General features: G+C 37.0%; 2 protein-coding genes across 11 annotated transcripts; both read right to left on the minus strand.

The window, feature by feature from the left end:
* Positions 1-18,921: 18,921 nt before the first annotated feature.
* Positions 18,922-92,913, minus strand: pxdn (peroxidasin). 4 transcript variants are annotated; one of them, XM_066714639.1, is made up of 23 exons: positions 92,679-92,912; positions 65,949-66,020; positions 61,449-61,520; positions 56,378-56,449; positions 51,357-51,428; positions 48,629-48,700; positions 47,292-47,461; positions 45,311-45,428; positions 44,969-45,138; positions 44,385-44,657; positions 43,373-43,489; positions 42,681-42,839; positions 41,218-41,330; positions 40,163-40,319; positions 39,575-39,683; positions 35,313-35,470; positions 32,858-34,361; positions 31,676-31,810; positions 31,128-31,336; positions 25,442-25,553; positions 23,552-23,690; positions 22,191-22,304; positions 18,922-21,936 (listed from the first exon to the last, which is right to left on the minus strand). In XM_066714639.1, exons 1-23 carry the CDS (start codon positions 92,861-92,863, stop codon positions 21,811-21,813), a joined length of 4,428 nt encoding a protein of 1,475 aa, XP_066570736.1. In that variant the 5' UTR covers positions 92,864-92,912; the 3' UTR covers positions 18,922-21,810. The 4 variants fall into 4 exon arrangements, with proteins under 4 accessions (XP_066570736.1, XP_066570686.1, XP_066570815.1 ...); XM_066714589.1 differs by having other exon boundaries at positions 42,681-42,842; XM_066714718.1 differs by lacking the exon at positions 56,378-56,449 and having other exon boundaries at positions 42,681-42,842.
* A 4,509-nt stretch (positions 92,914-97,422) lies between these two features.
* On the minus strand, positions 97,423-236,083 carry LOC136759823 (myelin transcription factor 1-like protein). 7 transcript variants are annotated; one of them, XM_066715264.1, is made up of 23 exons: positions 235,930-236,083; positions 188,068-188,122; positions 187,816-187,849; positions 184,899-184,961; positions 159,584-160,011; positions 153,895-154,938; positions 139,019-139,153; positions 133,678-133,768; positions 130,940-131,047; positions 130,064-130,275; positions 128,954-129,204; positions 124,059-124,283; positions 121,384-121,505; positions 120,898-120,960; positions 120,342-120,410; positions 117,412-117,474; positions 116,267-116,350; positions 110,342-110,563; positions 109,500-109,591; positions 107,459-107,562; positions 104,650-104,697; positions 101,639-101,701; positions 97,423-99,974 (listed from the first exon to the last, which is right to left on the minus strand). In XM_066715264.1, the coding sequence occupies exons 1-23, from the start codon at positions 235,957-235,959 to the stop codon at positions 99,834-99,836; spliced, it is 3,747 nt and encodes a 1,248-aa protein (XP_066571361.1). In that variant the 5' UTR covers positions 235,960-236,083; the 3' UTR covers positions 97,423-99,833. The 7 variants fall into 7 exon arrangements, with proteins under 7 accessions (XP_066571361.1, XP_066571025.1, XP_066571518.1 ...); XM_066714928.1 differs by having other exon boundaries at positions 104,554-104,697; positions 235,930-236,078; XM_066715421.1 differs by having other exon boundaries at positions 104,554-104,697; positions 130,064-130,143; positions 235,930-236,077.
* Positions 236,084-238,173: the final 2,090 nt, after the last annotated feature.

Below are 238,173 nucleotides of genomic sequence, written 5' to 3' on the forward strand. Positions count from 1 at the left end.
ATATGAGGAAAATCCCATGTGTAACAACAAGCACACACTTTATTTTTACTATAGTCACCGTGGGGAAAAATAACTGAAGGACACATGCTATTTAATGTTATTCTGAAAGAGGTCTTCATTTAACCTAAATTCTGGTAGTTTATTGTTTTGGCTCCCCTCTGTCTATATAGGAATGTGAACCCAGTTAATGGGCCAAACTTCTCAGGAAATGAACATTGTTAAGATAGCCAGCGCTTCCTCTTTCATTATATTTTAACCTATCCAAAATCAACCAGAAATGCCCAGGAGACCGTTTTATGACCTTGGAAATGGCTTTCCAAAGAGTTCACCTTTTGCACAAAGATTAATTTCATCAAAGGTAAATAAACTGCATGACCAGAGTGAGATATGTTGTGTAAGCAAAGATGGAACATTTGTAGTGGTTCACTGCCTACAGCTGCATCCATCTGACCACATATTAAAACAATAATGAAATTCCAATTACATGTCAATGCAATTGGTAAGAGTATTCTGCTCATGTGTTGCATTGCTTTTGGGCTGCTGTTTTGATCCACTTACGTTCAAATGCAGCTTTATCAGTTATTTCTGCTGATTGGATATCTCTTTTTCTCATCTTTGAGTTTTGAGGAGGCCCTGGAGGCAATCTGATCACTACTGTCTGTCTCAGTAAATGGGAACAGGAAATTGTGGAGGAGGAGGGAAGAAAGAAAGCAGTGATGACTGTGACAACTTTTATTGTGAGATCAAACACATTCATGGAAAGGGTATAGCAAAGTTTGTTTTTGTTACTTATCAACTTAAAATAAACATAAAAATTTTTTACCCTCCTCTGACAAATGATGATCACCAAGTGTTTTGGTCTCATCACCGTAACACATACGCTGTTTATCAATGGAATGCCTATTAGTGCACAGGGGACTCTAAATTCACATCTGCAGCAATGGGACAGTTTGTGAATGCAGTTTGTGCCGTTAGTGTTCATTTGTCCAAATTAAAAAACAGACAGCTTCTAAACAAGCATTAGAAATCTTTACAGAAGGGTTTTACTGCGGGTAATGGCACAAAAAAAAAGCTAAACCAGTCACAGCCACTGCTATGTCTGCTCAATTTGCTGAGCAAAGGCACAGAAAAAAGAATTTGCGTGGACTTGTGGGATCTCTAGTTGTTAACCAATAGTTTAATTTGTTTTGCCTTTTTGTATTGTCAGTCATGTCTATCTTAGTGTGGTATGTGCATCTGTGGTTTTTTACATAGCTTGTACAGTTTGACGTCCCTGTGATCTCTGCTTGGGCTGACCTCTGTCTATCCATTGTGTTTAGCCTACTTCTCCTGCTAACTGTCTGTGCTTCCTTTGAGAGACATTGCACAGAGCAAAGCTTCTACCCCTTGAGACTCTGGCTTCCAGTGTGTGGCTGGGTTTATTCTTTAAGGAAAAAAAGAGCTGTGGTTCCCATGGAAAAAATATTTCCATAGGCTACAATACACCCAACAAAAAAATTAATAAAAAATGGATACACACCCTGCAAAGGAATAAGTATCAGGCAAAAGTGAAAAACCCTCAAAAATAAAAATGCATTTATTAGTCCATACTGAGCCCAAAAGTGTTGGTACTGCATTTGCCAGCAACAACTGTGATTAGATGGACACCCTATTTGAACCTTAAATACTCCTAAACAACCATTCAATTAATTATTATATAAGTGACAGATGAGTGTTAATGTCATACTCACTGTGGGATTACGAGAAAAGAAAAACATTAAACACATCTGGGATAGACAATAATCGAATTATATCCAATATATTCTTTACACTTATCTCTATGACAAATGGTGTATTAAATCACAAGCAGCAATCATTCACAATAAAACACCATAGTCCCATTTCACCATTAAGACACTATCCAAAATCGGGAGGTCGACTGACTGGCCAGCAGTCTAATAATAATTTAAAATGTAGTCACTTAAAACTGGAGACAAGGAGACAAGATCTCCATTCAGGAGAAAATCATGACCAAGTTTTATTACAAGAAATTTGAATTTGAGTAATGTATTCTTTTACAGCTACTGTTATTTAGGAAAGTGTTTCCAGCACAGAATTCAGAAGCAAAGAAGAACCACCCAATTCTATTAAACTGTCTGCAGGAAGAATTGTATGCTGGTTGTTGTCTGGTCATTTGAAATATATATAAACCTTCAGCACCTAATATAGCCCATCTTTGTGAATTGCATTACATTATAAACCAGTTAATATTCCACAATACATTGAGCTGTTCTGTTGTGCTTCATTGGTTTCAGTGTTTGTTGATTTTTAAGATGTGTTTTTATTTCTGATAATGTACAGGTGTTCGACATTGTGCAAAGTTCAGCATTTAGTATCGCACTGTGAGTGCTCTGTCTTTGCTTTTCTCCACTGGATGCTAATGAATTGCACACATAGTGGTTATTTCCTGTTTCATAAACCTGACCAGATGGAGAACTAGTTAGTGTTACTGGCAAAATATCATTCATTTTAAAGTGACAATGTCCATACTTTGGATTTGTAGAAAGCAATAAGGGCCAAGAATGTAATCCCACCACCCACAAGAAAAAGCTCAGGCCTGTGTTATTGTTTTACACTATTTAGGTCTATGTTGATTTATTATTGCTTGAGGAAAAGGCCTAAGTTTAAGATGGAAGGCTACTCTATTTTTCTTTACATTTCAATCTTATGAAGAAAAAAATAATACATCTTTCTTACATCATGTTCCCTTGGATACACCATCAGATTAGGCTGAAAATATGCTTTAGCCCTATTTCACAGTAAACATTGTTTTACATCAGAACAAAACAGTACCACATTTTTGTATCCAGGCCCAAAATAATGTGATGTAATGCTCAGTGATGTAATTTACTACTTAATATGGTTTCAAAGCAAATAATGAATGACAAACAACTCAGAATAAAAATTGAAAACAACTATTATCCTCTGCATCATCTATTCTTAGTCTTTAAAGTAATCTGATCTCACACAATCACAATTTTGGAATAACGATTAGACAGAAAATAGAGGAGCATCTTAATAAAAACCATATTCTTGGTGATAGTCAACATGGGTTTAGACAAGGCAGATCATGTCTTACTAATTTATTAGTGTTACAACCCCAAGCGGCTTGTTTAAGGGTACAAGGGGGACATAACATAAAACACACAAAGAGCAGTATCAACAAAATCGTTTATTTTCAAAGGGGAGAGGAGTATATACAACTATATACAATGTTGAGGTCAGACATGACAATGATAAGACAAAACAATACATACAGGGGAAAACTACTTGGGCAGTGTCGGCTAACACTACAACAAAATAAATCCTTATCTTCTAGTCTAGAAAGGGGATCCACTTACCTAACTTGTATTATTTGGCAGACCCTAAATAACTATACTAACTAAACTGACTAAACAGAGGGTAGACCACTGCCCCTACCTAAATACCTAGTGTGCTATACAAAGATATACCTAAGTGCATAAGTGTAAACCCATGGGTTTCTCACCTATTTAACTGTTTCCCCTGAACACAGTCACTATCTTTTGCACAATGTGACGAAACAAGAGAGAAGAACAGCAGGCAATCAATCGTGGAAATACAATAATAAAAAAGGTAGGATGTAACAACCAAACAAGGTATAGCAACACAAATCACATTGCTGTCTGTCAGCTGGGGAAATGCGGGAATGCCAGCTCATTTAAACGGGAGTTTAATTGAACAGGAACACGGAAACAGTGGAGTATGAATGACAGGGATGGGAACCATCATGATGACACCTGCGTACAAGAGGGATAGAGAGAACAAGAGAGCGCAGAACACAAACACAAGAACGAGTACACACACACATGTAAGGGCACGTAACAATTTGAGTTGCAGCTGTAGATCACGTGAAAGCATATGATATTATATGATATACTTAGATTTTCAAAAAGCTTTTGATAAGTTTCCACACCAAAGACTGATCCTCAGATTGGAAGCTGTAGGCATTCAGGGTAATGTAAGTCGATGGATCATGAACTGGTTGATGTATAGGAAACAGAGGGTGTCAATTAGAGGAGTTGCTTCTAACTGGAGTGAGGTTGTTAGTGGAGTTCCACAGGGATCAGTACTAGGGCCTTTGCTTTTTCTAATCCATATTAATGATCTGGACTCTGGGATAGTTAGCAAACTTGTCAAATTTGCCGATGATACTAAAATAGGTGGCTTAGCAGATACAATCTTGGCAGCACAGGCTATTCAAAGGGACTTAGATAGTATTCAGTTGTGGGCTGGCAGATGAAAGTCAATGTGGACAATTGCAAGGTATTACATGCAGGTAACAAAAATGTCCACTATAATTACACTATGGGAGGAATAGAACTAGATGAAGTAACACATGAGAAAGACTGAACTGAACTTTCACCGAGGTATTTCATTTTCATACCTGGAAGAGTTCCTGTTGCTCAAACCAGCTGCATACCACACCTCAAATAGCTTAAAGGAGTGGCACTGCTTCAAAAAATATATGTAATCCTGGAATCCTGGGGAAAAAATTGAATAAATGACTTCCTACAAGAACATTTTCCAACGTAGCTTCCTTTTTGGATTAAAAACTCTGAATTGTTCAAAGTTGTCCCATTCTCTTCTCTGGCTATCAAAATGCATGAGATAGGATCAGTAGAAAAGAGCAAGTCCGATCTGAGGTTTTTCCATGCCACACATCTTCAGCAGTCAGAGGTATTCTTTCAGTTTGTAACGTTTCAGTGTGTTCTCCAGCTGCACCCTTGACCTGCTAATCTTTATATCAAACCACACTTAGGATTGCATGACAGCGGCTGACATGAAACTCTTTGTCACATGAAGCGGTAACGATAAAGCCGCACAGGAGAAGTGTCTGTTTACAATCCCTACCAGGAGCTTCTTTGATCTTGGGAGTGTTTTGTTTTCTATCCAACTGCATGAAAGTTTCACGCTGCCTGTTCCTTGTCACCTCTTGGATGGAACACATTAATAAGTTAAGGTTTTAAAATGAAATGGGGAAAAAAAAGTTTTTCCTGGTATCTCATAAATGGAGATCAATGGAAAGGTACGGTCATTTTTTGTGCATCCATCTTATTACTGCACTTGGTTCTATGGATGTAATGAGCCGACTTAACATTCAAGGGATCACAGACAGTTTTCTGAAAGCTTTACAGATAACCCTCTGCAGAGTCTGTGATGGAGCTTTGTCACGCTCATCCCTGTACTGTTTATTTTATTCAAAGGAGGAATTTTCCTGCAGCGTCGGAAATCTGAAGGAACTATAAAACATAATAATGGTCACTAAACCGCTGGTTCAGGCATAAATAAATAAATAAATACAGATCTATACTGATACATCTAGGTTTTACTTTTCCTTTATGGTTACAATTACAGTAAACCACTTTTTCCTTGAGTTTAAGGATGTTACTCATTGCACCTGAAGTCAACTTACTGAAGTAAATATGCCAGTTAAGATAAATGCTGCTGTATTTAATACCTACATTATTCACTACATCAGGAATGTTATGCAAGTTTACCCAAGAGCAGCTTACAAGTAGATAAATAATTATTGATCCGAAGGAGGCCGTTATATTAGTGTGTTAGTATGTTAAAAGAAAGCCAGTGGAACAGATATTTATTGGATTCGAACATAGGAAGGTGAGGGGTCTTTCTAACCAAAACTAGGCAGAGAGTTCCAGAGCAAAGGTGCAATTCAACTGAGGGCCTGGACATGCATAAAAATATAAGAAAGTTTACAAACGAGAGGAGGCCATATCCAGTCTATTTTTGAATGTTCCCAGATTTTCAGCTTCAGCCACATTGCTGGGGAGTTTGTTCAGATTGTGACAACTCTCTGTGTGAAGAAGTGTCTCCTGTTTTCCATCTTGAATGCCTTGAAGCCCAATTTCCATTTGTGTCTCCAGGTGCGTGTGTCCCTGCTGATCTGGAAAAGCTCCTCTGGTTTGATGTGGTCGATGCCTTTCATGATTTTGAAGACAGAAGTCCCCACGTAGTCTCCTCTGTTCCAGGGTGAAAAGGTTCAGTTCCTCAGTCTCTCAGTAGGACATCCCCTTCAGACCTGGAATAAGTCTGGTTGCTCTCCTCTGAACTGCCTCTAGAGCAGCGATATCTTTCTTGAAGTGTGGAGCCCAGAACTGTCCACAGTATCCAGATGAGCTCTAACTAGTGCATTGTACAGTCTGAACATCACTGCCCTTGTTCTACACTAGATATGTTTGTGCTAACAGAGACTGTGTATGTATGATTTTGAAGATCTTGTGAGTGAATTCTGCAAAAGACAACCCAACTGTAAATAAATACATAAATACCCCCAACTACATCTTCTGCATGATTTTCACATGTGTAGCGTTAAGTGTGGGTGTATTTTGATAAGAGCATTCAGAACCTTAGCTGAAGCTCTGATCTAAAGAAGACCTCTCCCCCAAAGTTATCAGATTTCCTGAGCTCATCGTCCCATGAACTGTTCTATATCAAAGTGGCAGTCTTGGGAGGATGGCACTGAGAATGGGCCAAATGGCTTGGAATCCCTGCTGTGAAATGTCTGGGGAATAGGGTATGGCGGTCATAAAACCCTTCGAAGCAGGCGAGAGCCGAAATCCCGACACAGAGCTACGAACCCAGGCCAACCGGCACTTCCAAAAGATGGTATGGATTGACATCAGTCATACATCGAGCCTCCTCCAATAGGACACTGGGGGCTGAAACCGAAATCCAATCTCACAAACTCAAGAACCAATCGTCTATTGATCTAGCTAGCACACGACATCTCTTTTGTTCTCTCTCACCTGAACCAGAAACTCGCTGCCACAGCTCAACTTTTTGCTCTGTTGCCAGAACCAGAACCGGAAACCAACTAAGTCTTTGCCGGCAACAGAAGAGTTTAACTGGGAGAAGGAGATTGAGCCGTACGAAGAATTCTTTTAAAGGACTTTGTTAAGTAAAGTACTTTAGAAACTGCGCACATCGGCCTGTACCCATCTGATCCGTGGAGTTTTACAGCTGGACAAGTCGACTGTAATACAGAAGTGTTCAGTCATTTAAATAGCTATTGAGTCTTAAGAAACTTGACCCTTGGAAACGAACAGGGCCCTGCTTTCCTCAAAGACTTTGTCTTCAAGGTACTACGGTGGAAAACCCTGCTTAAAAAGAAGACATCCTGTGCACAGCCTTGGAGCCTTCAAACCCGTGGAAAATCTGTTTGGAAAAGACTCTACTTTCGCGAAACTTCCAGGAGCATCGACTGAAGTGGAAGTTATTGGACAAAGCCGAACCGGACTGCCTTTGTTCCACACCACACGGACCTCGTGCCGTGTGTTTTTATCTGATCTCGAAGGCAGAGAGGCCTCTCTCTCAGATAAGTTCAACAGTTTGGAGTTTATCATTCATGACATTTGAGAAATCAATTAGAAATGTTATTCTGTGAGTCATAAACTTTAGAATGTGTGAAATCATTTAGTATTTTCTTAAATATAAATGAGTGTTGCATTAAACTGTTTTGTTTGACAATTTTAGAAATAAAATCTGTCAACGCCGAGAAATATCTTCTCATTCCCGTTTAACTGTTTAGTCTGAAATTGACACATGCTAATAGACACTAGATTATAGGTGGCCCTGCCTATCCTTAATCATTGAACAGTAATCAATTAGGGAGAATTGTGGTAACAAGAAATTATATAATCTTTCTCGGCACCCAAACGTAAATGAGACTGATATATGTAACGAGAAGTTATTTGACTTAAATACTAACCTGCATTAGTTATTTAATGTCCAACTAACAATACTAATGAGAGACTCACCTTCGTCTTACTAACCGGTATTGTAGTCAATGTGTTTGTAATTTTGTGTAACGTTTTGTGTGTTATCATATGTGATTCCATGTTCTTTGATTTGGTCAGGGAAGTGATTTGTCTTTGATTTGTTGATTTTGAGTGCATTTTAATTAGTTTTTCCCTTGTTGTATAACTAGTGTGGTGCTACATTTTATCTTTGTTTTTAATAAATTTGAGAATTTATATCTCTGGAATTGGTGTCTGCGTCCAATTATTGCAGGAATTCTACAAGATTCTAGGATTCTTGGTGATACTTAAATTCACTTTTACTGAAATTTACAAGTGTACCTCACACTACACATGGGACAAAATTACAATTTGTTTGAAATGTTATTGTAATCCCTGTGTCACCTTACTGATTGTGTGGATACATGACTGGACACAGGATACATGTTTGAAAGGAGTGCGTTATGTGAGATTTGGAAAATGACTGGGCTACTAACTTCCTGTTTTGTCGCATTGAATATCATCATGTTTTCTGTTATTTCATATAATGCCATGAAATAATAATAAATATCCAAAGTAAGTATACTATTAATAAATGATAAATAAATACATTACCCATAAAATAACAGAACTGGAAGTGTCATTTACGACAAAGGCGAGTTTTAACACAATTGTTGTTATGTTTTTCTGCAGCAGCTGTTTCACAGTCCTATTTTAACTTGGGGAAGGGATGTTTCCCAGCTGAGGACCTTTCTCCATCTGATGTCAATGTTTTATTATGTCCATATGTGTCATGATCATGAAAAGACAGTTGCCTTGTTTGCCCACGTGTTCACAATACACTGAGCTTCAGATGACAGAGAAAGATAGCTGTGAACAGAAGCCAGATTTCCAATAAAAGGTTGATTCCAGTACAAATGTAAAGCAGAAGAGGCAAAAATAGGATTAGCACCTTCCTGAAATCTGACAAATGTAAATATACAACACAACAAGATGGCACTGAGAAAATAATTTGCTTGGATACATTTTTGCATGTGCTATTCTTGGTCCTGAAAAAGAAGTGTTGAATTTGTTCTCCTTATAATAAGGGCATGTTTCCCAAAATTGTGTGTGAGGAAAGAAAATTAAGTGTTTTTTTTAGTGTATGTATTCATGTGTATAGTGAGATTTATTTGCTCTTTATATGTGTATTGTGAGATTTATTTGCTCTTTATATGTGTATTGTGAGATTTATTTGTAGCTTAGAGTGAGACCCAGATTCCAATTCCAATTCTGGCTCAATATAAAAGAAATATACGACAATGCAATTGGAGAAAAAAAAACCTCAAACATCAATAACAGCAGCAATTAATTGTTGACATGCAACATGCCATATTCACATATAACCTACATACACCGATCAGCCATAACATTATGACCACTGACAGGTGAAGTGAATAACACTGATAATCTCGTTATCATGGCACCTGTCAGTGGGTGGGATATATTAGGCAGCAAGTGAACATGTTGTCCTCAAAGTTGATGTGTTAGAAGCAGGAAAAATGGGCAAGTGTAAGGATCTGAGCAACTTTGACAAGGGCCAGATTGTGATGGCTAGACGACTGGGTCAGAGCATCTCCAAAACTGCAGCTCTTGTGGGGTGTTCCCAGTCTGCAGTGGTCAGTACCTATCAAAAGTGGTCCAAGGAAGGAAAAGCGGTGAAGCGGCGACAGGGTCATGGGCGGCCAAGGCTCATTGATGCACGTGGGGAGCGAAGGCTGGCCCGTGTGGTCCGATCCAACAGACGAGCTACTGTAGCTCAAATTGCTGAAAAAGTTCATGCTGGTTCTGATAGAAAGGTGTCAGAACACACAGTGCATCGCAGTTTGTTGCGTATGGGGCTGCGTAGCCGCAGACCAGTCAGGGTGCCCATGCTGACCCCTGTCCACTGCCGAAAGCGCCTACAATGGGCACTTGAGCATCAGAACTGGACCACAGAGAAATGGAGGAAGGTGGCCTGGTCTGATGAATCACGAGTTCAAGGTGTTGACTTGGCCTCCAAATTCCCCAGATCTCAATCCAATTGAGCATCTGTGGGATGTGCTGGACAAACAAGTCCGATCCATGGAGGCCCCACCTCCCAACTTACAGGACTTAAAGGATCTGCTGCTGTTTTGGGACCTACACAATATTAGGCAGGTGGTCATAATGTTATGTCTGATCGGTGTATAGGCACATCAAAATATACACAATTCTTAAATATTTTCCCAATAAAGGATTTAAACTTTTACCATTTTTTATAACACTTCTTCCAAGCCAGAGAACCACAGAGTCATCGACCTGGGATCAATAATTGAAAATGGAGAATCGGATGTGCATTATCCCTACACATTTGTGTGGATTTCCTTTTAACTGCTTTGTGATATATGTCTGATAATTTGAGCTGATTGATTGATTTCTTTGAATTATTTTACTGACCTGGTTGACAGATTTTGTTATATTCTTCACTCAAAGGTTAACATAACACGATACTATGTTAAGTAAGAATAATCTAATGTTGTGTCTTGTAAGTTTTATTTTGTTTTCCAATGCTGCATTCCAACAGGACAACAAACAGAAAACATTTTTAAGAAAACTTAAAACAAGCTTGGAACTCACATGTGTTTATTAAAAACAGCTTTCTGATTACGCCAGTAGTTTTGGACTCCCTCTGGTATGACTGCAATTTGTTATTTTCCCAAGGAAAGAAAACAAAGTCCCATGGTGAGCCAAGCTGCTGCCAGTGACACCTGGAGAGGGTGGTGGGAATTGTCCGACCAGCAACATACCAAATAGATGATTTATAAGACCTGGCGGGAATCCCAAGCACATCTAATTTCAAGTAAAGTATGCATTTAACATTGAGCATACCTTGTACTAGGCCACACGGCACTGTTTATAGTTTGCACAGTGTTTACAACATTATATCAAACTCATACATTTATTTTTGGGGAATGCAATTGTATTGTTCTGCAGGACTTGCGATACGTACATGAATACATACATAAATTATATGAGTGTGTGTATGACTCCCCTTACCTTTCCTCCCAGCAGAGATTCCGGTTCATCTAAGAGGTATGGATTGAGGTCATGTACAGGAGTTCACCACATACACAGTGGCTATAGGATGTATTCACTTCCCTTGGACTTTTTTTCATTTTGTTGTGTTACAACCTTAATTTTGATGCATTTTAATGGGATTTGTTTCCCTTTAATTTAAATAACATACTCCAAATGTGGAATGTGGGAATACATAAAAAAGTGCAGAAGAAATACATTAAAAATAAAAACCTGAAAAGTCGTAATTTTATACATTTTTAACCCTTTTGTTATGACACTCCTAAATATGCTCAACCAAATGCCTTCAGATTTCACACAATGAGTTGAATGGAGTCCCTCTGTGTGCAATAAAAGGTTCTCATGATTTTAGAATACACCTGTCTCCATAAGGGCCCACAGTTGCGTAGTGCATTAAAAGCAAAGATACTCCAGGATAAAGCTATGGAAAGACACAGATATGGGGAGGGGAATACAAAGATTTCAAAGGCATTGAATAGCCCTTGGAGCACAGTCAAGTCGATCATTAAGAAGTGGAAGGTATATGACACCACCCAAAATCTGCTTAGAGCAAACTCTCCTCCCAAACTGAGCTGCCAGGTAAGAAGGGCATTGGTCAGAGAAGCTAATAGCAGCTCTGAAAGACCTACAGCATCCCATGGCTGCACTTTGGGTGCCCTGAAACAAACACATGAATGTGTAAATTGATAATGTTACTTAAAACAAGGAAGCATGCCAAGCCAGTAATGTTCTTCAAGCACAACAAATAAATGTAGACTTTGATATTTTTCATTTACAGTACTTTTGCACTATCTAGTAGTCGTTTTTCTATATTTCTCAGAAATGTACACAAGCACTACCAGATCTAATATGTTACAATGATCAGCTGCTCTGATACAACTGATAAGAACTTTTGACTAAAGTTCTGTGCCTGCAAAAATAATAATGAAAAAAAGTTACTTGCTTTTTTTCACCTACTCCCTGTTTAGAAAAACTAAAACAGGCTTTTAAGCTTAATTTTAAAGTGTTCCAGAAGGTACCAGAGGGAAAACCTAATTATATTGTATTGTAAAGGTATCTTGTGGTAATTAAACAAAAACATCAGTTTCGCCAAGATTTTAAGACCAGTTAACAAAAAAAGTTTATGGGCAACTTTAAAAACCTGCCCTGTCACAAAATATCCAGGGGATTAAGGGGTCACATGGTAACTTGACATTAGTGATCTTGTAAATACATTAAATATATCTGAGGTCCTTTGCTGATGTATTTTATTTTGCTTCCTGCCCTTACTTAAAAAAAGTATACTCCTACTATTAGGGATCAGTTTCTCATTATTTGTAATGGCAAGTATCTCTCAGGCAGGTTTGTTCATTAGAGTATCCAAAAGACATGGTGAAGCAATGTTTTGTCCATAGCCAAGAAGAAAAATAGCAGAAGGTAAACAGATATAAGCATGCACTGATCAGTAAACCCTAAAATAGAACATTCATGACATTCTGGAGAATTGAAGCCAGACATAAACTTGGAAAATTATGCAATCTGGCTCAAGCTTAAATGGTTTAGACTACAAGTAAAAAAAAAAAAAAAAAACACAAGAAACCAAACACAAAATGACAATCTGAGTATTTAAGTCTCACTCTCATCACAAAAATGTTAAACTGAAGACAAACAACGTGAGTGCTTTTGAGCCAGACTCTCACACACTAGGAGCTGGCTTTGTTTCTTTTTCCAGACTAGTCAACTCTGTCTGTGTGCAATAAATCTGATGTATAACCCTTGTATGATGTCATCTCCTGATGTCTGAAGTTTATTTTCCAACCTGAAAAAACATTCCAAATGACAACCATATATGGGGATTGCATTTACATTTAAATATTAAATGGATTTTAGACTGGGCAAAGGGCTTACTAGTATGAATACTTGGGGGATTTTTAGAAAACAACTAGGTGGGTTCAGACACATCCATGTAGTATAAATATTGGAATAGCAGTCATTTGCAAGGCTAATTCCAAGACCCTGAATTTCAAAGTTTTGCTCCTATGGCCTACATATATTTGCTTTTAAAGGTTAACTATTTCCAAACAGATGTAATAAAACATCTATGGAGTTGCATAAAAGGCATTGGCAAAACATTTTAGAAGACAAAAAGGGCTGTGTGCAAAATAAATGACTTACTCCTTGCTAAATGTTCCTTCAACATCTCAGAAAATATCATCACGGCATGCAGCTCGGTTCAAGCAAACCCAGATCAATTGCTGTGCTTCATGTTTTTTCATAGATCACATAATCTTTGACTGTATGTGTGTCCCGGTAAGTGTCAAGTCAGGATTTTCTTAGAATTCAGCCTTTTCTTGAAATTCTTGAAGGGATCCAATTCATAGAAAATAACTGAGGAATAAAAATGACATGGTTATCAAAAATATGCCACAATTTAAAGCACATTTCTGTGAAAACAAGTTGCTGGGAAGTAAATCATTTTCCCGAAGTTTTCCACAGTAAATGTGCACGTGTGGCATGTTTTAGATTTTTAATCCTCAGTTTTCCATGGTTTGTCCTCCTGTTTACTGTATCTCTCCATACATTACCATGGTTTTAATTAGCTTAGGATCACCTTTTCAGTAGTGAAGAAAATCCACCTTTCACCCACCTTACCTGTTCAAAGTAAAAACACTTTATTTTATCCCTGTAATTCATATTCATATGTGTAATAAATAGATTAAATAGAAGAGAGGTGTCTTTTGACATAAATTGCAATACTTTCAACTTGATTCAATCCATCCTAGAAACCCAGCCCAATTTGAGAGACATTTTCGATGCTATGAGATGCTATTAAAAGACTTGTAATGATCACATTATGATTGGGTTGTACTCTGCCTCTCCTTGACACAGCACAGGAATGCTCTTTTCTTTAAGAACACATTGATTTAAAGAGATCTTGCCATGGCAGTCCCACATATCACATTTGTGTAGGGGTATTGAAATCAATTGCCTTCACTCAGCATACTCTTACTTTTAATTCCCGCCAAAGGATATATTCTATTTAAGCAGTTATAATTAATGGAGTAAGGAAAGAAAGCTGGCACTTGCACAAGGCCTTCAATGGATCCATCTTTGTCTTTTTGGCTTTGTGTTGTACTTGCAAACAGAAACTTCAGAATTCAGCATAGGCAGATTGGAAATATGATTAACCCAGTCAACTTGCTTCCCATTATGCTGTGTAATATATCATTATTATTTTATTTCTTTGAAAAATCAGCTTTTACTGTGAAGGTAACTTTATATATACAGTGGCTCTCAAAAGTATTCACCCACCGCCCCTTGGACTTTCATTGTGTTACAACCTGAAATCAGAATGGCTTTATTCAGGAGTTTTTGCCACTGATCAACACAGAAAATGTCCATAATATCAAAGTGAAAAATATAATCTGCAAATTGTTCTAAATTAATTACTTTACAGAAAATTAGTGAATGCAAATATAATCACTCCCTTCAGTCATTATTTAGTAGAGACACCTTTTGCAGCAATTACAGCCACGAGTCTGTGTGGATAAGTTGCTACCAGCTTCACACATCTGGACACCACAATTTTTACCCATTCTTCTCTGCAAAATTGCTCAAGCTCCATCAAGTTGGATGGGGTGAACAGCAATTTTCAACTTTTTCCACATACTCTAAATTGGATTGAGGTCCAAGCTTTGACTTGGCCACTCCAGGACATTGACCAATGTGTAGTGTAGGTAATGTGTAAAGGCATTATACTTCTTGAAATTGTACTAGTATCTGCATCCTACTGTAAAGGCCTGGTTTCAGAGACTGGAATGCTTGTGTAAGATATGGAAGAAATTAAAGGCAATCCTGGAATCTGCTTTTACACATGCACAGAAATAGTTTAATGTTCTAGGTAGACTGTCTCGAATACTTTAAGACGCTTTGAATACCTGCTCAGATCATGTTAAGGCAAGTAACAGTCTGTATCTATGTATCTATGTTGCCATAAATATGGGCTTTCTTGACATCAGGCCAATCCTCCTGAAAATGACTAAAGGGTAGAAATGGATCTTAGACAGAGACAGAAAAAGGACCCAAATAAGCTGGCACAGAAATGGTGTTGTGGTACTGTAAACTAAACCATGTCCATGATTCATCTGGGCGTTCTCAAGCTGGAGGCTCTTGGATTCATAATCATTTTTAAGATAGATAGATATAGAGATTTAATTTAATTGATACCAGTAGACAATTTGGAAGAGAGAAGGAATATTCAATTTTATTAGTCATGGCCAGATTTATATATATATATATATATATGTATAGAGCTCTGGAAAAAATTAAGAGACCACTTAACATTAATATCTGAACTTGGAGTGGTCTCTTAATTTTTTCCAGTGCTGTATACACACACACAAACAAGTGTTAGTCCCCTGCTGCATGAAGGCCTTCCCCATTTATTCTGACCGAGGGCCGGATTAAATCAAAACTTTGACCCACCCGCTAATAGGAAACTACAATCCTGTACATCATAGCAGTTACATTTCTGATTAGAAGAAAGGGTCATCTTACTAAAAATGAAGCTGTAACTGAGTACAGTTCTGTAGTTTTCTATTAGCGGGTGGGTCAAAGTTTTGATTTAATCCGTCCCCTAGTGTATTTTTTCCGGTTACATGAGCAAAGTTTCTGATTTCATCTCTTTCTCACACACACTTCAGTAGGCAGACTCCCGCCTGCCCTGGGGAAAGTATAAGTGAGAGCAGTCTAAGGTATCCCTTTCCAAGGAGATTATTATGAAATCAAATACATACATCTAACCTAGTCTGTTGTGCAGTTGGATCTGTGTATATGGTTTAATAAGGTGTTGGGATGGATATGCTTACCCAGAGGAGTCAGTCAGGAAATGCCTTTGTGGGTAAGCCTTTGATCTGAACCATTGTCCTCTGTGCAACAGGATGGGGGGGACACCTTTGATTATATTTGTTTTGTCTGGGTATACATATATTTAAAACACATTAAAATAAGGATTGTTTCCTCTTATCTATGCACCATACTCCACACAGGGGGAACAAGTTTTTATTGTGCAATTTATATTACAAATACAAAACTGAAATATCATAATTAGATAAGTCTCCACACCCCTGAGTTTATACTTTGTAGAAGCAGCTATTGGGAACCCGCTGGTAGGCTGTTGGGATAGGTCTCTACCAACTTTGCACACCTACGTTTTCCAATATTTGACCATTCTTCTTTACAAAACTGTCCAAGCTCTGTCAAGGACCTTTGGGAGGGCTGATGGACAGTAATCTTAGTCATGCAACAGATTTTCGATTTAGGTTGGGCCACTCGAGGACATTTACCTTTTTATTCCTTAGCCACTCCAGTGTGGCTTTGGCTGTGTGCTTTGGGTCATTGTCATGTGGAAATGTTATCTTCCATCACAGTTTAATTTTCGTTGCAGAGAGCAGCAGGTTTTCCTCAAGGACATTTCTGTAATTTACTCCATTCTTTTTGTCTTCTGTACCAGTCTCTGATGATGAGAAACCGACCCATAACATGATCCTGCCACCACCATGACTCACAGCAGGGATGGTGTTCTTTGGATGATGTGCTGTGTTGGGGGCACAAAATATAACGCTTTTACATTTAGGCCAAACAGTATTTTATTTCCTTCAGACCACAAAACGTAAAAAGGTAATTAAAAATGATCATCTTTTAACAACACACAATAATGTAACATGCAAAATAAATAGAAAACGCTTATATGAGAAATGTAACATACTACTGATTTTTGTATATTATAAAAAAGTAATTCAGATTTATTATATACATATTTTTTAAAATAAAGGCTTTTAAGGTTTTGCCCATTTGTAACAGTAAACACATCTGCAACACTGTGGAATAATTATTTATCATGATGACTGTATTGTGTACAACAGTGGGGATTTCCTTATACAGCCAGCAAAAAAATAACAATGTCAACAGATGCTTCCTGCAGGTTGGACTCTTTGTGTATCTATTCCTAGGCTGGTTACAGAATGTTTAATTTATGTTAATGTTACTTTAAACCACTTAGAAAGATGTGGAGGAAAATTAACAAAGAAGAAAGCATACAGAGATTCTGTAGATTTTACGGCTTGGCTTCATATTGTAGCTGGAGTTTATAAAAACAGATCCCGCAGTTTAGTAAATAAAATGTTTCATGAATGTAAAATACACAACACATTTCAGCCTCTCAAAATATTATTTGAGGAATTAAATAAGTTCGACATGGAAAGATAACCTGGACACTATATATTGTAAATGCATTTTTAATATCTTAAAAAGACAGAGGTACCATATCAGAAAATATAAAATATGACTACATATCTGGGATAATGTGTGATGCACTGTGTGACCACCAGAGGGATGTTTGAATTATAAAAGACCTGAATGTTCAGATGCTGTACTGGATATAGCAGTTACAGAACATGCATGGATGAATAAATGTCTAACTACACAAACATATTTAGGCAAGTCAAACAATCGGGGGTGAGGGGGCACTTGCATTCCATGTAAAAAATAAAATACATTTCACTCACCAATGTAATGCATATGAACATTTCTGCTAAATGACTTTTCACTTGTTACAATACGAAGATCACCACGACCTGAGACAGAAAACCAAACCTGTAAATGAACTATTCATTTATATTGAAAAAAGAAAACTTAGCATCATAATTACATGATTGTTCTTCTGTATTATATCTCAATTTCCCAAATGTGTTTTAAGGTTAGTCTTAAAACTGTGTAATAGTGAAGGACTCCATGAAGCTCAGATGAAACATTTGCCCTGGGGTACATTAAGGGATTTTGAGACTTATTACCTGCAATGTATTAGGCAGTAATGATCACAACAATTGCGCAGTGTTGCATAGTGAGTTAAACACCAACATATGGTCATCCTGGATAAGAGAAAGAGAAGGAAACTAAGGACACTGACATGATATGAAAGTTCACATTCAACACACAGGCTAAATGACACAGGGTACAATTTTCACATGAAGTTAGTCAAAATTATTATAAAAGAGCTCCCCCACCTTACCAGTCTATTCATCAACATGAAATTAAACACTTCACCATAGCATGACTTTTTTAAAACAGAACAGCCAGGGGACTATACACCGCATAATGTTTACAGTGTGTCTAACTTTTTCTTAAAAAAAAAAAAAAAAACATTTAAAAGGTGTCAATCCAGATTAGCATTTAAAAAGAAAAATACTACGAATACCAGCATCTGATCAAAATCCAGAAAGCACATTATGTGGTGTAGCAGCCTGCAGCCAGTTTTTTTGTTAAGCATACTTTAACGTAATCTATAAAAGTCATCTTGTACTGCAGTTTCTTAAACATATGAATAAAGCACTTCCAAGAGCTTCCAAGAACACTTATTTTATATAGTACATTGTCCACTATAAGTGAAGTGCACATCCACTTAGACACACACAGATACAGCTGGACAAGCAATTGTGTACATCTTTATATCTATAAGCTATATAAATATGTCATCCTCATCAGACTATATTAATCCACTGCTGGATGAAATAATGCCAGTGTATTTCCACATTTTGATCTACAGCTTCTCTTTTCAATGTCACGCTTGCAAGGTTTATTATTTAATCTTTTCACCTTTCATGTGTATTTTGTCCAGGTCTCTTCTCATCTCTTGGGATCCATTCAATAGCTTCCTCTGTCCATCTTTGATCTGTTCTTCTTGCAGTGTGTCTGGCTCATTTGAACATTTTCACTCTTTTAATGATGTCAGATATTTGAGTTTGTTCTCACATTCCTTCAATCATTTTTCGCTTCTTTGCTTCTTTGGGTCGTCCGCACTTCCTGCTGGTCACTTCATTTTTGCATTAGTGACCAGGTTTCAGAGCCATAAGTGAGCACTGGTAGAATGCACTGATCAAATATTTGATCAATACACACACACAATTACTCAATTTCTGCATGTTGGAACTACATCCAAGAAACCCCACAAAAGAAAAGGAGCACAATAGGATAATTTAAAATGTGGCCTATTTAATTTGGTTGAGAGGCATACATTACAGTGCAAACAATTTTTTGGCAAATGTATGTTTTTTTACAATACAAACATCAAAAGATATTCTGTTAATTCATTGTTGTCATTTTAAAACAGTGTAGCTAAAGCAGTTTCAGTCTTGCAGAACAGTGCATTATCTTGGAAATGGCCACAAAACTGGTCTGGAGATGAGGGAGTGGGATAAGTAGGAGTGGATGAGAAAATGTCTTGCACTTCCTTCAAAGATGCATTTAATTGTAACCATGAGATTCAAATCAGACCAGCACTCAGTGTAAAAACATGTAACATGGAAAATAAAATAAACATGTTCTTCAGCTGCTGTACAGTCAGTGTGTGTGCTGTCATTTTCCATAATCGGGCATGCCAGACACAGAAATGCAGAAGAGATAAAAAAACAAAGAACTGAGTGTGGGTGAAACATGCATTTATTATTCTAGAATAGCCTTCAGGATGTTAGCTATGTGAAAGAGATTGTGGGTTTCTGTAGTGAAGGTCTCCCACAATGTCTGTGTATGTGTGTCCAACCAAGAGATCCAGCATTTGGTTCTATGTAACCACATGTAGCTTGCTTAATTTTGGCATGGATTTTTAAATGAAAATTTCACCATGGTCTTTAGATTTGACCTACTGATATACATTAAAGGCTTTTGTCTATGATTGCATTGTATTGCAAAAAAATGAAGCAAGCAAACTTTCAAAAGTATCTGAGCAGGGACACTTGGAAAGGGGGTGCCAAGGAAGAGGAGTTGTGAGGCCATAAACTGGAAGAAAGTTGACATTTGTTTTAAAATGCTAATTTTCTTACTATGCTTTCCTGTCAAGGAGGGTTATTTCAAACTGTTGCCTTAAAAGATGGCAATAAACTGTAAAATGATCAACATCTTTTCCAGCTCAGAATTACAGCAGATGGCTTCCATTAGTTGGCAATTAGGAGTCAGGAAGTGAAAGAATAAGGATCACGTTAAATAACATCACCACTTCTTAAATGTTACCACAAAACTCAGAGTGGCAGCCATAATGTCAATATGTTACCCTGAAATAAATATTAAACATTACGAAAATTGCTCTGAAAACCATGCAGTATGAATCAAGGAACGGCTGTGAAACAACGCAAAATTAAATACATCCACTTCCAGGCTCTTAAACAGATGTTTGGAAAAAGATCTACAGAAAAAGAAGAAATGGACAGACCTGAAAATGAGAGGTACTGTAATTTATTGCATATGACCTGCACGGTTGTTGTTAAAGACCATGGAGCTCAAAATAAAGTACTGTATGAAAAGTATTTAATGCACATGGCAGGCTTAAATAAAACTCTACTGACATTTACTTATTTATTAGCATTATTAGTAGCAGTAATCTTTTTACAATGCTTACAACTTAATGTCCCAGTTCTTGCTACGGTCTATAATTGATGAGTGTCTTGCTTTTCAAGAGTGTTGTACCATGCAGACAAGAATACTCCTCACAAGCTGCAGATTAATCGGGCCCTTATTAATCCAAAACCTGTACCCACCATCGGCAAATAATGCCTTGATGGCAGGTTTTCACTGCATAGAAGCCTATAGCCAAGCTATCATGTAATGTGTTGATTTTATAAGTTAAACCTATCTGGTGGTTTGAACCCAGTTACGGGAAATGTATTTGCATTGATCCATGTAGTCACTGGAAGCTGGTTATGGCACAGGATGAAGAAACTGAAGAGTTCAAAGCACCAAGCCTGTTCTGAGGTATGGCTGATGTCCTTCAGTGAAGGAAATATAGCCCATTACAGAGAGACTGTAATGCAGTCATGTTATTGGTGTAATAACAGCAAATACTGCTTTGGTAGGTCAGTAACAAACATTAAGGCAATGGAAAAAAATATATTTAAAAGCTATCCCCTACAGTGGTAAAGAATGGCATTTTCCTTTTTCTTAAACAGGAACAAAATATACCAAAAAAAAAAAAGAAATGCCTTCAACTCGCCAACATGGCAACTTGGCAGGAGAGCAGTCAGGCCACACATGAAAATGTTCCCAAATTGTGTCCATTTACATTACTAGAAAAAAATCAATCCAAGGTAAGAATTGGAAAAAAAAAAGAAAAAGGTTCAACACCAGATGTTAGTTAAGGAACAGTTGTCATTGGAACAAAAAAAAATACATCACGTAATCAGTAGACATATTCTGAATAAAAAAAGTATTAAAGTTTTCACATTATCTTCATATGTAACTAGGTAATACAAAGGGGAAAAATATATAAGCACCTTAAAAGGTTTAGTAAAAGCCAAAGTAACTCTAGTCATTTTATATGTAAAATGTCTCAAGAGTATTAAAAGAAAAGGTATCTCAAATGTGTTTTAAGATTAAAGGCACATAATGGATTTATATATGAAGCTTTGCATATCTTTAGAAACCCAATACTTTTAAGGTTGTACTTCGTAGCTACACTGATAATAAAGGAGAGGGGAGTAGCACCAATATTTGGCATCTCTAACCTGAGAAAGCTGTAAAACACAAAATGGCAGACAATAATCACCCTGTCATTTGAACTATCTGCTTCCCTTTCATACTTTTTGCAAACGTGAATCCCTACTTTTCTGACCAAGCACGTAAAGATCTTTTTATAAACGTAAGAGCATGTACATCAAACAACAATAAAGGGGTTTCCCACATGTTCTGGACCCAGTAGGCATTATAAATGCATCTGCCAGGAAGGAGATGGGTCATACCTGCACTTTTGTGATTGTGGAGTGTGAAAACAATGGGACATAAAATAATTAAAATTAAACAAAATGAGGCAATTGAACATTGATGGTTGGTGGCACAGCACAAGATCTGCTTTATGGAAATTCAGTATTGGGTTTTATACTGTCTTGTCATTGCTCACTGTTGGATTCAAGCAGACAGGACAGCATGCTCCTTTTAGCTTCACTGGCCTCTGACATTCTGTTGGAGGACAAGTCTCCACAAAACATGTGACCTGGGCATCCTGCAATGCAAACAGAACAACCAAAACATTAGCTTAGGCTAAACATTCACAGCTCTGCTAATGTTTAATACATTTAAGTAAGCTTAGCTCCCAATAAAGTCAGCAGTTAAATTACAAAAAGATGACAGCCAGTTACCACTTTCACCATCTTAGTTAATTGATCTATTCTGGTACAAGTGGAATATAACCAATTGGGAAGCATGCCTCAATATGCACGATTTGGCACAGTACAAAAGGCCCTTAACTGTACGTACTCTGCATTCACATGTGGTGCAAGAATCCTTTTTCCATTTTTCCATGCTGGACCGCTCTCTCCCTTTTTCGTCAGTGCAGTCAGTTTTACTCAGGCGAGTTTCAAGTTTTTTGATCTGGTGGAAGATCAAAGGCAAAGGCTGAAATCTGCTAACAAACTGCACCAAGAACCCTTCACTTTCACAGTCTAGGAAAACATCTCCATTCTTTTTTTTTTCCCCTCTCTCGACACCTTAAAAATGTAATATTCTACATACCAAAGCCAGAAATAAAGTCTGTAATCAATTGGACATTTAAAATCGAAAAAACAATTGCTACAATACAGGGATGTGAAACACGTATAATGCAAGGAACAGTCATCAATAATAATAATACAAAAAAATCTGTTAAACACTTACTCAGACATAACACCTACTAAATAAAAAGCAATAGGATCTCAATGACAGACATAAAGGACTAAGATTAACACCAGGCAACGAATCCTTCACATTTGATGGTAAAGGGATCTTGATGCATTTATTTTTATTAAATATCTCTAAATTGTTATAGAGCACACAAATGCTACAGAATCTTAAGATTAATAAGGAAACTGAGAAGTTAGAAAATATTTCTCAGGTGGAAAGGTTTACCAAATTTTATTCCATGTCTAAATACGGACAAAAGTAAAATCTTTGGAAGTTATTCTACAAATATAATGATACTGAAAATATTATAATACTGCCATCCTATGAATGCGGCAGCTAAACTTTGAACCTGAATGATTAACATTGATATATCTTGGGTCTTGTGGCAATGAAAATGCATTGCAGCCTTCCCCTCAAATACAAGTATGTTACACCCCATCAGTTCTAGGATGTGCTGTGTAAGGTCTGGCAACTGTGCTCAGCTCTTCAAGAATGTGGTTGATGTTTGTCACACGCTTTGTAAAAAAGCCCATTTATTTCATCCTACTTTCGGCTGTGCAGGTGTATGACAAGATGTACTAGCTCCCTGCTGAAGTGTTTCCAATTTTATGAAACATTGGCCAGACAACAGAGAGGAGGATGTTTGTGGTAAGATCAGTAAAACAAGCAAAATTAATCCCTGTGTTTGTTAATGCTGTCACACTAGCGGAAGAAAAATAAATGTTCATATACATATAAATTGGGGCTACAAGATTGAGGGCTGGAGAAAGGGGCTTCTTACTAGTTAGAGTGTTCGTACTTTTGGTTTTCTGCTCAAGGATTAGAGTAGATGATCATGTTGCCAGATGTATTATGAGTGAGAAGATGCAATGTTTTAGGTACTCTCTTAATCCTCTCAAAGATGACAACAGGAAAGTCAGCATGATGATGGAAATCTGCAACGGCTTTGGGCAACTTACCTGCTTTCGTAGACTAGTGATCGTCTTTTGCATATCTAAAACAAAATCCTGAAAGTCATTTATTGCAGGCATGGTGCTCTGCTGGATAGGCTTCATTTCAAGAGTGACATTGTTGTGCCTTAAATGGTCGTCCACAGGGCTGAAAATGTGAAACAAGAACTTGCTCAAAAAGATAGGCGAGACACCTTTATGCCTCTCAATGCAAGTTACAAACCTCCCTTAAATCACAATCAGGCCCAAAAATGAACATACCAACTTTTCAGTGATCCAATATCTAATGAATATAAGACGTCTGGGCTCTTGTGTATGTCTGTTTGAGGCTCTGATTGGTTTAGAATGCCTTAGCTGCCTTACAACTTCTATTCAGCGGTTTCTGTTTCTAATTATAATCCAATTAAAATGTACACTTAAAACACTTAAATACAATGCAATTTAAAAATGTAATTAACATATTTAAAAGTGATAATGCTTTACATCTGTACTTCAAACGGTTACAGTTTACAGGAAGGTCCATGTAAAATAAAGTAAAAGAAAGGTAGAACCATTTAAATGAATGATATATATTATTAGAATGAATAGCAGCCCTGCTTAAATTTTACTGATGTACACTCACCTAAAGGATTATTAGGAACACCATACTAATACTGTGTTTGACCCCCTTTAGCCTTCAGAACTGCCTTAATTCTACGTGGCATTGATTCAACAAGGTGCTGAAAGCATTCTTTAGAAATGTTGGCCCATATTGATAGGATAGCATCTTGCAGTTGATGGAGATTTGTGGGATGCACATCCAGGGCACGAAGCTCCCACTCCACCACATCCCAAAGATGCTCTATTGGGTTGAGATCTGGTGACTGTGGGGGCCAGTTTAGTACAGTGAACTCATTGTCATGTTCAAGAAACCAATTTGAAATGATTCGACCTTTGTGACATGGTGCATTATCCTGCTGGAAGTAGCCATCAGAGGATGGGTACATGGTGGTCATAAAGGGATGGACATGGTCAGAAACAAGGCTCAGGTAGGCCGTGGCATTTAAACGATGCCCAATTGGCACTAAGGGGCCTAAAGTGTGCCAAGAAAACATCCCCCACACCATCTTTTTCCTATTTGTAGTGGAGATGAATGGTACCCGGTGGGGTCTTCTGCTGTTGTAGCCCATCCGCCTCAAGGTTGTACGTGTTGTGGCTTCACAAATGCTTTGCTGCATACCTCGGTTGTAACGAGTGGTTATTTCAGTCAAAGTTGCTCTTCTATCAGCTTGAATCAGTCGGCCCATTCTCCTCTGACCTCTAGCATCAACAAGGCATTTTCGCCCACAGGACTGCCGCATACTGGATGTTTTTCCCTTTTCACACCATTCTTTGTAAACCCTAGAAATGGTTGTGCGTGAAAATCCCAGTAACTGAGCAGATTGTGAAATACTCAGACCGGCCCGTCTGGCACCAACAACCATGCCACGCTCAAAATTGCTTAAATCACCTTTATTTCCCATTCAGACATTCAGTTTGGAGTTCAGGAGATTGTCTTGACCAGGACCACACCCCTAAATGCATTGAAGCAACTGCCATGTGATTGGTTGGTTAGATAATTGCATTAATGAGAAATTGAACAGGTGTTCCTAATAATCCTTTAGGTGAGTGTATACCAGATATAATATGCAGATCTCAATAAAATAACCAGGAAAACTGAACACTGGTGTAACAAAGGACTGGTGTAAGTTCAAAATCACATCACTGATCTGTCTTTCTGTCTTGTCCTTAACAGAATGAGTAAGTTCAAGCAATGTCAAGTTTTTTCATAATATAATTGCAATTTATGTATTGGAAATTGCACTGTGTGAAAGGAATAAGATAGTTTACCAAAAAGACTCAAAATGGTAAATTGCACACCTCTTTTGCTTGCCACTTCGGGAAAGACTGTCCTCTCCATAGCTGAAGTCCACAGATCGTTTACCTCGGAAATGGAAAGAAAGGGCATTAAACTGCCCCTTGGTTCTGCAATCTGTGTGCAAAAACAAAACAAATATAACATAAAATGCTTTTAATCTAAGACATCTTCATTCTGCCTGATGTTAACCACCAGTCATGATCTTACAGTTTTTTAAATGCTGGTAAACCACTTTACCCTCAACAGTCTAAATTCAATATCCTACAAATAGCAAACTAATGTATTGAAAGCCTAAGCTGATGAATACAAGTACGTGTGGCAGGGATTCACTGACTGCTTTAAATCTGTAAGAGATGTCAGTTTAAAACGGGATGTTCTCATCAAGTAGTCTGTTCTGGCAACTTCTTGTACTGTTCTAATGCTTGGAACTGAAAATGTCAATTTTAAATGTATGTGTAGTCTGTACTGTTTTTAAGGGTTTGTTTGTTTAAATGTTTGCAGGTTTTCATTCAAACACTCATTCAGTTCACTGATGATGCTTCTTTCATGTTCACAATGTAAGAAACCAAAAACATCATGAATGGAAATATTGGTCCTAAAAAGGATTCCACTTAGAAAATAATAATAAACCATTTTTTGCACATGTTTAAGATAATGAAGAATGACAGTTCTCCATCATTTGCATGAGCCCAGCCCTATACAAGAGAACATTGAATGCAAAGGCATTTGACCCAATCTGTTTAGGTATGTGAATGAAGAACACAATCTAGGTTCTTTTGAATGTGACATGCTATTGATTCTGTGCTAAATTTTGGCAAATAGGATAAGAGGTGATTGAAATGATGTAATTAACTACAATCAGAACAACTGTAATCAAATGCCATGCTGATACCAAATTCAATGGACTCCTAGTATCACAGTTATAAGTAAATATAATAATCTACTGGAATGCATCTTGAAATGTATACTGATGCGATTCTACATAGCCCAAGAAGGGACAAGAGAGAAATCTTGTGGGAACCATTTAGTATATCTTCAGCATTCATGTGCATGCAGAACAACGAAAAAGATCTCTCATCATCCCGCAAGATAATTAAACCATGCACAGGAGATACTAAATTGTTGTCATCAGATATGTACTTTTTCTCTCATGTCCCTTCATGTTGAATAATACAAAAAAAAAAAAAAAAGAAACTAAGAAAAAACACAAATTATTGGTTGCACCAACTATTGTACAGTATATCTTTCTTCATGTCATAATAACTATATACTTCTCAGTACTCACTGCCAAAGAATTAGCAGGGTATTAGAATAGCATGCAGAAATATTTATGCCTATGGTCCACGGTCTCAAAGAGTTGTTGAAATCAAAGCATGTGGTTGGCAATTAACCACCTGCCCAGCTGCTCCCAAACAATGCTTTGCTAGAAACCTATAGTTTCCACTAACAGATTTCAGCAGATGACAAGATGATCCAACCCTATTATTAAATTAATACTGGAAGCCAAAGAGAAAGGGAAAAAACTGAAGTACTTGGGGCCCCACATTGAGAAAAACAACAAAGAAAATCTATATGATTTTTTACATATCCTGTCATTAGACATTAGCCACCAGAATTATATTATATATACACTCAAAGATTCAAAATACTATTGAATTGACAAGCTTTCCAAACATTATAATAATGGTCAGATTAACTAAATCAATCTGAGCTCCCTCTCCCCTATCCCTCAGTGATCAATTATGTAAGTGCGATTAGGTTTACAACTTTCAGTCCTTTCAGTCAACAAACAGGCAGAATGAACACTGAAGAACAAGGCATTTTGATTGATTCATATAGGCAAAATAATGAGCATAGATTTGTTTCAAAAAATGGGTGACATTATAAAAGAGCTGTTAACATCATTTGCATATAGCAACATACTTTGAGTAGCAAAATTAAGGCTGGAAACCCAACTGTGGCAGATATACAGGTGCAAAATTCTCACGTTATTGAGTCTATTGAGTCTTAATCCACCCCAAGAAGTTGCTTAAAAATGTAATTAGTGATTTAATGGAGTAAAACAGATGTTCAGGTTGTGAAGTTAAATTATTTGGTCCGAATAATTAGTAAAAAATCTAGACATTTTTACCAAGAACCCCTTAAGATGAATGTACTTTTCCGGTTTCAGGACAAAAAGGCAAAGCTTCCCTACAGCTAAAAAAATGCAATAACACTTGTCAAGGGAGTTACATTTACTAGAAGTTACAGAACATATTTAATGAATAGTGCACTGTATCCAACTTTGTTCTGTGCAAATTCAGACCTGTTTTCATAGCATATTTACAGTACAAAACAGAATTAAAGACACTGTTCTTTAGTTGCAGACTTAGATTTCTTTAAGTCAGCTTCATTTAACATTTTAATTCAGGGTCCTCTCTTTTAATTTAGCTATCACTTTTTGTGACCCAGAGAGAAGTTAGTGCTTGGAATTAGAAATGCCACCAAATGCATTACAATTAAAATACCTCATAATTGTAGTTTGACACAAAAGCCTTCCTTTTTCCTAATACAAACTTGCTATTAAATATTTTGAGTTTAACCTGTAACTGGCTGATGATATCTAGGTAATTGACTCCTAAACACTCTAATCCTTCAAAAATAGGATTACAAAATGGGGAGAAACATACATGATCAATATGGAAACATTTACAAAATTGAAATATTAATATCATCCAATACCAGACGATGGTGAAAACAAAATTGTAAGTCTTCCTTTTTGATAAATAGGGCTGCCAACTCTCAATGTTTTCTCTGCTTTCCATAAAGCTGTGATTAGTATAGTTATGTTAATTTATCATTGAAATCACAGAGCTTGAAAGACAAATCATACCTTTCTTACCACTTGCTTTCCAATAAGTACATTATTAACATTGAAAGCAACTGCTAATAAATGCATTCATTAATACATCTTGAGAAATGACCATGGATAAAAAAATGCTACTTACAGCTTTGAAAGCAGGTAAGGCCAGAAAAAATATATATATATATTTGAAGTAGTCAGCCTTATCAAAGAGGTTTTTGATTCCCTTACATAGCTCAAGTTATGCCTGCTTTTGTGGTGAAGTGTCACACATTACCTATGAACTCAAATGAACCACACCTTTGGAGCATGTCTTTTTTCTCATCTTTAGTAGAAGACATTCAGCACATAACTTGCCAATATCCACATTTCCTATGTAACAATATCGATACAGATTAAACCACTTTACATTGATAAGATAGACCACTCAAATGGTTGTCCACGAGTGTAGGTCAATACTCTTTCAGAATGGTACTGTATCAAGACTCCTTGCCTGAAAAGTCAAAGCTGGAAAAAGCCATGAAAGATTCTTTAATCCCTTCGCTGAACCCTGACTTGAACCCGACTAAATCCTGCAGATTTAAGTTTCTCCTCAATAGCTTTTCAACAGAAACAGAGTCTGTTTTATTCAGCCACTAAATGGATAATTGTCTGTAATCATCCAAGATCACAAAGAGCTCACATTTTTACCCCCAAATTCTATGGCAACAACTTCACTATATATGTCTCAGCTGGACAAAAATTAAACAAAAATAGATGAAAGGGTTCTTCTAATACCACAGTGTTCCAGTTCGTGTAAATCAGAAACTCCCTTTACAGTCTACATAAAAAAAAAATGCTACAGTTGAAGCATGGAAGGTAAATAAGAATTTCACAAAAGGCATTGGAAATACATTTCTGTATCAACACTGTTCCTACTGACATATGTGCATACACACACTATTTAAATATTTATATTTATTTATATGTATAAAATAATGTGTCAATGTCCAATGTAATACTCTGAAATCAGTAACCTAATCAAATTACTTTTAGATTACTTTTGGGATATTTTATAAAAAATGGGGGGGATGGGACAAAAATAAACAAACATAAGTTGAGTTCAATAACATTGGTTAAACTATGTGTACATGTTGTCTATGTTTAATGTACCATCATTTTTAATTTGGAAGAATTACTGTAGGAGGGTGGCGGGGGTGCCATAATAAAGTCTTGAATTAATCAGCTTATGGCTGCCACATAGTTTTTAGACATTAACTCTCCATCCCCAGGCATACAGAAAACACAGTTAACTGCTTCCATTCTCTAACAATGTATTTACTGCAGGTGAGTGTTTTATTGCATAATGTATCTATGTCCTTCTAAAACAAAGGTAGAAATAAAGTAAGCCTAAAGATAATTGTTTTCAGGGAAATCTTTGAACAAAATCTGAAATATAATCCAGCTGTAGGCTACATAAAACCCATTTCCTGCTAAATTCCTGCCCCCTGGCATATTCCTGCCACCCCACAATGAAGAATTAATGCACAAAATCCTGACTTAACAATAGCAGACTTATTCATTTGATTGGGAATTAACGTGTCACCATGCAACCAGTTTGGCACAAAAGGGAAAAATGGAAATAATTTTCCTGACACTTAAGTTCTGATTCAAATGCAAATGAATTATACTTATAATATTACAAATGCAATAAAAGCCTGGGCCTCTTTTGCTGCCATAAAGCTGATCCTTCTTCCTCCAAACCACTGTTTGATGATGATATCACCATAAGTATTTGAATTCCCTCCCCCTCCCTCACACATGGGTTTTTCAACTTGCTGTTGTTAAAATTATTTACTAAATGTTTAAGGATTCTTATTTTGTATTTGTTCTGTGACAGCAATATGCATCTGTAAAAAGGTGTATTTCCATGAAAGACATATTGCACTTCTTTAATTACACCCAAGGAAAATGTCCTGTCTTGACATGAAGCAAAGCATGTTTGTAGAAGTATGCATCACTTTTTATGGCAAGTCAAATTAAAATAATTTCAAGATACCTTGAAATGAATTCAAGATCTGTAAATACATTTTGGGTATCTTTAAATGTTTTCAAGATCTTCAAATGTACTTTGCAATTACCTGCAATTAATTTGAATATCTCTAATGCTAAAGTAACTTCCTGTATTTTGCCTGACATTATCACTGTTCATTTGGAAGGCAAGTCAGATTAACATATTAGAAATATATATATATATATATATATATATATATACACACACACACAAGAAATATCTTGAAATGATTTGCAGATATCTCAAAATGAATGGTAGATCTCATTTAACTATTTACAGATATCGCAAATACATTTAAAGAATTAATTTAAAGATCTCAAATTCATTTAAAAGTTATGTGACATTTAGAGATATTAAAATAAATTCCAGTCTATTTCTAAAATACATTAACTGAATAAGTAACAAGGAAAAGATGTCCACAAATCTACCGGAGGTTATTTTGAGATCTTGCAAAATGTATTTCAGATTTCTAAAAATAGACAGGAAGTTATTTTGAGATCTCAAAATATATTTCAGATATCTTGAAATTAATTTGAGATATCTGTAATTGCATTAAATGAGATCTCAATTTCAAAGATGAAATATCTGAAGATATCTGGAAAAGCTGATCAAGGTATCTCTATGTTACTTTGGCTTGCCATATGCTTTTAGTTTCCTACGCCATCATAATAACTAAAGTTGTTTGTTACGTTATTCTTTTATTTAAAAATGAACAATACAATAAATACATTTATTTATAAGTAAATAAAATAAATGTTCATGTAGATCAATGTCTTATTATTAATACACACACCTTCGCAGCAGTCTTGCCACATTCGTAGGTCCATTCTGGGGATGTCATCACAACTTGCATAACCGTGAGGGAACTGGGCCACAGTGAACACATCAGGCTGCACCCGTGTGATGTTGTCACTGTTGTCGCACAGCACTCTGGCGAGGGAGGTTTGCTTGATCTGTGTCAGCTGGCCTGGACTGAAGACACCTGGGTTTTCATACCAGAACCTGTTGCCTCACAGGAAAGAGGAGGGGAGATGGGGCATTGAAATCATTTAGGACAAACTGACAGTTATAGAAAGCAGACAAACAAGGTAGCTGCACACATGTTCAGATTTGCATTGGTTGCGAAGAAATATTGGAGGATATCTACAGGTTTATTTTAATTTTCTCAGTTAAAAAACAAATTGACAGTTATACGAGTTACAAATTTCAGTCAATTCTGTATTTGCATGGTACTAAAAAGTGTGGTATACAGTACTGACACCATTTATTTTAGAATTTAATTTTAATCTCCAGCCCGATCAGTACAATGAATGTCATAAAATCAGCAGCTAGAGAGCATACCTATCTCCATCTCTGAGGCGTTTAAACTGTGTTGCCAGCAAACACATCAATGTGGGTCCCAGTCTGCTTCCAGGGACCAGATCTTCAGCCATTAATGCTGGGAACAGGTCAATATTCAGTGGAGTGCCATACAACCTGGAAAGTGTTATCAGACAACCAGTTTACTACTCTATAATTCCTAAACAGACTAATTAAATCATACAGATACCCACTGTAGTTGTAGTCTGTTTTTCAAAGTACATATTCTATTCAGTAAATAAATTGTAATTTGAGGGTAATTTGTGCCAAAATAAATACATAAGCCTACATTAATAAATTAAAAAACAAAATAGATAAATATATATATTTCAATCTATTTCCTTTTTTATCCATTTATGCATATATTTCTATATTTCTTTCTTTTGTATTTTATTTATTTAAAATGTTTGGCACAAATTACCATCCATAACAAATACCCAGTCACTGACTTGAAAGACAAAATGTAAAACGAAACTAAAGTAAAAGATGTATATCAAATTTTTAGTTTAATAAAATAATATGTATAAACTGTTTTACGTTGTAAAATATAACGTGTCAATAATTGTGTACAACAAAACTTACAAAGAGTGACTACCCACAACAAATATTCACCTGGTGTATTGCACATTATGTTTACATGCTGGTTCATATGCAAGTTTTCCTCACGACATGCATTACTGGAATATTAGATAATGCAAACAGGTTTCCTTCACACTTACTGCGGAAAGTCTGAGCCTTCATTGAATAAATGGTCATATTCTGTACAGAATGAGCAAAGTCTGCTTGACGTGACCTCACCTCATGTAAACAAGCTGACAAAGTAACAAATTATTCGATAAAAAGGGTGAAATTAAAGTGTTGAAAAACTGAATACAACTGCCGTGTTTAACTGTAGGATTTAATAAAAGTCTGTTTTGGAATAGTAGGACATTAAGTCATATTAAGGACATATTCAATCTAAATCAAAAGAGAGTATGTGTGTAATTTGTAAGTGAATATGCAAATTGGCAATGAGTCTACAACAGCCAACACAACCATAAAACTATGTACATTAATTCAATTATTTTACACCTTCTATACGTTTCATATACAGTTTGGGGAAACTTGCTCTGGGATGTGGAAAGTGGTCAAAGAATCCAAACAGCCTTCACCAACACTGCATACCTCTGAAGTTTTTCCCTCACGTTCGGATCTTTGATCTCATTCTTCAGATCCTCAAAGGTATTTGCAGAGGAGAGGTTGCAGAAAACCCGGTAATCATTGTAGGGTGGGATGCCATGATCTCTTCCTCGTTGAATATTCATAGCAGCAAGATCCAGAGCCACGGTGTGGGCCATGGAGAAAAGTCTCTCAGTCAGCTCTGTATTGAGCAGCTGTGAAGGAACTCTCATCTTTCCAGCGACGGCAAAAAGCCCTCGCAAAAGGGGGTCGATTCCCCCTTCGTTAACAATCCTGAATGGAGAGAAGAAAGCTTTGTGAAGGGGGATGTGACCCTGAGGAATCGGTTGAAAGTCCTCATTGAGTCGATACAACACAGGGTTGATGAGCGTGTGGCCGAAACGGAAGGCGGCCGTGGCGAAGGCATTGAGGATTCCAGCATTGATGTTGGGGTCATAGCCTTTGTACTCTCCAACCATCTTCATTCCAACCTCTCCTAAGATCTTGGGCAACCAGTGACTGTAGGTGATGTGTTGCATCTGAGCTCCTATGATCTTGCGGGCTTCATGGTAGATGGTATCGCCATCCCAGTGTGGGTTGAGCCGCAGCAGCTCCGAGGCAATGCGATTGTGTTCTCTGAACCACACCGTGTGCATGGCAGTCAGGCCTAGCTGTTCATTGGCCCGGTGATCTCCAGCCAAAAAGCAGGGGATGGGGCTCTCATTCTCATCCCTCATGCACTCAGTGGGAGGACCAGTGGCAAAGGGTAGAAGAGGCTTGCCAGACCGTTGGACGATACCTTGGCGCAGTAGGCCTCTCTGGCTGGCCAGGTCCCTGATCTCCTCAGAGTCATGGTGCGAGCTTCCATAGATGTTGGAGGCATCAATGTAGGAGGTCAGCTGGTTGATCTGCTCCCGGGGGAAGACAGAATTCATGAGGAGGGAAGTCATGCCGCTGCCACACACTGGACTAGAGCGTACAAAAAACATACAGCGGGCACCATTCCTCAGAGTCCTGCGGTCATTAGGTGGAAATATGATGGGGAAACAGGGAGGGTCGTTGGTACAAACGGCACTACACAGCTGTCCATCAGAAAACCTGGACTGGCTCAGTGCTGCCACTGTAGAGTCAAGGTCGTGGTCCAAAAATTGTCCCCACTGCATGAGCATGTGTGTGTAGCGGTCGTCCGGGGTTATGGTTTCGGTCCCGATCATGGTGGTTGAGACCAAGCGGGGGAGGGGCAGGGAGAAGCTGTTGTGTTGCCTTTCAGTCGCCCCCCTGGGCAAATTGAAGCCGTTATCATAGACAGACTTCAGGAGGCGCTCGAAGGCTGTCAGGGAGGCACCCCACATGGGGTGCTGCAGGTTGTTGCAGGTGCCATCGTGACTGCGGTACTTATGGTGGTAACAGATGTCGGAGCAGTTGTTGAACCGCCTGTGAGCCGTGCAGCCAGACAGGTTGGCAATCATGTCCAGGAACCTTGGCGACACCAGATCATTGTAGCGAAAAGCTTCAAGACGGAAAATAAAAAGACAATTGTTTGAAACCTCATCGGGAGACGAGAAGTCAAGGAGTGCATGATATGTACCGATTCATCTACCAGCTTTTCTCACAGTGTACTTAATGAGAGTCAGGTATGCCATGCTTTTGCTTCTGTAAAACATTTGAAAAACTGGTTCCCTAAAATTGTAATACTAATTAAGTATTTACAGTTTTGCTTCTTATATTTTACCACAGTAGAAGAACTAAGGAAAGCAATCATGTCACTTTTAGGCAGCATCCATTTTAATAATCAACATTCAGTCCTACTGTGCTACGAAAGGCATTATAAGCTTACTGTTAGCAATCAGCTGACTGATTAAATACCCCAGTTATTCAGTGACTGCAAAAAGCCAAACATAATGATAGACGAAAATCCCAAGTAGGGCAAAGATAGTATAAACAGTTGACATTGTTTTGCTGACAGGCAGAAATCGCCTGTATTCTGTCACAGACCTGTGCAAACAATCACTTGCCTGTTGTCATAACCAGTGAAAACACTGGGCCTTCTCATCTGTAGAATTAAGCACCATGAAATCTTAAACTCTGATAGGAAATTATAACACATAAGACTCCTAAAACACATGTTTCACCAAAGAAAGTATTGCATTTCACATCTTTAAAATTAAGTTTCCCCACCCCACATTTAACCAATTGGTAATTTTCCATTCTTATGGGAGGGCATACAGAAGTCTGGCAGTATCAGCACTCCTTACTACAGTGTTTTTGCCAATGTTACTACTTACTAAGAAGTAACTGAATACCTTTTAACCAAATGATTCCTTTCCACTGAATCACTAATATAGAGGACTTAACCTTTGTAATTCAAATGTTTTGTGTAATGGGGATTTGTAGGTAGAAAACAATTAAACGTCACGGATTATATTGGTTTTCACTAAGCCCCATATCATTAGGTTCTCACCTGTTCCATTTGTGTCGACCATTAGCCCTTGGTTTACGTGCCGTTGAATGAGAAGCAATGTCTGTTCAAAGATCTCCCCTGCCCTGGCCTGCTCCACAGTGTATGGATCTCTCGGGTACCGGAACAAGGCCAAGAGGTCACTGGGAGTTCGGGGATTACTGAAGAGAAAAATAAAATTTAAACAAGGTTATGCTAATATCACACCTAGCTTACATTAAAAGTTTCAAATTTGGCAAGCGTCCAATTGATATGGAGCTATGGTGGGGAAGGCCAATTCTTAATCAAAACCTTTGACAATACAATTTTCTTGAAGGACCTTACAGAGTACATTCTGTAGGTGTACATCAGAGTGGTTTGTTCTACTTAAAGAAAATCTTCAGAACACCACAGCAGGCCAAAGACAGACACTGCCAGATTATAATCAACAAGTGTCTATGATACATCCTTCCTTAATGATAAAATAAGAGTCAAGAAACATGCATGTTTATTCCCTCAATGGTATCTTCCTCTAATTTAATCTTTTTAATTTCAACTTTTGGTTCCGTGCTACTTCTATTTACAAGCACACTTCAGCAACTTTAAATCACATTACTTTTCTACACTTTCCAAGCTATCCTGCCCCAAGTATAGTGGTGGGTTTTTCAAGAGCTATTATACAGATAGATATGTGTAAGTAAGAGGAGCCACTTTTAGACCAAACCATCCAATATACAAAAGGAAACTAATTATGTATAGGATTATTAATAATATATAACAATACATTTTTTGTTATTATTTACTTAATGCCATTTGTACACTAATTTTCATTAATTCATTTTAAGTATAATGTTTCAGTATAATGTATTATTTAAATTATCCTTTTCAGTTTCTTATACATCCAAAAGCAGTTTAATAATGGTATTTAATCAAGTTTGTATTAGCATTCAAAAGGGGTTATAAATATTTGTATTTTATTTATATGTAGTATAAATAGCTGTATTGGTGTATATTGCGTATACTACCGATTTATACTACAATAATATCTGAATGTTTCAAATGAAAGTAAAATTAGCTCTTTCAAATGTTAGTTACTGTAGCATGATAAACTGCATCATATCTAATTATTAATCTGTACCTGGTTAAAAATGGATCCCCACACTGCCTTATTAAAGTCTGCCTGGTGTGAAAAATTATCTCCCCGCTCTTCACATAATCACCGCCTTGTGTCACATAAAAGTTACATTCATTTTTATGTTTCTGTAATTACAGTAACTACTTTGTTATTCTACGAATTTGTGTCAGGAGTCAATTTAAACACAGTTATAGAACTTGAATTATTGAAAATTACCACTGATATTCATTAAAAAGAATGAAGGGCCAAGGGTAAAGTACAACAGAACAGCTGCACAGAACTGGTGCCACTCTTGAGGTCTTCTATTGAACTGATGTCCATTGCTGAGGTGGGACAGGTAACAGATCCAAAATATGTGTTCAAGTTTACAGAAGAGATCAAAATGTTAACTGCTTCTCAAACTGAATGATACCAGTTTATTTTCATGACCCATTGGCAGGTCCAGAAACAAGAATCAGGCCTGGGTGAGGACAATCAGAGAATGGATGATTGGAGGAGAAATGCGAGTCATTCACACACAACGAGCAGTTTTCTGTATTGGATTTATTACCCTTACTGTGTTAAATTAGGAATTTAGTGACCCGTGAGAATTGTTTTGGGGGAATGAAAGGGCAAACCTCCAAACCTGCTTCCAGACGGGAATTCTCAGACAATTTTATTAAAGATAAATCCAGTTTAATTGATCTTTAAGGATCTACTCAGCGAGAGAAATCCCATCATGAGACGCAGATGTAGGCAGCTTAGTGGTGTTGGGAGATTGCAGGATGGCCCTGAAGTCCATCTGGAAGTCCTAATGCCAAGACTATTGCCTTCCAAGGCAATCCAGCATCTCTGACAGTAGCTAGCTTTTTTAATTTTTTATGGAAGTCAGTCTGTCATATCAGTAGATGAACTGTAGTGGTTTGTGGTGATGACTGTTCCTGCTTTCTAGAGCCATAGTGGATATTCTGGATATTTATGTAAAACACCCATGACCTTTGCTGTTGATTTCCTTGCAGTTTCATAGTTGTAACATCATATACTCCCAGAAAAGATGAAAAGCAATTACTTCTAGATAATGCATTACATGTAATGTTTAACAAACATATGGGATAGATAAAACATGCACAGATTTATACATACATATGTGCCTGAGATTATATATATATATATTTTATATATAAATATATAAAACACACACACACACAGTATATATATAAATTATATATAATTATTTATATTAGTCTCAGTCACATCATGAATACCTAAAGAGATTACAAAGTTCAAAAACATAGCTGCAGCCTAGGGGTAACTGTGAGAAACCAATTAGGGGAAATCAACAGAAAATATCAAAGGGATACACAGCAGTAGTAATTATTCCAGCAAAAGCATAAAATGTAATAATCATGACAAAAATTAAATAAAACTCAAAGCCTCATTATTTCCACGGAAGATTGAACACAAATGTTTAGTTAAATACACCCAAGCATACAAAAACCAGGACACATGCTATGATTATGACACTGCTACTAGTCAATCTTAGGGACTTTCCAAAAATAATGACAATAATAATATTACTACTACTACATCTTAAATAAAATAATAAAAAAAACTGAAAAATCTAATAATTCATGCTTGTATAATACTACGATTATTCTAAACCCTATGGAAAACAAAATAGGCGAAGAAAAAAAATGCAAGCCAAAAACAAAGAAAATTATGCATTAGTGAGCTGAAGAATTAATTTCAGCTTCATACATTGTGACTGTACTATCATTTCTGCCAAATTGGCGATATCTAAAAACAGAATTTCAAAAGCAAATAAATATTTGAAAGAAGCTCAAGATATTTCTTAATACAAACCTTATTTTCAAAAGCAAAACATTTTAAATATACAGGACTCTACAGTGCGAGCGTAGTAAAACTTGCAAGTAAAACTAATATAGTATTTCACATTCGCAAAACTTGGGCGCACAGTGCGAATACAATTTTTGAACTCTAAGGAAATACTACATTGACATGATTATGATAACGATATTTTACACTAATCGTTATTACGGTAGCAAATGTGTAGTTCGGTTATGGATTGTCACAATTAACTGAGAAGTCAATGAAAACTACAAGTCCTGTGAATGACATTTATGACCCAGTGTTGCAGCGGTTCATTTGGCACGATATCCAATCACCTACTAGCTGGTGTTAGTGTGCCTCTTCATTAAAACACACTTACAGATACAACAGTACTCAGCGACAGCGGGGCTGCAACAACTTCGCGGTAACGTCGATTATTAAAATCTACTAAAATCTTAAAATGTAATGAATTGTCGATTAGCACATAACATAACGTGCAAAGCTGAACTCACAGAGCACTGAAGAGAGATGCACTGGAGCCGATGAAAAGGATGGAGACGAGACGCTCAGCTGGGGCAGGCCGCTGCCTCTGTATCCGAAAAGCTGTCCATCAAGGATATTGAATATTGGATCCGTTTAAATTGCACAAAGTACTCAGTCTGTCCCGTTACTTGAACTCATGTGCGTCTTGCAAGCTGCGCCGGTTTCTTTACCTCCTCAACTACATTATTATACATTTTATTTATAATGCGCTCTTATTATAACCCTGCGCTACACTCAAGCAACAGTCAAAACAGACAGTACACAGATGACAGACAACAAAATAAGCAAGAAAACAGGCAGCTATGTTAGCCAATAAAGGAGAGCAAGCAATAAAAAGTCTGAAAAGATTTTAAAACTTGTAACTAACCGAGATATTTTTATTTTCCAAAAAGTGATTAAGAAATTTCTTTAAAATGTGTAGGACGCTCCTCAGAGCCTCTGGAAGTGTGTTGCACAGCCGTGGCACATTATACTATATGATCAAACTAGTGCCATCATTTATGATTTATCTTTTTTTTGTTTTTTGTTTTTTTGTTTAGTGTGCCCCTAAATTGTGGACTGTGCCCCTACATTTTTCAATCTAGGGGCACAGTAAGCATAGAGCCCAGATATATCACTCCATTACAATTTAGCAGATGTTGACCAATAGGAAGAAAAAACTTACTTCCCTTAAATGAATTCAAATTAACAAGATGGATTTTTAAAGATAGATTTAAAGTGAGGAGGCTCTTATTGTAAATGGTTTGTCATTTAATAGCAGAAGGAATATGTATCCTACCTGTCGAAAAGATGTCTCCGAGTTGAGTCGATTGCACTGTCCACACTCTGTATGGCCTCCCTAATCGAGGTGGCGACAAAGGGGTCTCCATTTCTACTTATCTGAGGGACTTGTTAAAAACACAATATATTATGTTTGAAGAGTGCTTACAGATTGCTGGCATTTTCATAAAACAACTTTTTTTTTTTTTGGTAAAGCAACCTGGTAAAGCAATGCTGTTTAGGGATTTATTATTGCTTAAAATGATCATCCCAAAAAAGCCCACACTACTCCTTTAGCAAAGATTTTACTTTAATTTTCAAATAACTCTAGCAAATATGAATGAAAAAGAATGTACATTTCCTGTTGTTTGTTAGCAGTTTACAATTTAAGAATTCAGTGCGTTACATAGGCCTAGTGAGAGATTCTTGAGAGGAAGGACCGACGCAAGAAGGGAAAAGAACAACTTTTACAAAATGCAAGTATAACATTGCTTATTATCGAAAATGTATTGTTTTGTTAGAAGAAGAATGAAGTGTAGAAGCAGTATGAAAGATAGACCATTTAAATTACAGAAAGGTTTCTTTTAAGTCAATGGAGCAGGCTTACCCTGAACTGTCAGCACCATACTGGCTGAGGAGTATCCAATGGTATTCCTGGCAATACACTCATAGCGCCCCTCATCTGCTGGTCCCACATCCTGTATGCCTAGGAATCCTTCAGGACTGATGTGAAACTTCCCACTTTCTGTAATTTGAACACCATCCTGAGGGGATAAGCAAAACGACGGAACAACAGTTGTAAATGTTTTCGATCACTCAATGTTCATCTTGTTGATATTGTTTTTTCCTAAATTGAAAAATAACAACCTAATCCTTCCTTTGTCTCCTTCCACAAGACATTACAGGCATAAGCTGAATTCTGTGCATTTTTCCACATAAATGAACTTGTCTGGTATGTTCTGAAATGCTGTACTAGTATAGACCCCAGCTGGTATTTGCAGAGGTATCACTTGTCCTCATCCATGCAGAAATGTTGTCCATAACGGTTCATGAACGTTTAAAATCGGTCCCGAGGCATCAACTGCTGAAGTGGTTAAATTGCCAAATGTACCATGAGACAGTAACTGCCCTCATCTACTGAGGGTTTATCAACCACAGTCACTCTTGTCATCTGAAAAGACGACCCTGGTGCACTTTAGTGGTGAAACTGAATGGATTCCATTTTCATTCTTCACCTATTGTCACTTCTCACATACCAGGCTACTGTGATCTTATGGCCTGCTGCTTTTATGAACAAAGATGTGCAATAGACACAAAAAATGGCGGAAAACATCCCTCCCCTTTAGTATAGGTAGCTCGGAAAATCTAAATCTCCAGGCCAAGTTATTTTTTCCAGGCTTCTACACCCACCCACGAGTCAAGCGTCTTTCTTTAAGAGCAGTTCTGTCTCGGGACAACGCACACACCACTGCGATTCTGAATGCCCACAGCAATCAATATTTCAATAAAACAATAACAGTGTGAGTGTACCTTGTGAACAAATTAAATAGCCTGTATTTAAGATGTTGTGGATACATAGCAAAGTAAAGGTCTCAAAAGTGCTCTCTTATGAGGCACGTTCAGCCTCAGAGCTGAAACTCAGCTGTGTCACAGACTTCTAACCTTGTTCCATGTAATCACTGGCTCAGGCTCTCCCTGAGCACTGCATGGAATTTGCACATCGCTGCCAGACTCCACCGTCATGTCCCTCGGAGCATTTGCAAAAACAGGCGTTACTGATGATTTAAAAACATCTGTTAATAATTATATTAATGTTTTTGCAAATTCTTTTCAGATTTTAATTCCAATATCAAAACTGATTAAAACATATTTACATATCCCAGCTTCTTGCTAGAATGATATACCCATCATGCTTTATAAACCTCCCACTAATTAAAATAACAGGAAAAAAAAAAAAAAAAAAAACCTGTAAGGCTCACATTGTACTTTGAGACTATGCCAAAAAGGAAACCGGGGGATCTAGATTATATACAAACGCACTGGGGAAAAAGATATACTCGCTTTAAGGTCAGGCACTTTGTTACTCTGTGAATTCCTAGGACTTTTATTCCAAATTTTTCAACCTTATCTCCCGATAAACACAGAACTGGCCTGGTGTTTGATAAAATGTGTGTATATATTGCCGACATCTCTGCCAGGCTTACACTTTCTGTGTATTTTCGGTTTATCATTCAGATTAAAAACAAAAAGGCAGATTTTAACCGAGTTTATATTATTCACACCACCTTATTTTGCATTGAATGCCCTTAAGCTAAAAAGCAGCACAAATTACGCATTAAACCATACAATAAAATCCTAAAGGAATATAAGTTCTATTCTTTTCAATATACATTTCTTCCATGCAAAAGTACTCCTTGGTTTTGGAGGCAATTATTAAGTTATGTGATGCATTATGCTGATAATCCTTATTACATGCAACACATTGTAATTTCAGAATTACAGAATGTGATGGTTTTGCGGGGCTCTTCCACAAACCCAATACCCAGGCAGGCCTATAATTCAGTTGAAAGAACCAGATTTATCTGTCACTCGTGCTTTCTATAACCATTGTTGCTGTAATTGTAGGCCTTCTTTGTAAACTACTAATTTGCAATACACAGTAGGTTATGCCCCCCCCATCTCACAATCATTTTTCTCCTCCCTACCAAATCAATTAATACATAACATAAAAATATAAGGGTTAAAATGTTATAAAAATATTAAAAAAACTAAACAAAAAATACAAATAAATAAATACAAATACTGGAGCTTTATGATCCTTCAAATCAGTAAGCATTCCTACAGAATTGAGTCACTGAGCTTCCTAATCAGCAGAGTTTCGAACACTATCCATTTATGGGTACTCCCAATGACATTTCCAACACCTAATGAGTCTTCAAGCAAACTGGTGAGTTTTTGACTCTTAAAACAACCAAAAACAGTCAAATGTAATTATATTCTTTACCTCAAACTCAAATTTGAGATTAATAGAAAGAAGGTGGTATTCAGCATGCACACTATAACTTGGTCAAATTAGTGTTATGGTACCATTACAAAGAAATATAAAAGAACGGAATAAATACTACCTCTTTGTTGTATAGTTAGCTGCACGGCAGTTCTTACAGAACCCACTGGGCTGACAGCTTGACATTCATACTGCCCTTGGTCATGGGCGGCCACTCGGGCAATTCTCAGAGTTCCAGTGGAGAGGACCACGTGTCTTCTGTCCACGGGCAACGGGCTCCCTGCTACACATTTATTAATTAAAGACATTCATAATATCTCACCATTGTAATGTACCAAAGCATATGACAGTTTTGGCACAGCAAGCTGTACCTCAAGTAACACAAAAGAAACAAAAACAAAGAAAAGGCAACACCAGTGATTCACTGGGAAACTCAAGATGGATTAAATACATCTTTCAAATAAAAGAATTGGCAAAAGCAACCGGTGCCAAATGATTGATATATTTGCCCCAAGGTCACTATTTTCAGTGCATGCAGATTGAAAGTAATCTTCAAATGGAAACATCTGGAATATCTACAAAAATAAATACATAAATGAATGAATGTGCATTTCACAGGGCTCTAAACAACTACTTTTAATCTCCTAGCATTCTGGGGTTGTACATAGTAGTAAATAATACGATTGAAAGAGATGCAAGAGAAACAGATTTAAGCTTGAGGCCTTGCAAAGGAAAAAGCCTTTATTCTTTTTGTTTTTTTGAATGGCACCTGATGTATTGGATAGTAAATGGAGAAGTACAGGAACCTCTTACCTCCTCTTGTCCAGGCTATGACTGGCTGGGGATACCCTTGGGCCTCACATGTGAAGTCTACAGTGTGCCCCTCCAACACCAACTGGTCCTGGGGGGTGACGGTAAACTGAGGTATGGCTGAAAATGTGTCAAAACAAGGAGAACTAAAGTGCTATTACCTTACATTTTGTTCTATTGTAGGAACTGTTAAAATGTGTTTTATGGAGGGGGGGAAGCCTCTTGAATATATCAAACATTTTAATATGAAGCTAAAATATAATTTGTCTCAACATTGTTTTAAAGCCTTTTACAAATTATTACTAATTTAATGTAAAGGAAAATCACACTAGTTACAGCCAGGGTTGGCAACTGAAGGCACAAGGATGATTCTGCCCTGAACGTCCCCAGACAAATACACATGGTTTAAATTAGGTGGCATGTATGTTATGAAGACTGTACTGGGGGTTAATTTAAGATTACCTTACTACTTTTAGTATTTGTAATTTTTTTTTTTTTTTTTTTTTATAGTTTTAATGTTTTATGGACCAACAAAAGCTTGCAATGAAAAATGGTTGTGTTGAAACGGCATGTGTGAGCCGAGTTAAAAAAATAAATAAAAAATGCTCTGGTTTGTGAGAGTTACAACAGTACGACAGGATTCAAGGTTAAAAACTGAGATTGCAATGATGGTTGTGAAAGCAAGCTAAGAAGAAATAGCTCACCAGGGAATTACACACGCTTGCCTGAGGTTCATCAGGACAAAGTAACAATTTGAAAGAAATCCGCACCTAAAAGAAAACGATGTAGCCTAGTGGTTAAGAGCTGAGAAACAACCTTAGCTATAATAAGGCTAAAGACTACCTCTGCTCTTGCCTGAATCCAACCGAATAAATAAGAATCACCACTTTAGGTGGATTTTGTTTAAAGTAAATGGGAGTTAAATTTTGCATGGCTGCTCTAGTTTGTTCACCCTTTTTTAATTACACAACTCTTCAAAAGGAAACTCAAAACCAACGGACCTTCTCTCCTTTACCTTGTACTATGATATAAGCTGTGGCATGGATGGTGTCCACATTGTTGCTGGCAAAACAAGTGTACTGCCCCCCATCTGCCTGGTTGACGTTCTGTATGTAGAGGCCACCAGAAGAGGTGATGGTGAATCGCGAGTCAGTGGGCACGGGTGTCCTGTCCCCCTTGGTCCAGGTGACACGAGGGTGAGGCTGTCCTGTGGCGCTGCACTCCAGAGTAACACTCTCTCCCACCAGCACCTCTGTGTTCTGGGGTTGGATCACAAAACTGGGCCTTGCTATGTTTGGGTCACAGTTAGGGTTACAAATTATGGTTGGTGTTGACAGAGGGCTTATACATGTGAACCAACATTGGAAGCGAATGAGATATTGCAGTCTTCATACATTACTACTGAAAACTGCAGGCCATTATTGTAAAGCATTCCAAACCCCCCATTCCCCCCAAAAATAGCAACAATTGATTTTTTCACAACCTTATAACTCTTGACATGTCAATATATATACATATTTTGAAAAAACACAAAGCTCACATGAATAAGACATGCTACTATATGAATCTGGTATGTTAAGGACATTCAAATGAACTCACATGGTGCCCCAAAATACCGTAGAGTAACCTGTGGAGTTTTCACTTCCCCAGCCACATTTTTAGCCATGCACTGGTACACCCCTTGATCCGTCTCCCGTGTGTCCTGGATCATTAGAGTCCCATCTTCAAGTAAGTTCAAACGAGAATCATCTCTCATGTCCAATTCATTGCTTTGAGAAAACAAAAAGAACAAAGAGCAGACTTAATTTAGCCATGCTTTAAACAACCCAAGCATGGATTTAGGATTTCCATTTTCTAAAGAGCTTTTGTTTTTTTTTGCAGATACTTCCCAGATAACTACAACTACTAAATAATTATAATACAAAACAATTTAAGTCTTACTTATTCCTTAGCCAAATAATTTCTGGTTTAGGGTTGCCTTCTGCTCTGCAGGTGAAGTATACAGTGTTTCCGGAGGTAACGTCAACATCCTGAGGTTCTGAAGTGATTCTGGGGACCTCTGTGGAACAGAGTGAAAAAGCAGTTTAGCAGATTGCTGTGTTTCTTCTACACAGAATTACTCAAAAGCTGCTGGCATCCCTGAAAACACTCCATAGCAGCTTGGCCAACTGGAACAGACTCAACCCAAAAGCTGATACAACTGGCTTCAAGACAGCAAGTAATAATGTCTAAACTCCAAACCAAGCACACTGTGATCAGTGACACAAAATGCAGCCTCTGGTGTATAATTCGGTGTTCAAAAACAGTTCTTTAGGACAATGATCGCTGCTAGATATACAATTTAAATCTCTGTGTCCGTGGGGGGGGGGGGGGTCAGGCTTGCACAATTATTGCTGGATGAAAAAAGAAAAACAAAACACCTGGTTGCAATCTCTTTAATTTTATAATAAGGATTGGAGACTACTTTAAATAAGTATTACGTCAGGCATTTCTTAGCCTTTGTGAAAAGCAACAGGGAAATGTAATCTTTGTGGAACATTTAGCAAAGACATAAATGGTGTGCCACTAACACTTAGGGCTTCGTTTTTCAATGTTGGTAAATTATTTACTTCTGAGTGGTTGCAACCATTTTGTATGAGAAGATAAGCTGTAAGTGTGTTATAGTAACTAATAAATAATAAGTAATAAGTAACCAGTAAATAATTTTCCAACTCTGGCTCTTACTACATATTGTATATCATTACTAGTGTGGTACACAGTAATTTTTTTAAACTATTGTTGCCTACCTCCTCTATCCCTACAAGTGTGGTATGAATATTGAACATTTAAGTCTCATGGTGCAGAAAGCTTTCTGGATACTTTTTTTTTTTTTTTGGGGGGGGGGGGGGGGGGGGTTATATAATCCCCTTATTAGCCAAGCCTATCAAACCTTAACAAAAGAATCATATATGGGCTTTTGCTGTACACCAGGTTTGTGTTAAAAGTTGGTAATGGTAATAGAGTGCTACATTGTTCGTCAATGCTGCTCGACCACAGTCCTCATAAAAACATACCACATTGCACCACAAATCTTTCAGTTACCACATTCTATATTGTTTATGGAGTTATTTCCTTGTAGGACATGTTAAGGATATACAAACAAAAAGCAAAAGTAGAGTTGTAAGGCCCAAATCATGGATCAAATATTGTTGTGCTGGCAGGTGCAGAGAAATGCATATTATCTAAGCAATCAGATATCCAATAAAACTGTCCAATAAAACCAAGTTTAACAGGGATCTCTTTAGCAAACAAAGTGTATGTATTGTCTATGAGCTGTCCTTACATGGAGAAATAAACACAACATTAAAAAAAGCACATTTAATAGTTAGGATTTATGCAAATACTTGTTAAATAGTACAAAGATCATATAAAGCCATTTATTTTAAGTGAAAGCTTTTTTTTAATTAATATTGATACTTTAAAGACAAGATGCTTTTGAAAACATCAGGAGTGAATAGGTTAGGTTTCTTTCAACTACAATAAGTTAAAGCATAAAAAACAAGAACCCCAGGTTACGTTCTGTGGCCTATATTACTGTCAGTCATACTGGAGAACAACTCTGCTATATGAATTTGAAGGCATGTATATTATTTGAGATTCACATCCAAGACAGAACATGCTAAGGAAACCTTGCCAAACACACACCCCATCCCTCTCATTGGATGAGCATTAGATCCGTGGCAAACAAAATGGTACAATTACCAGAACCACGAAGGAAACATTTTTAAATGACAACATGATTCAAATTTTCCTGCCCACAAGGTAATCCATTAATCAAACCACTCTGTGTAAAGGTTACTGAAAAGAAAGGCTGACTAATCGTAGAGGAGAGCGGTGTTCTTCTGCGACTCTAAGGGAGTGAACTTCCAGGTGTTGGACTCACCGCAGTTGAGCTCCTCAGCCGTCAGGGTGGCGACAGACCGGCCTTGCAGCCTGCTGGGATACTCGCAGGTAGCAGCAGCTTGAGCATTCCCAGACTCTGCGTACTGCTTGAGTAGGTCAGCCAGCCACAGGAGCTCGCAGTCGCAGTTCAGCGTGTTGGAGTCTAAGCGGCTGATCAAAACAAAACAGAAGGAAGCGCACAGCATCCCCTGACACCCGAGAACTATTCTGTCACACACGAACACTGAGAGTACACTGAACATGCGCATTATATGCACTGAAGGTTCTTGGTCCAAATCTAAAGTGTCTGACATGTCTACTCTCTCTGGCTATACACTGAACCTGCTCCCTTTCTTATCAAATCTGTGGTGTGTTGTTCTAAAATAACAGCCATTTCTGCCGTGTATTCACTGACCTTATTTTCATTATTAATTTAATATTAACATGACTTCTGTTCTGCCTGATCATAAACTAATTCATTTTGATCTCAAAATCTATACATTTCCTCTTCCCTGTACTGAACCTCACGACAGCATGGCATGCCAAAAGATCAGCCAATATCAGAGTGATTAAAGCAAGCCGAGTAACCCAGGTTTCCATTGTACTTTGGAAATATTAGTTTAAAAATGATTTAACACACTTTCTAAGTGTTATTACTGGATAATTTTATGAAAATGGAGATATAGAATGAAATAATAAAGGGTCTGTTATGACACCAAACTACATTAAATTGTTATACTGCCAATATTAACATCAACTGAACAATTGACTAAAAGGATAAAACTCTTCCATGTCTGTGGACCTGTGGAGGGTAGAAGTTATGGGACCTGCTGTAACGGAATTACATATCGTTCTTTTGTCAAGTACTGTCAAAGTGCACACAAAGGTATATTAAAATATTTACATTTACTAACAATGAATGAAATGCGGCTTGGCTTTTCAGTAGAATTGCCTGCAGTGAAATTTGTAAAAAATGAACCCCAGAAAGAAAATGGAACTGTTCCCACTCTGTGAGGTAAAACAGAGGAAGTAGTTTTATTCCAAATTCAGCCAATTTTAGACATTAATTTGCCGTTCCCTTAAACAAAAGGAAAGTGGACTTAACTGAAGCCCTGACATAGATCTTTTTACACTGTGTCATCCAGTTCTACTTAGAGCTTAAAGTGACCGCTAATCCTTAAATCCTGCATTTTTCTTCTTTTCTCCTCTTTTTTTTCCATAGGGGCTTGGGGGTCTTTCAAGCCGAGTAGAATAATGTGATAGAAGAACTCAGTCCAGCTGCGATCAGTATACATCAATATACAAAAGAATATGCAAAAACAAAAATTCAATACTTACAGTCTTTTCATTGACTGCAAATGCGAGAATGTTCCCAGTACTAAATGTGTTATTCTGTTGTTGTGCAAAAATCTGTTACAAAAAGAAAGCATTCATTACCATCACATTGATCTTTTTAATGATTCAAATAAAACATAAATACATACATGTATTTTCAAATTAGGGCATTTGGGCAAAGGTCAGCTGGTAACTTTTTAAATAATCTTCCTGTAGTGGTTTTCAGTTTTTTCATTCTGGGACATGAAATTAGTCCATTCTCAGCCACAGAAATATGCATCACAGCTGCTTACTTGGCGTAGTTAAACTTGTGCAACGATGCAATTTGAAATTCCAGTTTATTAAAACACATTTTGTTTATGGCGCTGTGCACTGAACATATGTAGTACTTTCACCACTTGCTGAGGGGGGACATTGCCTTAGACATTAGTCTATTCCAATAATGTGCAGGTGGCAAGTGCTTTAGAAATTAGGATGCACCTGGCACACTTTCAGGCTTGGAAAATGATTACATCCACAGGAAACCAATTTCTTTCCAAAGCCTGACATCTGCTGCATTTAGGAATAGTGGTCTGTTGGGTGAATATGGGCTTATCCGAGTGTATTGTAACTAATGATAGAATGGGGCAGTTAGGGGCTATAAAAGCAGATAAATCAGCTCTAATATTGTAGGGGCAATATGAAATGATTGGAAAACACAAATGTATAAAAGCAATTCAGATAGGTAATATACACGTATCCCTCTGTATTCTGCCCTGAAAAACACCCTTACACCCTTTTTTCAAAATGCATGATAGCATTCATGCTGGATTTCAAAATAGTATTGAATAGCTTACTGAGAAGATAATTTACATAGTTAGAAAAGGGCAAAATGTATCTTTATCATTATGATTTATTTATTAGCAGATGCCCTTGGCAGATGTATCTTGCTAGAGAACATTCCTGCATTCATTTACTAGGCAACACTAATCACCAACTCTAAGATTTTCACAATCACTTTCCTTAGGGCCTAGTCCAGTGGTAGTAAATGGGTGGACCGCAGGCCAAATCCAGACCGCCGATGCTTTTGAAAAGGACCTCAAAAATTATTTTAATTAACATCAACATTAACAGCCCTGACCCGTCGAGGCATGGACTCCACTAGACCTCTGAAGGTGTGCTGTGGTATCTGGCACCAAGACGTTAGCAGCAAATCCTTTAAGTTCTGTAAGTTGCGAGGTGGGGCCTCCATGGATCGGACTTGTTTGTCCAGCACATCCCACAGATGCTCGATTGGATTGAGATCTGGGGAATTTGGAGGCCAAGTCAACACCTTGAACTCGTGATTCATCAGACCAGGCCACCTTCTTCCATTGCTCCGTGGTCCAGTTCTGATGCTCACGTGCACATTGTAGGCGCTTTCGGCAGTGGACAGGGGTCAGCATGGGCACCCTGACTGGTCTGTGTCTACGCAGCCCCATACGCAACAAACTGCGATGCACTGTGTGTTCTGACACCTTTCTATCAGAACCAGCATGAACTTTTTCAGCAATTTGAGCTGCAGTAGCTCATCTGTTGGATCGAACTACACGGGCCAGCCTTCGCTCCCCACGTGCACCAATGAGCCTTGGCCGCCCATGACCCTGTCGCCGGTTCACCGCTTTTCCTTCCTTGGACCACTTTTGATAGGTACTGACCACTGCAGACCGGGAACACCTCACAAGAGCTGCAGTTTTGGAGATGCTCTGACCGTTGTCTAGCCATCACAATTTGGCCCTTGTCAAAGTTGCTCAGATCCTTACGCTTGCCCATTTTTCCTGCTTCTAACACATCAACTTTGAGGACAAAATGTTCACTTGCTGCCTAATATATCCCACCCACTGACAGGTGCCATGATAACGAGATTATCAGTGTTATTCACTTCACCTGTCATTGGTCATAATGTTATGGCTGATCGGTATATATAAAAAGTTTTGTTACAGGGATTTGTTGCACTCCAATGGGATGTTACATATTTGCCATAATATGGGATGTCCTATAGAAAGCTTACTAGTGTTTCCATTAGTGGATTGCTAGCAGGTTCCAGGTTCGGACGTCACTATACATGTTCTGTACTGGGGCAAGAGCGTCACTTTGTACTTTGTAAAAACAGGTATTCAGTTAGTTTTCTGATTTCTATAAATAAACGGCTAATCTGTGGATCGTTTCTCGTGTGGACATAATTCAACATCGGCTCCAAAATAAAAAAAGTGCATACTAGACTTCACAAAATGCACTGTTCCAATGTAGGCTACATTTTTCAACAATTTATTTTGAACAGTGATCAAGGGAAATGGGAAATGGGAAAATGCTTGAAAGTTTCTGTTATGTTTATCTATATTAATACATGCCTACAATAATCTTTAACAAATTAAAACAATTAAAAGTGGTCTGAAATCGTTTTAATACTAATATTTACATTTAAAATTTTATTTTTGTACTTTGTCAAATTAATGTACTACATTTTAAGCAATGGGGTATATTAAGAATTCAGAGCATTGTGTGAGTGTTGGAAAGGGGCAGTTGGAGGTGTGATTCCACCCCTGAAGCCTGGACCTTGACTATACCTTGACCAAGAAATCAGAGAAAAAGTTATTGACTATCCCTGGCCTAGTCAATGACAAATACCAGCACACCAAATATTGTTTTAAAGCAATATGTGCATAAATAAACAGTAGATGCATTACATACGTGCATATTATGGGATACTCACAGTCGTTCAAGTTTTGGAAGATGAGTAAATGATTCTGGCTCTAACGTTTCTATCTGGTTGAAGTGCAAGTACCTGTTAAGAGAACAAAAAGTGTAAGGCTCCAGAATATCTAAAACGTATACCTGCCAGGGAATAGAATCTAGAATCTAACTTATAGAATTCTACTACTTTCACGTGGATCTACTGGGGAAAAACAAACTAAAACCAAATAAACACTTTTGTAGGACCAGTCTGATAATCTATTACTTTGGTGGTGTTGATGATAATGAAAATAGTGAAGCACCATATTTCAAAATAATTTGAAGTAAGGCCCTGCAAACAGGCAAAGTCACAGGACTAATTTGTATGTTAGGGTGCAGCCTCAAGATATCAAAATCAAGGAATTACAATGAAACCAAACAAAAGAATGATGAACCAAAAACACAACAGCTCCTGGATTATGATTAAATGGCCCTAATTATGAAAGACAATGAACATTCTAGTTCTGACATTTTTAAGACAAGGACATGCAAGACATGGCACAATTCAAATGTAAAACTATATCCTTCATCAAATTGTATGGGGAAAATACACTGGCACTAGCCTTGTATGTTACCCATGTCATCCAGTGAAACAGAATGCTTATTCCAATCCTCCTCTTGAAACATTGAAACATGTTTTTCTTATGTGATTTCTGATGGAATTATTCTGTATATTTTGCATTCTAAAGTAGGTATATCCACAGACAAAAGCTATTAAATGAACAAAAACAATTCAGCTTTCTTTTTCAGTTTCCCCTCTCATCTAAGAACCACCAGATGATTTTAAATATCAGTGAGGTAGATATTTTTTTTTATCTATAAACAGATCCACTGTATAATGTATTCCAATGTCATTCAAGAATTGGGGGTATTTTATAATGAGGTAGCAGATTGAGTGATGATTATTAACATGATGATTGGATTTGCTTGATAGGTAGCTAAAAGTTTCAGAATAAAAAACAGGCTCTTCACCCTGAATTTTACAAGGCCTTAATTATGGCACAAATTGTGCCATAATTTGTCCAAGAACACACTGATGTGATCTAGCATTTAGCATTCCTCGACTTCATTTCTTAATGTATTTAATTATAGCAGAAGAATGTATTGCAAATCTCAAATGGAATGTAGCTCTCATTTATGGCCTAAACTAAAAGTAAAAATAAGTGTACAGCTGCACTCATTTGTATTCTTGTCTATAACTGTTTTAGGAACTTGAAAACATGGTAATGAGAAAATGGATTACCTGTATGCTACCAAACAAAACTCTCTAGAAGATGCCAATGAAGTTGATTTCTCAGACAGCAAAGATGTATTACAATAAAAGCAACTGAAACATTTACCTATTGCAACAGTACTCACAATAAAAGCGTCTTCTACAGCTTTCCAGTCAATAACACCTGATTTACTGTATTACAAACAGATAATCAGCAGCAGACTTAGTTACTTTACAAGATTTTAAGATTTACACGGCTTTACTTCAGTCAAACATCTTTTGCAGTCCAGCACTTTTGTTTTATCCATTCAATGGTGCACTTCAGTACTTCATGTTTTAATTCTAGATACTAATATTAAGGGCAATTACAATTCATACAGAGTAGCACAACTAGTAAGAGTCTCTGCTTGGAGCACAGGCCGAGTCCTGTAGTTCAGACATTGCCAATTCAAATCTGGGATTAGTCATAGCTGACTGTGGCTGGGAATTCCCCAAAGCAGGGATGTCTAACCCTGGTCCCAGAGAGGGTTCTAAACCACAAAATGATCATTTTACCATAGCATAAACAGTGTGCTGTTCTAAAATATTCTAGCAAATTCTATAAATCCTTTGTGACAAAATTCTATTGGAAACCAATATCTTTACACTATCTAACACTCAAAATACTTGAATGCACTATGTAACTGCCATTATATTTCAATTCACACAGTGGATGGCTCTAATGAAATGTACTCAAACAAACCTAGAATCAGCAATGCCTTTACATTGTTTGCCATAGGACTAAGTTTAAAAGTTTTCAATGTTGGTTTGTGTCCCTTAACTCACTCTCTCTCCAGACATGCAAAAAGATATACTTATAGATTTAAGTTTTCACCAAAAAATGTCATTAATTAGAAAAAATTGAAAACCATATAGCTTCCATTACATAAAACAGGGGAACTGTAGAACTTAAAGAGGTTAGGCCTGCAATTACGAACATTCAACTGCAAATTGCTGTGGCATTTTTTATGTAGTGGCAACAACAGTTTCCTTACCAGATTTGAATTTGGAGAAGAAAAAAAAAAATATCAGCGGGCGGAAGACTGGCATGGAACTAAGAGATTTCTGCTGGTACTGTAAAATATTTGTGCTCCCTAATGCACAGTTCCCATGTTTATAGCTGAAACTAAACAAACTAGTGTTATGACATTAAAACAAACAAAGAATATTTTCAGAACAAGTCAGAACCTCCTACTAGAAGTCAAGAAAACCTCTCACGCTACACTTTATATTCAGTTAGGTCAGAGAAGCTGGTGCTTTTTTCTTTAGGAAATCATCAAGATGCAATACAATTAAACTACAGATTAATAAATGAATATGGGTAACACAAGTTTCCAAAACATAACCTTAGGGTAGATATTTCTTTGTATTCCATAATTTGCCATTATGACTGGCACAAAATTAAAGATTAAGCCATTCGGGCATTTTACTGCCTATAAAATAAATAAAAAATTATGTAACAAAATGGAAAGTAGGCTTAAGTTCTATGTACGAAACTAGAACTATGAAACTAGAGGCTACATAGTACTGGGAAGTTTTTTTTGTGCGTGTTCACTGTGATGTTTTTATTCATAGTATCATCTACTGAATCACAACCACAAATTCACATTACAGTGTGATACAATGCTCCCTGTTACGACTTCAGATCCCAATCCAGTATTTTTAAAATAAGCAATTTTATGGTTACATTTGATCATAATCCGTGTATACAAAGTTCACCAAACATGATCACAGCCTTTGCAACAAGGTAGTAACCATGGCAGCTTGCAACCCATGCACAGGCTATTGCTGTGACAGAATTACTGTGACAGTGGGGATTGCAGTGCTTTCCATTTATATTTCCACGTTTTGTTTGATTTAAAGCAAATTTTACATTTTATTCAAAAGCGTCGAGTCTGAAAAGTACCATTCAATTTCACACATTTCTAAGATGAAAGAAAAAAACACACTGAACTTTACAGCAGAAAATCCATATAGATTAAAAAAAAAAAAGTGTTTCTAATGTCTTTTGGCTCTATGCATTTTCCCCAATGTTTTATTCACCTAATGGAGATTTTGTTAATTAAATATATATTAACAAGAAATTACATCACACTCAGTCATCCGGACAGAAACTACCACCTCAGCATATAATTTATTATTATTATAAATCCAGCTTCAATGTCATAAGACATTACAAATAAGACATAACAAATAAATCTTTATACACAACAAGGAAATAAGTTTGTTGTGCCTAAACACCGATAAAAGAATTAGATAACAAATAGAGTAAATATGGCATTAGACCAAAACTATCCTAGTTATGAGAGACGTGCTACAAATCTAGGCCATTCCACAAAATAAAATAGACTACAGACCCTCTGTATTGCTCATCAAACCATATGAAAGTATCATAAACAACCTTGTTCACTAAGAACATTATACCGCATGAAATGTTTTTACATGCATTTCTTATTAATTAAATCATTCTATTGATGGATGTAATTTTTATAGATGTGTTCACATCTTGGTCTACTCGTTCAGGGACTAAAGCTCACCAAGAAATCTGACACTTTCTTTTGTGTTAAAGTTTAAATTTCAGGATTCCAAGAAAAATATTGACACAAAGCACCAAGTGGTTCTACTATCAATCGAGTGTCTTTTTCTGAGTTAAAAACTACAAACTTGTTAAGTCCAGTACATTAAGTTTCAATATGTCTCCTCACAAGGAGTTTGGTGAAGTTTTGGTGCAATACAGGCTTGTCCTCAAGGCTGCGGTCTATCTGATGTCACTCACCAGTGCTGGAAGAACAACCTTAGGTTTGTATGGCACTATGTAGGATCCTGGTAATTACAGGCACTCCCAACAATTTAGGAAAAAGGAGTTTCTATATCCGCTGCATTTGAAATCAGACAGCTGGATCAAGACACAGCCTTGCTTAAAATGCAAGCTGACATCAAGAAAGTGAGTGCACTCGAGTTCATAACATACTTGTCCACGTATGAACAATTCAATGAGAGGCATCTAACCCTAAACAGCTGTAGCAACATACGTAATGCTATACATTGTGGAATGCTGCATTTCTTAAATGAACTAAAAAGGGATGGCAGTTGCCTTGAATCCAAAGACTGCAGGGCAGTAGTAATGTATAGTTTTATGAGGAAAAAACTGTTGTCAAGGTTCTAGAACAGCACAGGCAACACTATATTCAGCCTAACCCCATGAATTAATTTAATCCAGAACACAAAATACAGGAATACACAAATCATTACTGTAGACAAACATCATTTTCTGCAAGGTTATGTCTAGGTTTTTGATACGAGACTGCCAAGTTACCGTTAACTGCCATTGAAAAGCATGCATTATGTTTTCCATTATCTCTGAAGTACTTAACAATTGGGGAAACAACAACAAAAAAAAAAAAAAAAAATATATGGTTAGCCACATTGCTTCAGTTTCTCTCAATTATTTACAGTTAGTTTTATATCAAATGTCAATCAGCAGTAAGGACAGACAGAAAGGGCAAGTGTCAGGTTAAGCATATATAGCAGCCTGAAAACTTCTGCCAGACATTGCAAAGTACTAGCAGTGTGCATCTCATGACATGTGAATCATGATCCAGTTTATGATATCTCCTTAAGCAAAACATGCAAGGACTTGGCTCTACATACAGGATGCCTACATGACATGCAGAATGTGAGACCAGGTGAACCATGCACCACCAGAGTGAAGAAAAGGTATTAGAACACGGAAGGGAAAAGTCACTTACAGTTGCTCTAGAGAGACAAGTCCCTTAAATGCTTGTCTGTCAATTGATTGGATTTCATTCTTGTACAAATAGCTGAAACAAGAAATAATCAGTAATATTAGTAAACACAGGAGGTCAAATGGGAGGGAAAATTGCATTACTTTTGGAACACAATGGTTATGAAAATTAAGGGGTTCACATTTTTTTTTTTATGTTCTTGAATTTAAAATAATGCAATTCAAACATTTAACATAATGTCACTGTTTTCTTGTATTTGTATTGCGATACCAATTTGCAGTCATTTAACATCAATTTATTAGTGCTTTAACTTAATTATATGGGAAGATTACAAAACTTTAAACCAAATGCCAGACAAACAGGGATTGAAATTCAAAATAAATGTATGCAAAGACCTAAATATTATTGCAATATCTCAGAACAAATCAGAGTATATCACAAAAAAGCCCATATTTAAAAGAGAATCAACTCACACCTCGTTCAAAAAATGTATGGTGCCTAAATGAGTATGGTACCTGCAAGTTTCTTGGTCAAATGTTTGTCTTCTTTAACCCATCAAATGGACAACATTTAAATTAGGTTTAGTTTATACTCAGTATCTATTTTCACTTGCTAAGATTAAGTCCTGTTATATGAAATGGTAGGTTAAAACTCCAGCAAATAAAAACACCCAATTTTAAATTGTATACATCTAAAGCACAAAAAGTAAATCAAAGCAGTTGAGTAGATATATTCTTTTTTAAATCTAAAAAGACCACTATTTGAAATGTACAGAGATGTATTATATCCCATGCTATAGTCACTGCATAGTAAAATATACTTCATACTGCAGAAAACTTGCACTCTCCCAGATCCTATTGTGGACATTTGCGATTAGAGTTTGCATCCAGTGTTCCCAGATCCAAAGCCATACAATTTAAGATGCATTAACATGAACTCCAAAGCAACAGACCACTCTCTATTTTCAGTATTTTCCATTATATATAAATATCTTTTAAAGAGGGAAAATTATAAAAAAACAATTAAAAAGCAAAATCAAGCATTTTAGCACAAACTCTATTAGGTGTATACTGTTTTTCACATGACTGCACCAATTTTACCATTATCACTGTCTTACAGAAGACTTCATTTGTGCACCAAAAGTAATACCAGTTTTCTAGTTAAGATTAATAACATATTTTGAGCTGTACATACATAAACATTCTCTTCTGTTTCTAAGTTGGTTGTCTAATTTTGTTTTCTTTACAAAACACCAGGCACTCAGGCATTAACGTTGGTTGCCAACTGTAGAGCAGCTTGGTGTATTACAATCCGTGGGAAATGAGGATCATGAGGTTGTAGGGATGTTTGCAGAGAAACTAATAACTCATTCAATTACCAACATCTCCCTTGTGACTCCATCTACATCCTGGATTGCAGGAAGTCCCTTTATTTACAGAATACAATATTGTGACCAAACATCATGGAAACAGCTTTCCTTGCAAGACGAGAGTCTAGTTCTACTTGGAAGAATATTCCTAAACCATTTCCTTTTCCAGCACTCTTTTAGGAAGTGCCAGAGGGAAGAAGAATGATTTTCACTGACGTTTTTAAAACTGTGCATCAACTGAGAAGCAGTTTAAGATATACATCACAGTCCCACAGCAAGTTTGACATTTCCCATACATGTCTGAAAGAGCTGCTGGTCAGGACCTTTGATCCTTTTGAGGGTTCTTTTTAAGATAAACCTCTGCCTTATAATTTAGCTATGTAAATCACTTTGAGAAGCCTCTACATTTTAATTACAGCAGTGAGAAGGGTATTACACATCTCTTTGCAAGCTAGCGTCCTTGCAGGCAGAACAACAGGATGTCTGGTTACCCTTATGACACAGAAACTGGAAAATGTTTGTCATAAAAAGATCTGTAGGAACTTTGTTTTTGTTTTCTATCCTCTCCGTGCGCCTGTTCAAAAACACAGCAATATCAAAATATGTATAATCTCACAGTCACATCAACTTATGTTGTTTCTTTAGAGGTTATTCAAATCAACAAGTTATCAAGTTAGGCATAAGTAAAGTACAGTAACCCTTTGACATCAGTGTCTGCATGATTATAATTGACTGGTGAATGTTGTGGATACATGCTTCAGAAGCATATGCAAAACTATTTTAAGTAAACATTTGTAATTACACAAAAACATTGTGTACTAAATGTATTACAATCTTTTTTGTTTGAGCTTACTAAACTTTTTTTTATTTATTTTTTATTAAATTATTTTTTAATTTTCAGCACAGTGCGTTTCTTGTTTGACACTGTTGAACTTCAGAGATATAGCCCAAATGCAATTCTGAAGTTACTGTTTGTCAGATCAAATAAAACAATGGGTGAATGATGTCAAATCTAAGGGATTAACCTCTAAGGGTTACATAAATACATACATACAAAAATGCATACTATTAATAGTAATCTATCTTAAATATCTGTTTATATAAAACATCTATACTAATGACAGAAAAGTATAAAAGAGTACAAAAACCAAAGTGAGAAATGCATGAAACAAGACATATCAGACATACTTAGATAAACACAGACAGAAATCACACACCACAACTGAGAGCACCGGGTTTATAATGGGTTCATGACTAACAAAGTAACTGCACAATGTCAGCCTGAAGCATTTTTTTTTCTTTTTTTACAATCGTATTTTTAACAAAAGCTAGTGTAAATTAAAAATAAAGGTTTGTTACTGACATTGCAGCAGAATTTTTATTATTTTTTTCTTAGGTAACTGAACTACTGGGATCACAATATCATAACTACGTACATTACCCAATGGTAAAGCATTTAATGCCACAAAAGCACACAATGATTATATAAGATCTAGTCTTAACACAAACCGTGGAGGAAAGTAGCTAATGTGAAAGGGGGTAGATGTATTGTAGTTATTCATAGGAAATATATAATACAAATTCTGGAAAAAAACAACTAATGAAGAGAGATACCCATAGAGGCTAAGGCAAGTATGACAGAAAATCACACATCTTTGGACAAAGAAAAAGTCTGAAACAACTGGAGAGAAACATTGATACATTTGTAAAACTAAACGTATGTTAGCAGAACAGAACATGTTAAAAATGCTTAAACAAAACAATGGAGGGTGAGATTGTACATATTTAAAACAAAAAACAAACATATTTCAAATACGTATTTTCGGGGAATCGTCAGTAGTTTTGATGCCAAAACCATGTATAATTGCCTGCATGATAGTCAAGACTTTTAAATTCAAACTTAAGGACCTACAATTACAATGGAATACACTAGTAAAGACCAAGATGTGTCACGTTCTCTCTTTCTATAAATAAACATCCATCCCAAAGTCCAGACATGTCAAATAATTGTATATGTTTAATCAATGATTACATGAGAAAATACATTCTAAATGTATACAAAGTTGGCATAATTAGATACTTAGACTACTAATCATTTATCCAATTCTGCTATACACAATATAATAATTCTGCCAAAACAGAATAAGACTCAAGTTTTATGCTTTCCAGTTATTTTAGCTGACTCTATGCAAAAAGCATCATGCTGCTTTCTAAGATCACACTACATCAGCCAATAAAACTCATTCAATTTTATAGGAACACTTTGATTTTACAAGATATGCATGTTTTCACTGGAACAGATCTAATGGATTACTATAATTTTTCAAGAGTTTAACCAAAATGACTTTTTCCCCCCCTGTTTTGTTTTTAAACACTGGACAACTACCCACTGTTTAAAAAATAATATTTAAAATAATAATAATAATAATAATAATAATAATAATAATAATAATAATAATAATAATAATAATAATAATAATTAACATCCAAAGGACCAGAGATGTTTTCTTTGGAGAACTGAAGCCTCTCCCAATTTCAAAACCCTCACCTTAATGTCAGCATGATTTAAATGTTACAGATCGGACTTGTACCCTTCAGACTTATAACCCAATCGTGTTTTGATTTTAAAGTAATAGAAAGTGGCTTCTGACAATAAATTAAACCATGGCAGGATACTGGTTTATACTTTACAATTTGTGGGTAGGTCAATGTTGTAATTAGGTCTAGCTTTTGGAGTGGTTAAAAAAAAAAACCCTGTAGTGAGCTAGATGTTTGTGTTGTACGGCCAGATAAAAAAAAAAAAAAGGGGGAGTGGGGTAAGAGATCTTAAGTTCCTAGCCTATGCTAGCTCAGGGCCCCTTCATTGTAAATCCACCCCCAAAATTATAAGGTTTGCTTATCTGATGCAAGTCAATGGAAGTACAAATGCAGTATAGGAGTGTTCTTCTACTAGGCTTAAGGAGTCTAAACTACAACCCTATAGCAACATTTACAAGTTACAGAGGCATAAGGTTATCTTAATTCTGTTAGCTGTATATATTACAATTACATACTACATGTGTCTGTAGCTGCAGACACCCAGACTCACTGCACTGTAAGCTCGCTATGACATCACTGATTGTCAGCTAGAGAGAACATGGTGTCCGCCTATATGTTCATAAATCATGGTTTTCCTAAATATACACACTCTAGACTATTTTTCAAATTGCCATATTAAAAACAATATATACAGCTAACATAATCAAGATTAAAAAAAAAATGGTGGTGCAATTCCCCTTTAAATTCAGTCTGATCTCATTTCACTTAATGGAACATTTGAAAAATAGGGCGTACTAGATTAGAAAACTAGTTGTAAATATACAGCACAACGGGAACATTGTATACAAGAGGATCTTGTATCCCTTGTAACAAAATCTGTAGCAAGACTATACAAATTAAAGCACTATGGTGATCACATTAGAAGCAAACCTAAAACATTTTGATCCATATACCTTTGTTTCAAAGATGTACAACTTTATAGTGCTTCTTCAAAAAAACAAAAAACAAAAAACACAGAAACATGACATTACTAATATATTCTTAGAACTGTCAAACAATTGTAATTACATATATTTTAAATTGATGAGGCAATATATACACATTGCAGTTTATTCAGTGTCTATATATTAAATAAAAATAAACAAAGTATACATTTCCCACACTCACAGATATTTAAGGTTTTCCAGGTCTTCAAATGCACCTCTTGGAATTCTTCTTATTTGATTATTGTTCAAGAGCCTATAAAACAAAGAATGCAATTACATTTCTTTAATAAAAAAAGTGAATCCAATATGAAAATACATAGCACCTTATATGGAGATCATAAACTAAGTTCCAGAGGAAGACAACCCCCAATCTAACACCCGACTTCCTGCCTCCCAAGCAAAAGTATGCAGAAACACACTTTCCCAGCATTCATTGCCTTGCACCCCTCCTCCTCTCCACACAGCGCCTATGCAGCAGCTCCTCGGCTCATGTGCATGTGTGAGAGAGTGTGTGTGTCTGTGTGAATTGCCTGATTCCTACGTTAAACTTGAATTTTGTCATACCGAAAAAGGATCACTTTCTGTTTTCCAACAATGTCACTCATTACCCGGAGTGACTTGTTTATAATTGTATTGTTTTAAGGAGTATTTTTAAGTGTATGGGCTATATATTTAAAATTTTATGATATCAAACCATTCAATATAATTTTTAATCTGTTGAAATGTAAATTTATTTAATTGAATTGACTATCTCTTAAATCAGTTACAACATATGGTTGTATCAAATAGCCTATGCCTTGAGTGGAATTGTATTACATCAAAGTGACTGCTCACTTCTGATTATTTACTGTTCAATACAAAAATTCATACATTTAGTGACACTCTCTCGGTTAAATACAAGTTTGCCGAGACTAACTTCAGAGATCATCCCATATGAAATCTCAAAGCATGTCATTCCGAGTAACGATATCAGTCAGGTAGGACAACACAGACTATTCCTGTAAAAATACAACAATAATCATATCAATTTACTAGAAAGCATTTTCAGACATTTCCCAGCATTTCTCAGTATTCAGCGTTATGTTTTGGATGACTAACTTGAAAGAAATGCACCGGTGTCAATAGAAAAGCCCACATTTGTGAAATGAATAGTGTTTTGTTTTATTCTCAGGGCTAAATATGTTTGTTGAGATCAAATGATGAATACTTATAACCCACTCTATGCAAATCTATCATTGTTATCTGGTATGACATTTTTGATACTAGAAATCATATGATTTATAATAAAAAAGAAAAAACGATTTTCAGAAATAAAATTTTGAAATGTATACACAATATTCTAATGATGGTAGAAAAAGCTTTCCTTTGTTGTTTAGACTTTTTACCATTTTAAAATCCTTATTCGTCACCGAGCCAAACACTAAAGACACCAGAACCTGGTAATGTTGACATTTGGGTTAACTATAATACCATTGGCATATGCGAGCCATGCCGGAACCAGGCTGGCGTGGCTCTGCACGTTACACACTGGCCATTTTGTCGAGCCAACCCAGAACCAGACCGTGAGTTTTTCGGCCCTGCTCGTAACCTAGTGCTGGCCCGGGACCGAGCTGTGCCCGGGGAGGAGTTCACATCTTCACGTAGCTTCAGCCTACTAGGTCTAAATACTTAAGACTACTACTGCTATTTATATACTGGTAAAAGAATCGTAGGACTGATCTACAAAACGAGTTTAGGCAAGTTAAGTTAGGTCTTTAACCTCCAACATACGATAACTTTTTTTCTTTTCTGTTCTCTCACCTCTCATGATGTATACATTTATTATTAGCTTAGGAAATGTACAGCCTCCCCCCCCGCCCCCGGTTATGTACTACCGAATAAATGTCGATAGTTGTAAATTGAGTTAGGCTACTCTCTCTCTTTCTCTCTGTGTCTCTCAGAGAAGCATGTCTCACCTCTTTTCATAGTTGGCGTCGTTGGTTAGTCAAGTTTTTAATGGTTTCGTCAAACACAATTATTATTATTATTATTATTATTATTATTAGTAAACTAATAATGCAGATCAGGGAAGATCAGAATATGTAATTGTACTGAAAATGTAATTGTCAAAAGAATATGCGTTACTATTGACAATGGGTTGGGACATGGACATATCTATATAGTATCCTTATTGTGAGATTTTGGTTTTAATGACATTAACCTGTATTTTATTTTACAACGTCAAAAGCGAGAGTCTAAAACAGTTAATGGATCGCATAACGCATCTTCATGTGTTTTGAACATAACCATTACTTGCAATTCTAATGTTACCAATAAAAGATGGAGACAAGTAACATTCACAATCTAATAATGACATGAAACTCTGCATATAATCTATGCTTATATGGTTCATTGTACCTACAAGATTATTATTGTCAATAAACAATTTGACTTAAGAAATCAATGTAAACTTCACATTAAGCCCAATATAGATAGTAAACCACATAAGCGTGTTGAACCTTCAGCGCAACACAAGCTTGGCTACACAATATACTTTAAAAATAAATCTTTCGTGTATCAGTCTTGATGGTGCCAGTCTTGTAATTTGTGAAATTTGGATATAATGGTTACATTTTATGTATAATAAGCCATGTTAAGCAATTTCAAATGGTTTAATACATTAAGCGTTCTGGACTCATTAAAAGCTAATATATATGTTCACAATGTTATATATTGATCAATATATTTATACATAATTATTTATAAATGGACTGTTTCAGTGCATGCTGGAATACACCACATTAACAGGGTTCAATGACTAAACGATACTATAGACTAACAAACAGAGATTAAATTAAGTCTTTCACATGTTGTTTTGGTCGCATTTGAGAATGTTTACATTTATGTCTTTGCAGCTTCAATATTACAGTTTGGTAGCCAGGCCAGGTGGTTTTCACTTCCATTTAGTAAAATCTAAAAGGCCAAAATTACGAGTACAACCACACTCTCAAGCATTCATTGTGGTCATCTGAAAAACTCGACTATCTTTCAACGTCAGGCACGCAACGCTCAACATCCACAGCCTCCGACGTCATTCACCAGGCTTGTGTGCCAGGCGAGCTAGGCATGGTTCTGGCATGGTTGGAATATGCCAGTGAAAAAGGGGTATAATAAAAAGACTCCCTTCAATTCAGAGTTTACATTATATATTATATTACATATTTTTCAGTATATATTATTAATTCAGTATCAGAGTTAGTATGAAGCTGCATAATAATCACAGGATCAAATCCAGTACACTGCTTTCACTTCCATGTAATTGACCAATTAAGCCAAATAATGCATACTTTATTTTAACAAATTAATTATTATTATTAAACAAATTAATTTGGTTAAATTACCAAGATTGCTCATTCCTCTGGTATTAAAAGTGATTTGTCCATCTTAAAGTCCCAGTTTTTCCTAAAAAAAAACAAATGAAAACAATTCCCCCAACTTTTGTATTAATTTAAATACATGGAATACCATAATTGTAGAACTTCATTATGTGTACAGATTAGTGATATGTTTCAGCATGATACAATTTAGTGTGAACAACATTGCCATATCATACATAAACCACAAACAAACTTACTGGTTGACAGGAGTGAGAAAATAAGCGAGAGGTTGGATTGGATTATAATTTTCAATACATTTACACAATTTCCCAAACAATACTTCCCTCAATTTTTTTTACAACAAAAATGAATGGTCAGTTTACAGGATTAATAAGTGTAGTGTGAGCATAGTCTATTGCTCTCGGCAGTATGCCTTTGGTTAGTGTTATTTAGCTATTTTCTATAGCAGGCAATAATGTAAACTAGGTAAAAACTGCAATAGCAACACGAGTCATTAAACTGAAAGACAGACAGTAAATTCAAGGGGGACTAAGGTGACTTATTAAAATGTACACAACACGAATTGCTCAGAATTCAACACTACAGTCTTAAATTTACTTGCCCAATTGTGTCCCTTTCTTTTTGGAGAAAACTTTGACTTCCATTTTTTACCAACCATTAGTTTAACATCATGTATTTGTCTTATTGTACAAATAACATGACCTTATGAATGTTAATTAAACCCAGAGAATGTACATCCACATGGAAAAGAACAATGTCTCAAATCAATGTTCAGCTCACATTATTAGTAATTATCTGCACTCTCATTGATCAATAAATTACCCATGCTTAGTGATATAAAAGTTCATACATTATTTTCCCAATAAATTCACTTGCATACTACACATCTTAATAATAAAAAAAAAAAAAACAGCTGTCAAGGAACACTGTCTGACTTAAGCAGTGCCCGATGCACCGTTAATTGTGCGTCATTTGGGAGGTGTGTTGTAGATACGACCCAAATACGCTGCCAAGGCTGTCTGGAGTGTTATGACTTTACTGCTGGGGATTGAACCCTTAAGCGTCTATCAGCAGGTCAGGTAAACATTCCATTCTGACCTTTATAGTCGTCTTACACGAGGAAACAATTCAAGTTGTTTCCACGTTTTCAAATGAGATTGACGTTTTTTTGTTTTTTTTTCCCCAGTCGTGAGTGCAAGTGAGATTTCCCACCACAAGCAGCATTCCCAAGATGTTCTCCCTCACACGTTTCGTTGCTTCACATGACAATCACCAGAAATGGAAAAAGTCCCTTTGATACTTACAGTGTGTTGAGGTTTTTAAGTCTTCGAAAAGAGCCAGGTTGTATGTCCTTGATTTTGTTGAATCTCAGGTCCCTGCAGAGTTTATAAAAAAAGAAAAAAAAGAACAGCTTTAATTAGAAGTGTGATCAACAATTTCATAATTGTATCAACAAGTGAACAACTGATTATAATCAATGCGTCATTAAACAACTGCAAAGATCAAACACGGTCATATATAGTAGATCACATTTGGTTCCAACCAAAACACTACCATAGAGACGTGTATTGCTTACATAACTAGCAAACACAAGGCCTCGGTTTCTCATAGTCCCATAAAACCCTCAGGGTCACAGGTGCAAGTCCTGTAATTACAGTTACAACCACAGACTGGTCTAACATATCATGTTTCAAAAGATTTGCTTTGAATTCCTATCCTAGATGGACTAAATCACTCTGAAAGAGTTCATTTTTAAGGCAGAGAGCCACAAAAAAATATCCTAATCCTTTATCTTTGATGAGTAAGTTGTCTCCTATATTAACCAAAGTCATTACGAATTATTCTAACATGTAACACCAATGCACTTGAATTTTTTTCGCATCCGAAGCATTTCAAATAAAAATATATATATTTTTTTTTTTTTGTGAACATAAAATAAGCCATTTAGTGTTAATTTTAACAATGTTTTATTTATAATAAGGGAAGTAGGGAAGGGTCTCTTATCTGTTCCACTGATGTATAGGCGGTTTGTTTGCCACTTGCCTTTAAAACACACGCCGCTGCAATGCACGCCTGAACTTGAGCTGCTCGAGCGTCCATACTGCCAGGATCAAATGCTACCGATGCATCTGAGCTAGATCTGTACCATCTCCCCGATTGGTACAAATGCTACCAGTGCATTTGATCCTGCTCAGAAATGGCAGTCTAAAGAATGTGCCTAATATTCCCCCCGTTTGTAAAATATCAATTCAATCAATTGGCCACTACATTTTATAGTAACTAGTACAGTCACAATACGATTTTAATTACCAGTATACAAAACCTTTAAATTTTTAGAAAGAGTCTTCCAAAAAATATTTAAGATTGACATTCAGGCTCCTTGACCCAATGAAAAATGCTTTCATTGATCCAAACAAACTTTCAAAAGAAAATACTATGATGCTTCTTGATAGATTCACATCTTTGCACATTTTGAACTTCTCAAAATACCCTACCCACAGACAAACACACTAGATTTTTTGATAGCTGGACAACACTACAAATGAAGAAAGACTTATTTGAAAAGTGCATCAGATTTCAAGTTTTCTTTTCTGGGTAATTACAGTTTTGTAAGTTGCCTACTCTGTAAAAATCCAGCATGTGAACCGATTTTTAATTTATTTAACAAAGTCTCACACAGTTATAAATCTCTGCATCATGAATATCCTTCTTAACAAAGAAATAGTGAGAAGGGCTTTTGGCTAGATCACATTTTATGCAATATTGGAGTTTTATTTAGCCTTCCAAACTTTGTAGGAAAATGGGAAAATCTGTAATCCAATGGTCAGTTTAAAATAGGGCTGCAACTATCGATTATCATGATAATCGGGGTCTTGGTGCCCACATGGCTTTGTATTCGAGTTCGCCAAACTCTGTAAATACAGGGCTGTGATGACCGAAAAAAAACTCACAGCAGGGGCTGTGCCCTGAGGAAGACAATAAATTCTACATTACATTAAACCACTTAAACTCCAGATGAAAATACAAAAACCCTTCCCAGGAACCACGTTTTGGAAATAATGATAATGATGTAATGCCTGAAATTGCTTTAAAATGTAAATATATGGTGAATGAAATACAAAATAAATTGCCAAATTGTTTTTCAATACCCCTTTATGCTCCTGTGTACTACATATCCATGTTCAGTAAAGAGATAAGTACATGGTTGTTTTTGAACAAACAAGACAATGCAAATGCATTTTTATATTATACTTTATAATAAATAAACTTTTGTAATAAAAACAATACACTAAAATGAAAAAAATAAAATAAACAATACACTGAAACACTAATAATACGCAATACACTGGAAATCCAAAGAAAATAATCAACAATACACTGGAACACCGTAATTATCAGTTAAATCTCAATCTCTATCAAACCCTATGCCATTGGCGGCTTGTTCTGTGCAATGTATTAAAATGTTCAATACAATAAGCTTGGAAGGATGGGCTAGAAATGTGCTACAGGGCTCTGCGCAACATTGTGATGGATCTGGTTGTTGCAAATGCCGCTTCATTGCCATGTATGCAGTACTTTTTTCTGAACGTATCTCACCACAGCACGATATAGCTCTTGCTAAAAACTAAATAAAGTACAACTAAACAAGTACAACTAATAATAAAACTATCAATAATAATATAAAACTGTATTTATATACTTGTAGAAGTTGCATGTATTGCCGCAATAGACAGAAGACACGCACAGGCACATGGAGGCTCTAAACAACCTGCGATTGGATAAAAACACAGCATGATCGCCATCCCGGCTTTCAGTTCACATTCTACAGGATCAGCACTGGCTTTGGGAATGACTTGGTACTGAGGGTTTTCATGTGACGTGCGTGCGTACATCATGGTATTGAAGTGGTTAAATGCTCAGTCCTGTTGTCCTCCATAGTGCCCGGAGTCGATGTTTCAAGTCTATATCCAAAATTCGATGTAGAATTTGACAAGCCTGAAACACGCACATAATTAGAGCTGCAACAAACGACTATTTTGATAAATCGATTAATCTGTCGATTACTACTTTGATGAATCGATTAATCTGATAAAAATAATTCCAGCATTAAATGCAAGTATTTTATTAAAGTTTTGAGTTTTTCTTCATCTTGCGTAATGCTCTGTTTAAAAGAAATTTAGATGGCAGTTATAAAACCAATAGAAAACATATGTGCACATAATAAAGGACTTGTATATCGTGTATATATTAACAGGTGTTTTTACAATTGATCTAAAAACACAAAGCTGTTTTACACTTCACTTTGAAAGGTGCTAAACTCTTTTGACAAACAATGAAAAATAAAGTAAACATTAAATTCAGTGTTTACAGGCTTTTCTACATCAAATAGCTTCCACGGCAGTCCAATACTGGACTGTGGAGGTAGATTTTTTTTTCCTGAAATGAGAGACGATACGAGTATGCATAGTAGCACAATATTTAAATTTACATGCACACTGGATGATGCATAAGATCACAACTTGCACAAGGTAGAGGGAAGGCTGAAGCGTGTAGAGAGGGAGGACGGACGCCCCGCCCCTACTCCGCTGTGATTGGACAGCTGGGTAAAAAGTGACAGTGACGAGCGCTGCGTTTTACCCAAAGTTGAACATTTTTCAACTCTCGGCGACCAGAAAAAAAACCGCCCAGCGCTCAGAGCTCAGTGTGAAAAAGACGCTCAGCGCCGTGTCCCGCTGCCGGCATTTTAAATACACGGCTCCCATTGCAAACAATTGAAAAAATACGCCGACCTCAGGAAAAAACGCTTTGGTGGACACACGGCCTTAAAGGGGAACTCCACCGAAAAGCCATATTTTCTCAGGTTATTCTATAAGTACAAACATACACTCACCTAAAGGATTATTAGGAACACCATACTGTGTTTGACCCCCTTTCGCCTTCAGAACTGCCTTAATTCTACGTGGCATTGATTCAACAAGGTGCTGAAAGCATTCTTTAGAAATGTTGACCCATATTGATAGGATAGCATCTTGCAGTTGATGGAGATTTGTGGGATGCACATCCAGGGCACGAAGCTCCCATTCCACCACATCCCAAAGATGCTCTATTGGGTTGAGATCTGGTGACTGTGGGGGCCAGTTTAGTACAGTGAACTCATTGTCATGTTCAAGAAACCAATTTAAAATGATTGGACCTTTGTGACATGGTGCATTATCCTGCTGGAAGTAGCCATCAGAGGATGGGTACATGGTGGTCATAAAGGGATGGACATGGTCAGAAACAAGGCTCAGGTAGGCCTTGGCATTTAAACGATGCCCAATTGGCACTAAGGGGCCTAAAGTGTGCCAAGAAAACATCCCCCACACCATTACACCACCACCACCAGCCTGCACAGTGGTAACAAGACATGATGGATCCATGTTCTCATTCTGTTTACGCCAAATTCTGACTCTACCATCTGAATGTCTCAACAGAAATCGAGACTCATCAGACCAGGCAACATTTTTCCAGTCTTCAACTGTCCAATTTTGGTGAGCTTGTGCAAATTGTAGCCTCTTTTTCCTATTTGTAGTGGAGATGAGTGGTACCCGGTGGGGTCTTCTGCTGTTGTAGCCCATCCGCCTCAAGGTTGTATGTGTTGTGGCTTCACAAATGCTTTGCTGCATACCTCAGTTGTAACGAGTGGTTATTTCAGTCAAAGTTGCTCTTCTATCAGCTTGAATCAGTCGGCCCATTCTCCTCTGACCTCTAGCATCAACAAGGCATTTTCGCCCACAGGACTGCCGCATACTGGATGTTTCTCCCTTTTCACACCATTCTTTGTAAACCCTAGAAATGGTTGTGCGTTAAATTCCCAGTAACTGAGCAGATTGTGAAATACTCAGACCGGCCCGTCTGGCACCAACAACCATGCCACGCTCAAAATTGCTTAAATCACCTTTCTTTCCCATTCGGACATTCAGTTTGGAGTTCAGGAGATTGTCTTGACCAGGACCACACCCCTAAATGCATTGAAGCAACTGCCATGTGATTGGTTGGTTAGATAATTGCATTAATGAGAAATTGAACAGGTGTTCCTAATAATCCTTTAGGTGAGTGTATTCTGTGCAGTGAGTTCATGTCCAGCTCATTCTATGTAGCAGAAATCAGAGATTGAGAAATATACCGTGACGTCACCGGGGTCCTAACTCTGGAGCTGCTTTCTTGAGAGTCAATGGGGGAAATCAGAAAAGCCACGAAAATCATTAAAAAATAACATTTTATGCACGTTCGATTGGACCCATCGTCCTATTTTTCCGAAAGAACCATCGGTTTGTAGTCATAAAAAGTGTATTTCACCACTCAGACTTGTCGCTATTATTGAACATGATTATTTTATTCCAGCACCGCAGTGCGGCTAGTGCGTTCTCCACAGAGCTGCACTGCGCTGGAGCCACACGGTGATGCTGGAATAAAATAATCCTGTTCAATAATAGCGACCTCAGGAAACCTCAGTCACATAGAGGGCATAACAGTCACATTAGAGCAAAGGTCCTGCAGGTTAAGGATGTGGAAAAATAATTACTTTTAATGACTTTTCATAATCTTAATTACTGACTTTTTAATGACCTGGATCAAAGTGTTCTAGGATTATAATAGTTACATCGACAAATTCCATACAAGCACAATCGGTGAAATTCTGCAGATCTGCGCGTCTGCGGAAATCTGCGCTACAAGAACGCGACCAATGTCTTCTTCACAGAGATGAAAACACTGTGTGTAATATGTGCACTGCCATTAAACAACCACACATCTACAGCTGGTGTGTTAACCCACCTAAAAGCCAAACACCCTTGTGTGAAACTAGTAATAAAAAAAAGGAAAGAGGAGCAACAAACACATTAATATTATTAAACTCCACACACAGCAGCTACTGCCGTTTATTATAACTTGAGCGCACAGTGCGTTTCTGAGCGCAGGGTGGTGTCTGTGTGTTGAGTGTGGAAAAGTAAATCGTTTAGTTAAGTAGATTGTATAAATTAGTTACATACATAGTCTAATACATTTTGTATTTCGCTGTTATGACCAGAAAACATTGCCACAAGGATGCTAATGTTAAGGCATGTTTCGGTGCAGTTCACATTGCTAAACTATTAGGCTATTGAATGAAAAATAATTTAAAACAAATTGAAGATCTTTAAGTGAAAACTTAAATGTATGACTTAGAACTAACACTGGAGATGCTATTTACGTTAATGTTAAGGAGTTACATTCTACATTGAAAATTATATTTTGTTTTACTGGAAATGCTTATATATATATATATATATATATATATATATATATATATATATATATATCAATATAAAAGGTTATTTATATTGTCATTTTAATTCAGTGTATGACACTAGAATTATATATCATTATATATATTGCGTTAACTAAATGTTGTGATTAGAATTTTGCACAGTTGTACTTTCAGTATTCATTTTGAATGCTTAAATATATATATTTTCATTTAAAAGAGTTTCATTAAATAAAAGGAAACAGCATTATTGCAGTCATGTTGTTGTGGGCTTTGTATTTTTTCCGTAAGGAAATAGAGCATTTGTTTCACATCATCCATACATATGGCATATTAACAGCTAAGTAGTAAACAAAAATATCGTATCGGTACCGGCAGATATTAAAGGTTGAGGTATCGGTATCGGATTGGAAAAGAAAAAGTGGTATCGAGCCATCCCTACTTGTGTGTAGCGCGCGGGTATAAGATTGTGTTATAAATAAAATGTATAACCCATCCATCCATTTTTGTAACCGCTTATCCATGTGGGTCGCGGGGGACGCCGGAGCCGATCCCGGCAAGCACATGGCGCAAGGCAGGAATACACCCAGGATGGGACACCAGTCCATAAAATATATAATATGAACATTAATAATAATGAGGTGAGGAGGTAAAGAAACATATGTAGCTTGTTTGACACATACCAGTTCAAGAAACGGAAAGGCTGTGTACTTAGTGTGGTTTTAACGGATCCAAAGTGTAATTATAATGCTGACCTCCCCATCTCGATCCCCTTGGAATCCACCACACTCTCTCCTTCTTCTTCCGCTAAAAATCTAGGAGTCACCCTCGATCCTTTGCTCTCCTACACCCAGCACATCACCACGCTGACGCGCACCTGTAGATTCTTCCTGAGCAACATACGCCGGATCCGTCCCTTCCTCACCGACTACTCGACTTAGCTGCTCGTCCAGGCCCTGGTCCTCTCCCGCCTGGACTACTGCAACTCCCTCCTGGCCGGCTTGCCTGCATATACTACCCGCCGCTCCAGCTCATCCAGAGCTCTGCGGCTCGTCTGGTGTCTCTCTCCCCGATTCGCACACGCTACTCCACTGCTCCGCTCCCTCCACTGGCTCCCGATACCGGCACGCATCCAGTTCAAGACACTGACCCTCACCTACCGCTGTCTCGACCACACTGCACCAAGCTACCTTCAGTCCCTCGTCTCTCCATACATCCCCTCCAGACCACTGCGCTCCTCCAGCGCCAGAAGACTAACTCTGCCTCCTCTCCACTCTCCTTCCTCCAGAGCCGCTCCTTCTCATCCCTGGACCCTAAATGGTGGGATGACCTGCCCACCGAAGTCAAAACAGCAGAGTCCTTGACCTCGTCCCGGCGCTACTCAAGACACATCTTTTCCGACAGTACTTGTAATATTAATCCTTTTATCCCCGCTAGATAGCACTTCAGTTTTATTATGCTTCTTACATTATTGATTGTTTTCCTCCTTGCTCCCTTTCCCGTTGCCCTTGTCTGTGACCCTACATCTTGACAGCACTTAGCTTTTACCGTCCAGGATGTAGGACCTCACTTACTGTACTTGCCTGTGTAAATTGTAAATTAGAAGTTGTAAAATGTATTATATTTTGTATTGCTATGTTTAATGTAAATTTAATTTGTAATGATTGATGCCTTTATTGAACTGTATTTTTGCACTTTGTTTTGCACTTATGTTGTAAGTCGCCCTGGATGAGGGCATCTGCCAAGAAATAAAAATAATATTATTATTATTTTTATTATTATTATTATTAACAAAGTGCCATGTCCTTGACGGACACCTTTCGGATGTCAGACTATAAATGCCGTGTCGGGTCCAGTGCCACTGCCTGTACCAGCTGAGCTCTTCCTCCCTGTCCTCATGGCTCCGTGCATTTCTCTTCAGTGCTCATGCGTCATTGTCGCTCTTCCGCACATTTGAGTTCAGCTCTGCTCACGTTGCAGCAGACTGTCTTCTGCGCAGTTCAGTGTAAAGTGCTCCCATACTTTAGAAGACTTTCACGGCTTTCCACGGGTGTAGCTGCAGCTGGTGCCGTCTTTATAGGTTTATTTTTTTTTTTGTAGCTGCGCCCTGGTAGACCCAACTAAATCGACAAAGAAATTCGTTGCCAACGATTTTTAATAATCGACGTAATCGATTTCATCGATTAGTTGTTGCAGCCCTACACATAATCCACGTGTCTTCATCGTGGCGCACGTATGCACGATAACCCACATGCCTACATCATAACTTAAAAATGATTTTGCACATAAACCTGAGTTTCCCAGCTTAAACCAGTTAATGTGTTCAATGCTGCGACTGTCGGTACAAGCATTGCCGAGAAAGCCATTTGATTTTAAATGGGAAATTCTGGTGTGCTTGTATTTAAATGTCACTTTTAAGTTATTCTTTACATTGCGTTGGAACATTGTGTCTACGTGCGCCAGGACTGAAGACAGGTGTAGGATTAGGTGCATGTTTAGGTATGTCAAATTTGGATATAGCCTTTTCCATAGATTAGCTTGAGAGAAAAGCACAGTAAATGCAACACTTTCGTAATTAACATAATTTTCATGATTAACAACACAGTTGGGCTATTACTAGCAACGTTACAAAAACTTACCATGCGTTTAGTTTCTCAAGCTCCAGCTCAAGCTTGTTGGACGTGCTCTTTTGGAAAGCTAATTCTGATTCACACAGTCCACAAAGCACCATACGGTTATCACTCTCTCTCTCTCAAAAATACTCCCCCAGTTTTGATGCTTTCGCCCGAGTTTTGTTTTGCATGATGGCTGGCTGCGACGTGCAGGTACAGACATTTTTCCAGTTAGGCGCACAGGTGGATGACAAACCAAGTGATGCATTACTGCCACCTACTGCTGTTTGAAATGAAAGCGTTGTTCTCACACAGAGCTAGGAACACATGGTGAGGATATTAGGCAAAAGGGCTCAGATCAAGGATATTAATAAGAACGGCTAAGATAGAGGCAACGTAGCTAAATGACTATTCGACGGCTGAAATAGTAGTCAACGTATTTTAATAGTCGAAGACGACGACTAATCCTTGCAGCCCTAGTGAGGAGAGATTGGAAATACTGTGCATGTGTTGGTCAATATTGGCAGATATTATATTCTTTATTTTAAATTATGGATGTAGAAAACCAGTGCTGCGAGAACAAAGCTGACCATTGTATCCCTCAAAAGAAAGACTGCAGAATCCTTAACAGTCAATACAGATGCTTTGTTGGTCAAGGTTTCTTAGGGATAATTAGAAAAGGCTGAACTATAGTTCAACTGGAACAATGCAAACAGGAACAAGTATTCTACTTATTTTATTATTTATTTCTTAGCAGTAGCAGTTGCTACTTATGTTTAAAATTCCTCTCTTTTGGGAAAAATGTCTGGCATGTGTAGTTGCAAAGATTCCCTCCCCCAACACAAAAACTGTACTAAATAAAATAAAGCCAGCCTGCAAAAAAAAAAAAAAAGATTTTGATCAGGTTACCAAGGGCGAGACTAAATCACAACTTTGACCTACCCTCAAATCAGTACAAACTTGTACCCCACTGCAGTTTAATATATTGACAGAAGCCACTTCCTTTTCTTTTGTTTTGGTGTAGGCCTCAGTGTGTTAACAAAAACCAGAGACACTATCAATTTTAATATTTTATTAAAGTAGTGGATAAGTGGGGAAAAAAATAAAAAATAAAAATCAGGTAAAACAACAAGTTTCAGTCATGGGGACTTGACAAGGACCATGTCGAAATTAGAACAGTATTATGGAAGTGGAAGTAATACCTCTACAAATTAACACAAAAAGTAACTATTAATTAGATGTTTGCATTAAAATCTTAAATCGTTTTGTGCAAGAAGCTAGTATTTAAAAACAAAACAAAAAATATATTTTCTCAGCGGTGTTGATAACAGAAGGAATGCAGGAGGGGTTACAATACAGTCTGGAAAGTATTAATTGCCACTATACCCATCAACATAAGCATTCCTCAAACAGAAGATAAAGACAGGTCCTGATGACTTCAATTTAATATTTTTAGGAACATGTAAAAAACAAAACCCACCAAACACTCATAACAGATCCTACAGTGCTTATTACGAATCCAGAACTGTGAGTCATACAACACACAAACCTTTAGCCTATATATATATTTTTAAGTTTGTTCTGTAACCAGGGTTATTAATCCATACCTGTGTCATGGTTTTTTGTTTTAATTCATTCCTCTGGTGTGAATCTTGGCATCCTGCGACAATCTTCCCAATCAGCAAAATGGAAATGTTAACAAGGTGTCTCGTCTGGAGACTATTACACCCTGCCCCTCACATGCTTGTGAACTAGTCTGCATGCACAGTTATGTAATCTGCATGTGCACAGTGTATTATATTCTGCCAGCATGCGTAAATGAGGGATTACGATATATACACAACTTTTACTGGATTTTCCGTTGGGAGTATTAGAAACAGTAAATCCAAAATGTTTAACCTCTATATCTACCATTGACAACACTTAAAATTCTACTTTTTGACTGGCGTGTAATTCAGGATAAAATGTATTGGGACAACCAAACAAATACCACCATGTGAAAACACTATTTTTTTGCAGCGAATATTCACTAAAATGTCAAACTTAAAAGCAAATATCAGAGAGCACCTGACACATGTGACTGCTAGAAGTGCTGAGACACAACTGACTCCACGCACTGTGGGTTTTCAGAGCTTTTCAAATTGCAGATAAGGGATTGTGGACCTGTGCATTGGAATTTCTCCTGAAGCTTTGTTTCAAATGTAGATAAAGTTGTGGTCTTCCTGGCCCATATAAAAGGATTCTGAGCAGGCCATTCAAATATTTCAACAGTATTATGTATGAATTATTATTGTTTATTTCTTGGCAGATGCCCTTATCCTGGGCAACTTACAGGTTACACAAGCATTGCACAACAATCACTGCATTACCTGACTATATGACATTATATCAGGGATGGGTAACTCGCGGCCCAGGGGCCGCATACGGCCCGCATCACGTCATAGCGGCCCGCGGAAATATTTCGGACAGCCTAATTGAGGTGGAGTTGTGCTTTACAATGACTTCTAAAAAAAGAAAAATTGATCACGAGAACAGTGTACTCCAGCCAAGATGGGAGACAGATTATCTTTTTACTGAATTCAATAGCAAACCAATGTGTTTAGTTTGCTTGGAGACAAATTCAGTCATGAAGGATTTCAACGTAAGTCGCCATTACAACACCACTCACAAAGAAAAATATGATAAATATACCGGAGCTGCTCGAGCCGCCATCATCACTGACTTGAAGGGCAAAATACAACGACGGCAATGTGTTTTTTTTTTTTTTTTTTTACCTGTTTTTAACTGTGCAAGTCCTCTCTAAAGGCATCCCTTGCTGTTTCGCTCGAGCTTGCTAAAGCTAAAAAGTCACTCTCAGAGGGTGAAATTGTAAAATAAATGCAATAGAGATGGTGAAAGCTTTTGGAAATGATAAAATGGCTAAGGACTTTGAATCAGTGTCTTTGTCCCGCTGAACGGTGACACGTAGAATTTGTGACATCAAAATCACGTTCAAGCAAAGGTAAAGCAAGCTATGAGTGACTGCAGGTACTTTTCCCTGGCGCTAGATGAGAGTACAGATGTGACGGATGTTAGCCAGCTTCTCATTTGTTGAAGTTGGTCTCTTTGCATGGCAACGGAAAGGGTGAGGACATTTTCAAAGATGTCCAAAGTGCTGTAAATGAGCATGAGGGCTTTGGTAAGCTAACGGCTGTTGTTACCGATGGTGCACCGTCAATGCAAGGAAGACGCACTGGATTCGCCTGGCTTCTCCAACAGAATGGTGTTGACTGCACGATTCTACACTACATCAGGTGCGTATTTTTAATCCTACCCGCAAACAAATTATTAGCGATACTGGGCTACTGTGGAAATTCAGTGTGAATGTACAGTAGCCTGCGATTAATCAGAGTCATTTTGTTTTCTTTACAGATTCAAATTCAGCCATGTCATGGATTTGGTGACAAAGGTTAACAATCTCATTCGAGGTGGAAACAATTCGCTTAATCATAGGAAGTTCACTGCCTTTTTGGAAGAGGTGAGCGCTGCTTATGGAGATTTACTGATGCATACTGAGATCAGATGGATGAGCCACAGGAAGTGTTTAGAGAGGTTCTTTGCACTTCGGAATTAAATCCCTTTGTTCCTGGAGGACAGCATCAGATGTGACACGAGTGCTTACTGCAGAAAACTTAGGGATACAGAATTTCTCTGTGACATGGCCTTGCTGACAGATATTACTTCGCATCTGAATCATCTGAATTTGCAGTTACAAGGACGAAATCAACCCGTGTCAGACCTCTATGCGCATGTGAACGGGTTCCAGCATAAACTTTCACTTTTCAAGAACGGCTTTTCATCTGATCACCCGAATTTGATGCACTTCCTCTGTGCAAAGATGTCCCTGTATGCGAGAAAATACTTCTCAAGTACAGAAGAGACATAGAAACGCTCGAGGAGCAATTCAATGACCACTTTCAAGATTTCAATGTAATGCAGCCACGTATAGCTCTATTCACGAACGCCCTTACCGCTGATGTCACTGAGCAGCCCCCACAGCTGCAGCTGTGTGAACTTCAGTCCGTCCCCATCTTTCAAGCAAAGTCCGGTGAGAAAGGAATCTGAGTCCCGTTTCCCACACCTCACGGATTTTGCGTTGTCGATGGCCAGCATGTTTGGTAGCACTTAAATCTATGAGAGCAACTTCTCAATGATGAAGCAAATCTAATCAAAGGAGAGGAACAGACTGACACATGAAACTGTTTCAGCTCATGCAAATTGGTTGTACAAATGTTGAGATTGACATTGAATCTATTGTGCACCAGCAGGAGAGGCCACAAGTTTCCCTCTGGCAGTAAGGAGGCAAATGCATTGGCCCTCACCACCACCAAAGTTGCCCATCCCTGCATTATACATTAGCTCTTCACTACAGAACTTCATCCACGCAGATATTTGTTTGCATGATAATGGCTGAAAAAACAGATCATGGATTTATTTATTTCCCCGACAAGTTTCTCATTTACGATTTGTTGTTAGGTCAAACTTTTTAATTTGGTCTAGCCCATATTGCCATTAAAAAGAAGAACAAAAAAATCAACATTGCACAAGCTGTTACAATCCATTACTGGTAGAGAGGCCCCCCTGCATGATTAATGTAGTTTGAAGAGCAATCTTTGTTTCATCAGACCTAGGGCTGGGCGTTATAACTTTAAAATAATATCTCTATATTTTTAGAAGTTTGGGCGATATACGATATATATCTCAATATTTCTTTTTTTTTTCCAATCAAATTTTTTCAAAATAAGACCAAAGACATTCAAACTACAAGTATTTTGTTAATCCTTCAATAAGCAAAACTAACATACTACATGCAGGCTGTCATGGTAAATATATGCAGAATGCAACACATTACAGGGCAAGTGTTGTGTGATTACTATTACATGTGTTATGTTGTTATATATATATATATATATATAAACACACACACACACACACGAAAAGTTTAAAAATAGCTGGCGTTACAATAGTTTTAATAAATCTTAAATGCGGGGTGGCTTATCCCAGGGATTTTATATAGAACAATTATCCATATTATATTAGTATGGTACAGCAGCTCCCGTCTAAAAACAGTCCATATTCACTGATGTCTCAAGTTATTTATTAGAGAAAAAGTTAACATCATAATGCTTACGCACACACACACACAGTATGACTTACCGTCACAACAATAACACAAGTAACAGTAATCACACAGCACATGCGCTGTAAAGGTACAGATTCAGGTAGATTTAGCACAGCCGGGTTTATAGTGGTGCTTTAACATCTGCTAGACAGAGACATTTCTCCTCTTCTGTCACGTTTCGATTCTACTTACAAGTACAGCACGTTGTTAATACAAAATAGTTAAAATAATAGTAATAGTAATAATAATAATAATAAAACTGTTGAACCACTTCACCATCTTAATAAAAAGAAAATGATACTTTCTGCATGTGTTTGCATTGCTTTCCAATTTATTAAAAAGCAAACAAACGTTATTAATATTTTTATACAAATCATATCAGCGGGGGTGGGAGTGCTTGCAGATCGAGTTTAGCCCGGTGACGACAGCGGGGCGGACCGTGTGCGCTTGTGCATTCAATCGTGAAAATCCCAGTAACTGAGCAGATTGTGAAATACTCAGACCAGCCCGTCTGGCACCAACAACCATGCCATGCTCAAAATTGCTTAAATCACCTTTCTTTCCCATTCAGACATTCAGTTTGGAGTTCAGGAGATTGTCTTGACCAGGACCACACCCCTAAATGCATTGAAGCAACTGCCATGTGATTGGTTGGTTAGATAATTGCATTAATGAGAAATTGAACAGGTGTTCCTAATAATCCTTTAGGTGAGTGTATATCGTCATATCGCACAGCCCTATTCAGACCAGAGAATTTTGTTTCTCATGGTCTGAGAGTCCTTCAGGTGCCTTTTGGCAAACTTCAGGCGGGCTGTCATGTGCCTTTTACTGAGGAGTGGCTTCCGTCTGGCCACTCTACCATACAGGCCTGATTGGTGGAGTGCTGCAGAGATGGTTGTTCTTCTGGAAGGTTCTCCTCTCTCCACAGAGACACGCTGGAGCTCTGTCAGAGTGACCATCGGGTTCTTGGTCATCTCCCTGACTAAGGCCCTTCTCCCTCAATCGCTCAGTTTGGCCAGGCGGCCAGCTCTAGAAAGAGTCCTGGTGTTCCAAACTTCCTCCATTTACAGATGGAGGCCACTGTGCTCATTGGGACCTTCAACGCTGCAGAAATTTTTCCGTAACCTTCCCCAGATCTGTGCCTCGATACAATCCTGTCTTGGAGGTCTACAGACAATTCCTTGGACTTCATGGCTTGGTTTGTGCTCTGACATGCACTGTTAACTGTGGGACCTTATATAGACAGGTGTGTGCCTTTCCAAATCATGTCCAATCAACTGAATTTACCACAGGTGGACTCCAGTCAAGAAACATCTCAAGGATGATCAGTGGAAACAGGATGCACCTGAGCTCAATTTTGAGTGTCATGGCAAAGGCTGTGAATACTTATGTACATGTGCTTTATTTGTTTTTTATTTTTAATAAATTTGCAAAGATTTCAAACAAACTTCTTTCACGTTGTCATTATGGGGTATTGTTTGTAGAATTTTGAGGAAAATAATGAATTTAATCCATTTTGGAATAAGGCTGTAACATAACAAAATGTGGAAAAAGTGAAGCGCTGTGAATACTTTCTGGATGCACTGTACCTTCATAAAATGTCCCAAGCTTTTAAATCACACTACTTTTACTTAAATTAAATAAATGAATACATTAATTGCAGCTCTTTGCGGACTGAAAAAGCACAGCTTCATGAACTCAGTAGAATAGTTTGGAACATTTTCTTGACCTATACAGCAGAAAAAGGAAGTCACGCTTGCTTTAGCAGAATTAATGCAGAAGCAATTATTTCTGGGTCACATGGTGTTCTTGATTATTATTTCCTTAAGAGAAGAATATGTGGTGTATTGTGAGTTGGATTACGATACAAACAAAACTCTTCTGGAATGTTGAACAATATTTATTTTCTTACCACAGTAAACCTGAAATACCAATTGACCACCAGTTTAAGGAATGCCAAACACATCTGCAGCACAACATGGTAGACAGGACTGAGAAGCAGTAAGGAATGAAAACAGTCAGGCAGATTTGTAACGCTTTCTGCCTTGTGAAGAATCTGCCAGGCTTGCCAAATCAAACGTCTTGGCTGGCATTTGTATAATCCACTCCAGGATATGTCTGAATTTCTCATCCCTGAGTCTAGCTAAGGGATGCCAAAAGAGGGTAAACTGTAATCATTTAAGTTTGCAAAATAAGTTTGCTTTACATTATGACATATGTTCTGTAATCAAAATGTAATTTAGGTGCCATTTTGTTCGTCGTACATTATTGTAGAATAACCTACATTTCACTATTTCATTGTGGAAAGTTCAAAGTAATCTCCAAAATAAACTTTTCAAGTAGAGTCCAAAGTATCAGAATTTGTCTATTGATTCCGTCTTAAGGGTCTCATAACCAACTGTAACTTCCTGAAATCTATCAAGCTCACACCAGTTTGCTTTTGTTGGAGACGGCAAAGTGTATCTACTGGAAACAGTTTACGAAAGAGCAGACTTAATAAACCCACTGACATGTCCACTATTATTATTGTATTATTAATACAAATAAAATCTTCCGGATAAACACTTTAACAAAGGCATCAGCCCATAACCTAGCATCATACTATATGAAACTAGAATGACCTTAAAGTAAACAAAATGATGCCTACACAAAATAGGCATTACCAGATCGTTAATGTAAAGTGTCAGATGTAGCATCTAACAAAGATCACAGTGCTCGTCTCAGTCAAATCGACATTATAAGCTAAGTCCCATAACCCTCACTGTACCTATGCTTTAAATGTACAATTTTCACTGGATTACTTGTAAAGTACACCGCACACAAGGGCAAAATGTAGCTGCTTTTATTTTATTGCTACATTCTAGGTCAGGGTTCATAAACGGGCCAGAGCATAATTTAAAGACGGTGTTTTCAGCGGTAAGAGCATGTGGGGGGTGGGGGTTGGTGCTGACACTGTTGTCTCCGGTAAGAGAGGGGGGTGCCGACGGTGTTTTCTACGGTAATAGCGGGGGTAATATATAGTTCTATGTGGGACAATTTGTCAGCGCAACTAACGGGGACTATTGTAATTACTGCAGTATAAAACACAATCTAATTGGAATCGCATTTTTGTTTTATTTTCTTCCTTGAATGATTAAGTAACTCATCAAAATTCCAGGGGAAGCTGAACCCCACTTGTTACTGTTTTTACTGCCTATGATGGCCACCATACTGCATCTCACTTGACCCCAGTCAGTATAGGTGAACTCACACAATGATAGGGATTAACACATTTATTACCAAGCCGAAAGGTAGGTTGCCAGTGTGAAAAAGCTTATAAAAGGGTGTAGGGTATATATATCTGACATACATGGAAAATAAAAATGATCTTGCTGCTCTTCCATCTGCATTTATAATCTCATAATCACAATAATCTCATGGCCCTAAGAATTTTATGGCGGCTCTTTGAGGACATGAAAAATACTAAAAAACCTAGCCCCTATGGTTATCTCGTGATCACGATATAACGGCGAGATAAATTACCTCCCTTTAACTTAAATTATTTTTTTATCACAAATGAGAGTAAAACGCTGGCACTGTAGAGCCCTGTAACGGGAGGTACTGGTTAAGAACACTGAAAGTCTTGTATTATGCTTCTGTTTTGGACCCAATGATCAAATCCAGACCAAGCACCTTAGTTTATTTTAAATGTTTTATATCTAATCATACACACACACACACCTTAATACAACAACAATTAGAGCTCAAATCATTCTTTCAGCTCCCACGTTTACTGCAACAGAAAAACATTTGCAGAGAACGGTAAGATTTTTGGCCATCATAAATGTTTTCTAGTTACAAGGAGGCAAGATCCAAGTGCTTTACAGACTGAGCATTGTACACCATTTTTGCTGGAAGAATGAGCAATAACTTTACTGCCAGAACAGACTAAACAGTCCCAAAACAGAAACCAGGAATATATGCATGATCATGTTTCACACTAGAGTGGGAAAAAAGGATACATTAATATCTACTTCCAAGAATACAAGCATCAGAAAAAGCATTGCAATATTCCACTTACAGCCTAGTTTGGATTTATATGGAAGTAATCTTAGGTGACAGGGACATTTTCTGTTTGAGAGGAGCTCAACAGGTTAATATCCATATTAAACACATGGGAGAAGTTACAATGTCCTTTTGTCAGGTCTGTCTGTAATTTTCTTTGAACAGTGCCATGCCAAAGTCAAATTTGAGGTGTTATTTTAAGTAGGGTACATTACGCGTTGATTTGGGGCTTTCTACGTAAACTATGATTATGTCCAGGCAATTATCAATTATCTTGGGATCCAAAAAGTGCACAAAAATAAGTTTAGTAAGTAAGCTACCCCTTGAAACACTTACTTTTAAACAAAAACCCAGTTACAGACAGATTAGCAAGCCATTATGTTTAAATGATTTTAGAAAATGAAATAATGTAATAATGTCAAATTTTAACTATTTGTAAAGCTTTGTGTATTATGTGACTTAAGAGTATTGGTTAAAGTATTGGTTGTATTTCAAGTCTGGATTGAGCAGTTCCCTTATTATATGGCATGCTGCCTTGAATACTATAAACTACTACTCATCTGGTATCCAGGCACCACCTTAGTTTGTTTCCAATCTCATAGTGCAGCACACATTTTTCTTATTGTGTTACCACTTCCTATGGAATTTTACGTGCCACTAATTTGACTAACAATTTTGGCTCACCTTTCCCCGTCCGACGCACTGCGCACTTCATGCTTCGCCATTTCACTCTCTGCACATTTGCCCTTTTTATGACACTCCCGATTTCCTTCTCAGGACTTCACAACTATTTCAGAATGCTCCCACTCTTGTTTTACAGCTTTCCGTGACCTCTGAGAGAAATGGGGTGAGCATCTGGCTGTTTTATGGTCCCAATAGACTTTCTTTGCAGAATCCAAATCAGTCCAATTGCTTCCAATCAGGACATATTAGCATTTTTCACCAGGTGAAAAAATTACATAATTGTAGCCAAAATTTATTCACACTGTACATATCAAATTATTTGGAAGCATTAATAAATATTTCTAAACTCAGTGGCCTAAAATAAAAAAAAAATCACAACATAAGAATCTTACTTTATTTATTTTTTAAATAAGGAAATATAAAATCATATTCCCCATTGTACTACAGCCTTTTAAAAGGAAAACATATGGGGGAGCTTTAGAGTCCCCTTTGCACGATGATTTTCTCATTCAAGTATTTTTCCTGTTTGTATAAGATGCCAATAAGTTAAAAAGTCACAGTGCAAAGCAAGAACATACTTACATCAAACTCTTCACCAAGCCACATATAACGAATCAAGGCTGGTTAATGTAATATAAAAAATCTGTTCAAGGACAGAGAAAAATAAATCCTCTTTTATAGACTTAAACAGGTCACAAAGGCAACAAAGGGGTCACTTTTGTCCATGGTAACCACAGTGGTCAACATACTAGCAAAAACAGCTTTAGGACACTTATTTAAATCCCAGCTAATCATATGTTAGATAGTAACAGAGAACACGGCAACATGAACATGATTCAAAAGCTAAATTACTAGACTGATTACAAACCAAAAAAAAAAAAAAACTTCTCATCTTGTTCTTAAAATTACTAGTATTAAAGTATTTTTCTGCAGTTTAATGTAAGTTTATGTATGTTGACAAAAACACGTATTGGTTTGCATGACTATTATTTATTTCTTAGCAGATGCCCTTGTCCAGGGCAACTATGATGCAGTGACCTGCCTGTTGCCAGCATACTGCCCAGCAATTTGGTTGTTGTGTGTGCAACACAAGGCAACCTGCTTTCACCTTCTTGCCGCCAATTAAAGTTGCCCCTGTATCCAAGCCTTATGAGCAGATCCCTGCAATTTGTCAAACTTGTTTTTGTTTTAAACTGGATTCAGCCCTCCAGCCCCAAGAGGCTACAATAGTTTCCAATTAAACCACCTACTGAGCAATCATTATTAATCCAAGTGCACTACTTTAATCAACTCAATTAGTCACTTAATTATTCCATAATACATTTTTATTACACTGTTAAATTTACAAAACTATGCACATTTGCACTTGTATGCCAAAGACACACAAGATTTCACATTTCTTATTACTTGTTTTAGTTGAACTGGAGTGGCTACAGAGACACCTATAGGATAGCAAATTAATTACAGTCTAAAAGAAGATCACGCAAAACACAGAGTTCTACTTACAACCCTTTCAGAAACCTGGTCAGGTTTGAATTTTGAATCTCTCTGGGGAATTTGGCTCATGCAGGCTTCACAAAAGCAAGTTGTTGTTTTAGTCAGCTCACTGCTGCCCTTTGGTTCACCAGCAACGATGAACACAGATGCTGCAACGTTTTTATACACCAATTCCTCCTTTCCAAACAAAGGCTACGGTATCCTAAATCAGATTTCCCAAGATGTTAGGATATCAAGATGTTAGGTTTGTCTGGAATCATCATTTTACAATAGGAGGAGGATAATCTGAAAAAGGGGCAGGCTCAAATTGATTTACCTTCCAAGAGGTCCAGAAGAAATCTACTTATGTATAATGTATAACTTATTTCATATTCCAGCATATACATCTGTAAACTTTTGTCTGGGTTCAGAATATCTGGACCTGAAAATGAAAATGAAAGCTACCCTCCAGTACACATCCCAGAATAACCTTTTATAGCCATGAATGATTAAAGGGTACACATACCAGTACCACCACTGACGATAAACAATGCCTTTTAAGTCCAATATGCAATAATACATTACATACAAAGAGTAGGCATGTATACATTAATTCTCAATATCATTAAAAAATGTATGACAGTTTAAAAAAAAAAAAAAAAAAAAAAAAAAAAAAAATCTGCAGTCACAGGAAGAGGCCAGGAGTATTCCTTTCAACAGCTATTTTTGCCTGAATCTCCCCGGGCAAATTAACAAAGCTTTAGGGATTTCGGACTTTGCATTCCACAATACCACAGAGAATGAAAGCCTCACAAAGCCTGACAGCAGCAAATTCCACACAATGGAGGTTCTTTTTCCATGTCCTAAAGACTCGCCTTTTGTTAGCACTAGCCACTTTAAACTGCAATTTCCAACAATGAAAAAAAAATCAGTAGCCCCAGGTCATAAAATTCACCTTGTCTGCCCGGTTCTTGCCCAAACAACCCCGGCCTTAAATCAATCTTATTATATACCAGCCTTCCGCCTTCATGGCAGTTCCTGGAGTCAAAGTGCAAGTGGTTAAAAGTGTGAGTCTGGAGTTACAGCTCAAATGAATCATCTGGTCATTCCACACTAGGTCAATGGACCACAATTGTCAATTAACCCCCCCGAACAGAAGTGATTGTACTGACAGTTAGGAGAAGCAATTGACGTCCTTCAATTCAAACACCAGAGAACAAAAAAATGATTCTGAAGATATGGGACTGCCTTTGATTAGAGTCAGTGAAATCATTGACCTTTAGAATTGGTATCACAGTAAGGATTTTACCCCCTTTTGTTTGCTTATTTATCAGCTTTACACTGGCTATGAACTTGGCTCCTCTATATTAAAGTACCTATTGCAGCCCAAGCTGAAGTAGCTAGAAAGTGGAGACTCCAGTAACAGCAGATAAACTCCTGGTAGCTTCCTTTTTAACAGATCATTTTAGAATAAGGTGAAACATTTATGCTTACTTTACATGGATAATAGAGATGACAAACAATTAGGGACAATGTGTTAACACTGCTGCTATATTATTTTTGTCATTACCAAAACATTGCCATGTGAACGTACGTCTTCAACAGGTCATAAACAAAGCACTTTCTTTAAGATTCACTCTGATTGTTTCACCTGAGGGGCACAGATCAGTGATCAAAATTAATGTAAAATCGAGTATTCTGTCGATTAATCGAGTTATTCGACACAAAAAAAAAGATTTGTTGCAATTAAGCATTTTAAAAAGGCAGTGTTTTTGCATTCTTCTTGTTTTTCAATATAAAGTGTCAGTGTGTTTTTATTTTATTGTATTTGTATTGCTTTTGCATTTCTTAACCATTAGCAAATTGGTTACACAACAAACCTATCAAAAAGCTTTTAAAACAAACTTTTTTTTTTTGTATTGGTTAAAAAAAATAATTATAACACATCTCTTAGGAGATAGGAAAAATGGCTGCGTGCTGAAAGTGCTCACTAAATGAAAGCGCTTTTAAGGGAGTCAAACGAGGGATGTTATGAACATCTTACTGCTTCCGAGACTGATAAAAGTTGAAATCAAGCAAATTTCTTAGTATTGTAAACTTTTAATTAGGCACATAATTCAGTATTGCAGACTGTTATCTCAGTGATTTGGAAGGGTTGGGGGGCAGACGTTTATCACAAGAATGTACATGCGAGGAGGTGAAGCACAGATTAAGACGTTTCTAGTTTATTTCAGCTGGTCAACCTAAATGTCAGAATCTCTTTTTCAACCAAACTGCAGGACTGACAGAAAAGAAAACCATTAAGATTAAGAAACACACAGATGTAGTACTAATAGTCCAAGATTTATTCAACACGGCACACCCGACTGATTTCTCGGCAAAGGAGAAAGAGCACATCTGCACCGAGTCGGACACACGCGTTTACAATCAATGCCAAGTAAGCAATGCACATTTATTATTATTATTGTTCTGATAAAATATTAGTGGTAGTAATAACAACAACAAGTACATTTGAAGATGCTTTCATATGTATTCAACACAGCCCGATTTAGTTTGTTTTGTTTGTTGTGTTGCGGGGCTTCTAGTCAGGTGTGCTCCTTGCAAAAGGTATGATCTCCCTTGAAACATAATTTGTAAACATCTGTGTGTTTTTGTATTTTAAAAAGAACATTCTGGAGATTCATATATAAGTACAAATAATTTGCTGAGCTATTTTGCTGAGATTTGTGCACTGTTGTCCTGATGTGTAGAGCAGTCACTGTGAGCTCAGTGCTCTGGGGGTGCTCAATAGGCCTACATTTTAACTGAGGATTTTTATGTATTTATTTTTTTAAATCGAAATACTCAATGAATCGTGACAGCCCTTACATTATACTTATTTACATTTAAAGAGATCTCCCTGGAAAACAAGGTGCTACAGGGCTGCAGTGGGCATGAAGCCAATCAAAGCATCACAAGTTTTCATGCATTACATTTAGAATGGGATTTACTATTTAACCTTTGTGAAACAGTTTCCATTAAAAATATTTAAAACATAATAATAAAGTGTGCCACTGCTTAAATGCTTTGACCAACCTTTGAAGGTTCAGAATGGTCTCCGAAGGCCTACCGAGAAAAAGCACCTTCGATCCCTCGGGACAGTCCTACTAAGTTTTGATGGACATTTCATATTGTACACACAGCACTGCACACAAATCTGCTGTTCTTACCCTGGGTGGAGGAACAAATGATGATTAAAACAGTCCCAAGCAAGGCAGTGTTGTCTAGACTCCTGGCCAGTTGTGTAGATCTTGAGCACAAAAGGAGGAAGCATAACAGTCTCAGATTTCCTCCTTATATAGTTTGTCACGTACTGAACCGGGATCTTTATCAAGCTCAAAAGCAAACCCATATAACGGTTCCCTTTGGTTAGCCAACAAATCCATCCACCTACATCTTCTCCTGTATTAAAAACATAACTAATTTTGCTTGGGGAAATGCATCACTGAAGTCTTGTGAAATGTAACATAAGAGAAGACTGACAGCAAACAGAAATTTCAGTAATTCTTGTACAATTGTATTTTTAACAACCAACTCGGATCAAGTAATAAGAAACTCTGTAACACACAAAACACACGTTTGTAATTTGGGTAGTAAGGAATCAGTGCAGCACCAGCAACTGACAAAGTAGCAGAAACAAAATAACAGAATGCATTCAATCACTTTTCCGGCAAACGGAAATCCCAAAGCTTAAACAGTAAAAAGAGCAGTTACAAAAGCAGAAAAATAATTTAGTATTATGCATAAAGCAGATACCTCGGAGAAAACAGCTGAAAACAAAATCAAAAGGAAAAAGGCTTCCATGTTACCCAATCCAAAAACTCCATCTCAACAGAGTTAATTACTTCTGGAAAGTATTAAGTTATCTATATTCCAGATGGGAAAAAGAAGAGGCACCAGCTAGGAAGATTTAGAGAGACTGCTTCACCCAGAACACTCTCCATGAGAACTTTCCATAATCACGGCTTTATTTCCCCGATTAAAAAGATGTAAACAATCATTTTCATGGGACTTGAAAAAAAGCAATCGTGTAGTTTAAGATACCAGCATCACATGAAAGAAAACATTTATTTACCTCATAATGGAGGGGATATCCCCTTCTGTAATTTGTATATTGCGTTTCATATACAAACCAACTCTGCATTTGTTTAATTTAATGTGCGTTTTGTTTGCTCTACCCTTTCTGCTTTTCCTAAACTATTTAGGAAAAAGACAAAAATGCCATGGCCCAAGTTAGACATTCAAGTTTGCTCTGGTGTTTGATGGTTCAAAACATAGGGGCATGATCAAAACAACCAAAATAACTATGTTCACCCATCCATCTCCTAGCACAGGTTTGAATGAGTTGGGTCCTCTGCTACAAAGCTTAGAAGTACAACGATAAGATACCATTACATTACAAAACAAAAATGGTGTCCTTTTACAACTGCAACTGATAAAACCCTTCTTTGTTCTTTAAATGTGATATCCAGTGCTTGTGTGCCAACGGGATTAAGGCAATCCCATCGTAGGTGCCCGGTTACAAACGCGCACATACAGTGTAACAAGGTGCGTGTTCAACAAGGACAGAGAATTCAACCCCCCCTCCCCATCATTTATTTTTACATTAGTGTTAAACTGGAAAATGTACCACTTTAGCAGACTGTATCTGGATTATACATATATTTATGTACCCGCGCGTGTTTGGCAGGCATGTAACTGCGCTTCAAATCAAGTTTAGGAAATGTACCAAGCAGGTCAGAACAGAAAATGCTCTGCAGTTCATGTCAAAATCAGGTTCAACACACACATGGTATGCACACCGTAAAAAACTATTTCACTACTATCAAAACAGCACAGGAATGGTAACCAGACAATTTTACGGCATTCTGTATATATTCACCACTGTGAAGGTTTTATCTAAAGAGTATACAAACAAGCATCTATACTATGTGACCCAAAGCAAAGTATGACTAAATTCCTCCTGAAGCTAGTGAACCCAACATCTGAAACGCACACGTGAGGTATGTAACTGCCAGGCACAGTTCCCTTCGAAACAAATACAGTCAAATCTCCACTGTGTTTAAAAGAAAGAGTACCCTGGTTCTCTAAAAGAGCACATTTGGTTCAACCCACTTAGAGACTGCTAACCTGTTGTTGTACCACCATATTCAGCTGCACTTCATTTCTGCGGTGAATGGAAGGAATGCCAAAACAATTCACACCAGAACAATTAAAAGGCAAAATGAATGACAGCAGGCACAACTCATGTTAGAACATGATTTGTTTTCCAGGGCAAGTCAACAGGTGGTCATTTTAAACCCTGCAAGCATGAAAGCTTAACGAAAGCACAGAAGTCTTTCTGTCCCCCCCCCCAAACAGTATTTATAATTTAGAAATTCTGATTGCGTCATAGACATTCAGCCTTATTACAGCATTGAAGTTTAAGAACTCTACCACAACTCATAACTTTTACATATTACTAAAGAGTTCAGTGTCTGTGGGGCCAAAGGGGTTCCCGGACTTAAAGTTCTGTTTTAAATAATGCTGCTTACGTACTTGCAGATGTTGGGAATCTATCAAATACTGTGCATACCAGTCCCCAACAGTGAGTTAGGTCTATATTTCTTCAAGCTACTTTAACAATTCGAACGTAATTCTTTCTTTGAACAGATGTCCTTAAATGTGAAGGGAACCCATCCCAGTCCTGGCCAGTTCACACAAACACACACTTGACTGTAGGCTAGCTCAAGAGTAAACCAACGCAATAAAAACAATGTGTGAATCTTGAAGGCCATTGAAAACTTTCCCTTAATTGAGTTCTAACCAAACATTTGTTAAAGGTAGCGCTGTAGGTGTTTTGGACAATATATTGAAAAAGTACAAACATTGAGCCCCTCCCATTATGAACAGTGATTTTTGTGTCTCCGACAATACACTTCAATACACTAACTGGCCACAACTCAACAATGGCCTTCTCAGTGTGGCCTGTGGATGATATTATGAGTGACCTCCTGAAGGATGGAGCTCTCCTCTTCTTTTAAATCAAAATGGACAGGCGTGTATATACACCCTGGGTTACAACAGTTCTACGCACAACCAACAGTGCCCCAATAAACACCCACACAAGTATTTCAAACAAGCCAGTGCACAGTTATTTCCTGACATGGGAATAAACACACAACACATGAGATCATGCATCTCATTCAAGTGGTATTCCTGGAACCAGCTACTCGCTTTAGCATCAAAATGGTACCTCAGCGCTGAAACACAATGCACTACACAGTACAGCTGCTGGCCATGGGTCAGAGATTGGGACACACACCTCAAACAGGGGGGCCAGTGCGAGTCAAAATGCAGAACTTCATTTCTTAGGCATTCATTAAACCTCACTCGGGATATTCAACATCTGTATAAGCGTCTCATATGACACACACACACACACACACACACACACACATATATATATATACAGATAATACAGTTTCAGCCTGGAACCGACACAATAAACCAGTTAGAAATGTATATAAACATATAAGAGATCATTAAAGTTACCGCAAAGACATAATGCGTTGAATGAGTGTAAACTGATACGTGGGGAAAGCACACACACGTCCGGATGGCGCAGAAGTGACACCGGTCTCTTTTGAAAGGTCCAGCCAACCCACACAGCATTGCAATTGCAATCGCCTCCCCCCCCCCCAAATAAAAAAACAAACAAACAAACAAAAAAACTTTCCCCTGCAGTACTTACAGGATGGTGGTCTGCGGAGACACGGCAGGTACAGTTTCCAGCATTAAATGCATGCATCTGACGGTGGTGCGGAAGCACAGGCAGCGGCTGGGACACGCCAGGACGGCCGGCGGCGCGGCGGCGCACAGGAGCACGGCCAGCGTCGGCAGGAGCGGGGAGAGGGCACTGCCTGTCCAGAGCGCCATTGTGAGCGACCACCGCCAGCAACTTCCTCGGCGACTGAGCCTCAGCCCTCCCTGCGCGGCTCTATCCGGCAGCCCCCCAGCGCCGAGCAGAGCCAATCACAGCGGCCGCTGCCCTATTGGTGAGAACAAGAATGCCCCCGTTTCAGCTGTTTTCTGCAACCCCCCCCCCCCCCCACCCACATTGTCGGCACGCCACTGTTACAGAGAACATCAAACCCCCCCCCATATCCATGTCGATCCCCCTGCATACCATGAAACCTGTACCTCCATGGCTTTTCATTTTCGGGGGGGGGGGGGGGTGCTGTTTGTACAGAAGGATGGCAAACTCAATACAAGAGGAAGGTGAAATCGACCAATCATTGTGGGGTGCACATCAAGCACAGTGAGCCCTAATACATGTATCTATCTATCTATCTATCTATCTATCTGTCTGTCTGTAATATAACTGAGTATGAATTGAATGAGAAGTGGTGTTAATCGTGCACAGATCTGTGTCTTTGTTTCTTGAAGGCCTAAACAACATACAACCTTGTGAGATTGAAAGGTAGAAATACACTTTACAGGGTCCCAAGGAGCAACAGGACAGCTAAGCAGATCCAGTTTCAAATCTGTGGAAGTCGGAGTCCATGCCAATACTCGCTTTTGAAACCTGGTGAGAAAAATGATATGAGAGTAAAACATCAGCAGCTCCTAGCCACAGATGCCATTACATGCAACATGATTTTCAAACATAGATAATATAGGCTCGATATTGCATCGCTACACAAAGATATGACACTTTACATTTCATGAATATACAGCAATTGTTGGAGGATATACAAAAATGAATTTGGTAAATGAACATGTGACAGCAGCAAGGGAGGTTGCTGCACAAGTGTATACTTTATATGAAAAGTGTGGATAGATATAGGAATGAACGTCTCATACAGTATGATAATCTGTGCTTGTTTGCTTATGTTTTTCTTGCATAGCAGCTAAACACAAAGTAAGTGGACGCATCGTGGGGAGCCTTCATCCAGCACTGGATTGATATGGGCTGATGGTGATATATCTATAAATATATGCATTATTAGTAGTAGTATATTATCACACAACTCTGTATGTGTCCAATTCACTTGGTTTTTAATATAAACAGTACAAATTATTAAAACACAGAAATACAGGGTTAATCTACTCTTTTAGTGTCTTTTGCTGCCCTCTGCTGGTCTTGTATTGAAGCTTTACTTGTGAGAAACCAATAAAGAAAAGTCTGATTTTGACATGTTTTTTCAATCATGTGCAAGGATGATTCAATTACGGAATTATAAGAAGCCTTCAGAGAGCCATGACCTGAGAATATTGACTATTATTCACTTCAGTCAGGTCAACACCATACTATGCGGTTGTTTTTATATTAGCATATACATGTTATAGCATATGTTTATATACAGTTAGGTCCATAAATATTTGGACAGTGACACAATTGTCATCATTTTGGCTTTGTGCACCACCACAATGGATTTGAAAGGAAACAATCAAGACGTGGTTTAATTGTAGACTTGATTTTCATCTTTAATTTGAGGGCAGTTACATCCAAACTGCGTGAACGGTGTAGGAATTACACCCATTTTTATATGTGGTCCCCCCTATTTTAGGGGGTTAAAAGTATTTGGACAAACTAACATAATCATGAATCAAATTGTAAGTTTCAATACTTGGTTGCAAATCCTTTGCAGTCAATAACTGCCTGAAGTCTGGAACCCATAGACATCACCAGATGCTGGGTTTCTTCCCTGGTGATGCTCTCCCAGGCCTGCACTGCAGCCGTCTTTAGTTCCTGCTTGTTCTTGGGGCATTTTGCCTTCAGTTTTGCCTTAGAAATCAAAACAAACCAATCAGAGAGATAGCAATTAGGTGTGGCCAAATCAACTATTTGGTACATTCTTAAAAAGACAGAACACACTGGTGAGCTCAGGAACACCAAAAGGCCCGGAAGACCACAGAAAACAGCTGTGGTGGATGACAGAAGAATTATTTCCCCGGTGAAGAAAAACCCCTTCACAACAGCTGGCCAGATCAAGAACACCCTCCAGGAGGTAGGCATATCTGTGTCAAAGTCAACAATCAAGAGAAGACTTCACCAGAGAAAATACAGAGGGTTTATCACAAGATGGAAACAGGAAACAGGAAGACCAGATCAGAGTTTGACAAAAAACATCTAAAGAACCATGTACAGTTCTGGAACAGCATCCTATGGACAGATGAGACAAAGATCAACTTGTACCAGAATGATGGGAAGAGAAGAGTATGGAGAAGGGAAGGAACTGCTCATGATCTGAAGCATACCACCTCATCTGTGAAGCATGTAATGACATGGGCATGTATGGCTGTCAAGGGAACTGGTTCCTTTGTATTTATTGATGATGTGACTGCTGACAGAAGCAGCAGGATGAATTATGAAGTGTTTAGGTCTATATGATCTGCTCAGAATCAGCCAAATGCTTCAAAACTCATTGGATGGTGCTTCACAGTGCAGATGGACAATGACCTGAAGCGTACTGGACCTGAATCCAATTGAGCAGCATTTCACTTGCTGAAGGCAAAACGCCCCAAGAACAAGCAGGAACTAAAGACAGCTGCAGTGCAGGCCTGGCAGAGCATCACCAGGGAAGAAACCCAGCATCTGGTGATGTCTATGGGTTCCAGACTTCAGGCAGTCATTGACTGCAAAGGATTTGCAACCACGTATTGAAACTCACAATTTAATTCATGACTATGTTAGTTTGTCCAAATACTTTTGAGCCTCTAAAATTGGGGGACCACATATAAAAATGGGTGTAATTCCTACACTGTTGACCCAATGTGGATGTAACTACCCTCAAATTAAAGATGAACGTCTACACTTAAGCACATCTTGATTGTTTCTTTTCAAATCCATTGTGGTGGTGTACAAAGCCAAAATGATGACAATTGTGTCATTGTCCAAATATTTATGAACCTAACTGTATATAAAAATATGCTATAACATGTATATGCTAATGTATATCATGTATATGTTCTTCACAGTACCTCAGTGGTGATCAGTGGTATAAAGGTGATGTTAATGACTATTGGAAGGTGCTGTGGAGAAAAACAGATGGTGGAGAATTATATGATTTTACTAAAATATGCATTATATAGTTAGAATTCTTGTCACTGCATGTGATGGCCTTGGATAAACTTGGTCTGCAAAAGGGAAGGGTATGGTATTTTCAACTCAGGTATGCCAGCAAGTCATTGCAAATAGATTCAAGTGTCTTGTAATTAGATTATCAAACTCATACCATTTATGAAGACAAATATATTAATATGCCACTCAATTGGTCTCTATGCCAGTATTTGATACATTTGCAGAACAATAAACAGCTGCAATTTGCCTTGGATAGTATACATAACCCAAAGATTCAACTACAGGTATCTTTGCAGGTGTTTTAGCTTGCATTCATACCACCCTTAAGTTCTATTAATATATTATAAATGCTACAGAACAAGTCTATTCATTATTTCATGAATAATACAGTGTTACTAAATTGTATAGGGCATGATATAAAGAGACAGTAAAGAAGCACATATTCATAAGCACGTATCCTTTTGGCAACCTGTCATATCATGTGTCCAGCACCAGTAAGCAATAACACGATTACTCCTCTGCTTTTTATGCAGAACACATAAAGTAATTGAAAGATTAATAATGTATTCTTGAAATCTTGTCGACAGGAAAAAACAATGCAAACGATATTATGATTTCAATTTTCAAACATCAGTTTAGCTAACACTGACAGAGGTTGTCCATGTTTTGTTAAATACAGACTCGTTGCAAGTCTGTAGGAGCGTGTCAGAGTATTGTGTTGCACTGTGTCATTTGTATAGAAACTACAGCAATAGGTAGCAGTCCCTACGTGTCACCTGTGTGATCCCAATTATATGTGATGGAGGGAGCGTACTTTTTCCCTTTCCTCAGGCCCCTCTCATCCTCTTCCTCACTGGTGCGGTCATATTAACCACTTACTGTATGTTTAGTGTGAAGAATTAAGATTAAAATGATAGACGGGTGGATATCTGAACTAAATTAATATTTTGAAACAGACACACACAACAGATTATACTGTATGTACAAAACAAACACAGTATTTGATGATAATAATAATAATAATAATAATAATAATAATAATAATACTAAACAAGTCATTCAGTCCTCTTTCTGAGCCTTTAATTGACAAAAATCATATCACTAAGCAATAGTGTATTCATATGAGTCAGATTACACACTGCAAGTTCTCATAACCAGGGACAATTAATAGGAATTATGATCATGATATTCTAGGCATTGCATCCCTCTTTCCCCACCAGTCACACCCTGGTATATTTTTCTGCTGCTTTGCAGAAAGAGCCTGGAATGCAAACTGCAGGGAAGCAATTGGCAAAAGTTCACTGCCGATAACTGCAGCTGATTCATGTATTGTTGTTTTCTTTCTGTGGTTTCTGTGGTGCACAAAAGAAGAGTTAAAGCACAAAATCAAGGAGCAACTGTGCTACGCAAGTGTGGCAACACAATTTTTCTTTATTCAGAGTAAGATGTGTCAACATCCAGCATGACAAAAATTGTACAAAGTTCACAATTTAAAAATGAATTATCACAGCAACTTGTGATTTCACACATTTATAGCAAAATTAAAATGTCAACAAATCCATGCCGTGTAGTACAAAAATAAATTAAACTTCAGTTCCACAGAGAGCACAATAGTTTATACAAAATCCTGTCTTAATAAATGATTACTTAAATTAACTTAGAAATGAATAAGTTAGAATAAATAAACTCTGATGAATTCACAATAATTCATATGAAAATTCAGCATTCTAATATGTGACACCTTTTTTTGTGTTCCCTATGTAAATAGTCACAGATATTTTTTTTTTTAATTTGATATTATGTACCAACAGTAGATGAGCAGCAGATTTGTGCTTAAAATCCCTTTCCATTGTACTGATAACAATAATTAATTCAAAAACTGATACTAGCTATTTACTCTACTGAAAGCGTTACTATATTGGCAAAAAGCTGCAGACACGATGCAGTGGAAAAAGGCATATGCAGTCATGTAGAATGGAGCCCTAAAAGAGGACGGAAAGTACAATATATGAGATAAGGTGAACAACAAGCACCTTGCGTTAGCTCTCAAAAAGGCAATTCTGAACATGGTAGCTACAACTAATAGCACAACAGAAAGTGGGGGCCATACAGACATGATACTGCAGTACCCCAGCGTAATTACAGAATTGTTTCCCAGCCACTGAGTCTGTCGGGAAAACTGGAGTTCATCTTTTCTTTTTCTTTTTTAATTCTTTTTTTTTCTTTTTGATGATTTTTTTTTTCTTTTTTATACAGTGATTAAATATAAAGTGCTGCTGGGATTTTCTTTTTTTTTTCATATAACATACCAAAATCAAATAACAGACCATTGTTTTTGTTATTATTATTATTTGTTTCCCTAAATCCCTGTAGTTTCCATCAGTGATATTGTTTAATTAGCTACAGTGGCTCCTAGCAATTATTTGTTCCAATTCTGTGTCACATGGCTTCTGACACCTGGAAATTGCACACCTCCGTATGTTAGGATATATCTATAGGACAAGTGCAAATAGTCTACTGGCACATTTGTGGGGACAATGACCCTGTAAGTCCCGCTCTGATAAACTATATATTTGTTTTCTTTACAAAACCCATTTCCTCATTTTAGGCTCTCAAGTACCACTTTAGTTTATGTAAAAACATCAAAACATGGAAACGAAGGTGTTCCTGTGCAAAATTGTACATAAATAAAGTAAACTCATATAGCATCTTTAATTTCTAAACTGAATGTCCATGTTTCATTTTTTTAAATGTTTTTTGTATTAAAAGATTTATATAAAAATTAATATTTTACATATAGTAAAAAGATTCATTTTTTCCCCGCTATGTTTATAAATAAGAAATTGCATATACCCAAACTGTTTATGTAGATTGCATCCCATACCTATCAAATATGTGATTAACTCCTCATCGTATATTGCTGAAACTTTATCTGACTCTAGCTACTAATGTTTTAACACTGAAAAAACTAATGCTGAAAGAGAGATGTTTCCTAGATTTTCTATTGCCATTGAACACCGCCTTCTGTCTGATTAGATGACAATGGGTATCTAACAACACAGAATGTTATTATTATTTTTTTATATCATAAAATAGTGCTTTCAAGATATTGGGAATTCCACCATCAGGTTTCCGTGTCATGATGTTTACAATAAAACTGTAACATTCATACATCTGCTCAGTTTCTTTTCATACTCATTTCAAACCTCATTTTAAATGCCCCCACCTACCACCACCAATCGTTTTCAACAAAAGACAAAGATTTTCAAGCATCGTTAAAAAATAAAGCAATTTACAACCAATTCTTGCTATTAAACAATCTGCACACAAAACATCTTTTAAAATTCCATAAAATCCTCCAATGAGGAAAAAAGATAATTAAAAAGTGGTTGCTCGTTGCATTTTTCTTTTTCTGATTTTTATTTTTTAAATGATTTTTTTTACTGTCCAGTTCAGCTCTTGAATCTAAAATGCTTCGTTAACTAAAGCATTAAAAAGAACTTATGTCCTATTTTGTTCAGCTTACTGTTCAGAAATATACACTCAAAAATGTGCATACATTAGCAGCTATAAACATTACATGGCATATCACACTATGTCAGCTCATATGAAAACGTACAAAATGTGAATGTTTTCAAAAACTATTCTGCCGATAACTATTTGTAAAGCAAGACAAAAGAAAAAAAAAATGAAGGTTTGTAAGCATAACACTTTTTTGTAACAGAAATAAATATATAACACTGTCTGATAAATTACAGCAGCAAAACACGAGGCATCCCTTTTGTTCTTTTCTGTTGAGCAAGTTTTCCATTCGCCAGGTGGCTACACTTGGATTCCTTGAACTGCTTGCTTTATATTTTCCAAGAGGGTCTTGTTCTCAGGACTCTGATATTGATCTTGATTTGTGTACATGTCTGTCAAAGTGGTCACGTAAGCATCAAAGTTTTGTTCATTTATCGGCTCCTGCGAAACATTTAAACAGTTCAATATTAGCAAATGTAAGTGTACAGACAGACTAAAAGTGAAACGTTGAAATTGTTACTATGATGTTACTTTGGAGAAGCTAACTGGTTCACAAATCTAAATACATGCTATATACACAACAGCTAACAGATATTATTAAATTGTTAGTCAGCTATAAACCAGGACTAAACTCTTCCTATCTTTTATCTAGGTAGTCAAAATATATTGTGAGGATCATTGTTATAAATAAAATATAATACTTATTTATATACCCTTCTTGTTATATACTGTAGGGGACTAGATTTCTTTATGAAGACTAAACAACACATTAAGAAGTCATGCAATGAAACTCACAGTATAAGGAGGGAATGGGAACATACTACAGTATAAATTAAACACAAACTAAGTCATGCTAATGATGCATTTGAAAAGGTACATTTTTTACAGGGCCTATTACTAGTTTTGGGATAGCCCATTATGCATTGAAGGTAGCTCTTTCCCAATGATCACATTTTACCAAATATGAAATGGCCCTTTCACTGCTGTAGAGCAGAAATCTATGTATTTCCCAGATTATTACTTTTTGTGTGTAAACTAAATATGTAATATGATGAAATATATATATACTTTAAGTATGCTACATGCAAGGTCTATATATGCTAGATACTTGTTTATTTCCTCATTATGTTTTTGTTAGTTGTCATAAAAGTGCTATCAGAAACTACAGGCTTTCCGTAGCTCTACCTTTCACCTAAATCTGAATGTAATCTAGAGTCAAATGTTTTAATGCAATAGCAATGTTTGTGACTAGGCTTGTACAGCTGACTACATGTGAGTCAACAGATTGTCCTAGCAAATGCACTGTCTTTTCAAAACAAGCTTTTTCCATTCAGACAGATGACAGTAATGCAGTTTAGCAAACATTCACTCAGGAAAAGTGGACATAATATCAGGCGAGGTGTGATGATTGGGAAAAAGAAACCTAAGAAAATGAATCTAAGAAAACCAAGGGATGCTCCTATTCTGTTTCTGTCCTATGGATACATCATTATCAACTATATGATGTTAACCATCAAACTAGAACAAAAATGATGGCAGACAAGCAGACTTACAATCGTAACAGTTCTGAGTACTGACTGATTAAGAGATAATGCCAGTTTCCTGTATTCATTGAAAGGAATACATACATTCCTTTGGTCATATGATTTTATTATACTACAGTACCTGCAGTGTTCCTATATTGAACCAAAGGGTTATATTTTCACTGACTAATTCTTTAACTCTTTTTTTAGAGCACCTTCTATGTATATTTAAGCTATATGAGAGTCCTTCTTTTTCAAAGTTTGTGGCACTGACTTCACTAATCATGACAAATAATATCTTTAGTGGCATGCCATCAAACTGATCAGAACAAGGTATCTTGATGGGCATTCCTTATACGACTTTATCTGTACTAATCAAGACTAACTAATTCAAAGGATCTGCATATGAGGGAACATTTATCGACAATCTAATATATATATATACAGTATGTATATATGCATACTGTAATATATATATATGTATATAAATATATAAAGTGTGCAAACAAAGAGAAGAAAGATTTAAAGGAAAAAATGAAAGTGTTAAAAAAAAGGATAATCAGACTATGAAAATTATCTTACTCTCTGATGCAACTGTAAACAGCTGTTATTTCTAATGGGAGCCTCTTTGTGTTGCGGCGGTTTCTATGGGGAAAGGTGTAAACAAAGTTCTATTAGCCTGCTGTACAAAAGGTGCGTAATTCACAGCTCGGGTGTATTTACAGACTTTTACCACTAGGGGACAGTGTTGTATGCAGAGTATCAATTTAACATTTAACAAAATCAAACAAACCAATAAATAAATATACAGAAACCAACAAATAAAGAAACATATAAAGAAGCAAATGAAGAAAACCCATCTCAGTGTTATTTTAATGGTCCTGTCATTAAATCCAGCTCACAACACAGTGTACATTATCTCACGGCCTCTGTAATGGCCTTGTTGTGGTGTATGTTCTGTCTGATCTTGACATTGTCTGTCTTTACATAATGTATAAACAATGCTGAGCACTCAGCAGTTCTAAGGTAATTAGTCCATTATTGCCCTAAAAACAAAAAAGCCTGGTGTATTGGTTCACTGGAATGTCAGTACGAATATGGTTTTAATTAAAAAAAAAAAAAAAAAAAAAGTATTGTTATTTTATTACTACTTCACATGGAAATCCACATAAGCTTACAGCAAAAAAAAGAAATTGAGAAATGGGACTTTGGAAGTGTTTTCAATTTGCGTTTAAGATTATTATGTGTCTTCTAAATCAAATATACATTTCTGAAGAGAAGAACTAAATGTATAGACAGTGCTCTGCCGAAACCCTCTGGACAACAAATGCTAGAGAAAGACAGGTGATGAGAACTGTGAGGCCTATCTTACCTCCTGCAGGCCTCTGAGCCGAAATATATATGTGTATGCATGTGTATACGTGTGTGTGTTTATGTTCCACTGATGAAGTCGTGGTTTTCAGACTACAAAATATATAACCGACTTGGAATTAATCTGCTATAATATATCAGGGCCCCCGCTGGTCTCTTTTTCCCCCCATGATAGCAGTATGGCTGGGTTTGGATATAGATATAGATACTGATATAGACTTGATAAACACTTTTGAGCTTTGAAGACATTTGAGTATTTTTAAACGAGAAAATATCTGAGTTATAAAATCAGGAACATTAGTGAATTAATTGGGCCTTCTACATAACATTTATTGTCCAGTAATTTCATGCAGGCAGTGTATACTTTGAATGAATTTGCATATGCAGTTTTGTAATTACACCTGTCGTGTGACTGTTTCCTTTCTTTTCTTTGTTTTTGTTTATTGAGGGATATAAGGACAAAATTAAAATGGATGCTCATGGAAAAAAGCTGTTTTTTTTTCATGCCTTTAAAATAGTTACATATAAACTCGCAATTACAAAACATAACATAACATTGCATGTGCTATGAAAATCCATGACGTTTCCTTATTATTTCCTTCTTTGAAGATAAGTATCAAATATCCTTGTACAGTAATAAAGGGATTCTGAATTAAATATATCACTTTTGAATGTTTCCACTTGATATATACAGCTATTTGACATGAGTAAACAGACGGCCAAACTGATTCTGTTTATCCTGAATATACATATCATTCATGGCAGAATTGGAGTGGAGTTAATACTTTGTGGTGCTGCCTTATGCAAAAACAGCTGCAGCACTTTAAGGTTTAGCAGGGGAGATCAGCTGTCCTTGTTGTCCGATTGTAGCCCATTAAAGGCCCACAATCTGTTAAATAGTCATATAAAGTGGGTTTAATGGGAAGCATTTGCAGGGATCAGTAAAGTATAACCCACACATTCTCAAAAACAGCTTCCTTACCAGTGATTGAACAGTCCATGACAGAACTGCCTCTCTTTTCCATCTTTGTATTGCTTGGACTTGATGGTCTTTTTATTTTGCACAGAGGGGCCGAGGTCTCTTGAAAAAGCCCGATTCAATGGGCACTGATTACAGCCCTTTTAATGAAAGAGGTGTCCCTGTCTGGATTGCCAGGCTTGACTACCACTGAGAATGTGTGGTTAATCCTCAACTGACTAAAAATCCCTCTTAACCCACTCCCTCGTATGAATTGCATCGCCAGAAGCGGTCTGTCATCTCACCTAGTGATTCTCCACCTGGGTCTTGGAGTACCCCATCTATCTTCAGTTTTTGGTTCCAGCTCAGCTCTCACATACTCAGATAAGTGCTCAATCTTGTCTGTCAGACCTCAGATGGAGCCGAAAATCAGAAGATGCGGGAGTACTCCAGGGCTGAGAAGCACTGATCTAGAAGATCACAGTTGCTCATCTCACACAATGCCCTCGACCTCGTAGGTATTCCCACCCTTCAACTTGGAACCATGCCATGAGTCGTTCAGTCGGATCATCATTGTTCACTAAACTACACAGATTCATCCATGATCTTTTTCAGCTGTTTTAACACTGATTCAGCCTAAAGAAAACTGTCAAGATTCCAGTCCCAAGGGAGTGCAGAGCCTTCAAAGATTGCACCACCGCTCTTAAAACTGGAATCTGTGCGGTCTTCTCGAAGCTGAATCGGTGTTTGGAAAAGATATAATAGATCAACAAGTTTAGATTAATGAGGAATATGTATGAATCATCAAATAACAGCTCAAATGGAAGGGTGTGAATACTTCATGCCATCGCTGTATGTCAGTGCATCCCTGCCTTGCACAATGAGAACTCCAGCACCACAAAGTATCACAAATGACTGTCCCTTTACTTTTGCCAAGTCTTTGTACTTATATATTTTAACATATTTCTTTACATCTCCCCTCAATGATTCAGTTCTGTAGTTTGGCAAGGTTTTTTTTCCTTTAAAAAGAAGATTCCTCCACTATACATGAATTAGTCTAGTTTAGCATGCAACAGTGCTGGGCCTATGCCGCATAGAATAAATAGCCATGTGGTATGTTTTGTTACGTTCCATAACTTGCCCAGTTTCCATTCTTTGTGGCCCTTACCATATGTGGGAGCTGGATATTAGCTAAACTGTTAATCAGTGACTGGCTCAGGTTGGCCAGCTCATGCAGGAGAGATTCATTTTGCTGTTCAATCACCTTGTTTTCTTCCTCTATTGACTTCAGATTAGTCTCCATTGTCGTAATCTAAAGGAGTGTAAACATAAGTATATTATCTCTTTCACCAGAATGTATTAAGACAGCACTGCATTTTGCACAGATTTGCAGCTGGCACGGTTTCTGTAATCAGTTCACACAGCAGGGGTAGCAGTTCATTTAAGCACAAGCATCACATCAGTTCACCTTTCTCAGGCAAATGCCAACAGGCTAGCTATAAAAACATTTCAGTTATGGCATCTAATACTGTCCCTGCTTAATAACATAATAACATAATAACATGTAATTATAAGGAGAAATTCTGTGCATGCCCATGATTATATGTGCTTATTTATATTTGTGTTACGTTTATTGTATATGAGGTGTCGTGAATGCCATGGACAAATGTTGAAATGGATATTTCTTCAAATGTTCTGACACAATAAAAATGGTTTTGGAACTTTTCAGCTGAATGTGAATATGCACCATGTTTAATGAATGGAAACTCTTCATACTAACAATTTAGGGATAGACAACTTTGAAATGTGAAAGCCACAGGTTTCTTATTTTGAACAATGTAACACACAAAATTATTTAAAGTCACAACCAAGAAAGGACGAGTCAGCATATACTATTGATAAGAAAAAATACAAAAGAGGACATTTTGCTCTAATTTAACTATAACCATTTCTCATCAGCATGTCTCCTTTGTTAGCAATCACATCTGCATATAATTTGAGCTGTAATCACACAACTTGGGTTGTATAGCTCTGTCTAATCATCTGGCCAGACATATTTATGCTGCTTGCAGTCTTCTTTAGCATGTTACTGTCAAGCCCTTAAATAATTAAAGTTTAGGTCAGGGAACTGCAGAGACCAGCACATTAAATCAATGTTAAAGGACAACTGAACAGTCATTATCGAGAACAGCAACAACAAATTACAGAATACAGATACTCTATCTCCTTACCAGTATTAAGATTATGTAAAGCTCGTAAATGTGTGGGCTTTTTACATTCTGGAGCTTGGCTGCGCTATGTCACATGTAGGGAGAGACTTTTTGACTGAAACTCCCCTCTCGCTTTCTCTATGCACATGTGTACGTGCAAGATATACTTCTAAAGCAAAAACAAAACCGATCCATTCTTTTTATTGCTAGTGCTGCTTCAGCAGAAGAGAGTCAATGGAGATTTATTTTTTTATTACTCATTAATAAACAAATAAATCAAACACAGCTCCACAATGTGATAAAGCCAACCACTGCTACACAATCGTGATACTAATAAGGAAATGAATACTAATAAGTGTTTTTGTTGACAATTAGGTTTTCAAGAAATACTGCTCCGTTCATCTTTATGCCTTCTGTTGCATTGTGTTTTGAGATGATTCACACATTTTCATATAAATCAATAGTTTATGCTGATTCTTCCCTCATGTGGATTTGTCTGTGCAATGCATACATCAGATTACCTGTATGTGAATAGGAAAATACACTATTTGTCCTCATAAAATGGCATTTTGTTTACTGGTAGCATTTGAATATAATCGTGCTTTCTTCTTTTCTTAATATGTTAATCAATATTTTCAATGCAACAACTGTACATGGCTCTAGCAATGTCCAAATAAATTAGCTTAAAACATTTTTTAAATTATTATTTTTAGAGAACCTTTCTCTATTTTGTTCTGGTCATAACTGATTTATTTGCACACACAATGTGGCTTTCCCATTTACATTTGCGTGGGTGGCTTTATTATTTTTTTTATTTGACCAAAACACACATTGTTATCTTTGTTACATTCCTGTCCTGCCTGGCCATCGTAAAAACAGTATTTGGAGAATGTGTGCATTTTTCTTATTTTTCTGTTTTCATCTCTCGCTGTGTTCTTTTTCTTTTCTTGCTGTAGCACGTTCTCTGCTTGTTATGCAGACTTTTCCAGAAGAGCCCCTTCAAACCAGCTTAGAAAGCTATTCCTATTTTAAACATCTTTGAGCTGCATGATGCTTGGAGGGCTTGTGTGTTCTAGTTTTACTGCGAGCATTTGCACGTTCTTTCTTTAGCTAGGCCCCAGGGGGATTCTGTATTATAATTAGGGCTGCCCCAGTTTATTGGACCACCTTCCTGAGGAGTGAAGGCTGCTGGGATATCTTATGTTTGAAATATTATCTACCTTGCAATCATTATCTTAGCCAACTGCAGCACTGCAAGTAATGTTTCTTTGTAGCTTCTGTTAAAGTTGGCATTTTTACATTAAAATCAAATTAGGCCATTACTTGCAGACATATTCCAGCAGACTTATTATAAAAAGCATCTTTTTAGATAGATACATCTATCTATATACAGAAATATGGCATAAGGAAAGACGTGCTCTCAGTTGCACAGCATATTTTACTCCACATATCACAATGGAAAAGGCAATCAGAATTGAAATACAAATCCACAGTGAACACTTCTTGTCAGGAGTTAGTGTCAAGAGTATGTAAATGTGACATTAAATGCACAAGCTACAGCCAGACAACAAAGGGTGCTTGTTTGAGTTCATGATATTGTAGAAATTCAAATGTTTTTAATTAAAAATGCTATAATACTGACTGTAAAATATAATAATAATAATAATAATAATAATAATAATAATAATAATAATAATAATAATAATAATAATAATAATAATTAAAATAACAATCATAGTAATTATAGTTGAGGGATATATTTGAATCTATCAGACAACAAAAGCATCTTCCCTTACTATAAATGCATTTTCTACCACAAAACATCATATAATTTAGCTTGATTTGTTATAAAAATAATCTTACCTGGGTTCTAAGTTTAATCATGTCTGCTTCCACTTGTGAATTTGACTCATTTAGATCTTTGATTTCTTCATCCAGCTGTTTAATTTCTTCATCATTTTCAATTCCTTAAAAAAAAAAAAAAATCCTGAGCTGAAAAACAGCTTGTTGAAAAACTAAAAACCAACTGGTGCTATACGACATTAACCAAAAAGAAGCTTAGAATGAGTGTCAATTTCAGATTTTTGAAAACATTTTTTGTTTATATTAATTTGTTTATATTAATATATATTTCTAATGTACATAATTTAAAACAAACAGTAGAATATATAACAATGTTTTTGTCTATGTGGGTTTGGTTTGGAAATAATTTTATATTATGCTAATTTCAGACTGCAACACATTTCATGTTGGAATATTTCAAACAATATTGTAATGAGTGACTATGCTGCATACATTTCTTGCAGTATTTTTCCTGATATTCATGTATTGCAGTTAGTGAGATACTATGGCACACTGACAAAGTATTAATTATTCAGTGTTAGCTATCTGCCATTAGGAAGAGTTTCACTGACGGCAATTCAGACCCACATACATGATTGCATGTCTAAATGTACATTTTCACAGTGCTGTCAAGCCTCTAATATACATCGTCTATATGCTACCCTACGGATTTGTAAGTGATGAATAGATCACAGTCACCAAAATCACCATGGAAACAGGAATACGGCTCAATTCAATTAAAAGTTAACTGCATAAAAATGGGGCAATTATAAGCTAAGGATAAACACATCTCAGACATATAGATTACAAATAGACTTCATTTTCAACCAGATTACACAGATTTACAGTGAAAAACCCATAGTGTCAAGAGAAAACTAGAGATTCCAGCTGCTACAGCTGAGACTGTTGGCTGAATCAACTTAATTCATGAACTGGTATAGTTTAATGAACAATGTTTACTATTAAACCTATTAAACTAAATCAGAGGTCCTCAATCCTGATCTCAGTTCATTGTAGTGTCTTCAGGTTTTCATTCCACCTGATCACATAACTACCTAATTCATTATTGTCTAAATAGAACAAATTTAATTACTAACCTAATTCTGTGCATGTCAGAGACTTAAAGCAGGCTCAAAACATGTTGGACTATGGTCCTCTGGGACTAGGATTGGGAACCCCTGAACAAAACAAATTAGTCTAATACCACTTGAGGCATGTAACTGTAAGTATTTCCTGTCAATAATATGGACTTGACCAGGTGTGACTTCATGCTCTTTAATTTCATTTTTCAACCATGGAATCATGTCCTATGTGTCTTCAAGCCAATATTAAATGATCAGCCCTGGCTTGTGATATACTGCTCTGGTTCACCCTCTGACAACATGATTTTGGTCTCAGTTTGAAGACCCAGGTGATAACTACATCATTTACAAGAAAACACAAGATGAATGTAACCAAATCACTTGTTATATTTTTCAAGGTGCAGAAAATTGACACATAATACATTTGATATAAACACTTGGAAAGGAGTTGATTATGTGACCCAGATGAGGAAATTTAGAATGATTTTGCAACTAATCACTTATTTTGTTCTATTTCACTATCATTCCCTCCACATGTTAACAGATAAAGCTAGACAGTCCTCTTTTAAGAGGTCCAAGACTCCAAGTCCGTAAGGTTTGCTTTTTGGTAAAGATGTGCTAATGCAAAATCAACTTGTTTCAATACATCTATCAAATGTATTGTACATATCTAAAACAATATATATAATATGACTGATATTAAACAAAAGTTTAATCAACCCCTCAGTGTCCATCTAAAGAACAATTCTGAAAGCATAGTTTTGCTGGAAGAAAAAAAAAAAAGTGGTAGCACTTCAGTTTCACGGAACAGGAAAAGCACTAATTATTATTCAGTGTTGCTGCTTTTAAGTCACTGATTGCCAAGCAATCATCACCTTTGTGCTTCTGTAGAACCCCCACAAGGCAGCTCATTGAATATGCAGAATATATAGTTTTCATTAAGATGTAACTGGTTTAACTAGAAGACCCAAAATGATTACCATTGCTCGCTCGTTGCTTTATTGTTAACATTTCCACTCCAGACAGCCTGGCTTTCTTCATCGCTGATGTAGCTCTGGGACATCCTGACAGACTGGTGCATAAAATAAATATAGAGACGATTCAGCACTGTTGAAGGGTTGTATACATGCACAGACACACGCACACATGCACGCCCACAAACACACATACAAACCCACACACACAAATGTACAAAGAAAAACATACACGCACTCAAACACGGGCACACACGCACAGGCACGCACTTATGCAAGAACACACATGCACACACACACATGCACATGCCCAGACAAATGTACAAACACACACATGCACGCAAAAACACATATGCACATTCAGACACAGACATGCAAGCTTATGTACACATGTGCACCCACATACATTTCTACAAAATGTTATAACATCCTGGGAGGGTTCTGGCCACTGCAAGATTCGAACCCCGGTCTCATGTGCCACAGTGCAGTGACCTTACCACATCACTAAAAGGCCCAGGCTCCTTAGCGAGGCTTCAAGATTGCTACTCTACCCCCCTCCTAGTAATTATAGCATGCCCTCGTGCTGCTCTTCCATCCCCTCGCCTCTTAGTGATGTGGTAAGGTCACTGCACTGTGGTGTGGGAGACTGAGGTTTGAATCTCACCATGGCCAAACCCCTCCCAGATGCTACAATGTGTTTAATATATAAATAGACCATTCGAATCTCCACACCTGATACATACGTGGCAGATGCCTACATTTGAGGTACACTGTATGAGGTTGATTGTAAAATATGTATAGTGTAGATACGAGATAAAGCTGTGATTGGCTATGAAGCTGAGACTCACCTTCGATGTGTTAAGAAGCTCCCACTGACATGTCCTGACCCATCACAGCCTGGTGTTGGGCAGGACATGCCGTCTGTCTTTCCTGACTTCCACGTGAACTGAGAACCATTCATATAGCCATCTTTTTGCCGCTTGGCAGCCAGAGGGCAGCCTGAAGCACTGCGATGAGATGCGTACTTGCCGGTTACATGGCCCTGCCCATCACACCCCGGAACTGGACACCTGTTGGGAATCCAGGAAAACAGCATAAGGGCTACTGAATTGCTTCTAATGCCCTTCTGTAGTAATGATTGCCTTAAAAAAAGTGTGTCCAGGAAAACAAGATAAGCCATAGAGGTCTCCTGCTTTGTAAAGACCTTGTAAATAGTATTTTCCCAACTTGGATTCATTTTATGAATACAAATGACCCAGATGTCATTAAAGCATTCTATTATCTTCAGCACTGGTGGAAGGCCATTGCATTTCATTGGAAAATCAGCAAATCCACGAAAACAGTGCATGGATTGGGTGTACCACTGCAAACATTTATATGTTGGGAAAGTATTTCTGGTTATTAACACAAAATTAGTTATAATGTCTACAAAATGACCATCTCTGTTTTTAAATTAACATGAATATCCTTTTGATTTTGTGAGGTTATAAACTGAAATCTCCAACATACAGCACAACAGTAGCAGGCCAAAAAACTAACAAACACAACAACAACAACAACAACAACAACAAAAACAGCCATGCTCCTTTATCAGGAAATGGAACATTTATATGGGTTCTCCTACATGGTGAAGAGATTCCTTTCCAAGTAATAACATCTGGTGTGTTTACATCGAGTCATTACAGAAGTAGCAGCCTTCTTTGCAAACTGCAAACTCACAGCACCAACTGCAGACCCAACAGCAGACCAAAGGCGTCAGCTTGTAGTACTCATGCTGCTCCTACTGATAACACCACAGGCTAACAGGTGCCTGGCAATGCCCAGGGCAAAACAGAGGAAATTAAGGCCTATTTCAAAACCCATTCAGCCCTGGTGGCACTTGGCCAACTGTAAACAACCCCTTGGGGGCTCCTAGCCAGGGATGCCTAATGACAGTCCAGATTAAAATCAGCCATTTTTTACTGCAGGGCCAAACCTGTGCTTATCAGTTTATACACTCTGGAGCTCCTCTTTAATTCTGTGTTCGATAACAAATTCTGAACCTTCATCAGATTCTGTGTACTATTAGAAATGTGCTTCTCACTGATTAAACATCAGTGTTGCACTTAATAGGGTGACCACTGGCTGAATTTAAAAACATATAGAATAATAATATCATAAAATACATATAGATATAATAGAAATGGGGCTTAGTGAAAAAATATTGTTACAAATTAGTGATAGGTTTAAAATAATACATTACAGCTCATTGTTACTTCTCATATTTACATACAAGAGAGAAGGCTTATTGTTCATCAGAAGATAAATATAACACATTAGCCTACAGATAATTACATTATATATTAGGGCTGCCTCGATTAATCGGTATATTAATCAACGAATGAATTGATCAACAATCAATATTTTCTCAGTTTAATCGAGGCGATATATATATATTATTTTTTTTCATTATAATGACTAGCGATTATATAGTTAACACTAGGGGCTAGATATTCGTAAAGTTTACGCACCATGCAGAAGGGTTTGCGCGGTGCAAATGACTCTCGTGCAAAAATGCACACTATTTCCCATATATAAATTCCCGTTTGCATGACACAATCCATTCTGCACTGTTCACCCTTTAATTGTATGCAAGGCGCAAAATGGGGGGAGTGGCTGAAATTATAAGTGATTTCCGGCTATATTTGTAGCTGTGCGCCACACAAAAAACAGGTTTGCAAAGCGCAAAATAACGCTTTGAAAAGCATGGCATTAACTCACAACACTATGGTGCCCAGCACTATCTCAGGGGACAGCTCCTGGACAGCGACATTCCACTGCACAGTCAACAATGGGGCTGTCTGTTTGTATTTGTGGTTGTATGTGTGCTGCACAAGAACAATTTCCTAACAGTCTTATTTTTTGACAGAATGGCAATACATACATACATACATACATAGGAAATGTAGTTAGTAGCATGCAGCGTGTCTGTGCACATTTGGGCAGTAATGCTGCACTGTTCACCCGGCAACAGCAACCCAGACAAACAGCAACCCCAGCCAAGATATGCTGGAGGGTGACCAGCCTCAGACACAATTCGCCCCTTCATACGTTCTCCACATGAGCTAATGTAACCATGAGTGCATTCACTTTTCATAGAGCCATAGAGCATACATTTATACATATATATATATATACAGTACTGTGGAAAAGTTTTAGGCGGGTGTGAAAGAAGTTAGAATGCTTCAAAAATAGACATGTTAATAGATTATATTTATCAATTAACTAAATGCAAAGTGAGTGAACAGAAGAAAAATCTACATCAAATCCATATTTGGTGTGACCACCCTTTGCCTTCAAAACAGCATCAATTCTTCTAGGTATATTTTCATACAGTTTTTGAAGGAACTCAGCAGGTAGGTTGGCCCAAACATCTTGGAGAACTAACCACAGTTCTTCTGTGGATTTAGGCAGCCTCAGTTGCTTCTCTCTATTCATGTAATCCCAGAGAGACTCGATGATGTTGAGATCAGTGCTCTGTGGGGGCCAAATCATCACTGCCAGGACTCATGTTCTTTTTTATGCTGAAGATAGTTCTTAATGACTGTCGCTGTATGTTTGGGGTCGTTGTCATACTGCAGAATAAATTTGGGGCCAATCAGATGCCTCCCTGATGGTATTGCATGATGGATAAGTATCTGCCTGTACTTCTCAGCATTGAGGAGACCATTAATTCTGACCAAATCCCCAACTCCATTTGCAGAAATGCAGCCCCAGACTTGCAAGGAACCTCCACCATGCTTCACTGTTGCCTGCAGACACTCATTCGTGTACCGCTCTCCAGCCCTTCGGCAAACAAACTGCCTTCTGCTACAGCCAGATATTTCACATTTTGACTCATCAGCCCAGAGCACCTGCTGCCATTTTTCTGCACCCCAGTTACTGTGTTTTCATGCATAGTTGAGTCGCTTGGCCTTGTTGCCACGACGTAGGTATGGCTTTTTGGCCGCAAGTCTTCCATGAAGGCCACTTCTGATCAGACTTCCCCAGACAGTAGATGGGTGTACCAGGGTCCCACTGTTTTCTGCTGATGGCACTGCTGGACATCTTCAAAATGTGAAGGGAAGTAAGCATGATGGCCGACCACTGCGTCTACGGTCCTCAACGTTGCCTGTTTCTTTGTGCTTCTTCAAAAGAGCTTGGACAGCACATCTGGAAACCCCTGTCTGCCTTGAAATGTCTGCCCAGGAGAGACCTTGCTTTTGCAGTATAACTACCTTGTGTGTTGTTGCTGTGCTCAGTCTTGCTGTATGACTTTTTACAGTAAACTGTCTTCAGCAACCTCACCTTGTTAGCTGAGTTTGGCTGTTCCTCACCCAGTTTTATTCCTCCTACACAGCTGTTTCTGTTTCAGTTAATGATTGTGTTTCAACCTACATATTGAATTGATGATCATTAGCACCTGTTTGGTATAATTGTTTAATCATACACCTGATTATATGCCTACAAAATCCCTGACTGTGTGCAAGTGTACCTAGAAGAACTGATGCTGTTTCGAAGGCAAAGGGTGGTCACACCAAATATTGATTTGATGTAGATTTTTCTTCTGTTCACTCACTTTGCCTTTAGTTAATTGATAAATATAATCTATTAACAAGTCTATTTTTGAAAGCATTCTTACTATACAGCATTTTTTCAAACCTGCCTAAAACTTTTGCACAGTACTGTATATATATATATATATATATATATATATATATATACGCACATACACACACACATTTGTTCTTATTTCTTCTTATTTCCTAATGTATATATTTATTTGTGACTAATTCCAGTACAGTAATGGAGTTATATACAACTAATCAAGACAGTTGGTTGTTCAAACAGGTTTCATGCTTTAATACTAATATCTGTTAGCACAGTGGTTAAGGAACAGTGCTGTGAGCCCGTCGTTGTGGGCTGTAATTTATTTGATGTATTTCTCTTATTTTTGAAATTATATATATATATATATATATATATATATATATATGTATGTATTTCCTGAAGTTAAATGAGAACGAATGGCGATTAAACAGCGATTAATAGGGCTTTTACACAGCTTCTCTTAATTAGAATTGCGTTTCAATAACACTGTTCAGGGAACGTTGACTCCTAGTAAATGTATGACAATGCAAGGAAAAGTAACTCACTGATATTCAGTTAGAGTGGATCATTAATCGAATTCAGCCAAACTAAATGTAAGAAATCAAAAACAATAACTTAATAACCATAATAATAATAATAATAATAATAATAATAATAATAATAATAATAATTGGACTGAAATTAATAACAACGCTTAAGTATAATAAATAAACAAACCATCCCCTTTGTGCACTGTAAGCACTATATTTTCAAAAAGATAAAAACAAGCTTACTTATGGAAATCAAAAAGGATATATAATAATTACAGGAACAGGACTCTGCAGATGGATAAGTTAAAACAGTATGCTGGACAGAGGCCACTGTCATGTTTTACGTTCAGTTATTTTCACACAAACAGTATATATATAATTTTAATGTATCCATCTGCAGAGTCCTGTTCCTTTAAAGCCGTGGCTTATTAACATATGGACTCAATAATTGGAAACATGAGATGCAAATGTATTCCGGGCTGACATTAAACATACACATAGCACAATCAAATTTGAATTGCGTGAAAGCCTTAATTAGACTGAATATACCAGTGTTTGTACGATATTTGTGCTGCGCATTCATCCAATAATTGCACAAAACTGTTCAAACAATGGGAATAACCGCACTGTGGAGTGGCGCAGGCGAGTTTGCAATGCGCAAATAGGTTTGCATGACACAGGAAAAAAAATCTAAATTCCAATGTCGTGCAAAGATTTGCGCCATGTTTGAATAGCTCTCCTTTTTTGGCCAAGTCACATATTTATTTCGTTCGGCACACATTTTGAGTGGAAATTGCACGACGTTTGAATATCGGGCCCTAGAAGAACCGACATATTGAACTACCAACAAGAGCCAAAACCGCTAATTTTATAGCTCTTTAAAAGCTGTGGTAATAATGAAAGGCAAATGATCAAATAAAACTAGCAGAAATTGAGTAGGGTATTTAAATGGAAATATGAACATAAAACATTAAAATGATTGATATTGATATAAATAACATCGAAGCATTTTTTTTTTCTTTTTTAAACGGTTACAATGCACAGGCAAAACAAATAAATGAAACAAGTGTTTATTTGCGGGGTAATCACTCTCAGTGTGCACTCAATCTGACTACAGTTGTAAGAAGACACTTGTAATGCTATACAATGTGTGTGTTTTTCAAGCACATGAAGGACTGTAGACAGGCGAAGTAGAGATTGCGACTTGAACTTGATTTGTGTTTATATTTAATAACGGGTCAAGAACGGCTATGCACAGTGCATTCAGGAACAGAGAGTAATTCAAATTAAATCAGTCAAACTGACCAGCTCAGCGCTATATTAAAGTAAAACAGGAGGGAAATACTGTAACTGTTTGGGAACATTGTGTTTGTCTGATCTGAGTCAAGAATTAAACTGATTTCAAAAAATATATAAAACAATTACTGTCCAACTACTAGTATTTCTGTTACTACAGTAATACAAACTTATTTATCGTAATAATAATAACACCATAATTAACAACGATAATACATTATTTCATGTGGAACAGCAGAACATTTAAAGGCAATCAATGAACGCCAACAAACATTTCTGAGAACAAAACTTAGTATATTCATGCGTGAAACCACATACCTAATGGGTTCCTGGTCCTCTTTGTCCTCTTTGCTATGTGCTATCTTTATACCACTCTTCTTTGCTCTGGGGCAACCTGATAGACTTAAGACGTGAACATAAAAAGACTCATTTAACTCATCACCAGTAATGCATGTGCATTGGCAACATTTCCATTTCCAGCAAGCTTTACACTGAAGACATCTGGTGCCCTTCTGACTTGTACAAAAACAATCCCAGTTTTAAAACCTCAGCAAAATACATGCATATGTGGTATATGCGTTTACACCTCGCTCAAGTTCAAGTTACCATCTCTGAGCATTGGAACCACACAGCCCGCTGATGTCGGGGGTTTGAAAACTAGTGATGTCACAGAAACAGGCTCATATACACAAAATCTTCTCTTTCATGAGCTTTGGCTAAACCCTAATAAGACTTTGATGGATGGAGTGTAATACTGTGTTTAGAATTGGCTTGAACTCGCTTCTCTGAGGAAACGGTGGTGTGGCCTTGTGGACGAGGCATCAGAACCAACCCACAGTGTGGCATAGCCGGCACATTTGCTGCCAAGGTGGTGTTTGGGGAAGATGGAGAGATGCGAAGTAACAAATGCTCCAATTAAATTCTTTAAACAACTAATGAGAAAGGTTAATTAATCTTACAATTAAGAAACACTGATACTTATTAAAATATTTTTAAATAATCAATCTTGTATTTATTCAAATATATCTATTTGGTTATGTCCAACTTTACAGTATGTTACAGTGTTCCGCAACTTTTTCTTCAAGATCCACAGCCAAGCAGATTTTATATATCACTACCTGCTTTGGACACAGGGAAGAGTTGATTTTACCCATTCAATTAAACGCTTAGGGGCTTAGGTAGAGTGACAAGTGCAATCACACTGCATCTCCCCACAAATGCGTCTGTCTAATTGAGGTTATATGTGAATATTAAATGTAACTACTATGTGGAGCAATTTTTATATTCTTTATAAACTAAAATACAATAATGAAATAAACAAATTACTAGTACATTAATGGACAACAAATTGTCTTTAAAAGGTAACCAGGTAATATATCAAATGACAACGTAGTTACATCATCATTAATTGAGGAAGATACATTCAAGTGGAACTTCCCAGAAAGACTCTGTATTTCATTTACCTTCTGTGTGAAGCATAATTTCCAGTGATGTGCCCTGAGCCGTCACAACCAGGAGTTGGGCACCTGGGATTGAAAGCGTGAGACATGATTTTATTAGTGTGCGGAGAGATATAAATGATGAACTGTTAAACTCAATAACAGCAGATCATATTACTGCAACGGCATCAGTCCCGTTTCTGTTACAGATCACTGAAGCTTAAGAAACCAATACCTATACATTTTGTGTGTGTTCTTCTGTTCCTAGGTATTGGAATAATTGTTTTAATTTTAGGTAACTCTTCTTGCCTTATTTTTACCTTATGTTTCATGGTTTCATTCAGGATGTGTAAAAATAATATACTGGTTCTGGTAAATAAATTCATAGATTTTTTTTGTTTTCAATATAATTTGATAAAATAACTTAAAAAAGATCCTCCATTCCTACCTTCTCCTGGAAACAAAAGCTCGGATATGTAGTTCAGGTTTGCAATATCATTGGATGAATTGACTCAATTGGAGAAACTGTTACTCATGTCTGGGACTTAAATTGAATAAATAACCACTTTAATTTAAGACATTTTAATTGCCTTACACCTTTCGCATTGATCAAGATGGTACTTGAATATAGAAACACCCCCTCCACGTTAGAATGAAATATAACAGTCCTAGAATTATCTTTTAGGTCCAGAATATGTCTTGCTCAAGTTTTACAAGAGTTTGCATTACAGACCTTAAGCGGGAGTGAAACTAGTGCACTGTTTCTGTTAAGCCTTATCTCATAACAGCTACATTATATACAATACATAACAAAGATAGTGCTGGAAATAAAAATAAAAATAATTAAATAAATATCTGATGCAACTCCTTTGGCAAGAATCGTAAACATAAACCCACAAGTCCGTGCATGACTTATGTAAACTGTCTACAATCTACCTGCTAAATACCCGACAGGATTACATTTATGTCAATGTCAACAATTAGAGAAGCATTGATATGACATTCTCACAAAACCATTTCTAACCGATGTACCAAACCTCCTGGAGTCATGGAGGTAATTTTTCAGCATATAGTATAATTGGCAGAGATCAGGGTCTCCTAAGCACTGAAATCACAACGCCTTTGTGGTCCTGTAGTGATAATGACAAGCCAGAGTCGAAGATGACAACAGCCCGTGTGCATTCAGACAGGGTTATCATATTGCTTTGACAGACCTGTATGTAAAAGATGTTGCTTCTGTCACCAAGGTGCTTTTATAAAAGGGACATGATTATGTGTATCTTATGAAAGTCGTAACTTAGCTAAATAAAACGTTTTTTTTTTCCATCTTTGGAAATAGACGCACTCAGGGAAATATGCGTTGCTCAGAGGAAATAGTCAGTAGAAACACTTTGCTGCTCTGCATTTGTGGATCTAAAAATATAATACTGGACTTTAGTAATATAGCCGGACTTTCACTTTGCTCCCCCATTGCTGCCATTTAATTTGTATTCCATATGAAAAATGGAATAGAAAAGTTTTTAGTTTTTTTTTTGTCAGGATTAAAACTATTGCATTTGAGAAATTGAACCAATTTTTATTTTCTTGTATTTACAAATAAAAAGGAATATTTTTAGAATATGAAGTCTATAATAATATGCCTATTACTGAATGAATTTGTTTAGGCAGTTATTCTGCCTAATTTGCTCTGTTCCTGAAAAACCTTGTTTTATAATGATAAAAAAGTATTATTATTATTCTTTCTTTCTTTCTTTCTTTCTTTCTTTCTTTCTTTCTTTCTTTCTTTCTTTCTTTCTTAGCAGACATCCTTATCCAGGGCAACTTACAAAATATAAGCACAATACAAAGTGCAAAAATAGTAGAGACAACCATGTCTAGAATCTATTAAAAGTTCTGTATTCACCATTCGACATTTTCTCCCTCCTATCTCTGCATTGCTACAAAATGGTTTGTAAATCATACATATATACTTTGACATAGGAAGAAACACAAACCCATTTTATATTAGTATGCATTATTTGTGCTAAGCTGTGAAACTTTTCAATCATGGACTACTACATCTAGAACGTTAAGTTTCGCAGTCTTTCTATATACATGCTTTCCTTGTTCTTTTTGATTTCAGAAAAAGTCAACAAGGAATATAAACATGAAGCAAAGGTATCAACAATTAAAACATTCTGTATTTAGGACCACAATCCGCAATTAACTAAAAACTGCTCACAAAGTGAATATCCTTACCTTTCACCCAACTGGAATGTCTGCAGTGCATGGTTATCTTTCAAGTCAATAATGCTACCCAAAGGGGGGGGGGCTTAGCCTGATATTAAGGAACATCAACATTGAGGTCCCTTGCTATTGGACTAAGTTCCTCTCTATTTGGGTATCATAATTTTTTTTCAGATAACCAGGGTTGCCAGGGTTTTAGTTTTCCTTCAAAGTGCTAATCTAAGCATTCAAACCCCAAACTTTCCTTGCAGAATGAAATATACAGATACCACCATTTAATGTGTCACCTAATTATTCCCCACCACAGGATCATTCAAATGAAAAAATATAAATGGGTTATACTGTACTTTTAAGAAGATGAAGAGACATATCCAGGGTTTAGAGAAAGAACGAAGGGAAGTTTAATGCACTTCAACATATGGTGCGTCATAGAGGGATTTAAAACAAATTATTTTCTTCATTGGAAGTCATGGCAGGGAACGTTTGTAAACAGAAAAGAGAGTTCACCTCAGCATCAAAAATCTCTTTCTACAACGAGGCATGGAAACAGAAACAGAACTAAAGTCCAACGGCCACTGCTGTACATTTGAAAAGAAATCAAGTGCGAGAGGAAAAGTCACTTTACGACTTGCTGCAAGGCACAGAGATGCCGACCAACCTCGACAAAAGTGCTCCATATTGTGTCATGCTACCAGAGGAAAACACAAACGACTTATTTTGTGCCTTACTTGAGTTCTTGAGAGTTGGTAGCCATCATGCTTCGAATACTTTTGTCAGCTAGAGGACAGCCAGACAGACTGGAAAATATACCAGGACATTCAAATTAGTTTAAGACTGCAGTGGCAACCAATGCAACAAGACAAAATACACAAAGAAAAGACTGTAAATGCCAAAAAGCCATGGTGCAAGTGCAGGATACAGGCCAATTAAAAAGAACAGTTAACCCTCTGAATAATTAAATTACAATCAATTCAAATAGGCACTTACATGTAAAAGTCCTCCAGATATGCAGTACTTTTTTCTTTCTCAAATATAATCAAAATGATGAAAATGACTCATACCGGGGCAAGTTATGGTTAAAATGGTTAATTTATGATTGGTGTAGTAAAAGATTCCTCGCTTGACAGAACTTGCACGTCTACTTTTACACGGCTTGTTTTGCATCTAGTACTCAAAGGGTTAACATTCAGCATAGTTATCACTATCGTTTGACAGCATTGTTGAGGTAAGCTGAAAACAATAAATTGATAAGACAGAATCCACCTTGAAAAAATGAAGTCACACCTTCTATGTGAGGCGTAATTACCAGTCACATGACCACTCCCATCACACCCTGGTGTTGGACATCTGTCACCAAAAAAAAAAAAGAAAAAAAGAAAAAAAAAAAAAAAAAAAACAGCCAAAAGATTAAGTATATTTAAAAACTTTGTTTTTTTTTCTCTATTTCATTGTTTCCAGTTTAGCTTCACTGTCTGCAAAGGGGCTTTTAAAACATCCTAAAGGAGAAGCTGCAACATGAATAGGATAATATGAGAATGATGTGTTTTTTGTTTTGTTTTAGTATAAAGCATCAAACAATAAGAATAAGCCAGTAAAAAAGCTAACAACTTCAGGTCAAATGAAAAGTTGCCAGAAAAAAATGTTGCATATGTAGCATGCTAGAAGTGCAGTAGTGTGAAGAGATTGCTTGTTCTTTTAAGCAAAACAACAGAGAAAGAGAAAGAGAGAAGAAAATAACAAACATGAACGGAACCACCCACAAATCCTTACGTTATCAGGTCCTTTTTGCTCTCCTTGCACTGGGGGTATTTTGGCTTCGGACTAGGAATTGTGACCTCTCCCGGATACTGTCGATCTTCTAAGATGTCTTGGAATGGATCTAGGTCTTCAGGCTACAGGCAGAGTCACAAATATTTGAATTAGCGCATAGTAGTGTGTTCATGTTTGCCCACGAAAGAGCAACTTTCTTCTACGTTTTACCCTCTAGAATGATCGATCTTTGGTGACACGAGAAACCAGTTGTAGCACCGATCCATTTCTGTAAAAACCCTTAAGGGGAACAAAAATGTGCAAAGTAAGCAGGGATAACCTTTCAAAAGACAGGGGCATTTATTAGACAGTACTTATAAACCCTTCAATTTCTGGTCCTACATAGCTTGTTTGGGTTTTAGGGAACTTTGGCCACTTTATGTTTTACTGCATTAATAGAATGGTAGGAAAATCAATCTCCTAATGTTAGCAAAACAGAAAAATGTAGATACTGAATCAACCTATATGTAATATTAAAATGAACATCCTAATACAACAATCATGATAGTTAAGGCTAAATAAATATGGACCTGATCCATGCAATCACAAGAAAATACCCACGAAAACATATTTCAGAGAAACAATTATTTTGCAGTAAGTATTTATATATGTATACATGTAGGTATGTATTTATATTTTCTTGATGAACAAATTATATTAAATTTCAGCATCATTGTTTCTCTTTTTAATTATAACAATAAAAACAGACAACTCCACTTTTATTGGTTCTTGATACGACTGATAATCTCCAGTTCAGATGTGAACTGTCTCCATTAAGCTAATACCTTTGAGCTTCCATTAATGAAAATCATATTATTATTCAGGGCTTTTCAACCTGAATTATCAGCACCAGTAACCATGCAAGTCTGTCTCCCCATTGCATTTGAAGGCTTTCAATTTAAACACAATAGGATGGTATACACACAATTTTCATGCAAATAGGCAGACCCTCGACTGGCTGTCAAACTGTGCATTTCAATAATGGCTTTTTAAAAGTTCTGTAGGGTTGCAAAATTAATCTGAATTTCACAGGGTAAGATACAGTGTTTTAAGATCAATAAAAGGGTTGAAACATTCAGCAGCTGCTAATATAAAATATAATTAGTAAATTATTACAAAATATTTTACTTTGAAAGATGGGTTTCCATTATAACTACTCTAGCAATATAATGCACATTTAGTAAATCTTTTTATTTCAATGTTTGTCATTATTTCTACTGTTGGCATCCTTTCTTGACTGCATTTCAAAACTAAACTAAATAATATATGGTTTAATTGTTTATAGCCTTCTTTCTGGGTAGACCCTAATCCAATATGGACTTGAATCCTCCATTTCAGGATAAAACCAACTAATGCATTGCTTTCTTTTCTTATTATTTTTTATTATATTTTTATACATTCCCATTTTGGTATATGTATAACTGAACTCTTCACATGTAATCTGTAAACCATGGGATGTACATGAGAAAATGTAGACTGGCTCAAAGTCCCCATTGAATCTGTTGTAACGTGAAATTTGTGCCAAGCTAATTTCACAAAATTCTTAATTGTTTCAAGGTTGGAATTCTATTTTCAAGAAACCTGATTTTATTGGTACCACTACCTCAATTTAAATTACATTTCCATATCTAACCTATCCTCAGATATTTCTAGAATCGCTTGTATCATACCAGAACTGTCATTTGCTTGGGTAAAACCTATTTTAGAGAATATATTAAAAGTGGTATCTTAGCGGGATGCCATGGAAAGGTTTTTGCAATAAATATCCACATGGTGGCAGTCAAGTAATATAAAACAAAAATCAACGCAGTCTGCTGGCTTTACAGTAGTTCTAAAACATGTAAATCCTTGTTTTATGTCATGTTTATGCATTGCCATATAAAAACAGGACAATACTTTTCAATTGTTTTATTTTTTCAAGGGCTACTGTAGTTTTAAACATGGCTAAGGCTGTATCTGATCGAATGTAATAAGTCCAGTGTGGATAAAACTGTAACAATATTGCCAAAACATCATACTAAAAGAATGAGAAAATGCAAGGGATCAGAATTCCCTACTACCTAGTTTCTACTGTACTTAATAAACACTGTGTGCATATTCAAGGAAGAAACAATGTCTTACATTTCCAATCAAAGGCCAACAAAGCTTTGGGACAATTACAAAATATCGCGTGATGGGAATCAAACCTGCCGCATATTAACATAAATGCATTTTTACTGTGCATGAAAGTACTTCAATGAAGCCTTTTATATCACGCTTTTCCAATTAATCTGAATTTCTTCCTCAGTACCCATTGACAACAATTTTGAACGAGGTGCTATAATGAGGAGGCAAAGAGTTAAAAAAAGAGATACAGATTAAACAGCCCTTATTAGAATATTAAAATGCACACGCTAATTAATTGGTGAGCGCGTTTCTGGAGCCTTTTGAAATGCACCACATTGATTTAGTGACCTCTGTCAGTTTGAAAACATTCTTCCCAATTGCTGTTTCGCCTCTGCCTAAAAGGATCCCTACTATGCCAGATCATAAAACAGCCAACGGAACAGGCTAGTGGCTTTGCTCTTTATTTTGTATTAGGCTTCCTTTTCACAATTTTAGCTGAAAGAAGCCGGTTTCAGTTTAATGTGGAGTACCTCTTTAGCATCATCCTCGTCAATCCTTTTTATTTTGGTGTAGTCGACCGGTAGATCCCAGCAGTCGGTCTCGTTCATTTGGTAGCACCTGCTGTTCATCAGGGCCTGCCGCTGCGGAGACATGGGCTCCAGAGGTGTCAGAATGGCACAGCTGCCATCACGTCCTCGCTGCTTGTTCATGCTCAGATCCAGCGTGCCATTCTCATCCACTTCAATATCAGGGTTCTGACAAAGAGAGAACAAACCGTATTATCTTTAAGTTCCCAGCTGTTCCACATCCTCTTAATGCACTGTGCTATACACCGACAGCCCTGGCAGCTTAACCCATTCCAAGCTCAGCTAGCAATCTGTGTGGGTTAAATTTGAACTGCAAAATTAAAAAAAATAAATGTAGAGGAAGAAGAAGAAGCAATTTATAGCCATAGGGCTGGGCTGAGAACGTCTAAAATAGTCATGGGACTACACTCTGACATGGAATACAAATCTGGGAGAGAATAACATAGGAAGCAGCTGCATTTCACTGCAGCTCCAGCTTCTGCATTAAGAAGAGCTTTTAGACTGCGAGGCCATATTACAAAAATTACACCACTGCAGCAAAGCTCTAGACGACCAGCAGGCTGTCCTTAAAAAGAGGTCATTCTCTCCTCGAGTGGCGCAGGGAGAGCAGGTAGAGCCGAGCAAGGAATAAGCATCGATCCTTCAGCATTAAAGGCTCCATTGTGCCCATTTTGAGATAACTGTTTCACTGTTTTTTTTGTTTTTTTTTCACATCTGCTTCAGGCTTTTGTGCTGCCAAAAATCAAAAGGCAGTCTGAGCTACATGTTTACAAGTTCTCAGGCAGACCGCTTTAGGAATTCAACACCCCTAATTTGGCGAGCAAAGAGAGAAACGGATTTGGAGCCCGCACTGAAATTTGGAATAGTTTAGTAGCACTTCTCTTTCAACTCAGCTGTCTAGGTCTCTCTTCTCTCTGGAGGGCTTCCTTCAAAGTAAGACGAGTCTGGTGATCTTGATTGGGATCTCTTCGAACAACAGCACGAATGGCAACACGCTCCAAAGCGGCCGGGGGCTCGAGTTGACAGCAGGAGGTGCGCAGAAGACTGGCCTCGCCTTACTGCAGTTGCACCTCGGCTATTTCAGCAAAGAATTGCAATAAAAGGGAAGGTGACATGATGCAACAAACTAACGAAGCACTCTCCCTTAATTTGCTGGCTAACGAATATATATCTGATACCTCTCTCTTAAGGTTCCCTCTCCTTTTCTCTCAATCACATTCCAGCAGAGAAGCATGCCGCTGCAGTTACTCCGCCAAAACAAATTAATCTAACAGGGCCTGAGGAGATGGACAGAGAAGCCCCTTCAGCCAAGGAAAGCCCTCTTAAATGTGATTGCATGTGACTATCCCCAGGGCACTTTTTTTTTTTTCTTTCATTACAGCTGAATAGATCCATATCTAGTTAACTGTGAAGTGGATTTGTGCATATCGCTGCAGAGGGCTACAGCTCTGAAAGTCACAGCTTAAAATGGCAACCCCACATTGAATTCCTGAGAAAATACGATACACTCACAGCCTGCGAACTGCTCAAATCCTGTACTGGTACCGACCTAGCAATTAATATCAAGCTCTGTTAATACAGCTATGCTTTAGACTTGGAACACCACCCATTAGTATCTTAGTCATTTATCTTAGTAGAGTCAGCTGCTGTGCCTTCATTTGTAATTTCCTTGTGGCTTTCCTAAGCTGCTTTTTTTATTTTGTCTTCAAGCCCAGGAACGGGGCTCCCTCAAAGATGGAAGTTAAGCTAAAACTATCTTGTCCAGTGACTGCCTCTGCACTTTCGACTTCCCTGAGCTGACACTGCTGCATTTGAAAGCTAATCGTGTGTGCAAGTTGTGATAGAATTTCCTGTAATACAGAATCCCAGCTACTCTGGAATTAGGCTGTGGGCCTCGTAGCAAATCTCAGCTGGACCTTGAAATGCACTCTGATACACATTACTTTCAGTCACTGGTCTTCAGAGGGATAGAGATTCAACTGGTCCCACAGGTGAAAGCCCATTCCAGTCAACTGATGCTAATGAGCCAATTAGTGATATACATGCAGAGCAGCTACCAGCAATGCAGTGCATAGACACTGGCTAATAAGACTGTTTCTGCATTAACAGCTGATTTTTTTTACAGTTCGGGATGGTGCAGTCTGTACTCTTAAGATCTGGTTAACTCTCAAGGGCTAATTACATAGAAACCTCTTTTTTATGCTTTTTCGACCCATGTGAAAAAGTTCAGGCTTATATCCCTGCCTTTACAGCACAGGCTTATTGAGCTCTAGCATCTCGGGTAAATGTGTTAATTGACATTAAAACAAGCTTCGTTTTACATCTTGGGAAAACCAACTGTATCAAAATAATCCAAATCAGCAGCATTACCAGCAAGCAGCTTTCAAGGCAGCATTTATTTTTTCCCTTTGTTTATAAGATGAGAAGGTTTTGTAAAGCCAAGCATATATATATATATATATATATATATATATATATATAATTTTTTTAAATGTGTAGGTGAAAACATCGACTGTGAAAGGAAGAAGCCCCCCCTGCCACTCCCAATAAAATGGTAAAGGGATTTGGATTTGTTTCATGTTAATGCTCTGGCCAATGACAGCAGTGCGCTTTCACTTTCTCATTGCACTTGACTGATTATTACTAATTTGTGGTTCAGAAGCAGGTTAAGAAATCTAACTCTGTTGCAACATGGGCCCATATGGTAAAACCCGTTTCTCATAAAAAAAACCTGCATTCACTCATATTTTGTATGGGTTCATAATGTCACTAGCACTACTTTTAAGAAGACAGAAGAGTCACATGTAAAGCGGGACACTTGGTAGACATCTTCAAAGCTGTCTCGATGAAGCCTGGTCTTAGTGCGAGTCGAGCTCTTCTGGTTCTCATGCCACCTAACCTTGGATTGACAGTTTGTTTTGCTTAACTAGAACAAGTTAACCGGTTTTCCCAGGTATCTGCTCAATGGCCGTGTGAAGTCATATATAACCTGCAGGATTTAGGATCTCGAGTGTATCAGGCCCTTATTCTAAACAAACTGGAGAATTTGTGCTTTTATAAATCATTTAGTATATATAGTGGCTATGTCAGGTGTACACTATCCATAAAATAGGTCCATGGTTTTATCTAAGCACTTTCCTTCATTAAGAAATTCAGTTTTTCACTAATAAATGTGTAATTAACATGGCAGGCATTGTTTTTGTCCCATATTGAAAATGAACAGAAGGGAATGTTTAGTAAAGTATTCTGCACCACTGAATTCACATACGCCAACAAGAAAACATATTTCATTTAGAAATATTCTTCCCCTCATACCAACACAGACATTTTCTCAGTAAAATAATTTAGCCCCATGACCCCCTTATTTTATTTGGATTGATTAATATCAAAATGGCTGAAAACAAACAAAACTGCTACTAAAATGTGAGCACACCGATACCCTAACTGGCTTTAATTTTATTAATCTTGTTTTAAATCGCAGTATGTAGGGGGAGGGAGAAAGTCTGATTCTTTCTGTTATCCTGAAGTAGCACACACGAATGCTCCCGAGAAGACAGTCTTCCTGTGCGGAAGGAAGATACATCATATTTAATTAGAAGAAAAATAAAAACACAGCAAGGGACTAGCAGAGCTCCTCAGCTCCACAGCTCCAGCTGATAGACAAGGGCACTGATGGCAGAGGAAATTCCCTTGCCCAGCCTGGGAATTAACAAGGGGACATTGAATGTATGCAGCCTTAACTGATGTGGTCCTGAAGAGGAAACATAAGTGTCATCCTTAATTACTTTAAAGGTCCCCAGTCTTGTAACAAAATCCAGTTTCTTTTCTTTAAATACCCTTTTAAAGGATCATTTTAGTCCAATGCTTTTCAACAGTGTTGCATACAACACCAAAAGGATAGGAAACGCACCTCTTGTAGGCACAGACGACAAAAAAAAAGGCGAATGCAAATTCAATTTCTGAGGCTTCTGCGTTCTTGATTATATGGCAGAGCTCCCTTCTCTGGAGAACAGTGACAGAATAATAACAGAAGTGCAAAGAGTCGGTAGGAAGAGGAGATTCCTTGCTTAAGGCAGCTCCTACTGTTTCATATACAGCATTATGCTTAGTGAAAGCAAAATTATCTTTCCCAGAACAATGCTGTCAACATCAATACAGTACGGCCATTTGTATGCTGTTTTACATTTACAGGATCAGCTCATTTTGACTGATAATACAGGGATAGGCTCCTTTATCTTTTATAAATGACATATTTGGCTCATTGCATGCTGCTGCGATTCCTTACTTCCTGCTGATATTCAGATCTGATTTGAAATAAAAAATATGTATATATTTATCATCTTAGCTTGATAGCTAAAATACAGTAATGGCAATCTTTTTGAACTGGATGCAAGTCTAGAACCCTGTCTGGCTTATCTATCATTATTACTCTCTCAACATCAGCAATGAAAAGAGCTCCTGTATCTGATTCCAGGAAAAATAAAATTTGAAAAAAGTTCTGCATTCAGGAAGCCATAAATAATATTTGGCTTAAATGTATCTTCCTCTATGGTTAATTGGAAAAAAACACTAACATGGTAAGTTAGGATGAAATCCAAAATCAAAGAAGAATACCATCACTGTTCACACATACACACGCACATGCACACGCACACGCAAACACACCCCTCCCAATCAGAATCAATCATCTGCCACTGTGGCCTAGGGGGTCCTTCCAGTGGATGTGGAGCAATCCATCATTAAAAAGAAACAAAACAACCCCAAAAATCTGGAGAGTAAAATGTGTGGCCCACATGCTGAGCGCGCAGGGAGGTAAGAGTGTGGAAGAGCGAGTTTACCCTGGAGCAGAGGTCCTGTGGCTTGGTGGAGAGGTTCTGCGGCATCTCGCGGCAGCGCGTGGAGAGGTTGAGGATGGCGGTGGCGGCCATGTGCGCGGCCTCCATGTCGTGGGTGTAGTCGAAGCTGCTCTTGCTGCACGTACTGCTGGCGCTGCTGCCTCCTCCACAGCTCATGCTGCTGCTGCTGCTGCTGGGAGCATAGCTGCTTGTTGTGCTGCTGGCTGAACTGGAGTTTTTACAGTACCGCTTGGCTGCAAGGATAGGCAAAACACACATACACACACACACACATACACAGGGCTGTCAACGGCTTGCTCGTCAGCCAAAACCACCCAAAGTACACACATGGAAACAGATAGATAGATAGATGGTTCCATTGTAGACGGGATTTAGAGAGCGATTTATTCATTTATACACAGACGCCCACGAGGCTCCACTAATTACCATGTGAACTGCTCCATCTTGAGCGCTCCTATATGCGATCTGTGTGAAGGTGAGCGAGGTGCTTCGTGACAACAGATGTCAACCACAAGCATGGCTTCGAAGCGGTAGGTTCTAGGTACGGTGAGTTTTCGATTCAAAGCCAAATGCTCTATCTACCCATGCGATTAGCAATGACTAAATTGGGTTGGATTTAAAAAAGTGGCAGAACGTATACCGTAATACTGTAATGCCTGCCTTTTGATGCGAAAATCTATCTACCTATCTGTCTGATGTCAAATACTGTACATTCAGTAAATATTGTTTTGCCAAAAAATAAGGTAAAATTCCCATTATTTAGATTATATAATCATCAGTTATTATGAGAACACTTTCACCATTAGCTACCTTAACAGAGTGTTTTTGTAGCTATTGTTTGTAATATAATCATATCATGGTGCTTTTGTATTTCCCTGTTTCTAAAAACACTGTAGTAACTATTGACTTCAGGCATTATGATGCCTTATTACTTTATCTTGAATTAAAAAAGGGTGGGAAATAAGGTGTCAACTAGTCACCTTTTCCCAAGTGTAGAGACAAATAAGTGATTCTTATGTGTAAAAAACATTGCAATCCTAGCAGGTAATCCATGTATAAAATATATAAATATATGAATATAGGGGTTCATACCATCGTATCCTTTGGGGGATCCATCCCTGCCTTGGACCTTGGGGGCGATGGCTCGTTTCCCATAGACGTGGTTGTCGTAACTGTTGTAATCAAAGGTAGTCTTGGAATATTTCTCTAGCTCCTTTGCCAGATTGGAGCGAGGTGTTGTTGTGGAGACATTATTTTTGTAACCATACTGTGGGATTTCCAGCTGTTTTACAAAGCACATAGGCCTGAAAAATAAACCATGGGAGTACACATTGTGTAGAACCATGAGCATTGTTCTAGTATTGTACGTTTCCAACTTGCAGACGCTTCACGTCTAGAAACTGTCCAGTGTTTTGGGGAGTTTTTGGCAAATATTCCCATTGGGGGAGCTGGACAAAGCTTTGGCATTCCAGCCTAGGTTATCCAATTCAAATATTTTGTAAGTATATGTGTCTAGTGTGGATAGTTTAATGTGTTTGAAACATATCATATAGATTCATGAAAGTTAGACAAGATGCAGTATGACATGACAACAATTTCTACAACAGACCAGTCTCTTCTCTACTTTTACTACTACTGCTGGTGGTAATAATAATATAATTACTATTATTACTACTACTACTACTACTACTACTACTACTACTACTACTACTACTAATAATAATAATAATAATAATAATAATAATAATAATAATCATCATTATCACAATAATCATAATAATTAAATAAAAAATGCTGGACAAACATAAATAAACATTAATTACACTTAGTGCAACATTAACATTATGGAACTTACTGCAAAAGATTAAATATAGCATGATACTGTTATTATTCTGATATAAATGCAAAAGGCATAGCTGACTTCTGTTCGGAAACAAGCAAATGCGCAAGGGATAGTTGATTCGATACCTTAAAACACGGTCTGAAGCCTGGTTAGATTTTGTTCCATCACAGGTTTGATGCTTTTCTTGAGCTTTAGCCAACTTCTCTGCAGCAGCAATGGGACACCCAGAGAGGCTGCAACACCATTAGCACAATTGAATTGCGTCGCCAAAGGAAGGACTACAGCACAGTGCTTACTCAATTACATTTTATAATACACCACACATTAAAGCTTCTAAAGGACTCTCATTCTCTCAGAATACAGTAACCCTTGTTTATATGGGTGTGTATACTGTGCTATACAGAGACAAGATATCAGTCCTACAAGCAGACAGGCATGAGCTTGAAGGACAAAAGCATATGATACATTGAATGCAATGAGGAAAAATCGAAGACGTTATCAACGTGAGTCTCTCAGTAGATAATTTATATCAAGATCTTGCATTGATCATAAATACATTTTTTCTTCTGTGTCTTTCTGTTATATAGATTCCTAATCTCATCTCTAAAAAAGAACCCATAACAAAACCAAACCAAACCAAAAACCCCACTGGCTTCAGTTGCTAATTACAATAAAAAGGCTTTTCAGATTTCAGCTTCTGGGCTTTGGAGAATTCTATCCAGTGAACACTGCGGTCCTTCAAAGAGGGAAAGTCTCCACAGCTCTAAGACAGAAAAGGACAGACTATCTGCCTATCCCCGCTGAGCTTATAAGCATCCCAGAATGCCTTCCTTTCATCTCCTATGGAATTGTGCAGGCTTTGTGTGGTGTTTTGTTAAAAAATAAAATGAAATTGATCTGTCCAGCCCTAACTTTTTCTCAAACTAGGCGCCGTCCAACAAACCTAGCGTGCATCTGTGACAGCTGACAGAAGGCATGTGTGACTCCTGAAGATGACTGTCAATTAGCTGGGTTTCCATGACAATAGCAGGAAGAGATACAAAGGTACACAGTTTTCCTCTTTTTACCTCAGTTTTCCCTTATTGCTTCCAACAACTGTAATTTCACTGCGCGTCCCAGAGGAGACGTTCTATATATCATCGCCTAAAGCAACTGCTGATGGAATGCGAGAGAGTAGGGGGTAAATGCAGACACCTAGTGCCAATCAGTAGCAGCCCTGTGATCTGCAGGGGGCACTTGAGACTTCCGAGGTCTGCTCCGCACGCTCATTCCAGCATTTCAGGGAAGTGTTAATGGCAAGTGATATGCCACATCCCCACAGCATCTGCTAAGTGTGACAAGTCTCCCTGAAACTTGTTACATCAGTGCACTTGGCTCACTCTTAAGTGCCAGGGCAGGTCTGCCAACACCTGAGCACTTGATGAGCATATAGAGGCTTTCACTGATTTTGTTTTTCACTGATTTCAATAAGTTCTGTTTATTAAATTGGGCCACAAAATTACCTACTTGCTTTGTGTTAATCATTTTCTTACTTGCGGGGTTGGGGGGTGGAATTAATTTGGAATTGCCACTTAGCTGATCATCTTGTCTCCCCCCTACTAACATGTGGACAAGATGTAGACAGGATACATACATTCTGCATTTTTGGGTCACATCTTTGCTGAGAGTCCAAAGAGAGACAGAGTGGTAACACTGTGGGTTTGCAGGCACCCTCCAAGTCACAGAGGTTGCTGCTGTGCGGCAAGCCAAAGAAATCCTTTACAGACTTGGAGTATAGCCAACTGTGGATCACTCAGCCAGTTCCAGGCCGCACCACTAGGAAACACCAACTTTTAATTGATTTTATGATAAAACACATTTCTAAAGACGAGAATTGGACTAAAGATCTAAGCTCAGTCCTGCAATCCTAACTTTCGATCTGAGATATTGACGTTAAGGCACTACATTTTCTTGTTAGTATTAAGATTTTGTAGCATTTGTTTGCTTCATCACTTTTTAAACACAAACATTGTGACGGTTCTCTAGAGCCACTAGATACTAGAACTCTGGGGCTTGTCTTGAGCAAAGTGAGTAGGTACCATAAATCAACGATATATAAGCACCCCTTATACATAACATTGATCGACTTTTTTACAAGGTTGGAAAATAATTTAATTGACTTCAATAACAAACAAAACAAAAACAATGCAGTCAACGTTATATGCTTCAGGACGATGTTAACAATGAGAAGACCACGTCAATATTTTCAGGTAGTGATAGCATTTGTTAAAGTGTTTAAACATAATTGGTTATGGTATCTACTGATGTCATATAAGAGAAACTCAGAAGCTAAATCCTAGACCCTAGAGCACTTACAATGTCCCTGTTTCAAATTATTTAAAAAATTAAAATATAAAATTCCAAAGCAAAAAAAGCAAACAAACAACAAAAATGCTAAAACATCTTAATCCTGACAAGAAAGTATAGTGGTTAGCCTTGACATCATAGCTTGGAAGTAGGGGCCAACAGGAGGCTTTTAACTCATGGGTATTAAAGTCATAAGTATTGGGACACTGAAGATCTCTGACAGTAAGTATTTTTTTGAAGTTTTGATTGTATATTTAGCCATTTCCTGTGCCATATAAGCAATTGCTTAGATTTAAGTGAAAAATATGGATCTCCTTTTGCTGAGGTATCATGTGTCTTGGAAAAACAACAGACAGAAACAATGACTCCCAGGTGAAAGTAAAAAAACATTAAGTTAAACACCAAAGTTATTATATGTTTCAAAATACTAACTTTCTTCATAGGAAGAAAAGGAAAACAAGATCAATGCTGTTCAATCTCAGGTTTTGAAATAATTGTGGCACCTGCAGACACTCACCTTCTGTGGGAGTTCCTGTTGCTATTAACATGACCGCGTCCCGTGCAGCCCGGTGTAGGACACTTAAGAACATTTTCATACATTGCAAGAACTTGACAGAGAAAGAGTGAAAGATAAAAAAAGGATAGAATAGGGGAGGTTAGGAGTCCCAGAACCAGTTAATTAGATTAGTTTACGAACAATTAGGCATTCTTTAGCATTGTACGAGCAGAACATATCATATAGAGGAGTTAGTATAGAGAAACTCATCAGCCCACAGCATGCAAAGCAGCCAGCTTAAGGGACATTAGTAGCTCACATCATTCAAGGCACGGGACTCAGTCACATGATTTCATAACCATCGTGTTGGCATTGCAGATGACGTAAGACCCAAAATGGAAAGATATGTCTGTAATGTATGTGCACAAGCAATGCCATACAATGTGACAGTGTGTAGAAACGGTGGGATATCCAAACTTCTTCCTTCACTATTACATACACACATCATAAGGTGACACACAGAGTGAGGGGGGGGTTGAAAATGGTCATCATTTTGTGTGTAACGGATCTAGGAAAATACAGTCAAGTTCAGCATTTTTAACAAAGGACCAAATGAACAGGATGAAACAGGATGAAGCTGCCCTTGTAAGTGGTTCTGCAAATAGAATATTTAATAAACTTTAATTTGGAACATGTAGATTCATGGTTTTGCATCTCTTATTGGGAACAATCAACAACAAAAATAAGGTGTCACAAGGTGGTTTGGTGCAGTGAAATGTGTTTCTTGGCAATGCAATCGTCATCCATTACCTTAAGCCCTGAGCAGTAATGGAGAACATGTGCATTGTAGCTTTTGCTTCATTAAATAACAGCGATGGGGAAGTCAACCCAAAATAACATCTTTACACGTGGAACAGCACTTGATCATTATCACCTTTATAGAATCTAACCCCCAGCCTCTGTGTTGCATTTCCCAATTAATTAAAACACAGCAGATTAATTGAAGAAGCCATACCACTTTAACAGGTATGCAATGCCCCACACAGCAAGGTGTCAATATTATGAGAGGCTCATACCTTGCGTGATACATTGTGATAAGTCAGTATGACCTGGACTAGACTGGTCCCACTCCTCAAAGTTCCAAAAACGTTTGTAATATATAAATACATTTCTTCTCAGCTTTTTAATTTCACAACAAACTGATAATGTACTAAAAAGTTAACTTGCTCCATTGGAATTTTTTTTATGATTTTCACTATTTTTCACAGATAGTTCACAGATATTTCTCAGAATTATTCACATTAAAATAATATAAACGTGCTTTAATTTAAACTGTAACTTACATAAGAAACTGTAAGAGCTATAAAGGCATTTCATTTTTACCATTATTTCTTGCTGCATGTTAAACACAAACAACATAAATTACATTGAAGGCTGTATTTACCTGTGTATGATACAGTTTCTTATATTATAATTTATTTACACTAATATTCAATGTCCCAGAACCAGTAATTTGAAATGCATGTCATTATTATTGCCTACTTCCCCACACATTCACATTTACATAAAATGCATTATTATATTTTTTGTTTATAATTAAATCCATTGTCAATCTCTTTTAAAGTATTTTCATTTTAAATGTTGTTTTCTCCTACAATTGATTTGTTCCTAAAAGAGAGGCCTACCATACTCCTCAGTATGAAACAATCCTCTGCAGAACAGGACTTTAATAAATGAATACCGTTCAGGTGAAATGTTTATGAAACCCTCACTCAGGTAGAAAGCATCTGTCAGTTTGTTTTTGTTTGGTTTCTTGAAAGCTGATGTAAATCTTTTAAAGAATTATCAACCGTCTGTCAAAACAATACGGTAACCTGGCTCATGGAATAAAGAAGTTTTTGTTTTTACAGAACCTGCAGACCTACTTCAAATTAAGTACCAGTGCAAAGCAAAACTTAATTAACATGTATTTGTGACAGCCATGTAATTACGCTTAATAAAACAAAGCAAGAAATGTGAATAAATAGAGTGTTTTCCACAATAAAGATAATATTAATGACATTCATTGCTAATAGGAAATACAAAACAGACTAACAAAAATGAATAAAAGAAAGATTAAACATAACAACTAATAGTACACAGTTAAAAAAATGAAGAACTGATTTTATTTTTGTTAACTTTTATTATCAATATGAAAGTTTTATATGGCAGTTCACCCACTTTCTTTTTCATTAATAGGGCAATTTGGTTAAGGATACATTCTCATACTGACACTTGACAAACGGAAATACTGAGACGGATTAAATAAAACTTTGACCCACTTGTAGAAAACTACAAACCTGTATTTTTGTTTTTTTTGTCAGGTTCCTCCTTCTTCTACTTATAAATATAAAGTTTGAATTTAATCCAGCACACTGTGTTTTTAAACTTTCACACACCAACACTAATTTGTGGAATACAACATACACGGATTATATAAATATATATATATATATATATGCACTCACCTAAAGGATTATTAGGAACACCATACTAATACTGTGTTTGACCCCCTTTCGCCTTCAGAACTGCCTTCATTCTACGTGGCATTGATTCAACAAGGTGCTGAAAGCATTCTTTAGAAATGTTGGCCCATATTGATAGGATAGCATCTTGCAGTTGATGGAGATTTGTGGGATGCACATCCAGGGCACGAAGCTCCCGTTCCACCACATCCCAAAGATGCTCTATTGGGTTGAGATCTGGTGACTGTGGGGGCTAGTTTAGTACAGTGAACTCATTGTCATGTTCAAGAAACCAATTTGAAATGATTCGACCTTTGTGACATGGTGTATTATCCTGCTGGAAGTAGCCATCAGAGGATGGGTACATGGTGGTCATAAAGGGATGGACATGGTCAGAAACAATGCTCAGGTAGGCCGTGGCATTTAAACGATGCCCAATTGGCACTAAGGGGCCTAAAGTGTGCCAAGAAAACATCCCCCACACCATTACACCACCACCACCACCAGCCTGCACAGTGGTAACAAGGCATGATGGATCCATGTTCTCATTCTGTTTACGCCAAATTCTGACTCTACCATCTGAATGTCTCAACAGAAATCGAGACTCATCAGACCAGGCAACATTTTTCCAGTCTTCAACTGTCCAATTTTGGTGAGCTTGTGCAAATTGTAGCCTCTTTTTCCTATTTGTAGTGGAGATGAGTGGTACCCGGTGGGGTCTTCTGCTGTTGTAGCCCATCCGCCTCAAGGTTGTACGTGTTGTGGCTTCACAAATGCTTTGCTGCATACCTCGGTTGTAACGAGTGGTTATTTCAGTCAAAGTTGCTCTTCTATCAGCTTGAATCAGTCGGCCCATTCTCCTCTGACCTCTAGCATCAACAAGGCATTTTCGCCCACAGGACTGCCGCATACTGGATGTTTTTCCCTTTTCACACCATTCTTTGTAAACCCTAGAAATGGTTGTGCGTGAAAATCCCAGTAACTGAGCAGATTGTGAAATACTCAGACCGGCCCGTCTGGCACCAACAACCATGCCACGCTCAAAATTGCTTAAATCACCTTTCTTTCCCATTCAGACATTCAGTTTGAAGTTCAGGAGATTGTCTTGACCAGGACCACACCCCTAAATGCATTGAAGCAACTGCCATGTGATTGGTTGGTTAGATAATTGCATTAATGAGAATTTGAACAGGTGTTCCTAATAATCCTTTAGGTGAGTGTATATACACATAATTAATCAAATGAAAACATTTGAAAACAAGGCTGAAATCATTTATATTGGAGTTTCCACTTGAATTCCTGAACTATAACTTTGGTTTTCGATAAGATCTTTATCCTGCTTATTGAAAAATATTGCATTTGTATATAAATATGACAGGGTTGCCTCCTAGTGACTAATGAAATCTTACATGGCGAAAACATTTGGTTTGGCAATACTATAGAGGATGCATTTGGGTGCAGGACCCTCTATTGATTTGTTTGGTGTATCTCTGGCCTTGTGGCCTCAAAGGATCCAAGGAGCATGCAATTTGTCATTAATCTTTGTAATGACATTGCTGAAAGTAAGCAGCACAGTAATTTGTTTCTTTGCAAGACATATCTGTCCAAACAAAATGTTAACATAAGTCAGAATATAAAGATGATTGTGGCTATAACAAACACTTCCAATTTCTGAAACAGCGCTCAGCCTCCCTTGTAAAAAAATATTGCTGAGATAATTAGATGGTTTCAAAAAATGTGAATTTGGTGAAAAAATGTTATCTGTGCAGATTTGCATGAGGAAATAAAGGAAGAAAAATAAAAACTAATGTGCGCTTTATATTTGTGGAATGCCACTCATGAAATCATTGGCTGTTCTTCACAATCCTTTCCCACAATTTGCACCAACAGGTTTGCACTGGGCAAAGAAAGATGTGATAAATAAAATTAGGGAATCAGATCAAAAGATAATCTCCATCTTTCAATGTACAGGCTTTTTTCTTTAAGAAGATGGTAGATACATTGCAATTTTGTCTAATTTTCAGGATGAAAATAGGGTACTGAAAACATGGTACAAGGTCATGTCATCCCTGATATTCAAATGCCTGAGACCACCATTGGCATGACATACAGTATGGGTCCTATTGAAAGCAAGGCCTACATCTAAATAGATCATAATATAAGCCATATGAAAGTTTATCTCTGTAAATCTAGTTTGACTGTTTTACTAAGTTATCCAACGCACTGTACATTAATTTTACCTCAGCTCGGTTTTTACTTTCTTTGTTGCTGAGATAGAAATAAGGCTGAATTGAATCATACATGTTCACATTCCACTAAAGGGAGAAAACCACTAGAAATGTGGATATATGTCTGCATCAGTTTGTATTTTTGTTGTTTAGTTATTTATTTAAAAATGCTTTATTTATAATTTAGGTGGCACCAAATGTTTTGTTTAAATATCATGAAAGCTTATTTTAACCACTCACATACATACAAAACATATTCAAAAATTGCAATGATTTTTTAATGTCTGAGTGAGTGCAAATTGGCACAAATGTAGAGTTTGAATGTCAACATGGAACAGGAGTATGAGCACAGAAAACTGCATGCATGAGCAACACACCCTGAAGTAGGCAAGCAGTGGTTAAACTAAAAGCTACAGACAAGTAAAGCAAGGTCAAGCTTTTGCATAGAAGGAAATTAATCAAATTTGTGCTTCAGAATTTTTTTTTGTTTTCAGAATAAGTGCAGGAGAAATGGAAACAAAAAAACGCAACATTCAGAAAGAAAAGCGGGAAAACAAAGTACATTATATTGAATTGATAAAATAAAAGTTTTGTCACCTAAATTGATAATTATATTTCCTTTCTGCTTACTTTCTGGCGGTACCCTGTCTTTGTGGGGACACCCTGATAAACTCCGATGGTGGGGGTACAGCCCTGTCACGTGACCCGTCCCGTCACACCCAGGCGTGGGACACTTGCTCTCTTTCTTTTCGGCCCTTGAAGAATCTGCAATTTAAAACAATGAAAAAACAAAACAAAAAACATATATCACAGGCATTATGATCCATAATCATCCTCCTCTTCTTGTAGTTAGGACCAAAGCATTGAACAACTTCTTATATATAAAACAAAGTTACCATTTAAACTAATTTATGCTGTAGTAAATGTAATATGAAATGAAAGCAGTGACATTAATACATTTTTAACTGAAATATAAAATGTGCCCTGAATATCAGAATATCACATCAAAATGGGACACAATCCTTGTCCATACAATGGTTGTTGTAAGAGTTACACTGATATACTGATTTCTAAACAGAGCACATTAGTTTATGTTCACTCTGAAAAAATATCAACAATTGTGAAAATGTACTGATCAAGCATAGTATAAGCTAAAAAAGTGTTTTTTTTTTATCAGATTTTGTTCTCCACTATTATAAGCAGATGCCTTGATCCATGTAAGCCTATAATGAGTGGGTGAAAAAATAAAACCCATCCATGATCAGTAAATCAATGTGAAGGAGTATATCATTTGGATTGTCAAGGTAACTTTCTCAATATCAGTGATTGGTACTAAACCTTTTGGTACTAAGGAAAAGGCAGGAAATGCCATTATGCAGTTAAAGAGTATTTATCATGTATCATCAAAACATGTGAAAGGCTCATCCAGAAAAGCTGAAGCCTGCCCCAATGGCCCTAATTTGGACACTAAATGTTCTGCAAAGCGTATGTGTATTTTCAGTCTACCAGTCTTTGTGTTTATTTGAACAGTTCAGGTCTAAAGGAATATTTAAATACACTTTTCTGAAGATCTCCTTCAGTAATATAAGGAAATGAGAAGCTATATTAAGATATTTACAGCAAACCATTGCATTGCGCTGGGAAGAAGAGAATTAAAATGATGTTTATTGAACATCCTTTCAGTATGATATCCTAAAGAAAAACCAAGGTCAGGTTTTTAGCATGCCCATCTGTTCTATCTATCCCTTTGTCATTGTTACTCTCACTCTGCAGCACTGCCTGGAAAAGAATTATTTGACACTAGTTCCCTGAATGTCTCTAATTGTTTGGTGGGGATCTCCGACAGCACAAACAGAAGATGTATGTTTATTTTGTTGAAAGAGTTAAATTTGAACTACGGAGAAATGCAATTTCATATTTCACTAAAAATGCACATGGCATAAGAGATAACACAGAATAACTGAAAAAGCTTATCAGCAGCATTCTTAATGTATTTGAGGGTGACTATCACTGCTATCTCTTCCACACTGATTTTTGCCCCAAGGACAAATTTCATGAGCATATTAGGAACCTAAACTCCAAATTCACTAAATTGAGTAAGAGCAATTCTTTGGGTTTTCACAACTATAGCATTCTCTGACCATTTTTTTTTACCAGGAGGTGAATATTTACATTTTGAGGTCAAGAAAACCATGGCTAACAATATATCTCCAATTATAATGTGCCAACCTCTGAGCCTGAAATCTAGTACCCTGCAAGATACAGAGGTGATGGTCTTAGCTTGGTTATTATCATATTTCATAGCAGCCCCCCTTATCCAGGGCAATTTAGAATTGTTATAATATATCACATTATTTTTTACATAAAATTACCCATTTACACAGCTGGGTTTTTAATGGAGCAATCTAGGTAAAGTACCTTGCTCAAGGGTACAACAGTAGTGTTCCCCACCTGGGATTGAACACACGACCTTCCACTCAGGAGCCCTGACCACTGCTCCACATTGCTGCCTTTAGTGCTTCCTACCTACTGCATATTGAATATTGTGTGTGTGTTAATATTAGCACTGGTTGCATTAATCTATACATTCTCTCTTCCATTTGAGGCCACTACTATGAGATGTGCACTAATACACTCTAGTGAACGTCTAGTGACTACTGATGTCAAGTCAGCAGCATACACTTACAAATAGTGTGATGTACTAAAGTACACACAAACACACACACACATTTCCCAGTGAAGTCTTCGGAGAAGAGAAAAAAAAGCAATCTGTGCTCAAGAATGGATCACACCATTCAAAGAATTGTGAGGTAGATGCAAATGACTTCCTTACAGTCCTGAGATTTATTTCATTAAATGGTGTTTAGCACAGTCTTATAAAATTACGGTGGCCCTGAAGTGCAAAATGCAACAAAAAAAAATCCACAACACAGCAAACACTTTTACACAATGGAAATGAGGTCAAGTGTGGCCTGTTGTGACATGCAAATGGCATTTGTCAGTGCCAATTATGCCAAAATGCAACACGCTGTAACACAGTGTACCTATATCTATATGACATAATTTGATGGGAATCTGTACATTTGCAACAACAACAACAAAAAAAGCAGCTTTTGAATTACAACATACTACATGACACTGCCAGTCCCAGGTAACTAAACTGACTGGTACTTGGCCTTGGTTTAAAGTGAATTTCAAAGAAACCTTCTGACAAAGTTGAACAATGGAGGCAAGTGCAAGTGTTTTTTATGTCCTGCTTGATACCACAGCAGGAATATCGGTGCACATGTTCGTTGTTATGTAAAAGTGAATAATTTACCCGGAACGAAAAAGACAAAACACCCAAATAAAACAAAGTCAATGTTTGTCATTCCATTCTAAAGCACCCCTGCAATCCAACATTTATTATTTTATTCAAAACTGAATGGAAATGTTGATCTCCTGGAAGTCATCATTTGCGTAAGATATATGCTGGTTAGACGTAGAACTTATTCAAATAAAGTAAAAACATACTAAAAAAATAATAATAATCTCAAAACATCAGGTTTTGTGACATACCGGTTTGTGACACACTTCACACATGGACTATACTTTGTGGAGCTGGAACACTATATGACTCTAAATGAGGAAAAGAGATCAAACACAGCTCTGTGAGTGAATGCATTAAAAACATGTCATTAAAGTGACCCCCTGAAGACATTATTTGACTTTGGGTACCGCTCCTACAGGCAAAATGGTGTAACTGACTAGTCTGAATGCATCTCTATTCTAATCCATATTGATTTGGCTGCAAATGAGACCACAAAAGTGACAGGAAGATCTTTTCCTCTTAACAAGAGAGACAATGAGAATCTCAGAGTGCTCAGCCCAACACATAAAAGCAACAGAGGCCCTCTAAAAGCAAATGACACAGAAAGATCACTAATTAAATTTTAAACGTTGTGTAACCCAGTACCTCGGTCATTTAGCTCTAAAGCAAAATAAACCCAGACAGAAAGAGGCAGACAGTCAAGTAAATAGACAGGATGAAAGTCAAACAAGCCACAAGGGGGGGAGTGCACAAACAAGAGGTGAAGATGACAACAGAGTTCATATTGAAAATGAAAAATAGAAGGCATATATATATATATATATATATATATATATATATATATATATATATATATATATATATATATATATGTACACACACACATACTATGGAAGCGTGTAGTGGACTTCATTAAATACATACATACATAAATAAATAAATAAATAAATAAATATTGACATGAATAAATACATGTTGAAATATATATGTATTTCATCATTTATTTATTTATTTATTTATTTATTTATTTATTTATGTATTTATTTATTTCCACATTTATTCATAAATGTCTCCCGTGGGATTTTAAGATCGTGGTCACATACAATTCGAGCACAGCACATAAAAGCATTGACCAATGGCATGTTTGAATCTGCTTCCCTGGGAGGTAATATATACACACACACTGTATATATATATATAGTGGCATGGTGTGTGGTGTGAGCCATGGATCGTGGCTTTGATTTGCTGTGGTACAGACATTTAAAAGGATTTAGCAGTCTCGTAGTCAGTGTCCGATCCAGGTTTATTTTCCAAGGGGGGTTGTATGTCTAAGGTAGGTTATGTGCCTTTGATCATTCAGTCTCCTTTTCTTTCCCTTCATTTACTATTCTTTATCACTGATCCGCCCTCCGTGCTTTCCCTACTAGTACTTTGCATGGAATTTCTGTTGAGGGGTGTTTTTATGTGCTTGCTTACTGCAGGACAGGTGTGTACAATTTCACTGACTTCACAGAGCTAATTTCATAGGCAGAATAAGGGTATTTATTTAGTCAAATAGAATTGAATGGGGAAAGGGATGTTCTTGTCTTGGACACATGGGTGGGACCAAGCTGGAGTACTTTTCTAGAAGCTATCTTAGATTTTGTAAACAAAAGAGAAACAGGCCCTGTTTTGTGATAATAAGGGATGGTATAGTGCATGCTGAATTTAGTGTATTGCTTTGAAATAAGGCAGATATACATATATATTTGCTGAAAGTGATTGTGGAAATCAATGAATTAAAGAGATTTATCTTCCAGATTTTTCCTCCAATCCTTCATTAATTTGAGGATTGTGCACCTGATTCTGCCAAGTTTAATGACCATTTTTGAGCAACAAACTCACAAATAAATCTCCTGTTTTGATAAACATGCACAAACAATGCCTCGGGGAAATGATGTGACTGTTTGGATTCTTGCTACAGTTCCAACTTTCTGTGTTTTTTTTGTTTTGTTTTTCTTTTCTGTACAGTAAGGGCCCTATAGAGTTTGTGCAAATATTAAATTACACAAAATAAAAAGAAATATAAAACAAAGTGAAACATGCAAAATGAAATGCAACATACAAAACTAAATAAAAATAATAGAAACCACTGGGCAATCATATATTACATGAATAATTACTATAGATATGCTCTGGGAAATGCGCCCTTTGTCTACAAACAAATCACCTGGGCCAGATGGTATATTTCCAACAGTACTTAAAGAAATTAGGTAAAATATTTTTAGGTCTCTAACTCAAGTGTTCCAAATGACACTTAGAATAGGGGATGTGCCAACTGTCTGGAAGACGGCAAATGTCATACCAATCCATAAGAAAGGGGACAAAACTGAGACAGGAAATTACAGACCAATTTTACACCTGTAAAATGTTGGAAAAAATTATTAGACAGAAAATAGAGGAGCATCTTAATGAAAAACATATTCTTGGAGATTGTCAACATGGATTTAGACGAGGCAGATCATATCTTACTAATTTATTGCAGTTTTTTGAACATGCAACTGCAGCTGTAGATCATGTATGATATGATATGATATACTTAGAATTTCAAACCGCTTTTGATAAGGTTCCACACCAAAGACTGATCCTCAAATTGGAAGCTGTAGGTATTCAGGGTAATGTAAGTAGATGGATCATGAACTGGTTGATGTATAGGAAACAGAGGGTCGATTAGAGGAGTTGCTTCTAACTGGAGTGAGGTTGTTAGTGGAGTTCCACAGGGATCAGTACTAGGGCCTTTGCTTTTTCTAATCTGTATTAATGATCTGGACTCTGGGATAGTTAGCAAACTTGCCAAATTTGCAGATGATACTAAAATAGATGGCGCAGCAGATACAGTCTCGGCAGCACAAGCTATACAATGGGGACTTAGATAATATTCAGTTGTGGGCCGACACCTAGCAGATGAAATTCAATGTGGACAAGTGCAAGGTATTATATGCAGATAATAAAAATGGCCACTATAATTACACTATGGGAGGAATAGAACTAGATGAAGTAACGCATGAGAAACATCTAGGAGTCTGCGTGGACTCCTCACTTTCTCCATCCAAACAATGTGGGGAAGCAATAAAAAAGACAAACAGGATGTTAGGGTATATTGTCAAAAGTGTAGAATTGAGAACAAGGGCAGTAATGTTCAGACTGTACAATGCACTAGTTAGAGCTCATCTGGATACTGTGTACAGTTCTGAGCTCCACACTTCAAGAAAGATATCGCTGCTCTAGAGGCAGTTCAGAGGAGAGCAACCAGACTTATTCCAGGTCTGAAGGGAATGTCCTACTGAGAGACTGAGGAACTGAACCTTTTCACCCTGGAACAGAGGAGACTACGTGGGGACTTGATTCAAGTCTTCACAATCATGAAGGGCATTGACCACATCAAACCAGAGGAGCTTTTCCAGATCAGCAGGGACACACGCACCGGGGACACAAATGGAAATTGGGCTTCAAGGCATTCAAAAAGGAAAACAGGAGACACTTCTTCACACAGAGAGGCGTCACAATCTGGATCAAACTCCCCAGCGATGTGGCTGAAGCTGAAAATTTGGGAACATTTAAAATCAGACTGGATAGGATCCTTGTATCACTTATTAATGGACATCAAACGAGCACAATGGGTCAAATGACCTCCTCTCGTTTGTAAACTTTCTTATGTTCTTATGTATGTCATTGGAGCTGGCAATTATCCTTCTTTGTAAATGTAAAGAAAAGCAAATTAATGATATCTATGAAAGTACCTAGTTGAGCAACAATGCTTAATCATGGTATATTTTGGATCCTTCAGGCCAATAGTTGCAAAATCAGCAAATGTCATAGTTTTTATCAGGTCTACGGGCACATTGACAAGCACACTGACGCAGTCACTGGTACACGCAAGAATCACCCAAACGACAGCTGACGAAACATTCCAACAAGCCAAAGAAGACAAGAGTGTGTGCAAGTACCAACATCTCTTTCGAGAAGTTTTGCCATTATTCATTTTGATACTACATGAATTGTTTAATTCTTCATTTGAATCATTACACTAAAATTATGTTACAATCAGAAGTAATATCGTTACTGCTTTTGCAGCACTTAAGACAATTAGATTTTCTAATCAGGGAACTTAATATACAAATACCTGGGAACTCTTCAAATTATACCCCAAGACTTAGTGAGATCAGGAACAGTTTATGCTCAGTGTTAAGTACCCGCACTTCTCCAACCCCCCTCCACACAACTGCAATCACACAACCGTTGTAGCTGCTTCCTCTCCCTTTTCCTGTTACGTTACTGTTATGTCCGCTAAGAAATGACTGTAATGATTTATACGTTCTATTTATTATACATCTGTTTCGGTTATTTCAGATAGTTTATACACTGATCAGCCATAACATTATGACCACTGACAGGTAAAGTGAATAACACTGATCATCTCGTTATCATGGCACCTGTCAGTGGGTGGGATATATTAAACAGCAAGTGAACACTTTGTCCTCAAAGTTGATGTGTTAGAAGCAGGAAAAACGGGCAAGCGTAAGGATCTGAGCGACTTTGACAAGGGCCAGATTGTGATGGCTAGACGACGATCAGAGCATCTCCAAAACTGCAGCTCTTGTGGGGTGTTCCCGGTCTGCAGTGGTCAGTACCTATCAAAAGTGGTCCAAGGAAGGAAAAGCGGTGAACCGGCGACAGGGTCATGGGCGGCCAAGGCTCATTGATAGACGTGGGGAGCGAAGGCTGGCCCGTGTGGTCCGATCCAACAGACGAGCTACTGTAGTTCAAATTGCTGAAAAAGTTCATGCTGGTTCTGATAGAAAGGTGTCAGAACACACAGTGCATCACAGTTTGTTGCGTATGGGGCTGCGTAGCCGCAGACCAGTCAGGGTGCCCATGCTGACCCCTGTCCACTGCCGAAAGCGCCTACAATGTGCACGTGAGCATCAGAACTGGACCACGGAGCAATGGAAGAAGGTGGCCTGGTCTGATGAATCACGAGTTCAAGGTGTTGGCCTGGCATCCAAATTCCCCAGATCTCAATCCAATTGAGCATCTGTGGGATGTGCTGGACAAACAAGTCCGATCCATGGAGTCCCCACCTCGCAATTTACAGGACTTAAAGGATCTGCTGCTAACGTCTTGGTGCCAGATACCACAGCACACCTTCAGAGGTCTAGTGGAGTCCATGCCCCGACAGGTCAGGGCTGTTTTGGCAGCAAAAGGGGGACGTACACAATATTAGGCAGGTGGTCATAATGTTATGGCTGATCGGTGTAAATGCATATAGATCGGTGTAGTGCATATAAATGCACTAGACTGAATTAGACTAACAGAAAGCAAGTCTTGAATGTTGATTAATGTAAAGTGTCATGAATCCCAGGTGACTTTTTTCAAAAGCAATATTCTTGCAGGGATTTTACCCCAGTTTTGTTTTTATTTCCAGTTGGACATTGTTCAAATTCTGAATATACAGAAATAGCTTTAAAGTTGAATGTTTAATTTTTTAAATAAATACTTAAACATTGAATTGGGCCTTATTCAAAATATTTTTCCATTAAATCCCTTAAGTTACAGGGGTAACTCATTGCTCATTGTTCTGCAGAGTCATCGCTAATGAATATAGGAAGTAATTTCTCGTCAACTGTCCTCACAGAGTCATCGTCAGCTTTTGACATCGGCGCTACAAAGTCTAAGTATCGGCCCAGGATAGTGGTCAGCAGATGTTATAAACTCATGTGATTACAGTATCAAAATAATAAAACAGAAACCGGAGCTGCCCCTCACTACTTCTCCATCTTTGAACTCCTCCTACTTTGTCTTTTCCATTCTTATTACTTTCCCCAACTACGGATACTGTGAAGGTACAAAATAAGTATTTTACACTTAATCTTAATATTGTAACTGTTGCTAGACTCAGGCGTATTCGAAAATGCATACTACCCATACTTCACGTAGTACATACCAACAATTTAGTAGAATGCAGTATGCATATTAGACGTAGTATATGAATTTGTAGTATGGTCTGTCACGTGAGGTCACATGACATATTTAGTACACTGAATCATTCATTTTCATACTACATACTGTACTATTTACTAGAAAATCAGTATGTAACGTGCAGTATGTACAGTGAGGGAAAAAGTATTTGATCCCCTGCTGATTTTGTACGTTTGCCCACTGACAAAGAAATGATCAGTCTATAATTTTAATGGTAGGTATATTTTAACAGTTATAAATTGATTTGCATGTTAATGAGGGAAATAAGTATTTGACCCCTTCGACTTAGTACTTGGTGGCAAAACCCTTGTTGGCAATCACAGAGGTCAGACGTTTCTTGTAGTTGGCCACCAGGTTTGCACACATCTCAGGAGGGATTTTGTCCCCCTCCTCTTTGCAGATCCTTTCCAAGTCATTAAGGTTTCGAGGCTGACGTTTGGCAACTCGAACCTTCAGCTCCCTCCACAGATTTTCTATGGGATTAAGGTCTGGAGACTGGCTAGGCCACTCCAGGACCTTAATGTGCTTCTTCTTGAGCCACTCCTTTGTTGCCTTGGCTGTGTGTTTTGGATCATTGTCATGCTGGAATACCATCCACGACCCATTTTCAATGCCCTGGCTGAGGGAAGGAGGTTCTCACCCAAGATTTGACGGTACATGGCCCCGTCCATCGTCCCTTTGATGCGGTGCAGTTGTCCTGTCCCCTTATCAGAGAAACACCCCCAAAGCATAATGTTTCCACCTCCATGTTTGACGGTGGGGATGGTGTTCTTGGGGTCATTCCTCCTCCTCCAAACACGGCGAGTTGAGTTGATGCCAAAGAGCTTGATTTTGGTCTCATCTGACCACAACACTTTCACCCAGTTCTCCTCTGAATCATTCAGATGTTCATTGGCAAACTTCAGACGGGCCTGTACATGTGCTTTCTTGAGCAGGGGGACCTTGCGGGCGCTGCAGGATTTCAGTCCTTCACGGCGTAGTGTGTTACCAATTGTTTTCTTGGTGACTATGGTCCCAGCTGCCTTGAGATCATTAACAAGATCCTCCCGTGTAGTTCTGGGCTGATTCCTCACCGTTCTCATGATCTTTGAAACTCCACGAGGTGAGATCTTGCATGGAGCCCCAGACCGAGGGAGACTGACAGTTATTTTGTGTTTCTTCCATTTGCGAATAATCACACCAACTGTTGTCACCTTCTCACCAAGCTGCTTGGCGATGGTCTTGTAGCCCATTCCAGCCTTGTGTAGGTCTACAATCTTGTCCCTGACATCCTTGGACAGCTCTTTGGTCTTGGCCATGGTGGAGAGTTTGGAATCTGATTGATTGATTGCTTCTGTGGACAGGTGTCTTTTATACAGGTAACGAGCTGAGATTAGGAGCACTCCCTTTAAGAGAGTGCTCCTAATCTCAGCTCATTACCTGTATAAAAGACACCTGGGAGCCAGAAATCTTGCTGATTGATAGGGGATCAAATACTTATTTCCCTCATTAACATGCAAATCAATTTATACCTTTTTTGAAATGCGTTTTTCTGGATTTTTTTGTTGTTATTCTGTCTCTCACTGTTAAAATACACCTACCATTAAAATTATAGACTGATAATTTCTTTGTCAGTGGTCAAATGTACAAGATCAGCAGGGGATCAAATACTGTTTTCCCTACTGTAGTAGGGTAATATGCGATTTCGAATACAGACTCACACTCCCTTCATCCCACAAAGTCATGTGTTCTCAGCCTGTAAGCAGTCATCATGTGTGGCTAGTAAACGTTTTGCATTTTTTTCTACTCTCTCTCTCTCTCTCTCTCTCTCTCTCTCTCTCTCAAATTCAATTATCAATTTTATAAATAATTATTTCTCTCTAATTTAATAACAGTACAAAATACAATAATTTGAATGTCTTGATTTTACATAATGTGAAATGCTTTGGAGATGGGCTAATTAAAAAGTGTTAGTGTTAGTGTTAAAAAAATAGTACAATACTATGTTAGGTTCATTCATTTTCAGGTAAAATTATCGTTGAAAGGAATTATAAGAATGGTTTATGGTATTTGAAAGACATTTGGATTGGTACATTTTAATTTTTATTTTGGGGTGTTGGAACGCAACTAGGGCTATTCCCATTATTTCTTATGGATATTAATTTCCAATTTTAATTTTAATTAGTTGTTTTGCAATTCATCTCGATCTTCAAGAACGTATCCCCAACAATTTTTGAGGACCCCCTGTATTTGGAATTTACAATCCATTAAACCAAATTATTTCCGAAATGTGGACGCAGCAATCATAGCACTAAAAAAATTACAAAAATAACCTTCACAGAATTAGGAAATGATTTAGACATAGATTGTATAGCTTTTACGTAGCAATTGTCAAAAAGGCACATTTACCCTTCAGTTTTATTTCTAGTAGCAAACCAATTCATGAGACATGCTGTTTGAGTTAATGTAATTCTTCAAACCAGTCAGTTACCTCACATGTATGATACTGCGATGATATCCTTACTTCTTGTATTCATGGTCAAATTATGATTGTCTGATCACCATAGCTTTATGCATTTGTTTATGATTATATTAATCCGAGATCATGCAGAAATCTCGTATTTGAGTGAAATATGATATTGACAGCTATCTCTAAATGATGAGTGTAGTTGTGAATGTGTTCCAATGAAAAGTGAATTGTGTTAACTAAAATTAGTATGCCTGGGTAAGGGCTTCTCCTAATAAAAAAACTATATTAAAAAATTATTACATTATTATTAATAATAACTAGATCTATTATTCCTTTTATCATTGATGAGATGCTTATTTTTCAGTAGTTATTGTTACCTGATATATGATTAACCTACACACATATACCTATATAATTTGGAAATAAATAGATAAATACAAAATTAGTTTCTAAATCTCAATTAGTTTACTTTAATCCCTACAGTGGGTTAATATTGGCAATGGATATGTTAAAATCCACAAACATATTACTGCATTCTTACGGGTGTACTGCTGCCTCCTTATCTGAATGGCTCATTTGGTGATTTAAATTTCATATTCTGGTACACAGCAGCACCTTCACTGCAGCTTCACAGCAGAAGGAAACCAGTGAAGTGGAATGCATATTAGAAAGCAATAGATATTGATTGTGGACCAGGACAGACCATGCCTTGCATAGCAAATGGTTTCCATTACCTTACCATCTTAGGATAATTAATGTGCAGTCAGTGGCCCTGTCTATCGTTATCGGTCATTCTGATACTGTTCAATTTCTATCCGGCATCTTTCGTTTTTAGGCAGGAGGGTCTTCATCCATAACTGTCATGCCATGATAATTTTATAAATCATGATGCCACCCACCCCAGTCAATCTGTTACACATACTCTGCACATATGATTGCTCTTTGGCGATGAGTATCAATGGTTATCTCTTTGATAGCCCGGCTTTCCTTTATTTCAATAAGGAAAAGAGATTTTACCATGATAGCAGCACAACACATCGATCACTATTAGAAAATTAGAAAAACAGTACAGAGGCTTCCCACTGTGCAAATGCCTGTAATATTAATGTGACTGGGAAATACTCTGTCTTCATATGAGCATCCAATGAAATATATATCGTAATATATTTATGATGTTTAGGTATTTATTTTCTTTTTGTGAGGTATATTGATGTTGCACTGATTTTAATCATGTACTTAACAAGACAATGTTCCAATGTTCAATGTAATTCTCCCAAAGGATTTACTTTTTTAAAAGTCACCTCTTAGATCAAATCTTAGGCTAACAATAGATGTTTTACCAAAGCACATAAAACTGAAAAGCAAGCTGGGTATTTGTTATTAGAAATTTTAAAAATCACTGTTCCAGCGATCAGCTACATATTGATTTAATATCCTATCCAGCAGCTGTAGGTCAGTGTAGTCGACCTAGATGCTTGTATCTGTATGTTTTCATGACAGTAAGTTAAAAAAAAAAACATATTGAGAACCGTAAATCCAAATATTGTTTTTCTGTAAAGCACATTTTCCCTGTTTACCCAAATGGCCAGTTAAGGTATGATGGTGATCTACAATGATTGTTTTTTCTTTAAAATTACAAAAAGGTCACTTACACAGACACAGTAGTAGGCTGTATAGGAATCTAAAAATCAGTTTGCAAATATGTAGTACATTCCAATATGTATTCAGAAAAGTGTTTACATTACAAACATGATAGTTTTCAGAAAATAATCAGAAATGTCTAGCTGTTGTTTTCTGACAATGAAATATTTTGGGCTAGTAGGAATTCATGAGCTCATTCATTGTATTTCTTTCAGAGAAAATCTGCGTGGAAAGTCTTTAAAGCAGAAGGGTTAACAATGGGACAGACCAGAGTAGATTTTCTTAGTCTGAATGTGTTTTGTTTTTATTACAGTCCCTGCCACGTCAAGGAAAATGTTGTACAGGGAATACCCGAACATGTCTGAAACTTTTGACCGTTTCAGGTGACAGGAATATGAGAATGACTTCCACAGACCCACTCTCTGAGTCAAGTCTAAAGTATACCTGATAGAGACTATGACTAATCTTAAGAAAAGGTAGAATAAATTTAAACAGACTCAATCTCCTGCATTGTCAATGGGAGACCCACTGCTATTTCAGACTTTTTTTAGGGACTTTCCATAATCATTCTAAATGTTTATATAAAACACATGTGTGTTCATAAGAAAAATACAATTTTGCCCAATAATTAAAAGTACCCAATACAACATTTAGACTTTTGCATACCCTTTTGACAATGTTATGATTTAGACCTAGGGCCGGATTAAATCAAAACTTTGACCCACCCGCTAATAGAAAACATACAGAACTGTACTCAGTTGCAGCTGCATTTTTAGTAAGATGACACTCTCTCCTAATCAGAAATGTAACCGCTATGATGTACAGGTTTGTAGTTTGCTTTTAGTGGGTGGGTCAACGTTTAGATTTAATCCGGCCCCTAGAAAAAAGTCCCCATAAACATTAAATCCTTCCTTTAGTTTGCTGAATATCCTATACTGACATTCTTTAAAGGATATTTATTTTCTATTTTCAAACATAATTGCAATTCCTGTGCTACAATTATATTTTGTATTCTATTCTGTGTTTAAAAATAGTTACTACAGCAAGGACTCTCCTTACTATGAAATTTTCTATTCTAAATGGCCGTGCAGATTGCCATTACTTATGGCTGACAAGCCAAGCCTCTGATGTTGATATGCTGGCCTATTTTAACAACATAAGCTGCTGCTGCCGCAACTGAGATTTGAATTTTCAAATTGGTTCAAAAAGCTTGTCCTGGGGTCATTGCAGGGTTCTCTGTTTCAGAGTGGGGATCCAATTCTAACTAGGAGGTGCAGAACCAAGAACCAGGATAAACTGAACATCAATTTTATTATAAAAAAACGAGCATGAAACAGCAAAATCAAGGCTTATTATTTATTATTCTGTAGTGTTTAGAGGGATCGAAAAAGGAAATTAAGATGTAATTAAGATTTTGCCATTTACTAAAACACAGTGTTATAGGGTGGTTATTGATGTTTGAGAGGGGGATGCCCTTTTATTTAATTCATTGTTGTAAGCTGTGGTTTTACTTCAGTGTTTTTATTTTATTTTTTATATTTTTATTTCCTTTTAATTTCTCTTTAATTTAACTCATGTTACTTTGGCATGCCTGTTCTTGAATGACAATAAAAATGTGTTTAACCTACAAAAGCAAATGTACAGCAATCTAATCCTGGTGGTGATTCTCAATTTTTCTCTTGTTTTATAACTAAAACAGCAAGTGCAACATTCAACAGGATGTTTTGAACAATCGGAGGGAAATGTGCAATGATAGGCCTTATGTCATTATGTCATTAGGCTAAAGAAAAGTTCAAAGTCTGTGTAACCCTGAAGTACTTCCCCACATCTTATTTTCTGCCTTTCAGAAGCTATTTGTTGGGCAGTATAGATAATTTTCTTTTTTCTTTTTACAATATCCATCACCAACTCACATAGAAAAAATAACATATACAGTAATTCAGTAAAAATGCTAAGAAAAGACACCTTTTGTAAAATGCATTACTTTTTCAAATCTTCAGTGGGCAGCCATTAAACAGACAGACCACCGAAAAGCTGATATTCATTTATTGAGCCTTATTTTTTACACGGAGAAGCCGGAAATATTACCTTTAGGGTAGTATGGCTTCTTCATGCCATCGTGGAGTCTGGCTTTCCTCTCCTCCCCACAGTGTTGCCTGGGACTGTGCTCGTCGTGCATTCTCATATTGTCCCTCCTGGCTGCGTCCATAGCCATTTTGTCCCTCATGGCTTTCGCTCTCTCAGACTCAAGGGCAATTGCCTTTTCCAGCAACGACAGGTTTCCCTTGGTCATGTCAAAAACCTCCTCGGAGCGGTCGGAGGTCACGGAGGCCGTGTCCTCATCCCTGTCGTGGCAACCGTCCTCCTGGGCGCAACTGGAGAACGTCTTGGACCTGGGACTCAGCTGCTCCTCTATTTTCATCAGGTTGACCATGTCCGAGTAGTTGCGCTCCAGCGTCCTCCCTGACCTGTCATCGTCGATGTTGTGCTGGCAGTCAGCGTACGCAGGATGTTGCTGTTGCTGCTGATGCTGCTGATGCTGCTGCTGCTGCTGCTGCTGCTGCTGTTGTTGCAGCTGCAGTTGCTGCTGGTTTTTCTCAGCCGGCTGCGTCTCGCTCAGTTTCCGGGCCAGATCGAAGCACTGGTTCCTCAGACACTCCAGACTGCTGAGGCACACCTCCTCGTCACTCTCCTCCACCTGCCCATTGCTGGTGGGCTTGGCCTGGTGACCTGTGCCACCACTCCGGCTGCAGCTGTTGTTATTGTTACCTTCCACTGCCCCTTCCAGATAACCCCTGCCATTCAGGTTGTCCGACAGCACCACCCCATGCCCCTGTGCCAGCAATTTTAGGGAGTCCACGGTTTCCCGCACCACATCGCTGTCCACGTCCAGGCTGAGCTCACCTTTCCTGACACTCTTGTCATTCTCTTCATCGTCCTCCTCCTCCATGCTGTTGGAGGAGTTGCTGTTCATTTCGGACTCAGTCATGGCTCGGTAGGCGGCGTCCTCTGCAATTTTGCCCAGGTTCAGCAAAGACTTGGCCACCAGCTCATCGTAATTGTCGTATTCGTCATTGTTGTTGTCATCTTTCTCTGCCATTTGGTTGGATTTGGGGTAGTTCTGATGGTCTTCTGTAGAGAAGCAAAACTGATGTTATGAAACAAACAAAACAATCCAAGGAAAATCCAAATTTTGTGAATGTTAAAACCAGTAATGCTTGGTTCATGCTTCCATTGTGTGGACTCAACTGAACCTGTCTGCTTCTACAGTCTGTACTGACTTATGCAAGTCTAAAGAAAGAACTCCAGAAGCTTGACAAAAAATGTATTAAATAGCACAGACAGGGTTAAGAGAGATTGCCATAATGAACAATATGAAGCTACTATAAAGGGAAATGACAGTGACAACATAATTTCTATATAGAAATGCTTCAATGGCCATTCAAATGAGCTGAATTTCATGGACAGTTTTTTCCCCCTGTAATTTCTGTACCAATGAGTGTTTTAAAGTGTCTAGCTATGAATTGCTAAGACTCTGAATGTTAAAATTGTTTGATATATTTGTATTGAGCTAATACATCGGACAAAAATATTTAAAAAGTTGTATTTCACAAATACTAGGGACAACAACAAAAAAATATTTAATTACAAAACACCTGTTAGTAAGAGAGTGAAGTCTGTGATATCACATGAAAACATGTTTCTGAAAGCTGAAGTTTGTTAATTGCATACAAGTAAAGCTTTGTAGGTCAAAAAAATATGGTCAAAAAATCAACATGAGTTTAAAGGCAACTAGAAGGTCTACATGATTATTCTGCATACAGGATGTCCTTAATCTCATACGATCTAGCAGATGTATTTCCTGCCTTTTCAAAGTGATACTCCTATATTTCAAATGGCTTTAGAATACAGAAGGATGTATAGGAAAATTAGTATCTCCACTCCAAGAAGACACTTCACATGAGCTTAAATGATTGCCGTTGCTCAAGGTTTTCTGGGAAAACCAAAAAACATAATACTCTATTTTAGCATGATATATCTGGGGGGAAAAAACAACATCCTGCTGCATTTTGTAACTGCTGGCTATAATTAATGTCTGCAGTTCTTATTACTGGTTATGCCTCAGATTCATAGTGCAATTGACTGAATCTTTAAAATCTTTTCAGCAGTAAATTGAACAGACAGGTTGTTAAAGGTTACTGAACCCCACTTCTCAGTAATTTGAAGCTCACACTTTTTTTAGCTAATTTCCAACTATCTATTAACAGCTCTGAACAGACAGGAGAACATCACTCATACACGTTTGTTTCTTCTTATGTATTTACATCATAGGAAGACAGCATTTTCAAAATGATTTTGGCTAATGCTCCTTTTTAATATACATTATTTAACATAACACTTTATAAAAGACAAAACAAAACAAACAAACATACATACATACTACTACTAACAAAAACTACTACAACAATAATATAGAAATTATGATAATTTGCACAGTGGAGAACAACATGATTGACCAAAAAACACACACTCTCATAAAGAAAGTCTCTTGCAGTGAACAGTCTATGGTTGTATTTCAGTAACTAAAATATACCTCAGGATTGCAGAGCAACTTTATGAGCATTCAAGAAGACACAAAAGGAATGGGAGGGAGAAATCTCTTGAAGGTGCAATGAAGGGATTATGGCACTGCTGTGGACGGCTGGACAGGGTTGTAAAGTGGCATGCTATTTAAACATAGAGAGAACAGCTAGCACAGTTAACCATTTCTCATACACAAATATATTGATCTAATTCCATAATAGCTAAAAAAAACAACAACACAAAAAGCATTGTACAAGTAAATCATTGAAACTGTACAATACTCGAAGTTCCATAATATATTATGATCTATATACAGAATTACACTAACAAAACTGCAGAATTAAGCAGATGTGCACAGCATATACTTTAGAAAGATGATGCAGAAAGAGTCGGGGACCCTAAAAGCATAGTTAACAAATTGGACCTTGCACTTTTAAGCTTATTTGTATGATCTTGTATATATTACAGGCATATTTCAAAAGGATGTGAACCATATAAAAAATGAATTGACGTCATTTGTGGCTGCATGAACATTAAAATATTAAAATATTAAAATTACATTTTGATTTATAAATTACACCTCAATGGGGTACAGATATATACTTTGTGATTGGCAGGTAGGTAGAAGTTGTGTTTGGACTAGCCCAACATTTAGTATGTTTATATATATATACTGTATATTCACTATACATATGCTTTCCTTGGCATAGTCATTCCTCATATGTGGAAATGCTTAGAAAACTGTGTTGCATTACTATGATATTCCTGAGAGACTGTGTGAAATATGAGAGTGGCCACTCACATAAACATGTAATTGAATTGGTTATTGACACTGTTGTGACCAATAGTCGATCTGATTTAACAGTGATTTTCTCCAGTGACAGAAGCGCTCTCACTAGTTTGCCACAGAGGAGTTAAGTCAAGTGCCTAGAAAGAATCATTCCTTAAAGGAGATATAGGTGTCTAGGTATTGGACTCACACACACACATACATTTTTAACATGATAACAGACAGACTAAAATATGGTTATATGGAAAGTGGTTAATAACAACATTAATAATGTAAATAAAATGCAATAGATTGTTATTCAGTCTCTATTCATAGTGTGTAAACTGTTTATTAACGGCTAGTCATGTAACCTTATTATAATGTGTTACTGAAGAAGCACATACAGAAGCAAAATTAAATTCATAAACTCAGATGGCTCCACTGTTAATCTGACAGGAAGCTGCTGTCAGGAAGCTTGTCTGGGATGGCACACATAATACAGAACCAACAAAACCTAGAGAAACATCCCTTCCAAGCTGTGCAGGGCTGGACTGAATAGCTGGAATCTCAACAAGAATGCATAGTGATAAAGCAATCGCAAAGAAGAGACTGACACACCTCTTAGTTTGTACATCTTAGAAAACAAACAGCGTCTGCAGCCCTGCCTCTTCTTTAGAATGTCTTGTCCTAATGTGAGTGTGCTGTGGCTTTCCAATGGTCTGCTTAGTAGACAGAGTGTAAAAAGCAGAGACACAGCAAAAATGCTCAAACACTTTTAATGAAAGCAAGGTTATTAGCCAGGCTCATAATAAACAATAAGTGAGAGCGGGGACATTTGCTTACAGGTCTGACTGAAATATTCTTGTTTTTATTATTAGCACTGCATAAGTATGCATCTTGCGAAATGTGAACCCAGAGGACAACACAACCCAAAACATATTTTTTTTTGGTGTGTGGCGTTTTTCCATAATTCCCTTGCCCTCATAGAACTTTAATACCAAAATGGGCTCAGAAAGCCATTGGAAAAGACCTGTATTAATCTTGATGAACTTTTACAAGGGCTTTTCACATTTCCAAATGACAAGGGCCTCTTCAAAGTAGGGTGACCCCTGAGATTTTTGGTCGCTGCATTCACATTGTTCATTTCAACCTGGGGCAAACACAACCCTACTTGAGAATCATTCTCCATGGGGTGAAAATTAACAAGAGGCAAATATGAATGCATGCCGCCTTGATTTTGGGGATGGTTCAAAGTGGGGCCACCCCTTGGCGACTTGCCCCGGAAGACGTACTGTGAAAGTGGCTACAGATCATTTCCTGTACGTTTTGTGAGGAAGACTCTTCAGCAATGACTGATCGATCATGTGGACATTTTTTTTCAGATCATTTTCAGATCATTTTTGTTTCTAAATTCATTTTAAGCATCTTAGCAAACCGATCTGCAATCTGGTGATCTCAACACAACATCAAACGGCAAACAAGGCATACCCAATTCCAGTCTTGCAACAGTTTTCTTCACATAATTAAATTAACAAGAGCTGTGTCACCCTAAAGTCTCTTAGTTCTCAGTACCTAAAGCAAGTTTTGGTTTGTTCAATAGACATGAAAATCAAGGTGCTACTGGGAATTATTTGAATGGGCCTTCAGTTAACTCTGTACTGCTTAGTTCTGGACCTGACATTTCAAACCGGTTCTCCATGGGGACACTCTACAGTAGGAACCATCTTTTGGTGGAGGAATTTAAAAAGGTCAAGACAACTTAAAAATCATATGCCGCTATTTGAAAGAGTAGGGGTACATAACTAAGCATGGTGTCCTGGCTGGAATCCAAGCTAAGCTGTTCCAATGTGTTCTACGCACAGTTAAATTAGCTACCCGTCCAGCTTAGCTACAGTTTAGTGAAATACTGTTGTCAAATGGCTGCTGCATACTACCTCACCCAGAGCTACAGTTCAGTTCCCACCTGGAGTGTTTTGAGATTCTCTGTGGTGATAATCAGTATATAATTGAACATAATAATAATAATAATAATAATAATAATAATAATAATAATAATAATAATAATAATAATAATAATAAAATTAAGAACATTTGCACAGAGGAGAGCAATATAAATGATAAAAAAACATTCTCACATAGACAGCCTGATGCAGAGGACAACCTGTGGGTCAATTTCAGTGACTAAAATATACTTCAGGAAAGCAGAAAAATTTTAAGGGCATTCAAGAGACACGGAAGGAATGGGAGGGAGGAATCTCTTGAAGGTGCGATGATGGAATGATGGCCCTGCCGTGGACGGCTGGACGGGGTTGCAATGTGGCATGCTATTAAAACATAGACAGAACCGCTCCAGTTAATAATAACTTCTCCTGGAACTACCATTAGAAGAATGAGTGGGGAAAAAAAATGGAGACACTCTCTCACCGTGTTCCTGACCTTGCTCATCATCATCTTCTTCCTCCTCCTCCTCGTCCTCCTCATCCTCATCCTCCTCTTCCTCCTCCTCCTCCTCCTCGCCCTCTTCTCCATCATCCTCCTCTTCCTCCACCCCTTCCTCCTCCTCCTGCTCCCCCTCCTCGCCCTCCCCCCTCTCCGCCTCGCCTTCCTCCTCCTCGCAGGGCTCCTCATTGTCCTCAGAGTACTCTTCCTCCTCCTCCTCTTCCTCCTCGTCGTCCTCCTCGTCTTCCTCGTCTTCCTCCTTCTCGTCCATCTCCTCTGTGCCGTCTGTCTCGTAGCACTCGTCCACCGAGGAGTTGTCCATCCTTGCTAGGAAAGGTTTCCTCTTGGGGGCGGGCTCCTGGGGTTGTTTGTCTTGGGTTTTCCTCTTCTTTGCCAATGGACAGCCGTACACACTGTGGTGACAAGATAAGGGGGTTTGGTTAGTGACCTCACTTTAAGATCGTTACTGGTGCTGTATTTCAAACTGTCCCATTGCAAAGTGGAACTCCCCATAACAGTTTCAAATCCAACCCTCTTTGCGACTTTTTCCAGAACATACCGAGCAAGACTTAATCTGCTCAGGTACTTGTAACTCAGTTGTAACAGTAATATCTAAATAATTAAGCATCAATACTGCTTAATTTGTAACTATTATGTTGAAAGTAAAATTAAAGTTTATTTAACCAAAGACCTTTAATTATACTATAATAATTAGCTACCGTTTAATTGCATTTTAATTGCTGTGTAGCTACATGTACAATTATGTGTAGTTTTAATGTGAATTTAAGGTAATTTATTTGAACAGAAAGTGCTTATTTGCAGCTGGGAATATACTCACTTTCTTAGTACTGCAAAGCAAAAAGGATTAAAATCAAAGAAAATGGCACACTAAGAAAATGCAAACGATACCAGCATCTGCAACTCTAAACAGTAAGGTTAGCGTAAGTATATATTTCAATTATTATTAATATATTTATTTATATTATCATTTTAAAATGTATTATTCTTATTATTTATTTATTGTAATTATTATAAATACTAATATGACATATTCAGAGCTCAAATGTTATGGAAGCATCAGTTTTATTTCTATTTGAATACAAATTGTAATAAAAAGTTTTGCTCTGAGTTTTGCTTGTTTTGAAAAAATTATCATTGAAAACAATGGCATGGCAAACCATGGTTTATTAAATGGAACTCTTAACTGGTTTTAAGTAGGCTGTATCAGAATTCTAAAAATATAACTGATACATAAAGTTAAATAAACATTGTTTATTAAAATTGAATGAATAAAAACTGAATGTTATTAAAACACGCACATACACACACACATATAAATATACACTCACCTAAAGGATTATTAGGAACACCATACTAATACTGTGTTTGACCCCCTTTCGCCTTCAGAACTGCCTTCATTCTACGTGGCATTGATTCAACAAGGTGCTGAAAGCATTCTTTAGAAATGTTGGCCCATATTGATAGGATAGCATCTTGCAGTTGATGGAGATTTGTGGGATGCACATCCAGGGCACGAAGCTCCCGTTCCACCACATCCCAAAGATGCTCTATTGGGTTGAGATCTGGTGACTGTGGGGGCCAGTTTAGTACAGTGAACTCATTGTCATGTTCAAGAAACCAATTTGAAATGATTCGACCTTTGTGACATGGTGCATTATCCTGCTGGAAGTAGCCATCAGAGGATGGGTACATGGTGGTCATAAAGGGATGGACATGGTCAGAAACAATGCTCAGGTAGGCCGTGGCATTTAAACGATGCCCAATTGGCACTAAGGGGCCTAAAGTGTGCCAAGAAAACATCCCCCACACCATTACACCACCACCACCAGCCTGCACAGTGGTAACAAGGCATGATGGATCCATGTTCTCATTCTGTTTACGCCAAATTCTGACTCTACCATCTGAATGTCTCAACAGAAATCGAGACTCATCAGACCAGGCAATATTTTTCCAGTCTTCAACTGTCCAATTTTGGTGAGCTTGTGCAAATTGTAGCCTCTTTTTCCTATTAGTAGTGGAGATGAGTGGTACCCGGTGGGGTCTTCTGCTGTTGTAGCCCATCCGCCTCAAGGTTGTACGTGTTGTGGCTTCACAAATGCTTTGCTGCATACCTCGGTTGTAACGAGTGGTTATTTCAGTCAAAGTTGCTCTTCTATCAGCTTGAATCAGTCGGCCCATTCTCCTCTGACCTCTAGCATCAACAAGGCATTTTCGCCCACAGGACTGCCGCATACTGGATGTTTTTCCCTTTTCACACCATTCTTTGTAAACCCTAGAAATGGTTGTGCGTGAAAATCCCAGTAACTGAGCAGATTGTGAAATACTCAGACCGGCCCATCTGGCACCAACAACCATGCCACGCTCAAAATTGCTTAAATCACCTTTCTTTCCCATTCAGACATTCAGTTTGGAGTTCAGGAGATTGTCTTGACCAGGACCACACCCCTAAATGCATTGAAGCAACTGCCATGTGATTGGTTGGTTAGATAATTGCATTAATGAGAAATTGAACAGGTGTTCCTAATAATCCTTTAGGTGAGTGTATATATATATGTGTGTGTCCTCATATATATGCAGCATACATTTGTTTAGTCAATAAAGTCAGTAAAGCTTTTTGTGATTTGATTGTTGATATATTCACCAGGATGATTTCTCTCTGTGTTCTGGCAGTATTGTGTGCACGGTGCTGCACCGTGAGAGAGGAGATCAGAGTCAATGAGAAGTGAACATTCCAGGGTCACACACAGTAGAAGTAGACTGAAATATAATGAATCGCAGTATGTCTGGGCTGCTAGTACTGAAGAACATTCACTGGAACACTTTGCCAACAAGGAGGAAATTTTCATCATGATAATCTGCGTATTCAGAAGGCTATTGATCAAGGTACCCTAAGCCATATTAATACCCACATCTTACAGAACAAACAATCTGCTGAGAAGATTATCTTACATCTCCAGGACTCATCTCACCTATCTAAATTATATATAAATAAATAACATAAAAATAAAACAACGGACGTGTTTTGGAAGCAAACCAGCCTTATCTTCACAGTCTGTCGGTGGCTCAACTGCATGTCTCGCACGGTTAGTTAGAAGTCACTCAGCTGTGAAATGTTCTAGATTCTAATTCTTATAGGGTTCGAATGTTTATCCCTTTCCCCCTCAGAGAAGCACTGGTCCTAATATGAACAAATAAACTGCATTAGATCTAGGACCCCGAGTAAAATGTATATCTGTCTGCACACGTATGCTTGCAGGCATATGTACACCTCAAAAACCTTTGCCATATTGAAACCATGATGTAAAGATAAAACCGCACTGATGAAACATCAGGCAGACATGCAGTAAGCGCTTATTCTGGCTACAGCGGTGTTGTCTGAAAGTTGAGCAATTTCACTATTCTTTGTGTAATCATTTAAATATGTCAGGGTATGGCTTGTACATTCATACGTACATACATATACCAAATATACATACAGCTTCACATATAGCAACCTCTATATATTTCCACACCAGGCCAAAATCTGTATCAGAGTAAATGGAAATGTTACAAGGGATAAATGAGCAACACCATAATGTTTCATGTTTTGTAGAACTTCCTTTCACTCTAATTATTGCTAAAACCTCTGGGGCACAATCTCCACAAGCCATGATAGGAATAGCTTGGCTGCATTCAGTGTCCTCTAGGTTTCGATGGTAGTGAATGTTTCTGCACATTTAAATTCTACAGATAATGTTACAAAAGAATATGATCAATAGAATTGGAATGTAGAGGAAGTGCCCAAACTAAGGGATTCTGGGTAGGATACTTGGAATGTCTGCAGAAGTCAGTGAGCCAAGTGCCAAGTAGCATTATCATTGACAACAATTGTTTTATATCCATATTGTTGCCTAATGCAGATATATCCATTTAAAATATTCTCATGCTTTCTTCGTATTGCTCAGGATAGATTTTCATTTAACTTGTTATGAATATGACTAACATTGAAAATATATCATTTTAATATTCATATCTGCATATCTTAACCAGTGTTTGTACATTGCATAATGCTGTGTCAGTTTTAGCCTTCTATATCTGCCGTAACACACGGCTGGGGCAACAAAATTAACACCTCTTGCTTTAACACACTGCAGAACTCAAATTAACCTGCATGCATCAGTCAGCAAAGTAGTGGCAGTGAGAATCCCCTAAGACTTGGATTACTTAATAGTGTGACCCTTGCACCTCTACATCATTTCATTAATCCCAGCTCAGACCAAAATTCATTCTGATCTGACATCAGTATAGGTCTCCTGTGTTTCGAGCTGTGGTGGTCTGCTCGTGATCAATAGAGTTTGTGACCAAACATTTCAAAACCACATTAAAATGCCACTCATCCAGCTCCGTTCCATCGCCCTCTAAATAAATCAAGGGCTGGTCCCATCAGGTCACTGCAAGGCAGAAGGCAGGAGGAACCAGAGATTCGTCTTACATCAACCTCTAGATTGTAAAATTATGTGAAGGGTTATAAAACTGTAAGCATTTTTGAGCTTTTTTCCACTAGTAGTACAGACTTCTTCCAGATAAAAAAGCATAATTGTGTAAATCTTACAGTCAAATTTTTCTTGTTGCAAGCTTTTTTCTGACCTTACAGTTTCTGTCTTCTGATACCCACAGACATGACTAATAAGCAGGGGAGTCTGCGCTCAAATTCCCACGTTACCAATTCAGTCATTGAGTGACCTTGAACGTCCGTGTGGCTCACATCAACAGGGCGATTTGAAATCCACTGGTAGTTAAGTTGTATTTAAATACTGCACATACAATGATTTGTCCTAATACGTGCGGTTCTTCTTAGAGATTGACATTATACATACATGCAATAATACAAATCCAACAAGAAACAGTGACCACTTTTAAAAACTGAATTATTAATACAAGAATACACATTTTTGCTTTATATAGCACAAACATTGTACACAGTAATGTATAGCTGATGAAGGTATGTTACAATATTAGCATATTTTGCTACACAACATAATACTTTTATTTGTTTTAATATCACATTATATATATCACATCTTAAAATATTAAAAACAGCTTTAGCTAGTCATTAGCATCATGTGATTTATATCTCTGTTCTGTTCAGTGGCACAGGGAAACAGCAGCTTTTCATTTGCAGAGTTGTCATAGAAGCATACTGCTTGCTGTGCCCTATCCTGCGAGATCTATAGGAACGCGTGGCACACTCTGGTCTCCATGGTGATATTTTCCAGAAACCTAGTGGGATTTACCATCCTCTCAGACAGGCGGTGAACCAGTCACAGTGTACTGATTTTAAACTCGACAGACATCTCTCTAAGAGCTGAACAAAAGACCTGCTATTGCAATGGAAGCTCACAACTGGCCACACTGCCATTTGGGTGGTCCAATGTTATATAATAATCACAGAAAAAAATGCATAACAAATTATATATATATATATATATATATATATATATATATATAAAAGATATATAAAGATATAGATATAGATATACATATAGACAGAGAGACACTGAGAGACATTTTTTTATTTATATAGATATTGAAATGTCTTTGTTCACAGGATGTGCCTGTTAATTTAGAGGGAAGCTAAAAATATCAAAGCACAGCTTGTGTAAAATCCTGCAAATAGCAGACAGATAAAAAATAAAAAAAGTATGGTAGTCGATTACATAAGCTAGTTTTAGGCTTAAAGCACAGAAAAAGCTGCAGAAATGTCCTATTTTTAGTTATAGCTCTTAACTGCCCAATATGCCTCACCGATTAGATAAACCGCAGCAAGTCGTAAATGGACGGATCATAAAAAGGTGTACACTTTTTCAGATATTTCCATCTACACAAGAATGAGTAATATTAGAAATTTGTTCAAATTTTAGGCATACTTTATGATTAGGTGTAACATCAGTAGGAGTGAACGCAGTAAACCGAAAAAGATTTCCCTGTTCTATTAGTGTGGCATTCAATTTGTTGTTAACATTTTTTGTTATGATTTTTTTCTTTTTACAGCCTCTCCCATTTGGCAGGAAAGGGAAACTCAAATATTTTCTTACAGATCATCATAGCCTCCCAGTCAGCAGGGGCCATACTGAAAATCTGGATGAATTTCAATGAGAAGGGTACTATTATCTCACTGATTTCCAGCACAATACAGGAAAGAGAAGGCTTACCAGCCACCTTTTCATTATGAATAGGTAATCTCTTTTAATTCAGTCTTGAAAACATTAAGCTTTTAAATAAATGAACTGATAGTACCTCAGGAAATACACATGGCTCTGCCTAGGTAATGATTTGGAATACATAGTGAGAGTATAGGTCTGTTATAGCCAGCTTGTGATAATATTGTGCCGATTGTTATTTTTGGAATGACTTCTAAACATAAAATCACCACTTTGCTAGTTGATGATGTTACGCTCTCTAAAACGACAAGGGCAAATTCAAAAATGGGAAATTGTATTCTCTGTGGCATGTGGAGACATGATACAGTATCTCTTTGCTGTTTTGGATCCATTCAGTTGATACTGTAATGAAGTGAGTATGAGTACTGACCTCCAGGCTGGAGCTTTGGGTGACATCACTGAAATCAGTCATTAGTTAGACAATTGCTAAAGATGCTGGACTGTCATTCCAACACTTATTCAGTTGTTGATTAACACAAGCGTGTAATGTCATTGCAAAGGTGAGTTGCCATATTTGGTTCTGTAACAATACAGTGTTTTTCAACCTACTCGGTGTGGTCTGAGGACCCTTCCCACTTTTACATTAATTAGAATTTAAAGAATGACTATCACAGTTTATTTAAAATTTATAAAGGCCTAGATAAGAAGTTTATATCTCTTGGTGTGTTTGTAGAAGCATATAGGTGCAGAATATGTGATTATTATTTTTTTCATATTACCAACTTTGAACACTTTTTTACCTTTACAATCACCAATAAACATTGGATCAGTCCAGAGTCTAAAGGGATGTGGTTTAATTATTTTAGGATGTGCCATTTAATCTTTTCCTGGATATTGAAACAGAGGAAGATAACTAAAAGAGCATAGGAGATGTCTTCTGACACATCCTAAAAACAGCATGCTCAGTGTAAAGTCTTAAACATTTAAGTTGTATTACATTGCTTTACTTACACACTGCTACCAACATATGAGCACATAGTTGTCCATTTAAAGGATCACCTGATCTCTGTGTTCCAAGTAGAAACATCCGATCTGAGGATGTGGCTGGAGTAGAAATTGTATTTGAATGTACAGTGCTATGGCTAAAAGCAGAGAGCTGTAAAGCTGGACATACTTTGATATGCTATTTGCTGAGAGGCTGGATGTGATACAAATGTAATCTGCTGAATAACCAAGGACCCGGAGCATGTGGCTCTCAGGCCCTTCCTTAAGATAAAGAGAAACTTCAGACCTCCAAGTCACAGTAACAGGAGGATTCCCAACATGGCATTTGTGAAACAGCTAGCATGTGAATTCATACGATACCAAAATAGCATACTGAGTTATGATGTTTCTAGCTGCTCTATTGCTGCATGCTAGGGCTGGAAAACGATCCAAAAGTGGATATGTCAGCAGTGGGAGGATGCCCTTTGCAAGAAGACCATCAGTCAGAGCGCGCTGCACCTGTGATGACTACAGTAAAGGTGGGAGGAGGCTCATAGCACAACAGCAACAGTTGCCATGAGATCTTAGATAAGAGTGAAGAAAGCATCCAACAAGAGGGGAGATGTACAAAAGCAGTAGCCACAGTATGGCCAGTGCAGATTGGTTTTATTTGTTTTAATGACTGGCTGGTTGATGTACAGTTGCATTTGTGTGGTCAACTTTGCTGGCTGTAAACCCCAAATTAAGATTACAGATTAAACCATGAAAAGTGGCTTTATTTAATAGACTATGCGATGCATTCCAGTGAGGGGAATCACTCAAACCCCACACAAGCAATACTGTTGAGCTGACACAATTCAATCCCAGCCACATCTGTGGACCGCTCGCCCACAGTTTCTGTCAGGATGGTATTGTACAATCTGTTAAGGGATGTTTATGACTGATACTGTAAATGTGTTTCCTGATTTGAATACATATAAACACACACTTGATACATCTCAGATGGTGGTCTCATTTATTTAAATTAATTAATTAGTTAAATACATTAACTGAAAACAGTGAAATAAGCTTTGTTTAAAAAATGTAGTTTCTTAAATTTCCAGAAAAAAATCATTCACCTAAGGTCCTTTACAAGACGTTTTATATGCACTTCTGAAAACATGAATGTTCATTATAAACGTCACCACTACTACTACTACTACTACTACTACTACTACTACTACTACTACTACTACTATAATAATAATAATAATAATAATAATAATAATAATAATAATAATAATAATAATAATAAAACAACAACAATTACAATAATAATGATAATAATGAAGAAACATAAAACAAGATACTTTGGAATGGATGGATAGATGGTGGTGATGGATAAGACTTATATTTGCCGATTAATACTTACACGTAGCACACATTCAAAATTATCTAATCACTTCAAACACTCAAAATGTTTGTTACTTCAGTCTACCGGAGTACTGCTGTTTGTGAACTGGCATGCTTTCAGATCAGTAACTTACATAACCCCTTTCTCATCACACAACATTTACTTCACAGCCTAAAAATGCCAGGAGAATGTACACTGAATTGTATTGAATTACCACTCAATATGTGCATAATTGTAGCCTAATAAAACTCTTTAGCCAATCAAGAAAGCACTGTCTAATATAAACTACTTAAAGTAAAGCCATTAATGTTTTGGTTGTGTTTGAAATTCTCTGTGATGATTACTTGGGATAGGTGTTTAATTCCCAGCAGAAACGTTGACTGTCTTACAATCTTGCAGGTAGTTGTGCTATGAAAAGTGTAATTGTGTCTGTCAAAATGTCCAGTTGTAAAAAACAATCTGTTATTTAATATGATAAACTAGATATTACAAGGAAAAGTAAAAACTTCCAGTGAGCTGAATTCATCATATTGGCCCTTTCAAAGTCTGTATAACAATGCATTTAGGTGTGAGGATATAGCATCCTCATAAATAGAGAAACTGGGTGTTTAAGCAGTATTCCTCTGAGTCAAAACAAGCAAAATAGAAAACAACCAATCTGTCAGCTGTAAGTGTAATTGTGTCTATATTACATTAGATTATATACATGTTTTTTCCATTAAATAAAATCTGACTGCCTAAAAGTACCTCAGTGGATTGTGCAGATAGAGGTATTAATACAATGTCCCGAGAACTCATCCGGGAGTCTGCTTTTCAGAAATGGTGTTTATTTGAAGTACAGCTGGAGATGAACTAAGGACCAATTTCCATGTCATATTCATCACTGCACACTGGGAAACAATAACCAGCGATGATTTATTCAATATGTCTGTTGTCAGCATGGTTTTCTCCATACCGAGGCAAAATCCAACTTCAGATTTTATTCCAGAGAGGGATAGCTTTAGAACATACGTTGGAATCATATTTTATTTCAATTGATTCAATATGATCTCCTTACCAAGCCTCAAAGGGGCTTGGAGGTAGCTATTGAAATCTGAAAGAATTCAAAACGTTGCAAATGACTTTCACTTATCATGCAGAAATATGTGAACCAGATCTGGAGTATACCAAACCTCACTTAGATCACTGTTAGTACTTTTTAATTTTGATCAGTCATGCATTTTCATATAGCCTATCCTTATGAAAGTACAATAAAAAGGTACAAAGTTGCAGCAGCACAGCACAAAGTGAAAAACAGGAGGAAGGAATGGTACCAAATGGTAAAAAACTTGAAACAATGGCAAACCAAATTTATGATTAAAACATTATACAACCATGTGAGATTGACATCGTAAACAAGAGTAAGCCAATAAGAATGAGAAATGATTTTTTTCCAAATCAGACATGCATTCAGTCATATAGTCCTGCTTTATGTTTGAAAGTGCTAAAAGATCGATACTAGGATGGCAGGATCAAACCCTTAGCTTAAAACAGATGGTTAATTACAGCTTTTCTGGTACAGGGAGAAAAGTAGTAAATAGTAATAGGAACATAAGAACATAAGAAAGTTTACAAACGAGAGGAGGCCATTAGACTCATCATGCTCGTTTGGTGTCCATTAATAACAAAGTGATCCAAGGATACTAAATAATAAACCTAGTGTATATATTCTCTCTCTATATATATATATATATATATATATATATATGCACACACACACATATATATCGCTGATACACTGTACATAAACACATTCACTGAAAGGAACTTAATGTTAGCTACTTTAAACTTCAAATGGAGCTACATGGAGAGCATTCATTAGGTCACAGAGGAAGCTAATTAATAAACTGAACGTTTGAGAAAATTAATCTGTCTATCTTCACTTATCTTCCACACAAAACGAATGACATCAAGTGAAAGGTCTCATCACACAAGAGTTATTTTAAAGTTTGGCCTGCTCAAGGATTCAATTAAGGCTCAGTGGCAGAAAACAGCCATTCCTAAAATTTAAAACCTCCTTTGCCTTATCATTATTACATTCTATCAATATTTCCCAAGGTTTCCATATAGAAAACAATTACCACAAGGTCAGCTGGGTTTTGGAAGCATGTAAACTGATAGCCTGAGCCTGTGAATAAATTAGTTTTCTACCAAGAATTGATGCTGTCCTACTGCAAAAGAAGGTATTCTCTACTCATGGGTCAATTTAGTATTCACTTTATTGCCATATATTACTCTCAAACAGAGTTCAGTTGAATAGATGAATGAATGAAGGAACTTAATAAATGAATACATCATTCAATCAATCAATAAATACAGGAAACAAGCACTGATGATAATTTTGTTAGACGTCTGAACCAGATGAAACTGTGCCATGGGACAAAAGGTCATACGTCAGAATCATTACAGCCTTCAGATCATCCACAAGTAACATGGCTGGGTTAGTGCCTTCCCTTTTTTACCTTTGGGAATGAGAGCTAGGAAATAGACCACCTGTTTATCCAAAGGTAAAATATTCAGAAACTTCGTGCTTTTAAATAACTAAACTCACCAAATAATAAGAACAATAGAAAATGAAGATCAAAACGACAAAAGAAAGACCTTTTTTTACAGCTGCCATTGTTCTTTGATAATATTTTCAAGCAAATGCCTCTAAAAGCCCCTGGTATTTAAACAAGAATACCCATTGCTGAACAAATTAGTTTTTTGGTAGTACCGATCAATCCATTCTTTTCTTATCCATTCCATGAAATACAGTACATCAGCTAAAAAAAATGTTCAGCTTTAGTTATGCTGATTTCTTGATTAAACAGTTGTGACAATTAAACAAATTAAATCAAATGAACAATTCATTCTTGGGAATTAATAAACCTCTATAAATTAGGTGAGAGCCCTACCAAATGTACATTTGTTTCCTTAAAATAAAAAAGAAATATCCCACAGTGTACTGCGTAGTACAGCAGTCATACATTAATTAAAAAGCTCGATAAATGCTGCAATGTTGTTGCTCTCACCCGTGCGATTCATCGGTTTTATTTTTTTTTCCTTTCTCCCCCTTCTATTTTTCCAAGGGGTTAACTTAATAATTAAAAAAAATAAAAAATCTTCGCAATTAAATATGGAAATTTGTGTTTAAACTTCAAACACAGCAAGGAGGAGGGGGTGGGAGTGGTGGACGGGGGGTATATTTTGATTTGTGGAGTATTATCTGAATTTCCCTAAATAAAAAAAAATTGATTAGGACGGAAGCTCTGCAGCTCCCTGTTTTAAGCTGCTCCTCTCTGTAGAAAGGTGCAATGCTCTACTATCTCTCCACCAGTCCTTGGCTTCATTCCAATGCTTTTAGTGAGTGCTATCTGTCAAGCCATGAATAATACAGCCCCTAGGCTGTCGGCTGAATCCAAATGAGGCATACATCAGGAAGAAAGCACTCGACTTTAGCTCCAGAACACGCTCCTGTGAAGACAGGCAATTATTCACCCACAGCTGCAGCCATGGCAATCAAACTGGTGGTGAATAGCTATATGGAATGAAAAAATCAAAAATAAAAATACAGAAATAAATTAAATAAATACAAATAATAGGCTGGGGCGGGGGAAAATTAACAAACCCATAATGATCACTTCAATTTATAAAAAATACATAAAACTTGCCAAGCCTTTGTTTTCTATTATTTTAATTACCACCATTACACCATGGATATCAAAATTCAGAAAGATACCAAAATAATAATTGAGGAGTTTAACACAGACATATCCCAGTAGATGCCTGGCAGATTAAAAAACCCTCTACATTATTGTAGACTGACATTTCATGCTACTGGACAGATGACCTATGGACCAAATATCGAAAATGTCCATCTAGCCTTTACTCATCTTAAAAAGATCAAATTAAATTCATAGTCTGTCACTGTATGTACAGCAGATTTAATATTACACCAGGAAGATTAACTGAAATTAGCCTTTTTTAAAGGTATTTATTGTATTTCTATTGTAATCATTATAATTATATACTGGTTATAAACCGTCTCAGTGGTAACAGATTATGCAAGAGTTTGTCAGATCAAACTGTGGATATGAAATTACAGCAGTTTTAAAAGGTTTTAAGTATTTTTAATATTTATTTGAGGGAAGGAGGAATTTAGCTGGTGTTCTATTTCCATTTTCTGTCTTTTTTTTCTTTCTAAGTGCAATTTACAATCAAATAATCTAGAGTCATGGCTAGAAACAATGTCCCTCAGTATTACATATGGAAAATGTTCAGAACATTTAGGACTGACATAATTAAATAAATTACAAAAATAGCATTAGCAATGTCAGTACAGAGAATAGTTACATAAAATAATGTTTGCTATAATGCTAAACTTGGCATTACACAGAATCTTACTACTAATGCAATGGCAACACTTAGGATTTCTGAGGAAAGGAAATCTGACCTAGTCTAGATTGAGATACAAGAACCATAGAACCATAGCATTGAAACAGTTGGCTTTATCAGATAAATCACTGAACTAATAAACTTACATCAACAGCATCATTGTTATGTACATACATTGATCAATAGATATACATTTATGTATATATTAAGGGTGATGATGATGATATTTATATCATATATATATCAGGATCACCATCATCAGCCTATATCAATCCACTGATGTTTGAAGGCCTCCCCAAGATGTTTCCACTTGGTTCAATCTACAGCTTCTCTTTTTCATGATTTCCCATCTTTTACATGATTGTCTTCTAGGTCTTTTTGCGGGGAATACATTTAATATCTTCCTTTGTCCACTTTTGAACTATTCTTCTTGCAATGTGTCCAGCCCATTGCCATTTTAACATTTCCATTCTTTCATATGACGTAATATATTTTTGTTTGTTTCTGGCTCCATTCATTTATTTCGCGCTATCTTCTTTTTACTCCAAGCATACATCGTTCCATGCTTTTTGTGTCATCTGCAGATTCTGTATAGTTTTTTTATTTAGTGACCAGGTTTTGGAACTAAATTTGGCACTCGTAGTATACAATGATCAAATACATTTCTCTTTAGGCAAATAGATAGATTTCCTTTCAATAGCATTCCAATTGTATAACAATTAGATAGAAAGGCTGCTATTGTTTTCTGACACTTGCTATATACAAATGCAGAAGTCTTCAAACACTTAAAGAATTTATATATATATATATATATATATATATATATACACACAACGATCAGCCATAACATTATGACCACTGACAGGTGAAGTGAATAACACTGATAATCTTGTTATCATGGCACCTGTCAGTGGGTGGGAAATATTGGGCAGCAAGTGAACATTTTGTCCTCAAAGTTGATGTGTTAGAAGCAGGAAAAATGGCCAATTGTAAGGATCTGAGCGACTTTGACAAGGGCCAGATTGTGATGGCTAGACGACTGGGTCAGAGCATCTCCAAAACTGCAGCTCTTGTGGGGTGTTCCCGGTCTGCAGTGGTCAGTACCTATCAAAAGTGGTCCAAGGAAGGAAAATGGATGAACCGGCGACAGGGTCATGGGCGGCCAAGGCTCATTGATGCACGTGGGGAGCGAAGGCTGGCCCGTGTGGTCCGATCCAACAGACGAGCTACTGTAGCTCAAATTGCTGAAAAAGTTCATGCTGGTTCTGATAGAAAGGTGTCAGAACACACAGTGCATCACAGTTTGTCAGGGTGCCCATGCTGACCCATGTCCACTGCCGAAAGCACCTACAATGGGAACGTGAGCATCAGAACTGGACCACGGAGCAATGGAAGAAGGTGGCCTGGTCTGATGAATCACCAGTTCAAGGTGTTGACTTGGCCTCCATATTCCCCAGATCTCAATCCAGTCGAGCATCTGTGGGATGTGCTGGACAAACAAGTCCGATCCATGGAGGCCCCACCTCGCAACTTACAGGACTTAAAGGATCTGCTGCTAACGTATTGGTGCCAGATACCACAGCACACCTTCAGAGGTCTAGTGGAGTCCATGCCTCAATGGGTCAGGGCTGTTTTGGGACCTACACAATATTAGGCAGGTGGTCAGAATGTTATGGCTGATCGGTGTATAGATCAACTAAGTTAATTACTGATATTTTTCAGTAAGATTTTCATAATTTACTCTAAGATCATGGGTGCAAGTGACTGAAAATAGATTTCTCAGTGGGGCTGCTCTCTCTGTGATAGGGTGAGCATTTTGTATATCTCGGGGAACCTCAGAGAAGAGTCACTACTCCTCCAAATCCAGTTGAGGTGGTTCAGGCACCTGATAAGGATGCCTCCTGATAAACTCACAACAGAGCTATTCTGGTCATGCCCCACTGGGTGGAGATCCAGAGTCCGGCCCAGGACACACTGGCCTGGAAACACTTGGGAATCCCCCAGGAGCAGCTGGAATCTGTTGCAACAGAAAGGGTCTGGTCCTTTCTGCTTAATACGCTTCCGCTGCAACCACAAGCATAAGCAGGCGAGGAACTTAAGAACAAACTATCAATTTATTACCACATTACACATATTACTCTATTATTACCATACTATTATTTTGTTCCAATTTTGTTTTAACACATATCCCAATGAGGCAATCTAGAGCCATGTGCAGAATTCCAGTAAGAAGAAATATAGTTTTAAATAAAGCATTGCTAAGATGTCACGCGCTCATGATTTCACAGAGGGGAAAGCAAACTAAAGGAATAGATTTTCGTTTTGAATTTGGAAAATATTGTTAAATTATTTACAAGCCATGTGTCATATGTGCAATTGCACAGCATTTATGTGTATTTTAAACCACATAAACACAAATGGCAATTGGTGAGCAAAGTCAATGACAAACCATCACCTTTGTCATAGTTTTTCAAAACTGACCAGATTCAAGACTTTAACCTATTCGACCATCGCAATTTACAAGCAAGCATCCAATCTTGGGTTCATTTATTGTTAGCAGCCACTTTCAATTACCTACAAATAAAAAACACGATAGGGTACAAGTTTGTAGTTTGCGATTCATGGGTAGGTTAAAGTTTTGATTTGGTCTAGGCTTATGTATGGAATACAAATCTTATTTTTAACCGTACTTTTAACATTCATACTTTAAAAAAACAACAAAAGCAAATGTATTTATTTTAACTAATATGTAATGAATTGGGTAAACCATTTATTTATTATACCTGAAGTGCAGCTATTTTGTAAAGACTGAGGAATATCAAACAAACAGCAACTCATGGCTATGCATGATAAAAGGAATGATTATGTCTTTCCAGTTCTCCCACTATTGAGTATCTAATATAAGTAAGTGTGTGTGTGGGGGGGGAATAACACTTTACACTTTTTCGCCTGGTTGGAATTTCTTAGATGCGCAAGTGTTTAATATGGACATTATAAGGAGTACATGTATGTGACACCTATCAAATGAAGCTAATCAACCTGTACTATAATATTCTGCATAGTTGATCATGATTAGACAAACTATATTATAGTACTACCAAGTTTTTTCACAAAAACAAAAATGCAATGTATCTGGCTTTAATACCACAAAAACCCACTGGCAGATTGAAAACAATGGGGGAATGTTTTTTACTTGGAAATGCCAGTACGTAACTTTCTAAAATTAAGATTTTGAAATAGAATATATTGTAGGTCACGGATGTCCCACATGCTGCCGGCGGGCCAAATGTGGCCTACCTGAACCCGGGGCCCTTCCTGCATACACTTTTTCTTAATTAGCTAGCACACATGAAGCTAAGGCTTAACTACCTACCCGCTGCTACCGTTGGGTACCGGACTGCCACCCGGTATCGTGCAGCAGGCTTGGATCAATTGTAATTAAAGCTAAATGTAATTATATTGATTTATATTGAAAAAACTTGGACGACCTTGTTTTAGGGCATTAACCAAAGCTGGAATACATGGTCTTCAAAAAACACCTCTATGGAAATGAATGTTGTGAAATGTCAATTTTTCCAGTTTGGAAACTTTGAATGGTATTGAACGAACAATGACTGAACAGCTCACCACATCTGGCTAACATTTACCCAGCTATTAAACTAACAGATCCCCTATGGCGAACAGCATCTGGCCCTCCTAAGGTATGAATCTGACAGGAACACTCCTGTACAGGCTAAAAAGTATGGTCAGAAATAGCTTTCCCCATTTGCGATTACTTTTTATTATAATAAAAATTGTTGGTTTGTTTGAGTGCTCATTAAGAATCATGGTCATAGACGTAAAGTGCTCTGCGTGGAGTGCTATGGGGGTCAGGCAGCAGCATGAGCAATGACAATATATGATTCTGTCTTCTCTCTTCAGCTAAAGGACCCGGTCTCCCCTCAACTGTAGTGCTCTTTCGTGTTGTACAAGCTGACTCTTAACTTGTGATGCTCTTTGGGCCACTTCAGGGTGATGCTGTTGAGGTGGTTCAATGTTTTAGAATGCCAGGTACTCAAAGCAGGGCAGAGGGTTACAGATCTCATTTCCACTGAAGCCGGGAGACTCAGTTTCTTAAAAAAAAAATTAATGCCTTCTTCCACTACAGTGAAGTTTCACAGGTCAAAGGCCACAACTGATTTCCTTGATTATTTTAACATTGCTTGTGGCTGATTTACTCCTGTCTTTCCATGTTCTTATAGGCGTTATTGGCCATTTCTGTTCTCATTTAAATTTGTTTGCAATTTATCGTCTCCCTTTTCTCAGTGGCAAAGGTCTACCCAAGGTGTAATTTGTCTGCAGCAGCCCTGTAATTCCAATAAGAGCTTAAAGGGGGTGTGTTGACCATATGACACGGGAGACAAATTTGTCAATCATTTTCAGAAGTGTAAAGAGCGTCAAGTGAAAGTAATTATTAAACCTACCCTGAGCAAGCTGAATTTAACGCACTGGTGACTTGACAGGGCAGACATAAAATAGAGCAGACTTTGTAAAATAATCTATGTTTAATAAATCGTCCAGAAGACATGATTATTTAAAAAGATTGAAGAAGCAGCTAATATGGTATTTCAGCTGAATTTCAACTGAAACACCCACACTGTTTACTAATATTTAGTCAATTCAGCTAGCAACAACTCAATGCCAATACATAGATGATATTCTAAATCCAAGGAAATATTTGTATCTCTTTTAAAAAATATATCGAAATTGTAAATGAGTTTCATAATGTCCCTTACTGCATTTATATTTAGATTGTATAACAACAGTAATTATCTTTATATACAAAATCAATTAACTTTGATTTAAGGATTTTATTTACAGTAACTTGATTGATGTGTATGCACTTTATACCTTTCATTTAAGGTGGTCTTGGGTAGTATTTCATTGATATTTCTTACAATGAAAATACATAAAATGTTACATGGACCTGCAGTTTTTGGATGTGCCTCAACAATAACACTACTGTCTTACAAGTAGAGATTGACATGGGTACAAAATCAATAACCGGGCATCTATGTATATCTAAATATATATAGAATTAGACCCTTCAATTGAGCAGTCTTTTAAATTACAGAATACACTGAAATAAGGAAAAAGAGAAGGAGGAGAAGGAAAAGGTGAAGAAGAAAAAAAACAGCTTGAGTACTGGTATTAATGTTAAATGTGCTTCCTTGGACAAGGGAAGAATAACACAAATACAAAGTATGCTATGATCTCTACATCTAGTCTGGGCCTCTTTTAATCTAGTCAATCAATTAAATGGAGGTTGCCGGACTTTAACTTTCTGGAAGTCTGTGCTAAATCGGAACAGCATCAACTTCACCCTACCAGACACTTGTTTTCTAGGGAACTCTACCATGCATCAAGGAGAATTACCCCCACTTTACTCCCGAGTCCCAGAAGCTCCAGTGTGAATGGCTGGGTGTTCATGCATTTGAAAGTCATGCACATATCACTCAAAAGCACATCCCCCTGGATGCACGTCTTTAAGTGCAGGGTCAATTGCTTTTTGCATTTAAAATACCTTTAAAATGCCACGTTAACCAGAGCAGGAATTGTATTTGAGTCTCACGAGGTTTCAGCAGTCAAGATTACTATTTACCTACTCTAATGCCACATTACTCCCCAGCACAAGGGCCACACACAACCAAAACACACACCTGAAACCCCTCAAATGCTGGAATCTTCATGGCAACACAATTACGATATTTCTTTCCGACATTAGTCAGTATACACAGACCTTAAAATATCCTATATATTACTATGCATTAGTAGGCATAGTTTCTCTTCCTAAATCTGCACTGCACAGCAATGTTTTGTTCTTAAATGAACGCCCACAATATAATGAAGTAAAACCTACTTAGCAATTCACTTCAGCAAGATCAAGAATCAATGATATTAGGAATTCATGTTGAGTCTTACTTTAACACGGTGTGCCACCAGAGACCGCCAAGTTTTTTGTTTGTTTTATAGCAGAATTTAGGTTGATATTACAAACCACCAGCTCCCTGTTATCCAAAGAGAGGAAACACAAATCTTTAAATAGATTGAAGACTTTCAAAGTATGAATTAAAAACAGAATGCCGGGGTGGAAAAATCAAGCGCACAAGCGTCTGCTGATTATTCCATGGCAACAATTCAAAAAATAATTATTAGAAGACAAAATAGAAGAATTCAGTGTTGTGAGAAGCTCTTCAGTTAGTGGTAAGCCATTCACTGCATATTTTTCTTTCTTGTTCGCAACGTATAAATGCGTTTGGAGGTTCTTACAGTAAACATTTGAAGCTGTATCTATATGCAGTGAATGCCTTTCACAGTATAGCTGAAAAGGATATTGCTCTCAGGCTTGTCCAAAAAGCACTGAAAGACTAATTAACATATTAATGATGCTATATTCTTAAGGCTTCTGTTGGATAGTCCAAACACCTTATAAGTATTCAAATGAGGACACTGATCAGTAGTATATATGAGTTTAAGAAATGTGAAGGAACTGCACACACTGATGGATCAGCCCCTTGTATTTGCTTAATTTATCTTTAATTATCTTGCAATCTGTACAGCACTCAAACAGTGCTTCATATAGGTATGCTTTCAAGAGACATGTTGCAATGAACTGCTTTATTTTAGTGCTCTTTTCTGTTTCGATATTAATCGATACATAAGGGGAGTAGCAGTGTCTATCAGCTAAATACTGACATCAGTAATGGGTACACTAAAGACTACTCTTTCAGACAATATGAAAAAAGGAGAATTAATATGCTGCCTATGTAGTAAATAATGAAAAAGAATCCCCAGCCAAATGTGAAGGTGTCTCTGTATTAGACTACCTTTCAATAGTCAGTAAGAGCCCATTAATCCTGGACCTTAGCAGCTTAATCTTGGATAATTCAACTAAAGCATCTAAATAAATGGCAAAGAAAGATTGAGAGGAACAGTCAATATCTCTTTTTTTTTCGCATTCAAGTTTTACAAAGTGATGGTGAAAAAGTAGACCATGATGCTAAATACTTAATTAAAATAATCATATTAAAACCTCAGTCATAGTAATACAATTTGCACTGATAAGCACATTGCTTTAAAGGGCACAAAAAGGTCCATTTCAGCATGTTATGCATTATTTAATGACAACACAATAAACAAGGAGAAAAAATAAGAAAAATAGCCTCTAACTAATGTGTGTATTGAAATATCAACTTAAAAAAACAGAACTGATTTATTCATACCAGAAATTATTTAGCAAAAGGTAAACAAGCACCAACCAAGGTCTTAATCCATAGCTAACTCAAATTCAAATCTCAAAGGTGCATATGTTTAAAATACATAAATGTTACTGTGTAAATGACTTGTACAAGCATAATGCAAACTATACTATGACAGACTGTCTTTACAAGTTATTTGAAGATGCACAACTAATTTCAATAGCATCCATTAACATGAACAGAAAATACAAATATATTTACCTGAGCTACAATACTGAAAAGAGACAACAAACAGATCAAGTATGTGCTTCTAAGCAACAGATCAGGACATTAAATGATTGTGATACTAACAGTTATTATATTGTTAGCTGTTTTCATAGTTAAAGTCAGCACATTAAGTCAGTCTCCTTAATCAACATTGATATGTGTGTGTCCTTTATCCAGGCATCTTACAAGACATGTAGTACATTTACACAGCATTACAAGGGTAGCAACATCAATATAAAAATATTCAAATTAGAAGAAAATCTCAAAATGAACTACACTGGTAATCTAAACAGATGTGTGAAGGAGGTGCCAGAAGGTGGTAAGACACTGCAGTAATGATGCTCTGAATACTGTTGGCATAATATAGAGATGGTGACAACTGGTAAGGATGTTAGGACTCACATGCATTTGTTAAAAAAAATGTATTGAATATAATTATACTCATCATATCGTAGTGTAATAAAAATATGATATCATTGTGTTTAAGTGGGCAGAGGTTACGTGAAGTTACATGCTTCAGGAAAATTAAAATAAAAGTATCCTTTATACATGAGGAATCACACCAAATGCATGTTTACCCTCTAAGTTTAACATGCCAAATGCCCCTTTCAGGGAAAGAGACTTCTTTGTATGTCTGGAAAATCACAACATGAATCAAACATTATATACAAGCCTAATCTACTGAGTGAGTGGGAACTCTGATTCCAAATGTGGGGGCTGGAAGTGACCCAGGACACATAGTAGTAGAAATACTGCAGACTCCCCCAAAAGGTGTCATTATGGGGATTTCAAGTGGCTGCACTAGCAAAAGCTCCTGCTTGAAGCACAGACTGGACTCTATCATCCAGATATTGTTTGTCTGAATTGGGGCCTTGTCATCAGCAGACGATGACAGGAACCCCCAAGGAACACCCTATGAGTGCCACAGAGTTCGGGTGGATTCTAATTTTTCTAGGGTCTCTTCACAGTAGACCTTTCTATTTGGCTATCATTAACTATCCCCGAGAGTGGTGTCAGTCTGAGTCCTTTATTTTCCCTATTGTGGTGTGGTCTTCCAGAATGAGAAGAAGAAAATGTCATAATTGGTGCTCTTATCATACCTGCCATTATCACTACCATCTAATGTTTCCAAACAACTACAATTTACAGTTAAATGTAGATAACAGTCCTGTACTGAGACTTTCACCAAACCACAGAACATTTTCGGAGTTTTTCATACACAGCCCTACAGCCCTTAGGTTCTCAAGCTGTCAGACTACACAGGACCAAAAGGAATCTCCTTTTCTATCTTTCCCATGTGTCTGTTTCAGTATGTTCAGTTCATACTTTTTTCATTAATATGAAGACGTAAATAATACAATCCTGAAAAAAATACCACTTTGGTATAATACAATGTGTATTAATGAACATACTTAACATTTAATAAGAGGTCACAATGCATGCTTATGTTACATACAGATACAAGCCCCTAACTGATGCATGGACAAAAGTATCCATTTTTATTTTATAGCCCTACATGAGTTGCTGACATCTGTGAATGCATCCCCCATCCTTACATGCAAGAAATTTAGTACCAGACTGCACAGAAATTGTGTCTTATATTGGCAGCCACAATCTCACATTTTAATAGGTTTCAAGTCTGCATGTTGTTATGGCTACTCAAGGCCCCTGATCCTATGTTACCAGTAAAACAACCTTCACGTTACCATCCTCATATTTGACAGCAGGCACAACACAACAGTTTCAGTCTGCCTTGCCCATTTTTCTTCTCAGGTACTAACTTTACTAACCCTAGCTTTTTTTCTCGTGTCCTTTACATCTTTCTCCAGTTTCCTTGTGACCAATCTTTATGGTTATTCCTGAATATGTCATTATACCATTTCCATTGGTATGCAGAGATTTGATATACAATTTAAATCAACTATAATTTGTCTGTCTCCTCTTTTTATCTGTTTTCCTTTTCCTTTACTTTACTTTTATATTCACAACTACTATTTTCTTCAGTATCTATGGATTATGGTATGTACTCCATTATAAGTCACTAGGTCATGTGAAGGGGGTGCCTCTCATTGTATAAAAGATTTCATCTTGTGCAGTTTGGGTGAGAGGACTGTGATGCAAAGCTGAGAGGTTCTGGCTGCACAGACTGCATGAATCGACATCTCTTATATAAGATGCACCATTCTCTCAACCTATTATGAATTACATGTAAGGATTAGACGCACACATTTCATTACAGTGAAGGGAAAAAAAGTCAACCCCCTTTATCTCTATTTTGGTACAGGATCTGCTGTATCTGACCAGATCTGTGCTGGTTAAACATAACAAAACTATTAAAAACAAATGTACATTCCGTGAAACTTGCAACACTAGCATTTAAGTGTTCTGTGGTGTAACGTTTAAGTGTCGTTGGTAACTGAAGAATTACTAAATACTGATAATTGTCTGAACAGGATGACATTCATACACAAAATAAGAGGTATAGGAATTTGTGGAAATGCTGCTCTGTGATTGGATGATTTCTTATATGTGATTTTTAATATGCAAAATAAGGCAAAAATATGTCCCTCTCTGCATATCTTTCACTATATTACTGTAGGCTGTCCCATTGCATGAATAACCAGGATATTCTCTTAAACCTTATACTTCTGTGTAGAGCCAACAGTGCAACCCAGCTGTTTTTAAATAATGGATTAAACAAAAGGTATCTCCATGAAACACATTATAATTCCATCCTTTAGATATTATCGCAATTTGGAGATAAAGACACTGAGGACAAAGCCAATCTCAACCTAAATTCATTCTGTTCACAAAGTAGGCAATGAGTTTTTTAATTTTAACCACTGGTATCATCAGCGCCATTTTAAATATCATTGGATGAGTGTTATTGGAGAGTGCAAGCAGCATAAATATGCTATGAGAAATTATTAGGATTGAACTGTCAGAAACCGAGGGAGATATACCACCAAAATGATGTGACAGAATGCTGAGCGTATGTGCAGTCAATATGTCATGTGGTTGCCAACCGGGGGAGATTGGTGGCAAATTGTGTCCTATTTTCTCCCTCCTTCATTAGCTGTAATTCAGATTGCCCATGTGCAGTTTCCATACCTGTGATTGCCAGAGTATTAAATTGCAACTCTATAGCACTATTGATAAAATGTATGACAGCTGCAAACCCCAACAGAATGGAATGATATGGTTATGCTTTGAAGTCATGAAGCTCTCATTTTAATTACCCTGAAATCATTAGGATGTTTCATTAACTTGGTAATTTACTAGTAACCTATTTATCAGCTGTGACACTCTACTACTAGCTAACTCAACGCCTCTCTTGTTCTAATGTCTACATAAAACACTTGATATTTCACAGCACACGATTAATGTCAGGGTAAAGTGCAAGACAATAGAATATGCTACACAAAGGCCCCACCAAATTCCAGTGCTATATGTTCTATTGTCGTAGTGGACAGCAACAAAACATAATGCCTCCCTAGCTCTAAAAACTGTATGGTGACAAACAAAAGGCAAAAGCACCCTGGGAAACTGCCTATTGCTGGAGATCCGTAGAACAATATATACGGGTTAAACTGAACTGAACATCTCCATAGTTAACCAAACTAATGTAGCATTCAAGCCGGTTTTATAGATTGATTTCCCAACCTTTGTTCAAAATAAGTCGTATTCTTGGTTCCTAATAATAGCATTTTCAAAGTAATTATTTGCTCAGGTTCATATTTTGGAATTTAATAAAACTTGTTGTACAATCTCTGTAATGTGATTACTTGAATAGAACAGAGTGTAAAAAGCTTGTATTTTCAGACACAGGTTTCCTTGGAAAGACAACATCATTAGGGAGCTATAAAAATAAAATAAACAAACAACAACACAAAAATCATGTTTAACCAGTAACCTGAATATAAATTGCACTAAATATACAGTATTTTGTAGCTGTACTAGGCAGTCAAAGACATGAAAAGTAATACGATTTTATGAAGCATACCCTTGCTCAAATAAAATCAGTAAAGTACTGTGTCTTGTTCAAATTATTAGCTAGTGATTAACAGTTGTCTTGTGGTAGTGTGACTAAAGGATGGGCTTTAAACCTCAAGTAATAACTTATGGGTTATGAATGCAAACTTAAAACAAATCAACAAACCAACCAAACAAAAGGCTTATATAAGGCAAATATAGTGCAGTCTGATATTCAATAAATATTTCCAATCAGTTACCTTTTCTGTCTTCATTAACAATATTCCAGACCCATATCAAATTCTATTGAGAAATTGAAAAAGGAAGACTTGAAGAGCATGAAGCAACTCATCAGTAAAAACAAAATACCCCAAAAATTGTATAATATTGCTACAATATTTTTTCCTCTTTCGAACAGTAAAATGGCAATAATTAGGATGAACTATTTAGAGATATACAAGTAACACTGGTGCATGTCCTTGAATTCATTTTTCTATATGTCTATGTCTATATAAATAGGACTATATATGGGTATATATATGGGTTTACATGAAATGCTTCCCAAATTCGCAGTGTTCAATACAATGTACACCTCCCTTTTTTCAGAATAGCTCAAGAAGTTGCTGTCCTTACCATTATACCCTCCCTCTGATTAAGACAGCCAGCATTTTACCAGACAAGTGGAAATGATCTCTACACATTACACAGTAATCCTGATTCGTGATGGGGTATAGCCTTGGTATATTATGCTGTCAAAAGACATTTCTTAAATAATCTTGAATCCTATTTTGTAGCAATGTACAGTACCTTTTATTCCAGGCAGTAAAGCGTTCTTTAAAGTGTATTTAGTACATAAAGGGTACTTTTACCTTCTGTGTCTTGCATATTTGCCGCTGACATGTCCACTGCCATCACAGCCTGGCGTTGGGCAGCTAGAAAAACAAGAAATAAAATTCAGCTCTGAGCAATTTTGCATTCATATAAATAAACAGATAAGCCACTAATATATATACATATATAGTGGCCATAGAGAATATTTAGCAGTATAAATGGTTTAATTATAACCCTCTTATACAGCAGTACAGTGAATGTAATGTTGTAGTTTTGTCATAGCAACGGCACATCTGAAGAGGCACTGCCCCAGCATAAATCAAGCATGCATGGGTATATCTGAAACACAGTCTCTCCATGACAACTGGTTTTTAAAATGACAGCAGGGGTGGGACAAATTGATTGGCGTTATTGACAAAGAGCCTACAAGATGCATTTAACACTAAAAGTATTAGCGATTACTGTCCAGCAAAGCGGGAAAACACTGGAAAGTCAACAGGGAGAATAAGGTGGACACAAAATTATAATGACATTGAGATCTGGAAATGCTATGAAGCCAGGTGGAAAAAGGTCCTTTAAAAGAAGACCATTCCAGCTGAAAAAAAAACACATGACATTGTGCTGAAGGAGGGGGTTCCAACCAAAACTGAAATGGGTCATATTTAGTTGCCAGTGACCAAACTTAGAAAGATACTGATTCGGGTCAGTACTCTTTTTCATATTATTATTATTATTAGATTTTTTTATTGTATTTTATCATTATAATATATAATAATGTATGTTTTGGATTTTGTAACTCAACAAATCAGGAGAAAACAGCAAACAACAGGGGTGTACAAAATGTAGTGTTATGCAGTGCAGAGGGGTGTGTTCTCTTTGTTGCTATCTCTCTGAAATCTCTCTGGCAGCTGCTGGAGAAATGCCAAACCACAGGTGCTTCCATCTCATCATGGATGGAACGAAGCGTCAGACAGTTGGCAGCCCAGAGGAGATATCCCCTCAAAGATGAAGATTGAAATCTTCAAGGTGACTACATTGGACTTGTACATTTGTAAAACTATCCAGGTAATGTACAACCAAATTACTGTTCAAATATACTGTAAAGGATGGCAATAAATGGCTAAACCTTTCTGAATTTAACAAACAGCTCTTTTGAGAAAACCTTGAAAAAAGCCCCTTGTTAAGTCTGTTTATATCCCTGTGTTTAAACGTATATGGATATACCCGCTAAGAAAGTAGCAAGAAAATATGCATTCTTCTACTGACTTAATGCAAAAAAAAGTACATACTGTGGGGAGATGCATAAAATACACCAATGTCTGGCATATCTCTAATAAACATTTAAAAATGCACACAACCAAGCTTTAGTGATTGATTTTGTTGTTTGTGTTTTCCAACAGAATGCCAGCATTAACTTGAATAATAATAATAATAATAATAATAATAATAATAATAATAATAATAATAATAATAATAATAATAATAATAATAATAATAAACATGTTTTTGGTATTATGAATGGCATTATACTCCATCAGATTTATATCTGTAGAGATTTCACCCACAAAAACAATAATATTATCTCCACTGACACGTCTCAGTCTTTGTTGATATCTCACCAAAAGCATTAACTTGCATATAATTGAATTATGTCCCTTTGTTTGAAATGTCTTGTATGTAATTCACATGTCTGAACTACATAGCATGAACATGCCACAATACATGCAAGGAGCTAATTTAACTGCACTAAGGCAATGCATATGATTATTTATGTTAAGGTCATTTCCATTTCAAACTGCAAAGCACTGTTTCTAAGGTTTTATTTCACACAAGGTGTATGCAATTAATACATTAAATAATGGCCAAACGAACAAGACCACTACCAAATGCAACATATTACCCATACACACATTTTGTTCAAGCTTCATCTTTACGTGTAATGAACTGGTGTTTGTTCCAAATTACACCAGGGTCTGTAATTCCTGAGTCTAGCAGGCCTAGAAACACTGTTTTTATAGCTGCCCACTAATGAACTGACTTTCATTCGGGTGTCCAGATGCAAAATAATTCTACATGTAGAATTACCCGGGCTGCTATGATAGCTGTTATTCGAAAATTAATCATGATAGAAAAGCCGATACAGTATGCATCTGGATATGTTAAGGGGAGTAGAAAGAAACATAGATGTCTGCATTACAGTAAATAATGACTGCATCTTTCCTTTGAATTGACTGTAATACACATTAGGGTAACATGCAACACAGCTTCATTTCAGTCTTCTTTTCTTTTTACTGTGTGTGTGCGTGTTTGTGTGTGTGTGTGTGTGTGTGGGGGGTGTGTGGATGTTCCTTCATACCCCAAGTTAAAGTGTCTGAAACTCATGTGTGTCATCAGAAACAGCATGCCTGACATTTATTACAGCTAAACAAGGCAAACTTTTCCCACACAGAACTGCCTTTTAAAGGTTTGGTTTTGCTGTTGCAGAACTAGCTGAAATACACTGGGCATATTTAACGACTCGTAGAGGGGAAGCAAACGGGGAACGTATACGATTTTATTTTTGTCTTTTGAATGTGTGGCTGTGCATGTTTAATCATCAGCTTAGCCTTTAACTAATGCACGTACACCCTGCATTTAGTCAGCTTCCCACCATCCGAGTACGACAAAAATAGAGGAGAAATCGAGACAGAGATGGAAAAAAAAGAGCAATACAAATGTGTGTGAGCGAGTGAGAGAGAGAGAGAGCGAGTGAGAGAGAGTGAGAGAGACACAAAGAGAGAGAGAGGGAAGGGATGCCAAATACATTTCCAGCAAAGGTCTCTGGAGAGCTAATTTCACCAGTGCATCAGTGTACAATGAAAACTGAAAGTGCATTACACCCATTAACAGGCATGATTTTCCTTTTTTCCCCCGCACTAATGGGGGGGATGCATTTTCTGCTCCGAGCACACTAACCTGAACAGCTCTTGTATTACTGGTTCCACGGGCACTGTGAAGAGATGGGGGAAGAAGAAAAAAAAATACACAGACATATTAAAAATATTTACCATCAACTGCAGGTAACTTTCTTTTTTTTCTGTATGGGGGAGAAAAAAAGTGAGTTAAAAAAAAAAGAAAGGGTCAGAAAGAGAGGTGCAGAGAGATACTGGAGGATGAAGGTCACCCTGAGCAATAGCCCTGAGTGATTTAGTGAGGCAGGAGACGTACCTCGGATACCTTTGGAGCGTGTGCGATGGCGCTTCTCGTCTGCATCCAACTCCATCTGGGAATAGATTAGCAGGCAGTCAGTGTCCTTATCCTGCATGACCAGACTATCAATGCACACCATGGTACCATCCTCACACAATACGCAGCTTCCTAGCAGGCTCCTACACAGAAAGCCACTTAAGAGTAAGCAAACATCACCATCCCATTTTAAAATTAGGCGGATTTGTCTATTCCCGATCGAGTGCTTTAAATGTATGGGAAAAAGAATGGCAGTACAGGATTTGGAGTCCATTTGACTGTCTTTTCAGTTCCGATTTCGTCATTTGCAAATCGGAAACTATTATGTATGATTTCTCAATTTTTGGGGAAAAATTGATTTTAAACAGGATTGATTAGGAACTGCAAATTCTGCCTGTCTGCACGATTTAATATATTTTACATGTTTTTTTTTCTCAAGGGAACATGCTCAGACCCCAAGAGAAAGGGCATGTATACAAATGTTTTTATAATTGCTTTTGGAAACTAACAGTAATTATCACATTGGTGTCTTTTTATAGGTTAGCGATAAGGGTAAATGCTCTGGACTTCTGAATTGGTTTGTCCTGATCAGACCCTATTTTGATGAATCCCAAGCAACTGCAATCAAATAAAGGTCACAGACTTGTGCTAGGACTCCACATTAAACAGCTCCTGTGAATACAATTTTCAACATCATCATGATTATTATTATAATTATTATTATTATTACTTAGCGAAAATGAGGTATCCTACCAAATAAAACGTGACGTTAAAACAATACTCAACTTTTTCACATTTATTTAATGAGCAGAATAGTCACCAATTACACCATTACACCAATACATGTTAAAATTGTCTTTCAAAGAGCAGAATTAAATGGAAGATATAGCCAACATATTATAAATAATGCTACTCTCTCTGAATTAGTAGTAAGCAGACAAGTCCTAGTCAATACATGTCCCTATATAAAATGGCATGAGAACCATAACAAACTGTGGCTTCACTGCATTTGATCCTGTGAACTGACTGGTATTTCTTCAAGGTATCTGTAAGGTCTGTCTATATCTCTTATAATATAACTGTTTGTTAATGGAAAAACCATCACCCTGGAAAAATAACTCATTCCAAGTCACCTTAATCTGTTAATGTGTATTATTAAATCTATCTATCTGTCCATCTATCTATCTATACATGTGCAGAACTGATATGGTTCTTTTACCACTATATTATGCACTGATCCTCTCTCAGAAATCTGCCCATTCAGTGAACAGTATTAAAATCACCATTTGTAGAGTTTATAACAGTGTCATACACACAGAATCCCCATATGTCATTAGCACAAGACAAAATTGGTTAAGCCATGTATTACTCACTCTGAACAAATCATAGCAGTCATAAATAACAGAGTTAAAAGAAACATTAAGCATGTGATATATATTAAAACGGTTCACATAAAATCCAACGAACCAATGCTCCACTAACAACAGATGCAATCAAGGATACAATTGTCTGTATCACAATATTCTTGACTGAGGCCTTCACAAAAGAATTGCGAAATATTAATTTAACAGCTGAGAGTAAAGGTATTTTAGAAACTTTGAACAGAGAAATACAAATAATGTGTACAATAATTGACATCTGTATAGGCTAACTTACTGTTGGAGTATTTTGTCATATATCGAGAAGTGCAATCATGGTTTGGTTTGTGTGCAAACTGAATTACAGCATACAGTACCAAGTTTAAAATAAATGCACCACCAAGAAAACAGCACTTACCTATACATCTTAACATTTAGAAATTGTCAAGTTTGATTGTTGATTATTAATATTATTATTATTGTGTATGTACTGAACAAAAATACAGTATTCTGTAAATCAATTAATAAGCATTATTAATTTGTATTTAATACATTGAACTTAAAAGGTAGTTGAACTTTTGGGAGAGAGAACAAACCCCATCTCACCCTTGACTACAAGTACCAATAGGGATATTAAATCCCAAGCATCTGCCAATGTGTTATTGTTTATATTTATTTCAGTACAATAATAATCTGTGTATTTCCCTTAAAACATATATATATATATGTATATACATAATGTGATGACATGCTGGGCGATGTGGTAAGTCATCACCCCCAGCTGCGCTGCATTTGCCCAGACCAGTGAACAGAGAGAAGAGGAGAATTGGATTTACAAATAACAGTACGAATTTGGACTTGCACTTTGACAATGGCTTGGACTTCGGACTTGATTATATGCTATTTGTGTCGTGTTTACTATTAGCTCTCTGTTCAGAGAGGGACACGTTTATGTGTTTATGTAGGCTCAACGACGAGATAGGTGTTTATTTGTTTTTTGTCTGTTTAATCTCCAGCATTGTCTTTCAATAAATCACCACATTTATACCACATGTCCGCTTGTTGTTTTCCTGAGCCCTGCCTTACAGAGCCCAAGCAGTGTGGGTACCACCCCCCCCCCCCACACTGCCACAATATATATGCAATTTAAGTACAAGCACAGCTGTGCATGTAGACAGTAGCAACAAAACAGAGTCTACAGAATTGTAACTGTATCAATTATCGATTACCTTCCAATGGGCCCTCAAAACTTCCAAACTATTCATCCTGATCTATTCTGATAATATTTTATTCAAAAGGCATAAAAAAATGCAAAAAAGCCATACAGAGGTTATAACACATTATGTTTTTTGTTCAGGGGTTGTAGACTTCTGTCATTTGGACAGAACAAGTTAGAAAGGTGACATACATATTTTCACAAAAGAAAAAATATGTCAGTCACATTCTGATTGTAATATTCAAAGCGAATAAGTACCAACAGACCTGCCTTAATATTACGTATGCCACTGTATTGCATTTATACTGATGTACAGAACAACAAAGTCTAAACTAATATATAATGTACTGTCAGAATGAGTGAATTAGGGATGGATATATATATATATATATATATACATTATATGATCAATATAATGGTCAGTTTTGCAAATATTAAACACACAATTTACCTTTTATTTCAGGCTCAGGCAATCTTTAAAACCCTGTCATGTATGACAGTATGTTACTAATTATGGTAACATTTAGTCATTTTATGCACAATGCAAAGCTCACACAAACTACTGTGGTTCTGTGTTTTTCTGCTGGTGCTATAATTCTGTTGCATACATACTATCTCCATGCGAATCCACTTTATTTTAAGGTCTGTATAGCACTGTACATACAACTAGCACTCACTAAATCAAGAGTAAGAGTGAACCTTATAATTTTCAATTTGACATAGTGGGGTTTTCCACATGAGAACCTAATGTACCACATCTTATATTGTATAATAATGTATGGCTGTAAAAAACTGTTATATGAAAATATATGTTGTGAACATAAACAAATGGAAGTTATTGAGCATGCAGCTACAAAACACGGATTTGATACATTTTGTGAGGTCTTTCCATAAGAGTGTACAACATTCTGAAAAAAAAAATGTAATAATAATAATAATAATAATAATAATAATAATAATAAATTGCTTAAAATATATGGAGTATTATACACAATTGTCTTTGTTAGACAACATTACATTAGTTTGTCAGTCTTCATTTGACAGTTGCATACACAAGAGATATAACTGTACTTGGTGTAAGTTGTTTTGGAAAATTGCAAAAATTAATGTAGTTACTCATAAAGGGCTCTAAATCATGAAAACATAGCTTAACATTTTCACCTGAACTTTTCTTTTGAATTTGTTTTAAAAAAATAGCTGATCTATGAAACAGAGAAGCAAAAATGCAACTAAAAAGGTCAGAAATTGCATCCAAAGTAGTCAAGTTAAAGACCCCATAAATATATACATACATACATACATACATACATACATACATACATACACACACACATACATACATACATATATATATATATACATACACACATTAAGTTCATTAAAAATATTGTAGATCTAATAAAAATGATCAATGCATAATACATTTAGCTTAATAATGTTAAAAATCCTTAACAGCAGAGTGCTCAGGCAAAGCTTTGAATATTTATTCTCCAGCAGTAATAGGTTTCCATGGCAATCAGTGGAAATCCTACCTCAGGAAAAACTAACAACTTATCAATCTCACACCATGGTGGCATACCTCCTGATGGTTGATACAGAAAGCGACATTTGGTGTGAAAGAGGAAAACAGGGATGGAACATGAAATATATTTCATTTTGAAAAGAAAACACTGAAAATCTAACATCTCTCTCAAGAATACACAAATCCTACCACATTCAAGCCCTCTCTGCCTTTACTGAATTAGACAATTTAAGATGTATCAGTTTTGTATTTATTAGGTGACTATTCTGTTCATTCACAAAGTATGATAATAATAAAAAAACACTTATAAATTCACTATTATGAATCCATATGTTTAAGAGCAAAGCCTGAAATCAATATTAACCTTGCAATGAAGAATGAGCCCAGTTGTAAATATGCACTGTTTTGTACAATTGTCTAAAAATGTGTACAGTTGAATAACACTAGATTTACTATCCTACAATAACTTTGTGAAATAGATTAAAACAAGGAATGGTGTTATTTTGTATATTGGCATCCCTTATTAACATATCCTATACTGATAAAAAGGGTTCCGCTTGACAAAATAACTGGGAAAAAAGATCTGCATTTCCTAAATGCTCCAAAAGTTCTCTTTTGAGCTTGGTTAGAGAATATCAAAAATAGGCTGTAAGTACAGTTAGGACATGCAGAAAATTGACCTCCCTTTTAGGGATAAATTGAAAAAATGAGCACTTTTATAAGTCTCCAATAATGTTTCAAATTAAACACAAAAAACGATGAAGTCAGTAGGGATTACTCACATAAACTTGGAATTAACAGAAATGTATAAGGAACTGCTTCTACTGACAAAAACCTACTGACATTAAATGTTTTTTTTGTTGTTATTGTTATTTTAAATATGAAAAGCATGTAGAAATGTTCAGTGAAGCAGTGTTTTTGTTATAATTTGTATATTTTTCTAAATAATTCCAGAGCTACTTCTATATTTTTACTAGAATAGATACAGCTGTTAATTTCCTCAGTTATATATCTGAAAATCAACCTATTTTATTTAACAGTGTTAAAATGATATGCTTGGCCGTATTTAAAATAAATAAATACATGTTTACATTGGTCTTTGTTAATGAGTCCAGTGACTGAGCTATCAAGCAGAAACATTCCAGAGCAGCATGCTACTCCACGAATTCTAATATTATCATTATCATTTTTCCCAGCTATAACAGGCTCACACAGGAGAGACCTCATTGTTTTTGATTGAATTCATAACATCTCAATACGTTTCTTTCATTTGTATCCTCCTGGATTTCCCCAGTAGCTGGAAGCTGTGTACACTTACGACTGCATACTGTTTTTGCTATCAGTCTTGCCGCTAATATATATGAGCAGACACTGTTCTAATGTTACCTTCTTGTACTCAGAATGTAACATCAGTGAAGCATGACAAAAAATATAAAATAAACAAAAATAATCAAAAAAGCTACCAAACAGAAAAACAAACATGCACAGAGCTTGGATATCCATAATGAAGTTCCATGAATACATATTTTAGCAGAGTGTTCTGTCCCAGAAAATAATAATAATAATAATAATAATAATAATAATAATAATAATAATAATAATAATAATAAGTTGCAAATACTATATATAAGCAGCTAAAAATAAAGTTATATGGTTTTAAGATTCACCGCAGCTGAAGATTTATTTATTGATTTATTTGTCAACAGTGTATTGCAGGTAAAACTATCTTCCAAATAACAGATTCACTATACATAGATTCAGTCAGGAAAAAAACACACACACTATTACAGAATAATGCCATCAAACGGAACTGGCATAACTAGCATAATCATAATAGTCATCACTAATTTAGGAATATTAAATTAGGCCACAGCATCAGCTCTAAAAGCTGTGGATGTCTCAGTGCTACTAACAGTAGAATGGGCCACGGCAAAAGTTAAAGTGCTGGCAACCCTCCTTTCAAGTTGTACACATTATCAAATGAGAAAAAAAAAAAAAAAATATATATATATATATATATATATATCAAACATAAATGACTACGGTATTAAATAAGGCACTCTTCAAGCTGCAATAACAGCAGGTTCAGATTTCCGGGGAGGGGAATGGAGAGTGGTTCCAAATGGCTTTACCAAATAAAATTAAAACTGATCTGCGATAAAACACCTGCCAAACCTGTTGCAGGACCAGTGGTTTCAGACAACGTGGATGCAGTCTAAACCGCAGGTTAAGGAAAGGTTACCAAAAATCTAACGAATAACCATGTATAACTGTACATGACTCCTGTAAATGCCTCAAGACACTACAGACAAAAACATCATCCCTAGTACAATATTGTTAGTTGGTTGGTAATGTAGGCCAAAAATATTGTTAAATCGCAACCTTTTAGGTTCAAATAATATCAAATGTATAACACATACACATATATAAAAATGTGTTTATACAATACATGTATGTTATATACACATATACACATACACACACTCATAATATGCAATGTGGTCCTTGTATTGTGAAATGTATGTTCAGGAACACTCCATCAAAGCGACATGCTTAAGAGGCACTTCATCACAATTACAAATCCTTTATGAAGCATGTTTACTGTTATTTCTGAGATACTAACTGAGTTTGTGGAGTGCAACACGGCTAATGCCCAACTCACAATGTCCTTGTCTGACTTGTGGTCACCGTGGACCCCAACAGATATGTTTGTCTGTGACACAGACATGGAATGCTGTGGAAAATAGCCATGTCTTTGGGCATTAGTGTTAGCAAATGTTTGATACCGAAGTAAAAGTCATCGAAGATTTACATAACACATATGTCAGCATGCTACAGGCCTTCACCACATGGGTTCTGTGCAAGAAGCTGTGGCCATGGGTGTTAATCAGCCAACAATCAGAAGACTGGAAATCACGCATAACAAGCCACATGCACCGAGACTAGATCTGTGTCTATTCAATCAGGCATGAGCAATCTCTGGAAAGAAAAATTCATTCTTGGTCTCTCACAACAGTCAGACTTGGTCATCAACTGAGGAGTATCCAAAGGATGTTAGGAATTCAAGCACCTGCAATACAAGCCCTTGCAAATAGCAGATATATACATGTTAGCAAGACTGACTTGTGTTCAAGGTTGTTGGCTATTGACAAGTATCCATTTTTCACAAAATTTCTGTTTCATGGTGTTGTTCACAAATATCCTGCAATGTACATGCAGGATATGAGAAGGATTAGGGTCCTGTATTTCAACTTTATGTTTATCTATCTGTTTAAGCATATAACGAACCAATGCATTGTTTTAACTACACTTAACTGAAAGAAGCCTATGAATGTAGTCAAGTTCAGATGTTGTCTCTCTGTAGCGTCACAGACCTGTGCAGATAAAGGCAAGCATTTTAGGTCTCCTCATGCTGCTTTCCTTAATTTTGCTAGCAGTTTTACATTGTTCTATCTATTTTTCCAGTCACTTACACATAAGAATCTCCACACAGTCATAATAAGTAGATTTTTGCCAACTAAGTGAAGTATTTTTGTTCAATAAGAAATGACTGCTGAATACAGCTTAAATTGCGAGTATTTTGGCAAAATATTGAAAAAACAGAACAGTAAGCTAGACCAAATCATATCACTCCTCAGCAGGTTTATCACGTACCACACAACTTTCACATCACACTACTAGAATAAAACCTCTCCATGCTGCGAAAGGGCCTGAGAAAAGAATAGCTAAAGTTGGGAGGAAAGTGGAAAAGGACAATAAAAACACCCGTGGACCAATCCACAGCTGGTATTTTGGACCTGTTTAAAGGGAAACCAGAAAAAAGGAAAAAGCAGAACAGCAGAAAGAGAGATTGCAAAATACATGTGTAGCTTTCTCTGTATTCCACCTACATTAAGTTCCCCACTTCTCTCATGTTTTTTTTTTTTTGACAAAACTTCAAATGCCCCTGAATCGCTCATACATGCATGAAAACTCATGAAACTTACAAGTTTTGTTGAAAACTGCATGTGCCGGTCACATGATGCTTCTGCCATATTGCATTTAACAGTAAAATTGTGAAATGCTACAAAAATCTTCTTCTCCAAAACCAATTGGCACATGCATATGCATACCTTATGCCCCACTATTATGCTTATTCGTGCTCGGTCACACACTTTGTCCGCCATGTTACGTTCTCTGATTCAAACTTTGGGGCCTTCTACTCTAGACCACTAATAACCCACTGTGCCACACATTGGTATGCATGACACTAGTACAGAGTCATGCCAAGGTTGTTAAAGGTGAGTTGCCCCACTGAAAAACATGGGTGCCGTGGGCCATTGAAAAAAAACGTACGCACCTCGTCAGTTACATTACACATTTCCTGCACACTGGAATACAGTACACACATTAAACTCTGCACATATGTTTATGCCTATACCTATACATGGTTAAGCCACAATATTGGTTTTAACATGTGTCTGCGTTCGAATATCAAATTGGCTACTGCTCTGGAACTCTAAAGACCAGAGCCCTGCAACTTTGCATATCTTACATAGATACTGCTATCTATCAAATCTGCAAGAGGCAAGTGACTGCGTGCAAAAACATGGCAGCCACAAGCAAATGATTGTGCACGTATGCAAAATACACATATTTATAAACACATGAAATTTGACCCCAACAAAATCCCATAATACCTATTCAGAAACACACCAAACTTTTTACAATAATAAATGATAATGCTTGATTGTGGTGAGTTTCGTTACCAACGGTGACATGGTGCAGTGGCCACGATGCTTAAGGCCATGTCACATCCAGCAGTGAATATCTACAGAACCGTCAAGCCTAAAGTGCTCACATTTTCAGTGATTAACACTAGTACAAACATCTGTCAAAGTTGATGAAGGCAAGTTGATAGGACACAAAACATGGCTGCTGTACAATAATGAATATGACACTATTTCATTTCAGCCACATCATGACATTCCTTATGTAGACCTCTGCCTCCATCATGTGACCAAATTTGGAAATTGCATTCTGCATCTTGATTAAATAATTATAACTTCACTTATATACTAGGATTAAGTGAAAAATGCAATTGTACCTTACATAATTGAAGCATGCAATCAAGAACATTTCATAACACAAGCACGTAAACTACAAATGCCTGCTCAAATCTGAAACCTACTGATACAGCTTGGAAGCCTTAAAAGTTGCATGCAACTTCTAGTTATTATTATTATTATTATTATTATTATTATTATTATTATTATTATTATTATTATTAATGGTGATATAGGATGTTAAGGAAACATGTTGCTTTAACAAGGATTTTTGAAAGAATGAATGGAATGGATGATGTGATTATTACTTTTTCCTCAATTTGCAATATATTTCGACAGTTTTAAGTTGTCTAAAAAGAGTGGATTGGTGCTTGTTTTGATACAGGGGTATTTCTTTTGATTTGGAAAGCTTTCACATCAACTTTCATGGCTCGATAACTTTGATTTGGTCTAGCTGTAGGTGTGGCTAATTGTAACAGGGCCATCAAGGGAAAGTACACACTTCTCTCCTGAGACAACATCTTCCAGCCTGTCACTGTAAAGTACATGTGGTTTGGACAACAGGCTATATGTCAAGGTGGCATTGCTCATCCAAAGTCAGATTTGTCATGTCTGGTCCCGAATATGACCGCATAGGTATTGCCTTATCCAGATTTATAGTTTTATTAATTAAGATTAATAATTAATAATAATTAATATCTGCATATTGTTTATTTTCTGGAGTTGAAAAGGTTTACTAGTAATTATGACAAGAGGATAATGTATGCTCCAGAAATACTAATTAAAACTTTTTTCTCTCTCTATTAACAAAAGCCCAACTTCAAAACCCGTTATGCATTTAAATCACAAACAAGCTCCGATTTATATGTTTTAATACACAACACACGGTGCAAAGGATTAGTGTTTCTCAGCATACTTCTTCCACACTCTTTGCAGAATTGTCAGATCTCCCTCATTTTTAACACTAGCTCCACTGCTTTAACCGGAAATGACTCCAAAAAGACATTACTAATGTATTTTTCTGAATATTGGATTGTAAATTTTAACAAATAAGTGTAACACAATAAAATGCATGTATGTATAGGAAAGTGCCCTATCCTAGAAATGTAAGCTACAGTGGTTAAACTGTACAATAATGAACACAGATGAACATACCTAATGAATCATTGTGTTGATATTTACATGAATAACTCATGAATACTTCATGAACGTGCCTAATACAGATGTCCCATTTCTCAAAGCCCTCTTGCTAGAATTCTTTTAAAAAACACTCAAAGATTAAAGTCCCTTTTCTTCATTTTTTCCCCTCATTTTCCAACATACACTTCCAATACTGTACCATTCATTGCAGATACAATATTAATAGATTGCATTATGGGAACAGAAAACAATGGGACTTTTTAGTTCTAGTTAAAAGAGTGAAACTGCTTGCAGGCCTTTCGAAGGTCTGATGCAGAATTATTTCAAAGAGACACTGAAAACGAATCAGGCAAATCAACTCTTGCATCCATGCTGACAAAATACTTTAAGTATCAAGGTAATTCGGTTTGCTGTTAGAAAAAAGAAAAAAGTGAGAAAATATCAACACCAGTTTATTTGTTTTATGTGGTTCTGCGGAAGCCAAGTCCATACTATTGTCCAGGCCTTGCTCCATGGGAACTGTAGAGGTTTCCATTTATTTAATTCATTCATGATCATATCTACTATTCATGCCAAGTATTCAGCAATTAGAGATTGACCTATTTCTTGAAAACATAATAACATTAAATTCCAGGTATTCCCATTCTGAAGCCTTCTCTTCCAGAACTGAGAAAAGGCTCTTTGCTCATTGCTCTTTGAAGAAGACTCAAGCTTTGATGAAGCACATGCCATATTTATATGTTATTGGTATATAATTCAAGAATGCATTAATTTGGCCATTACTGTTTAATGTTACCACATTATATTTACATAGGCAGGTTACAAGTCCTTAACAGGAAATGGTGCTACATAAGAACTAGTCCTCAGCAATGGAGTCAAAATATCTTTATGAAAAACATGTAGCTTCACAGAAGAAGGTGACTTTTTAGGTAGTATATTGCTGTTCAGCCTATATTAAGATACAGCAAGGAAGATGTTACTTTACAAGGATGCTAATGAACTAATAGCAGGTCTTCTTCCCATGCAAAAGGACTGCAATATTTTAACAAAATGTTACTATAACAAGCAAAACAGAATCAGTGTTGCTTTTCTTTTCATTCCAATTCAAAATCCTACTCTTGCAGCCCTGAACAAGGAGGCTTCAAGTATCAGCGCTGTGTTTATTGTTGTCTGATCCTTTATTTTTCACCTTGAAGTTTCAGAAGAACATTGTATAGCTTATAGCAGGGGTTCCCAATGTCTGGTGATGGATGGCCAATTTCTGGAGGCTGCATGAGATGGGGGGGCACAGTAGAAAATGAACCACCAATGAAAACAAAATACTACCTTTTTATTTCCTATACATTTCTGTTAGGGAACATTTATAAACTTCAATTGTTGTTTTATTATTGCATGTGCAATTTGAAACTGTAAAAATATAGTAAAGGTTCATAAAAGGAGGCGTTGAAGGTTAGCTTTGGGGGGCCGTACCAAACATTCCCGAGGGCCGCATTTGGCTCCTGTGCTGCACTTTGGGAACCCCTGGCTTATAGTTTTCCTAGTTATGAACACAAATTTGCTATTCCTATATGAGACGGGAGCAAGTAAAATTGCATATGCATTATCTAATTTAACTGCAAACAGATATTTATGCCATGAATCATCTGGTGACAGTAAATGCAGCTAGAAGTCTTCTTTAGTGCATTTGAATACTTATGAAGAGTCAGGCAGAGAAGATCAGAGTGGTTGCCAGGGAAGGAAAATGGAAAAGGCACTAGAGAAAATGAACTGCTGTCAACAGTCTCAGGAGAGAGCTATATTTAGGTAAGTTGTACCTGAAATCGTTTGGGGGTGTAATTGCTCTTTGGTCCAGACCTTATTTTGCTCAGTCTGCAGTGGCACTTGGATCTCCACAGTGAATGGTTCACCACTTCTCCTCCAAATTCATTTTCTACAAAATAAAAATAAATAATAACAAACTGTGTGTGAAATATTAATAATACACCTACATCATCAAAAGGTATATTTGCATACAAGGTGGTATCCCAACTAACACATTTTGTTTTGGCAACGTTGAGTGAAATTGTACTTTGATTGTTTTTGGTTCTGATAAAGATGATGTGAGAAAAATGTTGCAGAAACATGACCAAATCTGGTCGTTAATGTCCTCTATAAGTTGCACAATAACATTGTCTGCATCGATCACCTGGATCCCTACATAGCAAGCGCATGCACATATACAGTATTTTTTTTAAATCATTTTACTGAAACTGTAATCTGTGTATTTTGATACTGTCTTGTTTACTCTACAATCTAGAAAGCTTGACAACACCCCACAGAGCCTACACATTTCTGTTGCCACACAATCACTTAATTCTGTGTTCACTTTATTGCAATGTTACCACAACGTTATTTGGTTAGCTGCGATGTTGTCTTATTCATACATGTATACAGTTGTAGTTGAAAATATTCACACCACTTCTTAGAAACAATGTTATACCATGTTTCCTTTAGTTTAATTCATATTTGAAATATAGTTGAAACCTATAGTGCTCAATAAATTATAAAATGGCATCACAGGCATCTATGTTGAATGTATAATGTTTAAAGTATAGTTTAATGCACTATATGTATTAATATAAATGAATCAAGAAATATTAAACATAAGGTTGCACATACTTTCAAGTACAACTATGCATACAAAACCACAAGAGCAATATTACAGACAAAAATATAGACCATTAAGCATACTGATACCCAGTTCCTTTGAAATACATTATTTCAAGCTATGTATGCTTGTGCCAAGGGATGTTTGAAATTGGCCAGCAGATAAAACACCGGGAAGAAAATTAAATAGCATGCCACACTTGACAAAACAATTCCTGTGCCTAAAATCACCTAGAAACACTTAGCTTAAGAATGTATTCTCCATAACTAACCTCAGTGGATGTTACACCTAACAATGAAACAGGTATACAAACAATGAACAGTTTTTTGTTTATTCATATGCATTCTACAATGAACTAGTTTATGACAAGTAGGATGCAACAGTTAGTGTCAACAGCAACATACAGTTAAGAGTCAAGGGGGCAACTCTTAATGGGCACACACTACAGGTAAGGCTCCTATATCCAGGAGAAAACAGCTATCAGATGGTGCACTCAAGAGTTTGAAATGGATCTCCAAGCAACCTCACATTTAATATATGCTTTGCTGTTATCTTCTATCTTAAAACGTGTTGCCATGTCTTTCACAAGCTGTTGAATACCAGCATGTGGAGTCACATAAGAGTTTTTTTTTTGCATCTATTAAAATGCAAAAAGCAGAATGAACACCTGCAATTAAAATAAATAAAGTAAAATAAAATACCCTTTCAAGCATGCAGTATTGCACACCGAGCAGAACACTCTAATAGCCAATGTATTGTGCTATTCTCACACCAACCAAAACAAAAGAAAGAGAGAGACAAGACTGAATATATATTTTCCCCCCGATCTGAACGAGTTAAAGCTTCTGCACAAATGCAGAATTGCACCAAAACACAGGAATAAGACCGTGGCTTATCTCCGACAGCAGGGTGGCTGGGAAATCGTTGCTTTAAATGAAAATAAGAAGCAGTTTGCAGTTAAAAGGGAATGGGAGCTTAGAAAGATGCATTTGGGCTTTCTGAACCATTGCATTTTTTTTCTATGTTGAGCTTCACATTCAATGATACTAATTAAAATGAGTGTACGGAGATAACAGACGAAGTGTTAATGGGGCAGCAGTGAAGTGTGTCGGGAAAATGAAGGGACCCTTAGGGGCTTGCCATGTTGCTTATAATCAGCTAAACTCAGCAGCCACAGGAACACTGCACTACCATAAATCCTCTAATAGCCACCCGTCTGCACTCCCAGAATTCTACATAAAACACAGCTGTGAATACATTTCAGAGATTGCTTGGAAACAATGCACAAAACAGTTATAAAAGATGAATGTTGCTTTCTACATTCCCCCCACATTTCTATTCTAAGTTATCATCTTGTACTTCTGGGGATTTTCTCAGATTCTTCCTTTCCTTTTTTATTTTTATTTTTTATTGACGTGTAGATGAAAGGTGAGCCCTGTAGGTATCAGGGGAGGCTGCTATTTTGCCTGACACATAATTGTTGCTGCTCAACATCCTAGCTTCTGCCTCATGTTTCTAAACAATACAATTTCCTCACAATCCTATGTGGGACAGGCAGCCCAAGCTGGGTCCTAGCTGACAAAGCAAACTGATTAAGTCTTAATGCATGCAGTCCTTACAACTGTATGCTGCTTTCCAAACCCTGATAACATGGAGGTCATGACTTACAGATCATACAGAAACTTTTTTGATCGGCATTCATTATTCAGTTAGGAATATTATTTTTTAAGGTTTAACATGCATTTCAGAGAATTATGGGATAACACATATGTGAATTACCTTGACTATATTTTCGAAAGAATATACATAAAAGACTGCCAAGACTTAAGCAACATTTCACTGCTTTACTGTAGTACGAGCGGGGAACAAAAGGTTGTAAAAATACTTTCATAAATAAGTATACAAACCACTACCATTATCTAGACTAAATCAACAGTTCATGTTCATATCTATTTACCATTCAAGAAAAAAACAAACAATATATCTTAAGAAATCATTGCTATGACTGCAGTAAATTAATAAAGATCAAATAAGACAGATGAGAAAAACAGCATTTTCATAAATAAAGTAGATCATTACCATAGGCAAACATTTCTTTCAAATGGAGCCTTCCCCTTGATTTTTTATTTGTGCTTTGTGGTAGACTGGACTTTCATGTTTTTGACCATGGTTTGGATGTCAACACCAAGGCTAGTAACAGCAAACAAGTCATTTTTCCTGAAAGCTTCGAAACAAAGTATTGTACATCATCTCAATACTTAAGCATAGACAAGACCCTGATTTCTGTGGAGAGAGATATAACTGCTGTGCATTCATTTCCGTACAGGAACATAGCATATTACCAATTTACATTGTGAACCTGTATTTCTTGACTTTAGGCTTTAAGAAGAAAGCACTGGAAGCGCAGCTGTAATCGTCAGCAGAAGAAAATCCCAGGGAGTGACGAATTTGCAGATTGATTAAAATGAATGGTACATTTCTTGTAATTCCCCTAAATTTGTGAGATCAGAAGTGCCTATGAGCATTTGAATTAAACATCTTTCTATTTGTACTGTACTGAAAAGTGCAGATCAGTCTGTTAAAAGTGCAGACCTACATTTGTCACCTAAGAATAGCTAGTGGTCAGAATCATTTTCAGACAAAGAGATCCCAAACACATACAATGCTGATAGCAGGTAGCTTTGGATTTAAATATATAATAAACAGTAACTAAGTGACAAGCTCTACCTGACCTACATTCTGTTACATGTCTGCTGCAGCAAGCAGATCGGTGGGGCTGTGATGTTGGTGGTTCTGTTTTTTTTCTTCTTCTTCAAATTCCTGTATTTTCTATCCCCCTCCCCTCACTGCAAATTCACAAGGCTGCCCCCTTCGGATCACAAAGACAACCCCCGAGTCTGTGGTGATCATTGACCTGTCGTGATGCAAAGTCGGTGATGTCATTACTCATTTATGTAATCTCATTGCTGTCATAGCAGCCGGATGCACTTCTGCGCTAGTGTGCGTGCCGATGTCACAGCCGCCTGTCAGGGAGGCTGAGCATCTCCCAGGCAGCCTCCTTTTGTGAGTACAGGAGACATGAATTGGAAATTGATCCAACTTTCACAGACCTGATTTTCTCATTACTGTTTCAAAGTGGCTACAGAAGTGAAACTATGCAGCAGGCAGATGAGGCTGAAACTGATTGAATTAGTACTGGGGGAGTTCAGAGTACCAGTCCCAACAGGTCTTGCCCTCTGCCTTACCCATCAATTTGTGAAGTGCAGACAAAAAATAGTGGTCTTCTTGTTTTTCTTGGTTGCCTTTATTATTAGATTTTCTCATAACAGTAGGAATTGTGTATGCAACATAACAGTACATCTACTCTACATGTTAATATCTGTTTTCCAAGACAGAAATATCTTAAATGCTTACAGTTTGAGATTTCCAGTCCCTTTTTGTCTTGTTCTTGTTGTTATGGTTTTAATTTTTGTTTCCGACCTCAAAAAACAGGCCGCTTCTTAAACTGTTTTCAGTGCCCTCTAAAAACAGAGCCAGTCAAAGGTGCAGAGACACTGATGATGAATAAAAACAAATGAAAGGCAGACAGAAAGGGCATTGCCAAACCTTCAGTGATTCATGGCTTTGTTTTTCTGTCTGCACTCCTCTGTTATTGAATATCCCAAACCACTTCCAAATGAGACCAAATAAGATGTTCGAATTAAAGTCTGGTTCAGCTGACCATTTTGTTATTCTGTTCTGAACGAGATACGATTTCTTTAATTCGAAAAGGAGCGTTTAAGTGACTTATGTTGAGTGGAAGATTGTTTTCACACAAAAATAAATAAATGTCAAAGTGAAAGCTCAGGCTATTCAATGGTGATCTTCCATTTTCTATACAGGCATTTCCTAAATCCGCATTTGATGAGCTTCCCAGCCATAGATTCAACAAATTCCCACTGGAGCAGCAGAGAGTGTGCTTCATGAAAATGTCATCTGCCAGTACTGCAATTACTCACACTCCAGCAATCATGTGCACAATGCAGAATGGGTCGAAAATTCAGGTGAGAACGTGAACCGGCAATCAGCCACTGGAATTGAGAACAAGGCCATTTTCTTTCATCTGCCGTCAATGCAGCCGTCAAGGCCTTAATTACAAGCCAAGTGTCGGGCCCGGCTGCTGAAAGGCTTATTATTATACAGCTCAGCCTCAAATCAGTTTTGTATTGATGAACTGCAGAAAATGAGGAAGCCAGGCACAGCCTCTACATAACAACAGAAAAAAAGAGTGATTGCAAAGGCACCGTCTGACAGAGTAAAGTAATAAGTGTGATCTCTTGAAAGTAATTACACATCATATATATATATATATATATATATATATATATAATGTATATGTGTATGTATGTATGTATGTCGCCTCACAAAAACCTAGGGCTAGCCAGTAAAGTCCTGTACTAACTGGGCCATAAGATCCTTATTAAAGCAAATGCTCGTCATTCTTTAATGCATAAAGCAAACTCATCGCCGGCTTCTCCTGCATGAATTATTAAACCCCGACAAGAATGTCTCTGCGTATCTTTAGATGTCTTTAGATCTACTGATTAAGTGACAGAGGATCTGTACCAAAACAATAGCAACTCCTCTGTCCTTTCCCTTGCACAGAACAATAATTTTAGTGCAAACACATCGCGCCACCATTGCGTTTAAATTCTAAAGCACCAATGTTAAATATAGACCGACAATTGAGGCCATTGCTCGCTTGAAGTTAGTGACAGCACAGAACAGCCTAACAGAGGTTCTGCTTTTTTAGTCCCGTGGGAGGCGGTAATTACCTCTGCAGATTGGCTGATGGAAATTGTAACCCCTCCCACAATAATTCCCCAGAAATTCCACAGTTATTTTCTCTTTTCAAATGACTTCTTACAGGTGTATGGTTTTCCATTCCATTCTTGCTGTACTATTATACATCAAAAAGTCACTGACAAGAGTCTGTTCTTTAGCTATCTGAAAGTCACTTCTTAATCTGTATCTTCATCTGTAAACATGCCACAGATGGCAACATTGGCATCATTATATCTGGGGGCTTCACATGGACAAAGTCTTCATACAATGTAAAGTAATTCAGCTTTGTTGCTGGATTTGGAAGTTTTTAAAGCACTGTCAATAACTGCACTGACAAACACATGGTTTGTTTACCCGACAACAAAAGTTTTACACAAATATACTTGTGGCTAACGCTCCTGTCAACATCAACGATTCACTTCAGGAGTTTTTAAGTTATTAATTTCTTAATTGTATTATGCAGTACACCTGTTTGGAGGCATCTGTATTTCCTTTAATTTGTCACCTGTCTGTATGTCCTGATAATTGTTTGTTTGTAAATATCTAAAGATGTGTACAACAGACATGAAGCAACTTAATGAATAGTAGAAACTGAAAAAAGAGTTTTCCAGCATGCAGTGCCATTTACAGGTACACAAAGATGATATGTTAACACTTACCAGCCATTCCATTAGAGATGGGTCTTTGATATATTTATATTTCTGAGCAAGTAAAAGGCATGAAAATCTTGGGAACCCTTATTATAAAGTGCTTCTTTACTGAAGATAAGGGAGGTGCAGAAGACAGGGTATTTATTATGTAATTGTGAGATATAAATTAATGCAAAACAAATTACAGGTTTAACACAAGTAACTGGGTAACTGGGATATACATATTTTAGTTCTCAGATAAATATTCAGAGCATTGCGACTGCATTCTGAATATTCCATAGACCAAATGCTTTTGTAATGATAGAAATTATTTTGCCTTTCAAGCCACAGTCCCCTCCCTCCTTCAATGATGAGAACATCTGAACTGCAAACTTTGGTTTTCTAAATAGAAAATGACACCGGAAACCTCTGCATCCTTTCTCTTCAGGAATTCACATCATACTTTATGTTCTAATGATCATTATAGTGCTGCAAAATTAAAGTCAGACAGCCTTCCTCCTGATAACATGGCAGAAAGATTGATCAAGCCTTTTATCTTCCTTGTAGGGTTCATCATCCAAGGTCCCGTGCGTTTTCATAATAAGATCTCCCCTCCAGACAGTGGGAATCAACCCCATACTGTGCATGCATTCTCCCCATCATAGATCATTGTGGGCTGTGGAGACCTCTTTAAGCATCTTATAACTGTGATAATCACTGCATCTTCTGATTCCATATTTTCAATTGAAAGACCAAAATTGGCGAGGACTTTCTCTTGCCAAGCAAGCGATATGTTTCTTATAAATTACATACCATGTTTTCTGTGTTTTTCTATATCACAAAGCCTTGTAGTCCTGTTTTAATGATCAGTTTCACCATCTTTGGGTGTGATGCTGCTGGGTGTCTTTCTGAATCTTAATTACTGTGTCTGAAGACATAGCACAATCATGTTTTCAGAAACCCTGAAGGCTTACCCTCAGCGAATATACTCCCAAAAAGAATCCTTGGTATATTAAAGCTGTCACAGAGTCTATGGATTAGATACACTAAATACTGTTTATTCAAAATTTGCACTACTAATACAATAATCTTTGAAAATTAAAATGTGTATTAGTCTGTCCAGTCAAATTATACAAAACATAACAATATATAACTAACTTTTGGATGACACTGTCTTCTTATTTTTAATGTCCACCTGTGATTATTCCACAAAACTGTCATCCCTATCAAAAATGTCTGGGTCTGTATATATATGGCCATTTGGAAGATAATGAAAAGTATGACAGTAATAATATTACAAAATACAACTAAGAATAACCAAAACATATCTGTAAGAACCTGTAAAATGCACTAAATGTTTAAAATATTGCTTTTGGGAATACTGCAGGAAAAATCCTCACTTAAAAGTGGCACCAGTGTGCTTCTAGTTTTTCACACTCAGTACTCCTGCCAAATCACCAGCTGCAAGCCAGGACAACTCCATGCACACAAATATGTGGTGCTTAACAGATATTATTTTCTAGGTTTAAAGAGGTCAGAATGGCCAGATAACTAGAAGAAAACTGAGAAGACATAGGTCTATGTTTTCAAAAGTGACACTAATATATTAAATGAATGAGGAAAGCACAGAACAGTCTCAGATTATCCTTGCACCAGATAAACCCAGGAAAGAAAGAAAACACAATTCCTCAGTCACACCTCTTTAAAAGATGGGTCCTCAAGGCAAAAAGACAGAAATTGTCTTCACCCCAAAGAAGATTTGGTAGAGATTCATACATTATCAAGACTGAAAATTGTCATAAACTAGATAAGTAATCATAGTATTCATATTACTTTATGTACTTTATGAGACTATTTACGTGCCAAAATATGCAATGTGAAGTTTACTTTTGTGGCTGGTTGCTCCTGTGGTTAAGGTAAGGGCTTCCTTGATCCAGTCCTGGCTCTCCCACAAGTTCTGAACAAGGTCATTATCCTCCTTGTGCTCCAACCTCCCAATGAACTGAGCTCCTTTTGTAACTTGGCAACAGCCACTCAGTTCAGTTTACCCCCAAGTCTCAAAATCCTTTTCAGCATAAGCATATAATAAGGTAGTGCTCGGGGAATTATCAATAATTTGTTATCAACAGGGTGGCACGGTGGTGCGGTGGTTAGAGCTGAGCTCTCACAGCTCCAGGGTCTGTTTGGAGTTTGCATGTTCTCCCCGTGTCTGTGTGGGTTTTCTCCAGGCACTCTGGTTTCCTCCCACCGTCCAAAGACATGCAGGTTAGGTTAATGCAAATTGCTGTTTGTGTTGCCCAGCGATGGACTGGCGTCCCGTCCTGGGTGTATTCCTGCCTTGCGCCCTATGCCTGCCGGGATCGGCTCCGGCTTCCCCGTGACCCTCGCCAGTATAAGCAGTTTTGAAAATGGATGAATGTTATCAGCATAAGTATTTTATCTGCTGGATAAAATATGTATTCTAAAAATAGTTGAATCCAGTATTCTCACAGACGGATGACAAATTAAAGGAAAAACCTGAATAAATTAGTGGAGGAACATATTGAATGCAGGTGCCTCCAAAGAGGAGTACTGCATGATACAAATAAGCAATTATCATCATATCACACTCTGTGGCATGTATAAAAATGCTGAGCAGGCCCAGTTGACCTCAATTTTTGATCAAGATGGCAAGAGGAAAGGATCTAAGTGACTTTGAAAGAAAGGGGTCATTATTGGGGCATGAATGGCAGGAGCTTCAGTCACAAAAATGCTCAACTGGCTCGTGTTCTGGACAAGTGGGCGAGTGCATGTGTGGCGACTCCAAGAGAACAGTACAGGCCTGACTGCTTGACCCCTACAGTGAGGGGGTCCAGAGGCTCTGTTATGCTATGGGGGGCATTTTCCTGTCATGGTTTGGGTCCACTTGTCCCCTTAGAGGGAAGGGTCAATGCAAATCATTACAAAGGTATTCTGAGTGATCACCTTTATCCTATGGTGACACATTTCTATCCTGATGGGAGTGGTCTCTTCCAGGATGACAATGCCCCATCCACAGGGCACGAGGGCTCACTAAATGATGTGAATCATATGCTATGGCCTTCGCAGTCACCAGATCTCAACCCAATTGAACACCTATTGGGAGATTCTGGACTGACGTGTTAGACAGCGCTCCCCACCACCTTCATCAAAACCACAAATGAGGGAATATCTTTTGGAAGAATGGTGTTCATCCCTCCAGTAGAGTCCAGAGACTCGTACAATCTGTGCCAAGAGCATTGAAGCTGTTCTGGCGGCTCGTGGTGGCCCAACACCTTATTGAGACACTTTGTTGGTTTTTCCTTTAATTTGTCACCCGTCTGTATATACAAGATCAAACTAGTTTTTAATTAAACTATGATGATGAAGATGACTATTACATATTTATACTAGACAAAGTTATAGACTTAAGTTATTGAACTGTAAAGTATCAATGCGTTGGCTTCTCCATATATACAGTACTACTCATGATTAGTTTTCCATGTCTTAGCCCTGCAGTTGTATGTTTCTATTTGATACAAGTCCCTGTGAAATGACAGCTAACTAATGTGTCAGCATTATGTGTCTGTGAAACCGTTGGGCTCAGGTGGGCCTGGTGCTCTGCAGTGAGATAGCAGATGGAGGTTTTTAACACCTCTATCCTTAAGACAAGCTGAATGCAGCACACATTGAGTAGGAGAAACGTTTCTTGCTCCAACGTACCCAACTTGCCTGCCCTGACCTCACAATGCTAATGTATAAACCTTATAAATTTCAAGCCTCTCAGAACAATTCAGAAAAACATACTCATTTCCATTTTCTTTCCACCAACAAATAGAAAATCGGTCCTGTCCATACAAACTAGTACATATTCAACATGGGCTTTGGTCAAGAAAAAAATAAAAAATAAAATAAAGAATAGCAAATTAAAGTGTTAAAGCAAACTGAGCATTGCAAGAAATGTGCTGAAGAATGGCACCTTAAACCAGAAACATTTTTTGGTCCAAGGAGTCAGTCATGCTTGAACAGAATCACATCTTTCTTAGGCAGTTTATATACATTGGTACACATTTATACCCTAATAATAATAATAATAATAATAATAATAATAATAATAATAATAATAATAATAATAATACATCATACTAATCATAATTGAGAAAACATTAATTAATTCCCCAAAAGAAAAGAAAACAAGGACATTTCAAAATATGATGATCCAAACTAACACTTTCAATTCTGCTTATCAAAGTTAACCTTACCTTTTGCTTATCATCACTCCTCTGATTCACATAATATACTACAGTATTTGTTTTCTAAATTAGTCTGCCTTGAAATCAGAGATCAGTCACAATCAATACATTCTGACAAGCAGTACAAAGAAGAGAATGACAAGGCCAGCTTCCCAGTGGCGTATGTCTGATGCTTATATTTTTGTCTTTTGTTTGTTTGGTTGGTTTTAATGCGAAAAATCGTCTTTTTCTGCGCTTTACTTCTGAAGACTAACATTTTTTGGCACGTATTGTACAGAGATTTATTTTTAAAGTAACATTTTCAAATAATCTGAAGGCTTATCTGCTTTGGAAGGTACCGGGGAAACATACAACCAGTTTTTAAACGAAACCCTTTCCACAGAAGTATCAAACCGCCAGAGCCATTCAAAAAGGAATTACTTCACGACAATAATACGCCACAGCAAAGGAAAACCGAGGATGCAATGCTTGTGGTACTTTTTTTCCCTCTCTCCATTCCCATGATCATTTTCTCTTGGTGCACTTGCTCTCTCTCTCTGCAGGAGCATGTTGTTTCCCTCTGTAAAAGCCCCTACTGGGAGAGGTAAGGCTTGAGCAGCCATAGGGCTCCCTGTAGGCCAGTGTCTGCCAATGCCTGCTACTGATCAGCAGCCAGCCATCACACACTTGGCAGCAAAGAAGCTGCAGCATTTCCATGGTTATGCACTCCCCAGAGGGCAGGCTCTCACCTACCACAGATGGGGGGGGGGGACATATACTTTAATAAATTACCTTCCCCTGGTATCACTCTGAAGGAATCAGGACCAAAGTGGATTGGTATAATTTACAGTAGTGAGTTGCAAATCCCTCTTATCCCCAGCATATTCAAATTCAACGTGAAAAAGACACGTAGAGCTGACAAATGAATTGTTAAGAATTAATGCTAGTGTTCATGATACCAATCTGTGCAAATGGCTAATTTAAGCATACAGTACTACAACTACTGCTACTCATTTTATAAATATAATGAGTAATACACATATAAGACAATAATTATAATCTTAGATATCACTAATATCATATTTGTTTATTAATAATATAAATGTTTATTACTAAGAAGGATTCTAAATGCTACTTGTTTCATTCATTTACATAATCTGTGCTGTGTGATTTATTTCAGTTCTTAAAACATGAAAACCTAGGACGCAAGCTCTCCAGGACCCTACAGCAGCAAATATGAAAAATTGTCATGCATTTTTTTTTCAGATTCTGTTAAATTCCTGTAGCCATTCAGACTCTCCTGACCACTTCTCCACTCTCGTTGGTGATGCTGTGAAGACTCTATGGATGTACAGTCAAATCTATTCACCACTTCTCTGTATTCAGAGAGCGATGCACATTGTAGCGCAACGCACTCGACCGACAATACTCTTTGTGCTCTGCAACCAAGGACATTTTTAATTACAGTAACGAAGGATGGCTTTGCTTGATTTCATGTTCAAATGGAATGTAAAGCGACGCATAGTGTGGGGGTTATAAAATTATATATAATAATGTGTAATTCACTTAAATTGGTGGCAGTTTCCGTCTCTAATTTTACTGCAGGTGGTAGGAACAATGTAGACAGACTGGCTTATTCTTCTTACTTATTAGCCGCTTAATGCTTATCTTCACAGGAGGGTATACTTTCAATCCTGTGTGCCAAAGATGCATTGAAGCGAGCCAAGCACAACAGCCACTCCTGCACCTTCAAAATGAGGAAAGCATTGTGAAATAAAAATATAAACAGAGCAAAAAACTAAAGTTTGGTTTGCCTGGCCTTGATTTAGCTGGATTTTCAGATGAAGAGAACTCCAGCTTAAGAATAAAGACATAAAGAAATGGTGTATCGGTTTCCCAGAAACGGTGGATATTTAATTACTTGGTAGCAGTGGACAAAATGCTTAATATTCAGAGATTTCCTTAAAAAAAATGGGGGAGAGAGACAGAAGGAAGAGAGAAGAAGAAGAAAAGGGAATTGCTTTTCAAATCCCTCTATCGTCAATAAAGAACAGAAAAACTACAAATATCCATTTAAGACCGATACCTTTAAAGGCATCGTCTCTGTTCGTTACATGTTTTGCTTTTCATAATCCCAGTCTTTTTACTATTAAAGATGCAATCTGCACCACACTTTGTGTTCTTTGTTCAAAGGTAGAGGCAGCTGCTTTTGTGTTTTTCAAAGTACCCTGCACTGTTCGAGTGTAACCCTTTCTGCTTTCTGTCTACACACGTCGAAGACATATTAACAGCCAATAATCATGCTGCCAGTTACCCCTGCCAGTAGCTCTGCAGACACTGACTGCCGCAAAACAGCTCGCCAGCACAAAGAGAGACGGCGATTCTCCAATTAAATATGTCATGGGTTAAGTTGTTCACGCTTCAGTTAGGAAGGAGTTAATAATTTCACGCTCGGCTTTGAAGCCCTGCCATTAAGCAGCCCAGTAATGACCAATTACTGTGCTGTAAAACCCTGATTTTAATCCTTTGTACCCATGCCAGCTTTATGGGACTGTTAGTGGAAGCAGGATCATTCTTTTTTTTCCATGAAGGGCTGTCTCTTTTCTGCCTGTACTGTAAACATACTGTAGGAAACAACACATTCGCCATAAAAAAATCATGGGTAGATTCTTACCTGCTATAAAGAAATCACCCAAACAGCAGCTGACAAAAGAGGGGTGCAATGCAGTAAAGCACTAGTGGAGCTGTAGTCTAATTAAGCATTCAGTGCCTCACACCCACATGTGTAGGTAGGAACCCTCAATAAAGAGCTCCACAGTGCCTTTAATCCATTTTCACTGCATTTAGCAATGTACCTGTGGTTGGGACTGCAGGTACCGCAGATATGCAGATTTTGAAAAGCCACAGACAGTAAAATGTTGAACAATCCCCTCCTTAGATACGTGTCCTGTTGCAGTTTGTATTGTTTGTTTGTTTTTTGTCTTGAGGTCTATATAGTTGGCCAATTATTTTAAATGAATTGATAGCATTGATTTCCCAAGCATAGTTTATCGATCGGGGGAAAGTCGCAGTGTAATATCACTGTACATGGAGATGATGCTGTACCTGAAAATGTGCTTCATATCTCCCGTACACTAGACTGGAGTCAAAGTCAAACAATCTGAACTAGGAATCTGGAGTAAACTGTAAGCATAAGAGTGCATTATCAGACGCTATGAAATACCTAACATGCTTACAGTTAAAAAAACTAAATGCGGACCAATGGTATTTCTGAGAGTGTTCGACAAGGGGTATCCTTGGGTTTACGCAGTAAACTTCATTGCAATCTCTATCCCCTCCCCCTTTTACTAATGTAGGAAAGAGTAAAAAGCTGGGAAGCAAAGCATTGCAAACTGCAACTGAGTCTCTGTTTTTTGTTTTTCAATTCCACAATTAAAGAAACAGCAACATTTTAGAGCACAGAAACATTATTTCCAATATTTTCAATAGTGGTCTATATTTACTACAAAAAGCACAATAGGTCTTGTTTCTTAAGGGTAATTGGATTAAGGGACCCTGACTTCCCAAAAAGTATTATTCTATTGCATAATATTCATTCTTATTTTTGTCTTTCATACAGATTCCTACAGTTGATCACAACATTACAGAATCATCTGTGGTAAGTCTCATACAACCAAAGTATAAGCTACAAAAAGGCGATGCATGACAACAAAATTATAGATTATGTATATCTATATTTCCTACTTTTATAATGATTTGCATAACATTTCATTGCATTTACAATATGTGAACCTACAAAAGCTGCCTTTTGTTTTTCTTGGTATTGCATCAGAAAAACTGATGTTCAAATTAATATTCAGTGTTCCTCAATAACTGAATTGACACTAAACAATCAACATTATTACGTTTAAAATACATAGTTGTTATACAATCCGATGGTCTTAAATAATAAATAGGTATGCATGGCAAATACACAGTAGTCTTCATTTGGATTGAAATAATTGACTATGATCACACATTAATGATGTTAAATTTAATGAAAATGCCCTCTTCAGTACAATGTGTTCAAATGTATTAGTTTTGAATCACAAATCCTGCGATAAGTTTTCATAAAATAGAACTGACGTTTTTTTTTTAAAGGTAATAATAAAAAAAAAGCAAAATTCCATGTTTAACCTCCCTCAAGAACGCTATAGAGAGACCACTACAAATGCTTTAGCTCTAAAAAGAAATTGAAAACTGGTTACTGTCTGGCTTCAAGTGAAACAGATTCTACCACAACCATCTGCCAAAAAAAACATGTGTGATTTTCTGTTCGACATACATTTCCAGAATGCATAAGAAATGGGGTTTGTGGAAAATTTGTAGCAGCAACAGCAATACAGAGAGAAGTGGGATTTCAGTCACAGAACCTCAGATAACAATTTAGTGGGGTGTCAGAGTGTACAAGGGGTCAGGCTGGCTCACAGTTTGATGTTTGCAAGAGCAACATAATGCATGCATTAAATTGGAACACATCCTGCATGAAGACAAAAAAAGCAACTATTTATGGAAACTGTTGGAGCCATTCATTGCGTCACTCTAGTTTACGCTTTGCTTTGTTTCCCCCAATAGAAAAATGTATAAAACATTTTTTTCAAATTTTTTTGGATTGTAAACGTAAATACAAATATGCTCAAATCATGCCTTTATTTCTATTCCTTTCATCCTTAAAAGAGTCTTTTCACCCTTATGTAATTGGTTGAACACTTTCTCAAAATAAAGGAAATCAACCTACAGTAAATACTGATGTAATGGGTAAAGGAAAAATGAGGCGCAACGTACCATAAAGAAAGATACATGAGACAAATCTTTACATAGTGTAGTCCTTCTATTAGGGATAGGTTTGGAAAAGAGAGAGAGGGAGAGAGAGAGAGAGAGAGAGAGAGAGAGAGAGAGAGAGAGAGAGAGATGAGGTGGGAATAGAGCTGTGCCACAGGAACTTTCTGTCATTTTAAAAATAATTAAAAGACACCAATAAAAGAGTAAGAGGATTTTCCAGCGAGGGGGTAGAAGCTTTCACCTTAAGAAGAGAGTCCTATTCGTTAGGTAGGGCCTAAGGAGAAATCCACAGATGTCTGAATTGTTCGTAGATTTAAGTGCCATGCAGTCTTTCCTATAACAGACCAAACATTTTTTTTTGCCCCTTTTCCTATTGAAGTAATAAGCTTCCAGACGGGTTTTCTCCGAAATCTGGTGCTCAGCTCTCCACCCAGCTATCAAACATTTTTCCAAAGACAGTTCCTTGACTGAGACCTCTCTGATAGACTGTCATGACACTGTTCACAGTCAGTCTCAATAGCTTATCACAATGTTATCAGAAACACTGAAAGACACTAATTGCTATTAATAAAATTGAAATAAAAGCTGCATGGGGCTATGAACCAAGTTACCACAGTCACGTGATTTTAAAATAAAAGCCATTTAATTCCACCGAAATGTATTTCTCTGTCTGGCATTCACATTGGCATAGGCCTACATACTTTTCATTTTCAGTATCCACGTTTGTCCAGCTAAATGACTTTAATTCTCAATGACCTACCAGATGCTGACTTCAATATTCAGGGTTGGAAATAAAATTCCCAATACACAGCAGTTTTAAAAATTTCACCTGGTTTGGCTGACATACAGAAGCCTGCTGGTTGTCAAATCCGAGGTGGCTCAAACTTCTAGGCAACAGGTAATACATTTCTGGTATATTTTATGTTCAACCAAAACATTTCCCCCCAATATCCAATCATGGCTAGAACATTAGAAACTGGAAATATGAAATATCCTATACCAAGGTAAATTAATCAACCTGAGCAGATATTTTTTCAAAAGAACTATCTATTCTCTGTAAGAAACCAATAGCAAAGATTTCCCGCCATTGCAAAAGTATTAGTAAACTGAATAGGAAGAGATTCCTATCTTACGATCTACAGCTTGCAAAGTGTAATGATTCTAAGTGATTCTATGTGGATTGGGTATGTCATGTTTTGTTTTCAATACAAAAACCAGGAATAAAAACTAAAAACTGAAATTAACAAACACTACAGAGATATATCACAATCTTATTGAACACAAAATAGCTTTTTATTGTATTGTACCTTTCCACACATTGTTCAAAACCCTCTGAGTAACAAGAATCACACATAAATATAAATAAAATGTTATACAGTAATTAAAATGAAAGTGCAGATTGTATGGTAACTAATGGCGAAGAATGAGGCGAATGTTACACAATGGAGGCTCTGCAGTGAATAAAAATAAGCCAAAGATAAAGCTGGCAAATTCTGACAGTAGCTAACTCTGTCTAGGTGCATCATGTTATGACACACTACACAGAATACAGATAACTGGGGGGATTTATAACCAAAAGCAACCACTCACTGCCAGACAACACCACCCCCTGTTCCTCCACCCCATTAACATCCATTTAAAGGCCAGGCCTTTACAAAACACAGACACAATATATACAATAGGCTATAAGACAAAGGCTGTGTCTACATGCACTTGAAAATCGCCTCCACAGTCATGACTCTGTGATGTAACAGGCACACGCACATTCCTCAAGATAAAACAAATACATGTCCCTCATAAAGCACATCTTTAAGGCCAAGGCTGGAATCAAGGCAAAATTGGAGAGAAACAAATTTATTAAGAGCTATTATTTCCTGATATCCCCTCCCCAATATGTCAAGTAACTGTATCTTTTTCTGCACTTAAATCAAAACTGTACTAGATACACTAAATCAAAACAAAAACGAATCGATTGAATATAACTGCATGGCAACACCAGAACATACAGAGAATGTAAATATTGCCAAAGCTGGGCCTTCAATCAGTCCAGAGCAAGGAGTGCTTAAGGTTGTCATGTGTCCATGCAGCTTTCAGGAGCATTCTGTCACATAGTCAGGAAACATAATTTTATCCCCTCTGCAATATCCCTCAGTACTGCTGCTGCCATGCTAAAAATGTAGCTTTGCGTTTGTTAACTCCTTTAGGGTCACATGTCGAGGCCATTAGGCAGTAGCACCCTCCTGAACACCACTGAAGACTGCACGTGTAATTGGATATTGAACATTTTTGCTTTCCTTCAGCTTCTCTATTTTAAAATGTAACAGTTAACAGAACTGCACCTAACTCTCAGCTACAGTGAAACACGATGTGTGGAGAAAAAAAAAAAAAAGCTGTCACCGCATGACCCCTTGTGTCGTGCCAAAGCCAATGAGGAAGAAGTGGTAGTTAAGAAAAAACTGCGTTTCTGACAACAAATTAAAACTACACTTTGAAAGAGTAGTAATCTGTGTAGTTCAACTAAACTGTCTGCATATTGAGCAGAGAAGATGAGAGGAATTAACTTGACAACACTTTCGAGATGGCAACAAATGTGCCAAGAAATATTTCAAATATGTAATGCTGATGGTTTAAAGGAAGCTAATGGAAGTGGAACCTAACCTACGCACACACCAAAGCATTTTGTCATCGAAATGCCCTGTGTGTGTTTAGTTTTCTTTCTCTGTACAAATGCAAATTAAAGCAGCGGTTATTGAATGCCAGGAATATCTTTATCTTTATGCTTCCATCTCTGTAGTTATTAGTGTCTGTCTACGTATGAACTGCATTAGCTAGATCAGTCATTATCATAAACAAAACACAGAACAAATGTCATAAAGAATTTTACAGAACATATGTGCGTGTTTATTTGTTGTTGTAGTCTTTGTTGTTTTCTTAAAGTCCAGAGAGAAAGGAACGACAAATGATTATTCCTCCTTTTCTTCCAAATTTGGGTTTTAATTGCCTATTAATCTCTATTTTGTGATCGCAAGATTTAACATCTCCCCTTTTTCATTGACCAAAGTGCAAGAACAATGACAACGTGAATTCCTAAATTTGGTTAATAAACTTCAGAAAAGCTCAGTCAGAAGGCTGTTGAGCAAAATCAGGAGACTGGCATTTTGGCCGTGTGTGTGTGTACATAAAGAGACAGATGATTTTTGGCTCACAACCACAGCAATTTTAATCAGTCTTTTCACACTTCATTGGGAATTCGTGGCTCCCCCTTAAAATCATTGTTTCTGAGTATTATCAGCTACAAGCAGCATAACAACTAATTATAAATGCAAAGTATTTTAGGAAGCTCTCCTTCATGTTTAAATCTAACCATGCCGGCACCAGAAATACAGGTATATAGACTATATTATTTAGGTAAAGACAAAAGTAGTCAAGTATTCAGCCTCCTGCATGAACTACGTAGAATACGAATATTCAGTGTAAAGAATATCAAATTCTAAAATATAATTTAAAGTATGGAAATACACTCACCTAAAGGATTATTAGGAACACCATACTAATACTGTGTTTGACCCCCTTTCGCCTTCAGAACTGCCTTAATTCTACGTGGCATTGATTCAACAAGGAGCTGAAAGCATTCTTTAGAAATGTTGGCCCATATTGATAGGATAGCATCTTGCAGTTGATGGAGATTTGTGGGATGCACATCCAGGGCACGAAGCTCCCGTTCCACCACATCCCAAAGATGCTCTATTGGGTTGAGATCTGGTGACTGTGGGGGCCAGTTTAGTACAGTGAACTCATTGTCATGTTCAAGAAACCAATTTGAAATGATTCGACCTTTGTGACATGGTGCATTATCCTGCTGGAAGTAGCCATCAGAGGATGGGTACATGGTGGTCATAAAGGGATGGACATGGTCAGAAACAATGCTCAGGTAGGCCGTGGCATTTAAACGATGCCCAATTGGCACTAAGGGGCCTAAAGTGTGCCAAGAAAACATCCCCCACACCATTACACCACCACCACCAGCCTGCACAGTGGTAACAAGGCATGATGGATCCATGTTCTCATTCTGTTTACGCCAAATTCTGACTCTACCATCTGAATGTCTCAACAGAAATCGAGACTCATCAGACCAGGCAACATTTTTCCAGTCTTCATTTGTCCAATTTTGGTGAGCTTGTGCAAATTGTAGCTTCTTTTTCCTATTTGTAGTGGAGATGAGTGGTACCCGGTGGGGTCTTCTGCTGTTGTAGCCCATCCGCCTCAAGGTTGTACGTGTTGTGGCTTCACAAATGCTTTGCTGCATACCTCGGTTGTAACAAGTGGTTATTTCAGTCAAAGTTGCTCTTCTATCAGCTTGAATCAGTCGGCCCATTCTCCTCTGACCTCTAGCATCAACAAGGCATTTTCGCCCACAGGACTGCCGCATACTGGATGTTTTTCCCTTTTCACACCATTCTTTGTAAACCCTAGAAATGGTTGTGCGTGAAAATCCCAGTAACTGAGCAGATTGTGAAATACTCAGACCGGCCCGTCTGGCACCAACAACCATGCCACGCTCAAAATTGCTTAAATCACCTTTCTTTCCCATTCAGACATTCAGTTTGGAGTTCAGGAGATTGTCTTGACCAGGACCACACCCCTAAATGCATTGAAGCAACTGCCATGTGATTGGTTGGTTAGATAATTGCATTAATGAGAAATTGAACAGGTGTTCCTAATAATCCTTTATAAGAAAATAAGAAAATAAGAAATGAATGGATAAAAGTACTTTTGTGATTGCAGACAGATCTTGGGAGAATATTAATTGGTGCACACAAGTTAGTTACATAGGGGCTTACATACTCAAACTGTCCTTGAACATCTTTCCAAGCCAATACAATTATTTTAAATCACACATAGTCTCATTATACACATTATACACATAGCAAATTATAAGTAACATAAGAGCACAATTACACCCCAGAAAAGCAGGGCTAAAATACAAATCTCTCCTCAAGAAAACACACAGTGTGCCAAAATATACAAACTTTTTTTTGCCACCATGCAGTTCAAAGGTCATATAGAGATGAAGAGGATAAGTCTACAATGAGTAGCTCATCGCATGGTCAACGACTGGTACCAGTGCCATGAAGGCATGGCACTGTTTTACCTTTTTTACAGGGACTGGAAACTGTTGTAATAGGTTCCTCAAATTGAGCTCCATGCTTCCACAAGACAACCATGAAAATTCTAAAGAAATAAAGGATCCAAGTGTCATACTGGCCATCTTGTTATATCAAAGGATTTCAAACTGGGCCACATTGGACCGCCTGATTATATCAATATGTAGCTGAAAATTAGGAATGACCAAAAGATGCTGAATAAAGCAACTGACAAGGAGAGATGAAGACAGATATACATCCAACACTTTTCCACAGACCCAATAGCAGAGGTACCTTTGCAGGGTGGACTAATGCAGCTCTCATTGATAAAACATGGTTCTCACAGCCAACCAGAAAGCCAAGAGAGAGTCATACTCAACGTCAAAGCCACCTAACTCTGGCCACTGCAGCACGGTCCCACGAGGATAGCCAGTGGAGTTCAGCTATGACATGCAATACTCAAGCTGCCCTTCAAACATAATGGCCATTGTTTTTCAACTAATCCCCAAAAACATCCACTGAATGCCTCTTACATGGGCAATCACTAGTTTACCCTGGTAATGTCAGAGGATGGAACAACTTAACCGCATGATTCATATCACCTTTCACCCAAAATATCCTACTTCATCAAAAATATCTAGAACGCAACATCACCCACCTATTTTGTGGCCAGGTACCCGACACTTAAATTTTAAAGCACCTGTCTGCACATGATCAGTTCTGTGTAAGTGCCACGAGATACAGCTATACTTTTGGAATACCTATTGATCCCAGAAAATGGAGTGGATCCCAAACTTGGAAATCTTCTAGAGTCCTCCTGGCACTGAATCGGCAGCTGGTGCACGTTATGACATGTCTAAAGCATTCTTAATAGCGTTCCTATGATATCCTGCTGACCAAAACACCCTGTCAACTGTGCTCCATCTATAACTCTTGCTCAGTTGGAAACAGGCATTGTCAGCAGCAAACTTTAGGCAGATTGCATTAGCATAAGCTCTCACTAAAACACAGAGCATCTCATCTTGTTGGCCTAAAATCAGTAAGGATACCATCTTGGATGAGGCCCACCCTTCACTGTGTGCCTGTTGTAGCCCACACCATGACAGATCCTCCTCTAAATCTATCATGTCTTCAAGACAACATGTTAAGAAACTCTCTTGTCATCTTGAAAACCTTGACCCTCCTGCCAGTATAATCAAGACAAGGCAGTGTTAGTGAGGAGGACTGGTGCGCAATCACTGATATTCCCCCTGACATGATCCACCCTAGGCCATCTCACACATTTGTGGATGTGTTGTAATGTCACAGCAACCCAGATAAAAGCTCTCCTAGACTTCATGCCAGCTCCACAGACCCATCTGTGTACACATTCTAACCCATGTGACATTTTGAAGGTTACTTTTCAATTGTGAAGTGTTGATAAAATGTCACATTTAGATATGGCTATAATATCATCCTTAGAAGAGACAGCATGTTTTTTATTAAATGTGGGACACAATGCAACATATAGAGATTTGACTTCTAATATGTAGCCTATATAAGAAATAGTACTAGTACTACCTACAGTAAGAATCATCATCGTCATGGAATTAATCAAAAAACTAAATTGTAATTATTATATATTTAATATAGTTATAGTTATACCTTAGGTATATTTTAATATTATAGAAATGTTGCATTAATAAAATGCTAGAACGCCAAACACATTCTTATGAACAATCTTAATTGATTGCTATAAATATTGCATCACTCTACATTTTGCAGACATGTATGGATTACTGGAAACTTGATGAAGGCGCAAAATTCTTCGCAGCTTAAGGAAAAAAGTTGTTCTCAAGAAGCACAGTTGCCTACTACTTGTGGTAACAAATAAAGCTAGATTCATTTAATCAAAATGTTCTAGAATCATGCTGTATTCTGTGCAAAGTCTTGCATGTTTGTCCAATGTAATATAATGCAATTAATGTTGATAAATGTTTTAAACAATATCCTAAGTGGTCTTCATCAAGCAGTGTATCGATATAGGCTGATGGTGATGGTGATGATATATATAATATAAATATATGTTATGTATAATATTCCACATTAACAATATTGAAGTAATATATCATTACCTGTTAATTATATGGTAACAAAATAGTTTCACAATCTAATTTGGTTTTAAATTATTTTCAGATATATTATGATAGATAATTTGAATCTATACACCTATAAAATAAAAATAAAATAACAATGACAATGAATGACAATATTTCAAAATAAGGATATTATAAATAATGTATACTCCTCAACATTTTATTTCTCAGGCGGCAAGTCCAGTAATTATTAGGTGACTTTATAATTATGTATTCCTATTGAAGATATAAAAAAAAACACAGGATGTTTTTGAGGAATGCATGAAAGGGGAATGCCTGTCTTTTGGGAAATTCCTTAATGGCCGAACCATTCTTTACTGCCGTTTTCCACATTCCTATCTTCCAAGCACTACAGGAATTATATAAGTGACATATCACTGTTTATTTTCTCAACAGAACAAAGGTACATCGACAGTGGTTGATGTATTGCAATAACAGACATTCTCAGAAACTTAAAGTAAGCCTCTGCTGATTTTTTTCATTCTAGGTAGGACTAGCTTTCCAAATGATAGCTGGATTAGGGAGGATTCTTTTCCAACGGTAAACTAATGTTTATGTTACTACTGGATACACCTTTCAGCCTGGAGATGGTAGCTTTCAATGCAATGTTTCAGGATCACCCAAAAAAAACTAATTCACTTGGCAACATTGGAAGGATAGATGTTCCTGTCTCCAGTTCTCTGAGGTGATTGCAGGAGTACAGTATTGGGATGGGTTCAATAGCAACCATCCTTTCTATGAAAGAAGAAAAATAACACCTTATTCAGTTTTTTAATGGGTTTTCAGAAGAAAAAAAAAGCGATTTCTCAAATGTTTCACAGAAACAACTGCAAAAACATTTGTTCTAATTGTTCATAAGAGCTACAAGTCTGATTATTGTGAGGTTGTATTTGTTAACAGTTATCACCTACTGCAATACTGCAAATAACAAAACTGGTTATTTAGGTGGGAGAGGCAGGGACTGCCTAATATCATAGCCAGAACAAAATGCCTAAAGAAATGCTCATTGTCATTAAGCTTTTTAATAGTCTATTTTAAATGTTGTATGTAACATTTTTGTGGTTTAAAGTTTATTTTTGAGTGCTCTCTTGTATTTTTATTTTTATATATTTTTTAAGTGAAAGCTTTTGTTTTTTATATGTGTTGGTCAGTATTTTGTTAAATACTGCATTGTCCACATTGTTTATAATATAGTGTGCATTCTATATAATTCATTCTGAACTGCTTGAAATAATTATTTTTGTCCATGTGCTGTTTGTGATTATTATTATTATTATTATTATTATTATTATTATTATTATTATTATTATTATTATTATTATTATTTACTACTGATAATCTAATAGGACTACAACTTATTTTGAAGGAATGGTTATGCAACTTATAATTCATACCTTTAACTACATTCTGTACAATGCTACTTGGTGATCTTTGATCCGAATTCAATAATAAATATCAATGCAGAACAGGTACTGCCTATCAGACAAAGCCAGAGATGTCTCAGGTGATTGGTCCCCTGTTAAGAAGCTAAATTGTTAGAGGTCACACGTCATTTCCTCTCCCAAAGATTACAACCTGAGATCAATACAGAGAAGGCTATTTAAAAAACAAACAGTGAATTTGGAAATGGTATTGAAATTCTTTGGATTCCAATTACCTTCATATTGTACTATTGAGATCAAATGTATCTATGAAAAGTCACAATTAATTTAAAGAATAATAAGACAGTTGAAAAGAAGGATATTTCACACAGAATAAACAAACAAGTACACATAAAAAAATCTATGCCGCTATTTTCTTTGTAAATATAGATACGCATACAATTCGGAAGGCCTATAACATCTGCACATTACAAAGAAAGTGACAACATAACAGGTAACAGACAGAGACAGACAGAGAAGCAGGTAATGCCAAAAAGTATTGCAAAACTGTAAATTAATCTCTCACTACCAATAAAAAAACTTCCAAAAAACCTTCTCCATCTAAATTCAGGAGAAATTTACCCATTGAGCCACAACAGGTTATACTAAAACCTGAAACTTTTAGAAAATGTTTTTGATGATTTATAGTGAACGGGAGCACCAATAGCTAAGACAACAACAACTGGTACAGAACAACAGCAAGACAAATAAAAATGGAGAGACTCCAGGTTCAAATGATTCATTTGTAGGATCTGTGGAAGAATAACCTTTGCTGAGAGGAGGAGGTTGGTGAAATGCCAGTCAAAGGCAAATCAGGACAGCACTGGGTTACTAAAGCTGTAGAAAATCACAACGTCTACTCAATGCCATTTTGCAAACTTTCAGATTTGCAGTGAGCTCCAAGGGCAAAAGCAGACAGACAACAGAAACGCTACTGCCACTAATGGTGTACAAGACTGCGCCACTACATTAGCCTCCTGCGATTCAGTTTGTTGACAAGTTTTACATCATTAAGAGCAAGCTGTTCCCTTCAGAAGATCCGAGTATGGTCGTTAACAATATGATATTTGGTCTAAGAGCAGGTGTTGTATATAGGGCAGAGGGTATAAAAGGAGCACCGACAGATTATTCAGAGTACGAGAGAGAGAGAGTGTAGCACAGACATAGATGAGAAATACTGCTTTTCTCCATGGGAGTTAGACAAGGTACAGGTAGCTACAGAAACTAGGGCAATAAAACAATTTATCTAAAGGGTTTTTCCTTTTAGATTAGAACTGCCGACTCAACCTGGCTTCGAGTTTTCTCTACAGTTTCATTATTTAAAGACTCACACCTGGACTTTTCACAGTCTGTATAGAACAACGGTTGTATTTTAAGGGGGATGTGTTAGTATCCCATCCACTCAAACATAGTAAAATGCTAATTAAAACTATACCTGGTCAGAATTTGGGGTATCTAAGGAGAATCATGTCTGCCTAGCCTAGCCAGTCACCTTTACCTTGTACTTGAATACCAAAGACTAGTGCTAGAGGGTGTTGATTGATAGGTACTGTGCTGAAGGAGATGCTCTCATTTTGGTGGATATAGTAAGCTCAGACATGATATATCATCTGGAAGTATTTCAAAGAGTAGAATTGATCCAGTTGTATAGCTAAATACAACTCAGATGTTTACACATTTACTCTCCTGGCCCAGAACCCCACACTCCCTGCCTCCATCCCCTTCCTTCCCTTAATCACTTGGATACCGCAACAATTCTGAAACTGTTCTCAAAAATCTGTGTCAAGGAGTCTGTAAACTCTAATGAAGTTGCTATTTACTCATACCATATTCATACCATACTCATATTCATACCAATATGAATTCCTTTTGTTTGTAGTCCAAAGTATTCACACCCTTTATTTGATACAATGTAATATGTGGATTAATTTATGTGTAGTTATTAAACTATACCATATTGATTATATAATTTGTTGAACCCTCCCTAGATACAAATCTCTACATTCCAATGGAAAAGCAGCCCAACGTTTACCCCTGTCTTAAGTCAGTTCAATCAACTGGAATCTTCCCCTTCTTCAAAGAAAATGCCACAGAAGATATAGCATCTTTACAGCAAACTTTGTTTTAATCTTACTATTATTAGCAATGCAGGGGTTGTGGCACAGAACTCTAACAGTGCCTTGCCATCTATGGTTGCGAGATCAATCCTGGCATCAATTACTGTCTTACCTTCCTTCCTCACTGATTCTACACCATTGAAATTGGGTAAAGATCAGTTGATTCAAGAGGCAAATACACTGTTTTTTTTTTCAGTGGATGCATGTTTGGGTCAATTGTATGTTCAACTATTTGTGCATCAACCACACAACCACAAACCTACAAGTCACCATCTCCAAGTTGTACTAGCACCATTCTGACCATCTCTCTGCTATTTGTCCTCAGTAACTGCCTTCTGTTGAAGCCAAAAAGTCAAAAATTGTTTAAACTGTCCACAACACTATTCTTCATTTTGACAAATCTGTTTGGTGTGCTGCCCATTGTAAACATTTTAGGCAGTTTTCTCATCTGAACAAAGGTTTTCAAGCTGTAACTTGCAATCATACAGTACCAACATTTCTCTGTATTGATTCAGATTGTGTGATGGGGAATGTAGGATTGAAATCAGAAGCTAGCTGGGGTTTTCCTATTTCTGTCTTGGCTATTTTGTTTCTATAGCTACCGGTTTTTCTGTATCTGTTGGTTGTGCTCGGCATTCCATGATGCAAAACACAAGACATTTCCTGTTTAAAAGAACCATCAACTAAATATGCATCCAATGTCCCAGATTCTGACATGGCTGGCTTGTTTGAAGGAGTCCAAATTCTGAAAGCTGATGGATATTGAATAAGCGCATAGCATGTACTGTAATCTCCAAGGGTGGATCCAGTCAATTGATTCACAGACTTCTTAAAGGAATGGAAAAGGTCCCCTGTTATCTGTACGCACCACATACAGGCCTCAACACAAACCTCCAATATAATGTTGAACTCATCGCATTCAGTTTCTTACTTGAAATATGAAAAAAACGTTCTGATTGTCAATGGATTTTTGACATGATCTAAATCCATGCTTACAAAGGGTTAATAGATTCACATATGTACCTGGGGTAAAAAGCCAGTGAAAGACATCTGCTCTTATGGATTATTTTGAAATGGAAACTAAAGTTTTGAATAAGCGAACAGTTCAGAAGTTTCCTTTACCAGTGGCACATTCAGTCAATGGTAGCCTAATTTCTGCTCCAGATCCCATTCACAGAGCACAGAACTAAAGGATATATGCCACTAGAACATTTCACACAGCTTAACATAATACGCCTCCCACATTCCTGAGTCACATGACAGTTCAGAAGCGTATGTGTGACTATCACACTATAAGAGTTGCACGCTTCTTATTGCATTCCACTTTCTTTTTTTTTGTAATTACACCATTGCTTCTACCATTTCTCAGATCAATCCCTTTTCACTCTGCCAAAGGAACCTGTAAAGATTCCAGTTAAGACAGGAGAGGTGTAAACATGTGACTCCCAGTACAGTGATATTTTGAAAAATGTGTGTAGATTAATGTTTTGTTTTGGAATTACATTTTTTTTAAACGCACTGTTTGAATATATCCAAACACAACTATAGTTAGATAGATAGACAAACAGATACATAGATAGTTAGATAGATAGATAGATAGATAGATAGATAGATAGATAGAATACTGTATTGTCAGTTAACTACACATGCACTGCAAAACGTGTTCTACCATTCTGCCTTGAGAAATAAACAATTCTTCTCAGACACTGTATCCTAGACATGTTTTCCATTTAGTCACTACCAATCCGCAATAATCAATGTACATCACCATGGATTCCACAAACACAACATTTCTACCGGGTTGATTTTGTGGGAATTCCAGACAGAAAAGCTGTTCTACATAAATTCAGAAAAAACAGCAGCTTAACACACTTAATAGCCTCAAAGACATGGCCGTAGGTTTTGCATACATCATAATTCAAATTTTATCCAATTACAATTTGCATATTGGAAATAGCTACAAAGCTTAATCCCACCCACCTTTCCCAGTTTTGCCCCATGGTGTCCTGAAACTTAACACTACCTACTAATACTGTCTAGTTGAAGTCTACAGTTTCCAAGGATACTGTACACTGTTGGCCAATTATAGCTTCTTTCAAATCTGTGATTTTGATTTGAATCTCTTGGCTCTGAGAAACATGGCAGTTTAAATCAGACTGAGCAATTCATTTGCAAGCTACTCACTTCCTCATCAGCATTTTTGAAGTGTATAAATCATATCCTCAAGGTTGATTGTCAGTTGCTGGATTTTGATATAATAAACTAAAACTTGGAAGAAGATTAATGTATTTTGGAAGTATATGATGAAGATAATAATAATAATAATAATAATAATAATAATAATAATAATAATAATAATAATAATAATAATAATAATAAACATTTTGTTTAGGTTCTTAATTGTATTTGTAAGATCATGTAGCCTACATGTTAATTTGTGTGTGTAAGAAATAAACCTAATATCGACATATTGCAGATATGATCTCAAAACAGAACTGTGCATTTTTTCTTCTTTTGATAATGTTTTGTGAATCAGACTTATTATCTAACAAAAACAAAATGTGTTTATTGTCTGATGACTGCACCAAAAGAGAAGAATCTTCAATAATGTGTCTTTTATATTTGACTTTAGACTACTTACATGTTAAATCAGTTTGAACTGTTGTTATAGTTGTTGTTTATAGAAATTATTTTTTTATATGTATTGAGTGTGTGTTGTATGTATGTATGTATGTATCTTTTGGACAATTAATACATAAAATCTATACAAAACTACTGTGCTTCTTCTTCCTTTGTATAAAAGTGAAAAGGGATGCTTGCCTGCTTGTAGCATCCTTATTTTCATAAAACACGGCTAGACATTAAACATTATTACTGCAGAAAATTGTTTTATGGTAAGGTTGCTGTTGGAGATCTGTTGTGGGAAATAGAGAGGGTGCTTATACACTGTTCAAAGGCAGGCACTTGTGTAAAAATCATCACCTTGGAATTTCCCTTTGGAGAAATCTTCAGACCTGCTTGCAAGCACTGCAACTAAGTATTTTCTTTTCCAGAACTGTGTTGTCTACACCTTCAAACTGTTTACCCTCACCATTGTTCTGCACCAAAAACCTCTGCAAATCCACCAGCTTAATCAAATAAATGCAGTGATTGACACAGGTGTGCTTGTGGTTTTCCTACATTTTCCATCATAAACGACAAAACATACCCACTGCACAAAATAGCCCTCTTACCTGCCAGCCTTGATTCATTTATCAAAATCAGAATTGAAAGACATGATCCGAAGTTCCTACAGCGAAATGCGGTAAAACACTCAGAGTCATGCAAAGTTATAAGCCAAACACTGAGAAGCAAAACTTGATTGTGCTGCTGCCACACTGTGTCACCAATCTAAAGGTTAGCATGATTCAAATTCAGTATTCAAAAGTAAGAGAGACTGCACTCTTCTCCACTATGTGCCCTTTGAGCTATTTCCATTGAATCCAAGACTTACTCACATATATCATCAATAAAATGAGTATATAAACAGATTTTGCTGTGTAATGGTGGTAAAAGAACAGCAGATGTATAGACTTTGGAAATCAGTGAATCACTGTATTTATATGAAAACAACATAATAAGTATGGTATACAACATGGTACTAATCTGGGCTGACCATGTGTGCTTTGCTTGCCTTTGTTGATATGTCTTAGGTCAGAGAAGTGTATTCAGTAGATCGTGAGCCATATGTGAAGGTGGCCGTGTGACAGGAAGTGCATGTTGAGAAGAGCACAATTTTGCAATGCCATTTCAAAGTCTCCTTTGTGGGGCTCTTATTGAATACGGCAAAAGTTTCGACTGTAAAAGCACCAACTGAAGAAAACAAACAGGCTGATTATTTAATCCATTAAAGGACCTCTGTTTGTCTTTTCCTTCCCTTGAAGCAAGGCAGCGTTAGAGACTTTGGGAATGGGTAGGGAGCAACCAGTTCTTTCATGCTTTATCATATACTAACAGACTCTCATATAACTCATGCAAATTCTTATTTTTGACATTATTTGATTGCCACAATAAAACCATAGGTGAACATTCCTAGATGATTAATGCACTTCCAGACTTGTTATGCCATAAGGTAAGAGTATGCATTAATCACATAGCCATACACTCACTGGATTTCCATTATGCTCCTGTTCAAAAGTTTAGATTGATTTTTAATTGGCCAGCTGTAAAGCCAGGAAATAGATCATGTTTTCAGCAAAAGACAAGATTTGGACCTTTTAGCTAGGGCTCATTTCTGGTTATTGGAGTATGTTTTAAAGCTATTATGGGTTATTATGTCTTATAAAAATCACTTTTGCCGTTTTTGTTTTCTATTGCAAACCTCCAAACTGCCAGTCAAAAATGTTAATTTGATTTTGTTGTATTCATCCCCCCTTTGTCATTGTAACCGTTTATCTCTGACAATCTTCAACACACTCAGTCAAGGTCATCAGTTTCTTTGCAATGTCAATGTGGAATGGGAAACATCCAAAGTCTACCAACTTTCCTCAGAAAAGTTATTCTTTCCTACATTCTTCGATATAAACCATTTTTGTTCAGCAGAATTTAATTACAGCTAAAGCCAATAACTCTACATTGTAATGTATACATATCTCTTACAGGTAATACAGTTACCTCCATCTATCGAACTTGAAATGTGAGTAAAACCTGGTCAAGGAGGAATCTATATATTGAATGTTTTAATGCTGGAGACTTATTGATCTATTTCACATGTAGTTATTAAAATTAAATATTATCCAGTCTTAATTGATTTTTTAAATATATTCATCATCTGGATAGTATTCATAATTTCTACTGGTTATCAAAGGTGACTTCCTTATGACTTTTAAAACTTACATATACACTAGGACCATCTTATACAACTGAGGAAAACAGCATAATACATAAGATTAAATGAAATAGGGGCAGTATCTTGCAATGACTTCAAAGAAAAGGTCTTTCCAATGGCAATGCAACAACTTCTAAATCATTCTCCATCTATAAGAAACAGTTCCAATGTATTTCTGCAACATACTGTAATAATACCAGATCCTTGAATATGCTGTTAAAAGTGGACACTGGAGTTCTGTTGAGAGAAAATCTAGAGCTATCTTCATCTATAAATATCCGAGGTGTGGCCATAAGATTAATTATGTTAATTAGCACAAAAAAACACAGTAAAATTAACAGTTTTTCTTGACTTGATACAAATAAGATAATCTCTTTAAGGTCATAAGTCTACGATTAATTACAAGTGCTTCCTTTACCCTCCATAAACTGTATATAGTACAACCTTAAAACATCACTATAGTAAGAAATATCACAAAGCCAACTTGAAAACAAAAAAACTCAAGCTCAGTCTTTCACGGTTTACATAGTTTCTTATTTAAGTAATTTTTGTAAATGTGTACACACACATATTATTATTATTGTTGTTATTGCTGTTGTTTATGTATGTATTTGTGTTATTTTGCCAAATATTTTAATTACATTTTGGAGTAAATACCCTTAGAAACATTGCCTGGCTGTTTTTAGGTCTAATCAATAAAAAACTTAAAGTATTAGAATATGATTTAGTGGAAATTGTTTTCTATTTAGTTTTTGGTGGTTTTGTTTTGTTTTACTCCTGCGAAGTCAGCAGTCTGTCAGGTCATCTCATGTATGCAAGTCTTCCTTGAGATGGGTGGAGATCACAGTAGCACGTTTCAGTTTGAATAGTGCTTTCTTCCTATCATTTAATGTATTGTAATGTCTTCCCCATGGTCCACAGCACATACACAGTACATTACAAAACACGGATTCCCCTTGCAAGCACATTAGGCCACACGTTTTAAATTGAAAAACAGCTGTCCAAAAGTCTTTACATTTGCTGGTTTGCTACTTTAGAAGTCAAGACATTGTGTCTGGAAATGTGTATGAACAGCAGCACACAAAGATTGTCTTTACCTGAAAGTAATTTGATAAGATTCATGGTTTTCAGTAGTCCACATGAGCAATAAAAGGTTGCATACTTATAATCCTTCATCCAAATGAAAAAAATAATAATAATTATACATTGTGTGTTTTGAATTAAAAATTGACAGAAATCCTACAGTAATTATACTAATGTAGCAATTACAAATTTGACAAGTGGAGCTTTGGTTAGTTTTGGTCAATTGTGCCTGATGAACATGGGAATGCAGTATGTATACTGTATTAGAAATGTGTCAGATTATTATTATTATTATTATTATTATTATTATTATTATTATTATTATTATTATTATTATTATTCAGTAGTAGTGGGTATAATAGCACATTGACACTGTAAAAAAACCTAAACTAAAAATCGTGCTCATATGCTGACCTATATATAATCTGTTCGGTCTCCACATTGACCTAAATATATATTGTATTGCTCTATTTTCCATCTAAGGATACATTTATTTAAAGACTTGTTTACAAATACTGATTATTGACCATGTGGTAAGTGTTAGCCTATATACTTCCTTACATGCCATAATATGTATTTCTAATGAAATAATTCTAAACACTGTACAATAAATAAACATTTATATACAATGAGTAATGTCAAATGCCTCTCTTTGAATAGATAAGCAAACACCAAATAAAGTAAAAATAAAGTCAACAAGGCTATACAGATTGTATTTGATTTCCTTTTGCTTTATCATAGTTTGAACCTTTTGCTCTTCTGTTTTTATTGTCCAAATACCATGACCTGAAAAACTGAATAGCTTTGATAAGGCAGCTATCCCAGTTTCCCTATATAGTCTAATGTTTTATATAAAAACAAATATATGTTTAACCTCTTAGTCTCCTACACATGACCTCCACTGAAGTTAGGAGAGTATGTCTGACTAAGCTCACTAGAAAAAATAAGGGAGGAAAAAAGTTGCAGTACTTGTAACAGGATGTTATTGGATTCATCCAAAGGGATCACATACTCAACACATCTCCCTAGTATCTGCATACTAGTGAATTATGCATTTAACCCCAATGCTAAGATTCAGGAAAGCACAGTTAGTGGTGTGACAATCTATACGAAAGGAGAGATCGTGTTAGTACAAACAAATGCTCTCCTAACCAGATTGTGTACAATATAGTGTAAAATGCATCCACAGTTTATTTCTTTGGTTGTTTTTTAACCTTTCACATAAGTCATGTGTTCAAAAATGTCTATGCTCATTTTATGAAATGGACATATTTTAAAACAGAGTGTGTTATAATATCTCTAACACTTTATTAAGGACTTTCACTGTATCTCAGAATAGATTAAAACTTAAAGATCGTTACGTAAAACAATCCAGAGGGCTTACCCTTATTGTACACTTGCTGAAAGATATTTGTGGATGATATTATTCATTCATTATGTAATGATAAACTACTGTTTCATAAATGCAGTTGTTCTGTGCTGTTGGAATTTCAAAACCATTCAGAGATATAACTATTCAAATATTTGAAAATACATGGCATATATATTTATTGTATTTCAATATTTTAAAATGAATAGATTAGAAATGCTCAAAATGCTCAAGTTTGACTGGCAAATATATGCAAGTATAATGGACATCATTTATCATTAACAAAGCTTCCGTGTTGCTATTTTAACACACATGCCCACATTGAAATATTCAGTAACTTCAGATAACTGAAAAATAAAAAAATAAAAAGTTAGACTTATAATATACCTTAATTTGTGTATATTGTTTAGAATAACCAATATTAATTTTATAAAACTAGTAATGTAAAACAATTTCTTAATTTTGAAATACATATAAACTGAGGTTTGTGTTTCTTCTTGAACTTTGTATGAATATTTCAAGACACTATCCCACATGGTTTAGAAATTGCTGAGAGTAATATGAAATGAACAAGAAGTTACCATTGTGAATTTTAAACTTTTAGAATAGGGTTAAAAAATATATATAAAAAAAATCCATGGCACATGTCCCTAAGGTAACATATGTTCTCTGAACATCATAATTCTTATATGAGCAGAATCTTTAAATGTTAGGTTAGAAGAGTTTTTTATCTTTTTAGTTTAGTTTAGTTTTCAGTTCAGAGACTTACTAAGAAGAGAACGTGATTTTTTAAAGGGGTTGTGTTGTCTATTTTTAACTAAATACAGCTCATAATTTCTTTTAGCTGGGTATATATTACCACATTCACTTTTAATCTGTGCACATTGTAATTATTGAAATAGTTATATTCACCAACACGTGGATGCAAACAACGTATGTGTCCACTAGAGAGAAAAAAGTATTTTTGCTGTATTAATCTCTACCAAGTAGCTTCTTAATATCTTCCCCAGTTCCATCAGTGCACCATGCTTAAAACTAAGGCCAGTGAATGAACCTTCCAGCAAGAAACAACAGCACCTATTCCTCATTAATTGAAAGCTAACATCTATATAACAATCACATAGTTTTAATAACCTAACCCTGCCCAGTGTTAAAATAGAGACCAGTAAATACATCTTAAGACCATAAAGCACTCTCCTTCATCAAACAAAATTCAATATTAAGGGTGAAAACATAAAAACACAAGAAAACACTGTATTCCAAATCACTGTTGTCTGAAAGCTGATAGAAACAAATGTGGGAAATTGACTGTTGTACCAAAAAATAATGAACAATGCAAGCTGAACATGCAAGACCTTATTTACTTTTGACTTTTGACAAAGGCAGTCACAAAATGATTCCTGACAAAAACAGAGAGAGAAAACAAGGCATTTACCTTAAGGATATGTAGCACAGGAGAGGAACACAAATGAAACACTGAAAATTCTATGCATGCATCCTCATTCTGCCTCCTCAGCTCTGCTACTGTCTACCAAGTCTTAAGTCTGATACCAGTCTCTGTCTCTCTCTGTCTCACTCTCTTTTCCTCTCTCTCTCTCTCTCTCTCTCTCTCTCTCTCTCACTGCCTACCATCTTGAGAAATAATCCCTCTTCATTCAAATATAGATATAGCGTTAATTTTATGTTAATTTTATATATATATATATATATATATAACTATATATAATCCATATCTCTCTCTCTCTCTCTCTCTCTATATATATATATATATATATAAACACACACACACACACATACAATGTATACCAGAGCAAAACTCTGTCACCAGAAGAGAAAAACAATTGAAGAAACCCACCAGCTTAAATTTCAGTCTTCTCTTAAACTTTTCACCTGGACGTCTTCTCTTTCTGTTACTGCTGACTGTGAAGTTCACCTTTCATCTGTATGCTAATTATTTTACGACGCCAATTGCCGGGGCGGGGGGGGGGTGCTTGGGGGGGCGGTGGTGATGGTGAGGGGGGGGGGAACAGAGAAGTCGAGATAATGGTTCCAGGCAGACAACCAATAGGCCTGAAGTGTAATGTAAAAATTAATAGGGGCAACACCAATAAAACGAGAGCACAGAGGCACCGTTATGGCTCCAGAAGAGCAGCCTTTCAGGCAAGTGGCAGACAGAGAGAAGCAAAGGGTTTGTATACGGAATGCATGAAGCATGAGCTCCCTCTGAGACTGGAGCACTGCAGCAGAACAAAATCAAGCAGCGCACTGCTGACTTACCCTTTCTAAGCTCGCATCCTCAACTGGCATCTGAGACGTCCATGGAACCCAGCAGAATTTTAATGTATAAGCCTTTGCACAACTGAATTCTGTGCTGCAGAAGGGATGAGGCAAGTTAGCAATGCATTCCTTGTCTGTCCTGGTGCTTGCTGGTTTGTATCTCTCTCTCTCTCTCTCTCTCTCTCTCTCTCTCTCTCTCTCTCTCTCTCTCTTTCTCTCTCTCTCTCTCTCTCCCTCTCCCCCCCCTCTCTCTCTCTCTCTGTCTCTCTGTGTCTCTGTCTCTCTCTATTTTCTACAATTATTCTGGACTGCATACAGTCTGATGCTAACATCAGTAGTTCCCACAGGCCCACAACTCTCTGGAGCAATGCATGTGTATCGTGTGCAGTACTGTATTCAATGTAGTATTGGGGAATCTCAAATCATAATAAATACAATTATTTCAAATGAAAAAATAACAAAGATCTTCAAGTGCTTCTAATTTGTCTACCTGCAGTCTGAGCTCAAGTACAAAAACTCGGCTTTAGCATATACCAGCAGAAATACTGTGCTGTGAGACATTTTAATGAATGTTATTTTTCATTATCGGCTAACCCCGCAGAAGCTTGAAAAATGTTCAAGAATTACCAGGACTGAAATCAGGCAATCAGCTCCTAGGAACAACCTGAAATTATGAATTGCGTTTTCATGTATTACCCTGAGCAAGGGGGCATCCCAAAGCATGTGTTTTTTTTTAAGCTGTCTTTTTTTTTTCCTTTTACCACACACTATTTTGTGATAGTAACTGAGGAGAAATAGGATCACTATACAAAATAACAAAGGTTATGTTCAGCAGTAAGCAGATAACATTAGTTTTAGTGCTGGGAATTTTCACTCTAGCCTTTTCAGATTAGATTAACCCATTCAAAGGCTAAATTGTGTTTGAATGTAATACTCCAGACTATGCACTAAAACTTCAGGAAACAATGCAACAAACTGTAGTATATTATTCTTCTTAATAGTTATATTTGTATGAAACATTATTTGTAATAAATTCCAATACCGTAATGAAATCAAATTTAACATAATTTCAATTTTAATTATATGTAGGCTACATTTTTTAGATATTCAATTGTTTTTAAAGTAAATACTACAGTTGATGCACATATGTCTACTTTTTATGAAATATGACAATTCATTATAATTTTTATTTACAAATATAGAAATTAAAGAATTTGTTTTGAATTTCAGTTTTTAGCTTGTTTTTTTAACTATTACTTTCAAAGTACACAGCTATTTATTTGTATACTGCATATTGTTTAATCATTATGGTTTACAGAAAATGAATGTCTCCTTATTAATATGTGCAATATTCTCTTTTCTGTTACTTATACTCAACAAATGTAATTCCAAACTTCTACTTCCAGCCTTTCATTTTAGTTTCAACACTTTCGTTAGAAGATAGAAGAGGCATCATACATACTGATGTGTCTTGGGATGCTTATGACCTCTGGGAATAAATATGATTGGCAATTCCAGTTTTGTATTTAGATAAATGCACATCACTCAGACAAAAGTCATTCATTTTACATGTGGAACAAATACTGTAGGCAGACAAGGAGGAACTCAAACAGAAACTGTCCATTAGCTGCTTAGGATAATTTTGGATGTATGTATTTAGTCCCCTCGGTTAATTTAAAGGCAAAAATCATAAAACAAATTCCAGTTCCTTTTTAAAGGCAGGATGCAATTATTCTTGTGAACATATGCTTAATTATCACAAGAGAGGTTCTCCCTGTACTATTACAATGGTGTGCAGCTTCATTAATGTTCTGAGAGCAAGTCATTTTCACATTGCCTTTGCACTAACAGGAAGTCAGGCTCAATGTAATTGCCTAGTAGCACTGGACAGCTCCTAGTGCTGAAAGGGATAGTGAGAGAGAACTCGAAATGCCTGTAACTGAAGCAAGCTTTAAAAATGTTCACAGTAAATGGACCGAGATGGCAAGCCCATAGACTGAATAGGACAATGGCAGCTGGTTACAAATCCTTCTATAATCACATTAATGAGATTAATCAGTGAATTAGCAGCAGTCAAATGTCAGAGTGGTGGAGAGAAATCTGAGCTTGGTAATTAACGTTGGGAAAAACTGCCTAAATCCTTCCTGGTGTCTAAAATGTGTAGGATATTCCTAGTTTCATTTCAGTGTGACAGTATAAAACACATGCAGAAGTGGCCCAATAAAGTCCAGAAAAGTAGGTCAA

The sequence above is a fragment of the Amia ocellicauda genome, chromosome 1 (genome assembly GCF_036373705.1).
Source record: "Amia ocellicauda isolate fAmiCal2 chromosome 1, fAmiCal2.hap1, whole genome shotgun sequence".
NCBI lineage: Eukaryota > Metazoa > Chordata > Actinopteri > Amiiformes > Amiidae > Amia > Amia ocellicauda.

Excerpts from the sequence above, each read along its gene's own strand:
- LOC136759823 (XM_066714928.1), bottom strand. The coding sequence starts at position 235,959 with ATGCCAGTTGAGGATGCGAGCTTAGAAAGG. Across the intron at positions 188,123-235,929 it reads AGGATGCGAGCTTAGAAAGG|ATGGAGTTGGATGCAGACGA; the intron begins GTAAGTCAGCAG and ends ATCTATTCCCAG. Across the intron at positions 117,475-120,341 it reads ACCAACTCTCAAGAACTCAA|GTGCCCAACTCCTGGTTGTG; the intron begins GTAAGGCACAAA and ends TTTCAATCCCAG.
- pxdn (XM_066714589.1), bottom strand. The coding sequence starts at position 92,863 with ATGGCGCTCTGGACAGGCAGTGCCCTCTCCCCGCTCCTGCCGACGCTG. Across the intron at positions 56,450-61,448 it reads CTGGAAAACCTTAAATATCT|CTATTTGTACAAGAATGAAA; the intron begins GTGAGTGTGGGA and ends TTCTTGTTTCAG. Across the intron at positions 41,331-42,680 it reads GCTAACTATACAACAAAGAG|TAACGCCTGTTTTTGCAAAT; the intron begins GTAGTATTTATT and ends TTAAATCATCAG.